Source organism: Candoia aspera, chromosome 2 (genome assembly GCF_035149785.1).
Source record: "Candoia aspera isolate rCanAsp1 chromosome 2, rCanAsp1.hap2, whole genome shotgun sequence".
NCBI lineage: Eukaryota > Metazoa > Chordata > Lepidosauria > Squamata > Boidae > Candoia > Candoia aspera.
Genome location: NC_086154.1, coordinates 151,891,987 through 152,180,344, shown reverse-complemented (window position 1 = coordinate 152,180,344; position 288,358 = coordinate 151,891,987). Strand labels below are relative to the sequence as shown.

The following is a 288,358-nucleotide window of genomic DNA, read 5'->3' as shown; positions in this document are numbered from 1 at the left end:
AAGAGGCTGGACAAGTAAGTAGTGGGTTGGAAAGCAGGAAATTTTTAAAAAATGATGATGTGAGAGATGAAAGAGGTACCTTCTGTAGCACTGGGGTGGGCTAGTTAGTACTTGGATGGGAGCCCAACAGGACATCCCAGACTGTAAACCAGATTGGGAAGTTGAAAAATATCCCAGAAGACCTTGGCAAACCCCTTCCCAGCTGTTGCCATAAAAGATCAGGGAAGCATCCATGGAGTCACCAGCAGTCAAGCTGAACGTCAGGGAGGTTTTACCTTGAAACCTCACACAGGGCCTAACGAGGGATCGTGATGTTATTATTGGTAGAGGAACAGAGTGAGTACGGAAGATGGTTTGACAGAAATGGACTGCCAGACAGAAAATCAAGGGGTCTGTGACCATTAAATTGCAGCTGTATCTGTAAGAGACGCATAAAAGGAGGATCCTGACAACTGGGCCTCCAGTGATGCTGCCAGCAGTATGATTTCACGTGCCTATAGGAACAAGGAGAGCTAAGGGTGTCCAAGTGAATTTCAGGTGTTGATCTGAACTAATGAGGCTGTTTCTCATTGGCTGGCTGCGAGTGCCCTTGCATCCCCCAAGTTTCTGCTCTTTCCCACATCCTCCCAATAAAGCTTCATGCACACTGGAAAATTTGTACTTAACCAATGTGCAAAACAATTAGGAAACAAGCAGGTTTAAAGCATATTTTTCTAGAGTCTTCTGTCTCAAAAATCAGGACCAGCACACTGGATAGTGTTTTGTGAGACAACCTGATGCGAGAGTTCTCAGCATCTTCAAGAAGCTAAAAATTCCACTTTTTTTCATAATAACTCATGAGACTTAAATTAGTAAAAACATAACATAAGCCAAAAAACTCATATGGATGGGGAAGAATAACTCTCTTGCTCAAGGAACACAGCAAATCATTTCCATTTCCATGTGATGTTTCTGCCAGAGGTACAACCTTCAATTTCATCTGGAACCCAGGCATCGCTCACAGGAACGAAAACAGAGGAACCGGCCATACAAGGGGAATTGCTGCTACTGGCTGAAAGATTCCCCATGCAGGCCTTCCATCCCAGAGTGACAGACCCTAAGGCTGGATAAAAGAAACGTAAGGGAGAGCATGGTTTTTCTGTAAAAAAGCCATACATTCACAGTTGGACGTTCCTTCTCCATCCCTCCCCACACTCTCCTCCCTACCCCAGCCACTAACTAATGATGTATTGATTGTGCCCCAGCCATTTAGAATGGAAGAGAAATGGAAACACTGAAATGGGACACAACCTTTTAGCTTTAATTAAAATTTGTTAAAAGGTACAATTAACAGAAGCCTGAAGTGCTGAGCATAAAAACAAGGTATATAGGTAACTCCAAACGAGGGCTTAATTGTTCCATCACCTTGCCTAGTACATATAATTCTAAGAGACAGCTTGGCCCAGACATTCCCATTACTGTTTATGTCTCTTTTCTTACTTGGGGAAAAAACTCATTAAATAGGAAAAGGCAGAATCTTTTGATATTAATGCTAGAAACTGTCCATCTTGAAAGTAAGTACCTGCAGATGTTTTAGACAGTGTTATACTGCCTTCAAATGCAAACAATTTATTCTTTAATCAAAAGATGTCATTGCAATATATCTTTGCAAATCACTGATTTCTTTGTAACAAGCAACATGGGAGAGAAAGTGCTATTTGAAGAAATAGCACCATGCATCAATACAGATCCAAATTTTATGCTCTGAAATGTGACAGATTCTTATAACAGAAACTTAGGTAAAGGTAAAGGTTTCCCTTGACATTCAGTCCAGTCATGTCCGACTCTAAGGGGCGGTGCTCATCTCCATTTCAAAGCCGAAGAGCCGGCGTTTGTCTGTAGACACTTCTGTGGTCATGTGGCCAGCATGACTACACGGAACGCCGTTACCTGCCCGCCGAAGCGGTACCTATTAATCTACTCACATTTGCATGTTTTCAAACTGCTAGGTTGGCAGGAGCTGGGACTAGCAAGGGGAGCTCACCCCGTCACACGGATTCGAACCGCCGACCTTCCGATCGGCAAGCTCAGCAGCTCAGTGGTTTAACCCGCAGCGCCACCGCGTCCCTTTTAACAGAAACTTAGGCAACTACAAATAAGGGAGGAGGTGTACAAGAAGACATGGGGGCCAAGATTCCAACATTTTGTTTCAAAACTAAGGAGCAAAACAGGGTTTGATTCTGTACTGTAATTCTCATCCACATTAAGAAACATGATCTTTGCCTGAGTATATAGGCATATAAGAAAATAAGCACAACTTTTCATATAAATCATATAAGACTCATATAAATCTTTCAACAGCTAAGGCATAAAAAAGCAAAGGAAATTTGTGGATTCACAAGAGTGCTATTCCAATTATTCACACAGATTTAGTCTCTTCAACCTAAGGAAGTAAAACAATCCTAAATTCTTGACTTTTTCAACTTCTCCTCTGGGAGTGCTTGAACTAGGAAAAAATGCATGGCAAAAGTCTCTTCCATCCTTTTAAATCATCTAATGTCCTCCCTTATATCCCTTACTAAGACAAAGCGATTGATCTCCAATGATATATAGTTACTTCTAGTTCCAATATGGATCTTCAGACGCTTGTACTTACAAAGCCAAAGGAAACAGATGGAGATATTCATGATCTTGGGGTAATCAGGGGTTTATTAAACCATGAACCATACTTAGAAGCTAAAATGTAAGGGTTGAGGGGAGCTACAATAGTTGAAGGAGAATGGAACACAGTCAGTGGGCATGGAATGGTGGAGGAAAACACCAGAATACTGAGGCTAGGAAAGAGCCTACTTTTCAAAACCAATAGTGGACAATGGTGTTCCTTTATCTAGGGGTTCATTTGTGTCAGATGTCAACTTGGAAGTCTATCAGTGCTGAACCCAGGAACATTTGACATCATAAAAGGAATCCTGAACATCTATAGACAGTCTCTGAGACAGCAGTGTTAAAACTTGGAAAAATCAACGGCAATTTTTAAAAAGCCAACCAAAGACCATGAGGCTAGATACCATTATTGATGATGCTCAAACGTTCGCAAGAACTGAAAGAAATAGTTGCTGGCAGACCATCCTGGCAAAATAATGTCCATCAGGTCAGGAAGAGGTGGAAGTGACTGAACAACCTCAAACAATGTGATAAATATGACAACAGAGGTAGAAATGATAATGGAGGACAAACCATGCAAAATATGCAAAGCTGCTTGGCTTAGAAATGATGAAATATGGCTTTTCTGATAAATGACCTAAGTAGCTTTGGCATGGAGCCTTTTATCATTACCCACGTATAATGTAGGTAATAAAGTACAGAATATAACATTTGTAGCCAACAAGTGACAGCCCTGAACACCTGCAAAAGGTTTTGGAAAGGTTTGTGTTTTCCCCTCATTATACAGATCTATCTGTTGATCCTCCAAAGGGAAGCACAGAGTTCGCGCTAGCCTGGTCGCAGAACACTGCCAGAATAAGGCTTCCTTTCCTCAACAGTCTGTTCCAGTCCATGCTGTAGTGATTACTACCACACACAGACCCCACGCTTCTGCCTTGTGCCTAATTTCTCTTTTACTTAATTGACAATTAGTCTCAGATGAAGGCTGGAAACAGCAGGGAACAGCTTGTTCTAACAGAGAGACCAAGAGTGGAGCTAGACAGCCGTACCAGCTTTCAGTTCTATATTGCAAGTGTAGCCCAGAATACACAAGTCTTTTGGAGCCAGCAGGTAACTCTGGAACTGTGGGAGCCCTCTTGCAAAATGGTTGCCAGGGTGGGTGTGGTCAATCACAAAACAAGGGATGCCCCAAAGCAAAGCCATTGCCTGCAGCCACCTCCCAATTTTTCATTGTATCAAAAATGCCTCTAGGATCTATGTAGGTCCCAGAAGCAAGGTTTAAAATACAGGCTGGATTTGGTTTAATTTTAAAAAATCTTTAAAATAGATGTTTTTTGCAGAGGTGGGGCGGGGGGGGGACTTTGAGTCAGTGTGGAGTCTGCAGTTTTCTTGGCAAGGTTTTTCAGAGGTGGTTTGCCCTGGCCTCCTTCCCTGGGCTGAGAGGGAGTGACTGGCCCAAGGTCCCCCAGCTGGCTTTCATGTATAAGGCAGGACTAGAACTCCCAGTCTCCCGGTTTCTAGCCTGGTGCCTTAACCGCTACACCAAACTGGCTCTCTTTAAAATAGATTATAGTAATTCATTGGTTGGTACAATGTTACTTCCAGCCATTAAGGACCTTCCAACTTCTGTTGCTGTCTTGGCGGCTGGCACCACTCTGAGCTTGTGGTAGGTTGACACTAATTAAATTTTCCCAATAACTCACTTGTAGTAGCTACAGAAGTTGCCTTTGAACTAGATAGGTCTCCCATCTATAGGGGTTTCTGAAAAACAAATTTGTGGCTGGACACAGACTCAGTTGAAGCAACATGTCAAACAGTGTCATTCTTAATTAAGTGCAATGCCTTACCATGTTTTGTAATGGGTAGACAAACAAATCTGAAGAGAGTCTGCAGGCCATATTATACTAACTATGCTTTGCTGTGATGCTGTGATTGCTCTAACGCGTCTGTCCTAACGGATGATTTAGCTTCAAAAGCCCCTGAACTTAAGAGAAGAGAGCGAGAAAATGATAGAAACTGAAAAGCTAGTTCTAAACCATAATGGACATGGAAGCCCTCAAATCAATTTCAATTTTTAATTATGGATTGTGGTAACTCTGGTTTAAAGACCAATCTGAATTAATCAATAGGTGCAAAAGCTAACCCCACTTGTAGCTGCCGTGACTGATTACCTTCTCTTCATGCCCGCCTTCCTCTGGTTTCCCCTTCAGCTGCTTCTGGCCTTCCTCGGTGGTACAAGGGTACAGCCCTTCCACCTAAGCGATCTCCAAGAGGGGAGCAACAGCTGATGGCTGCAGTGACATCCCAGTCTAATGTTGAGCTCCTGGGAAACCACCATCTTTCCTTCTTATTTTTAAAAATCACAACAAAATAAAATTCTTTTTTAAAATTACAATGCTTATCTTATTATTTTATTTTAAAATATACATATCACTCTTTTGCATAATAAATGATGGCTGTGGTGCAGAGTGGTAGGCGGCAGTATTGCAACCCAAACTCCCCACGACCCAAGTTCGATCCCAGTGGAAACTGGATTCTCGGGTAGCCTGCTCTGGTTGACTCAGCCTCCCATCCTTCCGAGGTGGGTAAAGTGAGTGCCCAGTTTGCTTGCTGGGGAAGGTGACGACTGGGGAAGGCAATGGCAAACCACCCCGCTCTATAGTCTGCCAAGAAAACGTCACAAAAGCAGCGTCCCCCCAAAGGGTCAGACATGACTCGGTGCTTGCACAGGGGACCTTTCACCTTTCACTCACATGATTTATTTATTTACAGTATTTTATCAAACTTATACAGCACCTATCTCACTATGCAAGCAACTCTGGGTGGTTTACAAATAAATTCAGGATCTAAAGCAAGTGCATAATATCAGGACCCAGGGCTGCATGCTGCCCCTGAATATTTTGCAGCCCCAGAGGCCCTCCAAAAATTGCTACCAAGTTGTAATTCTTCATGTGACTGAAGAGCAAATTCATTATATAAAGGCTTGCTTCAGACATTGCACTAAGCATGGAGTCACCAATGAACTCTTGTCTCAACTCCATGCCCATCTGACTCCATGGCAGCCATAGCACTCACAACTGGTTCTCAAATGTCCAAAAGTGCTGGATTTTTGGATTAAGTCATTGCATTCTTTGTTTAGGCTTAGCATAATGTTTGAACCTTGGATTAATGTATTGCATTGACTCAGCAATGCAGTGTATTCAGTGAATTACAGTAGACAAAACATGGCTTCACACAATGTTTGAATCAAGTCAAACTGTATTTAAGTGGTGCAACTTCCCATTTAATTAAAGTAAACAAAGTTTTTAAAAAGTCAAAGCCCCTGCCCCTCAAGATACACCTCTAGGATAGCGGCATCACTAACCATTCTGCACATTTAAAATCTTATTAAAAGGGAGGCAAGCTCATGCTGTCTCTGACTGACTTTTCATTTCAGGTTTGCAATAATGGCCTCTTCCAAACAAGAAAACTGGTTCCCTGAAAACTATCTTGCACAAATCAGAAGGAAGCCTAGGAATGCCTCCACTATTCAGAGCCATTCCTTCTTCCGCTATTGAAGTTGAGCAGAATTTTGTTACCAGCACTTAACAGAATGAGAAAAGCTATGAACTTGACCCCCATACCCATATGGTTGCTTAAATTTTATATATACCCTGGGAAGGAAGGGAGGGAGGGAGGGAGGATTTCCCCACTTTCAATAGACAAGGAAAGCAGGCCCATCATTAACTTGGTCATTTACAAAGAAAAAAAGAGGAAATCATGTCTTCTGCCAACCTTCAGGAAGAAAACATTATTTATTTATTTATTTATTTATTTGGGGGTGGATTCAGATTTCTCAGCATATGAGCATCTAGGGATGCTGCATTTGCTTCCTGCAAATTAATCTTGAGTGAATTCTACAGCACAAACTCCCAGAACGGTGCCCCATTGATCAAAGTGAGGGATGGTAAACATACAGCCTTGCTCTGCCGAGAAATCAATCAAGAGCAAGGAAACCCCTTAGCTTACTCAAAGAGTTATTCTCTCTTCTCTCACTTTCCCTCCTGGTGGCATTTATCACTCAGAATCTCTTCCACCCACTGAAAGGCAACTAATGTAGAATCACAGTAGTGTAAAGATTCTAAGCAGGTGCCTGTGAGCATCTACAGTGTCAAGGATACAACTCAGCAAGCAAGCTGATACAAGGATGCCAAGAATACCATGTCAGTGTCAAGGATACAAAGCAACAAGCAAAAATTGGCTTATACCCATACAAAGTGGCCCAGTCCTGCCACTGGTTCCATCAGCCTGAACAATTAATGAAAACCCAACTCAGCACCAAGTGGAGGGCAAGAAAAAGAAAGCTGTCATGAGTGTAGGATTACCATGAACAAGGAACCTAGTACAAGGGGGTCTTTCCTGTTAAGAGGACCTTGTCTGTTACCTAAGCCAAGCTATTTGTTTAGAGGACACTAAGACAGATTCCCTGCCATAATAAACATAAATTTAAGCACATCTTTTTCTAAAATTATTCCACCTTTGATCCACAAATCCTGACCAAACATCAGTTCCACAGCTGAAGAATACAGAGGTCACTGCAAGCAACCATAGGACTTATAGTATAAAAAGTATAATAAGTATACCGTAGTAGACTTATGGATTTATGTTACTTACTTATGTTACATAATGTAGCATTGGATTTAGAAACAAAATAATGCAAGACATTTCGGATTGCTATACTACACAAGGTAAGTGCCATTAAAACAAAATGCCAGCATTATTCTGAACTGAATATTCCAATGACCAGGCAAATGTGAATAGAAGCAGCTGATCATCCAAATTCAATATGCATCAGTGAGGATTCTCAAGAGATTAGACATGCCCTAGCTGGAAAGAGGTGGAAGGTCTGGCCTGCCTGGAAATCACAACAATTCAACTTCTTGGAATTTTGCAAGAGCTGGGGCAGACAGACTATCTTATGAGAAAGGAAAAGAATGGAGTGGATTCTGAGAGACCTAATGTGGAATTGTTAATTGGATGGAAATTCTAATGGAGACTGAAGCAAAGTTTTGCTTACATTCAGTTTTCTAGCTCCAAGCCAAGAAGAGACACAATATAAAAAAATCCAGATTTTGGAAGTCACATTTCAAATTGCAACAAAAACTTTTTATCCCCAAATATTTTTATCTTCAAAGTGTTACTCATAACTTAATGTTGAAATAACAGGCAGTTATGCATGCTTTTTGCAATGATATTTGGACTGGAAAGCAGTCCTCCTGTGCTGTTAAGCAGTAGCTACAATAGATGTTATAATTCTCTTTCACATTTGGCTATTTGCCACCCTGATGAACCACACCTGATGATCTATTGCCATTTTGTTTTCTTCCTCACTGCTTCTCCCTAACCAATCAGTTACCAGATATGGAGTAAAGATAATCAAAACTGGCTCCAAACAATTTTCACAGAAAGCGATTTCAGCTCTCTGAGGTTGCAGGTGGGGACAGACAATGACCCTGTCTTGCTTTAGTAAGTAAGTGGTCCTTGGCATGCTTTGCAGAAGTGAACATGAGGGAGCTCTGCCTAGACCAGGCACAGATGCTTCGTTGTTTGCCACTGCTGTATTGTGAAGCTACAGAAGAGACAGACAACCACTCAGTGGTCTAATCAGGAAAGGGCCACACCTTCATGTGGCAGACACTTGGTTTGCTTTCATAGATGCTACCCCTCCTCTCCAAAGATGTGTCTTCACTGCATCTGAATAATAAAACTGCAAAGCTATGAAGGCTTTTCAATCCCAACATTTATCAAAAGCAATATATAACATTTGCTCTGGTTACAGATGCCTGAACAATCATGCAATTTCTACAGAAAGCAGCACTATACTTCCCCAGAGACTACCAGGCACAGCAAGCATCCCAATGACAGGCATTTTTAGAAATTATTAATGTAAAATATACTGATGAAAACCAGACACAGGGAGAGTTGGGACAGCAACCATGCTACAAAAGAAACATGTCAAATTAGAGATATATTTACTAATATCAACTGAAATCTAACCTTTGGGCTAGTAAAATATAATTTTTAAACTGTTAATTTCTTCACAATGAGGAAACTGACTACTCTAAGTCTCAGGACCCACCAACTCTTATCTACGTAGGTAACTGGATTCGTCTGGGCTCCAGTTCATGCTCAGCTGTGCAGCAGTTCCTATTGGTCTTATTTGGAACTCCTTGCCAGATTTCCTTTCACAAACCACAAAGGTCAAACTCATCAGGATGGCAGAGAGCAATAACAAAAGAGGAAAGACAAGATTCTCCTTGGGCTTAATTATTAGGGCAAATTGATTTCCCATGCCAGTCACAGAGATCAAGAAGAACAACTGAAAATAGTTTGTTTCAAGCCTCTTGGAGCTTTTCTTCACTCCAAACAAAATCGTATCTAAAAGGGATTTTCTGAGGAATCAGAACTAATTCACAGATGACTTTATTGCAGGGTATCTAGTCTCATCTGAGAGTGAGATGTCAACTAAGGGACACATTGATGTTTGTTTCTTCCACTGGAAGATTTGGCAAGTGCAATAAACAAACATCCTGATTAGACTTGAAAAGGTGTCTGGCTTCCAGACACACTTGTACTGTGTGTCATTCTAGGCAGTAAGCTCAAAGATAGCTTCTTCATTTGGCAGGCAGGCAATGCCCACCCAGTTCTCACACTTATCTATCCCATCTTCATTCTCCAGACTTCTTTCCCAGCCTGTGTCTGCTTTTTGAGACTACAAACTTTCTGATTTCCTTCACAAAGGGCTCTTAGCTGATGCATAAATGGGTTTAAAAGCATTCCAGCCATGACTTGCTTTCACCATGGTTGGTGAAACAACTTATACTTGCCAAGCCCACTAAAAACATTGTGCCAAAATCAATCCCAGTGGTGAGTTGAGGGGTGGACAACTTTTCCAGGACACTCTCAGAAAGTGTGATGATGTCACAGGAATGGATAGGACCATTTATCCATCCATCCATCCATCCCACCTGAGAGATGGGAATGGAAGCAGTAAGCCTTTGGGAGACCAAGTGCTTGTATTTCCACCCTTTAAAAGGAACCCCCACCCCCCACATCCTCAAATTATGCCACTGTTAGAGCCATGTATGAACTCAGCAGCTCTCTCTTCTCCTTCCAAAGTAAAGCATGCAAGATACTCTGGCTCAGGGGAGACCACTATTTTCCTAATTATTTCTACAAGCAGAATGCTCTGGCCACCATCTGCATCCAGTCCTGTGCCTTTTCCTTATGCCATATTTCTGGGGGTCCCAGGGGACAGTTGAGATCTTGAGGTGGCTCCATTATGGCTGTTAACATCTAATCTCTTGTATGCCTTATATTTTTTTAAACCTTTTAATAATGATTGTTTTTTTAAATATGTTTATCGTTTTATATCCTTGTTGTGCCCAGAGTCACTTTCTGTGAGATGGGCAGCCATAAAAATTTAATAAATAAAAAAATAAATAAGATGTCATTCTGGAAGGCGTCAGATTCAAGGAGCATGTTTTGAAACCATGGTTGGATCTGAACAATGTAACAGACTGGGATAAAAGGAGGTTAAGTGATTTATGGTTTAGAGTATTGTGAGGACCCAGCTATTGCCATGGCACTGTGTGTCAACCAGGCTATTATACTAAGCCATAATACAGTTTATTTGCTTGGGCATAGTATGATATATGAATATAGCATCTGTTAACTAGGGTTAAGGTTAAGCATGCTTGGTATGAATTCAGCAAATGGGTATAAAGTTGAAGCATAATGAAACAAACAAATGGTATGAACGAAGCAGGAAGTCAACAGAAGGCCAGGCCAAGCTTTCTAGGTTGAAAATTAGAATGGAAAGACCCAGTTCCAAGCTTTATTTCCACCGAGGAAAAACAAGCTTCATGTCATGTGCGCCGTTTCAATGTATTTGATGCATCGTAACGTTTCGCATGTCATTAATTGGATGCGTGTTGCATTTGTCTAGGGAGGATGGGAACGATTATATTTTGGCTTTGCTTTGGAATGTGTTTGTGTTATCTACTGCGCTCAAGGTTACTTTCCCAGGCTAGCAACTCTGACGATTGCTAGCACCTGTGCCGGGCGGGGCTGTTATGAGGGAGGCGGGATACGTTTGAAGCAAGGGTTTAAGTTTGTATTTGGCGCGCTTTTGCTCATTCTCAGCTTTCTCTGTATTTGCTTTTAGTACTCTAATAAATCAGATTTCATTTAGCATCCTCTTGTGAGTCTGAGTATTTGGGGCTGGGGCAATCATTACATAAAGCTGAGAATCTCAGTTCCTAACTCCGCTGGCCCCTGTCCAAGGAAGACAAGCGTCTAACTTGTGAGGGAGAGAGCCCGCGATGACCGAGCCCGAAATCGTGATGATGGAGGAAGGGGAACCGGACTCGACCGTGAGGCCGTCCGGCCGACCGTCCCAAGGAGGGGAGCTGTCCGCCATCAGAGAGGAGGCGAGCTCCGGGTCGGAGAGCGAAGCCGGGGGGCTGAAAACGGCCCCGGAGACCACCGTGAATTCTCCGGGTGAGCTGCTCACCTGGGATGAGACCCGAGGAGATGCCACAGCAGCGGGGGGCCCATCCTGGAGGCAGAGATACCCTTTATCCCCCAACGTGGTGCAGGTGCAGCCAACGGAGGGCTCACCCACTCCGGATCGAATCAGAGTGCTGGAGTCGAAAATGGATTCGTTGGAGGCTATTCTGAAACAGCTGAGCTTGGATGTAACCTCGATGCGAGAGCTCCGGGAAGAATCCAGCCAGAGGCATTCAACCCCTTCCTCCCAGGGGCTGACCCCGGAACGGCGACGGGTGGTGCGGAGGCGCGAAGGGGACCAGTCGGTCCAGATGGAAATCGCAGCAGCGCCCGGGCGATCGCCCCGGGGCCCCGTGCCGCTCCGAGTCAGGGAAGCACCAGCCGCTGCAGCCCCGGTGGTGGGGCGCAGCCCGGCGGGAGGCGGTATGCGAGACTTCCCTGTCAAGTTTGATGGGGACCCGACCAAACTCTCGTTCTTCCTGACTAATGCGAAAGCTTATATGGAAGAATGGGGGGGGGTTTTCCAATCGGAGAAGGCAAGAATCATCACCATTGCCACCAAACTGAAGGGGAGGGCGGCAGACTGGTATGTCCAGATGTGCCAGTCGGAAGCGCCTGAACTGGAAAATCTCGAGGAGTTCCTCTGGGCGTTGAAGCAACACTTCGAGGACCCCTTAGCAAAGGAGAGAGCAAAGCGAGCCCTGAAGGAACTCAAGCAGGGGTTCCGATCAGTGGCCGATTATGCTTTGGAGTTTAAAGCGCTAGCTGGGAAGGTGGATGACTGGTCCCAAGCAACCATTATCGAGCTCTTCAAAGATGGCTTGAATACCGAGGTGCTGCGCTGGTCCCTGGGGAGGGACGACCCATACACGCTGTATGAGTGGATCCTGCTAGCAGGAAGGGCTGAACATGCCCAAGAGGTCTTTGCCCAGCGGAAGACCGTCAAGTCGGGGCGGGAGATGAAGCCCAGCCGCACATCGACCACCGGGGGAAAACCGGGACAGCGACCCTGGGACGAGGAGCGTGAGAAGCGGTATGCCAAAGGATTGTGCCTGAGATGCGGTAAGGAGGGGCATCGAGTGGCAGCATGCCCGAAGGCAAAGGTGGAGGAACGGCCCGGAAAACCGCCGGCGAAGTCCCCTGCGTTGCCGAGGAAACAGAAAGCTGCGGTGGCTGAGACCGAGGGAGACGATGTGATGTTCTACGAAATTGAAGGGGAGACCGAAATCCCGCAACCGGCGGGAAACGCCAGCCACCTGCTCTAAAGGGCGCCGCTGGGCAGGTGGTAGAAGACGGGCGCGAGCCTCCAGCGGTGAGTGGCACTTACCGCATACTCATGGTGAAATTGAAATTGGGTTCACAAGTCAAGACGGTGGAAGTATGGGCCATGATTGATTCGGGGTGTTCCCGGTGTCTGATGCACCCTGACGTGGTGGCGGCTTTGGAGCTCCCCACTTTTCCCCTACAAAGACCCATCGCATTTACTCAATTGGATGGGTCCATGGCAGGGGGCAAACCGGTCACCCACTTTACAGGGCGGGTAGCCTTGCAACTGGGCAGTCACCAGGAAGGGTTGTCTTTTGTCGTGGCTCCCGTAGGGGGCCCATTGGTGGTGTTGGGGGTACCATGGTTGGTGCAGCAAAACCCCCAAATAAACTGGGTCTACCGGACCATCACATTTAGGGATGGGTTTTATCAAGCGGCAGAGGGGAAGGGTGCCCCAGAGGAGATGGTGGGGGTTGCGGCAGCTGCGACTCCGCCTTACCCGGCCTCTCCTCTGGAGGGCTTGCCGGCCGAGTACAGGATGTTTGCTGATGTATTCGGTGAAAAGGAAGCTGACCAGTTGCCCCCCCATCGAAAGACGGACTGTGCCATAGAACTGCTGCCCAACACTCAATTGCCTAAACCAAAAATTTATTCCATGACGCAAAAGGAACTGACTTTGTTGAGGGAATTTGTGGACAAAAATTTGGCGCGCGGATTCATTGAGCCGGCGAATTCACCCGTGGGGGCGCCGGTTCTTTTCCGCCCAAAAAAGGATGGGACATTGAGACTTTGTACGGATTTCCGCGGATTAAATGCCGTCTCAATTTCCAACAAATATCCCTTGCCATTGATAAAGGACATGTTGTCACATCTGGCCAAAGGCAAGATTTTCTCTAAACTGGATTTAAGAGAAGCCTACTATCGTGTACGAATCAAGGAGGGTGATGAGTGGAAAACTGCATTCAATTGCCCGTTGGGAGCCTTCCAGTATAAGGTGTTGCCGTTTGGGTTGGCTGGGGCCCCTGGGGTATTTATGCAATTAATCAATGAAGTTTTGCATGAACATCTGTTTAAAGGTGTACTGGTGTATTTGGATGATGTATTGATTTATACGGAAACCATGAAAGAGCATGTAGCTCTGGTAAAGAAAGTCTTGTGTAAACTCAGATCTGCTGAATTGTATGCAAAGCTATCCAAATGTGCCTTTCATCAAACCCAAATTGACTACTTGGGGTATAGGATTTCTGATAAAGGTATAGAAATGGACCCTGCCAAGGTACAGGCTATCATAGACTGGGAGAGTCCCCGTACCCGCAGGCAACTTCAAAGTTTCTTGGGGTTCAGCAACTATTACAGATTATTCATAAGGGGGTTCGCTGAGATTGCCTTGCCCCTAACGGACCTGCTTCGAACGAAAGGGGTGGGAGATACTAGGCGAGTCAAGAATCCCGGAGCGTTGTTGAGGTGGACGCCTGCTTGTCAGACGGCGTTTGAGCGGCTGAAAGCAGCTTTCGTCAAAGAGCCCATTTTACAACACCCTGATCCTTCAAAGCCTTTTGTTGTACAGGCTGATGCCTCCGATTATTCTATTGGCGCATTGTTGATGCAAAAAGACGAGGCAGGATGCCTCAAGCCCTGTGCGTATTTATCCCGCAAGTTCTCCGAAACTGAGAGGCGTTGGCATGTTTGGGAAAAGGAGGCATTTGCAGTGAAAGCTGCATTAGAGGCTTGGCGGCATCTGTTGGAAGGGGCTAATCACCCCTTTGAGGTATGGACTGATCATAAAAACTTGGAGGCACTTAGTACCCCTCGAAAACTGAGCCCTAAACAGGTTCGTTGGGCTCAATTTTTCAATCGATTCAATTTTCAGTTCAAATTTATTCCAGGGAAAAAGAACTTCTTGGCTGATGCCTTGTCAAGGCAACCTCAAGACTCTGGGGCGGCGCCAGATGTGGTGAGCACCCTATGGTCGGCGCCCCAATTGGGCATGCAAGCTGTGACGCGTAGCCAAACGCGCGCGCAACAACCGCCCACCACAAGCGCTGCTCAGCCAAGCTCTTTGTCAATTCCCTCCCAATTGCAACAAAAGTTTTTAAAAGAATTAAAAACGGATACTTGGTTGCTTGCGAATAAAGACAATGTTACTTTTGACAGAGGCTTCGCTTGGAAGTCCGACCGCCTCTACGTTCCTGAAAGCCTCCGAAAAGACGTGTTAACACGTTCACACGATGACAAACTCGCGGGTCACTTCGGGTTTGTAAAAACCTTGCACCTCGTTCGGAGGCAATTCTGGTGGCCCACATTACGTAAAGATGTCAAAGACTACATTGCTTCCTGCACTGTTTGTGCAATGTCCAAACGCAAGGTGGGCAAGCCCCAGGGGCTGTTGCAGCCGGTAGCAGCCCCCTCTTCCCCTTGGGAAGAAATCTCCATGGATTTTATTGTAGAGCTACCACCCAGCCAACGCAAAACGGTCATTTGGGTGGTCAAAGATTATTTCTCCAAACAAGCCCACTTTATTCCCTGCGTGTCCATTCCGTCAGCGCGTCAATTAGCCCGCCTATTCCTTGTACACGTGTACAGGCTACACGGATGTCCCTCCCGCTTGATTTCAGACAGAGGTACACAATTTACCTCTCAGTTTTGGCGGACGTTCCTCAAGCTGTTAGGCACGAAGCAAGCCCTCTCCACGGCTTGGCATCCTCAAACGGACGGAGCCACTGAGGCGGTTAACTCCACTCTAGAGCAGTACCTGCGCGCTTTTGTGAATTATCAGCAGGACAATTGGGTAGACCTTCTACCGTTTGCTGAAGTGGCTTACAACAATGCCGTGCATCAAAGCACTGGACAGACCCCGTTTCGGGTGGCTCTGGGTAAAGACTTTGTCCCTATCACTGATCTCCCACAACCTCCTGCAGGTGCGGTCACTACAGATGATTGGTCAACACAACTGGCTGACTCTTGGCCAATGATTCAAAATGCATTGGCTGATGCTCAAGCGGATTATAAATTGTATGCTGATCGGAAGCGGGCCCCCCAACCTGCATTCCAAGTTGGGGACTCAGTGTACCTTTCTACCAAGTTTATCAAGTCATCACAACCTTCCAAGAAACTTGCACCTAAGTTTGTGGGTCCTTTCCCAATTGTAGCTCAGATCAACCCTGTGACTTTTAAACTTGATTTGCCTCATAACCTGAAACGCTTACACCCTGTTTTTCATTGCAGCTTACTCAAACCGACTATTCCTTCTGATCGCTGGCATCGGCAACCTCCACCTCCCACCCCCATCATGATTGATGGTCAGCAACACTTTGAAGTTAAAGAAATTTTGGACTCTAGACGCCTACGCAATACTTTGCAATATTTAGTTCGTTGGAAGCATTTCCCTCATCCTGAGTGGGTCGCTGCATCAGATGTGGCTTCCCCGGTTCTAGTGGCCCGTTTCCACTCCGCTTATCCCTCGAAACCAGGTCCCTAGGGGTATTTTTGGAGGGCGGTATGTCATGTGCGCCGTTTCAATGTATTTGATGCATCGTAACGTTTCGCATGTCATTAATTGGATGCGTGTTGCATTTGTCTAGGGAGGATGGGAACGATTATATTTTGGCTTTGCTTTGGAATGTGTTTGTGTTATCTACTGCGCTCAAGGTTACTTTCCCAGGCTAGCAACTCTGACGATTGCTAGCACCTGTGCCGGGCGGGGCTGTTATGAGGGAGGCGGGATACGTTTGAAGCAAGGGTTTAAGTTTGTATTTGGCGCGCTTTTGCTCATTCTCAGCTTTCTCTGTATTTGCTTTTAGTACTCTAATAAATCAGATTTCATTTAGCATCCTCTTGTGAGTCTGAGTATTTGGGGCTGGGGCAATCATTACACTTCAACTGTATTAGCAGTTTTTCACAGAATCAAGGCATGACCGCAAACATCATTACTGATAGATCTCTAGAAGAAAAATCAAAATAATTTTGTAAAGAGAGAGATTAAGGGACACTGTAGGAAACACCACAATGTCCAACTGAGGTAGATCAAGAAGAGAAGCAATCCTTCTGGTCCCAGAACATATGCTCAAGTATATTCCTGTCTACTCAGAGTACATCCAGTTATTTTAAAGGTAATGAATGTGTGCAAGACTACAAGCTTAGAGCACAGTCCTCTACAGAACTATATGTAACATACTTTTCATATAGGATTACACTATTAGTTGTTGCAAAGAAATCAGAGGCAGAAACAAAAATTGCACATTGGGAATGCATTAGGTTGCAAGTAAACAGGGAGAGCAAAGAGAAGTTCGTTGAGGAAGAGGTAGAAGAGAGAGAAAGAGCTAAAGAAGGAGATGGACTGCTGTTTGCTGCTAACAATTTCTTAATGCTGTTGACTGTCTGTTGCATCTGACTGGAGCACTGGTTTTGCTGACCTAGTTGAAGCTGCTGAAGGGAACGTGTAAGGAACTTAAAGTTTCTAGAGAGAAAGCTCACTGAGTGAGCAAACAGGGACAACAAACAGGAGTTCAGTAGGAGAAGCCCTTCCTCCAGGGAGGGAGCACAGAGAGACAGCTCCGGGGAACTTGCAACTAGAATGAACAAACACAGAACAGGCAGGGAAGTTTTGCATGGCAGTTTGGGGAGTTGGCAGGAAAGGGTCCGAGCAACATGGACAGCAAGGGAAGCATCTCTGCCATCTGCAAGACGGGTGCACAGTTCCCCACTTCAAATGTTAAAGTAGAACAAAAGAGGGAGGGTGATAAAAGCCCAGAATGCAATTTGCAGCCAGGGACTGGGGCCAAGAAAGCAGAACATGGGAAAAGCAAGAGACTGGGGTGTAGCTTCACAGGAGAGGCCAAGAGATAGTGCTACTCAAAGCCTTGGATGTTTCTACACCAATGCATGCAGATGACTAGAAATTCTAACTCAGGAAAACAAGTATGTAGCAATAGAATAACTTATTCAAAGGGAACGGATCCAACAGAAAGGGTTACTGAAAGAAGCTGGAGAGATGATCACCAAACTGCTTTTAGCAATCCCTGAGAATTCCTAGAGGACTGGCAAGGTCCCAGAAGACTGGACTCCAGGGACCGGAGGCCATTCCTATCTTCAGGAGGAGGAGGAGGATCTGCGAAATTCCAGACCTGTCAGCTTGATGTCTATTCTGGACAAGATCCTCAAACAAGTTATCAAGAAGCATGTATGTGAGTACTTGGATTGGTATGCTATAATTAATAGGAACATGGTTGGCTGCATATAGATTTGATGGAATTACTATCTACTAGTAGATCAGGAAAAAGCCATCCATCACGTGCCTGGATTTCTGCAAAGCATTCGACAAACTCTCTCATAATACCCTCCTTAATATAATAATAGTAAAATATAAACTAGATGATACTACTATTAGTAAAATAGCATGACCGTACCCAAAGAGTGCTCATTAATGACTTCAACTTGGACAGAAGTATTGAGTGGAGTGCCACAGGGCTCTGTGCTGAACCCTGTGCTGTTCAACATTTTTATCAGTGAATTGAATGAGGGAGTCAAGGGGATTCTTACCAGGTTTGCATGAAACACAACTAGGAGGAATAGATAACATTTTAGAAGAGAGAAAGAATATTCAAAAATATCCAAACAGGCTTGAGCAATGGGCTGAAACCAACAGTGTGAAATTTAACAGAAGGAAATGTCAAGTTCTGTATTTGGGTAGGAAAAATATAAAGGAAGCATATAGGATGGGGGAGATGTGGCTTGGCAGTAGTACAAGTGAAGAGACCTGCACTGAAATGCAGCTGCTAAAAAGGCAAATGCTATCTCAGGTGCATCAACAGGAGCATAGAGTCCAGATCACAGGAAGTAACTATTTTACTCTACTTGCTCCATTTGAAGTTCTAACATCACCGTTCAGAAAGGACAGTGACAAACTGGAGCCAAGTTTAGAGGAAGGCTACCAGGATGGTGAAGGTCTGGAGACCATGTCCTGTGAAGAAAAATCTGGGTATGCTTAGCCTAAAGAAAAAACAAGTGAGGGGGGATACTCAGTTATATGTCTTGATCCGGGCTAACCAAGTGATGCCATCAAGGCTCTTTCACAAAGTCTGAAGGCTGTGGGGATTTGGAGAGGGGACAGGCTTCAGTTTAAACCTAGCAATACTGAGTGGCTATGGGTATTGAGGCCCCCTGGATCTGGAGACATTCCACCTTTAGTTCTGGATGGGGTTGTACTTTCCCAGACAGAACTGGTGCACAATTTGGGGGCCCTCTTGGATCCTCAGCTCCTGCTCAAAGCATAGGTGGTAGCTGTGGGCGGGGTGTGTGTGTATCTTTGCACAAATCCATTTTGTGTGCTAATTGCAATCAGGAGGTCCTACTCTCAGTCCCTCATGCTCTAGTCGCCTCCCAGTTTGACTATCGCCGTATGGTCTACATCGGGCATATTGCTGCCCTTAAAGACCACCTGGAAATTGCGAATGGTCCAGAATGCAGCAGCAGCAGCCGCATGGATAGTTACGGTTGTGCCATGATGTGCTCATGTAACACTACTGCTCTGTGAGATGTACTGGCTCCCAATAGGCTTCTGGATGCAATTCAAGATGTTGGTTACCATCAATAAAGTTCTTCGGGCTGGGTTATTTATGGGACCGCTAATCTCCTATGGAAGCCAATGAGATTTGACAGGTTAGGTATGTCCCAGGGCCTCTCCATAGGGTGCAGTCTGGCAGGACCCAGGAAGATACCTTCTGTGTTGAGGACCTGCTGTATGGAGCAGCTCACTCTCAGAACCCTTGGACTTCTGTCAGGTCTTGAAGACCTAGCTATTCTCTTGGCATTGGGCCAAGGTAGTGGTGGATGAGCCCGTCTGAAATGATTTGATATGGAAGGAGGGAGGGAGGGAGGGATGGAGAGATGTCTCAAATGTGCCATGTTTTTGTTTTGCGTATTGTTTTTGTGCTGTTTGAATCTTAGCTGCCCAACTCGCAATTTTACAGCTTCAAGTCTTCCATTGCTTCTCCGGTCGTCATCGTATTTACCCACTTCCATCAACGGTCATATTCCCTGCCTTTCCACTCCTGTGCTTACCCTGTAATCAGGGGATTGCCTCGATGTGATACCGCACACCAAAACGATGCATTTTGAGTGCTATCACAGCCCACCACAGGAGGAGACAGCCAAAGTGGGCATGTTTTGGGGAAGTGTCTGAGAGAAGAAATTGCAGACAACCAAACAGCCTTTTTGGAGGGTTAATTTGCTTCACTCTTGGGCAGGAGAGCAAGAATGAAAAGCAAAATGCATTTGATAATGTGCAATATAAATAGAAAGCCAGCACAATGCTCACTGCAAATTGCTTGGGCAGGGCTGCACGCCACAAATTGCTAACCTTTCCAATGCTGCCCAGGCTACAGCAGAGAGGATGGTAATTTGTCCCTGTTTCCAGGCAGCTTTATTACAGCTCATGCCTTTCAACTCAGCTTCTGTAGCATTTGCTTCAGTGGAGGAGGGAAAGCTGGATTTATAGGAGAATTTAACTTGTTAAACTAAGTTTTATTTCTGAAAGGGATTTTTCTGGCTTATTTTTCCACAGGAACTTGTAGAAGGGAAGGTGGAATATATCCAGCTATGTTATGTAGTAGCAGCTTTATAAAAGGCTAATACCATGAAACATGACAGCAAACAGGGGATAGGGGCCCAAAGTAAACAGCTCAGCTGGAACTGAACATGGGAAAGAAAGCAGTGGCTTTGAATGGCAGGCAAATCTACAGTAAGAAGTGTGGGTGCCACTTCTAATCTGTACTGTAGGTACCTGAGCATGTGGTTTCTTATTGCTCTGGAAGGGGGTGACACTGGCAAGACAGAGGAAGGCTATGGAGGGACTGCTAACAAGGCTGCCCTCCCACTTGACCAGCAATACAATGCTCAGTACTGAATAAGATAACAGGCTTGGGTATTGGATGCTGTCTTATCATAATTGGGAGCAAAGTGACAATCTGTCCTACCTCTTACGCCATGACACTGCTAACAAAGTGTGTGTTCCCTTTTACAGTCTGTCTGCTCACCTACCAAGCATGCCAGATGGCAGTATTCAGTGAAGTTCCTCAAGGAGAATGAGCTTTATCACTCACAGATGGGCACAACCATGCAGCACTATCCGATTCAATGGGCACTGAGCTGCAAGCGTGCTCAGGAAAAGGTCACCTGATAGACACACCCCCAATACTTCCAAAGTGTTAGCCTCTTCTAAGACAAACCATAAGCAGGCTCCTTGGCTGATGATGCTACCTTATTAAAAACAAACGTGGGTGTAAGCTAGACAAGACAAAATCAGATACTTTATTGCTGTCAGGGACCAGCTCAAAAACAGAAAAACAAAACAAAGCATGAGATAGCAAATAAAAACCACAGTAAAACCCAGTAATTATAAAACTGATGTGGTCAAGGTGTGACATATTTTACAAACAGTAAAACAAAACTGAGCCGTGTTAAGAGAAATAAAATCACATTGATCAGATAGCGGCAACTGTAACGGATGGCCTGGAAATCTGACTAGTTGGGGTGTTACTAACTGCAAGCTGTAATAGGAATAGGAATAATATAAAAGAAAATGGGTTAGTGTTTCAAGAACTCCTTCATCACAGGGGCAAAGTCTCTGTTCAGATGGAAGGCCCCGCCGAACAGCTGTTCAGTGGACATTAAATCTTACCAGGGTTAGGAACTTGGGAACCATAATTGGGCTTAGATATTGAGCCAGCTTGAAAAAGGGTGGATGACTATCCAAGAACACATCTCTGGATATGGCAGCCAGGCCTAAGTAGGCTTCCAAATCCTTGATGTACTGCTTAAGAGCTGCCCCTGCACATTCACATCCTATCAATAGGACTGCATTAAGTGAGAAACCTTGCAGTTCCGTTTCTCATGTAATGTCCTACCCCATGGTGAAACAAAGCTATCACTTAAAATTGCTGGGGGGGAGGGTTCAAGTAACATTAACCAATAAGAGAAGATGCACGTCTAATGCATGGGTTTCAGTATGGCATAAGACCGCATTAGGAACACATCTTGGGACTTTAAATATGTTCCTTACGAATTCTGATTGCACCCTCTCTAAAGGGGTGGAGGAGCCGTAGAGTCCCATTTGGGCTCCGAACAAAAGTTGTGTCTGCACTCTGGCTAGTAATACTTCAGTGCACCAGGTATGAACAAAGCGCCTCCGGTGCAGGAAGCACCCGGTGAGGAGAGCATTTGGAGATCAGATGATGCACCAGATTCACTTCTAACTCTTACTTATGTAAGGGCTATGATGAAATGATTTGGAATGAAGCTGAAGTGATGGAAGGATTAATTTAGAGATTTGAATAGAAATGATAGAAGTACATTTAAGAGAGGAATTGAAGTAAATGATAGAAGTATTAAAGATGATTAAAAGGAAGACATAAGTGCTCTCAGAATACTGAAGAATTGTAAGACTGCAGGTGTAACTGGAGAAATGTTAAAGTCTGGATGTGGTTTGCTTATGGAGAGGCTGTGCAACTTTTTAAACATGTGTGAGAAGACTGAATCCATGCCTGACAACAGACAAATGCCATTATTGTTCCAAGATATAGAAAGGGAAAAGTAGGAAGAATGAAGGCAATAACTACAGTGGTGTTAGTTTGTTAAGCACATCTGGAAACTTGTCTGGCAGAAATCTGATTGAAAGGGTACAAGAGGTGACAAGGAACAAAATTTGAGAAACGCAATACTGCATGGCTTTATGTAAGACAGAGGATCTTACTTACATAAAGACAGGATTTTTGCTCTTTACTGAGTCACTGAGAAATGTATGAACATGCAAGAATTACTGTAAATTTCATGATTTAAAGAAAATATGTAACAAAATAAATAGGCTTGAATTATAAAATATTTTGCTTGAATATTTTAAGCTGAAAGTTGGCTGCTAAATATAAGAGCAGCATATCATGGAATAAAACATGCATGAGAATAAATGGGATGCTTAGTGAAGAGTTCAGCAGGGAATAAGCAAAAATTCAATTTGTATGTTTAATCTATTAATGGAATATAATGGAATATAAGGAATACTTGTGATGTTAGAGGTATGTTGACTGAAGATATGAATCTCTGTGTACATTTATATGTAGATAATGCTGTGTTGTTGGCACAGATCCAAAATAATTTGCAGCGAATATTAGATGGATTGTATAATACAGCAAGGGATATGGATCTGAAAATTAATGTATCCCAGCCTAAAGTGGTTTTGTGATAGAGAAAATGCAATGCAATTCAATCGTAACTGGCAAAAAGTAGAGCAAGTAGCTGAATTTGTTTACATTGGTAGAGTGTTAATTAAAAATGGGAACATAGATGGAGAAATTTTAAGACATGCAAATGCTCATAAAAATGTAATAGATAGCATGTAGTCTTTTTACTAAATGTTGAAAGAAACAGAATAGCTGTGTATATGAGTATGCTTCTGTCTGCTTTGATATATAGAAGTGGGAATTGGATATCTCAGAAGATATATATATGTAAGCTGGATACAGTGGAAATGGGACACTAAAGAAGTGTGCAGAGGTAAAAAATAAGTGAGTGCTGAATGAATGTGGATGAAATACTAAAACAAATTACTGGAATGAAAGAAGTGACTGAGCTGGTTTGGTTATATAGGGAGATGGAATGAGGATCAAACCCAAAATGAAGAGCGAATGGTTCAAGAAGAAGACCAAGAAAGTTGTGGTTGGATCAAGCTGTTATGATCCTGAGAGAGTTGAGAATTTTAAAGAACTACAGGCACTGTGATGCAGTGGAAGAAGGATGAAAGGATAGAAAAATATGGAGAGGAAGAGTAGAAAGTATTAGTACAGCGGTGCTTAAAAGTTTGTGAACTCCTTTGAATTTTCAATTATTTCTGCATAAATATAATCTAAAACGCAATCTGTTCGCCACACAAGTCCTAAAACTAGATAAAGATAGCGTAGTTAAATAAGTCAAAAACATTATACTTGTTTCTTTATTTATTGAGGAAAATGATCCAAAGCTACATATTTGTGTGTGGCAAAAGTATGTGAACCTTTGCAAAAGTATGTGAACCTTTGCTTTCAGTAACTGGTGTGCCCCCTGTGGGCAGCAATAACTGCAACTAAACATTTCTGATAACTCAGTGCTTCCAAACCTGGGTAAATCACCCCAAACTGGGTAAAAGTGGTTTTTCTTTGGGTAACGACACACGGACCCATGTCCCAATCACAACAGGAACATTTAAATTGACTTAAAGTGTTTTACCTACATTGAGTAAAAAGGACTTTCAGATAAGAGTTTTTGGGTAATGAAGAAAAAAGTTTGGGAAACACTGCGATAACTGTTGATCAGTCCTGCGCATTGGCTTGGAGGAATTTTAGCCCGTTCCTCTTACAGAACAGCTTCAACAGCTTCAAATGTTGGTGGGCTTCCTTGCGTGAACTGTCCGCTTCAGGTCCTTCCACAACATTTCTATAGGATTAAGATCAGGACTTTCACTTGGCCATTCCAAAACATTAACTTTCTTCTGCTTTAACCATTCTTTGGTCACATGACTTGTGTGTTTTGTGTTGTTGTTTTGCTCCATGATCCACTTTCTCTTGAGCCTCAGTTCACAGATGTTCTCCTGATGGTGGTCTCATGAACACTGACATTTGCCAATGCAAGAGAGGCCTTTAGCTCCTCAGACATTACTCTGGAGTTCTTTGAGACCTCTCAGAGTATTACTGTAATGAATGCCTATTCTAAAACACTCTCAGACTCATGAGCAGGAATTCAAAGATATCTGATTTATTAAAGAATAGTATGCACGATCACAAAGAAAGCTGAGAATGATAATAGTGCACCAAATGCAAACTAAAAACCCTTGGTGCAAATGAGATCCCTCCCCCCGTAGAATCTTTCCAAGCTCACAATCCCAGGTGCTCCTAACGGCTTCTGATGGTCTGCGGGAAAAGTCCTTGAACAGAGCACATAACCCAAACACATTCCATTGTAATGAACACAGATACAGAGCTTGGTACAAGGTTTCACAGCAGCTCCCTCCCAAAGAGAAACGCGCATCAGCGCCATGGCATGTGAAACGTTACGATGTACAGTGCACATGGAAACAGTGAACATGACATACTGCCCCCCCAAAAGAAAGAAAACACTAAGCAGCAGGCTTCAAAGGGTAAGCCAAGTGGAAACGGCGAATTAAATCAGGAGCGTTAACGTGGCAAGCAGACACCCATTCAGGATGAGGAAAGTGTTTCCATCGGACCAGATACTGGAGGGTGCCACGAAGCTTGCGAGAATCAACGACCTCCTTGACCTCAAAGTGCTGTTGGCTGTCAATCATGATCGGAGCAGGAGGAGGAGGTTGGGGATGCCAGCGGGAGGAGTGGTGGACACGCTTGAGCAAGCTGCAATGGAAAACAGGGTGCAAGCGTTTCAAATTGTGAGGCAGGTCCAACTTAACAGTAACTGGATTGATAAGACCAACAATAGGGAAAGGACCAATGAACTTGGGAGCAAGTTTTTTAGAGGGTTGTGGTGACTTGATGAATTTGGTAGATAGATACACCTGATCCCCAATCTTGAAGTCGTGTTGCAAGGAACGATGCTTATCGGCTTGAAACTTGTAAGCAGCCTGGGCATCAGCCAAAGCCTGTTGAATCACCGGCCAGGAATCAGCAAGCTTAACAGCCCAGTCAGAGGCAGAACATGTTTGGGAAGGGGGTTGTGGCAGTTCAGGGATGGGAACAAAGTCGTGACCAGAAACCACACGAAAAGGGGTTTGCCCGGTATTCTGATGGACAGCATTGTTGTAAGCCACTTCAGCAAAAGGCAGTAACTCCACCCAATTGTCCTGATGGTAGTTAATGTATGCTCTAAGAAATTGTTCAAGGGTGGAGTTTAAAATCTCAGTAGACCCGTCAGTCTCAGGATGGGACGAGGTGGACAGTGCCTGTTTGGTGCCAATCAATTTTAAAAATTTCCAAAACTGGGAAGTAAACTGTGTCCCGCAGTCGCTGACCAAACGGGAGGGGAGTCAGCCTCACTTAATTCAACATACCAGTCAGCCGCTCGACCCCTCAACTTGGTGGCAATGGCAGTTATCTTAGCCTCTTCGGAAGGGAAGTATGCTCCAAACTGCCTCATGTAACTTTTAGCATTGGTTAGAAAGAAAGATAACTTGGTTGGATCCCCATCAAACTTGACAGAAAAGTCTCTCACCCCCACTCCTGTTGGAGCGGAATCGGCGGCTGCTTGAGTGGTTGGGCCCCAGGTTACAGTAGTTCTTCCTCTTCGGGGTGGGGACACTGGTGGTCGAGCTCTGCGGGGTGGAGATTCATCCCGGAGCCATCTCCGGCCCCGCTCCGCTGGCGGTCCAGGTGGGAGGGTGGGGGATGGCTGCATGAAGCTGGGACCTCCGTCGTGCCTCCCCTGCCCCCCCAATGATAGAGACAGGTTTCTTAACATGTACTCCATTGATTCTATTTTGGCCTCCACCACTCTTAGCCTTTCAGGGGTTTGAGATTCCTCCCTCCCTCGTGTGTTAGGCTGTCTCTCCGTTGATACCGTGGTAGATTCTACGCCTGGGGTCAGTGGGAACTGATACTTCCAGGATGCCTGGGACGTCCCTGGCTGGGGTTCTCCGATTTCATCCCAGGTGATCAACTCTGTGGCCGATTCGCTGGGTGCCGGTTGCTCTGGTTCTCCCCCATCGTCAGGTTCCTCCACCTTAGGGCTGGAACTCGAATCCTGCCAGAAATCTGAAGGTTCTGGGGTGACGCTCAGTTCTCCACCCTTGACCGTCGACTCAGGCATCAAGCTAGCTGGCTCCTCAAGTCCCCCGGTCGTGAGTTTGGACTCGGCCATCGTTAACTATTTTCCCTCACAAGAAACTAATCTTGGTAGGAGCTAACGGTACAACTTTGGTGATTCTCAGCTTTATGTAATGAATGCCTATTCTAAAACACTCTCAGACTCATGAGCAGGAATTCAAAGATATCTGATTTATTAAAGAATAGTATGCAGGATCACAAAGAAAGCTGAGAATGATAAAAGCACGCCAAATGCAAACTAAAAACCCTCGGTGCAAATGAGATCCCTCCCCCCGTAGAATCTTCCCAAGCTCACAATCCCAGGTGCTCCTAACGGCTTCTGATGGTCTGTGGGAAAAGTCCTTGAACAGAGCACATAACCCAAACACATTCCATTGTAATGAACACAGATACAGAGCTTGGTACAAGGTTTCACAGCAGCTCCCTCCCAAACAGAAACGCACGTCATCGCCATGGCATGTGAAACATTACGATGTACAGTGCACATTGAAACAGTGAACGTGACAATTACACACCTTGCTTTCAGTGTGATCTTGGTTGGTTAACCACTCCTGGGGAGGGTAATAATGGTGTTGAATTGCCCTGATTTGTACATGATCTGCCTGACAGTGGACTGGTAGTGTCCAAATTCTTTGGAAATAGTTTTATAACCTTTTCCAGCCTGGTAAACATTGAGCCTTGGACTGCAAGAAGATCAAACCAGTCCATACTCCAGGAAATAAAGCCAGACTGCTCACTTGAGGGAATGATATTAAAGGCAAAACTGAAGTACTCTGGCCACATAATGAGAAGACAGGATACCCTTGAGAAGATGCTGATGCTAGGGAAAGTGGAAGGCACAAGGAAGAGGGGCCGACCAAGGGCAAGATGGATGGGTGATATTCTAGAGGTGACGGACTCAACCTTGGGGGAGCTGGGGATGGCGACGACCAACAGGAGCTCTGGTGTGGGCTGGTCCACGCAGTCACGAAGAGTCAGAAGTGAGTGAACAAATAAACAACAAAAAAACATCAACAACTGTTCTCTGAGGTCTTCAGAAATCTCCTTTGTTTGAGCCATGACACACTTCCATTTACCTGAGTTGTGAAGATCAGACTTTGAAAGTTATTACCCAGGATTCTGTTCTTTAAATAAGATAGGACCTCCCACACTCACACCTGATTATTATCCCATTCATTGAAACAGTTGACTCTAATTTCCCTTTCAAATGAACTGATCATCCAAAAGGTTCACATACCTTTACCACACACAAACATGTAACTTAGGATCATTTTCCTCAATAAATAAATGAACAAGTATAATGTTTTTGACTCTTTTGTTTAACTGGGTTCTCTTTATCTAGTTTTAGAACTTATGTGGAGAACCAGTCACATTTTAGGTCATATTTATGCAGAAATTGAAAATTCAAAAGGGTTCACAAAATTTTAAGCACCACCTGTATATGTCATGAGTAAGGATGGCGAGCAGGGGGCTCCCATCCAGACTGTCAAGCGCATGCGTAGCACTGATGAATTGTTCAGCCATTCAAAGAGACACAGATCGGGACCGCCTTAACCCTTGGGGGTTATATGTCTGGGTTTTTCCCATGCTTCTTCAGTTTGTTAGGATTTCTGTTAAGTACTAGCAATAAATATTAGAGACCAGTTCATTGTCTCAGTGTGTTTCCTGGTTGTTAGGACAGTATAACTTATTTTAAGCTACATCATTCTTATCTCATGACTTTAATTTCTCTAACTTACTATTTCCTACTCTTTTTCTGGGTTCTGCACAAGCTGTTTACCTAAAAGGGGGTATGTATGAATTTACCCAAAATAATCTTGAACTCAGAATGACCTGCTCCAAAAGGAAGAGTAGGCAGAAAAACATTATAAACACAGACAAAAATTCTATACAATATCCAGCTTCATGACTTTTTCAGCTTAGGATAACCAGCTCCCGATGAAACTAGAGACCCTCTGCACAGATATGAGCATGTGGTGTATATATGTATCTACCAAAAAATATATTCAAAAAAAGAGGCATGGCCCAGGTAATTCAACGAATTAATAACTACCAGTTAAAATTACTTTTCTAATTGAATTACAAATTCAGTTGATCCTTAGCTGTAATATAACAACCATTCTTTCTTTCACACATTCAGAGAACAGTCTAACAAAGAGATGAATACATACAATGTTCCTCTCCTGCCTTGCAGCAGGGAAGGAAGGAGATAGGGGAAGAATAGGGAAAGATAGAGGGAGAAAAAAAATGGATGCCTGGATAGAGAAGGAAAGAAAGGAGAGAGAAGATATATTTAAGGGTCAGAAAAGAATTAAACTTTAGCAGGGCTCATTTTCAAAGGTTATACATCTATACACACAATTCACAGAAATCTTTGGGGAGAAGATTTCCCTTTTTCAAGGGAAGTAGACTAAACAAAGGAAAAACCCCATACCTGTTTTAGCGATCCATGTTCAGTCCTAGTTAGTTTGTTATAGAATTGGGAGCTGAGCCAAAGGCTTCTCATGGACTTTCTGTAGTGGTAGTAACAGAAGTTGATCATGTAATCTTAGCTAGGGTACAATGCACCAAAGACAAAGTTGACTATCACCTTTAACAGAAGAGTCCTGTTGAGAAAGAAAGCAAAGGGTAGGAGGCAAACCAACCTTTGATAACTCAGGGCACCTTCAGCAGAACTGAACGGCTGCCAGCACCCATCACACACATTGTGCTCTCACCTCTTCGCAGACAGAGAAGTCGTGCATGAAGGAAGTGCATAATTAATAGGGAAATCAAAACACATGCCAGGCTGTCACAAGTCATCTATTAATGCTCAGCAAAAAGCTACACACTCTCTGGATCTCTGAAGCACTTCTGCAAGAGAAAACTAAAGTTGAGTAGATCCTGCCACTTTTTAGGAATGGAGAGCTCCATCACACCTACTTCTATTATTGCTTGAACCAGACCCATCAAAGCGGAATAATTATGTGTCCCAATTCTTAGTAAGGCAGTGCAATGCTCATTTCTCCTTATTCCTGCTCATGCAATGCTTCCAATTTGGGGTACAAAGCCTTTATGCTACAGAATGATCCTGTCAGAACAGAGTCTGGAAGTCTGCAATACCATCAGTTTTTCCATTTGCCAATAGATTGTAATACATGTTAAAATCAACCAATTATTTTTTTACATTATCCTATGTATAGATTTCAAATCTTTCAGCATGTTCTTATTTATATATTTAGTTATATGCAAATTTGGAGCTCATACAGAATAACATGAGGCAATCACTGCCCAGTCTCAAGTAGCCAATAGCTGAGTGCAGAGAACAGTCGCCATTCAGTGCTTGCTGTTTCAAGATGGCCAATTGTTGAGTGCACTGTCATTCACCTTATCTTCACAAAAAGAGAAGCTAATACATTTCTTCTTCCAGAAAATTAGAAGCATCGGAGGTAAATTCCAGGCAAAAATGGGTATGATCAAAAACAAAGATGGCAAGGACCTAACAGAAGAAGAAGAGATCAAGAAAAGGTGGCAAGAATATACGGAAGACCTGTATAGGAAGGATAACAATATCGGGGATAGCTTTGGCGGTGTGGTCAGGGAGGTAGAGCCAGACATCCTGAAGAGCGAGGTTGAATGGGCCTTAACAAGCATTGCTAATAACAAGGCAGCAGGAGACGATGGCATCCCAGCTGAGCTGTTCAAAATCTTGCAAGATGATGCTGTCAAGGTAATGCATGCTATATGCCAGCAAATTTGGAAAACACAAGAATGGCCATCAGACTGGAAAAAATCAACTTATATCCCCATACCAAAAAAGGGAAACACTAAAGAGTGTTCAAACTATTGAACAGTGGCACTCATTTCACATGCCAATAAGGTAATGCTGAACATCCTGCAAGATAGACTTTAGCAATTCATGGAGCGAGAATTGCCAGATGTACAAGCTGGGTTTAGAAAAGGCAGAGGAACTAGGGACCAAATTGCCAATATCCACTGGATAATGGAAAAAGCCAGGGAGTTTCAGAAAAACATCTATTTCTGTTTTATTGACTATTCTAAAGCCTTTGACTGTGTGGACCATAACAAATTGTGGCAAGTTCTTAGTGGTATGGGGATACCAAGTCATCTTGTGTGCCTCCTGAAGAATCTGTATAATGACCAAGCAGCAACAGTAAGAACAGACCATGGAACAACGGACTGGTTTAAGATTGGGAAAGGAGTACGGCAGGGCTGTATACTCTCACCCTACCTATTCAACTTGTACGCAGAACACATCATGCGACATGCTGGGCTTGAGGAATCCAAGGCTGGAGTTAAAATCACTGGAAGAAACATTAACAATCTCAGATATGCAGATGATACCACTTTGATGGCTGAAAGCGAAGAGGAACTGAGGAGCCTTATGATGAAGGTGAAAGAAGAAAGTGCAAAAGCTGGCTTGCAGCTAAACCTCAAAAAAACCAAGATTATGGCAACCAGCTTGATTGATAACTGGCAAATAGAGGGAGAAAATGTAGAAGCAGTGAAAGACTTTGTATTTCTAGGTGCAAAGATTACTGCAGATGCTGACTGCAGTCAGGAAATCAGAAGACGCTTAATCCTTGGGAGAAGAGCAATGACCAATCTCGATAAAATAGTTAAGAGCAGAGACATCACACTGACAACAAAGGCCCGCATAGTTAAAGCAATGGTGTTCCCCGTAGTAACATATGGCTGCGAGAGCTGGACCATAAGGAAGGCTGAGTGAAGGAAGATCGATGCTTTTGAACTGTGGTGTTGGAGGAAATTTCTGAGAGTGCCTTGGACTGCAAGAAGATCAAACCAGTCCCTGGGGGAGCTGGGGGTGTTGACGACCGACAGGAAGCTCTGGCGTGGGCTGGTCCATGAAGTCACAAAGAGTCGGAAGCGACTAAACAAATAAACAACAATACACTTCTAGCATCTCTTCTCCACATACACACAAAATAACTGCATATGGCAACATATATTTGTGTATATGAAAACTGAAAATGAAAATGATCTGCAAGCTCTAGTAATGAAAGTCAAGGACCACAGTGAAAAAAATGGGACTAAGATTAAATATAAAGAAGACCAAGCTAATGACAACAGGTACAGCAACCAGACTTAGGACTGAAAATGAAGGTACTGAAGTGGTGGATAACCTCTGCCTTTTAGGCTCCACCAACAATGGTAAAGGAACCAGCAGTCAAGAAATATGCACAGACTACCCCTTGGTAAAGTAGCAATGAAGGCCTTGCAAAAGATATTCAGATGCCAAGATGTGTCTATAGTACAAAAATCAGAATAGTGCACGCAATGGTTTTTACTGTGAGACTCTACGGAAGCAAAAGTTTGACTCTGAAGAAGTAGGAGAGAAAGCATACTCATGCTTCTGAACTTTGATCTTAGAGAAGATTCCTGAGAATACCATGGATAGCCAACACCACCAACAAATGGATCATCAAACAAATCAATCAAGAGTTCTCACTCGAGGCACAAATTACCAGACTCAAATTATTATACTTTGGACACATTATGCAAAGGCCTGGCTCTTTGGAGAAATCTAAGAAAGGTAAAAGGAAAGAGAAGAAGAGGATGACTAGCAGTAAGATGGATGGACTCAATTACAGCATTGATGGGTATACTACTGGAAGACCTGAAGGACCAGGTTGAGACCAATTGTCCTGGAGAAAATCTAGCTGTGTGTTCATTGACTTGATGACACATAGTCAACTTGTGTACATTTGTCTAGTGCAGCCTTTCTCAACCTTTTGACCCTGGAGGAACCCTTGAAATATTTTTCAGGCCTCAGGGAACCCCTGCACACTCAGGCTCAAATAAAGGTCAGAAGTTACAAAATTATTATATTTGTGTCATGCGTAGGCCTGTAATATATGCATTCACGATGTCCTTAAACTAAAAATAAAGAATGAAACTTACCTCTTCAATGTGAAGTTGCCCAAATTTGAAATAACTTTTTTAATGAATCGTGATCTCCCAGGGAACCCCTAGTGACCCCTCACTGAACCCCAGTGTTCCACGGAACCCCGCTTGAGAAACCCTCGTCTAGTGTCTTGCAAAGTATTCCTTCTGATAGGCTGCCATGGGGGTGAATGCAAGGAAAGTTCTCTTCACTGTGACATCTGATCCATGTTCCAGAGCAATTCCTTAAGATTAGCATGCCAGCAAAATTGCATTCCAAGACATTTTCTCAATAAGAAAATAAGATCACGATGACATAGTTTGAAACTGGGCTAAATGAAATGTTAGCTAGACCCTGGGAGATGCAAGATAGAGGATACGGTCCCTGCAGTGAAAAATAAATATACACAGGCTTGGGATGACTTGTTGGAATGAATGTGGTTCCTATCTCACCCATCCCTACATTTCCCCAAACTATCCCCCACGTTGGGCTCTGCAATACCAAAATTTCCCTCAGGACTCCATCTCAGAACAGCTCTGAAGTGAGAGAGAAAAACAGTGCAAACAGAAAGTAGCAAAGAAAAACAATTTTGTAAATCTGCTTCACATCAGCATGCAATCAGAATGTGTTTCCCACCTCCACCCCAAGAGGTGGGGAAAATCTCTATTCTGAAGTGCTTTGGGAGTTTCTGCTCTTGAATCTTCTTTTATAACTGACTAGCTTAAATTCAAGACAATGAGAAATAGACCAGTGGAACGATATCTCTTTTATCAACATAGAGAAATGAAGCAGTATCAAGATTTCAGGACAGCTGACAGTAATGTAGAGGGCTAAACAGGAATGGTATCATGTAGTAGAATCTAAACAACATTGCGCTGAAACTTTGAAGTCTTTTTTTAAAGAAAGTCATGATGTTGCAATATATTGATTTACAAAGCAATTCTCTACACATTTACTCAGAAGGAGCCAGTTTTACAATGCTCAGTGGAGCTTCCTAGTAAACACATCTACTAGCAATTTTTTTGATGATTTAGTCGTTGGCAGTTGGAAAAATGATGTATGATGTATCTACTGATGGTCTGCTAGAGACTTCACAGCATCCTAGTTTCAACACTATCTATACTTGGTGGTTTTTCTAACATTTAACAGCAGGCTACATTAATTCCTCTAGATCTTAAGAAGAGGAAAACTAGGTCATCATTGTTTTTAAATGTGAAGAGCACACACAGATTAATATCTACACTTAAGCCATCCTTCCCAAGGGGGACAGCCATGCTGGCTGGGAATTCTTGAGCCTGATCCACTTCTGTGAAGGGCCAAGGGGGGAGAAGGCTGCATTAAGAAATAATGGCCATACACTGCAGATAGGGTACTCAGAAAATTTGGAGAGTGCCCAAGCAAATTATATTTAGTGATTAGGGAAAGCAGCTACGATACCAGCTGAACTCGCACATAATACTTTAGCACCCGGGTTCTCAAACTTTGTGATATTGCAACCCCATTCCATCTTAAGGCTAGACGCTTAAGATAATGGGTAAAAACAATGACTTATCTACTCTTATAAAGACTTTGGATATACTTCCCCACACCATGGTGGAAGTTACCAGCCATCTGCCAATCACAGCAATGTTAAGATTGGTGGAACTTTTGACAGATGGCTCCCCCCAAGGGATCAGCCATCTTTCAAAATTTCCCCAGGCTTTACTCCCCATTTTGCCTGTATCAGGCCTGTATTGGCAATGCACAAGTGCTGACAACACTTGCCTTGGGCTTTGCTCCATGTTTACAGGCTCCACAAAGTAGAAACAGGTTTTGACAGCATTCCTGCTTCACCTGCACAGTTTGAAAAAATTGAATTCTCCCAATTTGAGAATTCCTGCATTAGCATCTCTGTGCACAATCCAAAACTGAGCCTGGATAAAACCCCAGAGTCATACTCCCTTCATTTCAGCTTTCCACAAAATTAGCTTGCTTTTAATACGTAAAGCAGGAATTGCGATGCAAAATAAACTCTAGTTAGCCATTAAGAGAGCCAGCCAGCCATAAACCCTGGGTCATATTAGCAGTATGGTTTATCAAACCAATTTGTATTTAATCCACAATTCTTGGTTTGCTCATAATGACAAAGCGGGAATCAGACATAGTGAATTTGAGGAGAGGAAGAATATCTTCTGAAGATCCCAAATCTTCACTCGGGCATCTTTCCTTGCATTGTTTAGCATGATGTCTGAACAAACTTTTCTGCCAGTGGAGATATATGGCATAGTTAGGTGCCATCAAATTAGGTGTGACTCCTTTTTACCGTATGAACAAATCACCACCATCATGTTTAATCTTTAATAAAACCAAGTCAAACTGTGCTTTGCTTTTAGTGTATATTTTCTGATTTTTACTTCTCTGTATTTTTGTTCTTCTGTTTTTTAGTATTTTCATCTTTGGGTTGATGAATGTTTTGTTGATCAGAAACAGAAAATTGGTAATTAATCAAATTGTTCTCAGCTTAATTTGGAACTTGTTATTAATAAGCATTTGGAAAAGGGCAATCTGTTTTCTAACAACCCTCTCATGCTTGCTGGCACCTGAGTCTCTAATGGGACCACATACATGGAATCACGAGGTTTCCAGGGAGTTCTATTTTATCTTTACCTGCCCTTGAACTGAACCAAACAGCACCATCCATATAGGAAACCACTTAAAAAACTGAACAGGAACCTCGCTTCTTAAGCAAACACATCCAGGAATTAAAAACTATTTTAGGGCTGGGTGGTGGACAATCACCTGCGGCAATTGGCAGGTCTCTCTCAGACTGAGAGAAGACGAACAATGCAAAAGGCTGTTTATCTGGAGGCCGGATAATGTGTGAAGACAGATCAAGGACTCAGTCCTCTCCAGGATGAGGCATCCGCCCTGTAGAGCAGGGCAGTGCTTTGGAAAAAATTCAGAAAAAATGTTTCAGGGCAGGCAAGAGTGCCAATGAAGCACCGGTCTACTTGCAAAGAGCTGCAACTAGATATGCTTGTGCTGTTGTGCAGTCCTCAGTATTTTTTCAGAATTATTTTGGAAGCACTGCACAGCCCTATTAAAGGATGTGCACATTCATTGACAAAGCAGATGTCTGACAGCTGTATTGTTACCCAGGCGTACACAGAACCATGCTTAACGTTCTACATTCGAAGAATTTCTGACAAAATGGCCCTCAGTTTGTAATACAGAATTGCAAAATTGACAAATGAAGATTACAGCCTGGATAAATCCCTATACTGAAGCATTCATAAACTTTAGCGACACTCCTTTTTGAACACATGGCTTCAATAGACTCAGAGGCATTTGTGTACAAAAGGGAAGGTTATGTTCTGGCATCCAAGTTATGAAAACCTTTTGTAGTCTTGCATTTCCTACGATGAAGCTGTGACACAGGAAGAACATTAGAAGCATACGTAGAATGAGAATTGCATTTTTATTTGTAGTGTTGTATTGAATGGTGATTTTAAATTTTTCTAGGCTGCTCTGAATGATCAGGAAGAATATCTAAGATCTAAGATGGCGGCTGCGAGTGAACGCTGTGAGTGAATGCTCTTCGGGGTGGGCTCCAATTTTCTGTCTGTTGCCCTAGCCCTACCCTTAGCCTGCCTGTCGAGGTTGGGAGGTTTATAATCCCCTTACCCGATGGGCTAGTGTAGGACTGAAGGGAGCCCCTGAAAGGAATGATGGCGGAGGTCAGTGGAGCCTGGCGGGGCGCAGTGCCGGAGCGACCCGGGACCGGGGCTGCCGCTGGAGCCAGAGGCTATTGGAGCTGGGGCGGTTGGAGCCGCCAGGACTGGTTCTGGTTTCCCCCAGCGGATTGGGAAAACTGCAGCAAGTCTTGACGCTGCCAGGACGTGGACACCAGCAACACAGGGCGCAGACACCAGTGGCGAGAGAGATTTGGCAGCGACGGGACCCAACGGTGATGGGGCCTGGTCACAGCGGGACCCGGGGGATATTGGCAGCGCGGTGGTGCCGGGACACGGATGCCAGCAGCACGGACGCGGACACCGGCGGACACCTACTATAAAGAAAATCCTGAACCAGCCCTTCTCAAATTTTGTAAAATGACCAAAAAAAAAAAAAAGAGGAAACCAAGAAGGTGGCTACATTATTAATTTTTTTTTAAAATCTGTTCAATCATGTATCTGCTGCCAAATGTAGGGGTGAATTTCTGCATAAAAATATTTTTAAGCTGGCTCAGCTATCCATGTTTTAATATATGGCCTGTTGAGATAGTGAATTTCCTATTGTTACATGCATTATCTGTTTTCGTTTATTGTTAGGATGAGAGCAACAAACTGAAGTAAGCAATCTGCTTGCCTGTGACAACAGCCTTAAAACAAAGACTTAGAAAATTTGCTCTAATTTTTTAAAAAACAAAAACTGACACAGCCATGCAAGGCTGCATTACACTGAGTCAGGGAACATGCCCCAAGGATCTTTACGTTTCCTCAGGCTGAGGCCCAGCTTGGACTTTGGGTGACATTGTGGTGGTTGTGTTCCAAAAATGGATGGATGTAGAATAAAAAGTCTTATTTATGTATTTAAGGTCTTACTCATTTAATTAAGTATACTTCACAGGATTATTCCGTATGAGATTTAATACTTCCTCTGTTCTATTTCAGTTAAAAAAAAAAATACCAGTGTGGTAGAAAGGCTTTGGGGGCCATGTGTGGCTCCAATATCCCAGTCTCTGGTTTAGCTTACAGGTAGTCCTCATTTAGCGACTGCCTCATTTAGCGACCATTTGCAGTTATTACAGTGATGAAAAAGTAATGTTATGACCAATCCTTCCATTTACAACCTTCACAGGTCTGTAAGGCACAGGAAAGCTGAAGTAAGATCATAAGCACAGTTGCAGTTTCACTTAGCCACCATTTCACTTAACAACTAAGTTGCCGGTCCCAATTGTAGTTTTTAAACAAGGACTACCTGTACTAATATCTGCTGATGCTTCTGGTGGTGCTATTCAATTTTCAGGGCAAGGTCTGTTTTAGGACAGCAATCGAAGCAAGAAGGTGTAGCAGAAGGACCATGAGATCTCTTGTGTACGAAGGCTGTACCCCGACCAGCAATTTTCCAGTCCTGTTTCCACAGAGCAGTGGAACCCTTTACAACAGTGGTTGGCATTAAATGAATTGCTCCCTTGTGTCTGAAAGGAACATCCAAAGCCTTAAACTAATACTGGTTTCTAAAAGAGAGATTCAGGTCAAACCTGACATAAATTTTCCTCTCCTGACTAAGCAACATCTGAGTAGGAATTCCTGCTGTCCGGGAAAGTTACCACAGAGTGGTTTCTTGTATGCATCATTCAGAGCTCAGTTGATCCTGGAAGTTAATGAGGCCAAGCATCATTTAGCCTAATTGAATAGATGTTGTGCTGGAGGGTAATTTGTCTTCATTACAAAACCACACAAACAAAGACTGTTCGGAAGACTACCACTGCAAGAGTCAGGCACGATCTTCTCTTCCCTTTTAAATGTGCCACCACAGGTCAAACTGAACAACATAGAGGGAACTTCCATATCCCTTCAGATCGAATCTAGCACAGTGGTTTCTAAGCAACATACAAACAATGCCACCAGCTGTGAGAAAGACTCACACAGGAAACACTGCACAAGAGGAATTTCCTCAGTACTTTAAGTGAGGGAAAGGGTGAGAAACTCCATTATTGGGGGGGGGGAGGATTATTTAGAATCCCAAGAGAAGTTCTAGATCAGTGTTTATAAACCTCAGCAATGTTAAGATGGCTGGGGAATTCTGGGAGTTGAAGTCCACACATCTTAAAGTTGCTGAGGTTGAGAAACACTGCTCTAGATTGAACAAGGATCAGCAGATGGTTTTGTCCCAAGGGACTTCCCATTTCCTTTTTCTCTATTCACTACCTTACTGTGGCAAAGACATACATACATACATACATACATTTCAAATCTCATCACCGCCCATCTCCCTCCAAAAGGGGACTCTGGGCGGTTTACAATTTACCCTTCCATTCCCTTCTCGGTGCACATACTGTACGGAGATGGTGAGATTAACACTTCTCCAGTCCAGCAATTGCCCTGAACATCAGAGGAAAGGCACCAACTGGTGGCCTGTTCAGCTCTTTCCAGTAGAGATCAGCTAAGGAACAGAGATGGGGGTAGCAAATCTGCTGGGAAACTGTTCTCCATGTGTACCTACAACCTGAACAAGAACTGAACATAGCTTTCAGATTCTCAGTGCCAGCACTGGGAAACCTCTGGTCCTCCAGCAACTCCAAAATATCCACTGACATTTCAGAATCAAAGTAGTACAACAATACATAATTTCAGTGTGCCATGCACAGCATAACACATTTTACCTTTTCTCCCCCAACTTCCACCCCTTTCTCAAGCCCTGAAGTGGCAGTTTTTGTATAGATCCAATGAAATAATACATTCAATGCTTATTTCATTATATTTAAAGCAGGGATACAGAACCTTTCTCAGTCCAATTCTTGGAAAGGTTTTGAGGGCCACATTTCAGTTTTGATGGAGACAAAGTTGAGTGGCCTCCTAACAAAACCCCCACACTTCCAAAATAAGAATGCATCAGTTGCATAAATCTTTTCCCAGCATGTCAATTCAGAGCATCAGCTGAAAAAATGCTCTGCATAGCCAGTAAATGACTGGATTGTATCTATTAGTGGGTATCCAATAAGCATCAGTGTTATGCAACACTGGATCCCACCATACTGGACAACTTCTGTCCAGTATTCAATCTCCCTCTTTCAGGGAAGGTTGTGGAGAGGATGGTTGTGTAGCAGCTTCAGCAGCCCCTGGATGAAGCAGATTATCTTTCCCCCTTTCAGTCAGGATTCAGGCCTGGGTATGGGATGAAAACAGCATTGGTTGCACTTTTGGATGATCTCTGGTGGGAGTGGGATGGGGTAGTGCATCCGTCCTGGCTCTACTTGACCTTTTGGCAGCTTTCAATACCATCAACCATGATATCCTTCGGGATTGGCTTCGTGGGGTGGGAGTGGGTGGCACTGTATTGTGTTGGTTCTCTTCCTTTCTCTGAGGCCAGTTCTGGATGGTGTTGATTGGGAGTAAGAGCTCCCAACCTAGGCCCCTATTATGTGGGGTTCCACAGGGTTCGGTCCTCTCTCTACTCCTGTTTAACATTTACATGAAGCCATTGGTTGAGATCATTTGTCACCATGGGGTGAGATATCAGCAGTATGTGGATAATACTCAACTCTGTCAACATGACATAGGAGAGAAGGACATAGGAATTCTATGGCAAACTGCAAGAGTTACAAAAGCAACATTTTAAAAAAGGTACTCTAATGCATGATTGTAATGCAGAAGTTGGAGAAATGGAGGAACCTAGCAATTACAGGTTGTTTTAAATTTGTGGGAGATAAATTAATATAGTTCTGCAAAGAGAATTCTTTGTTTATTACTACTACCTACTTCAAGTAACATCAACATAGAATCTGTCAAATATACAGATTATGCTTACAAAATTAATGGGAATAGATGTACCAGCAAGATATGACCTCAAGAATATGCAATCAGAATATAGCATCAATGTAGGGAACAGATACAACATTGTATGGTTAACACGCAAATAATACCCTAGGGATCTTGGAAAGAGATTAAGAGAGATGAAGATCCAACTAGCTTTCAAAGCAAGCTACCACAAAAGTCAAGGAAAGACAAAGAATGAAAGACTTGGGCAACTAAAGAAGTATATGATGATCAAATACAGAGTTTCAAATCAACCAAGGAAGAATGAAGAACAAATGAAAAGAATGAAGAAAAGCATCTCAGTCAAGAATATCAATGAATAGAAGAATATAACTTTTTACTTATTTTACTTCATTAACTTACCATCAAAGGCCAAAAAAGGACAGCAATACATTACACAACAGAAACAAATAACAAAGGTGATAGAAAGTAAAACTATTTAAAGCAGCCCCCACAGAATATAACAAGAAAAGTAAAGTGAGAGATTTAACAAAACTACATTAAAATTTACAGCTATAGTAGGAATACTCAGGTGTGCCCACAGAGGAGATCTGATAGTGGCAAACAGAATTAAAGACAGAAATTTTTGCAGAGCAAGAATACATTCAGAAATCATTTTCACCAAAAACTGAAGTATGACTGATAAGAGACCAGTTGTCAAATAACAAAAGGCCAACACAGATAAATACCCATTGAAATATTTAAAACTGCAGGTGAAGAGGCAATTAAAGCACTAGCAGCTCTATGGAACAAGATTGTGTGGGCCAGAGTTTGGAAAAGAATGCTGAAGGAAAAAAAGTAGAAGGGAGATTTAAGAAAATGTGCATATTATTGAATCATTGCCTTAATTCTCACACCAGCAAAGTTTTACTAAAGAGATCACAAAAAAGAATGGAGCCATATATGGCTAATAGATAACAGAGAGACTGTAGATCATGCCAGAATGAAGAATATATTAAGACTAATGGGTGGTCCAGAACACTTCATTATTCTGAGGCATCTTTAAAATGAACAATCATCTCTTGTAAGAACTGAATCTGGAGAAACAAAAGGTTTCAAATAGGGAGGGTAATGAAACAAGGATGCATATCGTCTTTCTATCTGTTTAACTGATATAGAAAATACTATACTGCAAGAATGGCACAGTCGGAAAATATGACAGAAGAAATCAGAATTGGACTTAAAAAGACACCAATCTGAGATATTCAGACAAATCCACTTTGTCAGCTAAAACAAAAGAATGAGAAGAATTTATTACAAAAGATTATCTATATTGTTAAAAATCAAGGAGACATAAGTAAAAACAAGTGGCATTCCTAATGAAATAAAAATGGCTGGCAAAGATGTGAAGATGGTATATGGTTTTGTCTTCTTAAGCTCAAGAAGAGATACCAAAGGACAATGTGTTGGATAAGGAAAGAGCAGATCAAGCCTAAGGAGGAAGGCAATGGCAAACTTAGATCAAGGATAAGAACAAAAAGAAGAATTCTTTAAAGAAGAATTTTAAAAAATCATGACAAGTAAGTTCAAAATAGTTTTAAGAAAATGATCTCTCCAATCACAATTCATGGCTATGAAAACTGGATTCAAAGAGAGATAATAGAAATCTTTGATTTGTGCATTTGGAGACAGTTACTAAGAGTATTATTGATTGCAAGAACCACCAGTTGATCAATCTTGGACCAAATGAAGACCAACTGCTCCCATAAGGCACCAATCAGCAATCGAATATCAGCATGGTGATATGAGCATGGTGGGGCATGGTGATGTAAGTAGAGGATGGAGAAGAAAAGATGATTATGCTTGGCAAGGTTGAGGGAAGTAGAAGCAGAGAAGATAATTGATAAGGTAAATAAATAGGATCAAAAAAAAAATTTCTGGAATGCCCTTCAAAGAGCTACATGACTGGTCAAGATTGCAAGCATTTGTCCATGCAGTCAGGAATGCAACTTTATAGAACTTAACCTGAATATTTTCAGGTAAGCAAGTCTGAGGTTTCAGCCTTCTTACAGAGAACGAAACAAGGAAGGTAATATAGCAGCAGGTTCTTCCTATCAACACCTTTTTTCTGGCTAATGCAAAACCATTTTTGAATGATTTGAATAAATTGCTATTTGCACAGTAGATACATGTTTGTTCTGATGTGAATCCAACTGAATTTAGTAAGGCTTAAATCTCTCTGCTCTGCTCTTGACCGTTGCTCAAGCAAAATAATAAATTCCTAAAGTCCTGAATGGGGGAAAAAAAACACCTCAGTTCTAAACTAAGTGGAAGATGATTAGCTACGGTTAATTTGCCATCAACCATCATCTTTGCCCTTAATTGGCTTCACAAAATTTATTCTTCCAGAACAGGAAAATTGGCATCAAGGAATATGCCCAGAAGAAGTCTTCTATGGGTAGGAGAAAAAAAGCATGGGAGGGATAAGCAAATTATTTTGGCTGTTTGGGCCCAGAATGGCAATAACTTGACTTTGGTTGATCAAGAAAGGTAAGTAAGACTGACATTTGAATGGGAAACTGCCAGTGAATCCTTGGCTGTGGTGCAAACCCAGAAATAAAACAAAAGAAACTACTTCCATTTTGTTGATGTAAAGCTACATGTGTCCATGAAGTCATCAGGAACAGAGCTCATCCTGAAGGAGACTGCACCTTTTTACTTCTTATTTTCCCTCAGGGAAGGATTCTGCCGAGGGACTGTACTTGGAAAAATGTGATGATCCCACGACACTTGTGACAGTTGATTGGCAAGGCTCAAGAGTAAAAGATACTAGGGCTTGCAGTTACCAACATCAGGAAGCACCATGTTCCCCACCTTTGTTTTAGGCAGATTGTTTCTTCTCATCCCCCTCTTTTTTAAAGAAAAGAAAATCGTATTCCAACTTACTAAATGGAGCTACTGGAACATAAATTAGAGCATATGTTCTTTTAAGTTTTTTTGTTATTTGTATTGATTTTATTTTAAACCTGTATATCCTTGTTTATTAGTGAAGAGACTAATAAAAATGGATGCTAGATTTTGCTCTGCACTATCCTGTTTAATACAAGATGGTAAGTATCATTCTTCCCATCTTCACTCTTCATTTTGTCTATTGTTACATTTTTTTTGTTTTTAATTTTTTTTATCTGTAACCACCCAGAGTTGTTGGAAGTTGGCTGGCATATAATTTTTATTATTATTATTATTATTATTATTATTACAATTAATTAAAAAAGCAAAACAAGCAAGATGGCTTCCTACGTTTAATAAAAACACAAGTTACACAACAACACAACTTTTTAATATTTAAAAAACTAGCTAAAGCCCAAAATATAGCAAGATGTTCAAAAAATATTTGAACACCAATAGTTCAAACCACCTCAGTTGGAGAAAACCTTGGAGAAAACAAACTTATTCTTTCTTTAAAGACTGATAATAATGAGGCTGATGCCATAACATTTACCTCCACCTGCCCCAATATTTTTAGTCAAGCTTATTTGAGAAGAGGGAAGAATAAAATACATGTGCATGTACAATGTCCATACAGTGAGCCATCCAATCTCTTGCAAATCTACAAAGAATTGGCAAAACTGGAACAGAAGATAATCTTACTTATGAAGACTATGAAATTCCCGTATCTTCAACCAGTTTGGGGCATCCTTTAAGAAAGCAAAATGGAAGGGAAGCAGATTTGTCTAGTTAGGCTGTGCCTAGTGAGACAGCAACACTGAGAGGAAGAGAATTATTTGGACATTACAGCTGCAGGCATCGAAATATTAGGGGACAAATCTGATCCAAGCTATAAAACCTGACTGCACTGTCCCAGATAGCAGTTCCTGGGTTTTCTGGTTTATGAATAAACTTTAATTTCCTGGATCAGCACAACATGCCAAATCTAAAACCACAGAATAGATGGATTCACACAATGCTGTAAGCCAACATCAAATAAACCACATTCTGGTTTAGAGGAACTCAGCCAGTATGCCCTTTGTTTTGTCAGTGATTTTAATTTATCACCACAGTTCCTCAATTCCATAAATATATAATTCTATCATGGTTCCATGCTTCTTTGCACATGGAATGAAACAGGACATCACCCATGAAAAACTGCACCACAATAAGTTAATTTTAAAGTTCATAACTGGGTTTTTGTCACAGCTGAATAGCACGTAGCAACTCTGTGGCTGCTGTACATGATAGTTATGTATCTTTTACATGTCTGAGACTCTGAAAGGACAAGGCATCCCACACTTTTCAAAAAACAGAATGGCACCTCTTTTTTTTCCAGTTTTCAAATGACTGACAGGGCTCGTTCCTATGTTGCTATGGTTGTAATTAGGAGAAGAGAGAAGAAAAAAAGTTTTGTAGGGAGAAGGCTGAGAGCATGCAACAAAAAAGTTACTTGGCGATGATCATGGTATCAGTCAATAGCATTAGCAACCCTCTGACACAGTGGAATTTTTGTAAGAAAAGATTGCTCTTTGTTTTTTAATAAAAAAAAACCCTGGGATGCAGCACCATCTCCTTCCGGCACTTTTGACACGCCAGCAGCAAAGCCGGGGGCGTTAGGGAAATATCAGCGCCTGGCCTTCTTGTCAGCAGCTATTTTTGGAAGGCTGTGAGAGTGCATCATGCCGGCTGGTGTGGGATTTTCTAGTAAACTGGATATTATCCAGGAGTTTTTAAAACAAATGTGAATCACTTTTAATAGAGGCAGGTGACTCATCCAACACTTGGAAAAACAGAGAGGGAGAGAGATTAAGCAACTTTTATAGCTGTGCCAAAATTACCTCCTCTACATCCATCAAAAGCAGAGGAAGACAATTAATCTTTGTGCAGCTTCATTTGTGGCAATGGCTGACTCAAATCTCTGCAGAGCTCCTTGAGAACACAATCAGACATGTAAATCTACCACAGTTAATAATGTTTTAATATAATGTGGGGAACAGCAGTATGAAGTACCCAAATATATTATTGCCTAGAATAGGGAGAAAAGGTTGAGCAAAAAGGATGTGTCTAAGTCAGTGTTTCTCAGCCTTGGGAACTTTAAGACGGGTGGACTTCAACTCCCAGAATTCCATAGCCAGCCAAGGTTGAGAAACACTGGTCTAAGTCTTCACTTCACTTCAACCATGGGGGGAAGAGAAGTGCAGCTTTGTATTTATTACATTAATACACGGCCATTTTCTCAGAGGCTTAAGTTGTTGTACCTTTTTCCGCTCTCCCCTCATTTTTTTAGTCTTGTGACCACCTTATGGGATCATCAGCATGAAATATAGAGATTTGTTTCCTAGGGGTCTTCATTCCTAAACAGGGATTGAACCTGAATCCCCACTGTCAAAGGGAGACATTCTAAAGACTACATTATATTGCTCCAGCAAAATATTGGGCTGATGCTGGCCCTTTTTAGCAGAAGAGAATGAACATGTAGAAAGGGAATCTACTCTGGTTTCTTTTTTCTTTTTAATCTTTCTGAGTGAGGTAATAAAATGGCAGGACCTACCCAGTTTGGTCTGGTTTGCAACACAGGTTAAACTGGAATGTGGTTTTAATTTGATTTTGGTTACGAGTATTGTAGTAACCTAATTACTGTGATTTATAGACAGAGTTTGAGAGCCAGTTTGGTGTAGCATTTAAGACATTAGGCTAGAAACTGGGAGACTGTGAGTTCCAGTGTTGACTGAGGCACAAAGCCAGCTGGGTGACCTTGGGCCAGTCACTCTCTCTCAGCTCTAGGAAGCAGGCAATGGCAAATCACTTCTGAAAAACCTTGCCAAGAAAACTGCAGGGACTTGTCCAGGCAGTCTCTGAGAATCAGACACAATTGAACAGATTAAAAAAAAAAGAGTTTAGGCCTATTCTATTATGTGAATCCAGCCAACAGTAGTTTATTCAATTACCATGGGTAAAGGGGTGGTTTAGTTGTGCATGGAATTTGTGCTGTCCTTCAGCTTCACAGCCCTTTCAAAATCAGTTCAGACATAAAAGCTTCTGCTTGTTCTTCCTTCTTTTGCTGTCAAGACTCCAAAAAGCACAGAAAAGTTCCTTCTCTCAGTTACTTATCAGGATCACGTTTGGACTCCACACTTTAACTCCCATAATCCCCCAGCCAACAACAGTGGTTGAAGCCCAAAATAAATATTTTGCAATACCAAGTTAGGAAAAAGCTTACCCATCTAATCTGGCTTCCACCTGGCTTCGTACTGCAGGGGCAGCTGCTCATGTCAGAATCAAGAGGTATCATCTTAACAAGTGTGTGTATATTTATTTGCTGGCCTAAAAAGGGATTGAACCAGGTGGGCATACTGTACATCTTTCAGTCCACATAGGACAAGGAGGATCACTCACTAAAACATAGCCTGGAAAAATCAGCAGAAAAGCTATGGCAGAATGGCTAGCAAACCCAGTTGACAAACTGTAGCAGCAAAATCCATTAAAAAATAGCCTGTGCATAACCTAATTAATCCAATATATTTCTACCTGTTCAAGATGGCTTATATATGGAAAATTGTGGTGGGAATATGGCACACTGAGCAGCTTTTCCTGTGAGCTCTGCAGGTAGAACTGGCATTGTGGCAGTTTTTCCGGGCAGAGGCTGGTTTCTCCTGTAGCCAGAGCATTTTTCTGAATCAAGGAAAATGCTTGGAATCGACCCATTCATCCTCCAGATGGCAAGCTGCAGCCAGGAGATCATGGACAGCATGCGCAATCGACTGGTAAGACTTTGCTGGGAGGCTGGGATTTCATCCCTTCCGAGCTGCATTGCAGCCCTTAAAGGGACAGTAAGTATGGCCACCCCATTTCTTAAACACCTATTGCTTTTTAAAAAGTTTTTGTACCCCAAGAGAGGCTTTCTACAGAAAGAAAAAGCAGACTCTCTTGATGTTTATCGTTATTTCTGGACTTTTTAAATTTTTAAGTTATGGCTTGTGTTCCCATCTAAAGATTAAGGAGGACTGAGAATAAGGAATTGTCTTCCTGTTGTTATTTTTGTACTGAATTTGAAGGATTGAATATTTCCCTACAGTTGGATTTGTTGTTTTGAATCTTCAGCCTTCTGTTCACTTTCCTTGGGACTGCTTATTAATGTACTTTCCTTTGTGCCAGTTTCATTCAGCACTATTTCCTGTTTCAATTTCATTTGGAGCTTTTTATTAACTCATTACTCCTATCTGCCTGAGTTAAGTATCTAGTGGGTGCCATAATTTACTGCCTGAAAATGGAGGATTTCAAGGAGGCTTTTTTAAGAGTCATGTTATGAGCCTGAGCAGACCTTCAAAGAGATTTTTTCAGAGTGTTGTCAACCTATTCTGCAGACTATTCAGGACTTTGGGGAAGAAATTATTTCCAAGTTGTGTCATCTGGCTGAAGATGTTATGGAGGAAGATGAAGATTTTGATGAGGGAGATTTTTTTGTTGACAGACTGAAGTACTGCCAGACGAAGACTACATTTTGGTACTGAAGGGGTTAAAGTGACAGTCTGGGTTGCAGATTACATGGACACCTGCAGATTACATGTGGGATTGTTATGACTTTCTCGGGGATTGTTATGGGAGAGAAGAAAATCTGTTTTGTGGGAATTTTTTTGTTGAGAAGTTTGAATTCTTAAGGGGGCAGTTGGGCTGTTTGATCTTTGCAAGAAAAATTTTGCTAGGAAGTCTGAGTTTTAAGGGGGGCAGTTGGGCTGTTTGATTTTTGCAAGAAAAATGCCTTGGGTGTAATAGGGAGATATGCAAATTCTTTGATATAGTTTGAGGTGGGGTAAAATTAAGAATGTGTAATTGGATTGATAATGAGGCTATTATGATTTCATTTCTCTTTAATGATTTGGATTAAGAATTATTCAATTTTTCTTAAGGTTCGTTTGATTTGTAAGACTTATAAGGTATTCATAAGGTATAACTGCTTGGTTTTTAGGTTTAATAGGATTCAGATTGTGTGTGTGTGTGTGTGTATAATATAAGGGGAAGGAGCAATTGCATTAGTGATTTATATACAGTACGTGTTAATGGAAAGATTTATAGAAATATAAATCTTGGTTTATAAATCATGTGATCTTGGTTTGATATAGAGTAAAGGACTGATTATGGAAATTGCTGTATATTCTTCCTGTTGAAAGTCGGAAGTCACCTTCCTATGTAATTTTCAAAAATTCTTTTTTCTTGTGTTTCTCACTTTTTTAGTTTTTCTTTTTTTCTTTTTGTAGTTTTTTCTTTTTTGTAGTTTTTATCGTTGCTTTAAATTCAATAAAATTCTTTTTTTTAAAAAACGTCTCCACTGCTGCCTGAAACAAGTACTGTATAAATCACTGCTTAGGTTTCTGCTATGCAGATATTTGTAGGGGGATTCAATACATTCAGAAGCAGGGCCTGTCTCACACAGGTATTTTGGAAAAGTTGTGGTTAACTATTCTTACTAAGCACCATCAGGGGTCTCTATGCTGTCCTTCACATAGTTTAACAACCTAAAACTTACACTGCCTATGTTTGTTAATGCAGAATGCGTTATTACGGTAAGTCAAAATGCATCTAGTTGCTCCAGGCAGTCACACAACAGCAGAAGCTGACTTCTCCATATTCTGTTTTCTTCCTGGTGATAGAGAGGCATACTTCTGAAACTTCCTTCTCTCACAGTTATGAACCAAATATACTGCTATCTCCAGTTGGTCTTTAGACATAAAGAGCCACTATATTGCTGCTGTTGCTGTGGTTATTATTTCAGAGACTGCTGCCGCCGTATTTAAAGGCATTTGGATACTACTATTGGTTATAAAAGGTGCATCAACATCCAAATATATGCAACCAGTTGCTTATTTAGCAACTGTCAAATAAAATGCTATATTTAATAGATGGACATGCAGTTGGGACAGCTGATTTCTTTTTTCTACTCTTCCCTTTTTTTTGCTCATGGGTTTTAACAGAAATCTACTATGCAAATATTAAACAGCTAATAATCTCCCCATGGTATTATTCATTCCAGGAAAAGCTTCACTTGCTGATTTTATCTGAAAGTGTTAAGGGCCCCGTTTCTTGGCTATATTAACATCTATGGCAATAGTTTTACAGGTACTCGGTGACCAATTATATTTATTTTGTATTGTTTTAATTGTTTTACGTTTTGGGGATTATACGCTGCCCAGAATCACTTGATGAGATGGGTAGCGATAGAAATCAAACAAACAAACAAATAATGAAGAAAAATAAGATCGCACGCACATACACACACTCTCTCTCTCTCTCTTCATGAAGCTGGTATATTGGAGAGAACTGAATACATACAGGGAAAGGGGAGCCAAGAAGTCAAATCTCAGCTTCTTTTCAGTTAGTGGTGACCCATGGCTGTAGCATATAAACAAGATCAGGATGATTGCTTCTAATACTGCATACTAGACAGGAAATGAATCAACTTTGTTCCCTCAACCATCTTGAATAAAGGAGAATCAATTCACAAATTTCTCTCTCCAAGCAACCCTTTGGAATGCTTATATGGTCACGTTCACGTTGCTTTATTTGCTACAAGAAAATAAACAACTGCATACAGGAAATCACATACAATTATGGCAAGAAAAGAAGTTTTCCCCGCAACAATCTTCATGTTGTATTACCACAAAAAACAAAATACACATTGTGATTTAGCATAATCTAAAACGTGGAGTCCTTGGTGCTCTCTGGGCTTGGTTGTTTGCTTTCAGACATTTCATTACCCAACTAGGTAACATCATCCGTGCGAGTGAGTGTGGGGTTTGCTCCCTGTTTATATGCAGTAGCTTGCCCTGCCAGTGCTGGTGGAGGTCCATGTGATGCTGTGCTGATGGTACTCAGGTTATATGAGTAGTACATGAGCATAACTTGTGCCTGGATTAATCTGGTTGTGAGTTGCTTATCTTCATTGTTAGGCATGATCATTATGGCATATGTTGAAGAAGTATCGTTTGGGAGTCCCCAGTTAGATGGAAAATTAATAAAAGACCAATTGACCAGGTTAAGGACTTTAAGCATCCAGGCATCCATTTCCATTTGCTGGAATAATCAATCAAGCAATTTGTCTGTAAGAGCCCAAAAGCCTCTAATGCAATCCTTAAATGTGTAAGCCATCAAGGCAATAACTATATCCCTGCACCAATTAAGTTGTATAAACCCCAGGCTTGGAAGAGAAGCATCTGGAAACAAAGTAGAGCTGCACAAGCATCAGGCAACAGGATGTAAGGACTTTAAAGGGTCTAGGATTTAGCTGCAGTCCTCCTTGGTCTGCACAACTTAAAATATCCTAGTATGTTTGTCATGTGATAGAGTAACTCCACTGGATGTTTAAAACAGAACGAAGCTGTATGTCATGATCCTACCCCACTTAGGGTAGAACTTACTCTCAAGTGAGATGGGCGGTGATGAAATTTGAAATATAAATAAATAAATAATCAACCAACCAACCATGGGCCAGAAGCAAAAAAACTTCCTTCCCACTGATTACAAGGCTATGATAAAAACGTAAAAGCTTCTCAGACTCCTGCAACCAGGGCCAGCTCTAGACAAAGTTGGCTAATCTTCAACAGAAGATCTGGAGTTTAGACCTTCCATATGACAAGACTAAACTTACTCACTTTTATTATGGTGCAATGGTGCCCCCCCACCCTGGACAATTTCTAGGTAGTTTTATAACATCTTAGATGCTCCTAGCAGGAGGTCTTTTACCTTGGCCCAAATTGGTGCATTACTGATCATAGGCAGATATACTAGTCTCTCATATCATAACTGCATTTGTGTGTGTTCAGAGACAGAGGTTGAGTCAGTAATTCATGTACTTTTAAATTAACAGTTGCATCACCCATGAGTCTGGCACATATATTGTAAATCCAATTGTCAGAAATCTTACTTGTCTAATAGATTACAGAATGCCTCCTACAAGAACAAATGTGGGCAACCACAAAAAGGTCACCAGCTTCTTAACAACAGCAATGGCTTGCAGAAGTTGATTGATACCCTCTTTTTATTACTACTAGTTTTAGGCCTGCTTGTTTCCATTCACCCAAAATCACAAACTATACTATGACAAATCTTTACTCTATTAACATGTTCTGATGAACCAGTTCTCAACCTCCATTAAGAGGTTGAAATGTAAAGCTGCTTGACAAAGTAGAGGAACAAAATAAGGGCCATAGCTCAGTTACAAAGCCTATGCTTTGCATGTAAAAAAGGCCCAGGTTCTGTCCTTACATTTCCAGGTAAGATTTAAACAAAATCTTGTCCAAAATGACCCTTTTCTCCAGGGGATTCTGCCTAATGAGGAATTCCTGAAAATTCAAAAAAATTGCCTGCAAGTTTGTAAACCTGAGGTTGACCAAATAAAATAATTGCCTTAATGTAGATCAAGAATAAGAACATTTCCTCCTCCCAAATTACTCAATCTTTCCTCTTTCTTCCTCTTTTCCTGTGTGTGATATGGAATCCTCAGCATATTCAGAGTGGATACATTACCACTTATTGAGTTTAAGATCTGATGCCTGAGGAATCTCTTCTGTCAATGGAGAAGTGTCTTTTCCCTGTTTACCCAATCTTGGTAATATCTGCATTCTGAAATTAAGAAAAAATGGAAGGATGTAATAAATCTGAATAAAGATGGTCTGATTTTATAGAGTGGTTTGATGAATACATGCAGGAAACTCAGGGTAGTAATAGAAAAACCAGAGATGAGTTTTCAAATTATGCTACTTTCAAAAATGAATGCAATCCAAGTGAAAAATATTTTGCTAGGTAACATGTATATGTGGGTGGAACAAGGTGTGAGAGTAAAGAAAAAGTGACTGAGCCATTCAGAGACATAATTATATTGATGACTGCATATAAACTTGAAAGCATGATTGGTTTGATTGTCCATGAAGAAAGGCTGAAAGAATTAATGAAGATAAAAGGGAGATGGGGGGGGGTTCTGAATATGGGATGATTTTTTGATAGGACATTTGATCTTAGGGAAAAATGGATATGGCAGAAAGGAAAAAAAAGTGTAACAAACTGGTGAACGTAGGAAGAGAAAGCACGAGTCCTATCTAAAAAATATTAGGAAGTAGATTAATCTCCCAACAGAATGAATGGAAAGTTGATGCAAGGCAAAAAGGAATTTGCACAGAACAAAAAATATTGTATTACAGAGTGTCATACAAGCATATGGAGTTCTGCTAATGAAAGCAGGATGCTTGGTGGAATGATAAAATGAAAGAGGCTGTGGATGAGAAAAAGATACTGTATAATGTGTGCAGAGAGAAAAATATAGCTGCAGAGAATGCAGTCAAAGAGGGTAAGAAAAGATTTATAGAGGCAGGGAAAATGAGGAGTTATTTTGATGGGAATAAAAATTATTTTGGAAGCAAGTGAAAAGGGCTGAGCAAGGACCCTCCACCAGAGTGAAAGGAGTAAAAAATAAAAGTGATGAAATAATTTAGGATGAAATTTAAAGGAGTATTTTAGAGGTTTGTATGGAATGATAGAAATATGTTGAAGAGTGGAAGTGAACTGCATGCTATAAATGTTAATATTCAAGAAAAAATGATGGAAAATAAATAATGAATGCCATGAGAATATTGAAAAATCATAAATCTGTAGATGGTAAAGCTATAATTGGAAAAAAGTTAAAATATGTTTGTGATTTGCTCTACAACTTGTTTAAAGTGCATGTACAGACTGTATCTGTGCATAATGACTGGAAGAATGTCATTACTGTTCCCCTAGATAAAAGGGAAGGTAGGAAGAATGAATGCAAAATCAATATGGGAATTAGTTTAAGAGTCTAGGAAGATGCTTGGCAGAATTCTGATTGAAAGGGTGCAAGAGGAGCAAAATTTGAAAAGCGCAATGGCTCTTTATGTAAAGTAGGGGGCATGCAGTTAAGATTTCTGCTGTTACCAGGTTACTGAGAAATGCACAAATGTGAGGAAAAAATGTATTGTATGTATAATAAAGCAAATATCACTGAATTATATAATGTTTTGTGTGAAAATGGAGTTGAAGTTTGGTAGCTGAAGGCTGTAAGAGCAATATTGTATATGATGGAAGTACAAAATGTGAAAATCAATGGAATGCTCAGTGAATGGTTCAAAAGTGAGCAAGAAATATAACAAGGATATGCAATACTTCCTTGAATGTTTAATGTACTTGTGGATACATTATAAGGAATGCTTGTGGTAAATCAGAGGTGTGTTGGTTGGGAACAGTAACATATATGTACTTTCTTATGCAGATAATGCTGTGTTGTTGGCAGAAAACCCAATTAATTTGCAGCAAATAATAGATGGATTGTATGATGCAACAGAGTATGAAACAGAAATTTAATGTATCCAAGACCAAAAGAGTTTTGAAAGGAAAAATGGAATGCAAGTTACTTATAAATGGCAAAATATTAGAGTAGAAATGCAAATACTAGCAGAAAGGTAGTGGGTTGTATATAGTCTCTTGTCTGAGGATTGGTTGCATGTAAGAGCAGCGTTCTGCCCACTGTTTTTCTATATGGAAGTAAGAGCTGGAAATGTGGAAAACATGGAGGGTTATTTTATCATGCCTGCTGGACTTGTAAAAAAGCCAGAAAATTTGGGATTCAAATACATACAGTGATACAAAGAATTTTAAAGGTTAATTTTCAATTGAAACCAGAACTTTTCTTGTTGGGACTAATAGACAGACAATTAGAAAAAAGTTATGGAAGACTGTTTTTATATATGAGAACTACTGTGAGATTATTATATGCAAAAAAATGGAAAGAGTCTGAAATACAATGGAGGAATGGCTGGTGAAGATGACAGAATTAGCAGAGATGGCAAAATCAACTTGTTTGATTAGAGAAAGGACAATAACTATATTAGTGACTGGAAACCCCTTACGGGCTTTTTGCTGAAAGAAGAAAAACTGTATGTACTTGTGATTTATGTGTTTCATGATTAGAAAGGGTAGACTATGAAAGAAGGAAATTATGTTGTAATCTTAGAGAGAGAGGGTAAAATATAAATGTATTTGTAACTGTCGTTAAGACCAGAAGCCGCTTCTTCTTTATAACTTTTTCTTTTCCTTCTTTCTCTTTTCTATTTCTTTTTTGCACTTTTTGCACGTACTACTCTTCTTTACTTCCCTTTTCTTTCAGAATTTGTGTTATTTTTTTAAAAAAAATCTTTCATAGGAATTACATACTTATCATTTTATAAATATTTTATGAGTAATTTGATAAAGTATAATATTTATACTACGAAAGTCAAAGTGGTCCCTACCAGTGGTGGTAGGGGCAGCCGGGGCTGTGACCCCCAAGCTGGGAGAGAGGCTCCAACAGATCCCAGGAACAACCTCAGAGCTCTCTGTCCAGAAGAGAGCAGTGCTAGGAACAGCCAAGAGACTGCGCAGAGCCCTCCAACTCCCAGGCCTCTGGCAGAGGATCCGAGGTTGGGGAAGACACATCCCACCCACAGGGGTGAGAAGGGAATTTTTTTTTTTATGAAGTAAGAGTTGTCCAGAGATACCTATAAGTGGGAATGGGGCACTTAAGAAGACTATGTCATAAATATTCTAATAAACAAACAAACAAACAACAAACAGAGGTACTGTATATGTCATAAAGCAAGAAGAGATAGGATCAAATTGAATGAGTGCTACATAAATAGGGACTGAATACAAAAGTAAGTGAACGTAAGTAGTAAGGTGTGGTAGAGCAGAGTATGTAAAGCCTAGAATAAGGAATGTATCAACTGCTCTTTTCAACAAGAAATGAACAGCTCTCAGTTGGTGCTATTAGGAGATGTAAGAATTGAACCCTGGGTCTGCTCTGTATATGGGTACAGTCCTGCACTATGCAGAAGCTTCTTTTTCTGCATTATGAATGGATTTTCTAATATCTGCAATAAAACTATTTTATTAAGAGCTCTGTCCTTGTACCTTGGCCTGCATGTCTCCTAGATTAAAAACTGGTCTGGGTAAATCCTGACAGAGAGAATGAATGAGGGCTGGACTTCAAAACAAATATAAGGAGGAAGAATGAAAACAAAGAAATCATTGTTAGACTTGATGAAATCCTGAGAGAGAGAGAGAGATGAAGTTTAAAGAACAGAATGCATTGTATAAAGCAGCACAGGGACATAATAGAAGCAAGGGTGGTTTGTAAGGAAAGATCTGGAGAGATGAAGTGCTGGCTACAACTAACTATAGCTGTATTTCCATATCTATCTATCTATCTGTTCGGTTTGTATGGCCGCCCATCTCAACAAGTGACTTTTTCTTATCTCACACCTTCAATTTCTTTGGCTTACTATTTTTAAACTCTCTATAATATTACTTACCCTTAAAAGGAATAGTGGGATGGATATGCATGTATGTATGTTATCTGGTGAAGCTGATCTCAGTCACATTCTGGGTAGAGAAGCACACTTGCAAATAAAACACTGGACTGTAGAGGATCCACCATTTTATTTTTTATGACTGCCTCTTGAGTCTACTGAAATTCAAATTGTGCTTGAGACTGACATTTTGCTTTGCAGCATGCTGTCTTTCAAATACATACATTAGTGCCATGTACGTTTCTTGCACTTTACTCCAAAAGCACTGCTCCTAAATGATAAATTGAGACAACTGAAACATACTTGCTCCATATGTTTTGTTTATATGGAATGAAAATATGAAAATGAAAAAATTCTGAAGGCTCAATGACTTAGTCTTTCACAAATTAGAACGGTTTGGGCCTGCAATATACACTGAACATTCACCTCAATTCTGCTGGTTCCCTTTGAACTCTCATCTGCCTTTTCCTGACAGATGCTTCTTTGGTGACACTGTCAGTAGTAATGAGATTTCTAGAATGCAATTTCCTTTCCCTGACTCAGGCTCAGCATTTAATAAGTTCCTTATTACTTCAAATGTCAATGATTAGAGATAGCACATTAACCCCAGACAGGATTGTCATGTCATGCTACATTCTAAAACTATTTTCTTCAATTAATGGGTAGAATTTTTAACTGAGGATTAAATAGTTGCTTCTCAATTTGACAAACTTCCATGGAGCTAGGCAACACTAACGAACTTTGTTAAGCAAGAACCTTTGCTTGCCAAAGCTCTTCACAATACACAAATATTTATCTTAATGTACATTATTTAACCAAAGTTGAAATTGGTGCACTGATTTCTGGGTTAAAAAGGAAAAAAAACATGATGCTAATGGGGCACAAATACAGTTTATTTCAATATAAATATGCTTATTTATTGCATTGCTTAATGCTTTTCCTGGATTTGCTCAATATCTAAACTATCCTCAAAATCTTACTGATGCAGGCTATCATAACATAAAAATGAAGACACTTTTCCTAGCCAAGGTTCCCATATACTATACTCCATGCACATTTTATTGAGGTGCCATGTGCTTAATACTTTAAGGTAGGCCCTTCTTTGAGGTGGCACCAATAACTTGCCTTCCCAAAGGAAACCTAAGACAGGAAGTCTGACACTGATAATTTTCAGTAAATTATCAAGCCCTTCCTCTTCCAGCAGTGTTTTAAATTTTATTTGGAGAAAAAACCGTTTTTCCATTTTTACTCATGGCCAGATTTGATTAATCTGCTATTTCATGTCCACTGCATTAAATTCATTGTGTATTGGTCATGGCTGAATTTATATCTTAAGAGCTATTACTGTTGTCACTGTGGCATGAACATACAGTTATGGTAATGTGAGAGAGAGAGAGCGCATTAAATTATAAAGCTGTAATTAACACAACTGAGACCCTGGTGCTCTCTGAGCTTGGTTGTTTGCTTGCAGACAATTCATTACCCAGCTAAGTGACATCATCAGTGCTCTCTGAGCTTGAGTGGGAGAGCACTCATGATGTCACCTAGTTGGGTAATGAAACGTCTGCAAGCAAACCACCAAGCTCAGAGAGCACCAGGGACTCCACAGCTCAACCCTGAGCTACAGATATTCTCTTCTATTGGAACACAATAGAATACTGTTACCATAGTAACATACATGTGTTAATAAGTGCCTTTTCTCAAATATTTAGGAGTGTTGATAAGATGCAAAGGGTCAATATCCAAGTTCACCATGACTCTGAAAGACCAGACTGTTCTTTGGGATATTCTCATTGTTCTCCCTTTCCCTGATTTACAGAATTTAATGGGGTCCCAACCAGGGTGTCTGTCATTTGTATCATTCTCACATTTTCCCCCCCATTTATTCTGTTTTTTCCCCCTTACCACAGGTAAAAAATTATTACAGTGGGGTAGTTGAATATACACGATGTCTTTGGAACTGATAGTTCTGAGAGCTGTCCATCTGGAAACATCCTTATTTATTTATTTATTTTTATATCCTGCCTTTATTATTATTATTTTTTATAAATAACTCAAGGCGGCAAACATACCAAATACTCCATCCTCCTCCTGTTTTCCCCACAACAACAACCCGGTGAGTTGAGTCGTGCTGAGAATGCTAGGCCTTCCTAGGTTAGAGGGATATGAGGAAAATATATTCCCAGCTCTTTTGAAGACATTTACCATGATCCAGATCAATCAGATTTTTTTCTCTCTCTCCCCTTTTTAAACCATGAGCAATGAATGTATCTTCATTTAGTTCGAACTTTTCAACATATGTAGATCAGACTCCCTGATGGCTTTCAGGAAATTATTGAAAATTGAACTTATCTGTCCTGATTTAAAGCATTGTGCCACCTTTATATTTGCTGCAGTTTTATGACGTATTGATTTTAGAGTGTACCATGGATATTTTACTGTTAATATATTGTATACTCCATAAGCCAGCAGTTTTTCAACCGCTATGCTGTGGCACATTGGTGTGCTGTGACATGTCTGCAAGTATGCCACATCAGCCAGAATTCTGCCTTCTGTGATGTCATGCCTTCATTTCTCTTCATGTAACCTGTGACATCATGTGACTTCTGGTTTTGTGACCCAAAGTCCTGCCTATGAGATGTGTTGCCATGAGATGAAAAAGGCTGAAAACTTCTGCCATAAGCCATCAAAAGTCACTAGATTGCAGCAGAATACAAATTAAATAAACCACCCAACCAACCCACCAATCTGGTGTTCTTCAGCTATCGTTGGATTACTGATGCCGGAATTACAGGTAATCCTCAGTTAACATCTGTCCTGTTTAGTGACCATTCAAAGTTTTGATGGTGCTGAAGAAGTAACTTTACGACTAGTCCTCAAACTTACGACTGTCATAGCATCCCTGCAGTTACATGATCACCATTCTGGTGCTTTGCAACTGGAGCACATTTAGGACCATTGCCGTGTCCTGCAGTCACGTGATTGCTATTTGTGAGCCTCACAGTAATCTTCTGACAAACAAAGTCAATGGAGAAGCCAGCAGTAAAATTGCAAGTCATGGTCATGTGACATCTCACTTAACAACCGTGGGTGATTCTCTTAACGACTGAAGACTTCGTAAATCTGGTGTAGTCACATGCTGTTTCACTTAATGTGCCACTTATCAATGAAGTTGCCACTCCAAATTGTGGTCATTAAGTGAGGACTACCTGTATTTGCTTTGTGTTTTCCGGCTAGGAATTCTCAGAGTTGTAATCCAGACATCCAGAGAGCACTTGATCAAATGAAATCTTCATTTTTGACTACCAATTCCAAGGAAGCCCTACTGATATGATTAGACCCGAGCATGGCACTTCCTGGAGTTAAAAATCAAGGTGAAATTTGGCTAACTAAATCTCATTTGCCAAGTGGGAGAGGCGAGTTCAACAAATAACAGATGGATTCCTTACAGGCAGTGATTCTGTGAAATCACCTGTTCTTAGGAGGTTTTCTCTCTTCCTTTTCTGCTTCAGAAAAGTAAACTTACTCATTTTTTACCTAGAACATTCCCTCAAGATTTCTCTTCTGTTGCAATGACGATGCATTTCCATGCATTCTATATCATATTCTGTAGTTAGGAGAATTAGATTGATCACTCAGCCATTGTTACTGCAATTGTGTGGGCAGGATAATGGATCATGAAATGCAGTGGGCACAGTACCCTCTCCCCCATGGCCTAATTCAGTTGAATTCATTCTTCTATAGCCATAAGTGGACATTCATCAGTTTCAGTTTTCAAAACCAGGAATAATTGCTTGTGGGCACAAGCCCACCCAATTAAGGATGCAGTGAATGGGTTGATATTAGTATTACACAACCAGATTTGGCTTTGTGACAGCAAAGTGGGTTATTTAATCAGTACAGTGAACATTTTTACAAGGAAAATATTTAAAGAGAGACCAAACAAAGAAAGAAAAAGATAGAGAGAGAGAGAAAGCTTTTTGGCAATGCTGAATATGCTTGTGAAAAAATAAGAGGGCCAGCTGAAACACAAACATTATAGTAGGCACCACTCCTTCAGTTATCCTACAATTTTTTCAGAAATATGAATGCTTTGAAGTGCTTTTGAAGAAGGATACACAAAGAGGGCAGAGGCTGGCTTGGTATATCCCCTGAATTCTGGAATATAATAGAAAACATTTTGATATCCATTTAACATCTCAGTCCATAGGCATATATAAAAACAAGGTAGTTTTTAAAACAATAGGTATCTAAAACATTAAGAAGATACTACCCTGCTTTACTCCTGATATGCTATTGTTATATTGCTGAAATCAAAAGTATGCTGGTTAGAAAAGCCAAAACGTTAATTTGTTTAGAATAAAAACAGATTGTTACACTGAAAAAATGTTTTTACTCAGCCTTTTTCTTTTGAATGGCTTTAGCTAAAATTCTAAAAAAAAAAAAATTGAACAGTTCTGAATATGATTGAATATAATTTTGTCTGTCTGTCTGTCTGTCTGTCTATCAAATTTGTCACCACCCATCTCTTCCCACCAGAGGAACTCTGGGCAGTTTACAACAAAATAACCAGAAAGACAATAAATATATAATACAATTACAATATATAAAAATACACTATATAAAAACAATTACAAATAACTAATAAAAATAGATAAAAATAAAGTCCAGATGGCTATGATCTAGTTCAGTCCTTGTGTGGGAGGAGCACTCTAGGGCATTAGCCATCCCCAATCATGACGACTCCCCTCCCCATCCCAAGCCTGGTGGCAGAGCCAGGTCTTCAGACTTCCCGGGAAGGCCAGGAGTGACGGGGCTAGCCTCACCTCCAGGGGCAAGATGTTCCAGAGGGCGGCAGCTACTGCAGAGAAGGCCCACCTCCTGGACCCCGCCAGACGGAATTCTCTTATCAACAGGGTCTGCAGCATGCCCTCTCTGCATGATTGGGTGGGATGGGTTGATGTGACAGGGAAAAGGCGGTCCCTCATATCATATCATATCATATCATATCATATCATATCATATCATATCATAATATATAATATAATATAATATAATATTAATAAAATATAAATATAATATAATATAAAATATAATATAAAATATAATATAATATAATATAATATACAATATAATATAATATAATATAATATAATATAATATAATATAATATACAATATAATATAATATACAATATAATATAATATAATATAATATAATATAATATAATATAATATAATATAATATAATATAATATAATATAATATATAATATAAAGGTCGTCCTCGCTTACCAACCATTCCTTCAGCAACCACTCAAAGTTATGACAGTGCTGGAAAAGTAACTTTATTTACTACCTTTACATTATCCCTGAGTCACATGATTGCCATTACAGTCATGTATTGTCCTGTACCTGACCTGTGTTTTTTTGTCCCCACCCCCACCCCCAGAGCAAACTGACTGGAAAGAAAGTGATTGCAAGAAAGAAAGCTGTTTGCTCCTCTACACATCAAAAGCAATGCGATCATGCTGGCAGCCCAGGGCTGGGAGCTGCAGGCATGCTACACAAACAGCTCACAGTACTCTCTTGAAATCTTTCTCTCCAATCTCTCTGCTCTGCGCGTGGGGGGAGGGAGGGAGGGAGGGAAAAAAGCAAGTGATTTCTGTAGGCAATCTCTCCTTTGCCTGACCCTTTCCTGCTGCCAGCGTGATCACATTTCTTTCCATGGGTACAAGACAGTAACCAGGCACTTGAGCATTCCAAAAGGCGAGGGAGTGGTTAGGAGGCAAACAAAAGCCAAAGGTGTGAAACTGAGTAGTCTTGTCCCTTTCCAGCTGGAAAGCACAGTCACAGTCACATGATTTCCCACTTAGCACTTAGCTTTGCTTAGTGGCGCAGTTGCTGGTCCCAGTTAGGGTCATTAAGCAAGGACTACCTGTGATATGATATATGAGATATGAGATATGACATGACATAATCCTCCCCACACAGAAATAACCTAGGAATAGTTTTAATGCCCTAGTAAATTCAAGATTTTTCTACTGCAATGTATTGCATTTGGAGTAGCATTTGAAGTCTTCTATGCTGAGAAAGCAACTGCTAGACTGAACATGTAGAATGACTCCGTAGATAATAACCTCTTATTCATAAGCAACTGCACTGTTTTACTGGCCTACTTCTATACATAATTCCAAGTGCTGGTATTTCCCTTTAAATTAATTTATTGTGTCCCGTCAAGTCATTGTTGATTCCTAGAGCCTTCTCTAGAAAGTTTGGTCTTCACATAATGTGTCTGAAGTAGGATAATTTGAGCCTGGACATTTGTGCCTCAGGTGATAACTCTGGGTTGATTTGTTTGATGATCCATTTGTTTGTTTTCTCGGCTACCCATGGTATTCTCAGGAATCTTCACCAAAACCAAAGTTCAAAAGCATCAATGCTCTTTCTTCAAAAAGCTTCAGATCTGTTCCAATAAATTCTGCAACCCAACCCTGCCTCCTTCAGCATCAAGGACCTTTGGGTTGGGGTCAATGCACTGTTTTTTGGATGTCTTCTGCAGGAAGTTTCAGTTAGTACTGAGCTCAACTGATTTTCCGCATTTATTCCATATCTGATACTACTGATGCTATGGGAGTTTGATAAATTGAAGGGAAACTCAAAAAGATACTTCAGAATGTTTCCTATTATGACAGTTCTCACCTATCCTTAAAAAGAATATATAGAATACAATCAACCATGGAACCTGTCTTCCTCTTGGAGTTTTGAAGGACACACTTTACACATTTCAAGAGATAAAGGTGAGATATGCTTTTTAAAATGGCTATACAGTGGTATAGCTTCCCCTTACAAATCATCCTCATCTATTTCCTGTAGATTGAATTCAATACTGTTATGTTTGAATCAAGAGGCTATAATGCATGGAATAGAACAATCTGTGTAAGCTTTCACTGATTGGCTGAATAAGATCTTCATATTTCCCTTAAACTTGCTTATGTACCGGCTTCCCTCCTCTACTTGCACAAAGCTTGCATTAAAATAATAGAATTAACTTCACTGGAAGGTTATTCAATTATTTAATCATTGGGGCAGCCCTTGAATGTAGCTTCTCCATTGTGTGGAGAATTTTAACAAGACATGAGAATTTTAACAAGTAATGAATCCATTTGCCATACAGTCAAGATCTGGATTAGTGCCCCATTGTAACATCTGCTATAAAAACAATTCATAGGTGCAGAACACAGAAGATTTTGCATCTCCAAAAAGGCAAGCCAATAGTACACAGAATCACAGAACAAGCTGTCTTGGCACCACCGCACTTGCTTCAGTAAAGCAGATGGCTACTCAAGCATCTTGCAGAAGCCAGCACTAGGATCAACGTCTCAAAGCTGGAAGCTTGAGTGCCACTAGAGGCAAGAACCCTTCCCAATCCACTCAGCAGATTCACACTGGTTATTCAAAAGCATCTTTTCATACATACATGGATATCCATCATGCTATTCCTTACGGGATATGCAACTTTATGAAAAGTGTGGAAAAGGAATAAAACCTAGGAAACAAGGCATGAGATAAAAAAAAAAGGAAGCAGAGCTAAAACTAATTTACATCAATAATGTTCACTACTGTATCTCTCTCCATACTTTCTTACCCTTGCAAACGAGCCTTGCTTTCACCACATGTATAGACCACTTTGAACATTTCCTTCTATTCTTTAAGCTTCTCACTGCTCTCTTTTTCAGGATCTCATCAACTCCATCCATCCACAACTTTTTCAGTCTCCTCCTTCCTTCCCACTCCTTCCTTTTTCTTTCATATATTTGTTTTGCAATCTGATCCTTCTTTGATCCTCTCTATATGAACAAACCCACTTTCAGTGTACATTTTTTTGAACCGGTCACTCTTGTGTGCACTCACATTCATTCTGCATCCATTCATACTTGGCTCTATTTCTCTTTGCCTTACAGCATACACTGCCTAAGGGCCCTATTATCCCTGCACTCAACTTAACTTTTATGTATCTTCTGACATACTCAACTCCCACTTCCACACAACAATATAGGCAGAAGAATGCCATTTTTATTTCTTTTAAGAAACATTCATTCCTTGCAATAGACCATAAACTATCCATTACCTTTCTACCACCATTATTCAATCCACTTCCCTATCTTTAATAAATATTCTACTATGGAACACAGATGAATCTACTTGCTTTAGTTTTATCCTATTTATGTATAACACGTTGTTCACTCGATTTCCTCATTAAGCACAATTACCTTGGATTTTGATACATTTATTTTCCAATCCATACTCATCGCATCATATAATCTAACATTTGCTGCAGTTTCACAGCAACACAGCATGCAAAAGTACATACGCATTTACATCCCAAATCAGCACACCTCTAATATTGCCACAAGCAATACTCAAACATTTATACTTGAAAACAACGAAGGGAACATCTCACATCTTTATCTTATCTTCTGTTCAAGTTGAACTATTCACTAACCATTCCCTTTATTCTCATGCATGCTTTAATATACTGTGCTTATGGCAGCACCCAACTTCAAATTCCATGTTTGCATAAAACATACCAAAATTCAATCTTTCGTACACTTTCTGCAAATTATTAAACATAAAATAAACATTACTGATTCTCAGTGACCCGCTGGAGACCAAACATGTTTTCTGTGCATACCATGCCTGGCATAAAACCGCACTGCATTTCTCACATTTTGTTAATTGTCCTTTGGTACCCTTTTGATCAGAATTCTGCCAAACACCTTCCCATATATTTTTAACAAACTAATCACTGTAGTTTTGTATTTACTCTTTCTACCTTCCCTTTGTACATGGGATCAATAACAGCATTCTTCCAATTGTTAGATAAATGGAGCTTTCACACATGTTAAATGTCACACAGCTATGCCATAAGCATAGGATTCCAGATTTTAACATTTCTTCCGTTACGATGTCTACATCTGTAATCTTACTTTTTAAAAAATATCTCATAGCATTCATGACTTCCTTCTGTTTAAATTTTCTCAGACACCAGAATTGATAGTATCCATTTCAGTACCACTCTTTGACATACCACTCTCATTCCCATACAGACCTCTGACACACTTCTATCTTTTTCTTGATAGATATATTATATAACATAACATAGTTCATTTTAACTTGGTTCTATTTGCCAATTTTCTATTCATTCTGTTGGGTCATAAGTCTTCTAATACTTTTTCATACAGGACTCATTCTTTCTCTTCCTGCAGTTATTCTACTTTCACTGTAGTTTCTTTCACTACAGAATTCTTTAGACACTTCCATCAACATTCTCATTAATTCTTGGGGCTCCAAATGGCCCATTCACTTTTTCTGGACTCTCACCTTGTTCCCACCCATCAATTCATGTCACATAACAGAACAATTTCTTCCCATGGATTGCCTTCATGTTGCAGTTATTCTCCTGGTTCTTCCATTATCACCATTCACTAGACATAACATACAACTATTACCAACTAGTTTCCTATTTTCATATGCACCTACAGTTTAGATGACACTAATTCATAATTTCTGGCATACATTTTAATCATTTTATTCATAATTAAACCTGCATCTTAAACACAAGCAGGGAAGTGACATCTACTTCACTCTACAAGATCAGTCCATCACATATATATAATATATCCTTCCACTTTAGTTTCAGAAACACAATAAATGCATCTTTTTCACTTCTTTTCATTTTTAATTTATACTACAAATTACTCCAATTACATTCTAAGTTGCAATATTTTGTATGCCATGGTTGTCACAAGATAGGTCCATAGATACTAACCTCTGCTACCCATCCTAGCTTTGGTCAATTGAAGGCATTTATATAACACTTTTAAGTTAGAGACTACATTGCAACCATGCCACATGCAGCATGCCCTAACAGTAAGGACAGTAACAGTTCGATTTAACACTTTTGTGCCAATATGCCACAAATGGGACCAAAAGCCACATTAACCCAAGTATGCTCAAACTATTCCATTCCATTCCATTCCATTCCATGCATCTTTTTAAGTAGGAAGAACCGCTGAGCTGCCGATCGGAAGGTCGGCGGTTCGAAACCGCGCGGCGGGGTGAGCTCCCGTTGCTCGTCCCAGCTCCTGCTCACCTAGCAGTTCGAAAACATGCAAATGTGAGTAGATCAATAGGTACCGCTTCGGCGGGAAGGTAACGGCGTTCCGAGTCGTCATGCTGGCCACATGACCCGGAAGTGTCTATGACAACGCCGGCTCCAAGGCTTAGAAACGGAGATGAGCACTGCCCCCTAGAGTCGGACTCGACTGGACTTTACGTCAAGGGAAACCTTTACCTTTACCTTATATGCAGCGCACTGCCATATACTCAGAATACATTCACAGTAATATTTAAATTCCACATCTATTCCTCCTCCAAGATTGTAACATTCTATTTGCAATTCTGGGTCTTATATTGGACTTTTAAGGAATATTCCCTGACAATCAAAATCAAAATAGGCAACATGTTTGCAAGTGTGTTATAATGCCATCACTATAACTAATGGCATCCACCAATCTTTATGTATGATGCCATATTAAGCCCCTTCCTTTTTCAAGTTTATACTAAATTTTGTTTACATGGATCCAGATCTTTGCAACAACATTAAGCAAAATTGATTAGGGATCATTAGCATATCCTGTAAATCTTTCTGAAGTCTGAGGATGCTCATCACTCATGAAGGATGGTTCAAGAGATGATATATTTGATCTTCAAATTCTTTTCTCATTCAGAGCTAACAGGGCCTCTCTCAGGTTCTTCCTTCTTCAGAGTTGATGAGATATCAGGTTAGCCCTATGAGAAGTTACTTTTCCAATTGGAATTGCTAAAAAGTGGGTTTCATTTGCAATTCCTGATCCTGTCGTAAAATGATAAGAAAGAAGCAAGCAGAGCTTAATCAGAATAATGGAAAGGACCATTTTAGAAGGAAGATTAGGAGAAAAATATTCCCCCAAGCAACTGCTTCATAGAACAGTTAATTAAAGAAGTAAAAAAAAAGGACAACAACCAGCTTCTTATGACTCCTCCATAAAAAAATGCTACTATATTTATGAATAAATTAGTCAGGTGCATCTTATCAAGAACAATGATAAGAGAAAATATAAATAGATCGTACCCTCCTCCTCTACACCATTATTAAATAATAAACAATTGCTGTAGCTGAATAAAATAATTGTTAAAAGAAAATCTACCTAAACAATCAAAATACAAAGTATAAAATGCTATTTCCTCAACAATACAAACTCAGGAAAATTAATTCTTCACATGCATAGGCTTCTTTTCTAACTACTTGACAGCAGAACCTAAGGAAAACATGCAGGCAAAGCTTCATAAAATGCTAGAAGCCAGCTTATTTCTCAGTGAGTGACATCAGCAGCAATGCAGAGGCATTCTGTGCTTATAGGAAATCAAAAATTGTGCTCTATTATTGGTAGTTACATTTTTTCCCAGGTTTGTCAGATAAAGAAAGACAATTTCATTTATATGGGATAAATGAACAGCTTTTTATTATGACCAACAGATGCTTAGGGCAATGAAGAGCAGCTGCCTCTGTGTTCTCTGCTGCTGCTATGCCACAGAATCATCTTCCATAACTCAGTATTCTCCAGATGAGATGTCTTCCTATACTTCCCTGCCAGCATGCATGCTTCCTCTATATAGAGCATGTATGCCACTAGCTTCCCTCACACATTCCCTCATTAAAAAAAAGTTCTGTGCCACATCTGGCTTTTTGACTGCAGCTCTTTAGGGCTTAGGCAGAAGTCTCTCACACCATCTTTCTTCCCAATCCTCATTTAAACGGGGAAAGGCCAGGACTGAATCCTGTGACCTTCTCTATGCAACACATGTGCTTAAGTTAGAGTTGGGTCCCTTCCTCTTTAGAAAGAACTTTATGCAGCAGAAGTTTTCAAAAGTACAGGCTCTAGACTGCCATTTTGGAAGCAGGGATAGAAGAATTTTGGACTTCCTCCTAGATGTACATTTATGCGTTCGGCTATTATTTTACAACAAGGATAGCTGAAACCAACTGCAGTTTCCAGAGCTTCAAGAATCAATAAGTCTAGTTGATGTGGATACAAAATGAAATCGGTGCTAGCTAAAGGCATACATTTAAGCTGCACAATGTAGTCACAAAGGGTGCAAGACCACAATTCCCTGCTCCTCAGTATTTTTCAGTTCAACTACAAAAGGACATTTGGGTAAACCATCTCTCAGTCAGTTTCAGCTGCTTCCCTGCCCTTACCTCCATTTACAGCTTGGGAATAATATCAACTTGCTTTCAACTTTTTGTTGAAAAGTTATGGATATGACTTATGTGAAACTCTTGAAATACAACACATACATACTGCCTACTGCTACTTTACCTCCTGGATGCTTTCCAGGAAATACTGAAATCTCTTGGAACTGAGCACACTGCTCAAATTTTTTTTAGAGACAACAAAACTACCAAAATTGAACCAATTGTGTGTGGTTGATACACAATACAAGGATTGTGTGGAGAGAACCACTCTTAAATGTCAAGGTAATCTTGGTAGCTAATGGCTATGCTGAAACAGCTATCTTGAACAGTTTAAGTGGATGAAGTGGCCACCTGGAATGCAAGGAATACATCACAACATTGCTAAGAGTATACATTATTTACCATTAATACTCAGCACTGAATCCTCTTCCTGTGTTTTGGGAAACAGACCTTAACAAAGCTGTGTGCCTGTGTGGGAGCAGGAGTTTGCTGGAAGACATGATAAGCCTCTTGGAATTATCAGGGATCAACTCAGCATTGTCTCATAAGCATAAGGGGGTCTCTCTAGCAAACACATCTCTATTGTGCTTGTGGGATGTCACATGGGTCACCTGATTTCCACTTCCTCCTCCTTCTTAGGCTTGGGGATTAACAATCTCCATTACCCTTCTGGCAGACCTGCAAGCAGGAGGTGCTGCGTGCAGCTCCTCCCCCTATCATCTCGCTTGAACACACACTTTCTATTCCACATAGAAAGTGTCTACAAAGAACCAGTGATGATTAAGCACTTTCTACTATGAATCTACCTGTATCCAGACCTACTGAATAAAAGTAAGCTCTCTCTCTTTTCTTCATCTAACTACAGAGTAAAGACTGAATTTATTTTCTGAACGCAATTAAGCTTAATGTGCACGTTCTCTTTTGGTTCACACTTCTACTCTGCAAGATTGCTGTTAGCTGCTTGGAGTTCTTTTATTAACCTTTAAAAACTCCATCAAAGCCTCGGTATTATACATCAATAGCGTGTTTCATTTCCTCTAGCACCTTACAAGACACAAAACTAATTACATATTGTTTGCATAGCACTTACAAGATGCAAAGGTATATGCCTGAAAGCCAAGTGTACATTCATTAGCCTTAAAGGACTGCAAAGTGGTACAGCAAAAAGGAGCTGAAGCAAAGGATGCTGTGTCAGCACCCTGATTGTTCTCAAGATGCAGTGCAATTTCATTTATTAAGTTCCCAATGCAACCATCTGGTAAAGAACCCTCCAAACCTCATAGATAAACTGCAACTCTTCCCATTCCACAAAGTGGCCTCTCTGGGTCAAATCTATTCCCTCCCATGTAGGAATACTGGAATGCTTTTTTCGAACATTTCTTCCAAATGGCTACTGTAATCCCAACCCAGCCAAATCAAGACAACAATCTAAGTGTAAACTGAGAGGACTGATTAAAGGGTGCTAGTTTTCTCTGTTGCAAAGAGAGCTTTAAAGCAAAAGATTTTAAGCATATTTAATCAGATGTTTACTCCTGTGCTGCAGATTAGCAACATAGCAGGTATGCCCTGAAAGATGTGATCTATAAATGTTGAGGCAATGTTGTGCATGAGGGGACTTCCTCTTTTTCTTGTGAACTCATTTAAGCGGCACAGCCAATTAATCATTCAGACACATTTATCTTCTACTTTGCAAGACAACATTCCAAGTACATTTTGTAGCTGTAAATTGCCCTGGTATTACAGTTGCAATCGAAATTATTCAACCCCCACTGCAAATCAGGTTGATTGCCAAAATGTACAGACTTTCAGCTGTTTGCAATGAACAAATCAAACAAAAGCAATTGAAATAGCTCAACACCACAAATGCTTCAAGTGGTGTCCCCAAATTCAATTGAAAATGCAACTTATCATCACTTCTCCAATCTCAAAATTATTCAACTCCTTCATGGCAAGCATCTTCAGTACTTAGTTGAGCACGGTTTTGCTGTTATGACCTGCTGCAAATGAGATGCATAGCCAGACACCAGCTTCTGGCAGTGTTCCTGAGGAATCTTAGCCCATTCCTCATGAGTAATGGCCTCCAGTTCAGTAATATTCTTGGGTTTGCGTGCTGCAACCGCCTTCTTCAAATCCCACCAGAGATTTTCTATGGGGTTCAAGTCAAATGATTGTGATGGCCACTGTAGAATCTTCCAGGACTTCTTCTGCACCCAAGCCTTAGTGAAATTTGAGGTATGCTTGGGATCATTGTCCTTTTGGAAGTTCCAATGACGCCCAAGCTTCAGCTTCCTTACAGATGGCATGACATTTTCTCCTAGGATTTCCTGATACTTCAAGGAATCCATCTTGCCATCCACACACTGCAGGTTTCCAGTGCCAGAGGATGCAAAGCAGCCCCAGAGCATCACCAAGCCACCACCATGCTTAACTATAGGCAGCGTGTTCTTTTCAGCGTATGCTTCATTCTTCTTCCTCCAGACATACTGCTGATCCATCAGGCCAAAAAGTTCCAGTTTTATTTCATCGCTCCACAGAACAGAATCCCAAAACTTCTGTGGCTTATTTATATGATTTTGAGCATATTGGTGCCGACTTTTCTTGTGCTTTTGGGTCAGTAGTGGTGTATGTCTTGGATTTCTAGCATGGAAGCCTTCTGTGTTTAGTATGCTGAAAAGAACACTCTGCCTACAGTTACGCATGGTGGTGGCTCGGTGATGCTCTGGGGCTGCTTTGCAGTATCCTGATACTTCGAAGTATCCTGGAAAAAAAAATCCATAGATTCTTCATACATTTGTGATTCTTAAACTGTTTCTGTGCCATCTTCAAATAGCATTAGCCTTGAAAAATGACTGTGGTTTGTTATTGTTCTTTTTAATGGCAATTATTGTTTGGAGAAAAAATGTATCTTAGAATGGAATAAACCATGACCAATATTCTGAAAGATACCATGTAAACAATAGTTTCATGAAGCCACCATGAAGCCTGTAATAGAATTACAGAGGTCTGCAGCTACTGTAACCCTACAGGGCACAGCCTTGACAAAAGGCAGCTTTCCAAATACTATGCAGCAGAAAGGAACAAGTAAAAACTGACATTTATACAGCCCCCCAGATCTGATGTGCTTTATCCCCTCCCCCAAACCTGATACGCTTTATTTTCCAGGACTTCTTATAACAGCCTCCAATCCCCACACTGTAATATCATGATGCAGTTAAGTGCTACTAGCAGTCTGTAATTAGTTTGAAAACACAGCAGTGGAAGTTCAAAGGAATGGATGAGATCAATTTATATTCCAGTACCAAAAAGGACAGTGCTAAAGAATGCTCAAACTACTAAATAACTGCATTTATCTCACGTGCTAGTAAGAAAATGTCCAGGGTTTGGCAGACTAGACTGCAACGATACACGGAACAAGAACTGCCAGATCTACAAGGTAGATTCAGAAGACACTAGGGCACCCGAGATTTCATTGCTAACCTACCTCATATGGTCATATGAAAATGCATTTAATTGCACAATATTCCATTCCAACTGTTGCTTCCTGTTCGTGGTATAAATTCTTCAATGGGCAAAGGAGACTGCAAAGTACACCCATATTTTTAAGAGGTATGCATAATTTATTATGATTTATCCAAATAAAAGCCTTAGTGTAATCAATAAAACAAAAAAAGGCTTTTTTGGAACTCTCTTGTCTTCCATAATTCATTGGAAGTTAGCAATGTGATCTTGCCTCTTCTGAATCCACCTTATATCTACTGTATATATATGACAGTTCTTGTTCCATGTGCTGTTGAAATCTAGATTGCAGAATTTTGAGCATTTTCTTACTAGCATGTGAAAGAAGTGCAATTGTTCAATACTCTGAGCATTCTTTAGTACCCTTTTTTGGGGGGGGGATCCTTTCCAGTCCCCTGGCCACACTACTATGCTTTCCAACCCTGTTGCAGACTGCAAGTAGCACTTCAACTGCATCATCTTGCAAAGTTTTAAACAGTTCTGTTGGGATTTGATTCATTCTAGCAATGTTAATGTTGCCAATATTTTCTGGTCTCACTTCACTTTCCAGAATCTCCAGAAACCTTTGTACATAGTATAATCAATTTTGAGATTTTTTTTAAAAATGTCCATGTTGGCTACATAATTAAGTTGAAGGCAGGGAAAGAGGATCCAAGTCAGATTCCAAGTCAGCCTGCTCCCCCTTTTGAAGATGCATGTTGGGAAGGAACAAGAACCCTTGAATTTTCTTGGCAGAATTCTATTAGTCTCTTGATTTGTCTTGCAAATTTTCCCATTTTTCCAGATGCTATTTTGCTTCCAACTAACATTCCAGTCTCCTATAATTAATGTAATGGTCTTGTTTTGGTGTTGTGTCAACAAGGTGTTAACACTCAACATAGAACTGTCCAATTTCTTCTTGCATCTGTGGTTGGAGCATACACTGGGATCACCATAATTGATTGGTTTACTTTGGACTCAGATTGAAATTATTCTATCATTTTGTGGGTTGTATACAAGCAATGTCTTTGACAACCTTTTATTAATAATGATGGCTACTACATTTCTTCTATCATCTTCTTGTCTACAATAGATCATATGCTTCTTTGATGTGACGTGACCCATTTCAGTCCATTTCAGTTCATTGATTCCTACAAAGTCAGTATTCAGTCTTGACATTTCTGCTCAGATAACATCAGGTTTGCTTTGGTGCATGGTCCTGACATTCCATCTATCAGTAGTTTACATATATTTGCAGCAGCATCAAACTTTCCTCTTGTCTCTGGCCACATCAGCACATGGCCATTGTTTTGGTATTAATCCAACCACATCATAAGCACCAAGGCTGCTTTAACTTTCCCTCTGCTCTTTCCCAGTATCTTGCGGGAGATCTTCCAGCCCAGGGGCTCATCTTCCAGGACAAGTGAACATTATCCTACTTGTAAAACTACATTTGGTTTTCTTGGTAGAATACTCAAGTCAGTTACCATTTCCTTCTCCAGTGGATTGGACTGAGTCTGACATCTTGTTTATTATTTATTTATTATTTATTAATCAAATTTATCACCGCCCATCTCCCAAAAGGGACTCTGGGCGGTTTACAATAAAACATAAATAGAAAAATATAAAACTGTAAAACACTATAATACACAATAAAATAAATATGATAAAAAACCCCGATGGCTGGAAGTTCTCTGTGATTTGCAAGCAGAGCAGGGTCCTTCTAAGAAACTAACCATCCCCAGGAATGGCTACTCTCTCTCCCGCCCCAGGCATAATTACAGAACCAGGTCTTTAGTTGTTTCCTAAAGTCCAGGAGGGAGGGAGCCAATCCCACTTCCAGGGGAAGGATATTCCAAAGAGCAGGGGCTGTTCCAGAGAAGGCCCGCCTCCTGGACCCCACCAGATGGGATTCTCTTACAGACGGGGTCCGTAGCATGCCCTCTCTGCATGACCAGGAGGGACGGGTTGATATGATGGGGAGGAGATGGTCCCTTAGGTAACCTGGACCCGTGCCATGTGATAACCAACACCTTGAATTGGACCTGGAAGTATACTGGCAACCAATGCAGCTCGCGGAGCAAAGGGGTGACATTTGCTGATCTTGGGAAACCCAAGATCGCCTGCGTGGCTGCATTTTGCACCAGCTGTAGCTTCCGGATACTTTTCAAGGGTAGCCCCATGTAGAGCACACTGCAGTAGTCTATATGGGAGATAACAAGGGCATGAGTGACTGTTCGAAGGGCCTCTCGCTCCAGGAAGGGGCATAACTGGCGCACAACATGAAGTTGCACAAAGGCCCTCCTAGCCACGGCTGCCACCTGCTCTTCGAGCAGGAGCCGTGAGTCTAGGAGGACTCCCAAGTTACACACTGGATCTGTCTGGGGCAGTGCAACCTCATCCAGAACTAAAGATGACAATTTCCCAGAAATTGAGGAGCCATTAATCCGCAGCCACTCCATCTTCCCCGGGTTTAGCTGCAACTTCTTGTCCCCCATCCAGGCCCCCACAGCCCCCAGGCACTCGGAAAGGGTGGCCACAGCATCACTTACTTCACCCGGGATGGAGATGTATAATTGGGTATTATCTGCATATTGATGATACCCTGTAGTGATGGATGATCTCACCCAGTGGTTTTATGTAGATATTAAAAAGGAGCAGAGAGAGTACTGAACCCTGCGGCACCCCACAAAAGAGGGGCCGCGGGCTGGATCTCTCACTCCCTATCAACACCGACTGGGACCGACCCTGGACGAAGGAGGTGCACCAATGCAGAACCATGCCGCCCACCCCTAACTCCCTAAGTTGGTCCAGAAGGATACCATGGTCAATGGTATCAAAATCCGCTGAGAGGTCAAGAAGAGCAAGGATGGATGCACTGCCTCCATCCTGCTTCCGCCAGAGGTCATCCATAAGTGTGACCAATGCCATTTCTGACCCATAACCAGGCCTGAAACCTGACTGAAAAGGATCTAGATAATCCATTTCATCCTGGATCCTCTGAAGCTGTAACACTACCACTTTCTCAACCACCTTCCCCAAAAAGGGGAGGTGGGAGTCTGGGCAAGAATTGTCCAGGATGGTATGGTCCAGCAAAGGTTTCTTGAGGAGGGGGCGCACCAGCGCTTCCTTAAAGGCTGCTGGGAACACCCCCTCTCTCAAGGATGTATTTACCATTGCCTGGACCCAGCCACGTGTCACCTCATGGGCAGCTTTCACCAGCCAGGAGGGACATGGATCTAACTGGCAAGTGGTAGCATTTACAGTCTGGAGGATCCTGTCCACTTCCTCAAGTTCAACAGGATTGAACTGGTCCCAGATAACCTGGTAAGTACGTTCCCTGAGTATCTCCTCCGACTCTGTCTCACGCTCAGAGTCCAACTCGGTCTGGATCCAAGCGATTTTATCCTGCAGGTGCCCTGAAAATTCCTCAGCACAGCCCTGTAGATGGATTTCTGACTCCCCTTTCCTCAAATGGGATCAGGTAATCTTAAACACTTCAGCAAAGGATCGCTACGTTGTCGTGGTGCTGGAGCTTGAGCACCTCAATGATGCCATGAGCTAAACCGTGAAGGGCCACCCAAGACGGGAAGGTCATGACAGAGAGGTCAGACTAAATGCGATCCCTGGGGAAGGTAATGGCAACCCACCCCAGTATTCTTGCCATGAAAACTAAATGGATCAGTACAACCAGAGATATGTCGGTATACCATCGGAAGATGAGACTCCAGGTCGGAAGATGGTCAAAATGCTACTGGGGAGGAACAGAGGATGAGTTCAACTAGCCCCAGACGTGATGACGCAGCTAGCTCAAAGCTGAAAGGACGGCTAGCGGCCGACGGTGCTGGTGGTGAACGGCGAATCCGATGTTCTAAGGATCAACACACCATTGGAACCTGGAATGTAAGATCTATGAGCCAGGGCAAATTGGATGTGGTTATTGGTGAGATGTCAAGATTAAAGATAGACATTCTGGGCGTCAGTGAACTGAAATGGACTGGAATGGGCCACTTCACATCAAATGACCACCAGATCTACTACTGTGGACAAGAGGACCACAGAAGAAATGGAGTAGCCTTCATAATTAATCGTAAAGTGGCTAAAGCAGTGCTCGGATACAATCCAAAAAACGATAGAATGATCTCAATTTGAATTCAGGGCAAGCCATCTAACATCACAGTGATCCAAATATACGCCCCAACTACAGATGCTGAAGAAGCTGAAGTAGAGCAGTTCTATGAGGATCTGCAGCACCTACTGGACAACACACCTAAAAGAGATGTTATTTTCATCACGGGAGACGGGAATGCTAAGGTGGGCAGTCAAATGACACCTGGAATTACAGGTAAGCATGGCCTGGGAGAACAAAACGAAGCAGGACATAGGCTGATAGAATTTTGCCAAGACAACTCAATGTGCATAACAAACACTCTCTTCCAGCAACCTAAGAGACGGCTTTATACATGGACTTCCCCAGATGGACAACACCGAAACCAGATTGACTACATCCTTTGCAGCCAAAGGTGGCGGACATCTATACAGTCAGTAAAAACAAGACCTGGAGCTGACTGTAGTTCCGATCACGAACTTCTTCTTGCACAATTTAGGATCAGACTCAAGAGATTAGGGAAGACCCACAGATCAGCTAGATATGAGCTCACTAATATTCCTAAGGAATATGCAGTGGAGGTGAAGAATAGATTTAAGGGACTGGACTTAGTAGATAGGGTCCCGGAAGAACTATGGACAGAAGTCCGCAACATTGTTCAAGAGGCAGCAACAAAATACATCCCAAAGAAAGAGAAAACCAAGAAAGCAAAATGGCTGTCTGCTGAGACACTAGAAGTAGCCCAAGAAAGAAGGAAAGCAAAAGGCAGCAGTGATAGGGGGAGATATGCCCAATTAAATGCAAAATTCCAGAGGTTAGCCAAAAGAGATAAGGAATTATTTTTAAACAAGCAATGCGTGGAAGTGGAAGAAGACAATAGAATAGGAAGGACAAGAGACCTCTTCCAGAAAATTAGAAACATCGGAGGTAAATTCCAGGCAAAAATGGGTATGATCAAAAACAAAGATGGCAAGGACCTAACAGAAGAAGAAGAGATCAAGAAAAGGTGGCAAGAATATACAGAAGACCTGTATAGGAAGGATAACAATTCGGGGATAGCTTTGATGGTGTGGTCAGTGAGCTAGAGCCAGACATCCTGAAGAGTGAGGTTGAATGGGCCTTAAGAAGCATTGCTAATAACAAGGCAGTAGGAGACGACGGCATCCCAGCTGAACTGTTCAAAATCTTGCGAGATGCTGCTGTCAAGGTAATGAATGCTATATGCCAGCAAATTTGGAAAACACAAGAATGGCCATCAGATTGGAAAAAATCAACTTATATCCCCATACCAAAAAAGGGGAACACTAAAGAATGTTCAAACTATCGAACAGTGGCACTCATTTCACATGCCAGTAAGGTAATGCCCAAGATCCTGCAAGGTAGACTTCAGCAATTCATGGAGCAAGAATTGCCAGATGTACAAACTGGGTTTAGAAAAGGCAGAGGAACTCGGGACCAAATTGCCAATATCCGATGGATAATGGAAAAAGCCAGGGAGTTTCAGAAAAACATATATTTCTGTTTTATCGACTATTCTAAAGCCTTTGACTGTGTGGACCATAACAAACTGTGGCAAGTTCTTAGTGCTATGGGGATACCAAGTCATCTTGTGTGCCTCCTGAAGAATCTCTATAACGACCAAGCAGCAACAGTAAGAACAGACCACGGAACAACGGACTGGTTTAAGATTGGGAAAGGAGTACGGCAGGGCTGTATACTCTCACCCTACCTATTCAACTTGTATGCAGAACACATCATGTGACATGCTGGGCTTGAGGAATCCAAGGCTGGAGTTAAAATCTCTGGAAGAAACGTTAACAATCTCAGATATGCAGATGCTACCACTTTGATGGCTGAAAGCGAAGAGGAACTGAGGAGCCTTATCATGAAGGTGAAAGAAGGAAGTGCAAAAGCTGGCTTGCAGCTAAACCTCAAAAATACCAAGATTATGGCAACCAGCTTGATTGATAACTGGCAAATAGAGGGAGAAAATGTAGAAGCAGTGAAAGACTTTGTATTTCTAGGTGCGAAGATTACTGCAGATGCTGACCGCAGTCAGGAAATCAGAAGACGCTTAATCCTTGGGAGAAGAGCAATGACAAATCTCGATAAAGTAGTTAAGAGCAGAGACATCACACTGACAACAAAGGTCCGCATAGTTAAAGCAATGGTGTTCCCCGTAGTAACATATGGCTGTGAGAGCTGGACCATAAGGAAGGCTGAGCGAAGGAAGATCGATGCTTTTGAACTGTGGTGTTGGAGGAAAATTCTGAGAGTGCCTTGGACTGCAAGAAGATCAAACCAGTCCATACTCCAGGAAATAAAGCCAGACTGCTCACTTGAGGGAATGGTATTAAAGGCAAAACTGAAATACTTTGGCCACATAATGAGAAGACAGGACACCCTGGAGAAGATGCTGATGCTGATGCTAGGGAGAGTGGAGGGCAAAAGGAAGAGGGGCCGACCAAGGGCAAGGTGGATGGATGATATTCTAGAGGTGACGGATTCGTCCCTGGGGGAGCTGGGGGTGTTGACGACTGACAGGAAGCTCTGGCATGGGCTGGTCCATGAAGTCACGAAGAGTCGGAAGCGACTAAACGAATAAACAACAACAAAAATCTTAAACAGGACTGCCGGGCAGCATTCTGCAGATGCAATAAGAGCGGAGAAGTACTGGCGCTTCACCACTTTAATCGCCACAAGGTAGGCCTTAATCGTGGCTCTAGCTTGTGTTCGGTCAGGTTTGGTTTTTGTCTTCCTCCAGCGGCGCTCTAGGCGTCTCTTAACCCTCTTCAAAATCCTCAGCTCCTCCATAAACCACAGGGAGTGCTGGGTTTGGGTGGGCAAGAGAGGACGCACAGGTGCGATCCTGTCCAAGATTATTTATGATCTGCCTTTCATGGTGCACACTCAATATGTAATCCCAATGGCTCAGAAAGTCATCAGGATGGCAAGCTCCCTATTGTATACAGCTATATAGTAACAATCCACAAAGAGGTTAATTAGGATAGCCTTCATTAATGACTGGAGGGTGACTGTCATAGTCCAATACACCTGGAAAACTCAGTTTGTAGAAAGCAACACTGCATTCCTCCTTCCTGGACCACTTTTCTAAACAAAAGTAATAAGCAGGTATGATCATACCAATATTTACATGAAGTCACCTGCCAGTCTGGCTTCCCTAAGACCCAGCTTTATGTTGAACAAGTACTACAGGAATTAGCTTGCAGATACCTTGTCAGTCACGCTATGCATTGATTGGTCAATTGAATTTCAATCTTTTCCTCCCAGAAAACTCAGTTTATGAAACCTGTTCTGTTTTCAACCAAATGCTATGGAGTACAGACCTAACAATGGAGTTCAGTTTCTGGAAGCTTCCTGAAAGTATCCTCCAAGATTAAAGGTCTTGATAAGCTTAGGTAGCTAACGTTAGGTTTGTTTTATTTCTAATAACTCCCATTTCTGACTCTTCTCTGCTCAATTCTTTAATAAATGCAGTGAACTGAAAGCTGGAATTAATTTAATCCTTTGGCCAGCTTTCTTTCTCAGGTGCCAGATTGCAAGGTCAACAGATTTACCTCATTCTTAAGAAGATTAAAGGAAGGCCCTGCCTTCTGTATAGGCTCAGGCTTTAGGCCTGGATGCTCATGTGCTCCAGCTGAGGTTTATTAATTATTATAAAAACATGTGAATGGAGACAGCATATCTACTTTTGAAACGTATGACAAAGTGAGCCTTCCGGTAGCCTGTCTGGCTTTGCAGGTTAGTAGTGCACACAGTTCTCCAAATCAGCTCAGAGCAGAACAACTACTCCATGAAATGAAGCACTGTTTATTCTGTCAATGACCATTTTTTTTAATTGAGCTACAGTTCCAGCTCTCTGCATTCCCTGTCTTGTTGCAGCCTCAATCATTTGGCAGATGCCTCAGCCTGGGCTCAGAGTGGGATTGCATCTCCTGAAGATGCAGAACAGCAAGGCAAAAAGAGGCCTAAATGCAATTTCCAAGACTGGGGTATTCATTCACAAGGCAAAACAGACAGGAGGTCTCATGTCTCCACTTGGATTTTATCCCTGCTATTTTTAGGTTTTTATTCCACAGGCTGTAGCCGATAATATCTGTAGGAGGTGAAGCTAGTAGCTGGCAAATCTGTTGGCAGGCCAAAAAATCTAACATTTCACCCGTTTTCTTCTCTTGTTCAACTTAAAGTTGGATGCATTCCTTTTCATAAATGACTAAACAGCTTGAAGAGCTTAAGTCAGGGCAGAAAAATAATGCCATCCCATCTATGCCAGAGCAAATCAGGGTGGTCCGACTTCTGTGGGTGCCAGGCAGCCAATTGCCTTTAGGAACCCAAACAATTCAGGTTCCAAAAAGCCAATGACCCTTAAAAAGGAAAGAATGTTTTTCATCTATTTTTTTCCCCTTAGAAACTGTACTCTTAATTATCTAAGTCTTCATTGCTGTGTGTGAGGGAGCCATTCTTGGGGGCTATATAAGGGAGCCATTCTTGCTTAGATTTAGTTAAGCCTCTGTTGAGAAAATATGCTGTTAATTTTTTCATTGCTGCATATTCTCTAAGTTCAGTTTCTCAGCCTGATATCACTGGCAAATTGTCTTTTTTCTAGCATTGTGCCAGATTTATCCTTCCGGCCATCAACATGTATCTTAATAAATTATGATATTTTTTGTTTATATGTCCTGGAACAATTCCTAGTAGAAATATCTGAGGTTTCAGTTCAAATTTTACTTTTATTCTCTCTCTTTTTGGTATAATATTGTATATTTCTTTCCAGTACTTTTTAGTTTTTTTATATAACCAGCCCATATATAGAACGTTCCTTCTTTATCATGATATTTCCAACATTTTTTATTGTATGATTTATCCTTTTTTGTGATTATTGATAGAGTATATACCATCTGTAAAACATGCATTCCAATTTTCCCCTAAATTATAACTTGGGGTAAATTTGGTTGATATTTTTTCCATGATTCCCATTGTTGCATTATAATATATCCAAATTTGGATCTAATACTCCATCCGTGTCTCCAAGAACAAGTCAGCAACTTATGGGATCATTTGAAAAAATCTTTTATAATTATTTTATTTATTTTTGTTGGGGGTATAGATGGAGGCCAACATTATAATTTTGTCCTCTTAAGTTCAGAATTAGATTATCTTCCTGCTTTATCTTTAAACTGTTGTTTCTGCACTGGTGCTGGATGTGGAAAAGCTTGATTCCTGGCTAAAATGCATAGGGGCTTTAGAAAAAATCCAAAAACAGAGCAGAAGAATAAAAACTTTGGTTGCAGCTGCCATTGCCCTGCCACTAATACTTCCCCAGACTTCAGATAAATCGCTACTCCATTTTCCTGAAATCTTTCCTCCAGGTAAGTATTCTTGTCCTAATTTTTTCTGTTTTAACAAACTGTGATGGTATGTTTTAATATGTGTTTCTTGTAAGCAAACAATATCAGCATTTTGTTTTCTGGGTGTGAAGTTTTTTTTCCCTTTTATGTGGTGAATTTAGTCCATTTACATTTAGTGACATCAGTGCTGTCCCCATTTGGATTCAGTCTGATGCTGCTGCCGTGTATAATTTCCCTTCTTCATCTGCATTGTCTTTTTGTTCCTTGTCCAAAGAGTCCAGAGCAGTTAGTCCTTTATACAAAGAGAAAGCTTCTGAGACCATCTTTATAATTACCCTTTGTTTCCAAGGCAAATGGAATTCTCCATTGGTGTCTTCTTTGTTTAGTTCTTGATATGGCTGTCAGGGATGCAAATTCTTTTCATTTTTTAAAAACAATCTTGGGGATACATCTTGAAATAGCTGGATTTGCTTCCCTTCTATAATCAAAGGGGTCTCAATCTGCTGTTTTAAAACAGCATCTCTTGTACTTTTGTGCAAAAATCTGATTAGGATGTCTTGAAGCATTTTCCTTCTTTGTACATACTTATCCTGACTTAAACAGAAATTTAATATTATAAATATATTGACTGCAATCATCAATTGGGGCACAATGGGTGGGAAGAGTGTAATTTGTAACCAAGTAGTTTCTGAAGACTGTAACGTTTTTATTGATTTTTATTTTTATCCCTTTTTCTTGTATATCAATACATTTTTTTCTTTTTCTTTGTGACTATTTGCATTTACTTTCTGAATAATAAATGAATAAAAGGAAGGAATGCAAGCAGTCTCTTAATAAACTGAATACTTCTGATTAAGTTGTTCAAGACGTTGTTTTGATTATTTGTTTATGGAGCACCATCTATGAGACTGGCACCTCAAAAACAATGTGTAACAGATCTCTTACCCAAGAGGCTTACAACCTAAAATCAGGGAACAGAGGTGGGGTAACAGAGGAATGAGTAAGCAGAGAAAGAATACATCAATTGCATCATTTAACCCTATTTTTGTTTCAAGACATCTTTACTGATTCATCAAGAATGAATGTACAGAGTCAAAAAAACTTAGTTGGAGTTGGGGGAGGAGCAGCAGTTTACACAATAGCAGAGACCAATATATCACATTTGACTGTATTAAAAATGTAAACATGTACGGATATTTATTTCTCAAATTTGTACTACCACCCATCTCCCCCAAAAGAGGGACTCTGAGCGGTTATATATCTTCATTCATTAATTAAAACACAATGGGTGATTTACAACAATTAAAACATCTAAAAATACAATACAATAAAATATTAAAAATAAACATTAAAAGACCCAAAGAATGAATATTAAAATATTCACGATCACAGTATAAATATCCACAAACACAGTACAGAGCACAGGATACCCACAATCCATCTTCAGGCAGACCATTTGTCTAATGACCCTGGCTGTGTAGAAAAAATCATAATGATGAGAAAAAAATTATCAATCTTGTTGTCCTTTCCATGCTAGCTGAGGTGAACTTCATCATGTTTATTCAACAGCATTGCCCAGGTACTAGGACTAGACACATAAGCTAGTTCTGCCTGAAGTGACAGATGCTTTGAAAATCTCAGCCATTTGTGAGGATTCAGTTCTGTTTTGTAAAGGGACTACCTGGACCTTGCCTTCCATTCCTGTAATAACTTGAGTGTATATATTGTTGATTAAATAGATAAATGAACAACATCCATATCCACACAACTGGGTGCAAAAGGAGGGGCTGTGGAAAATTTCTAGTGCTGTTTTTAAATACTGCCATCATGCAGAAAAGAATTAATGTAATCACAACACATTCTATGGGGCAAACTTTACCCTTCAATTCATAAACCTTCCCTCAATTTGCAGTGCCAAAAGCTATGCAAGCACCTGCTATTTCTCACACACGCATACATAAAATATGCAAGGCACTGGAGCTGACCAACAACTAACTTGATAATCTTCAGAAACCATTTCAGCAAGACATCCCAGCAAGCTGCAGAGATGTACACAATAAGCAAAAGAAACTGCTACTCAGCCGGCAACTTGACTGGTAGTGGGATATTGCAAAAATATCACAAATATCGTAATTCAAACTGGGATGATTATTGCTTGCTGCTGCAATGTATGCTTTGCATGCAGAAGAGTCCTGGCATCTCCAGAAGTGCTGTTAAAAATATCAGGCCCAAGACTGAGTGGCAACAGCTCTCCAGTGACGTAGGACACTAGGGAGATGTGTGCAGTTTATTTACCAGGTTAAGCACAAATACTGACTAGAATAAAATAAGCTGCCAGAAATAAAGTAGCATTTCTAACTTGAGCACAGAAAACAGGAGAAACCAGTATTGCTCTTTGCACAGTAGCTTCCAAGTGTGACCCACAGATAAGCCAAAGAATTAAAGTGTAAGTAACAGACTGGCGTCCTCTGCATTTTCTCTGCATGCTAATGGCTGTCATTGAAAATGGAAGCTAATCTTCTTTAGGGTTTACAAGGCTATAGCTTATTTATCTGACACCAGAAAGTACTGTGAAGTGAGGCATGGCCTCAACTGAATTTCCAGCTGATGAGGCTTATATCCAACAAGCTGAAGGTCAACATACATGCTTTGATCTATCCAAAGTCCTAGGAACCAATCAAGAAGTCCCAGAAGATCAAATTGTGTAGGCATTATCTTTTCCTGGGACACAAAGAGGCTTAAAAATGATCCACAGTGCATCTTCCTATTCCAAGGACCATCTACCTCCCTAATAATTGTACAGCAAACCAATGGTGCCTGCTGAAGTCACTGCAAGTACAGGAATCCTTCCTTGAGTGGAGATCAGTTTCAATACCTGCACTTAATGCTGCAAGTTTAGTATGAAAAATACTGAGTCACAGATCTAATTTTGATTCTTTTACTATAATAAATAGCTTACATTTGTGGATAACTGAAGCTTAAAAATAATGGGTAAGTTTGTTTTCTGAGGAAACTGGGCATCTCCTAATATTACTGTTTTGGAACAATTCCATGCAGAAGTTATTTTTAAAACTTATGTAGAATTTTAAAAAAATAAATTTGATTTTGTCTTGGAGTGCTTCTTAGTTATTTATTTGATAGATAAACAAATAAATAAATGTGCTCCAGATGCCATTGCTGTTTCTAAAGTTTCATAGTGTTGGAGGTTTTGGAGGCATCAATTGTAGATTCTAAGCCAATAATATATTCTTTGAGGAAGTTGATGAAATTGGAGTTATTTGTTTATAAGATCACTAGAATAATGAGCTTGAATGTCTAGTCCTAGTGGACTAGTGAATGGTTGATTTAAATAATGCAAAATTAGTTTTCTTCTATCTTAAAATGAGATTAATACAAAAACAATGTTTTGTGTATATTGGACACCTCAGGGAATGTTTAATGAGGGTTGGTTGCAATCACTGGAGACGCAATTCAGGAGCTTGAACACAGAATCATATGGTTCCGATTTAATCCAAAATGAGGCAACAACAGGACAAGATAAACAGGATTGTTAAAATGAACCTGGATAACTCTGATTTAAAGATGCATGGGTTCTTCTTGGCTACATCTCTAACTGCAATTTATCAAGGCATCAAGATCTCTGGAACTTTCAGGCAGAGAGCTGGCTAAAATCCAAAATAGAGACATTTACCCCTGATCTGCAGCAAGGCATTGTCAATATCTGTTATTTGTCAGTTTTGAATTAGGGTTGAAGTGGGGAGTGCAGTTTGACAAAGGTCCAAGAAAGAAATATTTCAAAAAATATAATCAAACTTTGGGAGGTTGTTCTGCTTATGACAGATTTTCCAGGCTTGTTTCCCCCCCCCCCCGTTTTATTACTGTAATTATTAATTTTGATATTACACTGCTGTATGTAATACTATAGCTTATACCATTGTATGTATGTATATTTTTGTTAATTAGTTTGATACATCTGTATCTAGAGAGATAAATATAGCAAAATAGTGCTAAGCCTTGACACCATCAGTTAATCAAAAGCTACAATCTCTGTCATGTTTGTTTTCCTACCAGTGTTACAAATGAGGCAGCTAGAAGGAAGAGCTTTTATTCTGCTGCTAACAGCAAACTAATCTTAGAGCTTCTTAATGTGTGTCTTTCATCAAACCCACTAATTACCATGTAAATACCAGGTATTTAATATGTAGCTGGGTGCTAAGCCAGACATATCCTGCAACAGGGATGTTCAATTAAACCAGAAGTGACATGGCACCCTTCATCACTGCATCACAAGAAGAGCCCCAAACTCATCTCAAGCATGGTTTATGTTGCCATTCCTTCCCCATCAAAGGTGGCCACATAGTTCCTATTTGTAAAAAGTTCCAAGCTGGAAGCAAGAAGATATGGACTTCCAGTGACTTGACAGTTCCAGCTAAGAGCAGAAATAATACCACTTGAGACATAAGTCAGCAACTGAAAGCACAGGTCACAGAACCGTCATAAAAATTTTTAGATAACAGATTAACCACTTGGCATTTTCAGGAGATATATTTGTCTTCCCAAATGTAATCCCCAAAGTTAAAAAAAACAAAGAAACAGATGTTGTGCCTCCAAGGATAGGAGAAGAAATTGTTGAAATGTTTACTGAACCTCTTCAGAGCACAACAGGAAATCAATGGAATAGAGCCTGCTTTTGACAGTCTGCCAACCCAACACAGTACTGATGCCAATCCATGAGACAAAATAAAAAGGCCCAATTGCACTATCAGGATAATTCTGATAGGCATGACTACAGCAAAACTTAACTAAACTATTGCAGAAGCAAAGGCCGCTAACAACTTTTGGGGCAGTATTTTATCACCTTGCTGATTCCCAGCTGTGAAGAGAGATTGACAACATGGTTATTAGGAAAAATACATCTGCTACCCTGGATACATCAGCTATCATCAGAGCAGGGAGGGGCCAAACAGCACAGATGCTTTCCCTGCTGATCCACATGTAGCACCATTATCTCAAAGGGAAGAAAAGCTACATGTCATGAGTCTGGAATGCAGTCATTGCTATGGCTGAGAGAAAAAGGAAAATCTCAGGACCATCCCACTGCAGAGCTCTGACTGACTGGGAATGGGAACAGGACTGGGGAACAGCATGGGAGTAATTCTTCCGTCTTGAAAAAAGTGTATGTACGTTTGTTTCTTTTTTTAAGTGCAACTTGAAGCTTCCCCAATTTTAGTCAACTGAAAAAAAGAGTAACGTTGCAAAAGGCCTGAGTTAGGGTACCAGTCATTGTACCAAGCAATTTCTAATAAGAAAATCAGATACGCAAAGTAGCTTGGTGGGTCTTCTTCCAGTTTTTAATTTCTCACCCTTCACTTTCTGCCAGGCAATAGCATACTACCATGTGTGAGTTTTCCCTGCAACCCAAAATAGATTTGCATTAGTAAATCCAACTGGAGTGTTCCATGAATTGGATAAAATCCTTATTGGCATTCTGTGACATCAAGGCAGTTCAGCCAACAGCTCATGCCGTTAGGGGCAGATGACAGGAGGAAGGGTAAGCAACACAGTGTTTTCAGGTTTTCACACCCCATTAAAGCATTTTTTTTCCTTTTGATCCTTCTCTTATTTGTTTTGGTTAGTCTCTAGGCAAGAGAATTGCTGGGATTCAGCAAGATTGAATTATGGAGATCCAATTAAATAAGGAAGAAATAAATCATACCTTTCACAAATAAGATCAACAACATTAATTAACTACTAACTATGTGAGAGAGATGCATGTCAGGGTGTAGGGGAGGACTATTTTATTTATCAGGCAATTTATGATTATTTTCCAGGCTTGTCTGGCACCATTTTTCTCCAACCTGCTACCTGAATGAGGTTTTGGACTGTTAAGTCCAAAAATTCACATTTCACACATTGTCCAACCTATCTGAAGGGCTGGGAAAGGCTAGCCTAGTGCCTTAAATATGTATTTTGGATTATACTATGACCTTATGGAAAGGGGACATTATTTTTGCATTAAAAAAAAAAAGCTATCCAGCCCATATCTTTCTCCACTACTTAGCTATCAAGCCTCTCTTAGACACAACGGCCAACACTGTCTAGTTTAGTCAATATTTAAAAAAAGGGATGTTCATGGAATCTCAATTTCCCTTAGCCATCAGTGATAGTTCTCTTGAGAAGAGTCGCAATAACTGAATTTGCCTGAGTTTGTCTGCCTGCAATGTGAAACACCAAACATACCAACTAAATAACTTTGGTGAGTTTTAAACTGAGCCTTTACAACCATACATAAAGGGGCAGGCACAGACAGCCCTCTTTGGGAAGAACCTCAGAGACTGATTTATCAGGAAGATGTATTTGAAATCTTTGTGAAGATTGTTGGTTATCATCTGAGACTTGGGCAAGAAACCTACTGGACTGCACATGCATGTGCCTTTGTGTTGTGGCACTCATCGTTATATAGGGTAGGAACAGTGGGACATAAATGTCATTGTTTCCAGAATCCAGCACAGCTCCACCCCACAATGCCCAGGGATCTGGGTATGATCCAGCTATGTCCATACCTCAGTCTGTGATCAACAGCCAGTCAGCTTGAGGTTTCATAGTACTATCAGGGTCCTCAAAGCACTCTGGGGGTAAGCTTTTTTTCTGCAGTACATCACTTGAATTGCAGGCTGGGATGGAATATTTCATATAATAGAAAATTCTCATATCAAAAAAGAGACTGAGCTGGAACTGTCCTTGACATGCTCAACTGACAGATTAAGGGAACTACGTTTTTCCATTGAATATAACAAAAGAAAACTCATTTCCTTCACATACAAACTAGTAATGTGTTCACCCCTTAATGGGTGTCATGGACATAGTCAATCATTTCAAACAAATATATTTCAGAGGCTTAAAGGAACCCATTATGCAGTACTAAAATTGTTAAGTGAAAAATATGACATCATCATGTTTCCTGTGTTTTGAAGTTCATTAGCTTTTCTGCAAAATGCAAAAAAAAAGGCAAAAATATATCTGATACTACTTAGCTCTTAGTATTGTGCCTCTCTTTCCAAATCACTCTGATTTCCACACAACTGCAGTTCCTAACTGTTCTCCAAATTCCATTATCAATAAATTAAAAAGGTAGACTCCTCTGACTTGTGCTTGGCTCTCAGTGATTTCATGCACATACCTCTGCAGTTTTCTTGGCAACAGTACAAAGTTGGTTTGCCATTTGTTCTTCTGGAATCTTTTTTTTAAACTTCCCAGTCTAGTCTACAGCTCTGGGAATTCCTAGTGGTCTCCCATGCAAGTACTAACCACAGCAAACCTGTTGTAAGGGAACTTGCTGAGGAGGAGGACGAAACAGCATTTCATCACTGACAAAAATTAGATATTTTTGTATCAGACCTATCTGGAAAAGGTGCCCTTAGTTCTTTAGTGGGAAAAAAAAGGGGTTCAAACAACTCAGAGACCCCACCCTAATGAGTTCACTCATAAATGAAGGCAGGAGGTTTGCTGAGTCAGTTCCCAAAATTCTGGTTCCTATTACCTTATTTCTTGATATTAAACCTAATTTAAAAAGGTGTGACTCTTGCTTGCCTGATTGTGCTTTGCTGTAAGGAGACTGACACCTCCTTAGCTTTTGAAAATCAGACAAGTGCTGCCACTTAGCTGGTCATCAATAAATAAAGATCACATCAAAAGCTGTCCATTCACATTATCCACCAACCTTCCATCTATCAACATGTAAGATTCTTTCTTCCTAATAAGAAAAGCAGCAAGCAAGTTTTTAGCACCATTCATGCATTGGGTTGTAACGATTGCCCTAGCCCAAATACTCAGACTCACAAGAGGCTGCTAAATGAAATCTGATTTATTAGAGAACTAAAGACAAATACAAAGAAAGCTGAGAATGAGCAAAAGCGCGCCAAATACAAACTTAAACCCTTGGTGCAAACGTATCCCGCCTCCCTCGTAACAGCCCCGCCCGGCACAGGTGCTAGCAATCGTCAGAGTTGCTAGCCTGGGAAAGTAACCTTGAGCGCAGTAGATAAGACAAATACATTCCAAAGCAAAGCTAAAAGATAACTGTTCCCATCCTCCCCAGAGAGATGAAACACGCATCCAATTAATGACATGCGAAACGTTACGATGCATCAAAGACATTGAAACGGCGAACATGACATACCGCCCTCCTAAAAATACACCTAGGGACCCGGCTTAGTGGGATAAGCAGAGTGAAAACGGGCCACTAGGATAGGGGAAGCCACATCTGGTGCAGCAACCCACTCTGGATGAGAGAAATGTTTCCAACGAACTAAATATTGTAAAGTATTGCGAAGGCGTCTAGAATCCAGAATTTCGTTAACTTCAAAGTGTTGCTGACCGTCAATCATGATGGGGGTTGGAGGTGGAGGTTGGCGATGCCAGCGGTCAGAAGGAATAGTCGGTTTGAGCAAACTGCAATGAAAAACAGGGTGTAAGCGTTTGAGGTTATGAGGCAAGTCAAGTTTAAAAGTCACAGGGTTAATCTGAGCGGTAATCGGGAAAGGACCACAAATTTAGGCGCAAGTTTCTTTGAAGGTTGTGAGGACTTGAGAAACTTAGTGGAAAGGTACACCGAGTCCCCGACTTGGAATGCAGGCTGGGGGGCCCGCTTTCGATCAGCATACAGTTTATAATCCGCTTGTGCATCAGCTAATGCCTGTTGAATCATTGGCCAGGAGTCAGCCAGTTGCGTTGTCCAATCATCTGGAGTGGCTGATCCTGCAGGAGGTTGCGGCAGATCAGGGATAGGTACAAAGTCTTTACCCTGGGCTACCCGAAATGGGGTTTGGCCAGTGCTTTGATGCACTGCATTGTTGTAAGCCACTTCAGCAAACGGTAGGAGGTCTACCCAATTGTCCTGCTGATAATTCACAAAAGCTCGAAGGTACTGCTCCAAAGTAGAATTTACAGCCTCAGTGGCCCCGTCCGTCTGAGGATGCCAAGCCGTGGACAGGGCTTGCTTCGTGCCTAACAGTTTGAGGAACGCCCGCCAAAATTGCGAGGTAAATTGTGTACCTCTGTCCGAAATCAAGCGGGAGGGACATCCGTGTAGCCTGTACACGTGTACAAGAAATAGGCGAGCCAATTGACGTGCCGACGGAATGGACACGCAAGGGATGAAGTGAGCTTGTTTAGAGAAATAGTCTTTGACCACCCAAATGACCGTTTTACGTTGGCTGGGTGGTAGCTCTACAATAAAGTCCATGGAGATTTCCTCCCAAGGGGAAGAAGGGGCGGCCACCGGCTGCAGAAGGCCCTGGGGCTTGCCCACCTTGCGTTTAGACATTGCACAAACAGTGCAGGAGGCAATGTAGTCTTTGACATCTTTACGTAATGTGGGCCACCAAAACTGCCTCCGAACCAGGTGCAAGGTTTTTACAAACCCGAAGTGACCTGCGAGTTTGTCATCGTGTGAACGTAGTAACACATCTTTTCTGAGGCTTTCAGGAACATAGAGGCGGTTAGATTTCCAAGCGAAGCCTCTGTCAAAAGTAACACTGTCTTTATTCGCAAGCAACCAAGTATCCGTTTTCAGTTCTTTAAGAAACTTTTGTTGCAACTGGGAGGGAATTGACAAAGTGCTTGGCTGGGCAGCGTCCGTGGTGGGCGGCTGCTGCGCGCGCGTTTGGCTTCGCGTCACAGCCTGCATGCCCAATTGGGGCGCCGTCCATAGGGTGCTAACCACTTCTGGCGCTGCCCCAGCGTCCTGAGGTTGCCTTGACAAGGCATCAGCCAAAAAGTTCTTTTTCCCCGGAATAAATTTCAATTGAAAATTGAATCGATTGAAAAATTGAGCCCAACGGACCTGTTTGGGGCTCAGTTTTCGAGGGGCACTAAGCGCCTCCAAGTTTTTATGATCAGTCCATACTTCAAAGGGATGATTTGCCCCCTCTAACAGATGCCGCCAAGCTTCCAACGCGGCTTTTACTGCAAACGCCTCCTTTTCCCAGACATGCCAACGTCTCTCAGTCTCGGAGAATTTGCGGGACAAGTAGGCACAGGGCTTGAGGCATCCTGTCCCGTCTTGTTGCATCAACAATGCCCCAATGGAATAATCGGAGGCATCTGCCTGTACTACAAAAGGCTTTGAGGGATCAGGATGCTGTAAAATGGGCTCTTTGACAAAAGCTGCTTTTAGCCGCTCAAACGCCGTTTGACAAGCAGGCGTCCAGCGCAACAGCGCCCCGGGATTCTTGACTCTCCGAGTATCTCCCACCCCTTTTGTTCGAAGCAGTTCAGTTAGTGGCAAGGCAATCTCAGCGAACCCCCTTATGAATAATCTGTAGTAGTTGCTGAACCCCAGGAAACTTTGCAGTTGCCTGCGGGTGCGGGGACTCTCCCAGTCCATAATAGCCTGCACCTTGGCAGGGTCCATTTCTATGCCTTTATCTGAAATTCTATACCCCAAGTAGTCAATTTGGGTCTGATGAAAGGCACATTTAGACAGTTTGGCATACAATTCAGCTGATCTGAGTTTACACAATACTTTTCTTACCAGAGCCACATGCTCTTCCATGGTTTCAGTATAAATCAATACATCATCCAAATACACCAGTACCCCTTTAAACAGATGTTCATGCAGTACCTCATTGATTAATTGCATAAATACCCCAGGGGCCCCAGCCAAACCGAATGGTAACACCTTATACTGGAAAGCTCCCAACGGGCAATTGAATGCAGTTTTCCACTCATCCCCCTCCTTGATTCGTACACGATAGTAGGCTTCTCTTAAATCAAGCTTAGAGAAGATCTTTCCCTTGGCCAGATGTGACAACATGTCCTTGATCAATGGCAAGGGATATTTGTTGGAAATTGAGACGGCATTTAATCCGCGGAAATCGGTACAAAGTCTCAATGTCCCATCCTTTTTTGGGCGAAAAAGCACCGGCGCCCCCACCGGTGAATTCGCCGGCTCAATGAATCCGCGCGCCAGATTTTTGTCCACAAAGTCTCTCAACAGAGTCAGTTCCTTTTGTGTCATGGAATAAATCTTTGGCTTGGGCAATTGGGTGTTGGGCAGCAGTTCTATGGCACAGTCCGTCTTTCGATGGGGGGGCAACTGGTCGGCTTCCTTTTCACCGAATACATCAGCAAACATCCTGTACTCGGCCGGCAAGCCTTCCAGAGGAGGGGCCGGGTAAGGCGGAGTCGCAGCTGCCGCAACCCCCACCATCTCCTCTGGGGCACCCTTCCCCTCGGCCGCTTGATAGAACCCATCCCTAAACGTGATAGTTCGGTAAACCCAGTTTATTTGGGGGTTTTGCTGCACCAACCAGGGTACCCCCAACACCACCAAGGGTCCCCCCACCGGAACCACGACAAAAGACAACCCTTCCTGGTGGCTGCCCAGTTGCAAGGCTACGCGCCCTGTAAAATGGGTGACCGGTTTGCCCCCTGCCATGGACCCATCCAGTTGAGTAAAAGCGATGGGTCGTTGTAAAGGGAAAATGGGTAGCTCCAAAGCCGCTACCACGTCTGGGTGCATAAGACACCGGGAACACCCCGAATCAATCATGGCCCATACTTCTACAGTCTTGGATTGGGAGCCCAATTTCAATTTCACCGTGAGAATGCGGTAACTGCCACTCACCGATGAAGGCTCGCGCCCTTCCTCTACCACCTGCCCGGCGGCGCCCTTTAGAGCAGGTGGCTGGCGTTTCCCGCCGGCTGCAGGATTTCGGTCTCCCCTTCAATGTCGTAGAACATCACATCGTCTCCCTCGGCTTCAGCCACCGCGGCTTTCTGCTTCCTCGGCAATGCAGGGGACTTCGCCGACGGTTTCCCGGGCCGTTCCTCCCCCTTTGCCTTCGGGCATGCTGCCACTCGATGCCCCTCCTTCCCACATCTCAAACACAAGCCTTTTGCGTACCGCTTCTCCCGCTCCTCGTCCCAGGGTCGTTGTCCCGGTTTCCCCCCGGTGCTCACTGGGCGGCTGGGTTTCACCTCCCGCCCCGACTTGGCGGTCTTCCGCTGGGCAAAGATCTCCTGGGCATGTTCAGCCCTCCCCGCCAGCAGGATCCATTCGTACAGCGTATATGGGTCGTCCCTCCCCAGGGACCAGCGCAGCACCTCTGTATTCAAGCCATCCTTGAAGAGCTCGATAATGGTTGCTTGGGACCAGTCATCCACCTTCCCAGCTAGCGCTTTAAACTCCAAAGCATAATCTGCGACTGATCTGAACCCCTGCTTGAGTTCCTTCAGGGCTCGCTTTGCTCTCTCTTTTGCTAAGGGGTCCTCGAAGTGTTGTTTCAATGCCCAGAGGAACTCATCGAACCTTTCCAGTTCAGGCGCTTCCGACTGGCACATCTGGACATACCAGTCTGCCGCCCTCCCCTTCAGTTTGGTGGCAATGGTGATGATCCTTGCCTTTTCCGATTGGAAAAACGCCCCCCATTCTTCCATGTAAGCTTTCGCATTCGTCAGGAAGAACGAGAGTTTGGTCGGGTCCCCATCAAACTTGACAGGGAAGTCTCGCATGCAGCCTCCCGCCGGGCTGCGCCCCACCACCGGTGCTGCCGCGGCTTGTGCTTCCCTGGCTCGGGGCGGCACGGGGCCCCAGGGCGATCGCCCTGGCGATGCTGCGATTTCCATCTGGACCGACTGGTCCCCTTCGCGCCTCCGCACCACCCGTCGCCGTTCCGGGGACCGCCCCTGGGAAGAAGGGGTTGAATGCCTCTGGCTTGATTCTTCCCGGACCTCTCGCAACGAGGTCACATCCAAGCTCAGCTGTTTCAGTATAGCCTCCAACGAATCCATTTTGGACTCCAGCACTCGGATCCGATCCGGAGTGGGGGAGCCCTCCGTTGGCTGCACCTGCACCACGTTGGGGGATAATGGGTATCTCTGCTTCCAGGATGGGCCCCCCGCTATGGTGGCATCTCCTTGGGTCTCATCCCAGGTGAGCAGCTCGCCCGGAGAATTTACGGTGGTCTCCGGGGCCGTTTTCAGCCCCCCGGCTTCACTCTCCGACTCGGAGCTCGCCTCTTCCCGGATGGCTGACAGCTCCCCACCTTGGGACGGTCGGCAGGACTGCCTCACGGTCGAGTCCGGTTCCCCTTCTTCCATCATCATGATGTCGGGTTCGGTCATCGCGGGCTCTCTCCCTCACAGGGTTAGACACTTGTCTATCCTGGACAGGGGCCAGCGGGGTTAGGATCTTAGATTCTCAGCTTTATGTAACGATTGCCCTAGCCCAAATACTCAGACTCACAAGAGGCTGCTAAATGAAATCTGATTTATTAGAGAACTAAAGACAAATACAAAGAAAGCTGAGAATGAGCAAAAGCGCGCCAAATACAAACTTAAACCCTTGGTGCAAACGTATCCCGCCTCCCTCGTAACAGCCCCGCCCGGCACAGGTGCTAGCAATCGTCAGAGTTGCTAGCCTGGGAAAGTAACCTTGAGCGCAGTAGATAAGACAAATACATTCCAAAGCAAAGCTAAAAGATAACTGTTCCCATCCTCCCCAGAGAGATGAAACACGCATCCAATTAATGACATGCGAAACGTTACGATGCATCAAAGACATTGAAACGGCGAACATGACATGGGTGTGTACAAGACCCTGTTTCTAGTGGCTCTGTAGACACAGAGATGAAATGAAATGAAATGAAATGAAATGAAATGAAGGTTTAATGGAGAACTTTCAAATCAGAAAAAGAAGCAGGTTTGATGGTAAAGAAGCGAAGATTTCCAGGTGAAGCTTAGAAGAAAAGCAGTGCTAGTAAGGAGAGGAGATAACAGGGCAAAGGGGGCCCTAAAGCCTGGGAGAATGGAGATTTGTTAAACTGGGTCCCGGTTCCAGAGACATAATTCCCAGAGCTTTACTCCTTGTGAATGTGGTTCTATTGACAACCAAGTTCAGAAGCGTTGTTCCCAACTGATGTCATTCTGCAGAGCTGGAAGAGGAAAAGGCCTGACTCTTTGCTTGGTCACCTAAAGCCTATTAAGTCCGCTTCATCATGCCTTGTGTCTGGTTGGAGCTAATTCAAGAGGTTTCTGAGATCAAGTCTGATGATCAGGACAGATGGGTCACATGGAAAACTGAGTGTGGATATTTTTAAGAAAATGGACAAATGATTGATTGATTGATTTATATTTCAAATTTATGTCACCGCCCATCTCCCCCAAAGGGGGACCCTTTGGTGCCAATCACCATCCTAAATAAATAAGGTTTCCTTCAATCCACCTGACCCAACATGTTTTAGCAATTGTGCATACCCTTCAGCAACCTTGGTTCAGGTGTTCAACATTTAGCAATGCAAAGGAGTTATTATCAGTGCCTATGCTTGCGACTACTGCCATTTGGCTTCTGTTGCAAGCAAGAGCAGAATGCCAGAGGAAAAAAGGCTGTTTATTCATGGGAGAAGAGGTACTGCTGAGTGGGCAGAGGGAGGAAAAAGACGGAAAACACTTGCTTGGCGCTCATATAACTTTTGCTTGCCGGTGGCAAAGGCAGAGATTTCTTGTCTGCTTTTCAACCGCTAGCTTCTCTGTTTTAGAGGATGTGGATGCCAAGTAGATTTTTCAAGGTTTCTGTGGGTGGGAAAGGCTGCACCTGAGTGTGCTATGGAAGTACATTTAGCATCCGGTAAATATGGGAGGCAACACGCACATCTATCAGAGTTTACATGATCATGCTGAGGCAAGGGTATCTTTGTATTGCATGTATATGTACACAAATTTGCCTATGAGAGCCAGTTTGGTGTAGTGGTTAAGGCACTAGGCTAGAAATTGGGAGACCAGGAGTTCTAGTCCCACCTTAGGCATGAAGCCAGCTGGGTGGCCTTGGGCCAGTCACTCTTTCTCAGCCCTAGGAAGGAGGCAATGGCAAGCTACTCCCAAAAAACCTTGCCAAGAAAACTGCAGGGACTTGTTCTGGGCAGTATCTGAGAATCAGACACAATTGAATGGATTAAAAAAAATGCCTATGTGATAGATTGGGCATGAGCATAAACACCTATAATGTAAGCCAGGCATCCTGAACAGTTCTCCCACTTCCAGTTTATTATTAGGGGAAAAACATTTCTGGTTAGAACGGAATCTCTGATGTCTATGAATTGCAGCACAAGCAGCTAATTAAGAAATGAGTGACTGGTACACACACTTTCATTCCCCAGTGCTTCCCATCATCTCCCTACCACACTTTTCAAATTAATTCAACTCTGACTAGCACTCTCAGAAGTCAGATAATTTTGTCACCATCTTAAGGATCAAATACAGTCATTGCAAAGCTGCGAAGCTACAGAAGTGATTCAGAGGTATAACCAGAATAGGGACTGTAGAAGGTGCATACAGGACAGACAAGCAGAATAAATGAATGGGGAAGGTAATTCATCATATCTGTTGTGATACAGAAGGAAGTTCCCAACTATTACAGTTCTTCTTCACAAGAAGGGCAAAATTAAACTCCACATAATGAGCTGCACAATCTGTGGCCTCAGGCTGTGAGTGGTATGCTAGTTATCCTTAAGGCCTGCTATGTCTGCAAGCAAGAATCTGGAAAGCTTCAGTAAGTGGTTGGCTGCTGTATTCAGCCTTTATAATAGTATTATTTAACTAATCCCTTTATGAAAGTACATAACAAAAATACTTTATGCCAACTCTGCCATAAATTCTTACAGGTAACCCTGTAAAGGAGCACAGTCGGAGGAACGCTATCCTGTTGTGAGGCTTTCTTGTATTTTCCAGGCCTGGCTAATCCTCATGCTTGGGATAGATGGGGATAAGAGTTCCTAGGCCTAGCAAGAAGCGGCAATGAAAAATCAAGTCTAACAGAAAATTTTGCAGAGTCAACCTTGTCAATGCTCATGCGTTCTCTCTCACTCTCATAGACAGGACAACTCCTGTGTATCACTCTGAGATTGGTTCCAGACCTGATCTCACCTCATTGTCTGTTTTGGGGAATGGAATCAATTTATTCCTGACTCTACTACAGTTTATTTGAAACCGCAGCAAAACTGGTCTTTTTTTTTGCATCAGTTCTGCAGAATATGTGTTAATACACTGGCAGAAAGTCTTGCTTCTACCCACCTCTTGGACTCAAGCCAGCCATTACTCCCCCACCCTCCCAAATATGTTCAGCGTCCTGCGTCTTGTAGCTTACCTAGTTCTACATTTATCATCAGGCACTCACTTTTTCCCATTCCACCATCCAGCCATCTTAGCAACATGCAATCATTTTCACAATTATTGGGAAAAGCACCCCACTGCAAAATTGCTGGCATGCTAGCAATTCCTCTTTACAACTTACACAAACACTTAAATGCAACTGAGAATGGTGGCAAGACAACCAAAAAGTCTTTGGAGGATTTCAATGCTTTTGTTTATATTTTTTATAATCAATCTTCTCTCATGTAGCTTCATCTTATAACAGCCTCTCAGATTTTCTTGCAAACTACCAGACAAATCTATTTACTAAAAAATATGGAGGAAGAAGGACAGATTAGAAATTTACTTTATTTCTTTTGCGTGCAATTGGAGGTGAATGGATTGTTATTTTAGGGAGTGAGGGCACTGATTGGATGATGTTGCTTTTTTCTAATGGTTGCATTCTTTTATAGGTAAGCTGAATGGAAAGTAAGTGCACATTGGTGGCTGATGGTGTTCTTTGTGGGCTCTCTGTGTTTTAAGATCAGCATAAGTGAAGATGATTACAGGTTGATTTCAAACTATTTTGTGAGGAATTGTAGGATAGAATTGATGGTGGTGTGGAAATGGCACCACACCGTCAGAGTCCAGAAATGCGCTCTTGTTCTTCTGGTGTTTCAATTTCCAGACACCTCTTATTCCAGGTTAAGCACAAGGTTCTAGAATTATTGCTACAACCTTACTAAGCATTAAACTAACTACAGCTTGATCAATCTTTATACCCGAAAAAAAGGAGGAGTCTAGAGGATCTCAGAGCAAAGCATAATCCTTTTCAAATTCAACTCAGCAACTGTGCCCTCCCAGTGCAACCATACATGGAAAAATATTTAATCAATGCTTTGAAGTCTTGACATTGTTTGAAAACCTCCACTGAAGGAGAATGGGACAACCTTTTCCACTGGTTGACAGTTTTTGTACCTTCAAGTCAGTTTTGACTCCTGGTGACTGCCTAGACTAGTCCCTGCAGTTTTCTTGGTAAGGTTTTTTGGAAGTGGTTTGCCATTGCCTCCTTCCCAGGTCTGAGAAAGAGTGACTGGCCCAAGGCCACCCAGCTGGCTTCATGCCTAAAGTGGGACTAGAACTACTGGTCTTTCGGTTTCTAGCCTGGTGCCTTAACCACTACATCAAACTGGCTCTCAGACAGTTTTTACCATCAAGGAATTCCTCCTAATTCCTAACTTGAATCTACTTCCCTGGTGAACAACTCAGAGTCCAGGACATAGCCCTGTGGCACTTGATACTATCCTTCAAACTCAGGTGGAGCCATTAAGGATTTCTCTCTGGGACCACTCATGCAGTCAGTTATGAATCCATCTAACAGTTGTATAATCTAGCCAATTGTTTACCATTTTATTAATATGAAAGACTCTACTGAACTCTTTGCTGATGTCAAAAATAGACTGCATCCATGACATTCCCCCAATCTATAAACTAGTAACGCTATCGAAGGAGATAAGGTTAATCTGGCATAACTTGTTTGGAACAAATGTGTGCTGGTTAACTTTGTGTTACTATTCAAGTGCTTGCAAACATGCTGTTTAATAATCTGCTTGAGGATCTTGCCCAATATTGAGGCCAAAATGACAGGTCTTTAATTTCCCAGTTTTTCCCCCTTTCCTTTTTTTGAAGATGGGAATGACATTTTCTCTCCTTCAATCTTCTGAGACATTGCCAGTTCTCCAAGAGCTTTCAAAGAATATATAATTCTGCTAGTTACTTCAGTACCCTAAAGTGTAATGCATCTGGCCCTGGAGCCCTGAACTCATTTAAATTAGCAAAGTTGCCCTTACCTTCTCTATCTTGAACTCCAGGTCCCTCCTTCTAATGGTGGCACAGTGATGGCCAGCTAGGGCTTTTAGTTTCCTTTCTGAGAGAAGAGAAACATAAAACATAAAATAAAACATAAACAAAACACATTCTGCCTTCTCCTGATCACCCGTTGTCCAATTTACCCTTTCTCTTTGCAACTGACTTATATCTTCTTGCTTTCCTTTTGCTTGTGACACACCTGAAATAGCCTTTCTTCTTGCTCTGGGCATTTCTTGGAAACTTCAGCTTATTCTGCACTTTAGCCTTTAACCTTTTCTTTTCCCAGTGGCATCTTCTATGTACCTCTTTGTTAACTTTCAGGATCCTGTTCTCTCTTCTTGCACTGTGACCCTCAGCTGGAAGGACTGATGAAAACACTACTTGTACTCGCAGTTCCTTTCATCTTCCTTTCCAAGGCCTTGTAGTCTCTTCTGGTATTATCATTTGTCCCCACCTGAATCAGGAGGAAGGGATAGTTATTGGTAGGTTTGAAGAGTCTTGGCAGCCTATCCTGAATATGGGCGCTTGGAAGATAGCCCACTTCCCATGATGTTATATTAGCTCTATACATCGAAAGCTCTGTTCCTCCAGCAGGGAATCACCCACCACAACCAGCTTCTTCTTCCTCAAAATAGTTCTTGGGTTTCTTTGATTCATGGATACCTCAGTATCTTCTACCCTGTTCCGTGAAGCTGGGGTTGACAAAGCTTGCTTAGATGGTGTAGAATTACGTTCTAGAATGAGAGCTTGCTTCCACTTGCTTCCACTTATCTTTGTGTTATCTGGCCTTCACTTCTCTGTCCCTCCTGAGGAGCTTCACCTATCCTGTTCGGGAACATCTTACCTTCCCCGGTGTTTTACAGTGCAGAAACACTCTCCTTTAGCCCTTTTGATTCTAGTCCTTTCACTTTCTCTTCCTGGAAGACAATCAGCCTACATTTACTTCTGGGAGGAAAATAAGCATGGTATATCCACTGTAGATCATGAAAGCAGTTCCCGCCATCTCTGTGTTCTCTGTTTTACAAACAAAAGGTTTCCCCTGCCAAACTCTTGTTTGATCTCCCTGTTCATTTGCTCATGTGCTTTACTCATTTACATCAACAGCATTAATTTATTTTTCATCAAAATCTAAAAAAATTATTATTGCTTGGTCTGAAGATATCATTAAGCATGGCCTTAGAGGGTGATGACTGTGCCCCTGAACCAATTAGGGATGGGAAGAGCCCACAGGCTGCCTTAGATGCTTAGTTTAACGTTACTGCTCTTATCAAGCACTGCCCACTACAGCTAACTGAACCAAAGAAACAATCCAAGAGCCCCATGGAGCCACACATGCTCCCCTGCTTCAAACCAAGAGCTCCACACAGCCACCAAACAGCCTGAGTCAAAGTAATGTCCAAAACAATACTACTTATATCTAGCTCTGTTACCCAGAAGATGTGAAAACACCAAAGGTGTCTCTGATTTGAAAGGAAATTCGGAGGGAACATCACTCCAGGAATAAGTAAGGGGAAAAACCCTTTAAATCCAACAAACGTGTCTCATTGTAAATTAGCCCTTAGGTTTGCCCAAAATGTCTTATTTCACGAGGAATTACTTGTCACCGAAATTGTTACTTTGCACTGCTGCTTATAGCTGCAAGTTTTAAAAATCGCCCTAACACTGACATTTTTGTAAAATGGGACATGGTATCTGCCAAACTCTGGTGCAATGATTACAATTACACAAAAAGGGACAGGTGTGGACGTCTTGTAACACTGTGCCTTGATCTCCTGGGTTTAATTAGTGTACTCTTGTGTGCAAGGTGTACACGGCCTCAAAGTGGCACCTCTCAACTCCACGTGCATTATTGCAGCTCCTCACCCTCATGTTCCTCCCAAGGTATCCAATCACGTGGGCACAATGTCAGCCAACCACAGATGCCAAGACAACTATTATGCCTTACATTCCCAATGCCAGCTCCCTCAAGCTTGTGCCAAATCCAATCTTGAAAGTTTCTCCAGTAATCTTGAATGGTTTCCCACATGGCATCGGCTGTCACATTACTCCTTTTGCAGCCTCTGTATCCTTCTCCCCGCCCCCCACTTCCCTAGTGTTGCTCAGGAAACAAGCAGAAGTGAATCCCGTCTATTCTGCCCACTTGTCCCGGGTGAATAGGAGTGCCTACTGAAGGCCCCCGCCTATCAGGAAGTACAATGTGAAGGGACACAGAGGCATGTGTTCTCAGTGCCTTGCTCCCCTCCTTTGGGACAGCCACCCCCTGAGGAAAAATACCCCCCCCCCAACCTTCTGGATTTATAGGCCTGGACTTTCCAGAAGGCCTTTGGTAATTAAGCTGCTAGAAGAAAATCTGTGCCATTATTATCTGTTTTTGCTTACAGTTTTATTGTTTTTATTGTATTTAACACTGTGTTTGATTTTGTATATTGCCTTGAGCCTCTGGCATGAGGGGGTTGGTAAATCTTATAATCAAATAAATCAATAATTTTATTTATGTCTTCATTCATTTATCAAATTTCGTCACTGCCCATCTTCCCCAAAAGAGAGACCCATTCCAAAGATGAACCATGATACTAATGTGATTGATTGGTTTTAGTTTAGTATGACTTATGAATTCAGCAAAGTGGGTTATAAACTAGCCTTCAATGCCTAGCCTTATGAACTAACCACTGTGGCTAGTTCAAGAATTATGTTTAAGTACCACATGTGAACCCAACCTGCAGCTCTCCTGGAGAATATCCTGGGAGAGGGGGACAGAGAAGTTGTGCAAGCGTTCCTGTTTTCCATTGTTCTTCTCAAGTACCCCTTTGATTCTTGCTTTGAGAATCGACAATAGAGAAGTGTTACTATGGGGAAATAGAATTTAGGTAGCTGAAATAGAATTAGGTAGAATTTAGGTAGCTCCATTTATATTCCGAAGCTGATTCTACTTTATTTCACCTAGTAAACTCCACTGCAATTTGCTTGTCCAGAAAAACAAAAGCAGACAAACAAAAAAACCCCACAGGGCTACAGTATGCTGAAGCCTGATGGCTACATACAGAATACCAATAATGTATTAGTGAATTAACATCCTACGGCGTAAAGTTAGACAGTACAGCTATTGATGCGCTTTATTATCTATGCCCAACATTACTGGATAGATCATTAACAGCTGGCATAATAGCCATACCACAGTCTTCTCCAAGTTTGTTGTATGACTAGAAGACTAACATTTAAGTTCTCCAATTCTTACAGGTTCTTACAGGTATGTTGATTAAATGTTTTTATCTAAGGAACAGTAATAAATCTCAATCTGTATTTCATTGATTGTTGAAAGGAATCCAGGGAGCTATGTAAAATCCAAAGGTAACTGCCTAGTGTGTACCTGCTAGACAAAATCTAGTTTCCCTCTGATCATCATCATGTCTCATACAAACGTAGGGCAGGGAGGGCAGCAATACTGTAGGGCTTAAAGGTGGCACTGGGAACACTTAGATTAAAACCACACAGATAAAAGCATTAGGTGTGGGAGATCCATTGGAAGGTAGAGCTTCCTAAGGCAGGAATGCTGAAAAGGTCAATAAACAACTGCTGCCATCTAGCACAGGGCATGAAAGCGAGAGGAAAAGTCACTGAAATTAAACCCAAGAGGATATAAAATGGGGACAGCAGCCTTAAGTGTCAGACAGCAATCAACGGTGTCTCCAGTTCTGATGCTACAATAGAGACTTGTTACTAGTTGCATACTGTTAGGTTTCTGGGAAGCCTCACTGGCATTAGACTCAGCCAAAGGGAGTCCAACACTGAAGTGGACTTCTCCAACTTGGCATCCTCTACATTAGGTGGCACCAGAATTTCCAGCCAGCAATTACAACATATTGGGAGGGTATCAGGCTGATGAGAGCCATATTAGATACTGCATGCAAAAACAAATTTATTGACTAAATTAAGCATGTATTACTAAATTTGATACAGAATCCAAAAAAATACTAAAAAGGCATGTTAGGGGAGATTATATTTTGGATTAAATAGGTACTTCTAAAGCATACTGATGGGAAATAATTTCAATGTACTAGAAAAACACCTAGCTGGAAAGGCTCTGTTGAAGCAATAAAACAACCTGGCTACATCAGGGCTTATGGGCTCAGATTCCACGGGTAATAAGCCCTGGGTACAGCTTACTCAGCCTCTCCAAAGCTTGCAACTAAATTGTAAATGTTAAAATGCCTGGAAGGGAGTAATACATAGGATGGAATAATACTAAACCTAATTATAAACAAATAAAATATTAAATTATAATTATAATAATCAAATTTAGTTTTTCTCCTGGTATCATCTACTTCGATTGAATAGGTTCTCCCTGCCTTCATCTCAATTCAAAGGCCAGTTATGACTTCTGGCCTTCAAAATATTGCACACTTCTGTTCTAAGGGTTATAAACACATTCATGATGAATTGTGTGAAGGAATAATGAATAATTTGTAGTTCATTAGGTTCTAATCAAACTTTTTCCTGGATCATTTCAATGTGTCCCACAGAACTCAATTTGTATTAGGGGGAGCATTTTAACAACAGGATGTACCACCAAAATATACAATTTCTACCCTAAAGATACAGCTGTCAGATGCATAGACCAGAATAATGGCTTTGATAGCACAGCTCCTAATGGCCTACTTAGGCAATCAAAGTCAGGAAGAATCTCTAAAGTGTGAAGAATATCTTATCTTGGAAGACCTTTAAGTATACAACAGGCAAACCAAGAACAAAACCAATGCTGGAAATCAACCTGAACTAAGATATTTGTGACAAAAGAAATCAAGGATAAGGTTTGTAGGATAGTTCTGTTTCTAATATATTACCTTTTAAATGTCACAACTAAAAGGTTATAGAACTAAATGGAAAAATCCAAAACACTTAGAACATACCAGAAGTGCCAGGAATTTTCAGCCTTTTGGAATATTTAATTAAAACTGCTTTTTCTATCAGTTTAGACTTCCAACAGAGAAGAAGCATGTTAGATTACTATGGTATTTGTCATGCCTAAGGAAGACAAGTTTTTTCCCCCAATAATTACCTATGAATTGGGGGTGGGGGTTGAGGTTGTCCTCTTACATTCCTGGACAAGAAAAGAAGACATTTTGAAAAGAAGTAAACAGGTGATGATGCAAATAGCTGTAGATACAAACTTCTAAAAACTATGGATGAAACCGGAGACTAACCATAGCTTGCCAGGTCTTGCTTGCCTAGTGAACTTTAATCTTTTTTGGAATTTCTAATTTCTAATCCCTCTTCCTTCTTCCTACACCTTATCCCCATCCAGTTTTGTTCCTACTTTCTCTTGTCTTCCCAGAATAGATACCCTTCAATCCATCTCCATCTTGTTTTTTTCTTGTTATTTCCTGCAGTTTCCGCTAGAAAAAGGAAGGAGTGTGTGTGTGTGTGTGTGTGTGTGGCTGGCTGGCTGGCTGGCTGGCTGGCTGTATTGGTATGCTTCTGATTTGAGAGTGGCTTTTGTGATGGGAAAGAAAAGCTGGTATACGTAGTTGGGGGGGTCGAGTCATTTTTTAAACTGGGTGCCTTATCTTACAGAAAATTGACTTTTGTGGTGTTTTAATTAGTGTTTAATATTCTTCCTGTTTTCTTCTCTCTCTCCCACCAACTTTGCCCTTTTTGGAATGTGGCTTCTAACAGCTGTATATATACATATGTACGTACGTACGTACATGCACACACATACATATATAAGTATGTTACATGCACACCTTTTGGGGGAAGGGAAATCTCTAGATTTGGTTACTCTAGCTGGAGTTGGAAGCTCTAGAGTAAAAAGTTAGATATTGTACTTTTGGGGGGAGGTTGCCTTTGTTTACACATCTTTAAATTTATTATTCCTTTTGTAGGAGGTTGTCTTCTTTAGACTCATCTTCATTTTGAGTAAAAAGAGCAACTAATCATAAGGCTGATAAGCAGCTTATTACAAGCTTTAGAAACTCTGTGGCTCCTCAAACAAATAACTACTGGAGGAAAGCCAGCAGTCTAAAATGCCTCATTCAAGCATATCTCAATGTTTCATTCTGCACAGTCTCCATTCCAGATGACTCCAAGTGGTTTATTCCCATTTGCCATCACAGATTAGCAACCAGGGATCTAAGAAGTTAGCCTCCTCAATCCTACATTTTGGGGGATTAGTGCATAGAGGGAAAATGAACTCTGACTTCTGACTTTTTCTAGTGCTTTTGGTACTTCAGAAGGAGAGCAGTATGGACTACACAAGAACTGGCACTGTTCCTAGGACTTCCTGTTTCACCACTTAGCTACTACCCGTGCAAATGTTCATGGTTCCCTACAGATAGATGCAGCACTAGTAGTGAAATTGAATGATTTTGCTAGCACTTTTCCCATGTTCACTGCAAAGAGCTTTTGTTCATCCCAAGGATGAACAGTGCCAGCAATGTGGAAAGCACAGACCCATAAAATCTCATCAAAAACAAACTCTGAATAGTGTCCATAGTCAAAATATCTTTGCAACTTCTTAAAATCTGCTTCCTTTAAGCAATATTAAATTTAAGGATGAATCATGGTATAAGCATCAGCATTTTCAAAAAAGGTAGGCAATTTAAGAGCTTATAGCAGGGATAGGAAAGCTATGGCCCTCCAGAAGTCACTGAGCTGTAATACCCAGCCATCCGTTACCACCACTGGAAGGAGTACAAGTTATATGCCCCAGGCTGTGGGGAAGGGAAGAAGCTGAGCAAACATTTCATACTGCTATGCATACCTGCCATACAAATTGGGAAAGGAGACAGCCAGCCTTCCAAACTAGATGAAATTTCTTTATCAATGTTTAATCTTCATCCTAAGGTTATCAGGCATCTCTAGGTGGTCCTAGAACCTCTTGATGTGAAATCCTGGCCCTCCTTCTTCACTGCAGCTTCTGAAGCATCAGAATCACAGAACTGACATACCAGCTGCTGGCTGGTCAGGTCTCTAGAACATTTTTGATTTCCAATCCACAAACCACCAGAAACTTCTAGTACAGCTACTAAGGTTTCACTAGTATTCTGCATGTTTTTAAAAAAATAAGTTTTAAACCAATTGCTTCTTTGGTGGCTCTTTCACTTCAGTATTATTAAACAGCAAACGTTTTCCTTTTCACTTTCTTGCATTTTCTAATTATTTTACATAAACTTTCCGAAAACACTAAATCTCCTTCATTTTAAAGAATGCATGGCAGCCCACAGCTCACTTTTACTTCAGCAGGACTGTATTTTCCTGAATTATCTTTTTACTTGATAAACCCAAATTTATTTATTTCCATCCATCCATTTTGAGAGAGCAAGTAGGATGGTGCTTAGAGCTCTTTTTGCTGACCATTACTGTCTAAGCTGTTCTTGCTGTTAACTGGGGAAGAATTTGGACAAAAGAGGCCTTTCACTGGTGTCTCAGCTTGAGGAAAAAGTGTCAATCTACCTATTAGCATGTCTGAAGAGGAGGAGGACTAAGTGAATCAGTAAGGCTCAAGGATTTTATAGTGAGCCAGCATAAATAATTGACATTATAGGATTCTGTTAAGCCTCAGGAAACTTCTGGCCTTGCTATTCCTGCCTTCTGCACCCTCTGAGCATGTTGGGTGTAGCAGAGATTAGAGCAGGATCTTCCCTCTTGCCTTCCTTCCTTCCTGGGCAAGCTGTGAGGTTCCTTTCCATCAGATATTGTGTCCTCAGAAATCCACAGCAAAGCATCCACATCACCTACAAAAATCGTAGCAGGAGTAACTTCTCCCTTTCCCCCTCCATCTAATGCAGGCCACTCCCAAGGTTGGCACCACAGCATCTACCAACTACCTCGAAGGTTTCTTCCAAATTTAGAAAAATCCCACCCCCTTTTGGGGGGCTGAGCTTAATTAATGCCAATTCACTCTACTACATATGTAATCCACCCAGTGCCAAGTAACATGGTAACTGGTTAATAGCTCTGTTGGTTTTTTGCAAGTGTTGATGCAATCCTGAAATATTGATGGTGATGAACTCATGATGGGAGGGGACAAAAATAATGGAAGGATCTAAAACTGTTTTAAAGTGCATGTTGAAGTTTATTTGTTAGCAAAGGGTGAAAACACTGTCAACCAGCACTGTGCTATGATTTGCCAGCTTTGCTGGTGCTAAGCATTTCATCAATATAAGCAATCACAGGTCAAATTGGCAAAATGCACTCAGCCATCAATTTGAAACAGCATATCCCCTCCCTCAGGAGGCAAAAGAGAGACACAAACAGCACAAGGGTTCAGATAAGGGGAATTCTGAAGACCAAATGATTCCCTGAAGGTGCAAAGCACTTCTTTCTTCATAAGGTTTGCATAGCCTGCTACCTTCCCACTCTAATCCCATATCCACTGTTTCAATTTGCATGGGATTTTATATGAAGGCTAAGATTTATCTTCTTTCTTTTTTAAAGCACTGGGTGTTTAAGCCTAGAATTCAATTATCTTTCATAAGTTGTATTATCTTTCTAATTTCTACAACTCTTGCACTGTAAAGCCCCCCCCACAAGAAAATTATGTATTACTCCACTGATACACTGCTGTTTTATATTATGGATGTACCGTTACTTTCCATTACAAAATACACCTATTATTTCCCATTTCCCCAAAGCAAGAAGCAGCATTCTTTTCTAACTGTTTACTTACCCAGCAAAAATAGCTGCATATAGATCTCAAACTCCAAAATTACTGGCTGGAAGACAAGGAAAAGTGAGTAATCTATGCCGACTGTACGCCAACTACTTAAGATACCCTAAGTCTGGGTTTGAAGCAGGTCTCTGTAAGGCAGTGAAACAGAAATCCTACTGCCAAATCATAGGTTCTAGGGGATCTGAACTGCTTAGGTCCTTCCATGCGAGAAAAAAATGAAAAACCCAATCTCCTTATTTTTCAGAAGTATAGTTATAGCATAGTCAGAATCTTATGACATGCAAATGATTACACTATTGGCACTGAAGATTAAATTAGTCAGGGTGTATATTTGCTATAATAAATGCTGAAACAGATAAAAGAACTTGAGCAATGGGGAAAAATGACCTGATAGCAGCTTGTACTTCTGAATGCTTTTACTTAACCCAGCCCAGCCCTGAGTCTTTACAGGGTATTTAGATGTTTCCAGAATGAACACTACCAATCACAAACTATTGTGACGCTCTTCTTTCTTTTCCCTCTGAAAAGATTTTTAGAGGGGAGAGAGCATAGCCCCCCTTCAAAAGTGGAAAACACAAGAGTATTTTACCTATTAATCCTTCACCTCGAATAAAATTCTGGATGTGAGGCAGTAGAACAGCACAATCAAAGCCCTTTTCAGAAGCATTCCATCTACATCTTATATAAAGGGATGTGGTGCTTTGATTTTTAATTCCATTGCTACTTTAATGAAAAGTGCATCAGTATATCAAAGTAAAATAAATCTGTTTGGCATTTTCAGCCAAGAAGCATAGCCTAAGGCCAAAAAAAGAAAAAGGTAAATGGAACTAGGAAACATTTTGTTTGATCTATTGCATCTCTTAACGAGTAGATCACACTGAGCAATCAGCAGTGCTTCTCACCTATGCAAGAACAAGTTTTCTGTACTTTTAGCAAAACTGGCACTGTCTAGTGCTATGGTAGACACCACAAGATGGTGCTGTCTTATAATTAGTTTTATTTATAATTGATCTTATAACTGGCCTCATAATTATCGTAAATTCAGGAAGGGAATTTTTAAAAAGAACCCAAACTGATTTCTAATCTCTTCCAAGACCACAAATCTCTGCATGCAACCAGAGATTTCTCTCTGCTGGAATTTAGCTATAAATATTTTGTTCCCAGTAAAAGGCAGCTTTTCTTTTTCATGGACAATAGCCACATACATAATTCCACTACCACACCTGTTCATGAATACAATTATCATTACCCAGAGAAAAACAAAAATTATTACTAAAATGTGACTACTAGATTCCACTGCTACCTTGTCTTATGATAAGGGTCTTTACCTGAATTTTTCCTCAACCTGACACCCTCAGATATACTACGCCATCAATTTGTATGACCCAGTGTTTCCCAACCAGGACAATTTTAAGTTGTATGGACTTCAATTCCCAGAATTCCCCAGCCAGCATGGCCATTGTTAAAATTCTGCGAGTTGAAGCCCACATATCTCACAGTTACCCAACTCAGGAAATACCGCTATAACCCCCAGCCAGCACAAAATTCACCTTTGACTAACACATCTGAAGGGCACTAGGACTGAGGAAGGGAACCATAATTCTTCCCTTAATTCACAGGCAAATTGTTGAATGTATAGCTTCCAAATGATGTTGCAAGCCAAGGTCCTTTTAAGGTCCTTAAAACCTGTTCAGGAGATTCTTCAGTGAGAATAATAGCAGATACACTAAATGATGTTTCTGAGGGGAGCCAATTAACTCTTGTACCCATTGAGCCACTGACTGAAAAAATCTGCAGATACCAGGTCAGATATACTCCTGAGATAACATTACGAAGAGTTGCAAGAAGTCTTAGTTAAAACTGTATGATGAACCACAACTCTCAGTATGCCTAGCTAGCATAGTCAAAGGTGGGAGATGCCGTGAATTCCACTTCAGAAATATCAGGAGAGCTGCCTGCTCATTCTATGGCCAATGAAATATTGGTGGGATTCAAGTGTCATTCTAAGCCCTGGTTTGTTGTATAACCCACACTGCTTGGGTTCACACATTGTGCTAAGCTAAGGTTGACAACATAGCATTCATGAGTACCCCTGCATGCATGACATCCCCAGATGGCGTTTATGGAAACTCCAACATTAGTTTTTTTTCCCCTTAAATAATCTAATGTGATTTTAGGCAAACCCCCCACAAAACCCTTTTTTGAGGTGTGTTCATACCTCTGTGTAAAATTGCACAATATTTTCAAGCCCCTGATTCCTATCCAAACCTATACAGTACATCATGATGAACCATAAAATTGCAATAGCATATGGTCCCCCAAACCAGTAAATCACATTATGACATAATATGATGTGTGAATATAGGATTGTATGGATTTTTCCCTCTCATCTCAGAGGGAAAAGAAAATCAGATTTGCAATGTCATCCTCTTGCCAGCTTCCACAGCTGGCTGTTCAACAAGCTGGGAGAGCCCCTATAGGAGACATAGTGGGAAATGCAGAGGGTTGAAAGAATGAAATGAAAATGAAAGAAATGAAAGCAGCTTTGGGTCTCTACAGTATCAAGCCCTAAGAATCCCCTGTCATGCACCCCAACCCTAATTATTGGGCTCACAATGGGAAGAAAAATCCCTAAACCAACTAACAAAAATCCAGGATGGGATAACACATCATCTTTCCTGACGTCCATCTTGCTGGTTTGTTGACGTGAAGGACATGACATTCCATGGAGTCCTCTCATGGAGCACTTGGGCTGTTTTATAATGTTCTTATCCCAAGTTTACAGGTGGGAAACTTTGAGACAGGATCAGAAATGATTACTAAAAGCAAGTACCATATGCTATTGCAATATTATCAACATGTATGCCCTGCCAGTCATCAGATACCCTGCCGGTATAGTGAGCTGGCTAAAGGAGGACATGGAGGCTGCCGATGTGAAGACCTGGAAGCTCCTCACAATGTACGGAGGTTTCCACCCCATGTCCAACACCCAGCAACTGTGCACCAGCCAGAAAGAGGGCAATCGGTGTCTGGTGAGTGTCCTGGCCAAAACCCAGAGCATCCTGGAGTACATCAGTAAGATGGCACCCAAAGATGAGCTGCTGGGAGAATGCCCAAGGCAGCAGCAGACACGGGAGGAAAATCAAGCAGAGGAAATGCCATGGAAGACAAGACCCTGCATGGGATGTACCATCGTCAGCTGAGGTGGCTGACATTGGATAATCCTACCAGTGGCTGGAAAGGGCTGGACTAAAAGATAGCACTGAGGCACTGATCGTAGCAGCACAAGAACAGGCACTACGCACCAGATCCATTGAAGCAGGGGTCTACCACACTAGACAGGACCTGAGGCAGTCCAACACATAGTGGCAGGGTGTAAGATGCAGGCAGGAACAGCATACACTGAACAACACAACGAAGCAGCTGGCATTGTGTACAGGAACATCTGCACAACGTAAGGGTTAGACGCTCCCAAGTCCAGATGGGAGATTCCACAGAAGGCTGTGGAGAATAACAGGGCTAAGATCCTGTGGACTTCCAGATCCAGACGGACAGGCAGGTACTGGCCAATCAACCAAACATCGTGATTGCAGACAAGGACCAGAAGACAGTAGCGGTGATACATGTAGCAGTGCCAAGTGACAGCAACATCAGGAAGAGGAGTATGAGAAGCTGGAGAAGTACCAGGGCCCAAAAAAGGAACTAGAGAGGATGTAGAAAGTGAAGGCCAAAGTGGTCGCAGTGGTGGTAGGAGCACTCAGGGCTGTGACTCCTAAGCTGGGAAAGTGGCTCCAACAGATCCCAGGAACAACATCAGAGCAATCTGTCCAGAAGAGTGCAGTGCTAGGAACAGCTAAGATACTGCACAGAACCCTCAAACTCCTTCTGGTAGAGGACCTGAGGTTGAGGAAAACACATAGGGTAAGAAGGGAATATCTATCTATCTATCTGTCTGTCTGTCATATGCTGAAGATGTCTTTGATCTGCATAAGGACAACATTAAGCAAATCTGGGCTGGATTTAAGAGTGTTGGGAATGATTTGCAGATGGAGTGGATGGTAGTGTGGTAGAGCTCAACATATCCAATGTGTCCCATTTCACATTTGGCTGGCTGAGTGGAAAACAATGTTTATTTGCTTTCACGTTGTTTTTGGCAAAATAGAGGAGTGTCTTTAAAAGAACATCAGGATGAAAGAAGGTCAGAGGCAGATGTTCTCTGCTGGGCATTCTTCATGGTTTGGAAGTATTACAGCTTTTCCATCTGGTTCTTGAAACACATGCACACACACAACTTGGAATTCATTTGTCATGGTTAGACAGTAATAGGTAGCTAATTGTCTTGGCATTTAGGAGAGCAGGAGACTGTGTTGGGAGAGGTGTGTAGGCACCTCATTGTTTTTAGTATTCCCCACACACTGTCTTTTTTGAAAAAGCTATGGACCCTGAGAGATATTTGGCAAGTAACATCCACCTATGGAGACACCCAGCAAAATTTAAGCATTAAAGCCTTGTCCACAAACAACCCTTTGCTGAAAACATTCAAATCAGTGTTAACTAATGGATTGATTCATGAATCATATTAAACCACAGATTATCTTGACCACTGCTTGCTGAAAAAGCCACAGTGTAACATGTAACATTTAACACTAAATCATAAAATAAGGTTTACATATGCAATGACTGGATTCATGCATTGCTCAGTCAGAATGTAATTTAGTTTTGGCTTAGCACGTGTGAACCCAGCTATGGTTTAAATTTGTCCCAGTAAGAAAACCTTGCTAGAATCTTAATTTGGCCATGGCTCAGGGTTGGCCCAAAATAGTTTGATATCCAAGGCAAAATCTCCAAGTGGTAATTCCTGCTTCTATCTGTGTTTTGCCTATTTGCTTGTTAAGATTCCTATTCTGCCTTTCTTCCAATAATTCAGAGCAGCATACATTACACTCCCTCCTCCAATTTTCCTACAACAATATGCTGGCTGGTAGACTGGACTCATCCCCAGTAAGAAAGAACACAACCCACAACCTCTAAGTTCTTTTAGGCTGTCCTACAAGGCGTTCATACAATTACTTCTAGCTCCACTGTTTAGACCTAGTTCTCTTCCATTCTGCTTCCCTTAACATTCTACCATCTGCTACACCAATGGTGCCTTAACTTGACTCTTGAAAAAGCTATTTCTGCTACTGCAGCTGTCAAAGGTATAAAGACATCCAGGAACTGAATCAACTGGCCATGTCATGTAATGACAATGAGACAGAACTATGACACCTAAAACCGAACACCAACAGCAATCACCATCTTACCATCACCTGCTTCCAATATAGTTGGTTAGTTGCATCCTTCATACAAGTCATCCTATTCCATAATAAGTGCTGTACAGGCCAAATGCTCTGTAGGAAAGTATAGTCCCTCAAAGTTTATGCTGCTCTAAAGGGAAGCCAGATAACCTGACAATTAGACATTTGCTTTGGGGCTTTTAGATAAAGACCCAGGGGTTAATTATCAGCATCCAGTTCCCACTCCAGCTATTAAGAAGTTTTCAACATACCATCTCCAAACCTAATTAAGAGTTAATGGAGTTATATACAGTATTTGCTGAGTCCACACACCACATTAAGCCACAATACTATTCCTCTGTTGTAGTTTATCGCATGGAGCCAACCATTTGTGGTTTATCAGTCATGGTTTATGACTTAGCACATGTGAACATAGCCATCTGGAGTTAATTTAATAAATTAACAGTAAAACAAATCATGGCTTATTCCATTATTTCCTTTTTCAACCAGACCAGAGACCATTCAGGAAGTATGCAAGTCAGACGGTCATATTTCATGTTTATCCAATTATGCAAACACATTACACACCAACACTCAGATAAGCAGGAACCAGCATCACATAAACAGGAACAATGAAGGAAAAACAATACCCCCTTCAAAGAGCAATTAAAGAGGAAACAATACTCTAATCCACGCTGGTAGGATAAGCTATCATATATAAACTGTCAGCGAACTGCACTCCCCCATGCACTAATGATGCTACCTAGCGTAGTAATAAAACCTCTGCAAGAAGAAAAGCAAGCTCAGAGGACACTGAGAACCCAACAGTTCAATCCTGAGCTATATATATTCTCCACCATTGTAACCAAACTCAATCAAATACCAAAGGTCCTCAAAGGATTATGTTTTTCAAGCTCATTTTTCTTTTCAAACGGAATTTCACATGCATGAAATACATATTAATAAAAATCTGACCGAGGCCAATACAAAATACAGGTTTCTGGGAAACAGATCCCATCTATTTTGTTCTTGTTTGTATCATGTCCCTTCTGGCATCTGCAATCAAGGTTGCTCTAAGAATTGACCTCATTATGAGGCACTCCATAGAATTCAACAGCTTCTTTCTATTCTCTGGGCTTGCATTGGTTTTTCCCATATAACCTCATATCCAGACTGCAGGAGCAGCACTGTGAACTGGAACAAAGGCCTAACCCATGCACTGATCTCCTTCTCATGTGGAATAGGCACAGGCCTCAAGACTGGTGATCTTCCCCAATCTGGTGCCTGCTAGAGGTCTCAAGCTATAATTCCTGACTCCCAGATCAGCCCTGCCAGGAGCTGAAGGTGCCAAGGTAGAAAAGCATGGTTATGCCTCTAACAATTGTAAGCCATGTTTGTAGCTCTTGCATACTTTACTTTAGCCTAGTTCAGCCCTTAAAACCAAGCAGTTCAAGAGAGTACAACTTTCTGATCTACAAGCTACATGGTAGGGCTACCATCTGTGGGCTGCAAATTTCCAGATGACCACTAGAGGGTATCAAAGAGATACAAAAATCTCTACTATGTTGCTACCCTCTAGTGGTCATACAGATTTTTGCAGCTCAGATACAACTCTTTTAAAAAATATTTTATTGTTTTAATATACGAGAGAGAGAGAGAAAGTAAAATGTCTTTAAAATTGTGATTTTTTTATATTCAATATAATATATGAAGGCAAGACTAGAGCTCCACCTTTCTATGAAGGTAATGTTTAGCGTTTGTTGGCCAATTGTGGCCTAGGCAGCAATACACAGAAGTTGAAAAAGATGCAGAACTCTGAACACTTAGGAATAATGCAGCAAATTTATGTTCTTCCCAGCAAACCTACCCCTGTTAAATGAAAAAAATGTTCATGTCACAAATCAGGGACAGGAAACCTAGTTGCCAGTATTTTGTGACTTTTGCAAGAAAAGCACCCAGAGAAGCAAAAAAAAAAAAAAAAACATAATTAAAGAATGCAAAACAGTCAGAACGTGAAACAATTACCAAATTCTTTCCCTGTATCCAGGAAGCAAGGGTCAATCTGTTCTAAGAGTCAAGAGATTTTTAAAATAACCTTATTATTCTTGTTCTGCAGTCCATTGTTCACAAAATCAATATAGATCTAAGAACTGTGAATGACCCAACTTAAAATATTAGTTTACCATCATGCCAAAAGTATAGTGGAATGGGCAGAACAAAAGGGCCTAGGCCAACATCTACTTCTGCAGAGGTAATGAGGCAAACTTCTTGCTGTAATGCAGTTTGCTGCTTTGTTTTTAAATAGGATTATGGTCTGCAGAACCCTTGCAATCTTTTATAGTTGCAGTTGCTTAGCAAAAACACAAGAAATGAGCTGTGTAAGATCACTACAGTCAGAATTTGATAGTAACATTGGACATTAAAAATTATACCTATCACTCTACCACAGGGCTGCAACTAGGGTCTGTGTCACCCGGGGCAAGCATGGATTCTGCACCCATTTTGGCACCCCCCCCAGCACTCATTTTGGTGCCCCCCCATGCTCATTTTGGCATCTCACCAGCGTGGCACCCAGGGCACATGCCCTGGTTGCCCCCCCCCTAGTTGTGGCCCTGCTCTACCATAACAAAGAATGAATGAATGAAGCTTTCTAGGGTCACTTTTTGGAAAAAAATTGAAGGCACTTATCTTGCTACATTGTTTACCTCTCTGTAACATATTTATTCATAGGGAAATGGTATGTCTGTAGGATTTTTTCCGATTCACACATAAGAACAAGATCCAAGTCATGTGGGTGTAGCATTCTGCAATAACTGCAAGACCAGGACATATGCTAGAGACCCGCTCTGCAATGAACAAGATTTGTGGTAGATGTGCCAGGGCTTCTCAGAAGATAAATTCATATGGAAAGCGTTCCATAAAAGAAACATCTGTTAAACCCCAAAGCCTTAAGACTTTTCCTAATTGGCAAACACCAGCTTGGATCTGTATAAGCATATATGGAAAAGATGCAAAGGATGGGAGATCTGTCCTGCTAAGCTTTACTTTACACTGTGACTGATCATTACATGTTGAGCATCACTGCTAAACACGTACTAAAAGCACAAATCTATAAATGTAGATGCCTGTAGAAAAAACAAAAATTAAGAAATTGCACATTAACTATCATGTCTTCTGTAAAATAGTAAAAAGATGAATAGCATCTTCAAACCTAATTATATTTTCTTCCCCTCCCGTTAAAGGCTTTAATTGTTGAAAAATACTGATCCACTTTTCCATAAATTATATTTTTTCTACAGGAATCAATAAAATGTATTCCATTTTCTCTTAATTTGTTCCATTTTACAGTACATTTTTAAAAACATATTGTTGCAAAAATTGTACATCTTATTCATTCACTCTTTTTATGGTAGAGCAATAGGTATAATTTTTAATGTCCAATGTTATTATCAGATTCTGACTGTCGTCTTATACAACTTGTGTTTTTGCTAAGCAACTGCAACTATAAAAAAAATCTGATAGAAAAAATATTTTGTTGTTTATTGATTTCTAATATATTGCGAAAGGGCCATTCTACAAGATGTAACAATCACCCCCATTTTGGGGGGACATCTCCATCAAGAATCACTAATTCTTATTCATTTTACTCAGACTTATATACCATTTAGTCATAAATTTAAAGCAGGTTTTTCTACTGATATACTAAAAGTTGTATTCCTGATTTCATAGAACCTTCAATATCTAGGTTGAAATGCTTCATGGTCCATGTTGTATCTATTTAAACAATATGCTCTTTGTTCTGTTTCTGTCGTATTTTAGAAGTCATTCTATACTTCAGAAAACACATTCTGCATTTTCCAGTGCTGTTCCTTCACACTGTGTCAGAGTGCAATGCTAGTGGTCCTTTGGAAAACGTCCAAGGAATCATCTACAGTTCTGGAGGTTGTAGAAACAGCTCCAGCTTCCAGAGAGGAAAGTCAATGGTGCATGTCTTCCTTTCAGCAACCTTCAGTAATGGGTTTGCTCAAGATGGGACCGTGGATTCGTAGCTCTCCCCATTCCTGAGCAAGCCCCACGGTGGAGAGGGCTTTCACTCAGTCCTGGAGCTGCTTCTACGTACTGTACTTCCCCTCTCCTGATAAGGAAATGGGAGGTGGAGGGAAATGCTATCAGCTTCAGAGGTTCTGAAGTCAGAGGAGGATTGCCTGATTATCGACTATGTTTCAGGATACTTCTAACCAGAAATTACTGGATTTTTATCATATTTCTGTCAAATAAGGCAGCCTAGAAGCCATGGCCAGGAGGGCCTTTGCGCAGCTTTGTGTTGTGCACCAGTTACGCCCTTTCCTGGATCGGGAAGCCCTTCGAACGGTCACTCATGCCCTTGTTATCTCCCATATTGACTACTGCAATGCGCTCTACATGGGGATACCCTTGAAGAGTATCCGGAAGCTACAGCTGGTCCAGAATGCAGCCACACAGGCTATTTGTGGCGCCCCTAGAAGGGCGCATATAACACCTTTACTGCGTGAGCTCCATTGGGTTCCAGTTTGCTTCTAGATCCAATTCAAGGTGTTGGTTATCACCTTTAAAGCCCTACATGGCATGGGGCCAGGCTACCTGAGGGACCGCCTCTTCCCCGCTACATCAACCCGCCCCACCCGATCATGCAGAGAGGGCATGCTAGGGACCCCATTGGTAAGAGAATTCCATCTGGCGGGGTCCAGGAGGCGGGCCTTCTCCACAGTAGCACCCGCCCTTTGGAACATCTTGCCCCCGGAGGTGAGATTAGCCCCATTGCTCCTGGCCTTCCAGAGGAATTTGAAGACCTGGCTGTGCCACCAGGCTTGGGGCAGGGAGGAGAATAGTCATGCTTGGGGTTGGCTAGTGCCCTAAAGTGCCCCTTCCACGCAAGGACTGAAAGAGGTCATAGCCATCTGGACTTTATTTTTATCTACGTTTATTAGCTATTTGTAATTGTTTCCTATAGTGCACTTTTATATATTGTAATTTTATTACATATTTATTGCTTTATTGATTACTTCATTGTAAACCGCCCAAAGTCCCTCTGGTGGGAGGAGATGGGTGATGACAAATTTGATAAATAAATACATAAATAAATAAAATCATGTTAGCCTTATTTTTAATAGTGTTATTCTGATACAAAAAGCCCTTCTATGCAAGTCATTTCTTGTAATTCCAGATTTCTCCATCAAATCTCCTCCTGGGTCTGTTTCAGAAATCAGCCTAGAACCTGGCTGATGAACATTCCAATGCAGAGGAAAGTTAACTCCTAATTAACTCCCAGATATTCAAAAGTTGAAAAGTATTTTTCCTTCCCAGAAATAACTGCCTCTGATTCTTAATCACCTTGACAGCTCAAGGCTACCAAGGGTTTCCACTTTTTGTCCTTTTATTTAGCTTTGCCAATTTAATCTTAAGTGCAACTTGACTAAAAATGCTTCTGTCAGGAATCATTCCATCTAGAAAAACATATAGCCTTAGAGAGCAGTGACTTGTTTTGTATTGTTTTGTTTTGTTTTGAGGGTTGGGAAGGAATGGATAACATGATGCCCACAAGGATTTTGATTATAGCTTTCTTTTTCTCCAAAGAGTTATCAAGTTGTAATCCATAAGAGCTGATAGGCAATCAAGCTTCTAGTTCCCCTCCTCTCAAAAGTGGAAAGGTCTGACACCACCCACAATGGAGGAAGATGATGGAACTTGCAGAGATGGCTAAATTAACTTATTTGATTAGAGAAAAGACAACATCTACATTTATGGCTGACTGGAAACCCCTTACAGACTTTTTGCATGAAACAGAAAAAATGCACTTATGACTTGTATTTTCAATGATTAGGAAAAAAAATTGGATAAGAGAAAAAAGTGAGCTTTTTTTGTAATCATAGAGTAAGAAATAAATTTGTAATCATGCTTGTATTTGCTGCGAAGGAAATCAGAAGCTTCTATTTTTTTTATCCTTTTTCTGCATTTCTGTTTTTTCTTCTTCCTTTGTTCCTTTTATTCTGTATTAGGTTTGTGTTAGTTTTTATGTTCTCTTTAAAACTTTTAATAAAATTTATTTAAGCTTCTAGTTCCCCCTCCCCACCATTCCATACTTGCCTTACATCATTTGGATATTAACCTGGAGAGAGAAAGCCAACAGTCTACACCAAACCCCCTTTGACTATACAATTATCAATAAAGTGTTTAATTAGGTTCATTGATTCAGTCTCAGAAAACTCATTATCTGCAGGGTGGGACTTATTGGTGAATGGCAGCAATTAAGAGGCTATTTATTTAGAGTGACAGAGGTGACTTCAGTTCCTAAGATATGGATTCAAAATAGAATATACTACTGTTAAATTATTGGCTGGAACAACTAGGAGTAAAGACTTGAGAAAGAGATATTAAAATTAACTTGTTGAATTAGAATATCCTATCTCAGAGTATGGTAGCTTTGAACTCTGTCACATTTTAGTTTCTACGAATCCAAATTCTTAACTGTGATTACCAGAAAGACGGCACAACCTTTCTTTCAGTGGTTTATTAAAATCACGGATGAAAGAAATCATGCCATCTCTGTGGTGATACAGCAAGGAAAGCAGTATGACATTGGATACAATTACATTGGAAACATAATTCACTATTATTTTGCCCACTATTCACTGATAAAACCTATCAGTTATAGCATCTGGTTAAAATGCCAAAATACATCATGACAAAGTTACTAGATATAGTCTTATCAATTTACCAATTGTATCTATTTACTATAGCAAACAGGAAGATACATGAATTATTTTGACTCTTCTACTCATGGTCTTAAATTGAGATGGATTTTAATTACAACAGGCTTGTGTACATGGTATTAAGGTGATCTTTAAAAAGTGTGTGTGAAATGAATGGACAGATATGAGGTCTGCTCAGGTTTCTGGCTATTTTTGGAAGAACGGGTTTGGTACCCTGAATTCATTTTTCAGTTTGTGGCCCTGTGGGATTTTCCACTAATTGGAGGGCTTAACAGTTAGGCTAGTCTTGGCTAATAGCTTTTACATGAGGGAGTTGGAGTAAGACACAGAACACTGCAATACTTCTCACAAGAAGGAAACTGAAATCTGAAGCCATGTGAATAGCTAACCTAGAGTGGCAGCTTTGAAAGCAATGGCCTTTGTGATCATGAGGGGCACAGATCCTTGGAATCTAGAAATGACTTTACCAGCTGGATTTGACCTCTGTGAAATTTAAATAAATCCTAATAATAATTTCTAAGTCTGCAAATGTCACACAGATTTGTGTCTTACAAGCCTGAACCCTGAGTCCTAAATACCAAACAAAGTCTCTACACAGAATCAAAGTTTCTTGTCTTCCTTCCAGTTTCAGTTCATGTGCTGTTGTCATTTTCCTTCAACCATACAGCTTTGTCACCTAATTACCTCTTTCTGCACTGATTGCCTGTGTCCTGGTGAGTGTCAAATTTTCGTAACTGGAGAGAAAAAGACCGTATGTCAGTAGATAAAAAATTATTCCATATCAAAAATTCCAGATTGAACACAGGGAATCTCCAGGAAGAAATGGTGACTGAATTTGAAGGGCCAGCTGACTAGTTCAAATTACAACATACAAAGCAGCATCTCTCAGGTTGGTCTGACATTTTAGGGTCCAAGGCAGGAAATCCAAGAGGTTTCCTTCTAATCATCACGTGCAACATTCATCTGAAATCCTTCAAACAAAAAGCACCAGTGAAGCACACCAGAGCTAAGAAGAATACTCTCAGGCTTTGATTTGTGTCCTGGTCTTTCCAATCAGTCCCATGCTAGATAACCTGTTGGGGAACCATCTTTCTTTTACTGTACCACACTAATAAATGGCTCATACCCAGTACTGGGAAGTTACCTCCTCACTTCTTTGAGTATATTGCTATGTTCTATAACTTAATGCAAGCAATGGTATTCCCTGTGACACTCTATGGAAGTGAAAGCTGGGCTTTGAAGAAGCAGGATAGGGAGAGCATTGATGTTTTTGAACTTTGGTGCTAGAGAACCATGGACCACCAAATTAAATGAAAACAAATAAATAATTGAACAAATCAGTCTAGAGTTCTCACTCAAGGCACAAATGACCAGGCTCAAATTATCCTATTTAGGACACATTATGCAAAGATCTAACTCTGTAGACAAGGCTGTAATGCTGTGAAAGGTAGAAGGAAAGAGAAGAAGAGGATGACCAGCAGCAAGGTGGATGGGCTCACTTACAGTGGTGATGTGTGCACTGTTGGAAGATCTAAAGGACCAGGGCAGGGACAGATCATGGAGAAAATCTATCTCTTGGGCGCTAGGAGTGTAAAACGACTTGATGACACATAACAAGTCAATCAATTGTTTAACATTCTATTGTAGGAGCCACCCAGAGTGATTTGCTATTGGGCAATGTAAAATAGCAAAACAATCCCACAGAGGCAGAGGTATATGTGTGCCAATGGGGGAACCGCCACTCCTTCAGTCTCCCCAGGTTCAGGCTGATAAGGATAGAAAAACAGCAGGTTCACACCATATACTTCCTTCCTCAATTTTTTTTTTCAGCATATGTCTTTCTTCTCGTTTGCTCGCTTTCTCCAAATCCACACAGCTACCCAGTCCAAGAGCTGTTATTTGCTCCTATATTCCCAAAAACAAAACTAAATAAATATGCATTTTCCAATTCAAGGATTGAAATAACAGACTATTCCAGGCTCATCTATTATTTTGTAAAATATAGGAATCAATTTATGGCTTCTGAATTTACATGTGGGAATACTACTGACTAGTCAAGTAATTAGACCCTACATTTTTTTCCCAAGAAAAACTGGATTCTTCAAAGTCCTTAGAGTGTCACAAAAAAAAAAAATGTTTTGCCACTGGCAATCACCAGCTAGGCCTATAAAATATCTGATGTTCTATCCTTCCCTACAGGCCAAAAGTATTAAAATAGTCTTCATCCATGCGTGAATCATACTTTATATAACAATGCAATGAAAAGCTGCAGCCTCTGAGGACCAGCGAGTAATCTGTCAAGATATTGTGCAATATTGATAGATATCCACATAAGATGTCTTACCAAGGGATCTCCATCCTCTACTGCAATCAAGCCTATCAGAAGTTGTGTCTTGAAGTGTGAAAACTGAGAAGTCTCTGATTCAAATCTATCCTCAGATGTGAATACTATAGATTTAGGGATGTTACTTTCAGTCCTCAATTACAAGTAAAGGAGCAATACCAACATCCCTTATCATACTATTGTAGATATTTCTAATTAATTATGCAATTCCTTGATTACTTCAAGCATGCTTTGTAAAGGACATACATTACTAGAAGATATGCTGTCCATATGACATCTCTGTCTTCAGAGATCCACTTTGAATACATCCCTTGTTACAGCCAAAGGTCAGCAACTTACAATAGCCTACAAGAATAAAAGATCCAGAAAGTAGAATATATGATAAAACAGACAGCATTTAAAAAAATTGAATATATATAACAAATGGAAAGACAGGGATGATTAATTTTGCTGGCATTGTCCCTGTTGCAGATCCACACAGCTATCCAACCCAAGCATCTCTACATGCTTCCCCAGTGAACTTGTTCCCCCCTTTAGGTAGAATTAGACTACCTGGAAATAGAAGAAAAGATGTATATCTCGGTGGCCTGAAAAGTGAGCTAATTTTTAAAAAAATATATACTAGCCAATTGGGAAATGTCCTGTGAGCAATCAACAAACACAGAAACCAAGAAGAATAAAATAAAATCGAAGATAAAAATATAGCAGCAAGTGAAATCTTTATCTTGGTCATTGACCAGCATAAAATAACATTAGAATAATGAAAATTTAGAACTCTTCCAATATGAACCGTCTAGCCCATAAGCTATGGAAAAATAATTAAAAAATAGTACTAACACAAAGCCATAAAAATCACTATATCATCAAAATGTTAAAATGAAGAATGTGGAAACTTCAGTATAATATACTGCAATATTATATACTGTTAATATCTAAAAGCTATGGAAAGTAACAAAAAAACAGAATTATTAATTAGCTATAAAATCACAGAATCACTAAAATCTAGATGTAAAATTATAATAATAATAAAATTAAAATTTACTATAAAAGGCAATACTATAACAGTAAAAAAACAAAAGGCTAAACAACTAGCTAAATAAATCAACAATATATAAATACATGGACCTGGTCTTCATCTGATTTAACAGTTCTAACTGCTGTGAATAAATGAATAACTTTATTGCAATCATGGACCATAACTTAACAAAAATTACCCCCAAACCTACAATAATTGACAATTACCAGTGGGCTTCCAGGTGCAATTCAAGGTGCTGGTGGCCATCTATAAAGTCCTATATAGCACAGAGCCTGGATTATCTGTGTGACCATCTTTCCACTGAACTCTGCCTGTCTGTCATGCAAGATCCGACAGGTCCCATCAACTAAGCAGTGTCATCTTATGGGACCCAGGAGGTGTGCCTTCTTTGTCACAGTGCCTGCCCTACAGAACAGCATCCTCCTCGCCATCTGAATAGCCCAAACCTTGCCAATCTTTAAGAAAGCCCTGAAGACCTGGCTCTTCTCCTAGATGCTGGGCCAGCATGGTAAGTGAGCCTGCTGTAATGCTATGAGGTCTGTGTTTGATCCTGGTATGGTATAATTTGTTTCATTCTTTTTTTTTTCCATATTGCCATATTTTTAACATTTGTTAGCTACCCAGAATTAGGCCATCATATAAACTGAACAAACAAATGAGTAAGTAAGTAAATAATACATGTGGGCAGAGTTTATTTAATTTATTTAAGGAAATAAATTTTTCTTTGTTATCTAGTAAATCATACAAATAAAACATACAAGAATGCCCCAAGAATTTAGATGAAAAAACAGCTGGTTTTACCAATAAAGTAACAAAATTATTAGCTGGAGGAGGAAGAACTTTGACTAAATACATCTCGTGAACATGCTCAGTAGATCTCTTAGAGAGAGCATTTCGCAGCTGAAAAAGCTGCTTCAACAAGGGCTCTTTTCAGGGTAACCTCCTGCCATATTATTGTGAGCGGCAGTATCTCAAGAAAAGCTTCAAAGAGCATCTTAGGAATTTGGCAGATACTATTAAGGTCAAAATCAACAGCTTTCTGGGTTTATTTCTTTAAATAAACTATATGGCCACCCATCTCACAACAGTGACTCTGGGCAGAGTACAAGGATTAAAACAGCAGCTACAAAACTGACTCATGACACCTGAGGTAAACAATAAATCCTGATCATAAAAACCACATCAGCAGCACAGCTCACCTAACCTCCTAGCCCAAATGCTGGGTGAAACAGCCAGGTCTTCAGAGCCTTGTTGAAGGCTAACTGGGTTCCCACTGCTCCCTATGCATCATAGGATACAGACAATGGATGTTCCATGATCGTCTAGCCATTTCATGTTCCTCTGTATCCTAGTTTAGCTCTTTTCCTGACTGTATGGGTTGGAAGTTTTGTTAAATCCCTGTTCAGAATACATCAGCATTAGTGACAGCTTTAATTAATCCTTTAAAAATAAACTGCAATTTCGTGAACTGCAGTTTTATTGTATGATTCAGCCAAAGTGCCACACAGTTTAAAGGTTTCATGCGGGGTAGATGTGTTAGTGTTCAGCAATTTTCTCTCTCTCTCTTAAAAAAAAATAAACATTAAAAAATAGAAAACAAAGTGATGATTTGCAAAGTCCATATGAAAACAACAGTGATTTTGCCAGTTTTCATGTTTGGTTTCTTATGTGTTTACTTCTGTGTATCCAGTTACTAATTTATACAGATCAGACACATAGAAAGCTATCCAAGAAATCTTATTTTGGGAATTTTGAATGCTAAACTTTAACAGGAGAAAAAAATAAATGTTCCAGAGGCTGTACTTTCCCCAAATTCTTTAAAATGGTGGAGCCATGCTAGAAAAGATATTAATTACAGAAAGAATATCAATCAAGGGTTATTAGAGCTAGTGGAATAATACTGGAATGAGAACACTCTTGATAGGCTTCATTTGAAATCTGAAACGAACTTCACTTGAAAAGGAACTTAGAGGATTTTTAATTTCCCTTTACTCTCACAGCCATACGTTTAAAATGCCAGTGCTGCTCTATTAAAGCTAATGATTTTATGTGGGCAGTGGATGTCTGATATCAGCCACCCCAAAGGCTGTCTGCTTCAAAAGATTTTTTTTACATATACCAAAAGGAAGAACACAGGTCCCCCCCCACCACCACCACCGCTTGGATGGGAGATGCACTAGGAGAGCTGGGTAGCTTAAAAGGACATTGGAAAGATATAGGAGAAAAGGGAAAATAGTAGATTTGCTGCTTGAATGAAGGTGACGGGGAGGGAAGACAGAACCACATACAAAAACCAGGTATTAAGAGTTAGTACTTCCAAGCCAGCAGAGTCTAACAAAATGCCCAGGGCAATCCAAAATATAATCGGAGGAATTGCAGTCTAATGTCATACTGTGATACGTGACCTGTATGTACAGTATATATGCTAAAAAAAATTAAGTTACGTACCCAGTCAATCTGCGTTCAGAAAAGCTGGACTTTATAACCAATTTACACATATTTGAATTACATTTTGAACAATGTAACTGTTTTGCTAATTTTGGGGAGGAGACAAAGAATTACACAGAATACTGAACTCCACCCACTAAATGACTGGTGAATTTTATTCACCTACTCTGGGCCACATTAGCACTGTCTACATATGTTCAGGCATATGTCTGAAAGCATTAGGACTACCTGTAGGACCTTTTTAAAATAAGTGAATGCTAGTATTCAAAAAGTTAATGTTGCCTAATATTAGAGTCTATCCTTTCTATATGCTTACAAAATTTTAGCAGAAATATCAAAATAGAGGAAGAGAACCCTTGTGGTGTCTTGCCTTTTTCATGTGTAAATATATTGGCATTAAAAATTATCTCTTTTTAATATTAACTAATTTTGGAGATTGTTGCAAGATGATGCTGTCAAAATAATGCATGCTATATGCCAGCAAATTTGGAAAACACAAGAATGGCCATCAGATTGGAAAAAATCAACTTATATCCCCATACCAAAAAAGGGGAACACTAAAGAATGTTCAAACTATCGAACAGTGGCACTCATTTCACATGCCAGTAAGGTAATGCTCAAGATCCTGCAAGGTAGACTTCAGCAATTCATGGAGCGAGAATTGCCAGATGTACAAGCTGGGTTTAGAAAAGGCAGAGGAACTCGGGACCAAATTGCCAATATCCGATGGATAATGGAAAAAGCCAGGGAGTTTCAGAAAAACATCTATTTCTGTTTTATCGATTATTCTAAAGCCTTTGACTGTGTGGACCATAACAAATTGTGGAAAGTTCTTAGTGGTATGGGGATACCAAGTCATCTTGTCTGCCTCCTGAAGAATCTGTATAACGACCAAGTAGCAACAGTAAGAACAGAACACGGAACAACGGACTGGTTTAAGATTGGGAAAGGAGTACGGCAGGGCTGTATACTCTCACCCTACCTATTCAACTTGTACACAAAACACATCATGTGACATGCTGGGCTTGAGGAATCCAAGGCTGGAGTTAAAATCGCTGGAAGAAACATTAACAATCTCAGATATGCAGATGATACCACTTTGATGGCTGAAAGTGAAGAGGAACTGAGGAGCCTTATGATGAAGGTGAAAGAAGAAAGTGCAAAAGCTGGCTTGCAGCTAAACCTCAAAAAAACCAAGATTATGGCAACCAGCTTGATTGATAACTGGCAAATAGAGGGAGAAAATGTAGAAGCAGTGACAGACTTTGTATTTCTAGGTGTGAAGATTACTGCAGATGCTGACTGCAGTCAGGAAATCAGAAGACGCTTAATCCTTGGGAGAAGAGCAATGACCAATCTCGATAAAATAGCTAAAAATATATATATATATATATATAGTAGTTAGTGTGTGGGTTTGTGCCTGGCTGGCTGACTTCCACTGGAACTAAAGCCGATGGAACTCCAGAAGCTTCTATTTTTCTGTATGGGCACATTGACTGAACATGTTTAAGAAGTTTTTCATCCTTAGATCCAGAACTCTTTGAAGCAGCTGCCTTATGCATGTTTTGCCTACATATAAGCAGAAGGCAACTGTCCTCAGAACATCGAGAAGAAATAGGTTGGGAAAATTCCCCCCAAGACTTATGTTTGGATGCAATTCTCTACAGACATATGGCAGTTCTCTTACTTAACTACCAGACCTGGGCTGTAAAAATTCAGATAGCCACTAGATGTCAAGAAAGAGATAGAGAAAGCTCTACTTCTTTATTGCCATCTAGTGGGTGCCTGGAATTTTGCAGCTCAGATATAGCAGTTTTATGTGAGATCAGCCTTAAAATCCTAATTGAAACATGGAACTCAATGGGTAAATTTTGGCCAGTTACTATCTCTTAGCCTAACTGCTCACCAGACTGCTGTTGTGTGGATAGAAACAGGACTCCCATGTACACCAACTTGAGATCAGACAGAATAGGAATGCATTAAATAAACAAATAAAAGGACACATGCTCTAAATCAAAGGACTGTTCTTTTGGCTACCTGGTGCTTACAGCATGCTTGGGCAACATTAGTCCAGCTTGTTAGCTTATAGCTAATCAGAAAAGGGTAAGCCTAGCCCAATTTTTGAACTTTCTTTTACCTTTTCTACATACATCCACATGCCGAAGAACCCTTGAATATCAGCCATACGAACCCAAGGACTTATAAAGAGGTCTGAAGCATGTTTTAAGGACCATCAGTGAGATAGGTGTGCCTTAGTCATCCCCAAGCCTCCAGAAATGACTAGAAAACAAAACTGACTCGGGTAGGGTTTTTAACTACCTGCACCCACGATCTTTACAGCTGTTCGATCTGTGAAGGTTAGCATATTGAAATGAAAATGACATGCTTCCCTTCCAAGTTCAGCACAGCAGTAAGCCATGCATTATATTTGTATAGACTTATCTGATCAGCAGCTTTACATTCAACTAACACTAATAGTCAACTTACTATAAGGCTTCTATAAAGCTGAAAACCTCACATAATGCTACAACTAATAAATAATAGTAGTAACAACTTGTTCCTCCAGATTTCAATTTTTTTAAGAGCATTCTTCTCCTCCCCACTCTTCTGCTTTCTGGTATGAAATGTTAATTGGATTTTAAAAGGAAACAGCACATTGGGGGAGAGGGCAGTCAATGAACCAAACGAGCAAGAATTCTGATGCATACATAAACTACTAATAAAAGGCAGGATTTAGCATATTATCTTTTAAAACTCAGAACACTGGAAGACAAAAATTGGAAAAACCAAACCTGATGTGCATTTAACATCCCTGTGAGGTATTTTTAATCAACAGTCACAAGAGACCTCAATAGGTAGAAAAAAGGGCAGTAAGTAAGGCACTGGTTAATAACTGGGAAGCACCACCTCAAAGATGCCCATGGTTCTCTCTAAAAATCAGGGCTGCAGGTTTACTGTTGCCACATTTTCTCTCTTGCTTTCCAATTCACAGCCAAATCAAGAAGTTGGGCTTGTAAGATGTATCCCAACCAAAACAGCCATCATTTGCCTTCCAAGCCTCAACACAAATTTCCACCCAAAGATAAACAGGCAATTGGAGTTATTGTGAGAGTGAACCTCAAGCCTCTACTACTTTCCATTCTATCTTTATCAAACAACACCTTATTGTTCTTATGAACTGCCTGACCCTGAATGGATGAGTGAGAACAGAGCAGAGTCTATATTAAGATAGCCAAATGGAGAACATCTTGTTGCTCTGCTTGGAAACCTCAAGTACTGGGCCACTCTCGCAAACTCCGGGGCAAATTAGATTGCTAACTTCGAAGAGGGCTAAGCTGACTCAGGCTCTGCAAAGTGTCCGGTAACGTACGTATCCCTCTAAGCAACTAGTGAGAGCTTCCTCCACCTCCATAAGCAATTACGTTGTTTGCTCTACCCGCAGCTGCGGGGACTGCCGGTGTTGAGAGGACGGAGGGAGGGAGCCGGGTGAGGTCTCCAGGTAGTGGGAAGGGCGCACCTTCCAGTTCCCAGACAAACTGCAGGACTGAGGAAATTGTGCTGTGGCTACGGACACCCGGCGAGCGGCGGGAGAAATGGCACTGCCAAGCGAAGGCAACTGAGCGGCTTTACTTATAAACAGCAGCCCAAGGCACTTCAATCCGGATACAAATCCCACAGCGCGGCGCACTCTCTAAGCGCACGCCCTTGACTCTTCCCGAGTACCTGGGCTGCTCCCCCGCCCCCCGCACGTGGTAAAGCGCTTTGAACCCACCGCTTGCCCCCGTGGCCGTGGCCGCCGCTGCTGGTGGTCCCGTGGAAGGAAGACGGCCAGGACATGCGGGACTTCTTCAGGCCGGGACGGTCGCTGGTGTCCATGGCGTCCGCTCTCTCGATCTGCCGGTGGGGGTGCCGCTCCGTGTCCGAGTAGCCGCGATGCTTGATTTTGATGGGGGTCCGGGGCTGCCTCCAAAGGTGCTGGGGCGGCTTGAGGGTGGCCTGGCCCTCCCGCGGCACTGGCAGCGAGAGGGACAGGCTCTTCTTCGAGCAGGGCGGCGGCGGCGGCGCCTCCATCCTCTTCGCAGGCTTCGGACGGGCCAGGAACCGCGCCCGGGACAGGCAGGAGGAGGTCTAGCCGCGGCTGCGGACCCCGGCCAAGGGCTGACAGCGAGTAGCCGCCCTCTCCCTCGAGCGGCACAGCAGGTTACAAACTCCGCCAAAACCCGTCTTCATGCCCAGTTGGGCTTCCTGCGGGAGCCCCGAGCCGCTCTTGAGTCCTGTCCAGACGCCCGCTTCATGGTGAGCAACTCGCAGCCCTTCCGGAGCGACTTCTGCTGGCGCTCCGGCGGCGGCGGCAAAGACGGTCGCGCCTAGAGCCGACGGAGCGTCCCCCCGCGCGCGACTACGCCACCACCGAGAACCTCCGGGGAGGGAGGGGGAGCGCGCCGGCGGTGGGGCCGTAGGGCGGGCAGGCGGTGGGAGGAACTAGCGGAAGAGGAGGGGAAGCACCGGGGGTCGCCGAAGAGCCGCCCGCCGCCCGCGTAGTAGCACCCGCCTGGAAAAGCAGCGGCGCAGCGAAAGTGGCGTGGGCGTGCGCTTTATTAGACGCCCGCGATTTCCTGAGGAAGAACTGTGGTCCTTGGCGGACGAGCCCTCACCCATCCCCTACTCCGAAAAGCAAATCTTCGCCCCTTCCCTCTCATGCTTGCACGGTCTCTTCCTCCTCACAAGTTAGGACACTTTCGCAGTAAAATATTTGAAAGAACAAGAGTGCCCCTGAGCGTGTACAGGCAGCGTTTAACTGCAGCCTCCCCACTGCAAGTGCTAACACACCACCGTGGGCGTGAAACAGCATTTCCCAGTCCAATGCCCTCCGGATGGGCTGGACTACAGCAACCAGCATTCCCAGCACAGCAGTTCTGATACCTGTACTCCCAACGGCCTGGAAAGCACCAAGTTGAGGAAATCTGTTCTACCAGGCAAAAACGCTAGAGGGCGACAGAGGGCAAGCTGCCTATTTACATTCCACTTTACTGACTCCATTCACCTAGGATGTTCCAGGCTGTTGGGAGTACAGGTACCAGAATTGCTGTGCTGGGAATGCTGGTTGCTGGTTGTGTGTTTCTGGCTTAGTGGCTGTGAGAACTCAGCCATTCTGATGTGTAAACTATGTTGTGTGTGAACCCAGCCACTCTCCCTTTTCCCTTAAAATGAAACACTCCAAACTGCTTTTGTTAGCAATGCATCTAAAATAGTTCAGGGCTGTGGCTTTCTCGCGTGAGATCAGTGGCCAAGTTATAGCAAGCAACCTGATGGTTGTACCATGACTGACCATGAGGCCAACCGCAGACTTTGGCAACCAGAGCAGTGCAGTCTATGAAGAGCATATCTACAGAGTAATAAAATGGCTGCTAATGGCACAGCAGCTCCTCTCTGTGCCCCCTTGTAAATGTTTTCTATTTGTAACAATAACCGAGAGCTTCCTGCAGGATAAAAGCAAGGAAAAAAGAATCTTGTGTGTGAGTTGTACTTGGCTTTCCTGGGGTTGCAATCCTATTTCAGCGGACCGAACCTTTTTCCAACTGGTAAACGTGTGGCATTAGGCAGGAGAGTTCTCCTTTACCATCCTCCCTGAAATGAATGGGCACTGCCCAAGAGAAATCCATGCATCTGATCTCTCTTGTGCCCGTACATGGGCAAAGGAAAAGTGGATCTGATCAAGCTGACTCACCCAGCAGGCCATTCCCAAGGCTAGCCATTCAGATCCTCCTGGGGAAAAGGTCTACAGAGCAGATTCTACAGAGCAGAAAAGCTCTCGGAAGGGTCCTCCACAGCCGCTCCCTACAGATCTTGCTGGTTTCCATAATCCCTATTACAGTCTTCATTTCTGGCATCTGTATGCTCCTCCTAAGGATTTTCATTTTTCTTCTACAGACCCTGATGGCTACACACTCAAGCCCTTATCCAGCATAAGAAAGCTATCTCTGTATCACTGTCCTGACTAAAGGCATTTTCTAAAGAGAAGGCACCGTTTCTCTCAATTGTGCAACTGGTATCTGCTTAAGGGCTTGGAAGCAAAGACGGCCTCCTATCACCACCGGTTTATTGTAACACTCCAGTGGGCATAGCATTACTATGGCAGTTTAACACACCCAAAGCTTCACTTTCAGATTGCCTTTAGGCAAAAAGAGCCCACGCAGGCTAGCTGGTTTGCATGGTAAGGGGACAGTATAAATTGTTCCCGGATGTGCTTTATGGAAGCTATTTTTATCCTTCCAGATAAAAATAGACGTTGAGAATATAATTTTGTTCTCCAGAGTTCACGACAACCAATGCATGTTACACAAGTTGCTACGCAAGCCTTGACAATCGGTAGGTATAAATTCTCCAGAATGAGAAGAAACCAGCTACAAGTGGACTCAGGAGAAGGGCTAAAAGAGGAAAAGTGGTAAAGGAGACTGGAAATAGAAGTCAGGGGGCGGCCTGCAAAAGTAGATGTTGTGCAAGAAGGATGGAAGTGGAGCAACTGAAGTGTCTCTGAGCATATACAGAATACTGCTCTCTGTTTCCTTTAATGCTTACTGCTTCAGCAAAGTCTTCTGAACCTTATACTCCATGCCTTAGTGACTAAAGTGATTACATCCTGCCTTCCTGGTCTTCTTAAATGTGATGTCAGAAATGGGAGTTGTAAAAGAGAAATGGAGCCCCAGGGGCTCTGCAGTCCAAAAGCATGACTTCATGCCAATCACACTGTAAATTTGCAAACCAGAAGCCTTGTGAAGAATGCACAGAGTTAATGAGGAGAGACTCCAATCCCAGGAATCCTTCCAGCCTGTCCACCTGGAATAGCAAGTTAAATTCTTTTAGAATGGACTTACGGGGCAAGGGGCAGAAAACCTCTTTTGGCATTAGTGTATAATTGCATCTCAAAATAGGGTAAAGCTTAAATTATCTTTATCCTATGCCATGTATTTCCAGGACACGATGCCCTTCAATCATTCTCACGCATAACCTTTTTTTGCAGAAACTAATAACGCATAGTAGCACTGGCAATTAAAGAAATCAAGTGCTGCAGTAAAAAATCAGCTTTGGGCCATCCCAGGTAATGCATTCAAATGTCCAGGACAGGTCCTCTCTGATACGGAACCCAATGCTTCTTGCATGCCCAGGGCACCTGTGGACCACGGCAGCCCAATGTTTATTCGAGGTCCATTTTATAAACCTTAGAACTCTGTTTTGAAGTTTCATGTAGATGAGGAACTAGAAACTAATTGCTCAGTTCAGCGTTGCTGCACATAGCCTATATTAGAAACCAGATGCAACCTAACTTAACTTAGCCAGGCAGGAGATCTGTAAGCAGAGCCTGCAACCTGCTAAGCTGTCTCACAAGCCAACCGCTAGAGAAGCATCTTGCACAGCTCACTGCTTGGAAAAAGGCTAATTTTAAACTGGGTGATTTTTTTTCTCAATGAAGAAAAACAGAATACCCACCCTCTGATCACATGCTTTGGTAAAGAACTGCCAAATCCTATTGCACTTAAAAATAATTTTCATTTCCTGCATGCTGTCCCTCACAGTGCTGATCTGCCTGCTTCAGAGAGGGAAAAAACATGGCAGCACGGAGAGAAACTTCCAGACTATCCAAAAATATGTGTGTTGTACTGAGTCAAGAATAGAAACTTGCAAGTGCTAAACTCAATGTAATAACAGGTGCAACTAGCAATAGTTTTTAATAATTTTTTTATAATTTCAAATCAGACTCTTGTGAATGCCTCATTCACAAGACAAAAATATGTAAAAAAAAAGACTAGCGGGAATTTGCATTAGTTTTTTTTTCTGGGTGGAGCTCAGTGTAATGTTCTTATTTCATTGCACAGGTTTAGAAAATACAGTATTCTATCAGTCTTGAGTAAAACCTTAGGTTATACACAAGGACATATTAATTATTTGTAATTTTCTCATGAGCTGTATAATTACAATCTTCTAACTCTTTATAGAGAATTTTTTACTTGTGGCAGACTAGTGCTATCTTGAGCCCTGCCTGGAGCATTTCTTTTGCATTTTCTTGTCCAATAAAATTTGTTAGGTTTCAAGTTAAAAGGGGAGATGTATTTTATCCCCTCTTCTTCACCTTCATTTGATTTTGGCTAGTGAGATTGATCTATCTCCCAAGGAGAGAACGACATGCCATGACACTATGTAGCCAGGAAGTAGCATTACTGAAATTATTTCAGTTTTTAAACTTTTTGACCTTTTAATCTCCCATATAGGCTATGTCATGAGTAAGGATGGCGAGCAGGGGGCTCCCATCCAGACTGTCAAGCGCATGCGTAGCACTGAGGAATTGGTCAGCCATTCAAAGAGACACAGATCGGGACCACCTTAACCTTTGGGGTTTATATGTCTGGGGTTTTCCCACGCTTCTTCAGTTTGTTAGGATTCCTGTTATGTACTAGCAATAAACATTAGAGACCAGTTCCTTGTCTCAGCGTGTTTCCTGGCGGTTAGGACAGGCTGTGAACTCTATTTCTCTCACACTCCAGGTTAGGAGGGATATTCCAGGTGAGACATGGCTATCTAGTCTCTGCTTAAAGACTTCCAGTGAAGGGGAACATATTACATAGGTCTCGCTTTGCAACCACTCATTCAGCAACTGTTTGATGTTATGACCAGCTGTCGAAAATTGCAGCTGTTGCCGCATCCCCATGGTCACATGATCACGATTCAAGCACTTGGCAACTGGCACGCAATTATGATGGTCGCAGTGTCCTGCAGTCACGTGATCGCCATTTGCGAACTTCACTGCTGACAAGCAAAGTCAATGGGGAAGCTGGCAGGAAGTCACACGTCACAGTCAGGTGACATTGTGCTTAATAACTGTGCAATTAGCTTAATGACCGCAACCAGAACTGCCACTGTAAGTTGGCAGGGTCACGTGATTTTTCACTTTACAACCCCATTGCGTAGCAACAGAGTTCCTGGTCCGAATTATGGTCATTAGCTGAGGACTACCTGTACATCATCAGGCAAGCCATTAACCTGGTTGACAGCTTTATTTGTCAGGAAATCCTTCCTAATATCTGAGCAGAATCTACTTCCTTGTACTTTCAAGACATTGATTTTGGTCCTGCCATGCAAGACAACAGAGAATAAGCTTTCTGAGGATGGCGATGACATTTGCTCTCCTCCAGTCTTCTAGGACTCTGCCAGTTCTCCAGGAGTTTGCTAAGATTATGGTGTGATCACCTCTGGTAGTTCTGTATTCACCTCTGCTAGCTTTTTCAGTGCCCTAAGATGTCATTCACGTGGCCCTGGAGACTTGAATCATTTAAATTAGTAAAGTATCTTTTATCCTCACCTTCTCTAGGCTCCAGCTCCCTCCTTCTACTAGTGGCACAATGATAGCCAGCCAGGGCTTTGTTTCCTTTGAGAGAAGATGGACATAAAGTATGAGTTGAGTTCTACCTTCTCACCATCACCCATCAACTAATTCACCTCCTTTTTTGCAACTGACCCACAGCCTCTTTGCTTCCCTTCAGTTTGTGATGTACCTGAAAAAATGTTTTGTTGTTGTTGTTTTGAGCATTTCTCACATGTCTCTTTTCTTTTCAGCATTTTAAAAAGCTCTGTGTGTGCCCAAACTTCTCTCTTTAGATGTCCACATTTTTCTTCTGTTTGATTTTGGAGGCTTCCCTTCCCTTCCCTTCCTCGCGATTTCAAGATCTGACCTATCTTTCATCTGAGTTCATCAAAATCTGCTCTTCTGAAATAAAGTACACAAATCTGACTTTTCTTTATTTCCTTTATCCCTCCTCACCTTGCTATCGTGAACTTGAAGAATAACATGGTCACTTTCTCCCAAGATTCCAGTTACCTTCACTTCTTGAACTAATTCCTCCCTGTTGGTGAGGATTAGGTCCAGGATAGCAGACCTGTTTGTTCCTTCTTCCAGCTTCTGTCAAAAAAAGTGGCTGGCAAGAGAGGACAAATTTAGTTGGACCATGGACTCTTGGAAGAGTTAGATTTCCAGCATACGTCAGGGTAGTTGAAATCTCCCACTTGGTCATCTGAGCCAGAAAAGTATCATCCATATGTTCTACCTGTCCAAGCAGCCTATAATAAACTTCCATAACAATATTCCTTTTGTTTCTTTGTCTTTTTATTCTTGTCCAATCTCTCTCAACAAGATTTCCATGCTCTGATTCATGAATTTCTGTGCAAGTGTATGTTTTCCTTATGTACACTTCAGCACCCCAGCCCCTTTTGGGGAGTGCATTCTTTCTGAATAAATTGTAGCCTTCCAGAGCGATATTTGAATTATCTGTACCATTTCACCAAGTTTCAAAGATACCTCCGACATCATATTTGTATTCTTGTAATTAGGATTTCAAGTTTTCCCTATTTGTTTCTCACATTATCTGCACTGGTGTAGAAACATCTGAGATAGTGAGTGGTACCAATCACTGATGTGAAGTTGTGGTTTCCTGCCAATCTCTAAGTCCCTCCTCAGCCCTCATGCTTCTCCTTTCATCTCCTGTGTTGTTGGCTCCCAGATTTTGGCAGTATATTCAGTTCTGGGCTTTTGCCACCTTCTCCTTTTAGCACTAATAAAATTGGCAAGGTGCCCGCTAAACACATGCTTCCCAGTCTTCGTGAGATATAGCCCACCTCTTGCCAGAAGTCCTTCATATAGATACAGTGCAGTCCAAGAACCCAAACTCTTTGCAATGCCAGCATGTACGTACAGTAGCCAGTTGTTCACTTTTAGGACCCCATTCTCTTTTCTTATGCTGGGGTCTCCCTCTGGAAGAACTGACGAAAAAGCTATTTGTGCTCTCAATTCTATAACTTTCCTGCCCAAAGCCTCATTGTCTCTTTGGGCAGTGTTGTATACTTCCACATGAATTTATAGGGAGGGATAGCTGGGTTTGAAGAATCTCAGCAACCTGTCCAGGGCCGCAACTAGGGTCTGTGTCACCCGGGGCAAACGTGGATTCCACACCCATTTTGGTGCCCCCCCAGCACTCATTTTGGCACTCCACCAGCGTGGCGCCTGGGGCACATGCCCCGGTTGCCCCCCCCCCCCCAGTTGCGGCCCTGAACCTGTCCATTACATCCTGGAAGTGGATACCTGAAAGACCTCCTGCAATATCACATCAGGCCTCCACATTGTGGCCTCAGTTTCACTCAGCAGAGAATCATCCACGACAACCTGTCTCTACTTCCTCAAAAAGGTTCTTGGGTTCCTTTGGTCCCTGGGGGTCTGAGTATCTTCAGCTCTGTTTTGTGAAGCTGGGTTTGGGAGGCTTGTTTAGGTGGCCATGAATTGTATTCTAGCATGACAGCCTGATACCATTTGCTAAGCTCCATCAGCACCTCCTGATCTTCTTGCTTCTCTGGGTCATATGCTCCTACTTGTCTTTTTTATGTTCACTGAAGTTCCCTTCTCTGCACCTCCTGAGGAGCTTCATCTGTCTTGTTTGGGAACTTCTCACCTTCCCTGGTGTGTTGCAGTATAGATACTCTCTCCTCAGTCCTTTTACCTTCTCTTCCAATAAGAACACAAGCTTGCAGGTTCTCTTCAGGCAAGAGGTGTGAGGTTTGAGCCTGCTTCTGACTCAAAAACGAAACTCATCCAGAGTCAGAAGGGGAAAACAAAACTTATCAGGAGGGACTTGGAGAAGCTAAACCAAGAAGTGACTCAGCAGAGCGAGAGAATTTGCAGATGCAGATTGGACAAACTCCAGAGGGGGATTTGAATCCTCCAATCAGCGTTGAGACAGGAGGGTAGAGAAGCGCATGAATCAGAAGGCAGCCCGATTGGCTGCAGGAGAGAAAAGGCGCGGAAAGGATCGTGTTAAAAGGCAGGTGTGTGAGGAGCAAGCTGCCGGAGACAACCGATCCTTCGAGCGCATAGCACTTGTGGAAGAGTCCTTACCAGCATCAGAAGCCTTGCCTGTAGCAAGCGTGGAACCAACACCGGGGTCTTCTGCCACCGCAGATCCACCTTCTGCACAAACCGCTCCAGTCGAGCCTCTCCCTGCCATTCCTGCAGAACACAGTTTCGCATCCAGCTCCAAGCCTTGTTGTATTGCTCCACCACATTCCAGGTGTGCTCTCAGATTCAAGCCTTGCCTAGACTCTCCAGTCCAATCTTGTTCCTAGCTCTCGGCTTTGCCTAGACTCTCCAGTCCAGTCCAGTCTTGCTTCCAGTTCTCAGCCTTGCCTAGACTCTCCAGCCCAGTCCAATCTTGTTTCCAGATCTCAGCTTTGCCTAGACTCTCCAGTCCAGCCCAGCTTAGCGTTCAGAGCCAAGCCTTGCCTAGAGGTTCCAGTCCAGCCTTGCCTAGGTTCCACGTTTCAGCCCGGTCCTATCTGCGTGCCAGTCCAGAACATTGCCTCCAGCTTCTGCCTTGCCACCCACTCTAGCTTCACCAAGTCTGACAGCTTCCATTAGAGAGTTAGCTGAATTCTGCCTTGCAGTTCTGCTACAGTCTGATCCTGCAGTCTTGCCTGTTCATCCGTCATTGCCTGGGTGGTCTTGATTGAAATTGCTTTGCTTTATTTATTTACCAGGATTTGTACTGTTGTAAATAGTTGTTTTAAATAAAGAGTTTGATAACAATTCTCTCTGGCTGCCTCATAGTCTGAACAGGACAAGAGGATTAAACATTATACATGTGTTCCAGATTACCTCAAAGCTTCCTTTGTGATTTATGTTGGTTGGAATCTCCCTTGCACGTTCCTCTTGCCAACGTCCCATGCAAAACGTCACTTGGCTTCTTGCATGGCTTGGTCACAAGCTCCCAAAAACTGTTTCTCTGGAAAAGCTCTAGTCTGATTGAAATCTTTCAAGTGGAAGCAGTCTGTCCTTCATTTGTCTCATTACATTTTCTCACTGGAGAAAGTTTGCCGTTTAGTCAAGAACCTGCAGTGTTTGAGACCTGCTTTTCATTGTCCTATATTAGCTTTTCCTAATCTTGAATCCTGCAGATGAGTTGGCTACCCCACTGATCAACTATAGCCATCACACTCACTGGCCCCACTGATAGGAGACGGGCTTATCATCTGATATATCTAGGCTGCCTTATATATTAACACACACCCTTTCTTTGAGAACTCTGTTTTATTGTTAGCTATTTATGTATTATTTGCACAAGACTTTTACTTGCTTGGAATTAATAGTTGTTGAATCCAATAGGATTTTCTCCTGGATAAGTGGGCCTAGAGCTGCAACCTTCATGTAAGCATGCCTTGCAATTCAAACATCGTGAAAGAGGTCAGTGATACTCCCATTTGTGATTGAAAGAGAAGGGATTTAATTTAAGGATATTTGGAAAAGTCTTAAGACAGAATCTGAACTCAGGTACAAATCCAGCATTACTCATTCAAATTGGAAATAACTGTTCAAGCATCCCCACAGTCACATGATCACCATTTGCGACCTTCCCAGCCAGCTTCAGACAAGCAAAGTCAATGGGGAAGCCTGCAGGAGGTTGCAAGTCACGGTCACATGATGTCTTGCTTAATGACCACAACTGGGACTGCCAAAACTGCAGTTGCTAACGAGGCGACGGCATGTGTTTTGCTTAATGACTGCTTCACTTAGTGGTGGAGTTGCCAGTCCCAATTAGGGTCGTTAAGCAAGGACAGTGGACATCCACATCATGTATTCCCAAGTAATCATTTTCAAAGAAGCCAAAGGATGACTACTAAAGACAGGTCCTTTTCAGTGGAGGCTCTCTTATTAAGGCAGCATCAGTGCTGTTTTTCCATCATGAAGTTAAGATAGTCTTTTGTTCCTCTGAGGCCTTTAAATAAAGTTACCTGTTGGTGGCTTTCGTTCTTGTTCTTCTTTTTGGACTGGCTTTATATTGTATTTTAGCAGATTGGTTTAGTCTTTGTATTTCTACCACACTGCTTTACTGCTGTAGTTTTACCTTTTTTGCATGGAATTGTTGTTTTAATTATTTGATATCTTGAGAATTTGTTTTTGTAGGCATCTTATACAGGCAAGTAATAAATAATGGAACTTAAAAACTCACAAATGAAGAAATGTTATTTGAATGTTTAACCCGGTTTCACGATGCCAAAGAGCTTCCAGCAAAGGTCTTTGTGGAGGGAAATGCAGCCAAAAGATGCCAGCAATAACACCTGTGAGAATCTGCATGGCAACAATTTGGATCAAGGTACAATCAATGGGGTGGATTCTCCTTGCCTGGGGTTTTGTGGACAGACACTTGGCTGGGTTCACACATCTGCTAATCAACAGTGTACAATGCTTGCATGCACACAGCATGATAACTGAAAATGCAATTGACAGAGTTCACACAACGCATTGAATCACAAAAAAACCGTATTACCCTAAAATGCAAACTAGCCAGCATTTTAACTTAGTCTAAATTCAGTCTGTATGGCTAGAGTAAGCCATGGTTAAGTCAACCATGGATAAGTGGGTCATGGGAAAACAGCCTGTGTGAACCCAGTCAGGGTTTCTATAGGAAATTTTTACTTGAGAAACAAATTTTAAAAATTCTATAAACTATAGAAAATAAAAGATACTTTCTCTTATTTTGCAAAAATTATTTTGACTGTGGCTATTTCCCGAAGAGTCATTTACAGTACAACATCTTCTAGCATCACCCAGCCATTGCTGGGATGGTAACCTGCCCTCATTACTGTTAGCACAGCAAAACCTGGTTGAATAAGAAGATGCCATGGATAACAATTGGGGAAATGGCCTGTGTCTGGGCTTTTCTCCATTTGCACCTAACCATGGTGCAAAATGCCCTGGCAACATCTTTTTTCTGCCCAGCCCTCATGATCTTGCCTTCATCTCATCTCCAGCCCATGAGAGAGTCAGGCGTAAGCTGGTGCTCAACCAGTATTTCCTCCTGACAGTATCCAGTGTCAGCTGCAAGGTGTTATGTTTCACCACCCGTTGCATCAGAGGCAAAGTCAGGTGACCAGTAATAGGTAAGAACAGAGGAAGGCTTATTGGCTATTGCAGCTGGTGCGGGCACAGCTCTTCCTGTCTGGGTCCTGGTCAGCCTTATCTGCCTCCAAGCCGCTTTGGAGAGCAGAATGAACTGGATACAGCAGTGCTGGGGTGGTGCGCTGTCAGAAGTACAGTATAACGCTAGACTACTCAGCTGGCAATACTACAAGCACTTTAACACCAATACCATTTGGCATAAGGATGAAGTAGTGCAGCAAGGAATGGAGTCACAGTGAAATGGTGTAAGTGAAATAACAGGTGGAAATAATGCGATACTGAAATCACAGAACCAACAGCCCCACCATACACACACACACACACACCGACCGACCGACCGACAGAGCCTCCTGACTAGTGGCATTTGTTGCCTCTATAAGGAAGGGGAAGAGAAATCTTAAGTAGAAGTACTGCTTGTGACTCAGCTCCCTTCATGATCCCCATCCGTCATCTTCTTGTTGTTTTTTTTAAATAACTTTGTGCGGCTGAGATTATGACAAAATGGAGTGAAGGAGAAGGGGGCACAGGAAGGAGACAGGAGGTGATGGACAGAAGCCTTTCCAGTTCCTTTTGCAGCAGTGAGATTGGTGGTGGTTTGTCCTGCCAGTTGATGAGGAGGAAGAAGAGGAGGATGAGGAGAAGGAGCAGCAGCAGCAAAGCCAGAGGACTCAGCCAATCACTTTGCCTGTCACACACACTGCACAGAACAGCTCTGTTGGTGGTACCTGGAACAGACAAATAAAGGCAGGACAGGGAGCAGAGGCAGCAAATTTCATGCTGTCTGTGTGAGGATGGATGATACTTATAATTCAGCAGTAGGGAATAGCTCTCAGTCAGGAATGAAAGAACTGCTGCAAGCAAATCCACATATATATTTATTATTACACATACACATTTTTACTATTACATTGACATTCTGGGCATTCATCGTTCATTGCCCAAAGTCATTTATGCAAGATGGGCAAGCGTATAAATTTAAGTAAATAAAAGACATAAGTAAGGCAAGCACTTCTGTTAGTAGACCCTGCACAGCCCCTGCTTATTCTGTTCAGCCACTGCTTGTCTTGGAGAAGACAGCCTTTCTTCAGCCATTCCCAGCTGGCCTTTTGGGCTTCCAGCCAGTCCAATGGGATTCTGCCAGTCCAATGGGATTCCGGGGCAAGTGCTATCTTCTCCTTTTCCTCAAGCAACTAAAGCTATTAGGCCAGTCCAACCTGGAGAGCTGCTCCCAAATACTGGAGATCTTGTTCCGTCAGCAGTCACTCAGCAGGTATTGTCCACATGTCCTCAGATTCATTGTATTAAGTCATAATGTGGTTGGTTGCTTTATGGCTTAGAATGAACCTGGGTTTTATGGCTGATAAAGCATAGCTTGTTGTTATTTATTTTGTTTCTGTACTGTTGTATCATGGCCCAGAGAAATTTACAAATAACAGTAAAACTCCTAACTAGAACAATCAGCAATAAACCAACAGTCCATAAAAGCAAGATATGCAAAAATTAAAATACAGTATATTTTGGAAAAGGACAGAAGGTTTTTTTCTGCAGGTGTTCCTTGGACAATCTTCTCCTCCCCTGGCCCCAAACGGCAACCTCCACTGGATCTAAGTGTTCCAGCAAGTGTCCGCCTCAAAATTTCTCAAGGCTTCCTTGGCTTCACTCAGAAGTGTTATTGCCTCTCAGCTTTAGTTTTCCATGGTAAAATGTGACTCTTAGCTAATCTGCATCAAGGCTTATATGACTGGAAGATGTTGACCATCGAGTGGTCTCCATGGATCCTTTTTAATAAACAGGCAGCGTTGAACAAAAACAGCTGCTGGTGGGTACTGATTTCTGACTAAAAAAATTTCCTGGACAGGAGAAAAATAAAAGGAGGTCTCTTTGATACATCACAGAGGATGGAATAAGTTGCAGCTGGCCACGACAGAAGCCAAGTATGAGTGGAAATGCAGGAGAAACAGCATTTTTTGAAGGGATTAATCATCAAGGCAGCCCTCCAAAACCAAGATGCACACTTACCAATTTTGAGATATTCTTAAACAGCAAAGATCTTTTACTTTACAGTGCCTTTGTACCTGAAGATCATGCAGGCATAGAATGGATTTCCACAATGGATTCTATTAATTTTGAAGGACCATACCACAGTGGGGAACAAACTTGATACCAATGACACTCTTTGAAAATTTCCAAGTGATAGGTTTCCCCATATGATAAGCTGAAAAAAAACTCCAAACCACATTATGGCCTTGTGTAAGGCTAGTTTTTTAACAACCTTTTTGAAGAGGTTGGAATATTAGCATATATTCAGCAGCAGCATGGCATTTGAGCCAGCGCTAAGGAAATTCATTTCAGTCCATGGAACACAGAACTTCTATTGCCAGCAGCTACAGAGATTTCAGAAACTGCTGCATGGATTTATCTTGAGCGTTTCTTCTTTTGCTATGCTGATTTGATTTACATATCTTATTCTATAACCACAGGAAGCCAAGAAACTGGATCTGACTTTGGTTTCAGAAAGATACAGAGCAGGTCTGCAATGGCCAGCATGATAGAAGGCTCTGCTCCTCTTCTGAACTACACATATTTCTGTCATGAGAAGAGACTGTTAACTATAAAACTGCATTTGCATGACAAACTAAGCTTGACTTAGCATTAACTTTGGATAAGACGCTCACCAAGTCGGTGCCTTAAGCAAGACTCCCAATGATCCCCCAGAGTTGCTTCAGATGGGTGGCCATATAAATCTTGTAAATAAATAACATAAATAAAATGACACGGTAAACCACAGCCAACTTTAGCTTCTTGGCTCCTCTTCATTTCCGTAAGAATCTCAGCAAATTGCACTAGAGGACACTTTCTACTGGACGATGATAAGACAAAAATAATTCTAAGAAGCACGCAGTGGTCTGTGTATCAGCTGGAAGAAAGGCTGATCTTTTCCCCAACCTTTTCAAAACAAAGTCCCTGCACACCCAAGGGGGAGAAAAAGCAAGTGGGTGTTGCACAAACATTGCTGCAGGATGGTCTGCTCTGCAGATACTCCTGTGCCATACAGCATTTCCTCAAAGACTAAGGGCTGCTTAACTGGGTTCAGACAACATGCCAAACTAATTATCTATCAACTATAATCTGATCAATTAGATTGATGAGTGATGACTACTCATCCTTAGCCATACACTCAACCTGAATCATAATCTTAAACAATCATAATCTTAAACAAGACCAATGACAGTATTAATGTGTTGTGGGAACCCCCAAAATAAGTTAATTATTCTATTCATTAGCTAACCTCTGGGAGTTAGATATAACCCAAAACAGAGTCATGCTGAGGGTTAAACTAACTTGTCATGCCATAGGAACATCTTAATCCAGCCAATTGGCCTGTTTTGCTTACCTATTCCTCCAAGAAAAAAAGATGGAGAGAAGGAGTGGTGGAAAAAGCAAGGCTATCCATCACTGAATTCATCACTGAGGCAGAGCAGCGCACCGTTCATTACCTGCAGCGACCAGGCAATGCCTATCACTACCTGTCTGGCCAATGGGAAAGGTCTAATGAGGCAAGAAAGCTTTGTGAGCACTCAACACTGTAAGAGCTTCTGAAGAAAGTGCCTCTGTTCCTCATCTGGTGAGATTGGCAGTGATTATATGCTGCCATAACCACTAGCACAGAGATTTAGCTGAGTTCCTGGCTGTAAGACCAGGGCACTAAGTAAAGACAGACAGACAGGGTTTAGTGTGTGATACATGTTCCATTATTTTAGAAAGGTGGAGGGTTCCTTAGAGATCAGGGAAGGAAAGGTCATAGCAGAGGGATGCAGCACATACAGAAGTTCCCAGAACCAGTGGGGGAAAAATCACTCCTCTATGTCTGAAAGATTCTTCCGTGTTTTCTGTACACATTTGTTGCCATCTAGTGGGGGTCTGGATTTTTGCGGCCCAATTATGGTTGCCCTACTTTGTATATTGACAATCTATATTAATTTGCTCTTAAACCAGGTGTGACCAATTGCAGCACTCTAGATGTCACTGAACTCCTTCACTGCCAGCAAAGCCAGTGATGTGTGAATTGACATTCATTTCTAAATTATCTTGCCTGTCCTTAAAACATGCATGCCAGAGAAGCACCGCTTTCTGCAAGAGCAAGGGACTTTGCTCTGAATATAGCTTTGGCAGCCTGATAGCCCCGAGGCCTTTGCGAACTGCCACCAAGCCAGATGTGGGAGGCTGAACTGAAAATATTAAAAGCCAGGCGGCCATTTGGTGCAGACAGCACAATCTTGGATGTACTAGAAGACTAAAGTGAGAAAGAGAGCTTTAGGCCTGCATGCCATCAGCTTCGATGCCTGGGAGGGAGGTATCTCTGCTGAATGCATCTAATATTTGCACAGTTTAATAGAGCTGCTCTCCTTATATATGAGTTTCCCTGGCAGCCGTGGTTCAGATATCACCTGTCTAAGAATGAAAAAATAAATAATAACAGGATTTAATAATATTGTGCTCCCACCAGGGGAGAGGGCAGAGAGCTTGAAATGGGGACACGTGGATTTTGATGACAGATTGTATTCCAGCAGGGTTCTGAGTAGGTTGCAGCCTCTGTTTTTCAGGGCACCTCTAAAACATGTGAACCATGAGATTGCCACTAAGCATGTCCAGAGCGCTGTCTCTGCAGTCTGGTAGAACTCAGCCAGCCTGGGGGTGGAGGGACAGAATGGACTCCAAGCAGGTGTGGCCTCCAATCCTACAGTTTCTTTCATGTGGTACTACCAAGGTATTAGAAAAGAAGGATGAAGAAGAACAGGACTTTCAAAGGTATTCTAAATCTCATCCTTTATCTGCCAGCTTTACATTTTTCTTAAAAGTCAGTCTGCCACTTTTACTTTGAGTTACAAAGGAAAATATGCAGTAACCTAAACTTACTGCTGCCTTCCATTGCTATGAACAACGTCTATAAAGACTCTGAGATGATTGACAAGTACTTGGCATGTAAGTTTGTGTGAATACTCACCTTCTTTTTTCTACACTGTTCAGCATCGTTATTTCTGATTCCTTCCTGAATTAGCCACTATTCTCTCATTTAGAATCACATAACCTTCATGTTAATGCCAATGAATCTATAAGTAAAAACACCAGGAAGACAAACCAATCAGACTTGGCCATATGGTAAAATAATTAGAAAGAAAGGAGGGCCAGTGAGGGCAATTTAAAGTCATTAAAGAGAAATAAAAGCCCATGAGGGCAATTTAAATAAGTAAAAAACATTTTCTGCAAGGGATGCAAAAAGAGTATCAAAAGCAGGTGGTTTTTTAATACTGCTGAAAATGTTTGTCAAAGAAAGTAAGTTTTCTGCTAAGGACATTAACAGGCACTCTTCCTAAGATGTTCCTAGTGTGATGTTTCTAGCACAAAATTGCACTGGTAGGGAATTCTGAAGAAAAAACAATGTTGCCAACTATCACTGGATTGGTATAGTATCTTCGCTCTTATGGCCACAACGGGTGGCAGTGCCTTGCCCTTAGCTGATCCTAAAATAATTAAGCCAGGTTGGTTACTACTGGTTCATTTTTGGATGGGAGATCATCAGTAAACCAAGAGCTGTAGGCTACACTGGGAAATTTTTAAAAAAATCTGAAAGAAGTTATTACTGCCAAGAAAATTAAATTATCTGGAGGTGTTCTGTAGTCATCAGGAATTAAATTTGATTCAAGGGATTCTTTACCGTCATCTTTGTCCCATGCATGTATACTTGTATTCTACATCTTCCATGCAGGAAATGAGGAACACCAGATGCTGCTACTGTTTTGTACTCTGATGGAGGGGAAAAACTTTAGATCCTAGAGATAGTTTAGAAAACCAAAAAGGATCAGATGGACAATTCTTGAAACAGTTTTCCAAAACCTGAGATAGTCAAAGGGAAGACATCTGAATGGTGGTTGAAGAAAAAGACAAGTGCTTTAGGAAGAAGCACCAGCCTTTAGAAGCAATGAAGCTGAACAGTATTGGGGAGGGGGAAAAGGAAAATCTATTTCCTATTCATAGGTTCTTTCAAGAAAAATATCTACCTTGCCAAAGTTACATTAAAATCAATTTCTCATGTTATCACTTCAGCTGCAGCTGTGGCAGGACAGACCAAGGGTCATTTTGTTAATCACAATTTCTAACTTGAAGATAACTCTCCATGTAGAAGAGAGTATATGTCATGAGTCAGTGAAATGCATTATGAATTTTATTTCCCAAGTCATATATATAGCTTAGGTAGCAAGGAGTTATGTGAAGATGGAACTAAGGCAAAAAATAGTAAGGTATAACAGGCTTATATCTGCTGAACATAGAACAATTTGCAGAAAAGTCACTTAGGGTCCAAGTGCTACAGCAGGCAATGATTGCCCAAACCTTATCAACTTATCAAGTTTTCCCTCCAAAATTCAGTTTCCCTAGGTATAAAGTAAAGTCTTGAGACAAACTCAGCTCCTGAAGACTTCATGGACAGGTTCATGCGGGGTTTTTTTTTTGGCAATAATATGGAAGAGGTTTGCTATTTCCTTCTTCTAAAAAAGCTCTTTCAAGATCCTCACCTAGCCTACAGTCCTGATATCTCCTGGAGATCTATCCAAGTACTAACCAGGGCTACCATGCTTAGCTTCCAAGATCAGCCCGAACTAGTTAGATGCTGGGCAGTTTTTCCCAGGTACAGTATATCCACCAAAGAATATAGAAGGAAACAAAAAGCAAATTAAAAAACAAAAAACAAAAACCAGGGAAGAAACCAGATTCACTAAAGCCTCAGAAGCTGCCCCCATCCTTGCCTAGGGTCAATTTCTCATTAAGAGCAGCCTTTGCTCCTAAGCCAGGTATTCAGTCCTTCTGAGTTGTTTAAATTCTCTCCCTCTCCCCCATCTCCACCCCCATCCAATGCACCATCTGGTAGACAAAGGAGCCAGCAAATGAAATCAATATCCGCTTTGTAACATAATGGCTTTGTGAAGATGCTAAGCTAATGGAAGATGTTACAGATCTATTTATCTATCTGCTGCAAGTAGTGAATAAAAGACTGCTATTCAGTCAGATTCAGCCATAATAAGTCTGTTGTTTCTTGATCTTGTACCACCTGAGCAGCATTGCATTCATACAAATTGCAAGGATCTTCTTAGATTCTGAGAATGAGGGATGGAGGTGGCCTGCAATTAGCAATGAATATGTGAAGTTGGGCAAGGGATAGTGGAGAGAACAGTCCATTCTTGAAGAAAGATCCATTTTGGAGAGAAATTGAGAATTTCCCTATCTGTGCAACTCAACTCCCCCATCATCTTCAGCCCAGTAACTCTTTGAGGGAAATGCAGATTCAAGGAAAAATGTGCTTAGGCTTGGGAGACTTGCAATGTCACATGATAATCTAGATCCTCAAATCATTGAGGACAATGAGAAGCAAATAATATCATTTCTTTAATTGCATCTTCCCCATTTGCCTATAAAGCAGGGTAAGGCTTTTCATAGCAAGGAGTTATTTCAGGAAGAATAGCTAAACTCTCTTCCCTTTTTAATTTCTTATGGCTCATTGCCCCAGACATTATTTGCTGGGCTGGGGAAAATGGATAACCTTCCCCTTTTCATGGAAATACAAGACTCTATGCCATTCCAAATGATATGGAATGACAACAGAACAGATTAAGTGGGCATGGCTGCTGGCATTGCATCCCCAACTTGGTCTTCAGTGGATCAAGTCCTTTTCTTTCAAAAGATGCCAAAGCTCTCAAGAATCTGCCCAGTGCTGGCTGGAGAATTCTGGGAGTTGAAGTCAACCAGGGTTCTCCTGGTTTCTAGCCTGATGCCTTAACCACTACACCAAACTGGCTCTCAGAATAGATCAAACCTAAACCTATACATCTTAATACATACCAAACATGGTATTCACAGTCTGTTTGCAACAAATGGAGTTCCTACTGCTGGTACTACAGTGGCAGTCTCTGTGGCCCTTGCATGAATGGCTGCTTTGTGATTAGATTTATTTCCATTCTTGAATAAAAACACTGATAATCAGTTTAGCTATCACTGGACAACCACCTCATATTTGACCCATACTCTCAAGCTAAGCTTAAAGTAAATAAAATCTCTTGCCATCTTGGCTGAACTCAACTTAAATTAATGTTTATTTTAGTTTTGCATCTCTCTTCCTCCCAAAGGAACCCAGACTTGGTTATAGAAAACCAATTAGAAAACAACCATCGGTAAAACAATCAGTAGTAAAATTGGCAATCCTGAAAGATAATGCAAGTATTTCCAGCAAAGTTCATTTTGTGACAACCTAAAGAAAAGCTGATCATGGAGACTTGCTAGGCTACATATGCATGATTACCTGGGCATGCCTTCCATTGTTGATGCAGGGGTCAAGTGGGTTTCCCTTGGGAGAGAGTTCCCTTGGGAGAAGGCTCTGCTCCTGGCCATCACCCTGAACCTAACTAGTGAATAGGTCTAACAGCAGGGCCTCCTGAGCATTTGAGGTGGGCAGGTATTGAGGAAGGTGATCTTTTAATTTAGAGCAAAGAGAGATAAACAAGGTGGGGGATAAAGAGGAAGAGGAAATGGGGATTGTTTGTTTATTGTACATACTAAGCACATGTTAAATAATGAGGATGCACATACACATACACACACATGGACAGAGGCAGAGATATTTACATTTCCCCCACAAGTCAGGAAACTTGGCCAGAAACAGAGTTCTACTCAGATGGTGTGTATAGCTCTGTGCAGCTACAAACTTTCACCTTGCTTTTTAAATGCATGTGTTATCCGACAGTACATTGATCCAGTCTTAGGCCATAACTACAAATCAAAGCAGAATGAACATCATCAAGAAACCATGGCCTGCAGACACAGCTCAGAACAAGAATCAGAATTTCTCCAGATCCTGGAGTCATAAGCAGAGGGCCAGCGTGGTATAATAATAAAGGTGCCGGACCAGGAGTGGACAGATCTTGGATCAAATCCACCTTCGGCCATGGAAAATGATTAGTTGACTTTAGGCCAGTTACTCTTTCTCAGCCCGACCTCCCTCACAAGGTTATTGTAGGGAAAAACTGGAGGAAAAACTGTGTATTCCACCTTGAACTCTTAAAGGAAAGGTGGGGTGTAATTCCAACAGGAGATATTTAAAAAGTAAGTAAGTCAACAGAGCTATAAACACTTTGACTGAATTCACATATAGCACTATGCCTCAGTTGGCTTTTCTGTGGTTTGTTGAATACACCACTACTGGCTGGATTTGTACAAGCCAAGCCAAAACAAATAAACCATATGAATGCTTAGCATTTTTTATGAACCCAACCTTTGTTTTTCTCTGACATTCTTTCCTTTTCTGACCTCAACACTAACTGTCAGTTTCTCTAAATGGTGTGTGATTTCTACAGACTTCACCTGCAGACAATCCATACACTGGGCACAAACCAACTATCTCTTTCTGTTCCTAATGATCCAATCACCCAAGGCCTGTGAAAATGAGTTCCTTCAGTGGCTATCGCAAGCCGCATGTGGTGCAGGGTGGCAGGCGGCAGTATTGCAACCAAAACTCTCTCCACGACCGGAGTTCAATCCCAGCGGAAGCTGGATTCTTGGGTAGCCGGCTCAGGTCGACTCAGCCTTCCACCCTTCCAAGGTCAGTAAAATGAGTACCCAGCTTGCTGGGGAAGGTGACGACTGGGGAAGGCAATGGCAAACCACCCCGCTATAGTCTGCCAAGAAAACGTCGCAAAAGCAGTGTCCCCCCAAAGGGTCAGACAAGACTCAGTGCTTGCACAGGGGACCTTTCACCTTTTTTTTTTTCAGTGGCTATCACAGTCTGTATTCAAGCCTTGACCTGACCCTGCAGGGCTCTTCTTATGCAGGGTCCCAGCAAATCTAGCCAAGATGTTGTTTACTTCCTGCACCATTCAAGTGAGACGGGGCTTTAGAAGCTCAAAGCAGAAAAAGTAAGATTCTTCAGATTTCCACTTTACCATGGAAGATTGAAACCAAAGCACATGACTTTCATGTTAGAGTTAAATCAAATTGGGTATTATAATGATACACAAGAACACTGGGTAGTACACTGTTTTTATGAAATCCATAGCTTAATTAAGTTCATCCAACCTCTTACAGGGCTTGGATTATTTATTGACTTAACTTGCAAGGAAGTTAAGTTCTTAGAAGGAGCTCTCTTCTACTAGCAACACAAGTTATTCCGAAGCTTCTTTTAATTAACTTTAAAGGACCATCTGGATTTCATGTTAGCAGCTCTGGCGCTAGAACATTTTGCCAATGGCAGGAATGCCATTTCAGGTTTGTGGTAAAGTTCAAAGGCTTTCACTGGAATATAATGAAGTTTAAATTGCAAACTTTTGCTGCCATTTTCTTCATTACAGTACACACACACACGTATATTCATTCCTGCCATTTAAAAAAATACAAACGGTAGCATCTATAGTCCTCTTCTTTTATCCTCATAACAATTCTGTCAGGTACATTAGACCAAAGGTGTGATAGGCTAAAGTTTATTCAGTGAGCTTTTGGTTGGGCTAAACAGGGATTTGATACCCCCCCCACTCTAACCACTGCACCACCTTGTCTGAGTTTACACATCAGACTAAGCCCACACACTAAGCTGGCCTGATGTATTGCATGGTGAACCCAGTCAATGGCGGTTTGTTTAAACAAAAGATTCCTTAGTACAAGATGTGAACTCAGCCACTAACCTTAGGACTGGATTTATACAACACCTAAGACATTGCCTCAGTTGATTAATCAAGTCACAATTAGCTTTATGATAATCCATAAACAATGATCTACAAAACCCAGTGGATGAATTTACACATTGGCTGAGTTCTCACAATGCATTTGACTTGGTTACTCAACTCATACTTTTGTGTCTCTATAATACATTGAATCATAAACTTGTCAGATTGGCTGGGTTCACACAGACTAATATGCAAGAAAATGAATCCTGGTTAAAATTAGCATATTATGTGATTCCAGCTAGTAGATCTTTAATTGACCTAATTCAGTGTGTTGTGGGAACTCTGCCATTGTGTTAAATGTCAAGCAAGCAAACCTCAATTGGCACGGTTCACATTTTCCTCCCGGAGAGAAGATCAAGTGGACTGGTGCAGATAAACAGCAAATCAACCAGCAAAAAGCAAGGCACAGTAATCCTTGGAAACTCGCTTCCTGAACAGTGATATAGCTACATACCAATCTGCAGCATGGATGGTCATGCACACACAATCCAGTGTAAGATGACTGCATGCCTGTTCGTATGGAAAACGGTGGTTTTTTCCTTGAGGATGTGCAAATATAAGCTACAATCACACAATGAGTTAGGCAGGGGTGACTACACTAGCAAAAATGGTGAAGGGCCTTTGGGTGCCACCGCAACCCTACTGCAATTGGAAATTGAATTTTTTTAAACTGCTGAAGGAGTAAAAGGAGTTCTGTTTGGTTTTTTTCAACAGCAATTCATTGGCTTTAAAAACAAGGTGCTGGCTTTCTAGCACCACCCCACTTCTTTGCTAATGGGAATTGTTTTTAATTGCCCCTCTGAAGCCGGGGGCTGTGTCCATCCCGGAGCGTGAGCTTCTGCTTTAGAATGACTCAGTCCTCCTGCACATACTACAGCAGCTGTTTCTCTTTCCAGAGGAAAAGAAACACCCCGTGGCCTGAAACATAATGCAGAGAAGGCACAAGACCACAGTCACATGAAGGGACTTGCCTTCAGGCAAAGGATGTACGGTTTGATTACCCCCTTTAGCAGATCCAAAGGGGGGCATGGGAGAAACTATCCATCACTTGGCAGAGTGCTCTAGCATCGTAGCTCTGTATATACAGAATGAGAGGCCAGCCCCCTCCTGCGCATAGCTCTCTAGCCCTGGAGATAAGGTGATCCTAGCAATATCCAACCTGTGTGACACCTCAGGCACTTCGTAAAGCAGCCTGACTTTAGAATGGCTCTTCTTTATACATCGGCCCTAAGAATCTGGACGTTCTAGAGGTGATGGATTTGTCCCTGGGGGAGCTGGGGGTGGCGACGACAGACAGGAAGTTCTGGCGTGGGCTGGTCCATGAAGTCACAAAGAGTCAGAAGCGACTAAACGAATGAACAACAACAAGAATCTGGAACAACACCACAATAGCAACAGGAGAGGAACCTGTTGGTGAGGCAGAAGCCACATCTCCGTATAAGTGCAATGCAGTCCCAAAGAAAGGATCAGGAGCTTAGGGTGTAGAAAACTCCATATCCTTAAGACTTCATCTTGAAAAATTAATTAAAAGAAAAAGAAAAAAAAGATTTCAGTTTCTTACTGCTTCTGTTTCTCATGTATACTTCAGCATCCAAGAAGACTAGGAAAGCTTTTGAAAAATTAAAATAAAGACCTGAAAATCCACCCTCTTCACCTCATTCTATGCACACATGCACACACAAAAGGAAAACAATTCAACTCAAGTGTCATCTATTTTGAACTCAGGATAACCTTGGTCATACATCACGCTATGCTCTCATTTATCAAATACTTCACATCAATTGTGGCTTAGTCAACAAATCATGGTTAATAAAGTAATGTTTATTACTGGCGATCTGTGAGGCCTTTAGTATGACTCATCCCCCCAGCTATGTTATGATTTAGCTTGAGACAGCAATCCAAATTATATAAACATGACATTTTTTTCTTGGATGACCATATGAACTCAGCGGTAGACAGAACACGTGCTTGACCTGCACAATGTCCAAGTTGAAAACCCAATTAAAAGATTAGGTAGTGGGGCTAAGGAAAACTTCTGCTTGAGGCAACACAGCAAAGTGTTGCCAAACAGTTGGTGATTTTGTGTTGGATGATCTAACGTTCTGACTCAGCGTAAGAAAAACAAGGTCCACCCCCTGAAAGAATGTAAATGAACTGAGTAGCAAAAAACAAAGTCACTCTGAACATACAAACAATCTCTTGCATTGGCATTGTGTCCAAAGTAATACATGGCAATACCGCAACAAAATACAGATATGCAATATAAAATAGTACATATTAGGTAGCTGTGCAGTGCTTTGGATTCATTCTCCAAAAGGTGCTGCCGAGGGCATGGGGGCCCATGTCAGCCACATTTTATATCAGCCACATCTTTTCCTGAGATCTTGCAAAAGGCAGCCATGCAACTCTGGGGAAAGAGATGGCTGCTTCAAAGAGGTGAGATGCGCTATGTTCATGCCCCCACACGCTTCAAAGCACCTTTTCGAAATCAAATTCATAGCACTGTACAGCCCTAATATTAGGTAGGGAAATGGGATGCCAAGATACCAAATAAGAGAGACCACATGCACGTAGCTTAATTATTATGGATAAAAAACAGTTCCATATGTATGCAGCCTTGTTGATAAATAAATAGATTCAAACCCACCAACACATACAAATACTTAATAATCACCATATGCAATATATCTGTAATCGCCAAGAAAAAAAAGGCATTCAAACTCCATGGGATATTTAGGGTGCCAGCCTACACAGATCTGTTCACAAGTATGGTCCTTGGAATTCCAAAGGACACACTCCCTTCACTGCAGTCTCACTGACTTAACCTTTCCAAACAGGTAGCTGTTGCAAGAAAATTAAAAAAGTCTTTCCAAAGGCTAACAACTCTGTTATAGCAAACAGACTTCATCTGGCTGACAAAGTGGAATAGAATAAACCTATTTGCTCTCTCTTGTTATTACTTCATGTCCTGATGACAGCCAAGCTGAGTTAACAGCTGCTTACCATATTAACAATTATTTTTTCTTACAACACTGAAATAAAAGTTTAACTCATTCCCTTTGTTTGGGATATGTGGCTGATGACTCAGTTTAATATCCACAGGGGGACATATGAGAGGAGTTCTGGTAGGGAAACCAGGCCTAAAACACAACCAATGTAATCTGTATTTGCCAGAAAGATTTGGCAAGGTTCAGATCCTGCCACAGTTGTTTACTCCCATCCTTCCCAACTGTACTTTCATTCTTATCTGGCCCAATCTGATCATGTGCTCCTGAACTAGTGTGGTTCTAGAACTTAAACTTTTACAGCTACAGCCTTCCCAAGGTTTCCTAAAAGCTGAACCCAGTCTATGTCTCCAACCTGGTGCCTTCCAGATGTGTCTGACTACAACTCCCATCACCCCCAACCACCTGGTCCAGTGAACTGGGGGGACCATGGGTTAGGAAAGACCACTTTGTATGAAAGCTGTTGTAAGCCTTCACTATCTATCTAACAAAACAGAGCTATCCATGCTGAGAAATAATAACACCATCTTCCCTTTAGATTCTCCAGACCAAATAGGGTACTGGGTGCATGTTATTCCTGCTCCCAAATTTTATAACTGTGGATCCAGGATGATACCAACACACCCCGACAGCTAGAGCAATGGCTTTCTGTTGTGCTGGTATCCAAAATGAGGCATTTCTGGTATGTGCATAAAGTTCAGGACATTGTAGGAATTATCTGCCTCATTTGGAGGATCAAGCTCCCTGAATTATCCAGAGTAATGAATATACAGAAGGCAATGAAAATGAAATCAAACAACTGGATAAAACAAAGAGAGCACCCTGTTTTTGGTCAGCCATGTGACGGCCAGAGCCAAGATGGTTTAGTCAAGGGTTAGCATAGACAGAAATGGGGACATTCAGCTTCCCAGACAGTCTATGAAGCTCAGTAGGTGGCCTTAGGCCAGCAGATGTATTTCAGCCCAATCTTTCTCTTCCTGGATTGCTTTAAAAGGAAAAGTCTCTGTATGCCAACTTCAGCACTTCAGAGCCAGGATGGGGAGCACAACTGTTAGACTACAACTCTCATCATCCCTGAGTGAGCTTAAACCCAACAAAATCTGCTTTACTCTGAGAATGTGGAACTTATAAAGACACTTCTGGATGTGGTTAGAAAGCCTTTCATCAGAGTGTAGCAGCTGAAGCTTCCTGATCAAGTTCTGAGAATCAATCCTGTCCAGGCTAGTGTTTTCTGGGGGGTTCAGCTAAAAATCCCATCAGTGCCAGTCGAGAATGACAAAAACTCTAGTCCAACACATTTGAAAGCCCCATGGATGTCTGCAGGGGGGCAAGAGAGGAAGAATGATGAAATGTGCATGACAATGTCATTACGCATAGGCTATAAATTAGGTAGTATTGCCTGACGTATTTGGGTTAGATATCATAGAATCATTCCATACATTTCCTGACCACGTGACACATGTGTGGCCACAGAAAAAGAAAATGACATGTAGCTGCTTTTAAAAGCTTCTGAAAAGGTTTATCATTTATTTATTTATTTATTCATTCATTCATTCATTCATTCATTCATTCATTCATTCTTCAAACTTCTATTACCGCCCATCTCCCCCAAGAAAGGGGGACTCTGGGAGGTTTACAATAATACAATACATTTGACATGTCAGATCCAGTTTCCATCGAAGGGCAAGGGCAAGCAACAGTTCCTGTACCTTATAATTGAGTGAAGTGAATAGTTTAAGAGTATTGATCCTGCGCTATCACTAAACCTACTGGATAGCAGACTACTGGGAGCTCATGAATAGTCCGTGCTATTTGATATTGTGTTAATCTATTTTTTTATACCACTTCTTCCTGGAGAAGCCCAGAACAATACACAGAAATAACAAGGAAACAAATGTTCCAGTCAAAAAATAAATAAATCAGCACTCAAAACCAACTTGCTAACACAAAACAATAAAACCACGAAGATTTAAAACAAGGTCATGTTAAAAAGGTCATCTCAAACACAGACTGGTTCTGGAACAGTAGCTATCCTGTATGTGCCTGGCTGAACAGGCATGCCCTTAGTTGTCATTTGAAACAAGACATGGAGGCCAGCTATACTTTCCTTGGGAGAGTGAATTCCATAACCGGGGAGCTGCCACGGAGAAGGCTGTATTCCTAGGTGGGACCATGAGCAGGGTCTCCTCAGCAGATCTGGGATGGTGCTGGAGAAGGTGATCATTTAAGCTTTCAGGTCCTAGGTGTTTAAGGTTTTATAAACTAATCTCAACTCAGTACCTTAAGTTGGGCCTGGTAGCTTATAGGCAGCCAATGAAACACTTTAAGGATTGATGTTATATGATTATGTTGGTAGCTACTTTCCTGTCTTGGCCTGAGCTTGGTGCAGTTGCACATGGTGGAATCTTGACCTGAGATCTCCCAAATTCCACAACCAGCGCTTGCTGGGGGCTCTTGTTTTGACAGAGCTGAGATAAATACACTTCCCCCAAGACCCTGGGGTGAATAGAGACTGCCCAATAAAAAAAGGGCAGCCTTCCATCCTTCTGTCACACTCATCATGCTTTGTTTGACCTCAAAGGAGATGAATGCTATAACAGATACAAACCACCCTTTTCTTTTCTCTTCGCCTCTCCCTATGCCCAAAAGAAACCAATTCTGTTCCTCTTGTGGCTGCTATCTTAAGCATGAGTCTCAGAGGAGATATGACTAACTGAATTCAGTGGCTGAGTTCTCACATAATGCTCAGCTAGAATTCTTAAACCATGGTGCATAGAATAGGCCACAATGATCTGATGGACATCTGACCTAAATTACAATGGGAGGGTTCTCCATCAGGTTCAGCCAAAAAGCATCCAACCCTATTATGTCTTTACATTATGTACAAACCAAGCCACAGAGACTTAGCTCTTACAAATATGTATAGGATTAGCTGTTAATGAGCAAAGCATAAGACCTTCTCAGTGCCAATATGTACTTGCAGAAGCATACCTTTAAGTGGCTTCTTGCAATGCTAGGCAGTGAAATATCTCTAGATGCTGAAGAAAAATAAAAGGCAGGCAAACAGCAAAAAGTCTTTGAAGGTAAGAGGGGGGGTTCTACCAAGGCCTGGCCCTGAAGGTTCTACCAAAGCACTGGTTGTATTTGGTGAAACATAAACACAACCTCCTCCATCAAAAATATGTGAAATATAACTTTCATTCAATGCCTTATTTTAAATTATAAATATAAACACTGGAGAGGTTCCAAGCCTTTACCGGTACTCTCCCTCTGAGTGGTGTTTTTTGCAGACCTTCAAAAGGGAGGAGGTGTCATGTTTCTGAGTCAACAAAACAAATCAATGCGACTGCTTTAGGGAATCTTGACTGTACACCAGATCAGCAGGTTCCAGGCCCCTGAATCAAATCAGCATAAACAGAGGTTGAGACTAGATGTCTCCTCCATTGCTAAACACATGCATGCACACAAGCACGCCACCCCCAAGAACCTGTAATATCACAAACTACAAATGTTCCCATGTTTTACTGATATCCCTGTCATACACAGGTAAACACACATCTGCATATCCACTAAAAGCTTGCTTCTTGGTACCTCCCAAATTCATGCAATTTTTAAAGTAACTCTGCATTCTTACAGATACTTAGTTAAAAGAAATTGTGCAAATTGAACTCAGTGGGCTTACTTCCCCAACAAACCACACATTGACCCAGAGTGAATGTTGCACTCAGTAGAAGCCCTGCCTATTTTCAGAAGCTGGGGAGAAAAATGATGCAACTAGGTACATGGAGTGGACCACAGTGACAAACATGGGTCACATCCAGGCTTTAGCCTTGGTCAACCATGCTGAATCCAGATCTGAAACTTGCACTGTCCAAAGGAACTTCCTAGATTTGGCAGGTAGGCATGACAACTTAGTCATCAGCAGGCAGGAAGAACTGCTCTCTTGTTGGCATAGAGAGAATGCCAGGCTCCTGGTATGTATATCAGATCTTCACAATCCAGGGGTTGCCTCCTCTCCATCACTCACAAGGTCTGAAAGGGCACAGTAGGATGATTACTTTCAAGCCTGAATGCACAAAGGTTGGGGCCTCATGTTGTACAAAACCATGTTACCTAACCACATTTTGTCAAATAGGCTGGGATTACACATCATGCTATGCTAAACTATGATTTAGAAAGAAGCCTTAGAGGTAAGCCAATAAGACCACAACACCCTCCTGGCCAGTTGTCTGAGCCCTTCTGGAGTAAAAGTCACAGTTATTGGAGTTGTTGCAAGATGTGATTTAGCTCAATCAGATGCTCCTGGTTTCCACCAGGAGCAAACTTCCACCAAGTTTACCAGTGGACGGGGAAAAAATACAGAGCCATAACTTCAACTGCCTGCACAGAAAACTGACCAACATTTCTAAGAGGTCTACAGCTGAGGTTCAGCACAAAGCCATTTGTCATGTTCAAGGAGCCTTGTCACATTTGTGCAATTATCCAAACAGTCACAAGTCCATTATAAATCACTGCTCCTTGGGCAAACCTCTGAAGAGGACAATGCAGAGTTTCCTGACCTGTTTTTTCAACTTTATATGATGCTAATGCTTGTGTCTGCTTGTTGAGGCTGGGAGCTAGTTACTTCAGATCCATACAGAACTAGCAATTAAAATGGGATTCACACTGCGAAAACAGAATTACCACTCAGCTTTCTTGCTGTATGGTCTGCGTTCATAGCCAAGCACAGAGCACACATTGCCTGCCTTCTGAGTGGGGGTAGGCAATTCACAGTTGGCATACGGTCCCTGTTCTTCTTAATAGAAAGTAGAGCTTCCCAAGGCCTGCCTGCCTGCCTGCCTGCCTTCCTTATTTATTTTCCCGCCTTTATTATTTTTTATACACCACTCAAGGCAGCGAACATACCTAATACTCCTTCTTCCTCCTGTTTTCCCCACAACCACCACCCTGTGAGGTGGGTTGGGCTGAGAGAGAGGGACTGGCCCAAGGTCACCCAGCCGGCTTGCATGCCTAAGGTGGGACTAGAACTCTCAGTCTCCTGGTTCCTAGCCCATTGCCTTAACCACTAGATGAAAGTGGCTCTCTCACATCAGTGAATTCTGGAAATTTTGTACTTTAAAAACCCCAAAGCACAGCCTCCAGTAGACTCAGCATACCTATTTGATTAAAACAAAATTCCTAACCCTTTCTTTCCCCCACCCTCAAGAAAACCTGAAAAAAATGGGCAAAAACATCTGGCCCTGCCCTCTCCAGTGATGCTACTCCATCATGAAGGTGGAGGTGGAGTGGAACCCAGGGACTCCAAAAAGTTTTTCCTGTCCTCATTAGAGCCACTTGGTGGAGGGCAACTTTCCTAAATTCCAAATAGCTTGACCAAAGGTTGAGGCAGCTACATCTCTTTTTGTGTGGGTAAAAAGTCAAGATGGCAGTTGCAATTGTGCAATCAAAGCACTGCTCCTTTTTTCCTGTGTCACAGTTGCCATCTGGACTTTTTTGACCCCCACCCCCACCTGGGTGTGGAAAGCAGTTTTAAAGCAGCCGAATCTGCTTTCACACATAACAAGGGCCCACAGTCAGCTTCAAGTTTGGGGGGATGAAGGAGGAAAGGAAGGACCATCTGGCAAGATGCCCTCAGCGGGCCAGCTTCTGTACCACTACCACTATTGTTCATTTAGTAAGATCCTTTCTATGTCTAATCTATAGCCCCATGCAGAAGGGTAAGCTTCTATTGCCTTTGCAGCTTGTGTGTTCAGAGAAGGCAGATGAACAGGCATTAAAAGGGGGGAGGAGGAGGAGGTCCTAAATGCCCAGCAATGCCAATCCCTGATGCCCTGCAAATACCTTTTAGAGGCACTGCAGTTCCACAACCAGTTGAAAATGAATTACATAATTTTTCCCACACAGCATTTGATATAGCATTATACTTCCTATTCCAATCTCTGAGTTGGAAGGAAGGAAGGAAGGAAGGGAGGGAGGGAGGGAGGGAGGGAGGGATCATTTCAGTATTATTTTGTTTTTTATTATTAGGAAGATAACAAAGTTGCCCTTGGATTAATTTTCCTGTGCTACATTTATGGGGCTCTAATTCCAAAATGTTACCTACAATTATGCTGATCAAAGATGTACTTTTGGTACAGCAGTGGGCAGATACAACCAATTAATTCCTATTAATGGCCCATTGCTATTAATGCTCCATTCTCCAAAAAGAGTTCCAGCACTTCTTTCAGCGTCCAAATGCAAATTGTCGATCAAAAAAAGAGACAATACACCCAGTGGAATCTGTTTCTTCTTCAACACACGGGGAGTTGTCTCTCTCTTTACAACCTGATACTTTACAAGCCATGATTACATTATCTATTTGGCTACATTAAGTGTGCATTGTCTCTGGGAGAGTTAAGCTGGTAAAAAAAGAGATGGCAAGGCTTTGTAATTAGGTACAGAGAGAAGAAATTTCTGAAAATCCTGGTTATTATCCTCCAACCATTTAATCCAACTTGTCACTTGGAACAAGTGCTGACAAGATACAAGTACTTCAAATGTGACTTGTATGCATGACATTTTGCTGCTTGCCTCTATTTTCTGAGTATCACCTTGGGCCTCATTTCTAGTGGCACTTAGCATAATGCTAATTTTGCTTAATGAGCCTGCAACTTAAATGCAAAAGTGTACCATCTTTCTTTGGCCAAGGAAGGTACCCTGAACTGCACTGCACCTGTATTACCAATCCACAGTCTGGCAGAAAATGAGAGCCTGGTAAAAAAGAGACAACCAGACACCCTCCAGATAGACTAGACTACTAATCTTACAATCCCTTGTCACTAGCCATGTGGGCTGGGTCTGATGGGAGCTGGAATCCCCAAATATGGGTGGATGGGGGCTTTATCTGTTTTTTTGCCCCCGCTGTCATGCAATGCCTGGAACAGATCAGCCTTGTCATCAGCCCCTGGCATCCTTGGACTGCTATGTTGAATTCTTTCTGGTTTGGAACGCACAGGGCCCAAACAGGTGCATTCAGGAAACTCGCTATATAGATAGGAGGGCACTAGCATGGTTCCACTGTGCCTTTCCACAGTGGCATTATCTAGCCAGATCATAAGAACCAGTTGTTAAATTGTCACACATGTTACAGCTAAGCCAAGACCTCACCTTCTTCCTGCTCGACCTGGAGAAGCTGGAAGGAAAGCTCAGAGTGCAAATGACAGGAATCAGGTTTTCATCTACAGGAAAAGCAGAGCTCTGATGGTACTGCAGTTTGGGTTTTCTGGACAGCCAGGCTGCCTAGGCAGAGTGGGGTAAAATGTGAGTTTATATCTCAGCTCCAATAGTTTTGAAAATACTGGGATTGAAGCACCTAAAGAAGAATTTAACTTCTATTGGTTCCTTTTTAACAGACCCTGATATGCATAATTGTGGCTTGTGGATGAAACCTTCTCCCAAATATTATCTCTACATATTACTAGTCAGTTTAGTAGGAAACTGAGCACAAAACGTCATTTCAGTTCTAAGCAGAAGGGTGGCCAGTAAGTATAGAATTGCAGCTAATTCCCTTAACCAGTACAGTCTTTAAATGTTTTAATTATAACATCAGCATTGTTGAAAAGAGGGGGAGGAAAGTCCATAAGGAAAAAATTATCTCTAAGCACTCATACTTTCTGTCCATACTCAAGAGGGCTATCGAGCTATTTCTCCTTATTTTTTCAGTTCTCTGAGTAAAGGACCACATTTTCTAACCTTTTATAATCCAGAAATGTCATCCAGCTCAAAGGGAATTCTTTATAAGGAAAACAAATTTTTCCTGTCAGTCTTCCATTTGAAAAGCACTGCTTTTCTCAAAGGTTTCCATTTAATTTTAGTTAAATTGTATTATTTAGAGCAAATTCCTGAGCTTATGGTATTAGGGTGATGAAAAAGGTCAGTACTGCTTGAAATTTTAGTACCACAAAGTTTGAGAACCTCTGTCTTATTGCCATTATTGTGACTCACTGTCTTTTTTACCTTTGTTGAAACAATTCACCTTTTAAAAAGATGTGTGAGTACATCCTGATTATTAACTACTTTGATATTTTTCCTTTTTAAGAGCTAACTTGATAAACTGTTATCAGAACTGGCTGTTGCCTAATTTAGATAACTCCCTGGTTCCCAGCATCTGATCCTCAGGAAGTAATAAACAGCCATCAAAACTAGTAACCAGTGACAAGCAGATCTTCCATTGATTTGTCTAGCCCAGTGTTTTTCAAACTTGGCTACTTTAAAATGTGTGGACTTCAACTCCAGAATTCCCCAACCAGTACACATCTTAAAGTTGCCAAGTTTGAAAAACACTGGGCTAGTCCCTTTGGAACATCTAAATTGGTGACCATCACCTGAACTGGCAGCAGCACATTTCACTGTATGTTTCTTTATTTTATTTTTATCCCCACTTTATTATTTTTAGAAATAACTCAAGGCAGCAAACATACCTCATACTCCTTCCTCCTCCTATTTTCCCCACAACAACCACCCTGTGAGGTGAGTTGGGCTGAGAGAGAGCGACTGGTCCAAGGTCACCCAACCGGCTTTCAGGCCTGAGGTGGGACTAGAACTCACAGTCCCCTGGATTCTAGCCCAGCACCTTAATCACTAGACCAAGCTGGCTCTCCATGTTCCATAGTCAGATGTGTTGTGTAAAGAAGTCCTCCTTTTCTGGGTCCTGAATCTCTTCACATTTAGTTTCAACACATGACCTTGAAGGTCTCACCCTAAACTCTTACAGTATAGTGGGACGGTCTACTGCCTCATACAGCAACCATTCGCAGTTACAACAGTAATGAAAAAGTAATTTTGCAACTAATCTTCACATTTACAACTTTCAGAGGTCTGTAAAGCAAAGGAAAACTGAAGAAAGGTCATAAGCACAGTCATGGTTTCACTTAGCGATTGCTTCACTTAATGACTGAGTTGCCAGTCCCAATTGTGGTCACTAAAGGAGGACTGCCTGTATATCTATTTTTCAGACACTGCTCGTACTAACTGTTGCAGTTCCTCTCTCAATGTTATCCAGTTTTTCACACAGAAAGACCTGAGAGCACCAAAAGCAAGGCAGGATTGGTATCTCTTGCTGCTCACGAAAATGTGCTTGTTTTGTATTCAACAATGAGTAACAGCCAGAAAAGCGAATGAGAAAAGGTGGTGTCACAGTTCTCATCTCATATGGCCTTGCATACCAAACGTTTTATTTAATCCATCATCATTATAATTTCAAGGCAGCCACCGTTCTCTCAAATGGTAAAGGGAGGGGAGAGGCATTCTTCATCAAGGACCTTTATTAGCAGAAGTTTAAGAAGAGCAAGTTTTGTGACAAGAGAGGCTTATGGGGTAGGAGAAAGACAAAGCTCAGGAAATTGGAAAGAAACTGCATTGGCATTCTCATGACAGCTATTAAAGTTATTAACATTTTTATCTCTTCCTCCAAGGCATGAGGGCATGTTTAATTTTAACCTCAAAATAATCCTGTATGCCAGGTTAGGCTAAAACACAGGCCACATTCAATGGATAAAAGGCTCCTATTGCAGCTACCTGATGTGATAAATCACTGCTAGCAGTGGTTGGCAACATCGCAGTCACTGTTATGGTAGATTGTTGTTTATTCGTTTAGTCGCTTCCAACTCTTTGTGACTTCATGGACCAGCCCATGCCAGAGCTTCCTGTCGGTCGTCAACACCCCCAGCTCCCCCAGGGACGAGTCCGTCACCTCTAGAATATCATCCATCCACCTTGCCCTTGGTCGGCCCCTCTTCCTTTTGCCCTCCACTCTCCCCAGCATCAGCATCTTCTCCAGGGTGTCCTGTCTTCTCATTACGTGGCCAAAGTATTTCAATTTTGCCTTTAATATCATTCCCTCAAGTGAGCAGTCTGGCTTTATTTCCTGGAGGATGGACTGGTTTGATCTTCTTGCAGTCCAAGGCACTCTCAGAATTTTCCTCCAACACCACAGTTCAAAAGCATCGATCTTCCTTCGCTCAGCCTTCCTTATGGTCCAGCTCTCGCAGCCATATGTTACTACGGGGAACACCATTGCTTTAACTATGCGGACCTTTGTTGTCAGTGTGATGTCTCTGCTCTTAGCTATTTTATCGAGATTTGTCATTGCTCTTCTCCCAAGGATTAAGCGTCTTCTGATTTCCTGACTGCAGTCAGCATCTGCAGTAATCTTCGCACCTAGAAATACAAAGTCTTTCACTGCTTCTACATTTTCTCCCTCTATTTGCCAGTTATCAATCAAGCTGGTTGCCATAATCTTGGTTTTTTTTGAGGTTTAACTGCAAGCCAGCTTTTGCACTTCCTTCTTTCACCTTCATCATAAGGCTCCTCAGTTCCTCTTCGCTGTCAGCCATCAAAGTGGTATCATCTGCATATCTGAGATTGTTAATGTTTCTTCCAGCGATTTTAACTCCAGCCTTGGATTCCTCAAGCCCAGCATGTCGCATGATGTGTTCTGCGTACAAGTTGAATAGGTAGGGTGAGAGTATACAGCCCTGCCGTACTCCTTTCCCAATCTTAAGCCAGTCCATTGTTCCGTGTTCTGTTCTTATTGTTGCTACTTGGTCGTTATACAGATTCTTCAGGAGGCAGACAAGATGACTTGGTATCCCCATACCACTAAGAACTTGCCACAATTTGTTATGGTCCACACAGTCAAAGGCTTTAGAATAGTCAATAAAACAGAAATAGATGTTTTTCTGAAACTCCCTGGCCTTTTCCATTATCCATCGGATATTGGCAATTTGGTCCTGAGTTCCTCTGCCTTTTCTAAACCCAGCTTGTACATCTGGCAATTCTCGCTCCATGAGTTGCTGAAGTCTACCTTGCAGGATCTTGAGCATTACCTTACTGGCATGTGAAATGAGTGCCACTGTTTGATAGTTTGAACATTCTTTAGTGTTTCCCTTTTTTTGGTATGGGGATATAAGTTGATTTTTTCCACTCTGATGGCCATTCTTGTGTTTTCCAAATTTGCTGGCATATAGCATGCATTACCTTGACAGCATCATCTCGCAAGATTTTGAACAGTTCAGCTGGGATGCCGTCGTCTCCTGCTGCCTTGTTATTAGCAATGCTTCTTAAGGCCCACTCAACCTCACTCTTCAGGATGTCTGGCTCTAGCTCACTGACCACCCCGTCAAAGCTATCCCCGATATTGTTATCCTTCCTATACAGGTCTTCTGTATATTCTTGCCACCTTTTCTTGATCTCTTCTTCTTCTGTTAGGTCCTTGCCATCTTTGTTTTTGATCATACACATTTTTGCCTGGAATTTACCTCCGATGTTTCTAATTTTCTGGAAGAGGTCTCTTGTCCTTCCTATTCTATTGTCTTCTTCCACTTCCGCGCATTGCTTGTTTAAAAACAATTCCTTATCTCTTCTGGCTAACCTCTGGAATTTTGCATTTAATTGGGCATATCTCCCCCTATCACTGCTGCCTTTTGCTTTCCTTCTTTCTTGGGCTACTTCTAGTGTCTCAGCAGACAGCCACTTTGCCTTCTTGGTTTTCTCTTTCTTTGGGATGTATTTTGTTGCCGCCTCCTGAACAATGTTGCGGACTTCTGTCCATAGTTCTTCCGGGACCCTATCTACTAAGTCCAGTCCCTTAAATCTATTCTTCACCTCCTGTCATGAGTAAGGATGGCGAGCAGGGGGCTCCCATCCAGACTGTTAAGCACATGCGTAGCACTGAGGAATTGGGCAGCCATTCAAAGAGACACAGATCGGGACCACCTTAACCCTTTGGGGTTTATATGTTTGGGTTTTTCCCACGCTTCTTCAGTTTGTTAGGATTCCTGTTATGTACAAGCAATAAAACATTAGAGACCAGTTCCTTGTCTCAGCGTGGTTCCTGGCTGTTAGGACATCTCCACTGCATATTCCTTAGGAATATTAGTGAGCTCATATCTAGCTGATCTGTGGGTCTTCCCTAATCTCTTGAGTCTGATCCTAAATTGTGCAAGAAGAAGTTCGTGATCGGAACTACAGTCAGCTCCAGGTCTTGTTTTTACCGACTGTATAGATGTCCGCCACCTTTGGCTGCAAAGGATGTAGTCAATCTGATTTCAGTGTTGTCCATCTGGTGAAGTCCATATATAAAGCCGTCTCTTAGGTTGTTGGAAGAGAGCGTTTGTTATGCAGAGTGAGTTGTCTTGGCAAAATTCTATCAGCCTATGTCCTGCTTCGTTTTGTTCTCCCAGGCCATGCTTACCTGTAATTCCAGGTGTCATTTGACTGCCCACCTTAGCATTCCAGTCTCCCGTGATGAAAATAACATCTCTTTTAGGCGTGTTGTCCAGTAGGTGCTGCAGACCCTCATAGAACTGCTCTATCTCAGCTTCTTCAGCATCTGTGGTTGGGGCGTATATTTGGATCACTGTGATGTTAGATGGCTTGCCCTGAATTCAAACTGAGATCATTCTATCGTTTTTTGGATTGTATCCAAGCACTGCTTTAGCCACTTTACTATTAATTATGAAGGCTACTCCATTTCTTCTGTGGTCCTCTTGTCCACAGTAGATCTGGTGGTCATTTGATGTGAAGTGGCCCATTCCAGTCCATTTCAGTTCACTGACGCCCAAAATGTCTATCTTTAATCTTGACATCTCACCAATAACCACATCCAATTTGCCCTGGCTCATAGATCTTACATTCCAGGTTCCAATGGTGTGTTGATCCTTAGAACATCGGATTCGCCGTTCACCACCAGCACCGTCGGCCGCTAGCCGTCCTTTCGGCTTTGAGCTAGCTGCGTCATCATGTCTGGGGCTAGTTGAACTCATCCTCTGTTCCCCCCCAGTAGCATTTTGACCATCTTCCAACCTGGGGGTCTCATCTTCCGATGGTATACCGACATATCTCTGGTTGTACTGATCCATTTAGTTTTCACAGCAAAAATACTGGGGTGGGTTGCCATTACCTTCCCCAGGGATCGCATTTAGTCTGACCTCTCTGTCATGACCTTCCCGTCTTGGGTGGCCCTTCACGGTTTAGCTCATGGCATCATTGAGGTGCTCAAGCTCCAGCACCATGACAAGGTAACGATCCTTTGCTGAAGTATGGTAGATTACTGGCCATTACTTCCAGGTTTGGCTTGTTTTGGTTTAACGAAAAGTAGATGCATGATCAGGATGCCTTCATGCTGGGTGAGGTATAGAAGACAAATTCTCCCCCCCTTTTGATTTTTTTCCCCAACTCTAATGCTGGGAAAGATGGAAGGAAAGAGAAGAAGAGGACGACTAGCAGCAAGGTGAATGAACTCAATTACACGGGCCATGAGTGGACCCTTGGGGGTCCTGAAAGAACAGGTTAGGGATAGATTGTCATGGAGAAAATCTATGTGGTTGCTAGGAGTTGAAAACAACTTGATGGCACATAATCAATCAATCAATCAATCAATCAATCGTTTTGATTTTTAAAATCATCTTCCAGTGCACAAAGTCCAGGAACAAAGGGCATGTTTTGACAATTCTTATATCCAGTAACATTTCCTGAGAGGATTAATAGGTACTTAATCATAGACCAGCCATTAATCCAGGTTCAGACAAAGCTGTGACACACCCATAGCCTGGAAGAAGCTATGACTACAGACTGTGGTTAATATTTCCTACCTTGGCTACAGTCTCAGTTCAGATAGCACACTAAACAGCACAACTTGATGTGGTTTGTTTGTTTTTGGCTTAATAAGATATTTGGAACCTATCTCTTATAATTTAGCATTCTGTCAAAACAAGGCTACGATGGCGTATTCAACAAACTATGGTAATCCTGAATATATCTTCTGGCAGCTAAGTCCATTGTTTATTGTACTTAATTTCCTGTCCCACCAGGTTCATCAAATGACCTCATGTTCCAGCATTATAAGAGAGGAGAGAAAACTTCTTCTCATTTTTTTTCTCTATCACATGATTTTATACACTGCTAAGAAATAGCCCTTGTTTGTGTTAAGCCAAAAGAGCCTAAATCTCCCAATCTTTGATCATAGGTAACCTGCTCTAGCATATTGATCCTGAAGATTCTGTGAAATAGAAGTGATTTTTTTTTAAAAAAAAAGAATATTTGTTAAGCCTCCTATGCATTGTAGGGGGGGTGGAGGTGGAGGGAACCCTTGAAGTTGAAGGGATGATAGAAAGCTCTAAGTAGCTTAAAGGACAGCTGCAGTCTTACAAAACCAGAGAAACACTTTAGTTCTCAAAAACAAACAAAAACAAAAACCCAAGGTCTCTTCTCCTACGTCTCCCAAGAAGTCTTCTAGTCTGGCCATGGCTTCACTCCCATGTAGTTTCAATAACTATTCCAAAAAAACCTGGTTATTCCAGGTCACTTTTTTAAAAGAAGTAACTTAACATTTAGGACACTGGGTACATTTTTAGGTACTCCATCTCAAAACCAGCATCTGGAAAGATATAGGAAAGGGGCATTAAATAAGGCAATCAGTCTTTGCAAACCTGGTGCCCTCCAGATGATTTGGAGCAGTGCCCAGGGTCTCTCTAATATTTAGCATGGCTTCCTTCCCTGCCACTCTGAACAACATGTCTTCAGGCTCAATACAAGATGCTGGTTTTAATCATTATAGCAAGGATATGCAGCAACATGGTACATGAGTGCTCCTTAGGCACCTTGCCCCAGATGAGTTCAATTCCTTAAAGACTCTTTAAATGCTTTTAAAAATTGAAAGCTAGCATGTTGCAAAGCAAAGGAACAATCTCTAACATCATATTTACAAGAACACTTCCTGATCACAAACATAACAGAAGATAAAAATGGGGGTCAGCTGTAGCTCACTGTTTCTTTGATAATGCGCTCCGCTGCTTAGAAAGAGAAAAAGGTGGCCTGGGCCCTGCACAGTACAACAGAGTGAAAACCTCATGCATTTGGATGGGAGCAATGGCTGTCCCCTGATAATGGACTAGTCTGGCTTCAAGCTATTTGCTTCTGATCGTGCCAGAGTTAGTGCTCACAAAGTTTCTTCCTTTCTTCCAGGGGAGGCATGGCAAGCTAAACACATCTTCATGAAGAGCGGAGACAATGACTGAAGAACTCGTGAGGAGACCGGTTCTTCGGGAATTCTCCAGACAAGGAGAGGACAGGAGATCACCCACATGTGCTCTGGACAGCTGCTCCTTCTGAGGAGACCACAAGATAGTGGTCTCCAGGGGGTCTGAGTGCCGGAAGATGAAGGGATGAATCATCAAGCTCACAACTGCGGCAGCACCTTTTAAAGGACACTAAGTTTGCTAACCTCACTTCTAATCACTTTTGGAAACTGCTTATTTCAGTATCTTAAGGCTATTAGAGGTCTTTGGAATGACAAGTCTAAAAGGTCACCTGGTGAGTGTATCTTTATTCCTGAGCAAAAGAAAAATTAACTATGAGTTTAAGAACTTAAAGAACTTAAAGATTTTGAAATAAATGGCAAAAGGCTAAACAAGATTTTGAACTAAGAAAGTTATAAACAAATTAAGGGTCAAGACAAATTTGGAGTATTGAAATTTTTACTATAAGATTTTGGAATTAACTATATATAATAAACAGCTTTTTGTGAGAACCAGAATTATTTTGACTACTGCAAGTCATAACAGAGATAAGAGACTTTATGATTTAAATTGGACACTAGAGGGGACTAAAGTCCAGGCAAAAAAGAAGAAAACTTGGCTTTAGAATTGGGATTTACAAAATGATACAAAATACTGTAACATCCAAAATATTAAGGGAGATCTTCGAAGAATGGGGCCAGAAATTAATAGCCATAATATCAACAATATTCGTAACAATGTCTCCTTCTATGGATTTTTTTGTAAGCTGTTGTGTCCAATTCTCGGAGACTGCCTAGAGAAGTCCCTGCAGTTTTCTTGGCAAGGTTTTTTGGAAGTGGTTTGCCCTTGCCTGCTTCCCGGGGCTGAGAGAGAGTGACTGGCCCAAGGTCACCCAGCTGGCTTTGTAACTAAGGCGGGACTAGAACTCCCAGTCTCCCAGTTTCTAGCCTGGTGCCTTAACCACTACATCAAACTGGCTCTCACTTCTATGGATAGACTATGTCTAAAAGATGTTAATGAAGGAATGACAGATGTGAAACAAATTTTGCTTGATGCAGAAATAGTGGAATCAGAAATATTGGATAAAAAAAAGTGTGGATTACAAAATAGATAAGGCATTCAAACTGGAAATACAAATTACAGGAAAAAAACCTGTGGATTACAAGGTAGAGAAGAGCCAAGAGAATGACCCTGATAGGATTTTTTTTTTTACTTGAATAATGTTATCCCAGAATAATGCTGGAGCAGCTCTATTCCGGACTCTATGTCTGAAAGGAACTGGATTATCACCAGTAGTTGCCCCCCCACCCCCTTGCACCAAACCAAAGCAAGTTCTGCCAGGTGGCAAAGGATGCCACTGCAGCAACTTGTCCCAGCCCCAGGTTAAGGATAGCAATTGGTGAATGTTTTCCAGCCACCAGATATGTTCGGTAGGAGGGCAAATGAAGCCAGAGGAACTCACTAGTCATCTTCCTTAATGCACCCCCCATAAAAAGTGCAAGGACAGCAGCACTCTCTGGCCTCATTCCTTGCTCAGCAGCACAAGCGCTGTGCAGCATGCCAGCACAGTTTTTGGCCACCTCAAGGATGGAAAAAGAGCCCTTTGTGGTGTTTCCTCTGGAGCAGGAGCTGAGCTGACTGCCATTTAGGTCAGCTTCCCAAGCTGCATCAGTCTCAGATGGGCACAACTGCCACATGTGGAAGGAAACAGAAATAAGCCATCAGGAACTCTTTTATTGGTTTACGTTGGCTCAGCTTCTCTCGAGAAAGCGGACCAAGCTTTAATTACTCACCGCTTGGTTATATCCAGATCGATTCTACACGATGCAGCCTGAAGCACAGCTAGGAGAGTTCAGATGGTGGAAAAAGCAACCATCAGAGGTGCCTGTTGGAATGCGTGTTAACCCATTCTATTCCAACTGCACTGGCCTCTTGCTGATTTTGGGGTTCACTTTAAGTTTTACTCTGTGAAGATTTGGCATGGGCTATGGGAAGCACTGCCTTTTCAGGACCTTGATTTCAGCCCCACCCGTGACCTGCCACAAGGACATCCAACTGGATTCTTCTGAGAGTCTGGTGAAACCTACAGGCCCCTTCTCAGAAAAATGTTTTTAAATGCATAAATTGAAATACCTTCATATGGACTGAATTACAGAGGAAACAAATTATGCTCAAATACAGTTATCAAAATATTAAAAAAATAACAAATATGTAATACTGTAATACTGTATATGTGCTTCTTTATTAAGCCATTAAATATATAACAAGACAATACCATTTTAAGGGTACAATCATTTTAGATAGTGAGATTCATTGAAGCTAACAAACATTTTTTGAGTCTAGAGGCCATAAATCACTTGGTTGGTTACATACATTACAGTACTGAATGAAAAGCTAAATTTCGGTTTGATAATGTAATTTTTTCCCCATCTGAATTCACAGATCCCCTAAAACCCATGGACCCCAGGTTAAGAACCCCTGACCTAGTTCCTTCAGTTCCTTCTTATAAGAAGGCCTTAGGAATTATTTCTGTTTGTTTGTTTTGCTTTTTAGTGAAGATTTTACTGGTTTCATAATTTAGCTCCTGCTGTTTTTAAAACCCTTCCTAATTTTAAATTCCTTAAAATATATTTTTAAAATTTGCTGAGGACTATCTGGTAAAGGTTGCAAGGAAAAAAAGGACACCCACGTATTGGATACATAAGGAAATATCTGCAAGCAGTTTTTTCCACATTCACAATTTACCTGTTTAGATGTAAAATTGAAGTCATTATACTGGTACTTTCTATCTTTTGTTTGTTTTGTATACTTTTACAATGTAGAAACATTCATATATCATTATATCATTATTGTCATTCATCATTATACTTGTACACCATACATGCAAAAGGTACCCTAAGCTAATAGTCCATGGTCTTAAAAATGACCAAATTCATATATCCTCAGGCAATGATAGTGCTATGCTGTACCTAGTTTCATGGGAATAAATCAGACTACCTCAATCTGTTGTACTTTTGAATAGTTATACTGTATGTGGGACATTTTGCTGTTACAGAAAGTGATGGCCAGACTCTATTTCCCTGGTGTTAAAAACATCACTGCTATTCCGATTAGTCTAAAATTCAGGCTGCAGATGAATACCAATCTCCTTAGAGCACATCAGGCTGCTTCACCTAATAGGGCTCTTGGGGACACTACCCCCTAAACAAAACTATTTATATAGTTCTAAAAAAATCCAAGGACCTGCTAAAAATAAGTATGCTTTTAGCTAACATCCCTTCTCTAACACACCAGGGAGTAGTAATGATAGCACACGCTACCTCCTTTAATTGCGTTGAATTAAGGCCTAAACTCCATTGCATTACACCTGGAATTCAAATGCACCCCACTATTCCTAATCACCATCTTATCCGTGATGCCGTCATGCCTCAGAACAGTCAAAGAATAGCAATGGATTTGGGGACACGAATCTTGCCAGAACTGTTATTGACTAGACTGGATTGTTATCCTTTTTGTTGTCAACACCGGAGGAGTCAAAGCCAGAAATAGTTTCAACTGAGCTGTTTCCGCTACAGCATCCGTGTCTGTGTATTGACATGCATGCACGCTCCACTGCTGGACATTTAATCTATCTCAGACAAGGGCCCCCTACTTTTATTCAGAAATAGGGTGTCACAACAAGCCAAGAAGTTTCAGACTGTCAGACTGGTCGGCTGTTAATGCTAAGCCTTGACAACAGTATGATCAACACAAAGGTGCAACTCAGACAAGTCTTCTGCATTAGTTACCTTCAAGACACTGTGATTTGCCTCATGGAAAGCTCATCTCCAACATTACACCAGAGCGGTCCTTAAGATGCTCTTGGATTACAGTTCTCATCACTGGCCATGCTAGTTCAGGCTGATGCTGCATTTTATCCAGCACAGTTGGCGTGTTCCAGGTTCCTTCTGTTAAACAATGCCATCTGTCAGGATCCCAGAGTGGGCTTTGTCTGTCTCAGGGCCTGCTCTCTGGGGTGAGGTTCCCTCTGAGATCCTGGTGGCTCCCACCCCGCTGGTGTTTCAGAGGGTCTTGAAGACCTGGCTCTTTGCCCAGGCCTTTGGCTAGGGTGCTTGAAGCCTCTTCTGAGGGGCTGGGTCTGTCCCTTTTTGCCATCTTTTGTTCCTTGTCCTTACTGTTGCATAGTTTTATTGTTATTTTCCTCCGTTTTTTAATTTTGTGAACCACCCAGAGTTGCTGGGAGGCAGGCAGTATACAAATTTAATAAATAAATATACACATACATACATACATACATACATACTTACATACATACCTGGAAACCCACCCACCCCCCATTTTCACATCTACTTTAAAATACTGGCAGTGGCTTGTCTGTTACGGAACAACAATATGCTCTACAGAGAATGCAATGCAATAATGGTGCAGGTCACCTATAATATTCAGCACAAACTATTTAGAAATACTGTTGAAAGTTATCCTGAGTTATGAATGAGGAAGTTCCTAGTTTAAACTTGCTCTTTCCATTAATTCACTAGGTGACCCAAGTCAAGCCAGCATCCTCTCATCCCATCTGCAATATGCAGATAAAAATAATACATTACAGGAATATTGTGCAATTACTGTGGCAGTATAGTTGAAGTTTGGGAACTTTGTAGGAACTTCCTCATTCATAACTCAGGATAACTTTCAATAGTATTGCTAAATAGTTTATGCTGAATATTATAGGCTACTTGCACTATTATTGCATTGCAGTTCTCTGTGGAACATATTGTTGTTCCATAACAGACAAGCAACTACCAGTATTTTAAAGTAGATGTGAAAATGGGGTGTCCCCCCCCCGGTATTTATTTATTAAATTTGTACATTGCCTGACTATTTTGCAATATGTTATAAATGCCAAATGTCATTATTAATGCACATTGTGTTTACATGGCTGAAAGTGTAATGTGCCACACTAGTTTCCCATTATAATACAGAAATAATCAATCCTTTCAACAGACATAGACAGAAATGTGCTGCAGAAATGGCAGAGTTAGCCTCCCTTGCTGTACCGCATGCTGAATAAGTTTTGTAAAGAGTTCAATTCACAGGAGTCAATATATACTTGAAAAGCCGAAATATGCTTTGTAATTCAGAAATAATGTGATGTTCTTTAACTGATCATGACTTTCCTGTAACTCTTCCAGCCTCTGTTCTGAGTTGCCAGGAAGGTGGCAAACAGGGAGATTATCTACAGTACTGGGAGAACATCAGTAGGATTATGCCAGCCCCTCTTGCAGGCAGGTTGAAAAGGAAGGAGGTTGGTTAAGGAGATGAAGGTGGTTTTAAAGGGGATTTCCATGGCAAGGAAATTTATATCTCTGATCTGAATAAACCACTTAATACAGATGGTGTGCCTGGTGACTTTAGAGCCCAATTTCATCACAAATCCCCCTGGATTAACTGTAAGGCTCTGATACATGTATAATGATAAGAGGAAGAAGAGAAGAGATAAATACATGCTTGAACAAACTGAAGCATGTTTGGAGTAAAAGAGATCACACCCACAGTTCTTAAGACGGAGATGAATGCCTGCATCAACATGCCACAATGAAAGATGAATGCACACATGCTCCAGCTACTGGATATTTAATCTAGCTCACACTTAGCTGGTCTTAATGTCTGCCTGTAAGGGCCACTGACGGGTTACCCAGAAAAATCCTTACTTAGACTACCCCCATGTCCAAGGATGTGGTGCTCTCCTTCTGTACAAATACGTCCCTTTTTAAAACAATTACTTGTAGCTCTAGTGAGACTGAGATTGGCTACTATGAATTGCGCAGAGTCCAATGCGGCAGCATCTCTGTCTGCTCTTCTGGATAAAGAGCTGATACCAGCCTATTCCTAAAATGAAAAGTTCCCATCCTGACGACAGCCCCAGGCCTAAAGCCTCTGCATCCCAAGGCGGGCCTTCTAGGATGGAAAAGCCCAATCATTCTTGATGGGACTAGAGGCAGAATCCAGTGCAGAAATGTTCTGTTTCTCTTACATTTACAGCTTTAAAACAATAACAAAACATCAAAATCTGTCTATTTTCCCTAACAACTGGCTAAAACAAGCAAACAAAGCTCAAACAGGTTGTCTTTTCTCCCTCTGGTTAACTTTACCAGCATCTCTTTTACACACAGGAGACTCTGAAGTACTAAAGCATAGCTATAGTCCTAATACGCATTATATCGTGCTTTTAAAAGACCCATGAAAAGAAACAGGGGCATTTCCTTAAATGCCTAAACAACTGGAAGAGGGAGAATGGAGAATGATAATGAATGGATTAGTAATTAAATGGAAAACAAAAGTTTTGAGACTAAATATGTCATGCAAGGAGACTATACAACATACCTGTTTCAGTCTTAAAAAAAAATTAAAGTCCACTTTCTTTTTTTCTGATATAGATGTAACAACAGTTTGAAAATATTAATGTCATGATGGTCACTGTTTTATGTAAATGTACATACTTTATTGGCTCCCCTTTCCTTCCACCATGGAAAAAATGAAATCAACGTTCTTGGATTTCTAGTACATTTATCATAAATGTGTCCAGGGCTTGAGTCCCCTGTTTAACATTTGGAGATCTGATATGTGACTTAATCCCTTCCCATCTTGAATTGAAATTGGGAGATTTGTATTTGCCAACCCACTGCAAGATAACCATTTAGTGAGAAGTCAATCCCATTTTCTCTTCTCAGTGATGTTACACATATAATCTACACAAACCAAATGGCTCAAAACCTGTCCAGGCCCCTGTCATCTCACCCTCCTGCATCTGCCACAGGATTACTATGACCTGCAGAAACTGCTGGAGCACACTAACGTCCCCTCCCTCCAAACGTGCAGTGCGTTGGGCAGGCCAACTAGGTTGCACCATTGCACCATTGGGAGTGAAGCCTAAAGTGCAGTATCCTACAATAAAGCCACCACACACAGCCAACTGCACCACTGAAATCAAGCACAGGATGGGCTCTTCCACTATATTGGTGAAGGGGTGTTACCATTATTGGCTATAGGGAAGGGGTATGTGGATCACAGCAGCACAGATTCGCCCCTGCATCATTACAGGGCCCAGCAGCCTTATGAGGCTTATGGGGCAAAACTTCAGGAAGCCACATAGATTAGAAAGTGAGTGCGGGAGGAAGGTTCTTTTGCTAGAGAGGCAAGCAGTGCCAGGGAAGAAGGGCTCAGCCCATCTTTTGGCCTTTATCCAGAATCACTGCAAGTGGCCACACAGTGGTCCTACTCACCACTGTTCAACACTGCAGTGAACAGGTAACTGACCTGTTGCGTTTCAGGGAACCTGCCTGCCTTTCTGATATGCCTTCAAAGAATCTCTGAGAAGGTTTTACAGTAAATCAGCCCAGCATCCCCCAAAAGAGCAGGGGAGAAGAATCCCTTTAGGACAACAGTTCACCGGCAACATTTATGGCTTATAACTGAGACATTTAACAATTACTAATAAAACAATGTTTATATTACCCAAGTCCTGTACTTCTTGTTTCTAAGCACAGTTCAAAGTATTAGTGTTGACCTTCAAACTGAAAAGGCTGAGTTCCAAGAGATCTGAGGGACTGCCTCCTGCCATGCCACCCTGCCTGTTCCCTAAGATGAGAGATTTTTATCGTTCATTTGCATTCAGCACCGTAATTCAATCATTTTTAAAATTTGTATGGGTTTTAAACTTGCAAGCAGTCTGAAATGATGCATATATTTGGAGGTGGGACAGGAATCTCTCTCTCATAAACATGAAACCTTCATAGGCCTCTTCTGCCTGAACGCCTGAAAATATATGTAGAAATTGTATAATAATGCCTTCAGGTACTTATAAAAAGCTGGAAAGTGTTGGAAGCTGAAGGTGTATGCTCAACTAAACTAATGCCTTGCCAGGAATCTATACCTAACTACTGTAGAAATTAAAACTTCGCACAGATTATTTGATTTATTTATTTGAATTTATTAGCAGGTGGCAGCTACTATAAAAATGCTTGTGCGACACAAAATCTATCTACATTTATAACAATGACAAGGAACGGCATAGCTGGAAAAAGGGAAGGTTCCTGCAATTACTATCTTGCAGGCTATCTCTACCTGTTCAAGGATTGTTGTTGATGTAAGGTTCAAGTCTACATTTCAGTGGGTACTGTACTATAATCAGGGGAAAATAGTTACAAAATGCAAATATTTTTCTGAATTAAAAAACTGCAGCGTGCAACAAGAATCTGAAAGTACACTCATGGATTGGGAAGACAGACGGTGCCTGATCATGGAAATGACTTTGAACTTGACCTTGACCAAACAGGACCACAGCTTCTCTTATTTATACTTTCTTGTAGTGGAAGCAGCATAACAGCACAAGGGGGAGCTCTCACAGCTATGAACAGCCACCCGGCCTCACAGAGAAGGACACAACAGCAGGAATGGCAGCTTGTACTCCCTATGCCTTTTTCTGCAGCCTGCAGAGTCCCCTCTGACCACAACTGCTGAAAACTGAAAACACCATTTTCTATCATTTTCAGGTAGGGAAACTCAGCAAGGATAAACCCCAAAATACGCACAATACATTTAAAACATCCCCACCCACACCCCCAAGCAAAATCCCAGCCCAAGACATGGGTGATGTGGCCCTAGTGCCTTGCATTTCTCCCAGGAAAGAAAAGGGCAGCCCCCTTCTGCAACTCTGCAGCTTCTCCTGGTTCTTTCTCTAAACTCCCCAGCATTGTCCACAGAATGTCCCCATCTTGTTCTCTGTGATGGACAGTTTGGCCCAGAATGAGGAAGCAACTCAGCCGATTTCTCCTTTCCAAGCATGAGCCACTACTGATATTGAAAGTCAAGGTTGTCTTACAACCCAAGTCCTACCTTAGCTGTAGTCAGATAAAGTTTACTGATGCTCAGTGGACTGTTAGCCAGAAAATTTGGGGTCCTTATTACCAAACTTACCACAATCCAGCCACAGGTCGACATTTCTATCATAACATGCCCTTGAATCGCTTATCCACATGCCCCTCTCACAGCCATTTGCAGATGCAGAAAGGATCACATGAACACCAAGAATGGGGTCACAAATGAAACACGATGCAAGAAAAAAAATCAGCTTCCTAATTCATTGGACATTGGTTCTCCCATTACATAGTTCCTCCCACAGCTTTTTGCAAAGCCTACACTGTAAGTAATCACCCCATCACCACCAACTTTTCTCTACAGTATCTTCCAGATGAATTGCCTACTGGTGTGTTCAAATTGCCATACTGTCCCTGCTTCATTGCCTTCCTTCCCCTTGCCTTGCCTTGTCTTACCTGTCTGGGTCAGCATGGGTGATAGAAATTCGGGGAGGGATGCGTAGTGGCAGAGTGGTTGGCCTTTGGACGTTGTCTGGCTCTGGTGAGCGTGCCCTGTCTATGGGCTTCCATGGAGGGACCTGCAGGCTGGATGAGAGGCGTCTCCGTCCCCGGCGTAAATCAGAGCCCAACATGCTGGAGGAGGTATAAGAACGGCTGCACCAGCTGGGGTCCAATGTGTCCTTGGGCTTCTGCAAAGGAGAACAAGAAAGAAATCAGCTTATACTTTTTGATGGGATTTCATACATTTAGAGCACTAGCAAAGCTCATCTAGGTCTCTACCAGAGATATATACTACAAGCAGGGGAAGTATAGTTGGGATCAGATTAACATTTGAAATATTTTATTTCTGAGCCCAGCCCTGTTCATAGCTGATCTGGCAGAGGAGTCTTTCCATGAAGAAGCACAATTGGAAGTCATTAAACACACCAGAACACCATTTTGCATGCCTGTTAGTGCATGATCTAGGAACTTTTTGCTTGAGATGCAACTCTAAAACCAACAACAGCTGTCTTTTTTTTGTTTTGTAGAATCGACAATGAAGATATCAAGGTGGTGGATAGTTTCTGCCTTCCACCTTAGGTTCAACCATCAGCAGTAAAGAAACAAGCAGTCAGGAAATACATAGCAGACTAGCACTTGGTAGAACAGCCATGAAGGCCTTGGAAAAGATACTCAGATCGCATGATGTGTCTCTATCTACAGAGATCAGACTAAGGCAAGCAATGATGTTCCCTATGATACTCTATGGAAGCAAAAGTTGGACTTTGAAGAAGCACAATAGGAAGAATATTGAACACTTTTGAACTTTGGTGTTGGAAAAGACTCCTGATACTACCAACAGCCAAGAAAACAAACAAATGGATCATCAAACAAATCAATACAGAGGTCTCCCTTGGGCAAAAATGACCAGGCTTAAATTATTCTACTTCAGACATATTATGTGAAGACATAGCTCTCTGGAAAAGGCTCCAATATTGGGGAGGGAGGGAGGAAGGAAGGAAGGAGAGAAGAGGACAACCAGCAGCAAGGTGGATGGATTTTGCAGTGGTGATGGGTACACTGTTGGAAGACCTGAAGGATCAGGTTGGGGACAGATTGTCATGGAGAAAGTCTGTCTATGTAGTTGCTGGGAGTCAACAATGACTTGATGGCAGATAATCAATGAAAAATGCTAACTCCGGGGTCTAGTTATTTAAGTGTAGTAAAGGTAAAGGTTTCCCTTGACGTAAAGTCCAGTCGAATCCGACTCTAGGGGGCGGTGCTCATCTCCGTTTCTAAGCCTTGGAGCCGGCGTTGTCATAGACACTTCCGGGTCATGTGGCCAGCATGACGACTCGGAACGCCGTTACCTTCCCGCCGAAGCGGTACCTATTGATCTACTCACATTTGCATGTTTTCGAACTGCTAGGTGAGCAGGAGCTGGGACGAGCAACGGGAGCTCACCCCGCCGCGCGGTTTCGAACCGCCGACCTTCCGATCGACAGCTCAGCGGTTTAACCCGCAGCGCCACCGCGTCCCCTTATTTAAGTGTATTGCAGCAAAATAAAGAGTCTTGTGATATTGTACTAATAGAACTACCTCAGGTTTAACATCCATGTACAAACATATCATGGTCCAAAAAGTAAACTGTGAAGTCATATCACTTAAAAATAAATAGCATAAGCAGGGTGCTTTCTCATTTACCCTCAAGCAGGCAGCTGCTATTTCAAGTTACAGTGTTAGTGAGCTAATGAGCTGGAACATAAACAATACTTTTATAGCACAGTCCTCTATATATTTATTCCAACCTACTGAATCCAAAGGAGCTCATTCAAGAGAAGCTACATGAGATCACAGCCTCCAGAGATCTGACATTAGTATAATGCTTGCATAATTTGGTTATTAATATGGGATATGCTTTTTATAAACTTTCTCATCTAAGTGTAACTCTATTTTGATTGAAGTAGGCCCTATTTTTATACCTAGGAGTTCTCCTATATTTATACATTAACTAAATGATGAAAGAAGGAATTATGACAGTCAGACCTAAACATCTCTTAAATAATGTTCCATTAACAATGGCAACATCCAGTGATGCAAACTCTTCTGTGAGTGGAAATATCTACAATGTATGACAAAATTGGTGACACCAGAAAGGGAAACCTGACTTTGTATTTAACCTTCACCTTCACAAAGGTTGCTTTCCTTTCTGATTTCCAAAGGTACTTCGTGTTTTTCCAATTTCCATCCATTCTGTTTCACTGCACATTGAAGTGAGAGCACTGTCTGAGGGACTGTCTATATTCAAAACAAAGATACATGATTTCCCTTAAGCATTTCATTGCCCTCCAACTGTACTTCTTTAATTACTTGGTCTTACAAAATTGGTGGTGGGCCTATTTTTTGATCCTACCTAATGGTGTTCTGGTATTCTTCCACCAGCTACAAATCCCCAGTGGGAGGATTTGGGAGAGAAGAGACAAAGGTGCAACCTATGTGCCAACACTGAATTGTGGTTAGAACAGAGCATTGCAAAAAAGTCTGCTATGTATGAAAAAGCAGCTTTCCTCCACTTGATGTCCTCTAGATATGTTAAAATATTATACCTCCAATCACTCCATGAGCTAAGAATGAGGGGAGCTGATGTCCAAACACATATAGGACAACAGACTGGGGAAGGACAATCAGTTAAATGTCATGGGTCTGGAGCTTCTATTTATAACAACTTTTGCATAAGGGAATGTCCAGATTAGAGCTACAGTATGTACATTTTGCTAGTACACAGCTTTCTGTGCTTCTTCATTTTCTGTGTGTGTGTATGGAGACAGAGCGAGAGCGAGAGGGAGAGGGAGAGAGAGAGAATAAACTATATTTTGCATTGGATCACTGTGATCAGGGTTGAATTAAATGGGACTATGGAATTCTGTGACTAGATCTCTCGTTTGAATTCTAAAGACAATTTGTCAACAGATCTTCTCCCCAAATACTTGGGGCCTGTAATAAAAGAGGGATTATTTTCTGCTTTGTAATGTCTGCTGGTAAATTTCAAACAAGACAAATAATTATAACTGTAACATACAGTATGTCTCATCAAAAGGAAACTAAGCCCTCTAGCAAGGCACTTGGAACTTCGCATATGGATAATGGTCTTTGAGGAGAGGAGAATTTAATACAGAACATTTCACAGCTAACTCCAGGAATTGTTCTAGGAGAAGCTGCGTTAAATGAAGTTAATCTTAAAGAATGTCTGGGTCATTTTCCTGGTAAACTCCCTCTACCTTTAACGCCTCTCTTGTTAAAAGTGACATTTTGCGGCAGTCATGAAAGCAGTTATTACGTCAAACACTCAACCACTGATTTAAAACAGTTGATGGAAAGTCTACAAAACAAAACTTGCACTTTCTGAAGTAGAAGGGAAAAACTCAAGCCCAAACACAGCTGATCTTCACCACCAGTGTCTACCGCAGTGCAAAGCACCTCTTCCCATATCTACCCTCCTGATGCTTTCAAAGAGTTATGCCATTAATTTGCTGAACCAGGGAATAGCAGAAGACAGGCAGATAGGGAGGGAGGGAGGTAAGTCTTCCTATGCAAGCAGGAGCCAACTTTTTTGTCCAAGGGGTATGGACATTCTGTGAGTATTGATTTATTGATTTATCAAATTTCACTACCGCCCATCTCCCCCTGACAGAGGGATTCTGGGCAGTTTACAATAGAGCTAAAAAATTAAAATACAATAAAACCACATTAATACATAAAATATACTGTAAATATAAATACAAAATATAAATATAAAATAGAATCCAGATGGCAGTAAAAAGTTCCAATTCAATTCAAGTATATATGAGGACTACCTTAAGGCACCAACCATCCCCAAGAATGACTACCTTCCCACTTCCCACCCCAAGTGAGATGGCAGAGCCAGCTCTTCAACTTTTTCCAGAAGGTCAGGAGAGGGGGGGCTTGCCTCACCTCTTGGGGAAGAATGTTCCAGAGGGTGGGAGCTACTGCAGAGAAGGCCTGCTTCCTGGGCCCCACCAAACGGCATTCTCTTATAGATGGGGTCCGTAACATGCATGACCAGGTGGGACGGGTCAATGTAATGGGGATGAGACAGTCCCTCAGGTATCTTGTTTATGGTCCAACCCTTTCCCTTTGACAATGATATCATTCATCTGCAAGGCAGGCAAGTGAGGATGGATCCACTCTTAGCAAACTAAAAAAAAAAATAAGAAAGCCCCCTGTATGGAGAAAAGTGTCTGCCAGCTCAGAAATGATGCTTCCAGGGTTGACAGCTACATCACCTCTGAAACAGCTGTCTCCTGTCCCTATCATTGCCAGGCTTCTGCAAGGCTGCCTTGCTTCAAGACTGTCCTCTCCTTTGGACCTAGGAAATGGGCCTCAAGAATCATTTCCTCCCTGACTAAGCTGTGTACTCCAGGGAATTATTTCTAAACAATAAACAATGCTCAGAGTGGAGCTGTTAACTTTATTAAATGTTCTTGAACACTGTACTGTTTTGACTGGGCAATTAAATTGGATCAATGCAAGACAGCTAATTCACTCCAAAAGGGTTGTGTAATTGGCAACCACACTGCTCTGCATTCTGGGCCAGTTCCTAATGGAATAGGTATGTTGTTTGAAAATAAGACTTTTTCCAGGATGAGAACTGTTTTTATTTTTAATATTCTATGCACTGCTCTTTAACTAGCGAGATGAGACTTACAAGCAGATCATGTCACAAATTTAACCTTGTTATTCCAAATAAAAATTAGAAAAATGGGACAGAGGAAAGAGAATTCAAGAAGGACAAAAAGAGTTAGACAATCAGGCAGACAGGGCTTATGGACTTCAAACGTGGTCTGAGAGGCCAATCCTGAATTTGAAAAATGTTTGTTAGTTACATTCTATGAATTACAGTTTCTGAGTTCACACAACATACTAAGCCATTGTTATTTGTACATCATCATGGTATATACCTAGCATATTGTGAACTCAGCCAAACTGTGGCTAATTCAACAAACGATGGCTTAAAACATAGTTTAATATGGTATTTGAATTTGGCTGCTATTGTTCTGATTTTACAAACTGAAATCAAAAGGACATATCATGCTTTAAGCCACTATTTCTGAACCTCAGCAACTTAAAGATGTGTGGACTTCAATTCTGGCTGGGGAATTCTGGGAACTGAAGTCCACACATCTTAAAGCTGCTGAGGTTCAGAAACACTGTGCTAAGCTGCCAAATGCCCCTATGGCAAAAAGGGACAGGTTTTCTGTGGGCCTTGTTGTTTTCAGACCCCATCCTCTGAAGGTTCAAACATTTCTGCTACTCAGTGGCTGGGTAAACTGTGAGAGGCTTCACAGAGAGTGCGTGCTTCCTCTGAAACTAAACTATCATCATTGATGCGGGGAGAGGGGGTGCGCAGAAGATGACCTCACTACGAACACTTACAATCTTCTTGAACTTTCTCAGAATGCACAGGAAACACCCACCCACCCACACCCATTATTTACATGAATCTATTACTGTATATGATGTGTATATATGAGAATCAGTATGGTATGTAGCAGTGAAATGTTGGGCTAGGACTGGAGAGACAAGAGGTTCTGGTTCTGACTTGCCTTTGAATGCACGGGCCTTCTCTTAGCCTAACCCACCTCACACTTGGGTGAGACTGCCCTCTATTCCCACCCCTTTTCTGGAGACTAAGCAGAGATCCCCTGAGGTGATGCAGCAATTCAAGAAGATACAAATTGTCAATAGAAATCAACATTCATGGCCCGAGAGCCACAGCAAACAATAATGCGTATGTCTTAACGTACACTTGCAATCAATATGCCTATTACACACCCAGAAGAATAAAAGCCAAAAGAGCCATTGCAAACAAAAGAAAACAAAAAACCAATAATTACACTTCCTCCAATACCTCTACTGTGCATGTTCTGCTATCAGACTGATCCTTCTTTGAAACGGTTGAAAAGCACCGAAAATCCCCTCTGGACAATACTTTGTCACTCCTGGGCAATATAGTGACAAAGTAAACTTGCAAAATTCGGAGAGAATATTTTGGGTGGAGAGATTTAGAGCAGCCTGAAAAAGGCAGCAGTGACCCACTTCCATATCATTGCCAAGAACAACCCACGTGCATCCCCATGAAGCCTCCAGGACTTCAGCTTGACCTGGGAGACTTCTTTTTTTTTTTGCAGCTGCACTTTGGGCCTTCAGCAAAGGATCGTTACCTTGTCGTGGTGCTGGAGCTTGAGCACCTCAAGGATGCCATGAGCTAAACCGTAAAGGGCCATCCAAGACGGGAAGGTCATGGCAGAGAGGTCAGACTAAATGCGATCCCTGGGGAAAGTAATGGCAACCCACCCCAGTATTCTCGCCGTGAAAACTCAATGGATCGGTACAAACAGATATGTCGGTATACCATCGGAAGATGAGACCCCCAGGTCGGAAGATGGTCAAAATGCTACTGGGGAGGAACAGAGGATGAGCTCAACTAGCCCCAGACGTGATGACGCAGCTAGCTCAAAGCCGAAAGGACGGCTAGCGGCCGACGGTGCTGGTGGTGAACGGCGAATCCGATGTTCTAAGGATCAACACACCATTGGAACCTGGAATGTAAGATCTATGAGCAAGGGCAAACTGGATGTGGTTATTGGTGAGATGTCAAGATTAAAGATAGACATTTTGGGCGTCAGTGAACTGAAATGGACTGGAATGGGCCACTTCACATCAGATGACCACCAGATCTACTACTGTGGACAAGAGGACCACAGAAGCAATGGAGTAGCCTTCATAATTAAAGTAAAGGGGCTAAAGCAGTGCTTGGATACAATCCAAAAAATGATAGAATGATCTCAATTCGAATTCAGGGCAAGCCATCTAACATCACAGTGATCCAAATATACGCCCCAACCACAAATGCTGAAGAAGCTGAAGTAGAGCAGTTCTATGAGGATCTGCAGCACCTACTGGACAACACGCCTAAAAGAGATGTTATTTTCATCACGGGAGACTGGAATGCTAAGGTGGGCAGTCAAATGACACCTCGAATTACAGGTAAGTATGGCCTGGGAGAACAAAATGAAGCAGGACATAGGCTGATAGAATTTTGCCAAGACAATTCACTCTGCATAACAAACACTCTCTTCCAGCAACCTAAGAGACGGCTTTATACATGGACTTCCCCAGATGGACAACACCGAAATCAGATTGATTACATCCTTTGCAGCCAAAGGTGGCGGACATCTGTACAATCGGTAAAAACAAGGCCTGGAGCTGACTGTAGTTCAGATCACGAACTTCTTCTTGCACAATTTAGGATCAGACTCAAGAGATTAGGGAAGACCCACAGATCAGCTAGATATGAGCTCACTAATATTCCTAAGGAATATGCAGTGGAGGTGAAGAATCGATTTAAGGGACTGGACTTAGTAGATAGGGTCCCGGAAGAACTCTGGACAGAAGTTGGCAGCATTGTTCAGGAGGCGGCAACAAAATACATCCCAAAGAAAGAGAAAACCAAGAAGGCAAAATGGCTGTCTGCTGAGACACTAGAAGTAGCCCAAGAAAGAAGGAAAGCAAAAGGCAGCAGTGATAGGGGGAGATATGCCCAATTAAATGCAAAATTCCAGAGGTTAGCCAGAAGAGATAAGGAATTATTTTTAAACAAGCAATGCGCGGAAGTGGAAGAAGACAATAGAATAGGAAGGACAAGAGACCTCTTCCAGAAAATTAGAAACATCGGAGGTAAATTCCAGGCAAAAATGGGCATGATCAAAAACAAAGATGGCAAGGACCTAACAGAAGAAGAGATCAAGAAAAGGTGGCAAGAATATACAGAAGACCTGTATAGGAAGGATAACAATATCGGGGATAGCTTTGACGATGTGGTCAGTGAGCTAGAACCAGACATCCTGAAGAGTGAGGTTGAGTGGGCCTTAAGAAGCATTGCTAATAACAAGGCAGTAGGAGACGACGGCATCCCAGCTGAACTGTTCAAAATCTTGTGAGATGATGCTGTCAAGGTAATGCATGCTATATGCCAGCAAATTTGGAAAACACAAGAATGGCCATCAGATTGGAAAAAATCAACTTATATCCCCATACCAAAAAAGGGAAACACTAAAGAATGTTCAAACTATCGAACAGTGGCACTCATTTCACACGCCAGTAAGGTAATGCTCAAGATCCTGCAATGTAGACTTCAGCAGTTCATGGAGCGAGAATTGCCAGATGTACAAGCTGGGTTTAGAAAAGGCAGAGGAACTCAGGACCAAATTGCCAATATCCGCTGGATAATGGAAAAAGCCAGGGAGTTTCAGAAAAACTCTATTTCTGTTTTATTGACTATTCTAAAGCCTTTGACTGTGTGGACCATAACAAATTGTGGCAAGTTCTTAGTGGTATGGGGATACCAAGTCATCTTGTCTGCCTCCTGAAGAATCTGTATAACGACCAAGTAGCAACAGTAAGAACAGACCACGGAACAACGGACTGGTTTAAGATTGGGAAAGGAGTACGGCAGGGCTGTATACTCTCACCCTACCTATTCAACTTCTATGCAGAACACATCATGCGACAAGCTGGCCTTGAGGAATCCAAGGCTGGAGTTAAAATCTCTGGAAGGAACATTAACAATCTCAGATATGCAGATGATACCACTTTGATGGCTGAAAGCAAAGAGGAACTGAGGAGCCTTATGATGAAGGTGAAAGAAGGAAGTGCAAAAGCTGGTTTGCAGCTAAACCTCAAAAAAACCAAGATTATGGCAACCAGCTTGATTGATAACTGGCAAATAGAGGGAGAAAATGTAGAAGCAGTGAAAGACTTTGTATTCCTAGGTGCAAAGATTACTGCAGATGCTGACTGCAGTCAGGAAATCAGAAGACGCTTAATCCTTGGAAGAAGAGCAATGACAAATCTCGATAAAATAGTTAAGAGCAGAGACATCACACTGACAACAAAGGCCCGCATAGTTAAAGCAATGGTGTTCCCTGTAGTAACATATGGCTGCGAGAGCTGGACCATAAGGAAGGCTGAGCAAAGGAAGATCGATGCTTTTGAACTGTGGTGTTGGAGGAAAATTCTGAGAGTGCCTTGGACTGCAAGAAGATGAAACCAGTCCATACTCCAGGAAATAAAGCCAGATTGCTCACTTGAGGGAATGATATTAAAGGCCAAACTGAAATACTTTGGCCACATAATGAGAAGACAGGACACCCTGGAGAAGATGCTGATGCTAGGGAGAGTGGAAGGCAAAAGGAAGAGGGGCCGACCAAGGGCAAGATGGATGGATGATATTCTAGAGGTGACGGACTCGTCCCTGGGGGAGCTGGGGGTGTTGACGACCGACAGGAAGCTCTGGCATGGGCTGGTCCATGAAGTCACGAAGAGTCGGAAGCGACTAAACGAATAAACAACAACAACAAGCACTTTGGGCAGTGGTTAGAATTTTTGTGTAGCCATTTCCATGAACCTCCCCAGGAATAAAATCAGCAATGAGCAGCCGCACCACCCCTCACCAAATAAATAACCCCAGTGATGTCCATTAAAGGGTGCAGATGCCATCTCCATGTAGAGCATGCATGCCTTTATACAGCACATCATCCTACGGGCCACTTGTGCAGTGGGAGGGGGTGGAACATTTTGCCCTTCCTCCTTTGTTGACTCTGATGATGTTTAATATTGCTGGATCAGAGCTAAAAGTTTGTAAAATGGCTATACAGCAGGGTTTTTTCTGGATTTACATACCACATGAAACCATGACCCGGTCTGTATTTAGCTCAACATAATTTGAATTAGGGGATTATCACAGTCTGAAACTATGGTTGTTGGCTTGATTTATTTTTGGTTTCTTGGTTTATTCTTTATTTTTGTCCCCTTGCTGAAACCTCTGCAACTACAAGCAGTTAAAAAAAGGAGCGGGACCATACCAGAGTTGGACAAACATGTAATGATTCCTTTGCTCATCTGCAGGACTGATTCTGGCTCTTTATGACTTGTTCAACAAATCAGGGGAAATGCAAACACTGGATTAATGGGATTTATGAACACAGCCCATGTTCCAGATTCTCAAAAAATCTGCAAGCTTTAAAAATTTTAACCATTTTGAAGAAAGGTTCCTGTGGTGGTGTCCTTCAGATATATTTAACTTCAATTGCCTGAACTCCAGGTGTGAAACTCCAACACATCTGGAAGGGCATTAAACCGGGGAAGCTGATACTGGCTTTTGCCTCAAGCATGAGATGTATCTCTTCTTCTAAATATGTAGGATTTTGAATTCACCCTTTTTCTTATGGCTTTCTGCTGCTCATCCCAGCTTAGAAAGGATGGGCTGATACTTCTCATGGTTTATCTAGCTTTCATTTCCTCCTACTGCCAATCATAGTGGTATTCTTTTTCCTCCAACAGGTGTTTGGAGAGATCTTTTCTTTTGCAAATGTGTATTCTTTAGCAATGCAGTGGAAACCTTATTTCCTATTTTGCCTGAATCAACATTCAGTAGAGGAATATTAGAATGGTAGTGCTTAAGTGTGAAAGAAGGATAGTGGCTTGAGATTGAAGGGCACCAGATGGGCTAAACACTTACAATATTTCACCCATCCAAATTTCTACTTAAGATACAGGAATTCTGATTTAACTAATCATAGTTGTAAGTACCACCAATATGTTAGTGATGCATCATCATCATCACCACCACCATTCTTCCTCATCTTTCTTAACTTTGTTCCAATTACTAAGCCTAGCAATTATTTGCATCTTATTTGTTTGTTTGTTTGTTTTTTAGGCATCAGTGTGCACAATTGAAGCTGTTGTACAGTTACCAGGGATTTTGGGATGAGTGGTCATCAATATGTGGCTGACCTTTAGCTCTATTTCTCCATAACATCTGAATAAGGAGATGCTGAATTGCTGAACTGTTTACTGGATACATCGATTATTAAAGTACAGTCACTATCATAACTGAAAGTCCAAGTGACTTCTATGGCCAAGAACACTTTTTACCAACTTAAGTTGGTATGCAAACTATATTCTGTCATGGTCAGGAACCTGGCTATTGTAATCAATATGTTCATATTGCCACATTTGGATTACTATAATGCAAACATGGTGTTTGCATTATAGTAATCCAATAGTGTTTGGTCTAGAAGCTGCAGCTGATGCAGAATCTCACAATTACATTGCTGTACCTGGCCATGCACATTTTATATCTATGCTGAAGTAACTGTACTAGTTGTCAATTAGCTGAAAAGCATTATTCACTGTTTTACTCTTGGCAAGGCTCTAAACAACTTGGGATCTCGCAATACTCTCCCCTCTGATATTCAGAAGTCTTCTTCTGTTACTGTATGTCTCTTAGGTACCCAACGAGGACCCATTTCTTCAGCCAGGCCTTCCCAGCATGAACAGAGTTCTTGTAAGCTGTTGCTAATATCATCAGAGATAGTACAGAATCATGTTGTCTTTTGTTGCCTTTGATTTTTACAAGCATCAGGGTCTTCTCCAATGATTCTGGTCATTATATTATGAGTCCAAATACTAAGCTTTAGCTTCTTTATTAGTGAGCAGTCTGAGTTTAGTAGTGAATGATTAATTCTTCTTATGGTCAGATAAGATATTCTCAACAATCTTCTCCAACATCATGGTTCAAAGGCATCCATTTTTCTTCATTTAGTCTTCTGATGATCCAGCTTTCACAGCTGTAGGCTACAACCAGGAAAACCATGCCCCCTTTAAGAACATGTAATTTTGCTGTCAGTACAATGTCTCTGCATGTTAATATTTTGTCCAGATCTGAAATAGTCTTCCTCTAAAATAACAGATATCTTCATGTCATGATTTTTTTTACTGTTTTTACTGTATTTGGATTTTGTAAAGCACTCTGAATCTATTGGAGTAGGCAGCTATAACAAATGTAAATAAATAAATAGTAATAGTCACCATCCCTGTGAATTTTTGAGCCAAGGAAGGTAAAATCTGTTCTTTTTAATACTGAGCAACAGACTGGTTTGCGCTCTTTTTTCCATTTCCAAAAAGATACTCCTTAAATCTTCCTTGCTTCCAGCCATCAATTGCTGTTATCATCTGAATATCTGAGGTTGTCAATGGTTCTCCCAGCAATTTTCATTCCAGTTTTTGTTTCTTCTAGTCCAACATTTCTCATAATACTGTATATTCTATGTGTAAGTTCAATAAATAGGACAGCAGTATATAACCTTGGCACGTACCTTTCTCAATTATGAAACAAATAGCTGTTTCATATTCTACTCCAACTGCTGCTTCTGGTCATCATACAAATTCTTTTAAAAAGCAGATTTTTAAGAGCTATCCACAATTCGTGTCTACACCTTTGTATAATCAATACATACAATCCATTATTAATTAAATGTGATTTTGGGTTTCTCTGCCTCTTCTAAAACCAGCTTGTACATCTAGCACTTCTTCCATGTATTGTTAAAGTATGGACTGTAAATATTGAGGACTATCTTACAATACTAGCATGTGAGGTAAGTGCAATTGTCATGAGTACTGATGGTGAGCAGGAGGGGGCCTCTATCCAGGGGGGAAAACGCATGCGCAGTAGCGAGGAATTGAGCAGCCATTCAAAGAGACACAGAACAGACCCGCCTTGACTTTTGGGGTTTATCTGTCTGGGTTTTTCCCACGCTTCTTCGGTTTGTTAGGATTCTGTTTAATGTAGCAGTAATAAACACTAGAGGCCTACTCCTCGTCTCAGCGTGATTCCTGACTGTTAGGACAGCAACAGTCTGACCGTTTCTTAGCGCTATCTTGTTTATAGTGTTAGAATATTAATGGCTCTTTTTCCAATCCTGTTGTCACAGCTATGTTTTCTATGCCTGCTTATAGAATTCCTCATCTCTTCTTGCTCTTCTATGGAAATCAGCATTTAGTTGGGTAAATTTTTCTGTTTCTGTTGCCTTTGCTTTCTACCTTCCTTCAGCTATAACGATTGAATGAAAAGTTAATGCCTTTACCTCCATAACTTTAGATTAATTAGAGATGTTTTAATAAATGAAACAGGAAAATAATCCTTGAAATGAGCTCTTTTATTACCTGTATTTACTTCTCAACATAACGGCCACCATTCACCACATAAGTCTGACAATCTTCTAAAGCCATCATTGCAAACTTCCATTGCCTGAAGAATGGTGACACAACTTTTCTCACAACAACTTCCCACCAACTGTAATGAAAGACAGATGCTAAAGGGCACTTCAGAACTTCTAGCATGTAGTACTGCCATCTGTTGACAACTTAAAACCCTAGATCATTACTTTTCAGTCAAGCCTATTTTTCAACATGTCAGCAGACAGATATTTTGCCTTATTTTGAGTTTGTTTGCTTCACCTTTAATGATGTCACAAAATTCAGTACAGAATTCTTCAAGCATTCTATAGATCAAATTTAATCTATTAAATCCCTTATTTAATATTGCTGAAGTATCATGTTGGTCTGATTATTTTATTTGTTTTCTCTATTTTAAATTTAATTTTGCAAGAAGGAATTAGTGATCTGAAGCACAGCCCACACCAGGTCTTGATTTTGCCCGCTGAATAGTAGTGCTCCATCTCTGTTCGTAAAGTATATAATCAATTTGATTTTGGTGTTGTCCATCCAGTTATTTCCATGTGCAGAGTCATCTTTCAGGTTGTGGGAAGAAGGTTTTTGCTATAAACTTCGAATTGTTTTTGGCAAAACTCTATTAGCCTGGCTCCTGATTCATTTCATACCCTGTGAGGCAAACATTTCCCATTATTCCAGATAACCTGTTATTTTACATGCAACTTTAGCATTTCAGTCTTTTGAGCCCCATGCAGCTGGCAAACCAAAGAAGCAAGAACTACACAGATTTCTTAAAGGCACCCTTAATGCTAGCCTGGGGTAAAAACATAATCTTGAAAAATGTAAGAGTAAACTCCCAGCCAGTCTTATAGAAGTTAATTAAGGCCGAGTATCTTTGAAATGCCTGCTTCTCATGCCTCTCACATCTGGGTTGTGTTGTCTCTTCTCATTTGAATTACATTCCTCCTCCTCTGCTTCCATTCCCCAGTCTCTCACACAGCCTCCTATAATCAGAAATGATGTCTTTTGGGGGTGTTGTGTCAACAAGACATTGTAAATCACCCCAGAACCGTTTAGCTTCCATTTCTTTTGTATCTATAATTGGAGCAGAGAATTGGATAGTCATGCCTTGGATTTGAACTGAGATCCTTCTATCAACTTTGGGGTTGTATCTGAGCACTTTAGTCAATAATGATGACTACTTCATTTCTTCTATTATTTTCTTGCTCTGATGCTCATTATATTAAAATATATTAAATACTAAAAATGTGGTAATAAATTGAGAAATGCAGTGAAGGTAGTGTCCTAATTCCAAAATGCAATTACCAATTTAAAGTAGAAAGGGGCATTTGAAAGGAAGCCTAACAATGATTATGTGGAATAAGAGAGATCTTCTTAACCCTGAAGATACAAAGATATTGGCTGATAATTAATCACAAAAGAAGCAAGCCATGAGTCTACACTAAGGTTCTGCAGCAATTTGCATCCAAAGGCAAGAAGGTGCTTCAGAGCATGTAGGGATGCTTATCTGCAGTTCCTTAAATCAAATTTGTGTTTCCCGCATACTCCTTGGAAATGACACAGCTTCTTTAACAAGCTGTACACAGATGTTACGAGAGCATCTCTGTGCACTCCAGAGCACCTTTTCACTTTCAGATCCAAAGGGTGTGCAGCTCTAGTCTACATAATACAAGGAAATGGAACAGAAATAATTTAGGCCACAAACGAAAGCTAAAGGTAATTGGAGTTAAATGATAGCCAACCCAGTGGTTTTAGAAACTCATTCAAAACTGTTGCATGCTATCTGCTAAGAAATTCTGTTCCTGAGTCACACTGAGTTTCAGTGAAGCCAGCATTTGACCTTACCAAACTTCTTACCAGTGCAGCTTCAAACCCTGCTTGAAAGTTGAGAAATTCGTAATACTAAAATTTCACATGAACATGTTTTAAAGTTTTGAAGAAGGAAAATATATGAGAATCTGCAGCCATAATGCTCAGAGGACACATTGCCAGTGAAAGGCCCAGTATGACCTGTGGCTACTGTTTAGTATAGAAATAGACGAACTAATAATTTCTGCCTTCAAGGAACAAAAGAACATTTATATATATCTTCCACCAGCATTACTATTGTTCTGCTAGCCCTTTCTCTCAATATAGTTGAAAGAAAAATAGATCAGAAATACGGAATTAGATCACTGTGGAGCAAAAAATATTTAAGGAGATAATGGCTCAGTGTTCTGACAATGCACTACATTTCCTATTTTAAACAGAGCCTCTGTTCAGGATTGTGCCCTTGCTCTTCTCGAGCTCTAACGTTTCAGTCCTTCTCTCTGAGAATGCCGAGCAAAACTAACGAGGAGATGAGGACCTGTGAGGGAAGAACAAACTCCAGCTCTCAGAGCGATTGCTATTCTTCTTCCTTGCCTGATTTCCCTCTCTGTATCCAGGTGGGAAAATTCTAGATTCTAACCGACAGCTCTGTTATATGCTGTGGTTAGTGCCCACCCTCTTGCTCTAGATTCTGAAAGTAGATCTGTCAGGAAAGCACCTTTCCTCCACTTAGAATCTTTGACACTTTAAATACCTTTGCTGACACACGGTCTCTCATCCAGTGACCTAGCTGGAGAGATTTTTGACCTTAGTGACCCTGCCTGCAATGATATGTCCACATGCCAAGATCAAACCATCAGGAACTGACACCAAACTGAGCCCAGCAAAGATTTTGCCCCTGCAAAGCAATAACACTCATCTTGCTCAGCAAAGTACAAGGAAAACCAGTGAGCAACTACTCTGTCAAGTTGGCCTACACTTGGTTATTCCTATGCAAGTAACAGAAGGGTTATGACAGCTGCTTAAATGCATGCACACGGCATTAAACGAAACTGTCCCTGTGGTGCTGATGAGATTGTCACTCTGAGATAACAGCAGCTGCAGCTCCAGTTGCATGATGCCTTCTTGGGGAAAGTGAGAAGACAGCTCCCTCCATCAATCTTGACACTCAGACTTAACCAATCTGGTGCCCTCTCAATGTGTTGGCACAACTCTCAAAATTCCCAATATGGTTACTGATTCCATCAGCTAGTAGTTTTGGGAACTGTAGCCTCAGAACATTTTTCTAAGCAGATCTTTTGTGCCTATTTCACTTCATTTGCCATCAAGCAACAGTTCTGAGTAAAGGAAGACAGCTGGCTGGTTTATCTAGCATCTGCATTACCCAATTATCTCAATTTACCCTGTTGTTAGCGTATCTAGACGGTTTGCAAGTCTAAGTATGAAGAAGACCAAAAGAGTCAAACAGCTAGAGCCATTCCAATTTAGGGGAAGCCTACAATATTTAGAGCTTAGTTTTAAATGAAGAAGTAATCAAGGAGACATATAATAGACATATTAAAAATATGCATGCTAGGTAGAATAAGTTTTTCTTCCTCTTTTGTAACTGCAGAACCTGAGGCCATCCTATGAAACTGATTAGCAGGAGATGCTGAACAGACAAAAACTTGTATTTCTTTACACAATGTGTCATTAAGTCATGTAATTCACAAACATAAATATGTTAATGACTACTAGCTACAAGAGTTTCAAAAGGGAACAAGGCCAATACATGGAAGATAAATCTATCAGTGGTAATTATCAATATTCAGGAACCAGCTGCAGGAGAACGAGAATGCGACTACCTCTCTGGGGGGTTCTTAGTGACAATTGGCCTCTGAGACTAGCAGAATACTAGATTGCGTAGATCTTTGTCTGATCAGGCAGGGCTCCTAATTTTATTGATGTTGTTGCTAGATATGGTGAAACACCTACTGGAAACCAGCAGAATTAACAACTGATTTTCTCTGAATGGATGAGAATGTTGCCATATCAAAGGACTGTGTGCTATAGTGATCAAGAGTGTTAGATTGGACCAGAGACTCAGTTAGTGATCTGAATCTGATAGAACAAAACAATTAACTTCCAGCCAAGAGCACCGACTTCCAAAATTTCATTTAGGAATTGTGGCTTCCAGTCAAAACTGGAACTTCTGAAGGTTGTCAGGTCTTCAAGATAGACTACATCAGGAAATAGATTCCACAGGAAGATTGTTACTATACTTTATTGAGATAGGTTATAATAACAGAATCTAAAGTCTAATATCATGAACAGCCGAAGAGAATTATCTTGTGGGGGGATGAAAAGTGTGGGTACAGATGCTGGAGAATGGGAAGGCAACAAATCTCCTTTTTTTGTCATCCAAAAATTCCTTCAATGTGGCCAACTCTTGAATAGACGTGGGATATTGTCTCTTAGCTGCAATCTGGGCTCTCAGTTTAAAGTTGATGGTACAGTACATGCTCTATTGGGAGGCATAGAGCCTCCTCCACCACAAATATATTCTCAAAGTGCAAGTATTTCCCTGGCGAGGCAAGGGAGTCATTGGGCTGAAGAGGCATGGGGGTTGAGAGTGAAAAGCTTACAAACACAGTGGTTGACATTTCAGTGATGGGAAAGAAAGAGTACCTTGTTCCCAGTGCACATCTGAATTATGTTAACTGTAGTCAGGCAATCCCTAGCACTACAGGAACCTGTAAGGAAGCAGTCACATAGAGTGGTAAAAGTTCTGTGTGACCCTGTACTGTCAGCTGCAAGTGAGTTGTGCATTGTATGGCCCAGTTCATAGCATCTGCCCATCAAGAGTTTCCACCAGCATTGGTCCTTCTAATGTTTAAGTGCCCAAACTAAACTCTGTACTGTGGCCTCATCTACAAAATTGGCTGTTGCCTAGTCTACACAGGCAAAGAGTCCTATTTTCTGGCCTGAACCTAAACAAAGAATAACAGGAATGATAACATGTGCTTGCCTGCTGTTTGAGCTCTCCTGAATTGTCTGAGGTCCCCCTACAAAGCTCTTGGGAGAAGGGCCTGAGAAATTTTCTGAAGCAAGGCCTTAGAATGATTTGGGCAGTTGCTTGCTATGTGGCCAACAGATCCATGGGTTCAGCATTTCACAGCTGAGTCAGAAGCATGAGCTCTAGCTGTGCAAGATCTGGCTTTACGACCAAGGCCTCCACAGTAAAAGCATAAACCGAGATCTCTCTACTTGATTTCTTTCCTAGTGACAGAGTTCTCTTGATTGTTCTGATCTGCAGGGGCTCTCTGGCACTGGATTTTGAGAAAGCAATTGGAAGGGGGGCTATGGGTGAAGGCATGCTGCACAGTCCCCTCCCCTGCCTCAAATCTTCCAATCTGCCACCCACCACCATGCAGTGTTGGAACAGCTCCTCCTAATTATCTGGGTGTCAGCCCTTTAGGGTAGCCCAGATCAGGAAACAGACTCTACAGCCTAGAACTATTTGAGATAGGGTATAACAACAGAATCCTGCAATCGTGATTGTGCTTTACTTCCCCTACCCCTTATATTCCTTCCAGTGAATCAGGGATGGGCCTGCCCAAGTCTCTTCTGAATACTATCTTGTTTCCCTAAGAAATGTTTCTGCCCTCTTTGTTTACATAATAATTCTTGCCTATTTCCCTCAAGGTCATCTCCCTGATTCTCTACATAAATAAACTAGATTCTTCTGGAAATGACAAGATGGCAGGGACTAAATATTAAATGCCCACTGCCTTTTGGTCCTCTACTCCAGAACTTTTTTCTCAAGGGTGTTTTGAAAGCAAGCTCCATGAATTTTGCCATGGCTCAGTAATTACTGTGGTGAAGTGGTCAGAGTGCCAGATAGGGAAAAGAACAACTGAGATGTGAATCTCCTTTCTGCTCCACTGTGAAACTCACTGGCTCTGTTCACATGATGTGTCATGACATGGCTCAGTCAGCTACTCCTCATGCCAGTTACTGCTCCAATGCACCAGTGGTTCTTGATTGTGTTGACAGACCTGTAGTGGTTCTTTTTGAAGTCTTCCACTCTGAACTTCTTGTTCATCAAAAGCAAACAAAAATAAAATGAAGAAACCTGTGGTGGCACAGTAAGGATAAGTGCCACTGCATATTGTGGTTGGGCAGATTTGCCCACCCCCACCATCTTCTGCCTCTTTTCTTCTAACTCTTCTATGACTACAAGGAGAGAACACTAGAAACTGTAAAGGACACAAAGACATATTACTTAGAGAGGCTGTGTTTCTGGAGAACCTTTCTAGGAGTGTTTATGTTTCAGAAGGAAGGGGAGAGAGAGATGCATTGTGCAGTTCTGTTTGCACAATGCAGTTGACCCTGGGGATTAATTTAGGATTAATTAATTTAGCCCCAAAGACTCCTGGGGTTATTTGACTGGGGTATGATGTTCGAACCACAGATTAACCCCATCCTGCTCAACTTAGTTATGCAGGTAAGTGTGAGTTGCTGAATGACTTGGGTAAATCTGTCACACAAAATTCTGAAAGGATAAGAATGGGAGAATGGAATGATGTTCTCTGCAGTATTTATTGTCAGCCATTCCTAGAGGCAAGACAAACAAAAAAACTGGGCCTCAGGCGGCTTACTCCACTTCAGTTCTGCACAAATCATGGCTTATTTCCCTCTTTTAAGAGGGGATAAATCTGCTGCATCTCTGCGAAGGGAGTGACTAGTTAACGTAATAATACCCACTCGGGAGATGAAGCATAATTAACCTGCCACCAGCATGGGCTAAATAAGAGGGAGGGAAGAGCAGAAAGTAAATTATCAAAGACATACTGGGCCAGTTGCTCTCAGGATGGGGACTCTGGACCCTCACCAATCTCTAAATCCACTTGTAATGACGTCAGCTGGTAGCACCAAGTAGCCAGAAATTCCCTGCAGGCATACGGGTAGGCTGGCAAACAGTCCATTTCTCCTTCTACCTAGTTTCTAGGCTAACGGAAGCATAAGGGAAAACTATTCCTCTGCCCACCCCCTCTTTTTCCTCAGACCAGCATGTTTATTAGAAGTCTGCTAAGAAACAAGTGTCACCTGTTTTCATGTGGAAGAAAAGGCTCTCCTTTCCCTGTGGACGACATGGAATCTCAGGCTGCTAGCCTCTAATATTGTTCATGGGCTTATTAATAAGGCTGTTTTAATTATTTCTCATGAAACAGAGTAGCGGTTCTATTACAGCAGCCCCAAGTGTGGGAACTGGCACAAGAATTTCTCAGTTAAATGGTAAAGCGTGAGAGAACTTGTAGGAGGAGGTCTACCCAGAAAGACGGATAGTGTTTGATGAGGAAAAATTTTGAGAGCTGAACTCATATTACTACAACACAGCAATTGCCACAGCCTTCCCACTGTCGGGAAACTAATATTGATGCCGCAGGTAGAGCTGCTGAAAGCCATTCTCTCTTCACGCTAAAAAAGCCTCACCATTGCTAATGAGTAGGTTCAGTAGTTCTTGAAAAGATTACAGTGAATTAAGAATGAATAACAGTCAAAAGATTGGGTTTCGGAATAAGTATCATTATTTTATTTTGTTCTGGAGACCGTGGATATGGCTTTAAAACATGATGGTAGCTGTAGTGTTATATAATTGTTTTACATTACATTGTGTTAAAATATTAAGAGAAGCGATTACTACGAAGATGTATGCGATAGTTTTTTCTTTAAAAATTTATACCTAAGTAATGAACCAATGACAAAGGAAAAAAGGCATAATATAAGAATCAAACAACAACAAGAAACTACACAAATCAATTTATGTTATTTTAGTGGGCCTCTATGACTTCACTTCTGACACATTTCTCCTCTCACATGTTTTTGTTCTTTCAAAGATAAACTTTATTTTACCTTTAATTTGTGTCCTCTAGCTAATCCATATTAAATTTGAGTCCATCTGGCTTAGCAAGTACGTTTAACAGAAGAAGGCCCTCTAACCTTCCAGCATTCCTTAGTAGTGATCATTCCAGCTGGGGATGTCAGGAGTAGGAGTACAGTAGCAGCTAGAGGGGCACAGATATAACACAGGCCACAGTTTTTCAGTGGGCCTTTCCCTACTGCTGAGCTGAATTGCTCTCCATCCATCCTTGAGTGTCAGTAGAAAACTCTAGTAGCGTGGAATATGTTGCTCCCATTGCTAATCCAATGCTGTCTCCCTAGCATCTGCTTCAGGCCACTGACGCCACTTGATATCCCTGCCAGTTAAGAGATGACAAAGCCTAAAAGATTCTACACACCTCAAGACCGAACATGACAAAACCTAAATAAGGGGGGAAACAGAACTTTTAACACTGGTATGACAAAGGACATCTTAAGATTATCTCACTCATGCACTGTAATGGTCTGTGGGAATGACCTTGGGAGACAGAAGGAGGAAGAATCGCAGATGAAGCAACGGTCAGATAGGGGGCAGCTGAACCCACAGAAGGAATGGGGACATGGCAGATGTCTCAGAAGGGATGCTCCTTAGTTTCTTGGACTCTAAAGGCGACGGGGGAGAGCTGTATTTTCAGACTTGCAAGTTTCTGTTAATGTAACCCTAAAATAAAGATAGAGCTGGTACTTCTGGGTGTGCTTCTTGTCTTGACTACCTTGCAGGGCTAACATGAACTGGGGATGAGAGGAAGGCAAAGATGTTGCCAGGCATATACGAAGGCTAGAAAGACCACGGACAGATGCCCAAGAGTGGAAGACCACAAAAGCCCATTACAGTAACAATACACAGATGGCAACTGCCCCTCCCAGTGAGAAAAGACCTACTCTCCATCTGTTGGGATGCATGGGCGAGATAAGAAGATGTACAGTTTGAATGTCAGGATTGCTTTAGATATATAACCTGCAGCTTATGCTTGGTCATTCTTGGTTTTCTGCTCTATTACAGCTTTTCAGGTAACTGTAATAAAACCAGCTTATCAAAGAGCTGTGCCCTTGAATCTCTGCCTGCTCATTTTTGAGATCAAATTAGTCCTTTAGGTAGCAAGACAGTCCTTTCATCTCCATCATATCTGAAGTAAACATTTGTGGATACAATAGATGTAAGGTTGGGATTATTGCCATGGTAGCAGCGCAAGAAAAGGTGACAAATGTCTTGCTTTAAAAAAGTGAATGCTCACATATAGTTTAATAAAGCAACATGGTATATGATAGAGCCATTCCCTTTCCTTTCCCCTCCCCACTCCACCCAAGTTCTTTGCAAGCTCAGAGGCCCTTTGGATTGTGGATTTGTTTTCTCTTCTTGATGAATGAGTTTTTCCCATCAACCTGTCATTACACAAATATAAGTTTAACAAATTGGACAAGAGAAAATTAATAGGGTCACCAAGACGGCTAACGTTGCTTAATGGAGATCAGGACTAGTTGTCAAGCAGATCTCTTCCTGGATTCTCTTTTTGGGGAAGCTACATAACAATGGTCCAGAAAGACAACATGGTTAGAGAAGATGATTCATCCTCCTTTCAGATACCCTACTTCCACAGAAAGAGAGGGCAAGCTTAGTTAGCATCTAAGAGAAAAATAGGGAGGGCAGTTCTCAGTGAAACTGGAGAAAGAAATGGAGGGTTATCTCTGAGCTCCAGCAGAAAGGTTAGCATCAGAAGGCTGCATCATTGGCATGATACCTTTCTGGAGGAGCCACTGCCCCACCTTGCCCCTACTTCCCCTTAAAGTGAAGCAGATTTACAGGAGGCAAAGAGAGCACAAGAGAACAGTGTTGCTAGCAAGAGCTGCTGCTGCTGCTGCTGCCAGCCATTCTCATGTTGTCAGGAGTTGTTGTGTTTCTACATCAGAAACACGGTGGGAGATTTCAAATGCTAGTTGGCAGCTGCACAAGTTTGTTGGCTATCTAGGCTCGCTTTTGTTTCTGTAAACAGGGGCGTGGATGTTATTTATTTTCACTTATATTCAATGAGTGAATATACTCAAACATTAAATGCACTCTGATATTAAGGCTCCTGTAATGCCTAACTCCAGAAGTATGCTTTTCAAGCTAGTGTGACATTTGATGACATTTTACAGTTATCTTCTATATGATCCACTTTGAAGGATCTTTGAAGGCTGAAAATCGCAGTACAATTTAAAAAAAAAAAAATTAGCGTTGGCTAAGTGAGCCCGAACCACCCAAATTCTAAGACAATATACCTTCTCTCCATGCCTTTCCCTCTGACAATGAAAGCTAATCTCTTCATTAAGAGGCTCCACACAAGCGTGAAATCCCCCTTTGGACTGGAAGCAATCGTGAGTCTGTAACAGATGTTCAGGACAGCATTTTCGTCTCCTGGCAAGACACTCCGGTGACACCAGCTCCGCCACCAGCTCCCTGAGCTGCACCATAGAAACCAGCCACCCACCCACCCGCCCTCTCCAGGGCATCTGTTCCGTGAGTGGCAGCATTCTCCTTCGTCTCTCGCCCATCTTGTGGGAAGGCAGGTTGCTTAGCAGAGCACCTCGGCAATGACAAGCTGATTTTCTGTGGGCCTAGAAGGGCAAAACCTCTTTGTTTACCCTGTGCCATGTGACCTGTTGTCAGTCAAGTGCCTTGCCACAGTCAATGCCCTTGTTGCCACTAGGGCAAAGGGAAAAGTGTTTCAAGCTGAATCTAAGTACCGTCACCAATTTTGACTGAAGACACTATGAAGATTTGTAAGACAGAGCTATCATTAGTGTAGCTCCCTGATAAGCATATACTTAAAGGCAAATGCAGGTGAAATGGTAAGATGAACACAGAGTTATTTTGATGGTAAAAGGCAGGCAATGATCTGTCATATCGTACCTAACTTGTGGTATACCTCTTGACCTGGTTGGGCTACAAAAGCTTCCAAGATAGGTTTGAGCTTTGCCTGGCAACAGATTTCAAATTGCCTGGTTCTTGTACACATGAATTATTGCTTATTTTTCTGCTATTTCCCTTCAATAGCAAAAGGCTGTGGATGCAATGAAGGGATGGAACTACATCTAGTAAGTGGATTTGGGCTTGGCGGATTGAAATCTGCAGGCTAAAATCTACTGGAAACGTTATCATGTTAGTCTCATTGAAGCAAATGGGAACAATGACAGAAATTCTCTGTTAACTGAAATGAAAAAGATCTTAGCAAACTTTCATCTCAAGGGTCTAATGCAGACCAAGTTTGCTGTGAATTATACCACATCTTCATTATGATCCTGTGCCATTTTGATTCTCTTCTTTATTCACCAAAATGCTGGACTCTAAGCATAGGCTCCATCAACATCTTGATTGGATTCACTCTTCACATCCTCAGAATCATTTTCAAGCCCACCCACAACCATCCTTACTGCTGCCACCTCAGAATGAGAAGAACCCCACATAAGACAATCTTTCAGCTGACCAACCAGTGCTTCCCCCATCCACCAATCATTTTATCTGGTGTTTGGTGCTTTTTCTATTAGCATTTGGTAGAGTGGTACACAAAGTTACTATGCACATCACAAAGGCTTTTGAGGTTCTCAAGTAATGATCAGACAACCAGCACACAAAGTGCCTCTAGTGAATTTTTCCCCTTTATTTTTGCCTTAGGTAATTGCAGGTTTCTTAGTTTTGTTTTCAATCTAGTTATGAAGCATTCCAGTTAGGCAATCAAACAGGAATTCTTCTCTCCTCCCTTATTTTCTTCAGCCATAAAGGAATAGGAATGCAGCAGTGATTTATAGCTACTTGCACCATAATTTCTAGGTTAACACTTCTCTACTTGACATGAGCTTTGCTTAAGCTTGTATTTGTGTATACAGATTTGCCTGTCTCCCACCCCCATTTAGAGTTAAGCAAAGGCATTAATTATACTTGGCTGGCAATTTCTCAGGCCGGCAGGATGCTACATTTTAAACCTTCCTCCAGAACATGATCCTATGACAGATGATCTCTCTCCTCTGCATTAGGCCCCACAATGGCCTAATTCCTCTACTTCTTCATGGTCTTCGGGCCATTCTGGAATGCTTCAGCAGTCTTCTCCCAGCCCAGTATGGAACACTTCAGCAGTCTTGGGTCCACCATGGAAACAGTGGACCTTCAGCAGCAGCAAAGCTGACAAGTCCAACATGGTTCATCAGCCATCCCCTTTTTCCTCCCGCCAATCAGTTTAGCTCATATTAATATACAGTCTCCCACCTGTGAGGACTGCTGCGTGAAAGTGTAAAAACTCTTCTCTCTTTCCCAACTAATTTATCAGGATACAAGAATAGTGTGTATGTCTGGGTGATAAGTGTGATAGTGTACAGCTGCTACATTCCACCATAATGTCACTAAGGCTCCTTCCTTTCACATTCGTAAACTTTGTGGTGCCATGACCTGCTGAAATAATTATAAATGAATTTGTGTAACCCTCTCTCTGATAAATATAACTATCACACCATTGACAGGACACCTAATGTCCTGTTTGGTCTAGTGGTTAAGGTGCTGGGCTAGAAACCAGGAGTCTGTGAGTTCTAATCCTCCCTTAGGCATGAAAGCTGGCTGAGTGACCTTGGGCCAGTCATTCTCTGTAAGCCCAATTCACCTCACAGGACTGTTGTTCTGGGGAAAATAGGAGGAGGATGGAGTATGAGGTATGTTCCCTGCCTTGAGTTATTTATAAAAATAATAAAGGCAGGATAAAAATTAAATAAATAATAAATAAATAATGTCAGATTGGGCTCCCATTCTGCCTGGACAAGCCAGCTATCAGCTTGCCCCGGCAGAGTGGGAGTGCAATCTGGCAGTAATCCATCTTTGAGTGAGTAAGCAGGTTCACTGGACAAGCTGTCAGCAGGAGGTGTGTCTCAGGCATTTCATACTGATACAGGCATACTATCTTGCCTCTGGATAACAATCAGCTATTTTACCTCCATCATATTATGATAACAGCTACTCTCCCTAAAGTACTGAATACATATTATTATGTAAAACACTTTAAGTGCTCCAGAGTAAGGACAGACTTTCCACAGAATCATAGCAGAGTTTTTCTCCCTTATCTCTGAGGCATATCCTAGCTTGTTTCCCTGTCTTATCTCTGAGGCATATCCTAGCTTGTTTCCCTGTCTACATTGTTCAAAACAGAATTTGTCACATCTGTAACAGAACTCATCTCAAAGATGGTTTTGGCACCAGAGCTGTATCAGTTTTACACACTGGGGCAGTACAGTGTCAGATTAACCTTTGGAGGTTTGGGGGTGGGGTGGGGGCTTCCAGTACACAAAATGATGCCAAAAGACTTAGTGGGCTGCAGACAAGCTGGGGTCAACTTTGTGAGAAGGAGAAGACTGGGATTGCCAGGAGATTATGGTAACATAGTAAGATGCAAACAGGGACTGAAATATTCCAAAGTCTTCAGAATAAGGCCTGATGAAGGTAGCCCAGTTTGAATCATTTGGAAAGACTGAAACCTAGAAGAAGAAATATTTCAGAAAATTAGATGTACAAATCACCAAGGAAGCATTTGGTGGGCACCGAAGAGAGAGAGAACAACACCCTGAGAAGTGGTGCCAGTGAGAAGGAAACCTCCTTTTCCTTGAGAGTGGCCAAGCTGAGAGAGTCCAGCATATGGAGGATGTGTTCCAAAGAAAATCTGCAGCCAGAGAACAGTAGCCTCCTATCACAAGGCATTATCCTATAAGAAGAGGGGCAGCTCTCAGGCTGTAGAGAAGCACAGAAATGGCCTTGAAAAAGCTGTTAGATAAACACTAGCTTAGCTCTGAAAGAGGAGGGAGTGAGGGAGAAACTCAAGGATGCCCCGCCTTGATTCACATCATAAACGTGGGAGAAAGACTCTCTACTGATCTTTCTAGATGCTGTTATTATACCGGTCAACAACAAATTACAGTTACAGTAGTCCTTGTGGAGTCTGGCCTCCCTCAAAGGGCTAGTTGTGCAGGCTCTGCATCAGGAGCCAGAGACACATCTCCCATGAAAAAGCCCAGGAAGATCCATCCTTGCAAGAGGGGGAAGGTGAGACTAGGCAAGAGAGCCTCGATCCTGCCTGGATCAACTTGTACAGCACTTTACTTCTGACAGCTTAGGGCTGTTGCAAGCACAAAGGCTGTTGAAGGAAAGCCTCAGTGTCTGGATCAGCCATCTAGCACCAGTAGCTCAGCAAAGGCCACCCACATAGAGGCAGCACAGGAGCAAGTCAAGTGCAACCTGACTCATACTTGCTTGTGATCTCCCTCAACTGCTTTAACTTGGTTTAAAACAGTAGAGAAATACTAGTGAGAAGCTACAGGGAACAGAGAGAAGACATGAATTGGGCCGAGGCAAAAATTTCCATCAATGGAAAATCAATCTCTCCTTAGCTCTGTAGAGCACCAGCATTTCTGTTGGAAAACAGGATTCGATAAGTTTTTCTTAAAACATAGTGGAGCCAGAAATAGATTTGGCTGTTAAACAGGGATGAGGTTGTAAGATTACAGGGGTACCAAAACTGCGAGTTTGCCATGATGTAGGTAGATGTGCCTTGGTCAAGCTGATCCACAAATTTATTTATTTGTTATACTTACACCACACTGCAATATGGCAGAACTCTGGTGGTTCACTGAAATACAACCACCATTAAAAGGTCAGGATTGCATAAAACAACACTAAAACATACAAAACAAACACAAATCCTGGTGTCAAATTCTAAATGCCCTCTAGAGCTTTGTTTTCAACTGCTTCTGTATAGTGGTTAAAATAGATGCTAACCTAATTTCCATTAGGAGGCCATTCAGAGGTAGCTAGGCCCCATAACGGGCTTCATAGGTTAAGACCACTACCTAGAAAACTAAGGGAAGCCAGTGCATGGCCCACAACCCAGGCGTATCACATTCCCACTGCTGAGTGGGCCACTGCACTTTGAAGCTCCAACAGACCTGAAAGGCAGCTCCATGCAGAGTATGTCACAGTGGTCTAACCAAGTGATGACAAGGGCACAAGTCACTTTAGCAAAGTCCTCTCACCAGGTGGCGCTGCAACTGGTACACCAGCTGAAGCTGGGGAAATGCTCCTGTCCATGGTTTTCCACCTGCTGTTCCAGCAGCAGCCATGAGTCCAGAAGGACTCCAAGTCACAGAACTACTCCTTCAGGGATAGTGCTTCTCCACCCTACATTCTACATCACTTGAGCCACCAAAGAACCCCAATGGAAAAACAGTAACTCTGTCATTGGTCTGATGATTGTGATATGGATCCTTCATCACACAAGATCATCATAATTTTACACACAGTAGACTTTTGGAGGGCAAAGTCCATCCAGTTGATTGGCTTCATTCCAAACAGGAAAAGCAATGTACAATATAAGACTTCAGTTCCCATAATCCCAGCTAGTATCACCTAGCTAAAGGGCAACAGGTTCAGAAGGCCAATATTTGTTTGTTTGTTTGTTTGTCAAATTTATCACCATCCATCTTCCCTGCAAGGAGGGACTCTGGGCAGTTCACAATAAAAACACTTAACCACAATATAATATAAATACTATACAATAATATTAATAAGCAATAAAATATAAATATATTAAAATATAATAGAATCCAGATGGCTAAAGTTCTCTCTCTGTCCACAAGCAAAACAGGGCAATTCTAAAGAACTAGCCATCCCCAAGAGGAACTATTCTCTTTCCCGCCCCCGGCATGATGACAAAGCCAGGTTTTTAATTTTTTGCAGAAGTCCAGAAGCGAGGGGGCCTACCTTAACTCCAGGGGGAGAATGTTCCAGAGGGCAGGGCTGCTGCAGAGAAGGCACGCTTCCGAGACCCCACCAGATGGAACTCTTTAACAGATGGGATCTGTAACATGCCGTCTCTGCATGCCCGGGTGGGACAGGTTGATGTGATGGGGATGAGAAGGTCCCTCAAGTAGCCTGGCCCCGTGCCATGTAGGACTTTAAAGGTCATAACCAACACCTTGAATTGGACCCAGAAGCAGACTGGAACCCAGTGCAGCTTGCGCAGTAAAGGTGTTATGTGTGCCATCCTTGGGACACCTAGAATTACCAGCACAGCTGTGTTCTGGACCAGTGGTAGCTTCTGGATACTCTTCAGGGGTAGCCCCATGTAGAGCGCATTACAGTAGTCTATATGGGAAATAACCAGGGCATGAGTGACTGTTCGAAGGGCCTCTCGTTCCAGGAAAGGGCGTAACTGGCGCACAACACGGAGTTGTGCAAAGGCCCTCCTGGCCATGACTGCCACCTGCTCTTCGAGCAGGAGTCGTGAGTCCAGGAGGACCCCCAAGTTACACACCAGGTCTGTCTGGGGCAGTGCAACCCCATCCAGAACCAAAGATGACGAAGTCCCAGATATGGAAGAGCCATTACCCCTCAGCCACTCTGTCTTACCAGGGTTCAGCTGAAGCCTGTTGTTCCCCATCCAGATCCCTACAGCCTCCAGGCACCTGGAGTGGACGGTCACAGCATCACTCACTTCACCCAAGATGGAGATGTATAATTGAGTATCATCAGCATATTGATGATACCTCCTCCTGTGATGACAGGTGATCTCACCCAGCGGTTTCACGTAGATGCTAAAAAGGAACGGAGAGAGCCCTGAGGAACCCCACAAAGGAGGGGCTGAGGGCTAGATCTCTCGCTCCCTATCAACACCAATTGGGACTGGCCCTGGAGGAAGGAGGTGAACCAGCACAGAACTACACTGCCCACCCCCAACTCCCTGAGCTGACCCAGAAGGATACCATGGTCGATGGTATTGAAATCCGCTGAGAGGTCAAGAAGAGCAAGGATGGATGCACTGCCCCCATCCTGCTCCCGCCAGAGATCATCCATAAGTGAGACCAATGCCGTTTCCATTCCATATCTGTCCCATATCCTGGCCTGAAACCTGACTGAAAAGGGTCTAGATAATCCATTTCATCCTGGATCCTCTGAAGCTGTAACACTACCACTTTCTCAACCACCTTCCCCAAAAAGGGGAGGTGGGAGTCTGGGCAAGAATTGTCCAGGATGGTAGGGTCCAGGGATGGTTTCTTGAGGAGTGGGTGCACCAGCACTTCCTTAAAGGCTGCTGGGAACACCCCCTCTCTCAAGGATGTATTCACCATCGCCTGGACCCAGCCACGTCACCTCCCAGGCTGCTTTCACCAGCCAGGAGGGACATGGATCTAATTGGCAAGTGGTGGCATTTACAAACCAAAGGATCCTGTCCACTTCCTCAGGTTCAACAGGACCAAACTGTTCCCAGATAACACGGTAAGTACGTTCCCTGGTATCTCCTCAGACTCTGTCTGACGCTCAGAGTCCAACCTGAAACGGATCTGGGTGATTTTATCCTGCAGATGCCCAGAAAATTCCTCAGCATGGCCCTGGAAATGTTCTGAATCCCCTCTCCCCAGAAGGGATTGGGTAATCTTAAACAGGGCCACAGGGTGGCATTCTGCGGATGCAATAAGAGCGGAGAAATACTGGCGTTTCACCGCTCTTATCACCATAAAGTAGGCCTTAATCATGGCTCTAGCTTGTGTTCAGTCGAATATGGAGGAAGGCTGCTATAGGATCTAGAAGTAACCATGCTAGAAGAGAAATGGAGAGCTTTCTACTGATGCAGAGGTATGCAGTTTCAGCTGCCAGGATCATGTGCAAACGCTGGAAAGACTTGGTGCAATCCCCCAGATTCTTTCAAGAGATATTAGCAAATTGTAATTTTTAACTAGGTTAAAAGGGTGAAATTATTAAATGCATTAAATGTAAGTGAAATCAAATTTAGTTATTTAGTAGCCCACCAACTGCTTTTTGGAGCACAGCCCAGCACGCCAATCAAAAGCAGTCCTTGGCTTAGAAGCTGCATACCCCATTGGAGAGACTAAGTAAAAAGAAACAATGGTGACAAAAGGGCAAAAATAAAGAACCATAATAAATTAAGCAAGCTGCATTTATTTTGTTATATAAAAGAGGAAATAAGGAAAAATAAATACAAAACATCTCAAAAATGTTACTCTGATTACTTTTAGGAAATCCCTACCATTAAAGGATTTATACAAAGTCCGAAAGAATTTCTGCAAAGCATTGGTCCTCAGCTGTGCTTGGAACAGTATACTCGAGGGACAATATCTGGCCTCTAGCCTCTAAATATAGCTTCTCCTAATGCATGAAAAATTCATTGTAGAAGGATATGTATGAGATGTATGTATCTTTGTGGATTGGGATTTCCATGATAATGCATATTTTGAGTTATAATTTGACACTTGAGGTTTTGCTCAGCCTACTTCCTTGATGACTAGACAATCCTCTCCTCAACTTATTCCTGTCCATTCACTCAAGCATGCACAGTTGATGGCATTCCACGTCCCTCTCCACATCTTCTCCTGTCACTCATTCAGATGTACCTATCTTAAACTTGCCAAACACAAGTTTCACATTCAAACATAACTCGTTTTCAAACTCGCTGGCCAATCTCTCCCAATACCGCATCAGTGTTCACATCTTTTCAAGCCACAGTATGTGACAGAGCCTTATTCTAAAGTGAACAATGAATTGCTTCACACTACTCATTAATGCAAGACTTCTCATAGGGCTACAGGACCCATTACTTCTCCACAGAGTAAGAAAAGGAACATTCTTAAAGGCATCAGAGCTGTCCTCATCTCTTCTTCTTCCATAACCTGTCTTCTGAACTTTCATTCTTTCATTATAGTTGTGCCTCCCAAGTGGAGACAGAAAGATTTAGCATATTATAACATCTAGAATCCAGTATAAATAGTAAGGAAATGTACAAGAAAATGTACTCCTCACAGTGAGGAGTGTGAATAATCATCTAGTATGTGCAACAATTATGGAAGCTGAAATCCAGCATGTTTGTTAACTATGAAAGATTAAGAAGAAACTCCATGATCTAACTTTACTTCATCAGAATCTATATAATCAAAGGTCACGCCTCTCAAAAAAATTGCCGTGTGATGTCTGATGTACAATGAATTTGCTTCCAGTTGAACCCCCAGCTCAGATCCTACACTGGGGAGATCCCTATACTAGTAGTAAATCCGGAGACTGTTGGACGGAAGTGAGTCCCTCACTAAACAGTAATGTTAGGCATTCAGTCTCAGGAAAGACTGTTTAAACACACCTTGACAATGGGAACAAATCCAAAGCCATTGCACCTGTCATAGCTTTAATATTTGACAAAGTCTTGCCGTTTGATCCAAAGCAAACAGAAACTCAAGATGGCAGAGCAGAGGTGCTGTTAAGAATGTGGGGAGCTGTATCTAGGCTGAAAAATGTTTGCCATACTTTCTACTGTGGCAGGAGATGTGTCATGAGTACCATTTGTTAAAGATCTTGATTTTACTGAAGTGGTAATCTGAGGCTGGAATATTCTGACATCCGACACTAATCAGAACCCATTCCCTAAATTAGACAACTGCAAGTGGGACAAGTTAACTTCAAAATGCCCGTCCAGCTAACTTCAGTATTCCCATGCCTAGTATTCTTCAGAAGAGCTGGTGTTATAATTCATACCATTTCCATCTAGTGCAGACAAGGAAAGTTACAGGAACAGTAGCCCTAACCCAACTGGAGGCCACAAGGCTGGTAAATATTACCCTATTTTAGTACAACTGTAAATAGAAGAAATGCTACCAAATTAATATTAGTGCATTCCTGCTCTCTTTTAACTTTAATTCTGAGAGAAGAATCCACCAAAATCTCAGTCCATTTACGTTCTGTAGAGACTAAGAAAGACAGCATAGATGGTTATCTAGGCAAAAGAAGATGAAAGACATTCAGAAATGGCTCAGGCCCCTCCCTGATTCACTGAACTATAAGGAGGACGAGAAGGAGGGACAACACAATCAGACTTGCAAGATTCTGTTATTAAAGGCAATCTCAATAAAAGTAATTCTAGTCTTCCGGTGGAGTTAATTTCATGGTCTGGTCTACCTAAGTGGGGCCAACACACATATTCTGAGTTTGTCCTTCATTTGTAGCTGACTTCTGTATGTACAATTACTTAAAAGAACATAAACATGCCTAAAGATGAAGACAAATCCTTTTCTCTTCCCCAATTTAATGCCCTCAAGATATACTGGACTATGGGTCCAGTGCTGGCTTCAGGTGATCAGGAGAACTGTGCAACATCTTGAAGGAACAAGATTAAGGACAATTACAAGATTGTGCATCCTATCCAAAAACATTCCCTATGTTACTCACTTTAAAATCCAAATATAAAGTTATTTTTAAAAACTGATTCCCCTCTCAATAATTGTTTAATAAATGTGTAAGACAATAACGAGATCTAAATAGGTAATACAGACTTATGGTGAACAAATACAAAGATTTTAAAAACCCTTGAAAGTAAATGCCACGAAGTTCTTAAAAACCATCAAATATTTGAATGAGTTTAAAAACTGGGAGGAGGCAATATCACATTAAGCCAGCCAGCCAGCCAGCCTGCCTGCCTGCCTGCCTTCCTATAGTTGGAAGGAACATACCTCCAAGGCTGAAAGTGGGGAAAATATTTTGCAATTCTAGGTTCCAAGTTCCAGGTTAAAGAAGATATGATGGTACATTAGGTGAAAAATCCAAAAACAACCCCCACATATACCGTACATTATTCAACAATGAATACAATGCACAGGTTTCATTGAGATAGCCAAGAACTGTACAAGGATATTCCCATGCTTTCATCATTTAACACTAGTTTATTTCAACAGAGATGATTTAAGAAAGCTTTCCAGTGAAATATGCCTCCAGCAGTTCAAAAGACATCAGAAAGTGAGGTCGATTCCAAAGCAAAACCTTTAGGGCAGCAGGTCTCAAAGCTGTTCTTCTGTTCTTACCCCCAGAAGCCTTTTTCAAAAGAACAATTATCACTGTACTCTCAAGCCTGACTTTAATTTTGAAACTTGATTTTTTTTTTAATTAGAAAATGTAATTAAATGGTACAGGAACCTGGAGAGGCAAATTTAAATGAAAAGTTAACTCATTAAACAGGGGATACAGTGCAGCAAGCTAGCAAGAGGACAAAGGTGGCAAGCACTGCCCTCTGCTGCTCCAAAGCAAAACCATGAAGATGTTAACAATAGCCATGATGAGAGGATGGGGAAAATGCTGCCGGAAAAAGCCAAGTAACAATTTGTGAGTGATGCCTAGGTGTGTGGACAGTCAGCAGGAAGCTTAGCAGCAAGACAGAAAAAGTATCAAGTATAAGTTCTGAGGGTAAACAAACCAACCTCAACCACCAAACTAGACCATTTACAGAATGCTGTAAATGGAGAGAGAAAGAAAGCAATGCTGGGAAAACAGCCAGGAGAGGTAAAAATACCCAGACCTGTGTGGGCAGCATCTGTCCTGAAAGAGGAGACCTGCTTAATTTGGAGGACTCAAGAAATAGCTGCATTGAAAAGCAAGGAGGGTCGTGGTGGAGCGCCTAATTTTTGCATCTAAATAGGGCACATGGGTAAGGGGATCTCACTTCCACCACCACCCTTATGACCTGGCTCATGCAGCACACTAAGCCATGATTGCATGGTTTGCATTTTGCTTAGATACTGTGTAAACCAAACCAGTTGTAGTTTACTCAATAAACCTTAAAAAACCTTGGCTTAATACAGTATTTGACTTCTCTCTCTGCCTTTCCCCCAACTTAGCTTCAACATCACTAACAAGATAGGCTGGACAAAAGATGGCAGAGGAAAATTAAGGCAATTCCTCTTTCCTACTTTCATTTTTCCTTGCCAAAGGCATCCTCCTTGCTTACCTCAGACGCTGAACATATGGCAGCAACAGTCTGGAGTTATCCAGGGGTCAAAAAGAGGAATTATGAACCTGCTTTTTGCTACATAATCTCCCTTGATATATGTTTCTAAAAACAAGGGGTGAGAATATGAAGTCAGGTTAGAACCAAGGAGCCCAAAATTCAATTACTGTTCAGTCATAACACTTACTGGATTATTTGGGGACTGTTACCACTATCCATCATTCCAAGCTATTTGATAAGCTTGTTATGTGGGTAAAATGGATTTCGGAGGACCAGGTCTGCTGCCCTTAGCTTTTTGAGGGAAAGGCACAAAAATTAAAAGGATCTGAAACACTGGATTAAACCAACTCCAACAATATATGCAAGAATTTAATCTATTTCCTTTATGATTCACAATTTCAAAGACGCAAGTCGTAGCACAGAATTCAATTGTGAGGTAAAATCTACATCTCGCTTTTATAAATTTGTCACATGACAGCTTATGGCTACAATTAAATGTAAGACCAGGAAACCTTTTATGTTGGCATTTACAAAATATAACAAATGTTCCTTCTTCTTCTTTTTTGTATTCTTATGTGACTAATTAAAAGTAATCCATTAGAGTCTCAAGAGATGAAAGCCCCTGGGCAACTTTCCCTGGACCAAGATGCTAAGCACAGTGGGGCCTGGTTGGGGCTTGGATGAGGAAATTCTAGGGAACACCAGAACTGTAGGCTAGAATGAGAAATTAAAAAAAACAAAACCTATCATCAGAAGTCATTGGCAAACTAGTACCATAATGCTACCAACATCCTACATGATGTTGTCTAAGTCTACCTGTTGACTTGATGTTGTATGGCACCAGAAATTATCCTCAACTTGATGGAGACTTTATTTTAACCCACTAGAAGTACCGTAACTGTAACCTGAGTTGAATTAGCCCCTGTGGTCTATACGCTGCGGCAAATGGTAGAAAATTTGCTAAGTAAATATATTTCCCTGAGGGATTTTGAATCGCCTTCTAACTTGTAACTGATTAACCCACTTCTACCATCTGGAGCTCTGCATTCATTCATTTTTAATTTTTTTTAGCATGGATAAACATGATGATCAGAGAAAAGATCCAAAAGAATATGTCAAAGTTATTCTCTGTTTACTTCTGATTGAGAGGGATCCTTCTACCTTACCTGACAAAAACAGAAGCTGTTGCAAACAAAGCAATGGACAGGAGTACAAATGGCTATAGATACTATGACAGAAAACCAAGTGTGTTTTTGAAGATTAACCTTGCTTCCTAATTCATTTATTTACTTCTTCCTCTTGCCTCATCTCCATCCAATAGAAGAGAATATCTGTAGAAGAGAATATCTGTGGAGTTCTTGGTGCTATCTGAGCTTGGTTGTTTGCTTGCAGACATTTCATTACCTGAGTAGGTAGCATCATCAGTGCACTGATGATGTTACCTAGTCAGGAAATGAATCATCTCCATCTGTCCCTCCCTTCCTGTGCAGCTACTCTTTCCCTCTCCATGCTGTTCCTTTATTCTTCTTTTTCTGCTGTTCCTACTGGAAGGAAGAAGGGGAATTTATGTGAGAGAAACGGCATTATTGGTAGGAGTAGGACCAATGTATAAATTGATTTATAAAACAAATGAGGCAGCTCTTACTATAGGCATTTGATTTCAATCAACAGTTATTGCTTATTCTTTTGGTTGTTCCGGCTTTGCTATCTTCTAGAGTGCAGCTTCTGGCAGGATATATACAGATATGCATACACATACGCATAAACATACACACACACACACACACACTGGCCTTTGAGTCAGGCCTGACTCCTGGTGACTGCCTGGACAAGCCAGTGCAGCTTTCTAGGCAGTATTTTTAGAAGTGGTTTGCCATTGCTTTCTTCTTCTTAGGGCTGAGAGGCGATGAGTGGCCCACTGGCCCAAGGTCACCCAGCTGGCTTCCCTGCCCAAGGCTGGTCCAGAACTCAACTTTCCTTCTTCCTAGTCCAGCACCTTAACCACTAAGCTGAACTGGCTACATATATGTATGTCACATGAACATATACAGTATACTGGGAAAAGGAAAATTCAGAGTTAGCTGAAGCAGGGAAGATGGACATTATAAGGATGTTTGTCCTTTTTTTCTATCTACTTTAGCTTGCAGGGAGACATCTTAAATTCAGGGTTATCTTCTTGGGGGGTGGGGAATGCTACTTTATAGCGCTAGGCTATACACGTCACCTTACATTTAGGCCCTACTGTAGGATTTATCTCCAGCATTGCTGTCTTATTGTCTTAAACAGTGGGAGAAGACAATAGAATAGGAAGGACAAAAGACCTCTTCCAGAAAATTAGAAACATCGGAGGTAAATTCCAGGCAAAAGAGGGTATGATCAAAAACAAAGTTGGCAAGGACCTAATAGAAGAAGAGATCAAGAAAAGGTGGCAAGAATATACGGAAGACCTGTATAGGAAGGATAACAATATCGGGGATAGCTTTGACGGTGTGGTCAGTGAGCTAGAGCCAGACATCCTGAAGAGTGAGGTTGAATGGGCCTTAAGAAGCATTGCTAATAACAAGGCAGCAGGAGACGACGGCATCCCAGCTGAACTGTTCAAAATCTTGCAAGATGATGCTGTCAAGGTAATGCATGCTATATGCCAGCAAATTTGGAAAACACAAGAATGGCCATCAGAGTGGAAAAAATCAACTTATATCCCCATACCAAAAAAGGGAAACACTAAAGAATGTTCAAACTATCGAACAGGGGCACTCATTTCACATGCCAGTAAGGTAATGCTCAAGATCCTGCAAGGTAGACTTCAGCAATTCATGGAGCAAGAATTGCCAGATGTACAAGCTGGGTTTAGAAAAGGCAGAGGAACTAGGGACCAAATTGCCAATATCCGCTGGATAATGGAAAAAGCCAGGGAGTTTCAGAAAAACTCTATTTCTGTTTTATTGACTATTCTAAAGACTTTGACTGTGTGGACCATAACAAATTGTGGCAAGTTCTTAGCGGTATGGGAATACCAAGTCATCTTGTCTGCCTCCTGAGGAATCTGTATAACGACCAAGTAGCAACAGTAAGAACAGACCACGGAACAACGGACTGGTTTAAGATTGGGAAAGGAGTACGGCAGGGCTGTATACTCTCACCCTACCTATTCAACTTGTACACAGAACACATCATGCGACATGCTGGGCTTGAGGAATCCAAGGCTGGAGTTAAAATCGCTGGAAGAAACATTAACAATCTCAGATATGCAGATGATACCACTTTGATGGCTGAAAGCGAAGAGGAACTGAGGAGCCTTATGATGAAGGTGAAAGAAGAAAGTGCAAAAGCTGGTTTGCAGCTAAACCTCAAAAAAACCAAGATTATGGGAACCAGCTTGATTGATAACTGGCAAATAGAGGGAGAAAATGTAGAAACAGTGACAGACTTTGTATTTCTAGGTGCGAAGATTACTGCAGATGCTGACTGCAGTCAGGAAATCAGAAGACGTTTAACCCTTGGGAGAAGAGCAATGACAAATCTCAATAAAATAGCTAAGAGCAGAGACATCACACTGACAACAAAGGTCTGCATAGTTAAAGCAATGGTGTTCCCCATAGTAACATATGGCTGCGAGAGCTGGACCATAAGGAAGGCTGAGAGAAGGAAGATCGATGCTTTTGAACTGTGGTGTTGGAGGAAAATTCTGAGAGTGCCTTGGACTGCAAGAAGATCAAACCAGTCCATCCTCCAGGAAATCAAGCCAGACTGCTCACTTGAGGGAATGATATTAAAGGCAAAACTGAAATACTTTGGCCACATAATGAGAAGACAGGACACCCTGGAGAAGATGCTGATGCTGGGGAGAGTGGAGGGCAAAAGGAAGAGGGGCCAACCAAGGGCAAGGTGGATGGATGATATTCTAGAGGTGATGGACTCGTCCCTGGGGGAGCTGGGGGTGTTGATGACTAACAGGAAGCTCTGGCGTGGGCTGGTCCACGAAGTCACGAAGAGTCGGAAGCGACTGAACAAATAAACAACAACAAAATATGTGCAAAATCCAACATTACTGTTAATTTCTAGTTCAATCGTTTGCTCATTTATACAAGTTTTATGGGCTGAATGAACATTCCAAACATTGTAATAAGGCTGTAAAGAAACTCCTTGCTTGATCTGACTCAAGGCCCATCTACTTTTTTATTTGTTCCCAAAGAGGTCAACTACCTGCCTTTAAATACTCACAAGCATCATATGATCAAACCCTGTCATTCTCATTTCCAAGCCACTGATATTGAGAGGCCTATTGCCTCCAATGCTGGAGAGAATACATAGTCTTATCTTTAACTTGAAGCTATCGGTTCATTTTCTCTCCCTTCTCCCCCCTTTCATTAGCAAGCTGATAGAGTGAAAGATGCTACCTTGACCAGCTCTTGTCTCTACAGGGAATAAATGTAATACAATTATATAAGCTGGAGACACATAAAGAGGCATAGGAAATTAATGAGCATTATTACTGAGGTCCCCCAGAAAGCCCTTTTTAAACTATCAAGAGGGCCTTCTTATCTCCTGATGGGAAGAATACCGATTCTGCCCTGACATCCCATGGGGGAAGGCTATTAATACCTTATTAATGCTCTCCCACCTTGGCTTAATAGAATTAGCAGCTGATAACAGGGTGTGATCATTCCCCCTCCCCAGAGAGCTACTAGCAAGACAATGTAGGCTGCTCCCCATCTGCTATCTATTGGCACAGGTGATTGTGGGGAAGCTGCCCTAGCAGATGTATTGCTCTGGACAAAGGATGAGTGGTATGTAGTGGGTTATGGCAGGAGTGTGTGTGACTATGGGCCATTTGTTGTGGTTAGTATGAGACCACAGTCCAGGGGGTGATCCATTGCAACAAGCCAAGAGAGAGATGGTGATGTCAATCTCCACTTCTGACCCATTCTGGTCTCGGTGGCTGGATCATCAGTGACTGGAGCTTAGGCTCAATTTTGATGTTACTCTTTTTTTCTTAACTTATTATAAATTTATAATATAAATTTAAATATTATTTAAAATTAAATTTTAGCTGGTAAAAGCTACGTCTATTTTTCAGTAAGACCACCTTCATGCATGATCTCATTGGGATGAGCAGATGGATCTGGCATGTATTATTGAGACATGGTTTGGTGAGCTCAGCAACATCGCCCTCTCAGAGATCTGTACTTCCAGGTTTTGGTTCTGCAGCAGCCACAACTCCAATACTGGGGAGGGGAGGTGGCACTGTCTTCTGGGAACATCTACTTGTGACCAGGGCCCTGCTCCAAATGCAGCAGAATGTCTGGGTTTTCATGTCAAGTTGAGCTGTAGATAAAAGTTGGGTATCCTTCTGGTGTACCAGCCACCTTGCTGCCCAGTTGGAACCCTCCCTGGACCCTTGATCTGGTCTCCAGGCAGATGCTAGAATCCCCTCAAATTTGGTGCTGTGTCAATCTCTAGTACTTGGGGGCTGGGTCAGAGAAAGCCAGGTCATGGCCTCCTTGGTGACCATGGGCTTCTCCCAAATAATCTCAGGCCTGAATCATATTGGACTCAATGATGCATTAAACTGTGTTTTTGTATCAGAGCAGTTGTGTAATGGTTGCCTATTCTAAAACACCATCAGACTCATAAGTAGGAATTCAAAGATATCTGATTTATTAAACAACAATATGCAGGATCACAGAGGGAGCTGAGAATGATGAAAGCGCGCCAAATTCAAATCCCTCGGTGCAAATGAAATCCCTCCCCCCGTAGAACCTTCTCAAGTCCACAATCCCAGGTGCTCCTAACGGTTTCTGATGGTCTGCGGGAAAAGTCCTTGAGCAGAGAATATAACCCAAACACATTCCATTGGACTGATTTCACATACAGAGCTTGGTACAAAATCTCACAGCAGCTCCCTCCCAAACAGAAACGCACGTCAGCACCATGGCATGTGAAACGTTACGATGTATAAACTACATAGAATCAGTAAACATGACAAGTTGTGCAGTAATCTGAATATGGAGGACATTGCATGTAGCCCAGAGCTATGATCAGATCACTTCCTGGTGCAACTAACTGCCCCCCGGACACATGCAGGGCTGAGAGATCCATTACAAGGGTCTGTCCCAGGTACTGATAGATCTGGAAGGTGTCTGGGGGGGCACTTGGGAAGTTGCCCAACAATTTGGCGGGCAGTTCTGTTGATTGCCTGGTTAGCCTCTGGCAACAACTCAGGCTCTGACTGACCCTGTGTGGCCTCTTTCTGTACACTATGCCGTGATTTACTGAAGTACTGTGGGTGATGACATATCAGAAAAGATGCCTAGAGCACCAAAGTGACCCTGACTGCCCACGGGTACAAGCTCAAATTCAAGGCTGTACCATGACACTAAGGAAGGGGAGATATCATTACTCCCATATTATTGTTTTGCTTAGGACAGTGAACTCCCTCTCAGGGAAGAATGACTTGGAAGACTTCCTGCCTGGGAAGCGTGACTGTTTTGCACAGCATTTTGCCAGTGAGGTCACTCAGATTTGCCGAGTGTTGACTCTTCCTGGGCAGAGTCCAGTGTAGTGAATGAAGCATCACTTGGCAGTTATCTAGGACTCCTTTTGGCCTGCAGATGTTGAGGAAGCGGATAGGGTGCTCTCTAGCCTGTCTCTTGCTACTTGTAGGCTTATTACATGCCCCTGCTGGTTCCTACATGGGGCAGGGGGTGGTGTGACGCACTGGATCTGGGAAGCTGTGAAAGCCTCACTTCAGGAGGTGATAATACCAGCAGCCTTGGAGGAAACTGGTGCACCCCATCCGTAATAGATTCTCCTTGGACAGGCAAATGGACCACAAGGGAGATGGACAGGAGCATGTTCCAGATGAAACAAGGCATAGCTAGAAAACAGGAACAGCTCAAAGAAGATTCAGGCAATGTCTGAGTTCCAACTTTGTGTTAAGCCAAACAAAATCATGGTTATGCAATATTATGGCTTAGTGATGTGTGAATTTGGCGAATTAACTGTATTAGTAGACTCATTCTACTTATTTCTGCAGGAGCTAAAATTACCAAGGATATCTGAATGCCCTAACAGCAACTTGCAGTCAAAGATGGGGTGGTATTGGGATGTAAATCCTCGCATGCTTAAAGAACTAGTGCCAGCGGGTCAATATTTGAGGGCATCTCTCAGATCAGTTTGGCTCACATTGCTGCTTTAATATTTCTAAAAAATGCTTCTAACAATAAATTTGGTTGCTAGGACAGTTAATTTAGCCATGGCTGTTAGTATCCATTTAATTTATACCACACCTTTCCCTCATACAGGACGATCAAGGGAATTAATATAAGTAAAATACCTTAACATAAATTATACATACCAAAATATTCAAACATTGTAAAAACAATTCAAAAGGCCTGTTTGAAAAGGTGAGGGCAATGCCTCTCCTAAACAGGCAAATGTAGCAGACACTGCAGTTCCCAGTGGGTTGTGTTTTCAGCCTTAGACATGGGGAACAAGGCCTTCTTCTTCATGGGCTTCTGAAAGTGGAAATACCTTTCAAAGTGCTTTTCCTACATACCAATCTATCTATCAATCAATCAATCATCAATCAATCATAGTGAGAGAGAAGCCATCTCTTAGTCCAGCTCTCAGCTAATTAGGGTTCTGTTTGAAGGTTAGGCCCAATGCCTTCAATTGTGCCCAGAACACAACAGGCAGACAGGACAGATCCAGAGGCATCTGCATCATATTCTTTCTGAAACTAGGTGAAGACAACCCGCCCCCCAACTATCTAGGAATCACTGAAGTTTTAGAATTTTAGTGTAGTTGTTATGAATTTTGATGTCACACTATTGTGCTGTCCTTGGTCTCCACTGGTTTTTTTATGCTGGTTTTATACCTGAGTATTTCCATTATTAATCTTAAAGTTCAATCTCCCAAAAAATGGGAGAAAAGGAATGTTTCCATCTGACATCAAAAGAATAACTGTATTAACCAGGCATCCCTGGGGAAGATTTCTATAATTCTTTCTCAGAATGGAAAAGTCCCCATCTCTGGGCCATTACTAAACGCAAATTCATTCTCTCTCCCTCCACATATATACATACATATATACAAAAAACATCTTATGTTTATTTGGTTCAAGGGCTAGACACATGTTTTGCATCCTAGCTTCAGTTCTTAATACTCTCAGTAGAGCTTGAAAAACCCTGGAAGCAGGTAGCAGTTAATGATAACAATGATGTGCTAGCTGCATAAATGATCTAAATGTTTTTCTGTAGTGGAGCAACCACCCTGCTATAGTAGTATAGTATGATTGTCCCCAGTGTTACCAGTTTCTGGAAAAAGATGAAAACAGAGCTTTTCCAAAGGATCTGGGGGACATGACAAGAGGAATGTTTGCTTTTTAATGTATTTTCTTTATATATATATATATATATATATATTATGTTCTTTCTTATTGTGAGCCTCTGAGAGTCTGTATATAATTGTGGTGGGATCTAAACTTAATACATAAATAAATAAATCTAATAAATGTATCCATTCAGTCGTATCTGACCCTTGGCAATTCCATAAGCCAGCTCTCCCCATGATTTCCGATCTTGTACAGCTTCTTTAAGTTGCTTTATATTTTGGCCTGTGTCTGCTTTGATTACATCCAACCAACGCGTTCTTTGGCATCCTTGTCTTTTGCCACTGACCGTTCCAAGCATAACATCTTTCTCCAACGATGTTGATCTCATGACATGACTGGTTTTATGCGCTTCAACACTTCATTGTTATCTTCACAGTCCAAGGGATGTGCAAGAGCCTCCTCCAACGCCATTATTCAAAAGAATCAATTTTCCTTCCATCCAACTTTTTATCGTCCAACTTTCACAGCCATATGTGGTTATGGGGAACACAATAGTGCGGACTAGTCTACACATAGTCATCAAACTGACATCCTTGCTTTTCCAAATTTGATTCATACTCATCATTGCTGTGCGACCCAGCATGATTCGGTGTTTAATTTAAATATTCAGGCATAAATAATAGTTTATTTAACCATGGCTGACTTAGTAAACCACCACTGGCTAAATTTGCAGAATAACTTGTAAATTTTTGTTTATGTAAGACAATGGTTTCACTGATCATTAATCAGTGATGCATACCCAACATGCTAAGCCAAACCAAACAAACTACATTATGGTTTTGCACTTTGCATTAGCCAGCCACTATGGGCAGTTGCCTGTTTATGGAGTAATCTTAGCTCTTGAAAGAAAAAAGTATTTCAGTATTGACAAGAGCGTCTGTATGTCCAGTGTGCTCTGAAATTTAATGTTCTCTATGACTGCCTTCCAGTAGAGGGCAGTGCTGTATCATCTCCATTTTTTGCTTCTAATTTTAAAAAATGGTTTACTGTTGCCTGATGACCTGGAAAAGAAACTATAAACAATGTAAGTGGTTGGATGAAATCTGAAATTCAAAAAACTGCAGTTCAGAGTTTCGATCGTGTTTCCGCTGAGAAAATCCAAGCCAAAGATTCAGATTTAGAATTTCTTATATGCACAAATATACCAATCAGCAGAATCAGGAAGTATTTCCCTTGAGGCAAGCTGGATTCCTGATGAGTACATGGACATGTCCACATTGCTTTCTTGGGTAAAATACAGAAGCAGTTTGCCACTGCTGTCTTCTGTTTTTTGTTTTTGTTTCTAGTCTACAGCACTGGGATTCCCTGATAATCTCTCTTCCAAGAACTAATCAGGTCCTGCTTAGTTTTTTCAAGATCAGCCAAGACAGCGCAAGTCAAAAATTGGACAGTTGTGCTAGTGCTGAAATGATAGTTCCTAATCCAACCTTCACTGAAGTTTTGCTATTTGACACAGATCTTTAGATCTCTCTCTCTCTCTCTCTTTTTCAAGGCTTTTTGAACGAACAATACTAAATGCTCCACCAAATGTTTTGGTAAAAAACTGGTGGGAGGAAGGGAGGAGAGGGGAGATTAAATCCTTTAGGGAGCCAGAATTCATTTCCTTTACAGTCAAAGTTTATGTTTTATAGGAAGCAAAATGTTTCATTCCTTTAAGACATAAAAATAGAATTCTTCTCTTGCAAAGTTTTTCTACTGCAGTTCTGTCATTTGTGTCTGAATGTAAATACTCATCTTTGTGTGTTTTTAGGAACACCATGACTGTGTCCCTGTAATCTCTCACATATACACATTTCCTCCTCCTTGCAATAAATAGGAAAATCTCTCTGTATGTGGGCCAGGCTTAGTGTTTAGCTGTACAAGATTTGTGTGTGTATGCACCTACAGAAAGACAGACAAGAAATATGCAGCTTCTTTATAAATTGCTAATCATCTGAAATGCTCCCCTATATCAGAAGACAAGCAGAAAGGAAGTTTGAAAGTACTACAGGAAATTATTTTATAAGAGTGACTATTTGTTTAAGTGGCTGCTCCAATCATTTTCCCAGGGCACCTCTCAGAAAAAGCTGGCCTGTTCACATCAGTTTATTTGCTTATATGCTTGACTTAAAAATAAATGTGGGCAAAAAAAAAAACCCTCTGGAAATTTCTGAAGTAGAAAAACAAAAGGAATCCTGTTTAAACATTTTAAAATGGAACTGGGATTTTTTATTTGTAAGTGAATATGTAAGTGAACGATCATTCCCAAATGGAGATGCCCTCATTTTGGACTTTTTTTTTTTTTGCTTGCTGTACGCAAGCCCTTTGTATCCTTCCAAGTGCTGACCCAGACTGTTCTTCTTCCACTCTTGAAGAAACATTTTGAAGGGAAAAACATCTTTGCTGCATCTTAATCTTGTTAATCTTTTAACAAGATTGCTCTGCAAGCTAACTAGCTTTGTACAGTCTAGACCACGTAATCTCAATCTTCATAATTGTTGTCCTTTAAAAAAACAGACTTTTTTTCAAATTCATAGAGTGACAATGAACAGTTAAGCAGATAATAAGATGCATCATATGTCAGCGAGATTAAAATGGTGAGCTTTTTTCCTCCCCAAACACGGCAAACTTTACCCAAAAGGGAAGTAACGTAGCAAGCAGTCATTTGAGATCCAGCAATAAAAGATGCTCTGCTCACCTCATCTGTAGTCACAGCAAGGACACTGCGACTCTTTTGCATGTCCTCTTCCAGCTTGGTGGACTTAGTATTCCTTCCTTTTGAAGATTTCCCAGTTCACCAGCTAGCAGCCATCAGAGCTGCAAAACTCCTGAGCAGGCAGGGGACTGAATGAAGGAAGTGCCACCTCCTGAGACCTACAAGGGAGAAGAGCAGCAGAAGACTTAGAAAACAAAAACTGGCTTTTATTGTTAATATTCTGGGTTTCTTTAGCTCAAACGTCATGGGATAGCTTGTGGATGCGTGCAGAGCAACAAATCCTGGTGGCACATTAAACTAGTGTGAATCTACTCATATTTTGGTTTTTTAATCAAGGATAACCAAATCATAGGTAGGATATGTGAACATGCTAGCACAACAGAGTTAAGCCAAGTTCCTTCCTTTCATACTGCCACACTCCACAAAGACACGTAGTGGTAATCAATAATACAGATAGTCATCCTAACAAGATCACATCAAAACAAATACAAAGCATAATAAATTCATCCAAACCATCAACTGAGCTAATGATTCAATCCCATATGTTAAGATATGAGGTAAGCATCTCTATGACCAGAGCTTAGCCAAAAGCTCTTCCAAATAGTGTCCACTTTTACAGCCTTCCTAAAGGTCAGGAGCAATAGTGACATCTGGATTTCTGGTGAGAGGCTGATCTGATAGGTAGGTGGCACTATAGAAGAACAAAAAAAAAAATTTCTCTCCCAAATCTCTTGCAGGAGAAGAAACGTCAGCATCCCTTTGTTACATGTATGCACTGGATGGGCAGGATCCAATTCAAGCACATGGACCTGCAGGTACCAAGGTGCCAAGTCATATAGAGCTCTACAGGTCAAAACCAACACTGTGAATTGTACTTGAAGTTTGTATTTGGGAACCAATGCAAAGTCTGGAAGTGCTACATGCAAGTAGAGGCTTGGGACCAGTGGTAGCTTGCAAGTAGCCTTCAAAGACAATTCAGGTAAGGTGCTCTTGTAATAATCTAACCAGGAGGTGACAAGGGTATGAATCACTGCCAAGGTCTCCTTTCTAGGAAAGAATGCAGTTGGTGCACCAGCCAAATCTGGGCAAAGTCCTTCTCCCCCACCATGGACTATTCAGCATTGTCTGTGAGTCTAAAAGGACTCCCGGATAATGGACCTGCTCCTTCAGTGACTCCCATCCAGAATCACTACTGGAGTAGTTATAGAAACAAATGGTTTCTAGACAGATAATAACTCCATTTTGCTGGGATTCAATTTCAACCTTTCTCTCCCCATCCTGATTCTTACAGCCTCCAGACGCTGAGTTAGGACTTCTACTGAACGACTGGCCCAGCTTGGGCTGAGGTGGAGATGTAAATATGAGTATCCTCAGCATAGATGGATGATCTCTCTCAGTGGCTTCACATCAAGCATAAACAGCAGGGGAGAGAGGAAAAAACCTGCAACACTCCACAATGGAGTAATTGACTGGTAAATCTCTTCTCTTCCCATTACTGGCCTGGAGCTGCCCACTCAGAAAGGAGCAAAACTATTGAAGAAAAGGGCTCCTCATTTTCAATCCTTGCAGATGGCCTAGAGGGCTACCATAATTTATATATTTAACTTTTGATGTTTGTGTTTAGTTCTTCATCCAGTTAGTCACCCTAAGAACTGACTAGAGAAGAAAGGCAGGAATGAATTGAATAATAGTCAGTTGATACTTCCTTAAAAAAACACACACACAAAATAGCCACTGATTGGAGTTGAAGTCACTACTTTCTCTCTCTTTTCTTGTGTATGTGTGTGTCGCTCCCTGGACCACGAGGCTTTACTCACTGTCACTCATGCTCTAGTCACCTCCAGAATGGATTACTGTAACATGCTCTACATGGGGCTGCCCTTGAAGAGCATCTGGAAGCTCCAACTGGCTGCACAGACAGTTATGCCTGCCTCTAGGATGGCCCCCGTCACACCTCTGCTGCACAAGGTGCATCAGCTGCCACTTTGCTTCCAGGTGCAATTCTTCATTTTTTAAAATAATTTTTTTTAAGTTTCAAGAGAAGAGTAAAAACTACAAAAAACAAAAAACCTACAAAGAAGGAAAAAAGAACTAAAGAGGTGCAAAAACACAAGAGAAAATATTTTCAAATTTACAAAAAGATGTGACTTCCAACATTAAACAGCAAGGATATACAAACATTTCCATAATCAATCTCTTACTCTATATTAAACCAAAACCACATTATTTCTATAAATCATTCCACTTTGGCACATAACAAAAATCACGAAGTACAGTTATTCCTCCCCCTTTGTAATGATTGCCTATCCTAAAACACCATCAGACTCATGAACAGGTTCATAAAGATATCTGATTTATTAAAGAATAGTATGCAGGATCACAAAGAAAGCTGAGAATGGAAAAAGCGCGCCAAATGCAAACTAAAAAACCCTCGGTACAAATGAGATCCCTCCCCCCGTAGAATCTTCCCAGGCTCACAATCCCAGGTGCTCCTAACGGCCTCTGCTGGTCTGTGGGAAAAGTCCTTGAGCAGAGCACATAACCCAAACACATTCCATTGAAATGAACATAGATACAGAGCTTGGCACAAGGTTTCACAGCAGCTCCCTCCCAACAGAAACGCACATCAGCACCATGGCATGTGAAACGTTACGATGTACAGTGCACATTGAAACAGTGAACATGACACCCTTATATTAAAATTTTAAAAAATCATATAAACCTCCTAAACATCTTTCTCCCCTCCAAAAGATAACACATATTTAATTATTTCCTTCCTACCACTATTCTATACATTTCTGTCTACTAAAATAAGAATCAAATTAAAAAGCACATAGATTGTCTGCTATTATACTTGAGAATACAACAGTTTTAATAATCTTAATCTTAATAAACCCAAAAAACAAAGACAATTCAAAACAGGAACCTTAAATCAAATACTTAAAACCATCCAAATGAACACATTTTTTAAACCCTAACATGGGACGCGGTGGCACTGCGGGTTAAACTGCTGAGCTGCTGAGCTTGCCAATCAGAAGGTCGGCGGTTCGAATCCGTGTGACAGGGTGAGCTCCCATTGCTAGTCCCAGCTCCTGCCAACCTAGCAGTTCGAAAACATGCAAATGTGAGTAGATTAATGGGTACCGCTTCGGCGGGCAGGTAACGGCGTTCCGTTTAGTCATGCCGGCCACATGAACACGGAAGTGTCTATGGACAAACACCGGCTCTTCGGCTTTGAAACGGAGATGAGCACCGCCCCTTAGAGTTGGACACGACTGGACTTAATGTCAAGGGAAACCTTTACCTTTACCTAATCTTAATCCATATCCTTAAAGACAAATAACATCAGTTAAACCCTAAAAGCAATCCAGGTAAACATTATTTAACCCTTATCCCACTTCAGAATACACCAGAGCATTTATATATCCCCACAATGTGCACAGAGCTTTTCTCTTAAAAGAATCAAACAGCCCGACTGCCCTCAAAAATTCCAGCTTCTTTTCATGCCATTCCACCAGAAAGTCAATTTCACTTGTGGCTTGCAGATCTCTCCCTTAAATTTCTCCAAGTCCACTATCCGATCTTCATCCAGCATCTCAATAAAAATCTCAGTCTCTTAGAAAAAAAAAATCTATTGCTGTTGATTTCCTCATTTTCATCCACCACATCCCCACCTGATGGCACATTTTAAATCTCATATTTTCCACGAATATCTTGCATAAAAGCTTGGTAAAAGTCAGAAGAAATCTGTTTAAAATCTTGGTGGAAGTCAGAAAAAAACTGTTTAAAATCCTCCATGTCTCACGCAGTAGATTATGGTGCTCCCTAGGAGCTTAACCAGCAAAAGTAGAGGATATGGAAAAGTTCCAAAATGTATTTATGCAAGCGAAAGTGAGATAAGCAGACAGTTCCCAAGGGAAAGTGAAAACAGAAAGCTGAAGGTTCAAATCAGCCAATTCAACACGTAGGAAAATGCTAATATCTTCAAATTTAATACCAAAATAATAACAGGAAGACAATTGTTTATTCTCAATCCTCCTTTATATTTGGAAGGAGAATTAAATTTGGTGATCTAGAAATGGGGTGGCTGGTCTTAGTGTCCCTTTAGGGCTACAGTGCGGCTTGGAAAGTGATGACGTCCCCACCTCCCAGCTGCTCTTACCAGTCAAGCACAAAATGGTGTTTGCGATCTTCTGGCTACAAGCAGCTGTCCAGAGGACAGATGGGGTGATTCCTGGTGTTTTCCTTTATCCGGAAAACATTTCTGGGCTTCAGGAGAACCTCCTGAGCCCGAAAAAAAGTTACCACGTTGTCAGCTCCGCCCGCTAAGCCCGCGGACACAGCCACTCAGTCTGCCATTCCCCACCAGAAGCCCACTTCCAGGTAAAATTCAAGGTGCTGTTTTTGACCTTTAAAGCCCTACATGGTATGGGGCCAGGTTATCTGAGGGACCATCTCTTCCCAGTTACATCTACCCATTCCAGTAGGTCCAACAGAAGAAATATGCTCCAGGCCCATCTGCTAAGGAGCTCCATCTAGCAGGACCTAGGAGACACGCCTTTTCTGCAGTAGCCTTCACCCTCTGGAGCATCATTTCCCCTGAGGTGAGGTTAGTCACATCTGTTAGCCTTCCAGAAACCTTTGAAAACATGGTTCTTCCATCAAACCTGGAACTCAGTAGTGAGCCTGCAAAGTGGTTGTATGAGGCTAAATGACAGTTGTTCTCCCACTGTCTTGGAGTTCTTTTATGTTTTTCTGTTTTATTTTTCTTGTTATTTATGTTTGATTTTTTTTATGTTGTGTTATGGTTTTAATTGTTATTCTGCTTGTAAGCAACTCAGAGTCACTTTTTGTGAGATGGGCAGCTATATAAATTTGCTAAATAAAATAAAGACGTTAAAGTAGAATACTGCAGGAAGAGAAAGACCAGCTCTGCTTAAAAAACTATTAGTTGATAGATTAAATTCCCAACAGAATGAATGACAAGTGGACATGCAGAAAGAAGATGCAAAAATGGCTTGGAACAGAATGAAAAGAATTACATTAGAGCAGCCTTTCTCAACTTTTTGACCCTGGAGGAACTTATTTTTTTCAGACCTCAGGGAACCCCTGCACATTCAGGCTCAGATATAGGCCAGAAGTTACAAAATTATATTCTTTTCATGGGTAGGCCTGTATACAGCATATGCATTAACAGTGTTCTTAAACTAAAACTAAGAGAATGAAACTTAGCTCTTTAATGTGACATTGCCTGAATTTGAAATAATTTTTTTAAATAAATCCTAGGGTGCCACGGAACCCTGCAGTAGAGAGTGCTATAAAGTGTGCAGAGTTACCCTAATAGGAAGTATAAAAAGGAAGCCTGATGGGAAGATGAAATTAAAGAGACCAAAGATGAGGAAAAAATGCATACAGTGTAAAAAGAAGGTTTGCTACAAAAATGAAGATAAAACACACTGTATTGTGAGTAGGAAGAAAATGTACCATCAAGGAGCAAAGCCAAAGGGAGCAAGAAATGACTGAGAGTAAAAGAAGCAGAGAAAATGCAGAGCAATTTTGATAGAAATAAAACTCCTGTGGAGTGAATGGAATTAAGGATTAAAGTGATAAAATCATCTGAGATGAAATTGAAGTGAGGGAAAACTGACATTTTAGAGATTTGTATGGGAATGATAATGATACTTCAAAGAGCAAAAATAAGCTGAATGCTATAAATGTTCCTGTCCAAGAAAGGAAGTCAGAAATACCATGAGAACATTTTAAAATGGTAGGTGTTGATGGTGTAACTGGAGAAATGTCCTAACAAGCAGGAACACGCTGAGACGAGGAGTAAGTCTCTAGGGTTTTATTACTGCTACATTAGACAGAAAATCCTAACAAACTGAAGAAGCGTGAGAAAGCCCAGACAGATAAACCCCAAAAGTCAAGGCGGGTCTGTTCTGTGTCTCTTTGAATGACTGCTCAATTCCTCACTACTACACATGCATTTTCCCCGCTGGATAGGGGCCCCCTCCTGCTCACCATCAGTGCTCATGACAAGAAATGTTCAAACATGGGTGTGGATTGCTTACAGATTGGCTGTGAGGTTTGTTCAACATGTGTGTGAAGACACCCTTTGAGATAGGCCAGAGTGGGAAAACCAACTCCACATGTTTGACTGGAGCTATACTTCATTGATATAGGTTATAGTAACAGCATGTTCGTGTACATGTTGTTGAAACCATCTCTGCATAGTTTCTCCAAGGTAATTCTGTGGCTCTCTACAATCCCTGACAACTGAAAGAATACCATTATTGTTCCCATATACAGAGAAAGGTACAAAGAGTAAATGCAAAACTACCACGCAGTTAGTTGGTGAAGCACGTCAGGGAAGAAGTTTGGCAGAATTCTGTCTGAAAGGGTATGAAAGGTGACAAGGAGTAAACTCTGGAAAGTTCATTCGAGCTTTATCCTAGGCCATCCTCCCTGTATCAAAAGATGATAGTGACTGCAAGAATGAGGATTAAAAAATTATTATGAAAATTCCCCTCAAATGACACAAGAAGAAAATGTGTCAGTGACCTGAATAGCTTCTCAGGAACCTGGAAGAATAAGAAGGGAAACTTAAACTTGATCTTATGGTGTAAGTTAACGTTATTCTCAAATGAGCAGATGGTACAGCAGAAACCAAGTCTCGGCATTTATGCAATGGGGAATTTCATTCCAATTAATGAATTTAAAATTAGACACAAAGGAAACTGACTACGCAAGTCTCTGGTAAGAGTACCAGAAAAAGATTTCTTGCAGGATTGAGAAACTGCAAAATTCAGTGAAGTACAAGCTATGCAGCAGGGGTATACAACTCTCAAAGGACAAATGTGGTCCTCCTGCTTTAGAGCAATAAATCTCTGCTACATCTGAAGACATGGGAAACTGATTTCAAGGTTTCAGCACAAGGGTCTTGCTAAACTGAGTGTCATGTTCACCGTTTCAATGTGCCTGGTACATCGTAACGCCTCGCATGCCATTTCCTTGGAGGGGGTTACTCTCAGGAGCGGGTGGATAATTCCACTCTACTAAACTGTTATCTCTTGGCTGCTGCATTGGAATGTGTTTGGGTTAGGTCATGGATTCAAGGTTGCTTTCCCAGGCTGAAGCTAACGGTTTCTAGCACCTGGGAAGGGGCGGTTGCTATGACCGGGCGAGGGAGGGGCTGCTCCGCAAGCAAGGGGATTTAGTTTGTATTTTCGCACGCTTTTGCTCATTCTCAGCTTTCTCTGTATTTGCCATAATTCCCTCAATAAATCAGATTTCATTTAAGCAACTTCTTGTGAGTCTGAGTGCTTGGGGTGGGCAACCATTACACTGAGCTTTTCATACAATTTGTACCCTGACAACGAACCCTCTTGAGTCAAAAGGGCTCAAGGGCTGAATAGCTCTGCCTTTTCTCTATTAACATATTACCATTTTGTGATCTTCATTAAGCAGCTAGTATACTGATTTTCTCTTCCTTTAATTTTGAATAAATAAAGCCTTTAACTGTTTTAACTGTCCTTCACCAACTTCAGCTTATTCTAAGCTTTAGTTTTCGAACAGTCCCAAGCTAGCTGTATGTACTCTTCCGTAGTGATCTATCTGTGGAAGAATTGATTATGTGCCATCAAGTCGTTTTCAACTCCTAGTGACCACATAGATTTTCTCCATGACGATCTGTCCCTAACCTGTTCTTTCAAGTCTCCCAACAGTGCAATCATTGCCACTGTAACTGAGTCCATCCATCTTGCTGCTGGTCATCCTATTCCTCTTCTCTCTCTCTCTCTTTTTTTTTTAGTGGAACAATAGGCCATGGCAAAAGAAAATGCCCACACAGGTCTTGTTGCAAGCAAGTAACTTTAAGGCCAATTGGGGGTTTAAGGGAGAAGGATATAACTTTAGGAGAATTAATATTAAGATTATTCTAAAATATTAATATTGTATTATATTAAAGTTAGATTCTATACATCTAACTATAATGTATAGATGCAGCAGTATAGTTTATAAATATAAGATGTAAGTGTGTACTTTATAGCTACAATTTAGAATAAGAATACAGTAAGTTTGAGCAAAACTATATATACTAAATGATAGGATTAAACTAGTATCACCACAAGGATTAAATAAGATCTAATGCGTAAGTATACGGGAAAAGAGGTAGACAAAAGGGCTTTAGGAATAAGTCACAAAACTTAATGATTACTTTTATACCAAAACTTTATTTTGTACTTTAATAATACTTTTTTTTTGCAACCTTATGTTTTAGCAATTCCCAAATGCCTTAGTAAAGGTAAAGGTTTCCCTTGACGTAAAGTCCAGTCGTGTCCGACTCTAGGGGGCGGTGCTCATCTCCGTTTCTAAGCCTTGGAGCCGGCGTTGTCCATAGGACACTTCCGGGTCATGTGGCCAGCATGACTCATGGAACGCCGTTACCTTCCCGCCGAAGCGGTACCAATTAATCTACTCACATTTGCATGTTTTCGAACTGCTAGGTGAGCAGGAGCTGGGACGAGCAACGGGAGCTCACCCCGCCGCGCGGTTTCGAACCGCCGACCTTCCGATCAGCAGCTCAGCGGTTTAACCCGCAGCGCCACCGCGTCCCCCCCAAATGCCTTAGCAATCATAAAAAAAACCATATACAAGGCCAGCCCATCGAAGTCTGCTTATTCCATCATCATCTGCCCATGATGGAATAATCTGCCCATAATTCCATGCTGCACGGAATTAACACTTCTTATCTTCTGCACAATTTATTGCCATAGCTGCCCATTCTTTAATCCTTACTGCCTTGCTGCTACTGCATAAAATGCAACTTACTGTATTACATAAAGATCAGAACTGCCAGCTAGGAATGAAGAATTTCATTATGGGAGACCCAACAGCAACTCTGTAGCAGTGGATAGATATAAAGCAGTGGATAGGTATAAATCTAGGAGCCAAATATAATTTACAGTACAACATGCAATGAATCAATTTTTCTTCTTGAGGTGTTCACACGTACACAAATGCTTTGCTGCTGGGATCCCCACACATCTCCCTCCAAATATACTGACAACAGAGTCTGTCTCAGGGGGGAACTTATCAAGGACTGCAAGTGTGGGAACGTTCAATTATAGAGTTTCACCACAGAACCAGCTAGAAAACCAGGTATGATACATCGAACACCAGTCCTGGAATGAGTCCACCAGGACTACCTAATCCCTATGTTTAGCCTTACAATCCAATCAACAGTATCAAGTATATGTGAGCCAGAACTTAGTGGAACTACCTTCTGTGTGTTGCTCCTTAAGACACTGTTTTGCCAATTAAATTAAAACTCTGGCATGTTAAGCAGCCTTTTATAATAAAAGGAGATCGCTTTTATCAAGGTACTGATCTTTGTCCCACTTCTATACGCAGAACAGCACCAGGAAAGTTGGGGACAAAGCAAACAATGATTAGATTTATAAATATCTCAGCTGAAGTAGTACTTTCCCTTTAAAAATCTTAATTGTTGGTGGCACCAATCTGCCACCTTTGAGAAGGAGCAACATGCTTACATGAATTTCATGGCTGCCATTTTGGCATTTGTAATGTATTGGGACCATGAAAATGATTGGGAAAAGCAAATACCAAGATATTTAAAAAAAGGTTATCAGCCATCAAGAAACTATTTAGGTTTTCTTTGCCTCTTTGCAAAAGCCACTATCTTGGTTTTAGAGTAGTGAATTTCAACTGACTGAGATTTACAGAATTTGCTCAACCTTTTAAAGAGTCTGTGCAAGTCAATAACTGTAATTAAAAGAAATGTCACATCTCCTGCATATAAAAGAACAGAAATCTGGGAACGATTTGAAAGAAAGATCCATAACTATGACATTTATATAGTATCAAAACAAAAATGGGCACCAAAATGCACCTTTGTTGCAATTTTTTTCAGTTAATCCTGCATCTTAATCTACCTTCACTTACATAAATGTACCATTGTAAAGATTGTATATCAGAGCCATAAGCCTTATCTCCACAGCTAAAGTTATCTCTCAGTATAATGTATCTCTTTTCACCAAATCAAATGTTTGGGACACATCAATACATGCCACCATCTATAAGATAAATTCCAAATAAAATGCTGCAATATAAAGCACTGATCCAACTCTTTCTTAATTCAGCTTGTTCAGGATGCACTAGTTAACTGACCATTTTCCAATCCAAAAATGCTGCAAGGAGACATCTTGCACACAGTTTGCAATTGATCTTAATTAAACTAATAGGCCAATAATCAGCTTGGTTTTATTTACCCCTTTTTGTACATAGGGATCAACACAGAATCAGCCACCCTTGAGGGATCCATCCCATGGAACTGATATATTTTATTTATTTATCAGATTTTTATCACCGCCCATCTCCCCCACACGGGGGACCCTGGGTGGTTCACAATAAAAACAATTTAAGATGTCAATAAAATCATAAATACTACCAATAATCAGTCAGTATAAAATGCAATAAAGTCCAAGCCACGGCGGATCTAATTCAAACCATGAGGGAATAAAACCGGTCCCGGCAGAACTAGGGAACCAACCAGCCCCAAGAATGGCTCTTCCCCCCCCTCCACACATTCCAGGCAAGGCGGCAAAACCAGGTCTTCACCTGTTTTCTGAAGTCCAGGAGGGAGGGGGCTAGCCTCACTTCTGGGAGAAGGATATACTTATACAAAACTGCTAACCATGGAGTCCACCACACCAAGAAAGGTTGAAATATTTCGGGAGGCAGCCCATCCACTTCAGGGGCTTTGGCTCCCAACTGATTAACTTTTGTACCTCCTCCAGGTGATCGGCAGCCAGCTGACACAGATATCAGTAAGTCATCCCTTTTCTCTTGTTTTTGGCCAGTTTCCACCTGATCTACAAAAACGTATCAGAAGTGGGTCACCAAATAATGGGCACAGTCTATGCTTCAATTTGTATTCTCACTCCAATTCTAGGTCCTAGAATTTGTTTTCACTGCAATTATCCAGCTCAACTCCAACTCCGCTCATAAAGAGAGTGCAAGCTCGCACATTTTGTTCTTTATCAAATTTTTTTATAAGAATCTTATTAAGTTTCAAGCAAAGATAAAAACTACAGTAAAACAAAACTACAAAGAAAAAAGAAAAAACTAAAGAAGTGTAGAAATAAGAGAAAATTTTTCAAAATTACAAAAAGAGGTGACTTTCGACTTTTAAAAACAAGGATATACAACAATTTTCCATAATCAATCCCTTACTCTATATTAAACCAAAATCACATTATTTCTATAAATCATTCCATTGGCACATTACAAAAATCACTAAATACAGTTGCTCCCTCCCCTTATTTTAAAAGATATACACACACACACACACACTAATCAACTTCCCCCCCAAAGATAACATTTATTTAATTATTTCCTTCCTACTACTATTCTATGCGTTCCTGTCTACTATAATAAAGATCCATCTAAAAATATATAAATTGTCTTTCATTGTACTTGATAATGCAACAATTTTAATAATCTTAAATCAGATTAAACCCAAAACCAGACATTTAATATTTTTTATTAAATCTTAATAATCTTAATCCAAATCGTTAAAGATAAATGAAATCAGCCAAACCCTAAACGCAATCCAGATACATCTTCTTAAACCCTCATCCCACTTCAAAATAAACTACAGCATTTACATATCCCCACAATGCGCACAGAGCTTTCCTTATCAAATTGTTATACTGACACATTTTGACCGCTGTGGCCAGCAGTTTCTGTTCAAAATTGGGTACTTTTGCTCTCAAATCTCTGGCAATCTGTCTCCTGGCATTTCTCCATACTTGAACAAACCAAGAGACCCTTTACAACCTAGCTGGGTGCCCCTTAACCATTTTACACTACAGGGGTTTCAGAACCATCTTGTCATAGCTTCTGGTAAGCAATAACAATGTCTCTCCATTAACACACATCTGATCTGAATTCATCCTGCTCTGCCTCTGCAACCTTGTCAGACCGTTTCAGAGGTCTTTGTCCCACTCTGGAATTCTTCCAAATGTATTTCCCCATGAAGTAGGTTCCAGGAATACACACTGAAATGGAAAACTAGAACCAATTAGTCTTTTCTTTAACCGTTATAGTAATATGCTGAAATGTTGGCACCAAGCTAAGAAATGTGAATATATAATCCATCATACACACTTCTCTATTATTTAGAAAGGTGAAAACAAAATAGATTGGTCCTGTTTGCTCCCCAGTGGTCCCATCAGCCTAAATCTGTATACTGTAGATATACCAATAGTTCCAGACTGCCCCTCATTTAGAATCAGGACTTGTGAGTTGTGTCCAAATTGGAAAATGTCCTCTATAATATTATCCCCTCCCCACAGAAAGCGCTATACATATTCTAATTGGAACATTTAGGTCCCCACAAATTATTAAATCTGTACTTGACTACTGTAGACTTCATACTCTGCTTCAAGGTATTGCAGTTAATTAACTTGCCAGGGGAAGCGTGTATGTATGTATGTACAGTATATATGTGTGTAGACAGATAGACAGACCTACTCACCTTATTATTTGTCATCAACCTCATATTATAATGAACTGATCTACTTCAGCCATAACCATAGGCTTACAGTATATAGGGCTACTAGTTCTATCAACTCTACTTTCACTCAACCCATTTCATGCACTTCAATGGCACGTTATGTAAAGTCAAGATTCCTGCCAAAATTGGCTACTTTCCTTCTGCAAGCCAGGCTCTTGGAGAAGAATCACATCGTAACATTGTAGAAACACAGAAACTCTTGATCCACAAATTTATTAACTCACCCCACAATATTCCATGGGATGCATTTTAGAATATTAGGAATCTCTACCCCACTTAGCCTTGGGAGAAAAGCAATGACAAATCTCGATAAAATAGTTAAGAGCAGAGACACCACACTGACAAAGGCCCGCATAGTTAAAGCAATGGTGTTCCCCGTAGTAACATATGGCTGCGAGAGCTGGACCATAAGGAAGGCTGAGAGAAGGAAGATCGATGCTTTGGAACTGTGGTGTTGGAGGAAAACTCTGAGAGTGCCTTGGACTGCCAGAAGATCAAACCAGTCCATCCTCCAGGAAATCAAGCCAGACTGCTCACTTGAGGGAATGGTATTAAAGGCAAAACTGAAATACTTTGGCCACATAATGAGAAGACAGGACACCCTGGAGAAGATGCTGATGCTGGGGAGAGTGGAGGGCAAAAGGAAGAGGGGCCGACCAAGGGCAAGGTGGATGGATGATATTCTAGCGGTGACGGACTCGTCCCTGGGGGAGCTGGGGGTGTTGACGACCGACAGGAAGCTCTGGCGTGGGCTGGTCCATGAAGTCACGAAGAGTCGGAAGCAACTAAACGAATAAACACCACCACCACTTAGTCTTTTTTATTACTATGTTTCTTATTATTTAATATGTGGGGCAACTTGACTCATAAATATCAGATCTCCCTGCTCTATAAATCAAGAGTTCTTAAAGACTGAAATGGGTTTTCTAGGAATTTGCCTTGGACTGTACTGCAGCTATTCTGTTTCCTTTATTTTTTTACTGGGTAGGAAGGTAACAAAAGGAGGAACACTGAACTGAAGTAACAGTGGAGGAAAGGGGGGTTAAGTCAAGCCTATCTTATGTTTTCCACTACCCTCTGAAGGAGAAAGTTGTCAGCAATGCACAAGTTGGGAATTTCCTAAAAGGGCTGTGCTTGCAGAATTTATCTCCCAATGTATGTCAGGGCAATTAAATTCTTCCATTGCTACTATTTTATGCCACTTTGAAAGACCTGCAGTTTGCTTTTGAAAAACATTATCCAGGTGTTTTCATTTGTTGGGCAGACACCAACAACAGTATTGCTTTTATTTATTCCTCTGCTTATTTCAATCCAGATACTGTCTACCATATACCACATTCATTTACTTGGAGTTCATTCACTAGAAATTCTGAGCAGGTGTGGATATTTTTAACATACAGTGCAGCTTCACTTTTTATTGCTTCTGTTCCTTTTGAACAAACTGTATTCCTTAATGCCTATATTCCAGTGGTATAAATCATCCCATGATTCTCTGTTATACTTATTAAATTGTATTTGCCATTCTATAAGAAATCAAGTTTCTCTTGTTTATTTCCCATACTGTGAGCATTAGTATATAGATAAAGAAGGCTTAAACTTTAGCTTTTGATTTTAAACGCATCAATTTTATTATTTTAAATTCTGCATTTTATTGTTATAAATAAAAAGTGGAATATATATTTAAAAATCAATGAATAACAAAATACATGAAGGAAGGGTAGATAGAATAACAAGGATAAGCAGCCAAATGTGTCAAAGATCCTACGTAGCAATATTTTACAGGTCCAGTTGCTCAGAAATAAGCAGTGGACAAGTACAATGTTCCAAGGAAATACATATAAACATGCTTTACCAAACAGTTAGAAGGAACACCTACAACCATAAGCACACAGCAGTAGAAGAAATATGTTAATGGAACAGTAATGGAAAGGCCAGCCTAGACCAAATCAGAGAAGCACCTGGAAACAAAGTAGAACTGCACAAACACCAGGCAACAGGATTCAAGGGTTGTAAAGGGTCTAGGATTTAGCAGCAGTCCTCCTTGGTCTGCACAACTTAAAATATCCTAGTATGTTTGTCATGTGATAGAGTAACTCCACTGGATGACAGAATGAAGCTGTATGTCATGATCCTACCACACTTATGGTAGACCTTACTGCATCAGCCTTGGGCCAGAAGCAAAACACTTCCTTCCCACTGATTACAAGGGTATGATAAATATGTAAAAGCTTCTCAGACTCCTGAAACCGATGCTCTTCAAATCCCTCTGTAAAAATAAGAATGAAAGTTGAAATTTTCTGAAATGTGTAAATTCTCCACCAAGCACCTTTTCACGTAACATTTCCAAAGCATGAAGCGATGCCTTTTAAGCATCCATGACTACTTTTCTATAGATTCAGTTCTCAAAATGAGGTTCCCATTACTTGCTGTTCAACCACAGTTTTCTGCTTCTCGCAGCCTTGGATTATCTCTTGTTCCTACATGCTCTTTCTACCTCGCAGGCATTATAAATCCCACACAGAGCTTTTCACAGAGCTTTTCACAGCTGCTTTGCTTGAGTTTTTTTAACACTTGGAACAGGCGTACTTCGAAGTTTTATCTGTGGGTGTTGAATGCACAAAGGTGAGGGGGGGGATTTGCATTGGCAGGCTCTTCCCAGGGGTTAGGTTGTTAGGTGCAACTTGACATGCCTTTCAACATTTAGCTTCTTGTCCCAGCATCAAAAATTACCAGAGGGCTCCAAAAAGCTAAGCCAAACTAGCCAGAAACCTGTTTCCACTGATACAGTATAATTACAGGTAGTCCTCGTTTAACAACCACAATTGGGACCGGCATTTTGGTTGCCAAGTGAAGCTGTCATTAAGCAAACCTGACCCAATTTTACAAACTTTTTTGCAGTGGTCATTAAGCAAATCACAGGAGTTAAGCAAACCATGTGGTCATGAAGCAAATCACTGAGGTTCCCCATTGATTTTGCTTGCTAGAAGCCAGCCAGGAAGGTTGAAAATGGCGATCATATGACCATGGGACGGTCTAAAATCTGAACCAGTTGCCAAGTGCCCAAATCATGATCATGTGACCGCAGAGACATTGTAACGGTCATAAGTGTGAGGAGCGGTTGCAAGTCAGTTTTTCAGCACCATCGTAAGTCCGAACCATCACTAAATGAATGGTTGTTAAGCAAAGACTACCTGTATAGATGACTGTGATCTGGGGACTCATGCATCTCTTCAAGGTTGGGAGGTATATTTAAGTCCCAAACATAACTTTTCTGCATAGGTAACGATTGATGCCTAGCCACAGGAGCTTATAAATAAGTCAAGTCAAAAGTGCTTGCATTCATAGCTCTTTGCACTGAATGCTCAAAGGTTTGATTAAAAACAGAAAATTTAAGGAGAGAGGAGAGGGGTGCAGGTTACTGCCCTGTTATATATCCCTAGTATGTTATATACAAGTGTAGGAAATGCTAGCATATACATTCAGTATGTCTTTTGCACAAATTCTGGTTGGTGAATCTTGAGGTTTAGTAAAGAAAAGAAATCTAAACAAACAGGCAGACAAAAAACATTCCATACACTTTAACTGCTAAGTAGAGCTAGTGTTATGCATCAAGTCGGCAAATGCACAAATATGCCTAAGAATATGGCATTAGCTCCTGAGTTCCTGAATGCATAAACTCCAGGCAGGGCAGAAAAGGTAAGAGAAGGCTTGCAGAAGCATGATAGAATAGGAACATGATGAGGAAACCATCACAGAAAGACCATCACCAAGGACCAGAGAAGACTGTGAAATGTCCAAATACTTCAGTGATGATGGGAATGAAGTGGGTGCAGGAGGACAAAATTGTTTGTCTACAGCACAGAAAGACAAGGAAAAGACATAAAAACACTGCATTCTACACCAGCTGATGAATTTTATCTATTGCGATTATTTTAATCTCTTCCTTATCTTGATGGTTAAACTGTACTGCTAATGTTAGATTGTCGTAACATCATGGGCATAACAATATTGCATTACTGTGCTGAACTGGCATACTTCACAGTTCTTCAACCATTATTCCTCTTTCTGCAAGCATTAGGAAGGACTTTATCTGAACGTACTGACAGTATGATTTTTTTTAAGTTTAGAAGCTAAAAAATATGCCATCAGTATATAAATATACCAAATTAAAATGTTACAAAATACTGTCTTGTTTGTGCAAGCCAGAAACCATGAGCCATGTTTTTGTAATCTACAGTGGCTTGGTTCATATAACACACTATACAACTGTTGCTTGTTTAGTACGTCACAGCTAAACAAGCCATGGTTTTGTGCAATGTGCAAACCCAGTTATAGTTAGGGTGCTGCATATAACTCTCCAAAATAGTATTTTAGTTCTCAAAGTTTTAAAAAAAATAGAATTTTATTGAAAGTTTTGAAAACAAGAGTAAAAATTAATACAAACTAAAATAGAGTAAGGAGAAAAAAAGAAAAAGGAAGAAATAAAAGAAAACACTAAAGTGCAAAAAGAAAAAAGAAAAAAAGAAAGAAGAAAAATAGAAAAGAAAGAAAAAAGATATAAAGAAGTGGCTTCCGATCTTCTTTACAGCAGTTATAAGTACAATTGTAGGTTTACCTCTTACTCTATGGTTACAACGTATCTCTTTTTTCTATAATCTATCCTGTCTAATCATCAAAACCACAAATCAAAAAGTCAATAATGGGCTTCTAGTCAGCAATAAACGTAGATATTGTCTTTTCTCTAATCCAACAGGCAAAGTGGGCCATCTCAGCAAGTTCTATCATCTTTACCAACCATTCCTCCATTGTGGGTATTGCCAATCTTTTCATCTTTGGGCATACAATAATCTCACTGCAGTTATCATATATAAAAACAAAGTTTAATTACTTTTTTCCAACTGTTTATCCCTCAGTCCCAAGAGGAAAAGTTCTGGTTTCAGTTATATATTAATCTTTAAAATTATCTGAATCACTGTATGCATCTGAACCCAAAATCTTCTAGCATTTTTGCATATCCACCAAGCATGATAAAATGACCCTTCTTGTGGCTCACATTTCCAACATAGATTTGAAATACCTCCATATTCTCAATATGGCACGTCTAATATATAGTAATGATTTTTAAAATCCACATTAACCTTGACTTTATTGTACCACAAATATCCATGCCACCCAAAACTCAGGTCATGTCCGTCTAACTCTAAAAGTCTTCTATTTCTCAGCAACACCCACTCTTTCATCCAAACCAAACAGCAAGCTGCAAAATACAATTTCAAATCAGGTAAACCCAATCCACTGAGTTCATTTGATTGTCCGAGCCTGACAACACGTCTTTTTTAACTTCATTCCATGTCTTAACATAATTATTTTGAAATAACATACAATTCATATCTGTCATGGTGATACCCAGATATTTTACTTTTTTCTCAATCTTAAAACCTGTTTTCTTCATCAATTCTGTTTGATTTTTTGTCTTCTGTTTGTTAACCTTAAAACCTGCTATCGTAGCAAATTCTTCTAATTTTCTCATTAATGTTTCAATTCCCTTTAAAGATTCTCCAAAACCAACACCAAGTATCTGCAAATGTCCTTAACTCACAGGTTTCTTTTTAAATCTTTACTCCCACAATTTTCTCATCTTGTCTTATATCTCTGTTCAATATTTCAAGAACTAAAATAAACAAGAGAGGAAACATTAACAAATATTTGTGCTTTCCACGATGTATTAAATTGATCTTATCCATTTAATAAAATTCTATCCAAAGTTCATATTTTCCAAAACTCTGAACAGGAAGGCCCAGTTCAAGTTGTCAAAGGCCTTCTCTGCATCTAAGAAAATAAATGCAGCTTGTTTTCTGTTATGTTGCTCCAAGTATTCCAAAACGCCCAACACATTTTTAATATTGTCCTATAAGTGTCTTTTAGGTAAAAATCCACATTGACCCTCATGTATAAATTCTTGCAGAATTATTTTCAACCTCTCCAGCCAAAATCCTTGTAAACAACTTATATTCATTATTCAATAACGATATAGGCTGATAGTTTCTTGTTGTCAGAGGCTTGTCCCAGAAGCCATAAAATGATTCTGGATCTTCTCCTCTGTCATGAGTTGTATAGGAGGGAGGGCAAGGGAGTAATTGGTTGCTTAGGAACAGAGACAGCACCAACAGGCACCAATTGTGGTGATCTGCTTATCCTAAACTGACTCCAACTGAAGAAACAGCCTGGGAACAGAAGTGGAAACTGAGAGAGTTGTAAAGATTCAATTTCAAATGAAAGGGGGGCTGGGAGAATCTAAGTCACTTGTGTCTTTACAGGACAATGGACTGTGTCTCAATAAAATATCTTTCCTATATCCAAAGTGGCTTGTAGTGAGGCTTATTTCCATTGAGGTATCTGAACCTACGATCATCACACTTAAGGTCAAATCTTGTCCCTCTATAGGTATTAATGCTATATTGGCCTCTTTCCAGCAATCTGCCATCTTTCCTCTCTGTAAAATAGAGTTCATCGTATTTTGTAAAGGTTGTGAAAGTTCATCCTCAAAACATTTATAATAAGATCCTGGTAATCCATCTGGTCCAGGTACCTTTCCTGTTTTAATCTATTTTATAGCTTCACAAACTTCCCTTATTGTTATAGGTCCATTCATAACCTGTTTCTCTTCCTCTGTAATCCTCGGTAGATTTTGTTTATTTAAGTATTCATCTGTTTTCTCCAAAGAAATGTCTTGTCCTTTATATAATTTGAAATCATATTGCTGAAATGCTTTTTGCTATTTTAGTCTTAGTTCTCACAAAGGACAGATAAAGTGATAAATCTACGTCCGCACACACTGTCAAACTGGGTGACCAGATTAATGCAGTCTTCTTGTGCATTCATGTGCCATATATTTTTTTTTATCCTACCTTTATTATTTTTATAAATAACTCAAGGCGGCGAACATACCTCATACTCCTTCCTCCTCCTATTTTCCCCACAACAACAACCCTGTGAGGTGAGTTGGGCTGAGAGAGAGTGACTGGCCCAAGATCACCCAGCCGGCTTTTATGCCTAAAGTGGGACTAGAACTCACAGTCCCCTGGTTTCTAGTCTGTTGGCTTAACCACTAGACCAAACTGGCTCTTTTCATATAGATAAAAACAATAATTAAAGATAGCATATCAGGGAGAGGAATTTTATGTACTATTTTTGTATTTGGTTTGTTCTGTTTAGAGGAGCTGCGCATCATACAAATCTCTAATCTGGAAGTGCTACAGATTGATTATGTAAGATTTTTGAATAAAGGTAATTTCCCTTTCTTCTGAATTTATTTAGAAGAGAGCTGTGATTTGTAATATTCATATGGCATAGAACTTGTCTTAAAGGTGAAAGATGCAAATAGCTCTTCTTAATTGCTGGGCATTGTCCTACAATAAGTCTTGCCGGATAATGAAAGGGAAGAATCCAAGGCTGTGGAGCTGATGCTGTTTCTTTAGCAGAGCTTCAGTTTTCTCTAGAGTTGGGAGTCTATTTCATCATTTTTTTACTTGATCAGGTTGCTGGAGGGTTTTTAATGATGCATATGCACCCACACGCCACTGCAGTTTTTGTCAAAGCATGTAACATTTTAAATTACAAGCAAACAAAGCACTGCCATTGTCAGAGAGAAAAGGATCTCTTGCATACGCCATCCCCCAGTATGTATAGACATCATTTCCTCCCTCATTACTGTGTGTGAGAAGTACCACTGTGTACAATGCTATTTTGCAACTTCAAAATATTTTCTTGCAGAATGTATACCATTTAGTGGTAAAATGGCTTTCGGATCCAAAGCTGATAGGCTGTCCAGCCAAAGGTAGGATAGATCCCCTATTGACTTTTTGTTGCATCACTTTCTAGGATAGAACACTCATCCTTAATTGGTTCAGAATCAATTACCTAAACTCTGCAACAAAAGAGACATTCTATCACATCTCATTCAAGTCCTCCTAGAAACCATTTGTATCCATCTCTACAGGAAATTACCTACTTTAGCCTTTCCCATTCTGGTGTCCATCTACCACTCAGCCAGCACAGACCTCCTGTGCAGTTTGCTGCTCTTTGCCTTTTTCCAGTCACACTTTCCAGATTGTGGTCTTTGCTACATCCCAGCAGTCTGTAGATTCAAGACTGCAGCTATACTCCATATGGATGTAATAAAATTATTAGCCCTGGTACAGGCTGCCTGTTGCATATCTGCATGAGTCACTGCTTGGTATCGGCCTCCTTCCAATCAGAAGACACAACTAAAACAGTGACTCATGCAGAAACAGAACAGATGGAGCACAGGAACGTGGCATATACTGAGTCAGATTAATGGATCATCTAACTCAAGATTGGCTGTAGCACTGATCAAGCCATGCCTTTCCAGATTTTCAAATAAATGTCTTTATCATTCTTATCTGGAGAGACCATAGACTAACCTGAGAGTCTGGACCTTTTGCCCTGAAAATGGGGGTTCAGCTCCTGAGTTAGAGCCAGTCTTCTGTAGGCAGATAATTCTTTCACATTTAATATTAAACTTTTGGGGATGCCTAAGGAAATGTAAGAAAAAAAGTAGATTTAATTCAGTATGCCTCAACTATCAGTCATGTGAGAAACACTAGACTAAATAAATTGGGTGGGAAGGGCGATTTTACTCTAGGAATATTCCAGCTCAGATACTTTATGAAAAAATGCCCTAGATAAGTCTTAGTGCATGGACAACTGATTAATACAACAGTGATTAATATCAAACTATAAAGGACGGTTTTTCCTAAGCCTAGGAAAGAGACTCCTTCAAATACAGACAAAGGTCTCTTTTACACAATAGCATTGTCACTGGGTTCTCTTTCTTAAAAGAAATAACTCCAAAGAGATATCTTTGAATCCCTAATAAGCTTAACACAGCTAATTTGAGTTATACCTTTCTCCCATCACAGTGCTAAAAAATGGATATTGGAAGGGCAACAGCTGACAAGATCAAAAACAAGGGCTTATACTGGTCTATCGCAGATATCAGTGATAGTGGCCAGGGGCCAACCATTTCTCCTGTTGAGAAATCAATGGCTCTTAGTTCATTATAACATAAGGATGGCATAAAAAAATACAGAATTTGAATTTGAGGACTGCTATATATAGGGCTTGAATTATTAGGCATTTTTCTACTATCTGTAATAAAAGTATCTTAGCAGAGCTATATTTCCCAATCTCTGGCTATAAGCTATAGGTCTGGGAGGAGTCTGACAGCAAAACTAGCTACTTCTACTTCCATGTTTACAGTAAGAGAAATTATTTCAAGCTTTTTAAATCCAGGCCATGGCTTCTGACCCTCTTGCAACTCTACTGGCTGTGGATCAAATTGCCCACCCTGTGATCCAGTATCAGAACTAAATCATGTTGCATCAGGACCAGTCAGTTAATCCAGACAATGAGCCTAATCCAGATAATGAAGCAGGTGGGCCAACACCTCTCCAACTCAAGATCCAGCTGAAAAAACAGTAGAGCAATTATAGCCATTCGAGCAGGTCTGTCCTAAAGTGAGAGGGCTCAAAGGTGGGAACATCCAGAAATTAAATGCAGCTCAGATTATTCACACTGACATTTTGTTCTTCCTCCATTTATTCATACTCAGATTGGCCTGACAATACATGCCCTAGTGGATCTCAGGTACCACGTGTAAATATACCTTACCCACTCAGCTTGTCAAACATTCTATGAAGACTGAAACCACTGATGGTCAACGTTTGCATGCTAGCCCCATCTCTGAATGCACAAAACCACTTCTACCCCCACATCTATGACCATCAAGAAATCTTGCAATTATATTGGCTGTTCCATTACACTTTTCAATATTTTGGGGTAAAGTTTAGTTTTAGGCTCTGAACCCACATATTTATTGTGACCAGAACGGCATTTATTTTAATTCCTAGGCATTTAAATCTCACCATCTGTGGGGCCTCAAACCTCCACTCTCATTCATTACATCACAGCAGGAACTTCCTCCTATTTTACCAGCCAAATATTCAGCTTCTGTTGTTGTGTTTGGGAAGAAGGAGACATGACCACCCATCAATTCTGTATCTGTCCTATAAATCTGGTTCCCAGAGTACAGATTTTTGCAACACTATCCCATATCTGAGAATTAATTACTCTGTCTAAAATAATGTCTTAATTCTTGCATTGTTCATTATATTTGAATAGCAGGGACATGAATATTTTACTGCCTTTGAACTTGTTATGGAAGAGCTGGATATATAGTAAGAGTTATGCATTCACTAACGCATTGTCAGTCTTCATGTGCTTTATTAATCTCGTTTTTCATAACATGTTGGACAAGCATTTGATAGTGTACTTAGATGACATTCTGATCTAGTCTGAGGAGCCAGTATCCTCCCTGAACTGATTCAAACTGTGTTACAATGTCTCCATCAACACAACTTGCATCCTAAACTGAAGAAATGTCCCTGTGTACCTGTGTTCCTGTCTTAGATTACTTTGGCTCCCATATTTTATTGGATGGGTCCCACCCTGGGCCAAAGCTGAAGGGGAAGGTCCTGGACTGGGAAGAGTACCCAAGAGGTAGCAAAGCCCCCACCCCCACCCCATCTGCTGCCTTCATCAGGAGGAAATGGACATTCCTCCTCCCATCCTGATTCCTTTGGGTGAAAGGGGAAAGGAGAAGAGGCCTTGTCAGCCCCAGATGACGACACAGATGGAAATAAGGAGAGGAACAGGCCCTTCCACTTCCCCATACCTGGGGGGGAGGAAAGAGGGGGAGAAGAAAGAGGGGGAGACATTCCTGGCACAAAGGAGGATGGGAAGAAGAAAATAGAGGTGGTGGTGGTATGAGAGCAAGAGCTAGCAAGGTCAGATGTACAGAACTTGAGACCAGATTGTTACTGTTACAGGACAATGTCCAAGTGCCAACTGCTTCTCCCAATGAGAGACAAATGACTCTCAACCTGTAGGCAAGGGCAAGAGAAAGAGATACTGGATTTGAACTTGGAGACTTGAATCCTAGATCTTTCAGTATCTGGGCAGTGCTTTGGATCAAAGACAAAAAGGTGCTTGAAAATGCTCCGGAGTGCTCACATAGCACTTGTCAGAAAATCCTTAAAGCAGCTTTGACGTTTCCCAGGACTGTGTGGCTGCACTCCATACCTGCTGTGCAAATCCCCAAAAAGACACATTAAGCTTAAGGAGTTGAAGATACATGCTAAGTGCACATCCACACTTTTGCTTTTGAATCCATCTGATGATTTGCACAACCCCAGGTTATCAGTACTCTGACAAATGGAGCCTAAATAGAACCACTGAGAAATAAGAATATTATTTCTTGCATAGTTTGCAGAGATACAAACAGATTCTTTAAAAATTTGGAGGCAAAAATCTTGCAGAACTAATCAACTCAAGGAAAACTAAGAATAGTAAAGGACAGCTGGGAAAAATATAGAAAACTGAAGCATGAGAATGGTTTGAATGGCCTATTTGACTAACACATCCACCTAGTATCTCAAAATTTTATTATAAGTTCAGAGCTCTTTAATATAATAGCAACCTGCTTTCAGCTGCCTTTATTCTAATTCCCTTGCTTCAGGCTAAAGGGTGAAGGAGAGTTCAGTGTTATTATATTAAGGTAAGTGACATGGGAGCTCCAATGCATGTTATGTGCACTTCCACTGAGCTTTCCCAGATTTCAGCTTAATCCTATCTATCAAAAAAGCAAAAGAGAAAAAGACCTGTGTGTGTGTGTGTGTGTGGTGTGTGTGTGTGTGTGTGTGTGTGTGTGTGTGTGAGAGAGAGAGAGAGAGAGAGAGAGAGAGAGAGAAAGCAACAGGCCAACATGGGTGGCTCCTTTGGGGATCTTTCAGAATACATGCAGTCCTCACTTAACAACCATTCATTTAGTGGCAGTTCGGACTTACGACGGTGCTGGAAAAACTGACTTGCAACTGGTCCTCACACTTATGACCTGAGTCTATCACCTTGCTGTTGGTCATTGTCATGACCTCGTTGCAAGGCACAAAGAGCCTCACAACGTGGATCATGATCATTAAGGAAAAGAGGAAGGAGATAATCAAACCAGGGATTAACACAAGCACCCAAAGGCACTCACACCCATGGACCCATAAGCAGCTGAAAAGAAAGACGTCAGAGGAATGAAGATAAGACGCACATGGTGCCCCGGAGGACACAACCGTTGCAGGGAGACAAAAGAAGACACCGGGGAAAACGCCCAGGCAGCCAACAAGGGTCCCATCAAGAGGGATCGGGGCAATGAGGGGTGGGGAAGCCCGGGGCAATACAAGAGGGTATAAAAGGGGCACCCCCACACTACCTACCCCGTTCCCGTTTTTCGTTCTGTCAGCTATCATTCCAATAAACCAGAAATCCTTAATACCCATTAAGTGAGTCTGTGTCTTATTGCGAAGCGAGGCTGGCCCTGACAGTCATCCTCTTCTTTTCTTTCCTTCCACCCTTCCCAGCATTAGAGCTTTCTCCAGGGACCTAGGTCTTCGCATAGTGTGTCTGAAGTAGGATAATCTGAGCCTGGTCATTTGTGCCTTGAGTTGAGAACTCTGGGTTGATACATTACCCTTGTCTTTTTCCCTGCTGCTTATCAATCAGGCAGGTGGAAACAGCAGAAAGACAACTTTCAGCTTATCTAGTTGCCTGTTACTCTTGCAAAGGAATGTTGGCTAAAAGCAAAAGTAGAAACCTGTTTTGCTTTATATTATTTGTTGTATTAATAAAGCAGGAAAAAAATCCTGTTTGATGTGCCATGTCCTGTATTAAAACCTGTGAATCTATAAAGGCCCATGACAGAACATTTGCATCATGGTTAGGTGCAAGTTGGGCAAGGTCCTAAGCCCCTGACTGGGTTGTAAGCCTTTGACTGTGCTAAGCCAAAATGTGGTTTGTTTGGCTTCAGCTTAGCACACTGCATGAACCCAGCCACCGTGATTCATAGCATAGATGATATCATAATTAAAAACATGATTTATCACAATATGAGAACCAGGCCACAATGTGGTTTGCTTGGGCTTAGCACAGGGGTGTGTTCTTTTTAATATCTCAAGGGCCACATCTGGCTTTTCGCAGCCTGTTGAAAATTGTACTCCAAATGTGTCTAAGAAAAGTGTCCCCCTGAGTATTTCCTGTGTTGAGGTGTTTGATCTGGTTCCTCGCCTGAGTGGGTGTCCCTCAAATGATGGTTCAGAACAACAGTAATCAGCCTTAGAGACAATTGCTACAAGAATGAAAAATGAAATGCTCTCCCTCAGCCAGAGAAACAGGCTGCTGAGGACTCAGAGCGAGCACTCACAACCCCTCCCGCCTCTTCTTCTCTGCTTAGCAAAAAGACGGAACCTTTGAAATGCGAAGGAAGAAACCCAACACGAGCTGGAAGCAAGGACAGTGTGCCAGCTTGGACGGTAGCCAAGCATGGGGACTCCCCAAATGACGCACAGATGCTACAGCCCAAGAAGCTGCCCGAGGCTGGATGTGGGTGGGGTGGGGAGGGAAGCAGACAAGGGAAGGAAGCATTTCAGAAACCTTCAAGGAGCTTGACAAGTAAAAGGGACTCTTAGCACAGCTATCATCTGCTGCATCTACTCACTTCAGGTTAGCATATTTAGAATGATTTCAGCAGTGCCTCAGAATGAAGGAGTCATCTGTTAATGGTGGACTTGCATTGGGAGAGCTATCATGACACAGACTGACAGCACTTCTGAATGGATGGAAGGCTCATACCATTACCAATGACACCTGTCCACAATTCCACCCTTCCCCTCTTAAGAAAGAAAATGACAGAAGCATTAAGGAAAGATGGCTCATGTTAATGCCTGGGAAAATTCTGGGAAATAAGGCAGGGCAATTGCACAAAATACAGAGGTGGGAGAGCAGTTGCATCTGGAAGCACACAAGCTATAAATCAAAAAGTCCCAGACACATCTTACCCCAATCATAACTCTAAACAAGTAAAACAATAGCACGTTCTTGCCTTACAAGCTTGTCAGAATTACAGTAAAGTGGTAGCAGAAAAATGAAATGAAATACAATACAATAAATTAGCACTTGCACTGCATTTGATTTAATTGATATGCACAAATGACTTCATGGCTTTTCCCCCATGATTGCTAGTGTATACACTTGTGTGAATATGATTACAGCAGAAATTCAGATGTAGAGTTTCCCGTGAGCCCTTTAAATGGAAAAAGAACCCTGTGCATACATTTCTTTTCAAGTCTCCACTATCCTCTGCTTTCCCTCCCTTCTTGCTCAAAAACAAAACAGAGGTGGTAGCAGCAAATACATTAATAAGGTACAGATCACAGATGGGCAGCGTATCTCAAAGGCAGCAGTGGAGTAGCTAGGGATGACATCAGCAGAAAGGAAATCTGTCATGCGCTGCCTACCTCTGAATAACGTTCAGACACTGGGTTGCAAAGCAGGCTCTGGTTTATTTCAGGATAGGTACAACGTTGTTAGAAAAAGCTGAGAGTGACAGGAGCGCGCCGGTGCGGGGTTTAAATACCCCGCGCCGGTCAGCGCCCCCTCGCTCTCGGTCACGTCACCCCCCTTTGTCCCATGCGTTGCCCTGCCATTGGTTGAGGGTTTCTAGGATCGCCCATCCTCAGGTTTTCATTCTTCTGCTGATTGCTTTCAGCTGGGCGATCCCCGTGGTATTGCTGCTGATGGCTTGGGTGGCTCCGTGATCCGTTTATCTATTGTTTGTTAGCCGTTAGTCGTTGTGGGTTGATGGCTACTTAACTTGTACCCCTTCACCTATTTCCTTGTCATTGTCATGAGTGCCATTGCGCTGATTACTTTAGCTCAACGGCACTCATGACATACTGCCCCCTTTCCGAATAGTGTTCTCCCCCGGGTTTCTGGGTTTCCCCCATGGAGCTGTCAAAACGCCATTTTTTTTTTTTTTTTTTTTTCAAAGTTCCCGCCGGAGTAGTTGTCGCCCCTCCCTTTGCTCCTCCCTCTACCACGTGCCTTCCCAGGGTGTGTCCATGGTGCGCATGCTCGGGTTCTGACCTGGCGTGCGCATGCTCCAACCACACCCTGTTTGTTTGGCTCAGTTCGGCGAGGCGAGAGGCGTGGCTGGTCGGGTGCTGCTCAGCTCCAGGTAGGGCCCTTTTTTGCTTATTTGGAGTGCGTCGCCTTTGTTGTGTCTCCTGGGCGTTGCCCCCAGGTTGCCCTGTTGACTTGCTTGCCACTCCCCCGCGGCCAGGGGGCGGGGGGAGGGTGCTGGCGATCGTTTGTCACCACCCCGTGGGCCCGGGGCGGGGGGAGTGAGTCCCGGGGGGGGGAAGGTCCACCCAAGTCGCGGGCTTGGGGGGGGCCCCTTCCCTTGGGGCACGGGAGGCGGGGGGAGGCCTGCGGGGGGGGGGGTTGGTTTTGCTGACCTTGATTGCGGTTTGTCGGGGTATGCCCGGTGGAATGCTCTGGTCAGGTCAGGCGCTTTAACGTTGTGCGCCGCCACCCATTCCGGGTGGGGGAAGTGTTTCCACCTGACCAGATAGTGTAGGGTTCCTCGTTGCTTGCGTGAGTCGAGGATGTCCCTTATCTCGAAGTGGTGTTGCCCGTCGATCATAAGCGGTGCGGGCTGAGGCGTGCTTGGGTGCCATCGGGAGGTGGTTGCCGGTTTTAGGAGGCTGGTGTGGAACACCGGGTGGAGCCTCCGGAGGTTGTGTGGCAGGTCCAGGCGTATTGCTACCGGGTTCACTATTTGCGTGACTCGGAACGGCCCGATGTACTTAGGCCCCAGTTTTTTCGAGGGTTGGGTTGACTTTAGGAACTTGGTGGAGAGATAGGCCATGTCCCCCGCCTGGAACGTCGGTTGTTGGCGCCGGTGCTTGTCGGCCTGCTCTTTGTAAGCAGCCTGTGCCTCCTTCAGCGCCGCCGTGATTACTGGCCATGCTTCCGCGATCTTCCGTCCCCAGTCGCTGGCGTCCACCTGGGGTTCCGGGGGTTGAGGTAGCTCCGGTATGGGGACGAAGTCGCGCCCCGAGACTACTTCGAACGGGGTTTTTCCCGTGCTCGTGTGGACGGCGTTGTTGTATGCGACTTCGGCGAACGGGAGCAGTTCAGCCCAGTCGTCCTGGTGGTAGTTCGTATAGGATCGTATAAATTGCTCTAAGGTGGCATTAAGAACCTCAGTGGCTCCGTCCGTCTGCGGATGCCAAGCCGTAGACAGGGCCTGTTGGGTCCCCGTCAGCTTCAAGAAGGCCCGCCAGAATTTGGAGGTGAACTGTGTGCCCCTGTCGGTCACCACACGTGCGGGACATCCGTGTAGCCTGTACACGTGGATGAGGAAGAGTTTGGCTAGTTGTTGTGAGGATGGGACTGACGTGCAGGGGATGAAGTGGGCCTGCTTTGAGAAGTAGTCCTTCACCACCCAAATGGCCGTTTTCTTCTGGCTGGGTGGGAGGTCCACTATAAAATCCATAGAGATTTCCTCCCATGGGCGGGAGGGTTCTGCCACCCGTTGCAATAGCCCCGCGGGTTTGCCTGGTGCCCGTTTGGCCCGAGCGCACGTTGGGCAGGACGCCACGTAGGTTTTTACGTCTCGCCTGAGCGCGGGCCACCAGAATTGCCGCCGTGTTAGGTGTAGGGTCTTGAGGAACCCAAAGTGTCCCGCTTGCTTGGCGTCGTGTGACCTATGCAAGATCGCCTGGCGTTGCGAGTCCGGGACGTAGATTCTGCCTTCCCCCCATGCTAGGTCTTGCGCCATCGTTACCTTGTCGGGGTTTGCCAGGAACCAGGGGTCGGTTTTGAGGGCGGCGGCGAGGTCCGTGCGCATTCCCCCTGGTAGTTGCGGTTGCCTTCTTTCCGTCGCCGGTTGTCCTGCCGTCGGCTGCGCCGTAGCGTCGAGCTGCCTCCGTGCGCCGCTTCGGGTGGTCACGGCCATCCCCAGTTGCGAGGCGGATAGGACCGTCCCAATGGTGTCTGGGGCGGGCTCTTCGTCTTGGGGCAGCCGGGAGAGGGCGTCGGCCAGGAAGTTCTTCTTGCCCGGCATGAACTTCAACTGGAAATCAAAGCGGCTGAAGAATTGTGCCCATCGGACCTGTTTTGGGCTAAGGCGTCTAGGCGTTCGTAGGGCCTCGAGGTTCCGGTGGTCCGTCCAGACCTCGAATGGTTGGGTGGCTCCCTCGAGTAGGTGACGCCATGTTTCTAGTGCCGATTTCACCGCAAAGGCTTCTTTCTCCCAGACGTGCCATCGCCTCTCTGTCTCGGAGAACTTCCTTGACAGGTAGGCGCATGGTTTCAGGAGCCCCGTGGAGTCTTTTTGTAGGAGGATGGCTCCCAGGGAGAAGTCTGAGGCGTCGGCTTGGACCACGAACGGCCGTTCTGGGTCCGGGTGCGCGAGGATTGGCTCCGTCGTGAACAGCGCTTTCAGCTTGTCGAATGCGGTCTGGCACGCGGGAGTCCAATTCAGCACTGTGCCTGGGTTCTTGGCGCGTCTGGTGTCCCCCACCCCTTTGGTTTTGAGGAGGTCCGTTAAGGGTAGGGCTATCTCAGCGAACCCCCGGGCGAAGGACCTGTAGAAATTCGCGAATCCCAGGAAGCTCTGTAGTTGCCGTCTGTTGCGGGGCCGCTCCCAGTTTAGTACCGCTTCGACTTTTGCGGGGTCCATCTCGATGCCGTCCCCGGAGATTCGATACCCCAAATAGTCTAGGCGGTCTTTGTGAAACTCGCACTTTGTGGGCTTTGCATAGAGCTGCGCCCTTCTGAGCTTGTCGAGGACTTGCCTGACTAAGGTTACGTGTTCCTCGTATGTTTTTGTGTAAATAAGGACGTCGTCGATGTAGACCAGGACCCCTTTAAACAGATGTTCATGCAGTACCTCATTGATGAGCTGCATGAACACCCCAGGGGCCCCCGCGAGTCCGAAGGGCAGTACCTTGTACTGGAAAGCGCCTAGGGGGCAGTTGAACGCCGTCTTCCATTCGTCCCCCTCCCTGATTCGGATGCGATAGTACGCCTCGCGCAGGTCCAATTTGGAAAAGACTTTGCCCGTGGACAGGTGGGCGAGCATGTCCTTCACCAGGGGTAAGGGGTATTTGTTGGACAGGGAAGCCGCGTTTAGGCCCCGGTAGTCGGTACAGAGCCGTAGGGTCCCGTCTTTCTTCTCCCGGAATAGGACGGGGGCTCCGACCGGTGAGCATGCTGGCTCTATAAATCCCCTGTCTAGGTTTTTATCGATGAACTCCCGGAGGGTTGCCATCTCCTTCGGGGTCATCGAATAGATCTTTGGTCTAGGTAGGGGGACGTCGGGCAGTAGGTCGATTCGGCAATCCGTCTTGCGGTGGGGGGGTAGTTGGTCTGCCTCTGCTTCTCCGAAGACCTCGGAGAAGTCGGCGTATTGTTCCGGTAGGTCTGCAGTGGTAGCGGCGTTGTCTTGTGTGGTCGCCTCCGCTCGTCCTACCGTGGGGTTGCTTTTGCCAGCTGGTACTGGTGCTCGATACTCGCCGTCGCCGAATGTGAAGGTGCGGGTCGCCCAGTTGATCCGCGGGTTGTTTTTCGCGAGCCATGGCATCCCCAGGACTGCAATGGGCCGTCCGATGGGCGTGACTACGAACGATGTGCGCTCGGTGTGAGTGCCCATTTGCAGGGTGACCGGCTCGGTTTGTAGCGTGGCTGGTTTCCCCCCCGCTGTGGAGCCGTCCAGCTGGTGGAATGCCAGCGGCGTGGGGAGGGGGAAGCAGCGGAGTTCGAGTTTGGCGACTAGGTCGGGGTGGATAAGGTTTTTTGAGCACCCCGAGTCCACTAGTGCCGCGGCCGTGGTGGCTCCGTTGCCGGCAGAGAGTTGAATTGCTGCCAATATTACGGAGCTTTTGTCGTTTCGTTGAGGTGGTTCGCGTTGCTGTCCCGCCGCCTGCCTCGCCACGCGTTTCAGGGCAAGCGGGGAGCATTTCCCGCCGGCTGGTCGGGGTCGGTATTGTCCTCTTCTCCCCAGTAAGCGTCCCAGCCCTCTTCCGGTGTCGCTGTGGCCACGGTCATTCGGCGGTGAGGGGGCGGCCCCGGGTTGGGTGGTTTGGGGCTAATTTTCGGGGCGGGCTTGGGCGCGCTGGTCGGCGGTCGGTTGGCGAAGCAGTCCGCCGTCTTGTGCCCTAATTTGCCACACCTCCCGCAGGGCTCCCGGTTGAACTTCTTTTTAGGGTATATGGGGCCGGCCATCCCCCCGTGTGGTGCGGGTACCTTTTTCCCGACGTAGTTTGTGTCTTCCGTGGTTGTCATAAGGAAGGTGCGGTGCGCGTGTTCGGCTTTCCCCGCGAGGTGGATCCACCCGTGTAACGTTTCTGGGTCGTCGCGGTAGAGGGCCCATTGGAGAACGTCGCGGTTGAGCCCCTTTTTGAAGATTTCCAGCAGGGTGGTCTCAGACCAGTCGCAGACCTTTCCCGCGAGGGCTTTGAACTCCAGGGCGTAGTCAGGGACCGTGCGTGCGCCCTGTTTAAGTCTCTGGAGTGCGCTTTTCGCCCGTACTTTGGCTAGGGGGTCTTCGAAATAGTTTTTCATCTCGTTGATGAAAGCAGGGAAGGTGGCGAGGGCGGGGGAGCTGGACTCGTACAGTTGGACGTACCAGTCCGCCGCCCTGTCTTGGAGTTTGATTGCCACGGCGCCGATCTTGTCGGCCTCGGAGTCATAGGAGTGTCCGTGCCTCCCCATGAACTCCCTAGCGTTGGTGACGAAAAACGAGAGTTTTGAGGGGGTCCCATCGAAGAAGATGGGGAAGTCCTTTGGGGCCCGGGCGTTTTGCGCGGCCCCGCCTCTCGCTTCCCGGGATGTGGTGTCGGCCGCCTGTGCCGTCTGCTGGCTTTCCGCTGGCTCGTGTGGGTTCGGTGCTTCGCTCGGGGTGTGGGCTTGTGCGGGGACGTCATTGGGTGGCGCGGGGGGCATAAGCGCCTGGAGCATGGTCCGGAGTTCCGTCAGCTGAGCCCGCATGGCCGCGAGTTCAGCTCGTGCCTCCTCGTCCACAGCCCGCACCGCCGCTGGGGCCGGTTCCGTTGGCGCGTCCTCGGGGGGGGGGGGTTCATCGTCCCTCCGCCGCGGGTCCGCTTCCTCCTCCGTCTGATGGGTGTCTCCGTCGTCCTCCTCCGTGTCGAGCACCGTGGGGCTGTCGCTCCACGCCCGTTGCTGGGGTGCGATGTGGGGCGCGGGGTCCTCCGCTGGTTTCGGAAGTCGTGCTGCTCCCTCCCGCGGTCGGGTTGCCTCCGTCGCCATCTCCCCTTGGGGTTGGAGCTGAGGCTCGGGTCGGGTGGGGCGGGCGTCCATGGCTCCGGGAGTCCGCGGTGCCTCTGGCCTCGGTCGGTCCTCCTCTGTCTCTTGCCGCGCGGCTCGCCCTCCTTGCCCGCGCCGTTCCGGCCTCATCTTGCTGGTCTTCTCGCCGTCTACTCCTCCCGCGGCTCGTTGTCGTCCGGTGGGGCTCGGCGAGGCTGAGTTTATGACTCTCAGCTTTATGTCATGCGCTGCCTACCTCTGAATAACGTTCAGACACTGGGTTGCAAAGCAGGCTCTGGTTTATTTCAGGATAGGTACAACGTTGTTAGAAAAAGCTGAGAGTGACAGGAGCGCGCCGGTGCGGGGTTTAAATACCCCGCGCCGGTCAGCGCCCCCTCGCTCTCGGTCACGTCACCCCCCTTTGTCCCATGCGTTGCCCTGCCATTGGTTGAGGGTTTCTAGGATCGCCCATCCTCAGGTTTTCATTCTTCTGCTGATTGCTTTCAGCTGGGCGATCCCCGTGGTATTGCTGCTGATGGCTTGGGTGGCTCCGTGATCCGTTTATCTATTGTTTGTTAGCCGTTAGTCGTTGTGGGTTGATGGCTACTTAACTTGTACCCCTTCACCTATTTCCTTGTCATTGTCATGAGTGCCATTGCGCTGATTACTTTAGCTCAACGGCACTCATGACAAAATCTGTCCACTCAGTTTAACACTGAACCTCAATCTTTCTTTCCCAATCTTTGGAGAGAGGTCATATTCAGAGGCGGAAAACATGCTTCAACTCCAAAAGACCCCAAAATAAATTCCTGGCATCCCAACGGAAACCTGGGAAGGATCTTCAACACCTTAAATACTGAGGAGGAGGATGCATACTGACAAAGCATTTTTCAATATCCCATCTGTTCATGCACTAACCCAATTCCTCTTGGAGCTTCCTTTCTTCTCCTAGTTCCCAGCTTGCAGCCAGGATGAGGTTGCGTATCATAGTGGTATGTCAGCAACTTGGACAAGAAAGGACCCTTCTGAGCATCTTTCTTCATCTTATGCATGCTTCTCTGAAGCCAGAAACAGATTTTTGCAGAATTTATTTCTTCCTGGGATGAGGGCAGAGGAAGGGGAGAGAGATAGAGTTTCAACTTCCATCATCTTCCTCAGTAAAATGAAAATCTCCAGAGATGAAGGGTTATACTGTACAATTTTAGGTAGGAGATATTGTAGTACTGATGCTACAAAAGACTGTTCTCCATTTTCCAAAGAAAAGTACAAGAAATGCAGGCCTCTGCTTCTAATGTCCGCAGCTACCACCATCTGCTATCTGTCTTGACTCTTAAATATAAGCTTTTATCCCTTGGAGTCTAGAATTAGATGACCAGTGAAGAGCTATGCAAGCTGGATCAGGATGGACATACTACTTGAAGTACACCATAATGCATGATCAAATTCTGTTGCACACATGTAGTAGGAAAGTGCCTACCTTTTTACTGTATTTCACAATATCCCTTCTTGTATCCTAAACTGCTTGGAGCAAGCAAAGCTGACCCAGCCTACAGCTTAATATCCCAATCAGTGACAGATCTGTACATAAAATACTCCTAATACACCAACCTGTTATCTATCAGGAGCCACGCTTTTATCTTAAAATAACACAATCAAGATAGATTAGTTATTGAGAGGATGGAGAACTGTTCTTTCACTTAGGAACACAGACTCAGACCAATTAAGTCATAAGAGATATACATGTTTGGTTGGCCATTCAGAACGTATTGCTTTCTCTGGGGAATTGTAATTACAAAATCTTTCCCATTTGACCCTTCCAGTTCTCTCTGCAAGGATTAGTGATCATTTAGCTTTCTTCATCAACTATAATTAGAGAACAGTCACACCACCTTCTTTTAGGAGGTAGATCTTTAGCAAAACATCAAGAATTATACCAATAAGCTTTAACCCAGCAATGTAATTCCTGGCCTGATACATCAAAGGGCACAGAACTTGGCAGAAGAATATTAAAGAAGGCAGAAGAACTTGGAGAATCCAGCAAGTAGCTTGATAATACAGCTGGGTTAGGACAATAAAAGCCGCTTCACGTGCTGATTGTGCTCTGTAACGGCTTTTGATTAAGACAATTTGTCAGCTAGCTTAGAATGAAGCAAGGCATTTGTTCTCTTGCATAAGGAGGCACAAGTAAATGTTTAAAGAAAAACACTCAGGGAATTCTGTGGCTGAAGTGAAGAAAGCAAAAAACAAAACCTACAGGAAGTGACTTGATGTTAAATGCTCTAACAGTTACATTTCCCCTAGAAATACTCCAAGTTTTTGCCCAACCCCATCCTCACAAAATTCTGGATGTGTTTGTACGAATTTTGGAAGGAAGAAGGGCCACTGGAGTCTCACTAAATGCAACATGAGCTCAGAATTCCTCATGTTATATCCCAATCACTGTCTTTTTATTTCAGTTTTCACCTTCATGCATTCCTCTCAGTATAATGCAGAATGCATTCCCCTCTGTTGAGAGATGTCTACAGACTTTCAAGAACTGTCAATGACTAGCTAATCAGAATAGCTGGTGACGCTAGCATTGGGGGCACCCAGTAGGTGAGCCCTTAAGTCAATGATTCTCAAACTGTGGTCCACCACAGCCTCCCCACACTCACCAGCCACTATCTCAGTCGCCACCCCTGTGTTCGTTGCCTGCACAAAGCCCATTTGCCACCTCAGCCCCCCACCTGCCATGTTTACCATGAGTCAGATGATCAGCCTATCTAATACAGAAGTAAAGAGATTTCTGTTGAAGGACATTCTTGACCAGCAAGTTATTACTGACTACTTGTTGTTACTATATGGCATGGAGCACATAAAAACAACCTCAGGTGATAAATATATACTTAATTTTGGATTAACATTCTGGTATACACTTTAATTTAAAACAGCCTTTTAAAAAATGGAGGGGATGGGAAGGCATCATGCATGCTATCAGCATAAACCTACACTCTGAATTACATGAGCTCCCATTCTCTTAACAATGAAAACATAGGGAGGGGGAGGGTTCTTGGTGTAATTTAGTGCTCCCCACATTTTATGATCCATGACTGCAAAATGTTTGAGAAACATCCCTTTAGGTACTATGCAACCCCTGCCCCATTCTCAATAGAAAGGAACCAGTTTGAGGATTTCAAGAATCACTAATCTAGTGTTCTATATCTTAAACAGACCAGATTATGCATCCCCCCATCGTTCTCAACAGTCACAACCTGACATGAAAGCAATCACAAGACCAAGGGCATGTTGCAGGAAGGGCTACAATCATGTATCATTCTTTGCTCAAATAAATAAACCAGAAAGCTCACCATGATTACAATGACTGGGAAAAGGAAATGAACCTCTGGAGGAAAGCCAGACACAGTCTAGATACAGCAACAAAATTTAAGGACCATGATGGCAAATGTCTCACAAAAGGAAGAGTTATGAAAGAATTGGAGAAAGAAAGAGTTAGATTGTGGCATATATCACAAAGGAGATGGCTTAAATAATACTATTGTTTTCAAGCTGCAGTTGGGAACACACATTACTGAACATGTACCGCTGGCATTAATATCAACAGCACACAAACTTGCATATATAAAAAAATCAATATGCTGAGGAGCTAGGCTCTAAAGCATTTCCCCTGATCTGTTACCAACCAGATATTTTGGCTGCCAAGTCCCATCATCTCTAATCAATATGTTTCTTCTAGTCCAACAAGTTTAAAGGACACCAACTTGGGAAAAGCTTCTCTGCAGCACCGACTTCTCACTCTGGCCGCCATTGGCAAAACTACCATACTACAATCCATGAGTTTATATTCTTGAAGAGCTATTTAGCTGCTGAGTCCCTTTCCCTATTTCATGAATGACGCATATGCATCTATTTCGATCGAGACGTTGAACTGAGTTGAGGAAAGTTGAGCTTTAGGAGCTGAAGGTTTTGAGCAGCAAAGTAGAGGAGACACTGCCTACTTCTTTCCTTTTCCCTGCTTCAAATACCACACCCAAAGATATAGCTTCAGAAGCCTGCTTACCAACCCCCAAGCAGTATCAGCCATCCTGTCTCAGGACATATAGCACCAACAGAGTGATGCCAAATGGAATTAATTACTCTATTTCTTGCCTTCCTTGTTATATCATTTCCTTCCTCTTTTTTAGCTATTTCTGTTTCTATCAGGATTTTTATGCTCCCGCTCTGTAAGAAATCCTCAGGGGATCTCCCTTTGGCAAGTCTGAGGTAGAAAATGAAGCAAGGCAATTTTTCAGTAAGGAAGCAAAAGCTTCACCAGCTTAAAATATTTGAGGCACTGAGGAACCTGTATCTATTGTTCCATTTCTTTCTCTGTTTTTATTATATTCAAATTCAATCTTCTAGAGAAGTGGCTTGGTTCTGGTTTTGCAATATATAAACTCCCCTGGCAACTATGAACAACTTATATATTGGGAAGAAGATGACAAAGAACCTTCTGTCTCCAAATCAATTATCCATGCATTATGCAACAGATTAATAAATTATTTTGCAAATAAGGAGGAAGCGAAAAACAAAACATTGCCGTAACTATGTTGAACAAACTTGTTTTCCAAAAAACAAAACCAGATAATGTTGGGGCAGGTGAGAAATCATACCTGTATCAATCCTCTTGCAGTCATCTTCCACTAAAGATGTAAGTCCCAAATAATTCAGTGACTACCCAGGTAAGCCTGCATGGGATTGCATCCTTCACAGGGTATAGATTCCTTTCTCTGTTGAGGAACCAATGGTACTCTTGGAATAATCTATTGAGGGCTCCATGCCAATGCTAAATAAGGTCGGAGCTCAAAATGAGGGCATTTTCACATGATACAGTTATACTACATTTCCAACTCCCAGTCCGTTACTGTCATGAGTAAGGATGGCGAGCAGGGGGCTCCCATCCAGACTGTTAAGCGCATGCGTAGCACTGAGGAATTGGTCAGCCATTCAAAGAGACACAGATCGGGACCGCCTTAACCTTTGGGGTTTATATGGCTGGGTTTTCCCATGCTTCTTCAGTTTGTTAGGATTCCTGTTATGTACTAGCAATAAACATTAGAGACCAGTTCCTTGTCTCAGCGTGTTTCCTGGCTGTTAGGACAGTTACAAACCACACTGAATGGTCTTCATTTCTGCCAGCTTCAGATCAGGCAGGGAACCCCATGAACCAATTCTCCCTCCAGCTGACACAAGAATTCCAAACGTGGAACTCAATGTTCTACTACCACAGCTCTTGGAGTAACAAAATCTCCTTAGCCCCACTTCAAAGGAAGAAAAAGGAGTAAAAAATGCCTATCCAAGTTTTCAACACATTTTGTGAGCATTTGTCTGGTCACTGAAAATTCATGGGCAATTGTTATGGGTCAGAGAAGCCATCATTCTGGGTAGACACAACTCCTTTATTTCTATGAAAAAGCTTTATGAGCTGTGATGCTGAATAGGTAGTATGGTGATATTCTGGCAGTCAGACACTTTTTACTATAGCTCTAACCATAAATTGTGTTGAACCTCTGTGTCTGTGTGTGTCAAAAAGAAATAGAAAGAGTATGTGTGATGGGTCACTAAACACATCAAACAGCTCAGTACAGCTGAGGCTGGGATGAAACAAAAATTCAGTGCACACTGCTTGGATAAACTGAAAAAAATCAAGAGGGGGTTAAACAATGACAGAAACCGACTAGAAGGATGAAGATTGGGGGGTGTAGATACAAGTTTATATATAATTTGTTTGATTTATATCCACCTTTTCTCCAGGAGCTTGAGGGGGTTACATGGGATCTTTCCACAAGAACAATCCTGTGAGTAACTGTAGGCTGGGCTGAGAGAAAGCAGCTGGCTTCAAGATACCCAAAGTGGTTTTATGCTGCTTATTATCAGGGAAAACCAAGCTCAACTAAGCTATTTTTATTGGGATTGTGGGACTATATTCCTTCCCTAATATAGTCATGCTGCAGTAGATGAGTAAGGACTTGCTTGTGCCCAAGTGCTGGGAGATGTGCTGAAACATAGACCAGCCTTTCTCAACCTTTTGACCTGGAGGAACACTTGAAATATTTTTCAGGCCTCGGGGAACCCCTGCACATTCCGGCTCAAATTTGGCCAGAAGTTACAGAATTATTATATTCATTTCATGGGTAGGCCTGTATATATGCACTTTTTTTTTTTGGCCGTTTGTAACGATTGCCTAAACCCAAATACTCAGTCTCACAAGCTCGGGCTTAAAGATAACTGATTTATTAAAGGAATAGTATGCAAATACAGAGAAAGCTGAGAATGAGCAAAAGCGCGCCAAATACAAACTTAAAAGCCTTGCTTGTGGGCCGGTCCCGCCCCGTCGCCCGTCAGGACGCTCCCCCTCCCAGGTGCTGAAAGCCGTTAGACGCGCCTGGGAAAGTAACCTTGAACAGGAGCGCAAACCCAAACATGCATTCCAAGCCCTCAAAACAAGGGAGGGCGAAAGAATGGAAAAACCCCGGGTGAAGGGATACGGAACAGAGAATGACATGTGAAACGTTACAATGTTAACCAGACATTAGAATGAGAACATGACATATTGCCCCCCCCAAAAAATTTAGGGAGCCGGTTTGTCAGGGTAGGCAGAGTGAAATTGGGCTACGAGACGAGGAGAATGTACGTCTGGAGCAGCAACCCATTCAGGATGAGGGAAATGTTTCCAGCGGACGAGGTATTGTAGAGTGGAGCGGAGGCGTCTGGAATCGAGGATAGATGTCACCTCGAAGTGTTGCTGGTTGTCAATCATGAGGGGAGGTGGTGGAGCGGGTTGTGGATGCCAACGGTCCGACGACAGGCAGGGTTTGAGTAAGCTACAATGGAAAACAGGATGTAAACGTTTAAGGTTGTGAGGTAAATCAAGTTTAAACGTAACAGGGTTGAGTTGAGCAATAATTGAAAAAGGACCGACAAATTTAGGACCAAGTTTTTTAGAGGGTTGTGGGGACTTGATAAACTTGGTTGACAAGTAGACTTTATCTCCGACTGCAAAAGATGGTTCTGGGGAACGCTTTGCATCGGCATGGCGTTTATAGGTAGCCTGGGCATGGTGGAGAGCGAGTAGAATATTAGACCATGAGTCTTTGAGAGAGTCTGCCCAGCCAGCGAGGGTGGCTGGGAGCGGTTGAGGATGAGGAAGTTCAGGAATCGGAACAAATTCACGTCCAAACACTGTTTTAAAGGGAACTTGACCAGTGGTTTGATGAATGGAATTGTTGTAAGCGACCTCAGCAAATGGGAGTAAATCGACCCAGTTGTCTTGCTGGTAGTTAACAAAAGCTCTGAGGTATTGTTCCAATGTAGAATTAACCGCCTCTGTAGATCCGTCCGTTTCCGGATGCCAGGCGGTAGAAAGCGATTGTTTCGTACCCAAAAGTTTCAAAAATGCCCGCCAAAATTGTGACGTAAATTGTGTGCCTCTGTCACTCACCAAACGGGCGGGGATACCGTGGAGGCGGTACACGTGGATGAGGAAGAGGCGTGCCAGCTGTTGTGCGGTGGGGATAGAAGCGCATGGGATAAAATGGGCTTGTTTGGAGAAAAAGTCTTTGACGACCCAAATGACGGTTTTTCGTTGACTAGGGGGTAGATCAACGATAAAATCCATAGAGATATCCTGCCAAGGGACAGATGGAGTGGCCACGGGTTGAAGGAGACCCTGGGGCTTGCCCGGTTTGCGCTTTATCGCCGCACATACAGGGCACGCAGCGACATATTCCTTTAAGTCTTTGAGTAAAGTTGGCCACCAGAATTGGCGGCGAACGAGGTGTAAAGTTTTCACGTAGCCGAAATGTCCAGCTAGCTTGTCATCGTGGCAGCGCTGGAGTATGGTTTTTCGCATTGGTTCGGGTACATAGAGACGATCGTTGCGCCAGGCAAGATCATCGGTGAAAGTTAACATGTGTCTATTGGCTTGCAACCAAGTATCTGTTTTAAGGTGGGAGAGCAACTGTTGTTGCAAATCGGAGGTAATTGACAAGGGAGGCGGGCGGCTGGAAGGCGGAGCGGCTGGAGGCGGAGTTGATTGCGCTCGGGTCTGGCTGCGAGTCACCGCTGCCAAACCTAATTGTTTGTCGGTCCAGACGGTGCCTTGGACCGTTGGCCCTGGGCCAGCATCTTGGGGTCTGCGCGAGAGTGCATCAGCTAAGAAATTTTTCTTGCCTGGTATAAATTTAAGGGTGAAGTCAAAGCGGTTGAAAAACTCAGCCCAGCGCAGCTGTTTGGGACTGAGTTTCCGACTGGTGCTTAAAGCTTCCAGATTTTTATGGTCAGTCCAGACTTCAAAAGGGTTTGAAGTGCCTTCCAATAGGTGTCGCCATGTCTCTAACGCTGTTTTTACAGCAAAAGCCTCCTTTTCCCAAACATGCCATCTTCTCTCTGTTTCCGTGAATTTGCGAGAGAGGTAGGCACAGGGTTTTAAAGCGCCAGATTGGTCCGCTTGTAATAGAATTGCTCCTATGGAAAAATCAGAAGCATCGACTTGTACCACGAAGGGTTTAGAGGGGTTTGGATGCTGTAAAATCGGTTCTGTGGTAAAGATTTGTTTGAGCGCTTCAAACGCTTGCTGACAGGCGGGAGTCCATTTAAGGAGCGCGCCTGGGTTCTTTGAACGTCGCGTATCCCCCTGTCCTTTAGTTTTTAACAGTTCAGTAAGGGGGAGGGCGATTTCCGCAAAATTTTGGGCGAATGTTCGATAGAAATTAGAGAATCCAAGGAAACTCTGTAATTGTCTCCTGGTACGGGGAGGTTCCCATGCCACGATGGCTTCTACTTTTGCAGGGTCCATTTCAATGCCCTGAGCTGAAATCCGGTACCCTAGGTAATCAATTTGCGACTGATGAAAGGCACATTTTGACAGTTTTGCATACAGCTGTGCTTTTTGCAATTTAGCTAGTACCTGACGCACCAGGTGGATATGTTCTGACATGGTTTCAGTATAAATCAATACATCATCCAAATATACCAGTACCCCCTTAAATAGGTGGTCATGCAAGACCTCATTGATTAATTGCATAAAAACCCCAGGTGCCCCAGATAACCCGAATGGTAAGACTTTATATTGGAAAGCCCCAAGAGGACAGTTGAACGCTGTCTTCCACTCATCCCCTTCCCTTATGCGAATGCGAAAGTAGGCTTCTCTCAAATCCAGTTTTGAAAAGATTTTGCCTCTGGCCAGATGTGATAACATATCTTTGATCAGGGGCAAAGGATATTTATTTAATATTGAGACCGCATTGAGCCCGCGGAAATCGGTACAAAGCCTTAATGACCCATCCTTTTTTGGCCTGAATAGGACAGGCGCTCCTACCGGGGAATTTGCCGGCTCAATGAAACCTCTAGCTAGATTTTTGTCAATGAACTCCCTTAGCGTGGTAAGCTCTTTGGGAGACATGGGGTATATTTTTGGGTGAGGCAATTTTACATTTGGTAAAAACTCAATGGCACAGTCCGTTTTTCGGTGGGGTGGCAAGCGATCTGCTTCCTTTTCCCCAAATACTTCAGCAAAATCTTGGTACTGATCGGGTAGCCCCTCAAGAGGTTGAAGCGTTTGCACAGTGGTATACGCTACCCCTCCACCCTCCATGTCCTCCAGTAGGTCCTTTTCGGGTACTTTGTAAAATCCATCTGCAAACGTCACAGTTCTATGCAGCCAGTTGATAAAAGGGTTTTGCTTCACAAACCAAGGCATCCCCAAGATTACCAGAGGACCCCCCACTGGAGCTACCACAAATGGCAGCTTTTCCTGATGGGAGCCCATCTGCAAGGCGACCAGTCCCGTGGAAAGATTGACTGCTTTCCCTCCCGCCATAGTTCCATCCAATTGGGTGAAAATCATGGGTCTTGGCAAAGGGAACGTGGGCAGTTCCAGAGCCGCTACGACATCAGGGTGCATCAGGGAACGGGAGCAACCCGAGTCTAGCATGGCCCACACTTCCACCGTTTTGGTTTTTGAGCTTAGTTTAACTTTAACAGTCAGTGTGGGGAAGTTTCCACTCACCGAATCATGGTTACGCCCGGTTTCTTCCACCTGCCCTAGGGCGCCCTTCAGGGCAGGTGGTAGGCTTTTCCCGCCGGCTGCTCGAATTGCAACTCTTCCTCCTCTTCACCGAAGGGAAGGTCTGGGGGGTCCAGTTCCGCGAGGGCTGCCTTCAGTTTTCGTGGTGGAGCAGGAGCAGGCGTCTTTACCGTGGGTTTCGTCTGTCGTTCCTCTGGACGGCGTCTTGGGCACGAAGTGGCTCGATGTCCTTCTTTCCCACATCTGAGGCACTGACCCTTGGAGAACCGTTGCTCCCTCTCTTCTTCCCAGGTTTTTGGTTTAGGGCGGCTGGCAAGACCAGATGTGCGCGCTCCTCTAGCGAGACGTGTTTGTCTAAGCTCTTTGGTATGGGCATAGGTTCGTAGGGCATTTTCTGCGCTTCCCGCCAACTGAATCCACCCATATAGCGTTTTAGGATCATCTCTACCCAGAGCCCATCGAAGGATTTCGGGTTCAAGCCCCTGCTTGAACAATTCGATGATTGTTGGCTCAGACCAGTCTTCCACTTTTCCTGCCAAAGCTTTAAACTCCAACGCATATTTGGCAACTGGGAGGGACCCTTGGTAAAGTTTCCGCAGGTCATTTTTGGCCGTTTCTTGAGCTAGGGGGTCTTCGAAATGCTCTTTAAGTGCCCACAAAAAGTCATCGAAGTCCTCTAACTCAGTTGCCTCAGCTTGGCATAGTTGCACATACCAATCCGCTGCCTTTCCTCTCAGCTTGTTGGCAATGAAATTGACCTTGCCATGTTCAGACCGAAAATTTCGACCCCAATCCTCTATGTAGTGCTTGGCATTAGTAATAAAGAAGGAGAGCGTGGTGGGATCCCCATCGAACTTCACTCCAAATGGTGGGAAGGATCTTGCCGGCTCAGCTGGCTGTGGCGGTGCCGCTAATGTCAGCGTGCGCCGAGCCCCCATGGGTGGTCGATCCCTAGGAGGTCTTGCCTCTCGCTCCCCCCCTTGACGGGCTGATCGAGTCTTGCTTCTCCCCCGGGTCACCATGGTACTATGCCTGGGGTACTGTGACGGCTCTTCCTCCCAATCCTCCGGGGTGGGCTCTGCCTCTCCGGGTAGATCCTCTTTGGGTAGATCCTTGAGGATCGTCACAATTAAATCCATTTTATCTTCTAATGCCCTCATACGGGCCGGAGTGACCGGCTCCTCCGAGGGTTGGTTGGTTACCACCACCCTCGGTGACAAGGGGACTTCGTGCTCCCAGGTCAATTGTGGAGACCCCCTCCCCTGTGCTCTTTCCATGACAGTTCTATGTTCACTCCTGAGACTCTCCTGCATGGATATCAGCAGCTCGTCCAATTGGATATCTCGCAACTCTCGACGGGCTGCTCTTTGCGCTCTCGAAGTTAGCACTGGCCGGCTTTTGACCGCCTCCCGCTCTTCTTCGCTTCCCTCACTTGCGCGAAGTTGAGGTTGAGGTTCTGTCATCGCTAGCGTTCCCTCTTATCCAATGATTGGATGGGGCTAGCGGAAAATGGATAGAATGATTCTCAGCTTTATGTAACGATTGCCTAAACCCAAATACTCAGTCTCACAAGCTCGGGCTTAAAGATAACTGATTTATTAAAGGAATAGTATGCAAATACAGAGAAAGCTGAGAATGAGCAAAAGCGCGCCAAATACAAACTTAAAAGCCTTGCTTGTGGGCCGGTCCCGCCCCGTCGCCCGTCAGGACGCTCCCCCTCCCAGGTGCTGAAAGCCGTTAGACGCGCCTGGGAAAGTAACCTTGAACAGGAGCGCAAACCCAAACATGCATTCCAAGCCCTCAAAACAAGGGAGGGCGAAAGAATGGAAAAACCCCGGGTGAAGGGATACGGAACAGAGAATGACATGTGAAACGTTACAATGTTAACCAGACATTAGAATGAGAACATGACACCGTTCAATTGCGTCCGATTCTCGGAGGCTGCCTGGACTAGCCCCTGCAGATTTCAGAAGTTGTTTGCCATTACCTGCTTCCTCAGGCTGAGAAGGAGTGACTGGCCCAAGGTCACCTAGCTTTGTGAATAAGGTTGGACTAGAACTCACAGTCTCCCAGTTTCTAGCCCATTGCCTTAACCACCAGACCGAACTGGCTCTCTTTACATGCACCAACAGTGTTCCTAAACTAAAACTAAAGAATGAAACTTACCTCTTTAATGCAAAGTTGCCCAAATTTGAAATAATTTTTTAAATAAATTGTGACTTCCCAGGGAACCGCTAGTGACCTCTTGCAGAACCCTAGGTTCCAAAGAATGCTGATTGAGAAACCCTGCCATAGAAGAACAGATTCTCCATGAGTCCCAGCACTGTAAGAAATGTTTCTGCTTAAGAGAGAAACCAGGGAAGAGCCAGAAAAATGTCAATTTAGCCCTCAAAGCAAGCTTATGTCATAGGGACAGGCTGCTCTGGAACAAATTGGAGAATGTACACAGGGCCTACTCAAACTAAATTCAGTGAGATTTATTCCTATATATGAGGGTAGGACTGCAGAATTAAATGGCAGACAACACTGACCACAATTGCCCCTTTGCAGCTTCTAAAAAAATACCGTTTTTTTAAACTTCCAATGTTCTCCCTTCTGACCACTGGCTGAAAATAACAAGAAAAACATATTTTTGATGTGTGCCTCCTTTTGTACACATCAGAACTTTACCAGAAATAGCTGTGTCCAATCTTTCTGTTCTCCTCCTAACCATTGCTCAAGAAATTATAAACTCCTTAGATTCCGAACATAAAGAAAATAGCCACCTCTTAACTAAAAGTGGGACTTAAGTAGTTAAGATTGTTAATTTACATGATCAGGTTACCTTGCCCTTAACTGACTGCAAAAATAAATGGGGAAAAAAAGGCTTCCAAAAACGATAAAAATTAGCCATCAAATGAAGATATCTGGAAGTCCCCTGGGAGTAGAGTAGGAGAAAATGGGAGACCTTTCCCCACTGCTGAATTAAATTGCTATTCACCCATTTGAAACAGGCAAAACTATACCAGCATAAAATTTGCTGTCCTGATTGCCAATCCCTATCCTGCCTCTCCTCTAGCTTGCCGCTGAATGGTGATGTCCTAATTTTGCATGTGGGGGACATGTTAAGAAACATGATTGATCACACCATGTGGCTTTGCTGCTGTCCTCTACTTCTGAGCATTACCATGCTCAGCTACCAATCTAATTGATTACGCATGGGTGGGGTGGCAATGGGACTTGGGGGAGAGCAGGGTTTTGACAGATGCCTTTACCCACCTCTCCTGCTTTCTATGCATGGCAAAGCAACAGAGGTAAGTCTACTCGTCAATTTTGGAAGTGGTCTTGGGGCGAGGGATCAAGTTTTGATAGGTAGTTTTAACTGTGCTATCCTGGTTTACCACCAACTTGTTCAGCGGGCTGGTGAAAAGTGCACCGTTTTGAAAGAACCACACTCAAGTTAAAGAGTGCTCCTTCCAAACCACACACTGCAGGAAGCCTGCTGAGGTCAGGCAGTTGGAAAGAGCCAACTGCAGAATTGGCTGGTTTTGAAAGAGCTGTGCTTTCCTGCTTCAAGTAGAGTGCTGCTCTTTCGAAAACAAGCACCTCCCCAGCTATCTCTGCAGGAAGGGAAAAAATGCCAGGGGAGGAGAATGCCCAGGAGAGTTTTTAGGGAGGAGAGGACAGAAATGGGCAAAAGACATTGGGCTAATCCTGCCACTGTGCAAGTCACACGGTGGAGCTGACAACAGTAAGTGGCAAAGTGTGCCAGTTTTGAAACCCTCTGAAACTGTGCTAATTATTGTCACTTCAAGGGGGAAACATTGTATTTAACATATGTACAGTTGAGGAAGACTTGAGGTTCGGTTGAGAACAAGATAAGGGCAATTTCATGGGGATGCCACAAAGACGCTGCCAAGGGATATTTATACTACTATATGCTTAGATGCAAGTGGCCCAGAATCTGAGAGGTACTCCTCATGTGGGTCCTGGGGCTGGGTCTTTTGCAGATTCACTTTGAAAAACAGGTGGTCCCAGGAAGCTTGGGGCAATATTTTATTTATTTATTTACTGAATTTATATAGCTGCCCAACTCATGAAAGCGACTATCACAAAAGGAAATATGATCACATTCCCAATGTATCCATTACCTACACAGCGTTTGATTCAATTTTAAACAGTAGCTTTGGAGGGTGCACAGGCATGAACATAGTAAATACTTTAAACAGTTGCAAACAGCTGCCACTTTGGCACCACCTCACACTCCAAAGCACCTTTTAGGAACCAAATCCAAAGGACTATACAGCTCCAGCTTCAAGATGGAGTTACAGTTACAAGACAGAAAGCAGGCCACAATCTCCTGTGTTCCTTCACATCCTCCTCTCCTAAATAAATTCCATTTTCCCTTCCATTATTTGCTTTTAATGTGGTTTAGAGTTGGCTGTAGAAACACCAGGAGGAGAGGTACTTGTAAATACAGAGCCAAACAAGAAACAGATACAGTCTACTTCCTTTTCTTAAGCCCTCAGGCCAGAGGGATACTGTATATGGGTATTCCGTTATGTCTTATGCACGAGGTTTTACATGACTTCTGTATCTCTCTCTTTTTCTCTCTACAATGGAATGGCCCATGAGTTCAGTTTGCAGTAAAGGATCTGAACCCCATAGAAAGACTGATGGCTGCATATGTCTGAAGAGTCGCAAGCCGGACAAAACTGGTCATGTACTGCCTCCTGGTGCTCAGTTTAAACTTAATCTGATTACCTGACCAACATTCCAAATTGCTCTGATGCTTGCACACTGTAACACCTCGCAAACTGCAGTCCTGGAAAAGAGATTTCAGAAATCCTTATAGTGAATGTCTTTGCTAGTGTAATTTGGGAGTCATTGAAACACCACCCACACACTTCTTCACTGTCAAACTTACCAAGATCTGCCACATGAACTTTTAATACCTTCACTTACTCAATACTCAGGCTACACTGAGTCTTTACATTGCTAATTTTTAGCCAACCAAAGTGACACACATTCCTATTATGTCCCCAAATTCTGTTTAATAGCCATCAAGGTTTGACAGAACTTCACTAGGAACAGTCTGGTTTGATTAAACTTGCAATAACTATTATTAAACCACAACCAACATGCCCCCCCCTTTACCTGTTTCCTGTCATTTATGATGGTCTCTCCACTGAAGTGTTAACAGCCTCAATGTTTAAAATATGTTTATTTTAAAATAGTTTATTTTTTCTTATTCTATTTTTATCTTATTTCTGAGTTACGTTATTTAAGGCTGGTCAATGACTGAAATAAAGACATTTCATTTCAGAGGTATCAGGTAGCAGATTATGAAAAAATCCCATTGTGTTTGGAAAATCAGTGCCATGCAGAATAGGCCACACAGAGGTAAATGGGTCCGTCAGGTTATAAAGTTTTGCTGACTTACCTTGTCCTTTCATCCTTGCACGCAACAACTGGCTGGGTATACGAATTTGGGTATAACAATTCACATATTTGGCTTACAGAAAAGATATGAAGTTGGGGCTACAGTTGGGGGGGGGTGGCTCAGGAAGTTTAAAAATCATGGCACTAAGGGAAAAGTTTTAGTGTAATTGCTTACTAGTAGCCTTCAGAACTGGCTGTCAACCCAGCCAACAGTAAACAGCACTGCATGTTATCTGCAGAAGACTGCCAACAACCACTACAACTTTAAATGTCCTCAGATGATATAGAGATGATAATGTTTTCCCAATGCACCCCTTTCAGTCAAATCTGGAGAAAGCCCGCCTATTAGCTCAGGGGAAAGCATATAATGTGAGCACAGTGGCTTGTATCTGAGTCTTGCCCGAATATCATTTGTTTAGCTAGTGCATTGTGTGATTGGCTCAGCTGGGCAGGAATCAATCATCTGCCCTGTAAGTTCTGAAAGGAAATAGACCAACAGAGGATTTCTTAATGAAATCCACAAGCCTCAATCTCCTGAGGCTCTCCTTTAATTTTCTAAAAATAGGAGTAGGGAGAAAGACACCAAGGTCGGGTTTACACAAGTTGTTTGCTCGGTTTTGATTCAGCATATTCTGCAAACACAGAATAACCAATAAAGAAACATAAAGCCTGGTTATCAAACCTTACTATATTTCATCTCCAAAGAAGTACTATTTTATTACTTTTGATACTATGATTTTATTTATTTACATGGTGAACCACTGGATAAACTTGGAGGACTGATCCAAACTGCAGACAGCCAGTTGCCCAGCCCTGTAATGGCCCAGATAATGAGAGTGGCCCTGTAGGTAAGTATGCTTTCATTTCTGAAAGGAGGCCCATTGTCTTCCCAGATGCCATTTGGGGAGGACCACCATCTTTCTACCCCACTTATTTCCTTTCTCCCTGTTCCTTCCTGCTAACAATTTGTAACCTTGCTTTTAGAGGGCTGCATGAAAGATAAGGATGGGCAAGCATCAGTTTCAGTTTCATTTACATGCCAATGTAAATTGTCTTCTCAAATTCTTATCATCCTATTTATGAAGAAATTTGCAGCAGCTGGTACTTTATTTTTAGAAAATGAAAATGTTTCTGCATCAGTCCTGACTAAATGCAATAGATATAGCCATTCCCAGCATGGAGAGGCCATGTGAGCCTAACTGTCATATAGTTGTTAAAAAAGGAGGAGTTGGTTGGGGAAAAAAATATCCATGGTGGGCAATGGTAATTACCTTTATTTATTAGAACCAACCAAAATGAAACAAAAGAATAGAACAGGAAAGTTTCTTTGAGAACCCTTTGTCTATCAGGATTTCACCAGGAAAGAAGAAACACAGCTGACAAATTAACCCTGACGTTTAAACCATAAAACCTGCAGTTTGAAATCAGTCCCCCCCAGTAACTGTAAACTGAATACAGAATCAATTTTGGGGTGTTGCTAGTGTTCAATTACACGTACTCTTCAGGCACAAAGGTCTCCCAGGTCTAAATATACGAAAAACATTCATCTCCACCACGGCAAAGAGCAGAAATAAAAAAAGTTACACTTTTTATATCAACTAGGCTAAAGAAAAATGTTGGTTGTTGCACAAGGTAGAAAATCAATTAATACATTTTTAACCCAAACGTTTTAATTACCTCAATTGTTTACATTTAAATTGTTTAGAATATATTGTTTTGTTTTGATAATGTTTAATAGTTCTTTCCATTATATTTCTGCTGTTTTAATTCTATTTCTATAATCCACTCTGAATTGTTATAGGAGTGGGAGGTATGCTAATAAATATAAAAACTAGAGGCATAACCCCAGCTGCTAACTGCGGGATCTTCCAAAGCCCATAAAAAGAAATCATCACCCTGCTGTCGTTCGATGGGGAAGTCAATCCAAATTCACAGTTAGGCAATCCCTTTATGAGAACTGTCCAGCAAAACAAATACAAAAGAACATGCAGACTTCAATTTCTCCAGAACCATTCTTCTGACAAAGAGTTACACAAAAGAAGAGGATAGGGAAAGATGTTAGAAAAGACAAAAATTAGATCTGATCTTTAATCCATTTAAGTTCTGCAGCCGACTAATTAACTGACTGGTTTTCAATATTTGTAAACTGTCCCAGTCATACTGTCAGTCCCAAAGTGGTTGTTGTGAACTGAATGAAGATGCAGGGTTGGATACTGTTGGTATCAGATACTGAATCTTAACTTGGTATTATATAAACTTGGGGTTCAAGCTCACACTGCTTAAACTGAGCTGAGCATTCACAGCCTTCTGCCTGAATGGACCTTTGCCTAAATACAAATGCTTAACCTCAAACTCTTCAAATCCAGAAATGTGAATGTTGGTTAGTTCTCCAAAATTGAAGTCACTTCTCAGGAAGAGCTGCAAGATGCTCATCTGAGAATTAGATAATACTTTTGTTTTCGTTTGTGTAATCCACAGAGTGATTGATGCAGATGGCTTTTAAGAGAAAAATCCATATTCCTTTTCCCCCACCCTGCCAGATTTGTTGAATAGTTGTGGCACAACCATTTTTTGACTAATATAACCCTAACAGATGTTTAGCAAGTTGGCAAACAGTTCCTTCTGAGTTAAAAATTTACCCAAAGAGCTGGCAAATGCCAGGCTCCCATTCTGGCACAGTCTTCTCCAAGTTACCTTTAAAATGATGTAGTTGGCCCTCTTCCCGATGAGCAGCAAAAGACTATATCTGGCTCCTTATAAATCTTGCAGGCATCTAAATATTTATTCTCTGAAAAAAACGTTAAGGACCACCAGATTGCAAAGTACAGGCCATCCACTTTCTCACAGAGGCGTGAGAAGAGAGAACTGCCTCTTTTTTCAACAGTCGTCTAACATGAATGGCCATTGTCCTTGGCACAGTCCGGGAAAAGTGTGAGCACTGCAGTATAGGTGAATTGGGGCCTGCTGTTGCAACTACCTGCTCAGTTCTTTAGCCCAACTAACATACATATATTAACTATGCTAGTTTTTATCTCGGATTGTTTTTCTGTTGTAAGCTGCCCAGAGTTGCACTGTTTGAGTTGGATGGCCATAAAATAAAAATTATATTTGCACAGGACCTAGCAAATGGGGCCATGTCATGCATGTGGATAGAACCAGGATCTCCTGTGAATATTCCTAGGTAGGTGGGAGGTTTTCTGGGAGAAGGACCTTGGTTTCCAAAATGATGTTAACCTGAGAGCATATGTTAGGTTTGTGTTGGGGTTTGCAACAGTTCGTGTCTATTTCCTATAGCTGTGACCAGAAATTTACAGACTGCAAAAAGGGGTCTTCAAGACCACTTTCAACAGGAGTCTTTAGAGTGCCTCCTCTTACACTACACTGTAATAGTGCCTTGTTTGTTCCGGCTTAGCAGGTTGTGTTAATGCAACCTCTTTATGAATGTTGAACATGCAGAAGTGATGGGGACAGCAAGAGCAACTACGAATCCCATCCACAATCCATCCCCATATTGGGTTGAATTGACTCAAATAGATCAACAGTTTTACCCCTGTTGTAGCTTGTATCTGACCCTGACATAAACCCATTTAGCACTATAGACTTCAAACCCAAGATAACAGATGGGCTGATACTAACACTACTTACCATGGGCTAATACAAGTATACAATCTCCATATTAAGGCTAACTTTGCACTGCAGATCTAATGGCTGAAACATCTACCCAAAGCAGAGATTTTCTTCCTTCTACATCATCTCTTGCTTTTAGATAATATTCAACACTATTAACAAAAATACAATCCTGTTTTCTTGTTAAATGAAGGTAAGCAAAAAAGCTTGTACTCCTTAGTATCATTCTGGCAGTCTTCTTAAAAGTAGTTCCCTACAGTGGATATTAGATCTGAATCATTATAAAAGGAAGGAAGGAAGCAAGGAAGCAAGGAAGGAAGGAAAAAGCAGAGGGCCAACTGAGATCAATTGCCAGGACTGGTGGTTCTTACAGCACTGGCTATTTACATGAGCTGGTTCATCCAAGCAAGCTAGTCACTTCCTTTATTCATACCTAGATAGTGGAAACAGCTTCATGCTTATACCCTCTGCAATAACTTCCACAACTGCAGTTGCAGTAAAAGTGGCTCCTCATGCACTCTTAAGGTCCTCTGGAGTTCTATTTCCTCCTGTTGCTCCCATATTCAAGAAGAATTACAGCAACTCTGACACCTCACCAAGGTTAACAGCATACACTGTTTCATCTCCAGGACATAAAAGGGAAGGAAGGCTACATCAATGGCTTTCAAAGTGCACTGCAGGGAACTGAGGGGTTCCTCAAAATTCTATCAGCATTTCCTCAAGATGCCAACGATGACAGACAAGTTTCCCTTTAAGAGTATTAAAGGCCATTTCACCAGTACCCAGTCACTCTTACACTACTTAGCCTCAGAAAGACAATCACCATGTTCAAAGAGTCACAATCATTTTGTAGAAACATCCCAGAATCCTTTGCAAGTCAAAGATAAATAGAGGAAAAGGTTCCATGAGAGAGAGTGTGTGTCTATATAAATAAATTTAAAAAAAAACACTCCTAGCATTCATCTGTTAAGCTAGGCCACACATCATATACAGGCATAAGCCTTATATCCATCCTCTTCAAATGATAGCACATAACTGAAAACCACAGCTCTAAAATAATGTCTTCATTACAGTCAAACTGGCATGGTCAACCCACAACATTTTGCTGTTGGAGGTAAAGGAGATGGTCCCATATTCCACAGCCCTGTAAGAAAGGACTGCATGCTTGGAAGGAATGCTGGGAATTGCAATCCCAAAACATTCAGAGGGCATCAGGATTGGCTGAGGCTGTTGTGAAACTAGGAACAGAACTAAGTGGATAATCAATTAAATCTTCATGCTTATATTTTGCCGTGGGTGAGATGACAGTGTCTTGTAATACATTTGAGGGCAGCTGGTTATTTTGGAAGGGTAAGTAGGTGGGCTGTGCTGATGGATGCTTCCTTTCCCTTAGTACCTACCTCCCAAGGTGGCTAACACTGCCTACAGGTAGGGCCATCTCTGTCCACTTATTGCCCAGTCCACCCAAGCTAGACTACCGATTACTGTAAAGCCCCAGGCTAGCAGGCCATCTCAACTGTGGAACTCCAGGAACATCTAAACCAGATTTAAGCTTCCTTATCTCCAAGCTGATAGAACTGAGTTCAATTATTCTATTTCAGGCTGCAGAAGCAAACTGTGAAAAGTAACCCTCGGGATAAAATATTGCTTGTCAAGCAAACAACAGGTTTCTGTGAAAAAGGAATTTTGGAGGTGTTTGGGGCTGGTTTTGTTTTAATGGAAGTATGTAATCCTCTTCAGTTCAAAGGGGTTTAACCCATATTTCCCTCAGAGTTAAAAGTACACATCCGTCCACTTTCAGTGGGAAAGGGCTGGTCAAGGTACACGTCGCTGATCCTGCAACCCCATGAAAGAGCTAGGACTGGTCAGTTGGTGCTACCTTCTCAGAGGCCCACAAATGCTAACCCATTTAGGCAGGCAGGGTCTTTGGTTGTCATCCAAGCCAGGCCCTCCAAACCCATTTCCAAAACCTCCCTCCTTCTCTTCAGCGGGTAGGGGGGGGATGATGCTCTTCATGACCTGGGTAGGATTCGGAAGTCAGATTTCCAAGAGCAGGAAGAGCCCACACCTTTCTCCCGCCAAACTAAATTTCAATATTTTTTTTAAAGTGCTCACATCACTCTGCATTCTTTTCCTCCCTCTCCAGCTCCCTTCCCCCACAGGCAGGCAAGACAGAAGCTAGCCGTTGCTTAGCAACACGCACCTTTCCAAAATGACATTTAAGTCAGCCACTGTCCTCCTCAAATCCAGCAAAATTCAGGGCATGAGGGTTGCATCAAAAGAAACAAAAACTCCAGAGATCAGGTTGGCCCTGACCTTGCTGGCCTTTCATTAGGCCCTAAAGACCTGGCTTTGTGCTCAGACCAGGGGCCCCAAGTGCGTAAAGGTACCTGTCTCCTGGCTGCATTAGTGATTGCTGCATTTCTCTTAGCTGCTTTGTATTTTAATTGTTATAGTTGTGGCTGCAATTGTTCTATTTATTTATATATCAACTGTATTCTCCACCCATCTCACTCCAAGAGCGACTTAAATATTGTTCGCCACCCAGAGTCATTTGCTGAGATGGGAGACTATATAAATTGACCAAATAAATAAATAAATAGGTGCAAGGCAGGCAGGAAAAAAAAGGACTTCTGCACCTACTGTATTTCTGTATGCCACTCCACTGTTCAAGGTCCAGAACTCTGCCCTTCCAGTAAAATGGTGCCAAGTATCTTGGCTCTGCTTGTTTAGTGATCGCTTTGCTAGGTTATCTGAGGGGAGAAGGGGCTAAAAGGAGTGGACCGAACCTTCGTATGAAAGAGGAGCGCAAGGGGACAGAAGAAGTAGCAGTCCTGACTGCTCTCTCCTGCAAGTAATATGAGCCCCATGTTCTCTACTCTTCATTTTATAAAACTGAGCATGCACAGAATTCTAGGGCAGCATTTCTCAAATTCTGCAACATTCCTGATGCTTCCTTGCACCAAATTCTGCAACATTCTTGGTGCTTCCTTGCCTCTCCCCTCGCCCTTGATTCCAGTTGGACAATGAGAAAGAAGTCATAGGAAAATGGCCTGAAAGTATGTTGAAGGAGCCTGAAACAATACTGATACTTATAATAATGAGTTATTTTTTCATATGTTTGCATTTTTTAAAAAAAGAGGTATTGCTTTCTGTGATAATGGATGGTCTGGCTGTTTGTACCTGCCACTGTTTTATGAAAGGCTGGTGTCAGTGATTTTCCAATGGACCTCAAGCACCAAAAAAAAAAAATAGAGCAACCTTTCTCTGTGACACAGCAACCTGCATTGGTATTGCAGACAATCCATGTCAGATCATTCCCCTGTAATCAGCCAATCAGTTCTATCAATTTTTGTTGCGATAGACATTGCAAATCTCTTAAATTCTTCAAAAGATACCAAGAAAACAGTAATGATCATATAAAGACTTTGGCAGCTGTGCCCTTTGAAGACTAGTAAAAAAGATCTGGCTAGCTTAAGGAATGTGATTCTGGAATCTTGAATCCAGAGTCAGGATTAATTTCAGAACACTTCCAGGATCTGATCTTGCTGTACTTGGAAGGAAAAAAGGAAGGACCTATCTTGCCCTGTGATTGAAAAAGGAGAGAACAATCTGAGACCATTTCAGCTAGCTGCTGTCACACTGCCAATGGGAAATGCATTCTCATCATTATTATTGATCAGAGAAGCAAATTAGGACAGCGTGCAGTTTACCATCTGATGCTCCCTTTAAAAAAAATCTTACCTTTATTGATGTTTAATTATTTTATTCTATGTTTTATTATCTGCCTTGGGTGCTATGTGTAGAAAAGGAAGGTTAAAGTGAAATTGCACAATAGAAGTTACACAGGATCAGAACAATGTTATTAGTTGCTTCGTGTTTCATGTCTCTTCTTCTGATGCACACATGCATGACCTCCCAGAACTGAAGAACGGGTAATTTATCACCTTGCAGAAATCCAGTTACCAGACTACACAGAACCTTGCAGAATATAACAAATCTCTCTGAGTGATTTCAGACAGGAACTTCTCCATCAAATTATATAAACCTGCAGATCAAGCCAATGCATAAATATTAAATATATTTATTCAGTAATTTTACTAGAAATTTCTTCCAATTGCATGTGGCATTAAAAGCTGCACTCCTATTGACCTAAAGAGAGGCATCTTTGTTATGGAATCCCCACTTCATAAGCAGAGCCAGATCTGCACCCCAAGGCACTTAATGTAAATGTCAACAGTAGGAGGGGACAGGCAGCAGAGAGTACAATGGAATAGGAAAAGTAACACTAAATAAAATGCTGTTATATAGATAATTGTTCATGTTTCCATGACATGACTGGCTAAGATACTTCCCCTCCACCTCCCAGATTTCTTTTTACAACTTTGTGCACCACTAGCACATGCTTAAGTGTGTCCCAATTGGTTGCCACATTTCACTATGTCAGTTCTCCCAGCTGACATAGACAAATGATTACAGCAAGTAAGAAAGTAAAATATCTGGGGTGAAAAGATCAGGTCAGCAATACTCTGTAACAGGTCAAGGGGGATGTACTTGTTGGATATGTATAGACTGTTTCACTGCACCTTTTCAGCCTATGCTTTTAATTGGTTAGACTAGCATTCTCAGGACTGTCATTACTTCTAGTTCCTGCTCACTGTCCTCACAATTTCTCTTTCTCTCCTCTGACAATGGAGTAAACACCATACCAGGCTGCATGTAGTCTAGGAAATTACATGACCTTTCATTCTGTTACTCAGAATACAGGTAAATCAGATATTCATGTTTTCTATCTAAATGTAATTTTTAAATATAGAAAAGAAAAAGACCAGCTTCCAGAAATCCTTCATGAATTGCTTTATTATTTTAATTTTCTTTCTCTGCATTCACGCTCTGTCGCCCAAAGTTCTCACAATATACACCCATAACTTTTTCTCCCCAACATGGTTTAGGTAAAACCAAAACAGCCACAAAGACGGACAGCCTAGAGAGGCCAATTTTTCACTGAGCCTCTGTAGGATGTCATCTTGATTGCAGATGGGGAAGAGCTACTTAGCCCCCAAAAAGCAGTTTGGATGAACTCTATCTCTGGCCCAGTTCAAGTGTGTCATACAAAAAGAGGAATTGTTTCACTGCAGGAAAAGGACTGAGAAGTAAGCAAAACAACATGCTTAATAATCTCTGACTTTCTTAGAAAAGGCATGCTAATCAGCAGTAAGGATTTGTTTGGTTTCACTTACTGTATGTAGAGTTCCTACCATGAACCTGTATCAGTAAGTACAGTGTATAGTTCTCAAGTGACTGCATGGTATAAAACACTGTCTCATGCTTTATGGAACAACATTAAGGGCTAAAAATGCATAGACAGTTCTAGTTAAAGCAGTTTTCTATCACATGGCACTGACCAAATGTTTACTTTAACTTCCATCACTGTCAGCCAGCAAGACAATGGGATGTTGTAGTACAACAGATTTGGAAGGAATCAGGTTAGAAAGGCTATTCTATCGCTGCAGGAGATAGTTACAAATTTTGCACATTTTCCCATCACAAAAATTACATGGTATGCAATGTGATGGAACATACAGAGCTTCTGAAATTAGGCAGTTTATAAAGTTAATGAAGACATGCTTACACACATAAATACATGTATACCGACAGTGGAACTTATTGGTAAGCTCCCAATGAATACAAATAAAATAGGCCAACTGAATGTGAACTGATTAAGTACAACTGCAGCACCATGCGCATGTCAGCCAACTTCATGGAACCAAAGCACAACTGAACACAGGCTGTGCCAATGTTGCTGTTTCTACAGTATACTACCAAGAGCCCCTAGAGATTAAAATAGTCTATATATTTCATAATGAATCAACAAAACTTTCCAACATTGATAGCTAAATATTTGGAGTACTGTACTTCATTAACTACTGAATCTGTATATATCTTTTTTTCTTCTTCCAAACTTAGAAAAAAATAGTATGATATTATTCAGAGTCATCAGCCCCAAAGTCCACAGTTTACATATTCTACTGCAAAGACAGACTTCAAAAAAACACGCTGCCACAAAGGAAACTAAGAAACACCAGGGAATATCCTTGAAGTTGCTCTGATCGATAGATTCAAATGGCTCTTATGATTTGGGCATATCCTAATTTCAGCAATACAGGCTTATGACAGCCTGGTGGCCTTTCACTCGCTTAATCTGCAATGATTTCTACACAGATGTTCAAGAAAAATGTGTTCAATTTGCAGAGAACACGTAACATGAGGTTATGCAGTTTGAGAGCCAGAAACATAATCAGAAAAATTTCTCTTACAATTAAGTGGACAGCCTGTTCCACTTCCCTCTTATTAAAGAGCCGCAAAGATCTCTGACCACTGAATAGTGTGGAAATGGGGAACTCAGGGCAAAACAAGCTGCTGTGAAAATATAGGATGCATCTGTGGAACCTCACCCCAACTGGAAAACCACCACCCGGTATCCAGATCCAAATTCCCACTTGGTTATAAAGTGCATTGTGTAGCTGGTAACTATCACACCAGCACAGATCCTTCACCTCCTACATATATTTAAGATTGTGTGTGATCTTTTGTGCCCTTTCATCATTATAAAGAAGGGTTCCCAAACTAGCTGTTGAGAAGCACATCCAAACTGTTGTGGTGATGCTGACACAGTTCCTTCTTTCTCTTTCTCTCATACATACACTCAGACTTCAAGAGAATTAGCCTGGATTTGTACCACCAAAACTGAAAGAAAATCATGGAAAGAATGCTGGAACTCGCTTTCCCTTGGCTTGTTGTATAAGATACGCTGTTTGGTTTCTACTGTTTGGGATGCAGCACAAGCTCTCCTCTTGTATTCTGGGCAAGCAGGGTGGCCCTGCTTTGCAGATGATGCTCCTCTGTTTCCAACAGTAGGTTATCAACTGCTAGGAAGAAAAACAAGTAAGTTTTCCTTAATCCTCCCTTCCAAAACACAGCAGCAGCAACAGCATGGTAAGCAAGGCTATTGCTGCTAATGGCCCTGGGCAAGTAAAAAGCATAGCTGGCCCAAGACACTGAGGTGCAACAGGTAAATGAAGCTAAACCACAAGCCCCCCCAGCCAATCATTAACGAAGGCCACAATCCATCAAAAGTTCATGTGATCAGAAATAATGCTCTCCATTCATTTCAGCAGCGCTCACACAGGCTCAGGAAAATTTCCCCACAGGATTCTATGAATTAGATGTGACCTGACTCCCACTCTATCTATACGTGGCTTCCAGAAGTGCCGCCTGGAGGGCCCACCTTCCCTTGCTCCAGGTTAAGACTGCCATTGCTATTACCTGACATTGTCCTCCAGGTGCTTTGAACTATAACCCTCACGACCTTTTACTATTGGCCCAAACTTACAGCAAGCTCCAGGTTGCCTGCCCTGCTGGAAAGAGTACGTTTGAGATTTCAAGTGTCTGAAGTTCATCAGCCAGCCACAGCTCTCGGCCCAGCAGCATTAACAACAAATCCAGGAGCGTGAAGTAGTCATAACAAGAGCTTTTGGCACAGGCTTCCTTGGGGACAGAGGTAGGCTGACCTGTAATGAATGTCTAGCTCTGATCCACAGCCCTATGAAGCCAAATTACTTGGGGGGTTTCCAGATAGAGGATTCTTTAACAGATTTTTTTTTAGTGAGAGAGAGAGAGAGAGCAGGTGGAAAAGCACAAATGGGTTGCAAACACCAAGTGACTTTGTGGTTTGAACCTTTTGAAAAATGCTATGCGTCAGCTGGGACATTGGTGTGATAAATCTCGCCTGGAATCCACCCAGGATTCAGCACCAATGTGGAGCTGTCTCAGCCTCCTGGCTCAAAGCCCAGCCTTTGGCTGGAAAGGACAGGGCTAAAGAAAGGACAGGACACTGTAAAAGAGAAGGGAAGGGAACCTCTCAAAGAAGCTTGGGTTTAGTCTAACTGGTAGCCTGGATAGTCAGAAATAATGGCCATCCACTGAACAATCTGGAGCCAAGAGTTTCTACGCTCTTTGCAGACTCATCCATGCAAGAGCCCTGACCCAGAGAAATGATACACATCAACCAGCAGCGTTTGGATTTTTTTTTTTTTAGTTCCAATATATGCTCTCTTACGCCTCTAAATCAGCCTTCCTCATGGACAACTCACACTATGCCCAGGCACCATCCCAACACAGTTGGAGGGCAACAGCTTACAGGAAGCTGGTTTAGATTCTGCTGATTTGCACCAGCACGTGCCCCCTATTATACCCACAGATGGACTACACTGCACATAGGATGGCTACTATACAAATAAATAATCCACAGTAAGGGAGAAGGCAGCCCTGCATATGCAAATCAGCCCAGAATTCTCAGTGTATTTTGGGATTCCCACACGAAATCCATGAGGAAACTATGAAGTAATAGAAAGGCGATGGATGGATGGATGGATGGGGCGGGGGAAGGAGTGTTCTTTCAAGTCCATCTGTGAGATCCCGAAAAGAATCCAAACGAAATCTGGTCTAAACCTTTGGGTTTTACTGCACGGGAGACCACTCGAACCCAAAGGGCGCGCGCGTGGCAGCGCTGTGTAGACCCTCGCGCGCACAGAACCTGATACTCCAGTCCTCCACCCAGCTGGGTACCCCACAATACAGCAGCTGAAGAACCGCGAGGTGCATCTACCAACACTTGCAACCTATTGCGCGGGGAAAGTCTCCGCATATAAATGGGCGGTCAACGGAACAGCCCTGCACGCGAAAACACGACCAAGTAAACACACACAAGCCGCGGCGGGGAGAGGAGGCATCGCCTCGCCGTCGGCAGCGAAACGAGCCCGCAGAGGCCGGAGTCCCTGCAGCAATTTGCCGCCCGGAATGGATTCAGCGCACCCTCCTGAAACCAGCTGCGGAAAAATCAGTCCCCTCTCGTCGAGTTGGCGTTTTGGCGCAGCAACGGACAGAGCTTTGGAGCCTCGAGTGGGTTTCTTGCCTCTTTCCCGCTGCGGGAGTAAAGCGAGCACGCGTGGACGGGCAAAGCCAGAGGAGGAAAACCAAACCACCAAGAGACGGAACGCATCACAGCAAGTGCTCTGCAGCATGCCCCGACCATCCGAGAGAACGAGGCAGCTGCCTGCGCAGCCAGAAGGGACGGGGAGAGGGGAGGAGGAGGGAGAGGGAGAGGGAGAGGGAGAGGCGCTTCGTGTTACCTTACCTTGCAGAGCAACCGAGGGTCCCTGGGGGCGATCGGCGCAAACAAGGGAGGTGCAGCACTCGGTCCGGTTCCGTTTTCCGCCCAGCTTGGGTTTCTGCAGCGTGCCAGCAACCCCATTCGTTGGCGAGGCCGATGCCTTTTGTTTTTCTGGCGTGGTGTGGACGCGACTCCAAGTAGCGCGCGAAGGAAAGCGTGCCGCCCTCACTCCCTCCCTCCCCCGCCAGCGGGGCTTGCAAGCTGGGAGAACCCCGCCTCGGTCCAGCGCCTTCCACCTAAACTCAGTCCACGGACAGGCTAGCGAAGGGGGCAGCCGGGAAGGCTAATTATGGCAAGTGGGAAGCGGTCGTGGGCGCGCGTACGTGTGTGTGTGTGTTCGCTCACGAGGCAAGCTAGCGCTGGGGTTCGCCGAAGCAGAGTGTACGTTTGAGCTATGTAGGAGAGGAGAGGAAAGCTTCGTGGTTGGCCTCGCAGCTCCAGGGGGCAGATAAAAGCACCCGAAGGAGTAGAACTGCTGCAAGTAATAGCGTCCGGGTGTGAATTCTGAGAAAGGCCGGGACAGTTCTGGATCACGTGAATAAAGCATAAAATGTTTCTCTGAGCATGTGCAGAACTCTTCGTTCTTTGTCCAGCTGGTAGTTGGGTGTTGATTTCTTAAAAAAAAAACCAGAAATTCTAAGGTCCCTGATCAGAGCGCGTCAATGAAAAGTGACTTTCCATTATGAAGGGAGCCAGATTTTGATTTTGTTCCAAATGAGCTTAATACATACTGGGCTTTTTCCTGACCAAGCACACATCTTCTGTTACTGCTGTTCCAGGAAGCGTTGGCTCAAAGTATTTGGATTTGGAAATGGTGCACGACTTAGTTCCCAGCATCACTACTCCCTTGGGGGCTAAAAGGCCAATGGTGCTCTTACTGACAAAACTCAATCTGTATACTCATTGGCTGAGTATATAGAAGTTGGGCTACAATAAACATAGGCCAATGGCTGGGCTGGAAACAACTCTGGTGTTTCTTAACAGAGGTGAAAATAAAATGTGTGGCTAACCCAGAGCTATCAGGACTGGCTGGAGGATTTCATCAGCATGTTTCATCTTTTCTATTTTTTTTATTATAATTCCAAGAAAAAAGGACAAGGAATAAAACTAATACACATTTTAAAATAATATAAAGAATAGAGCATGCTTTAAATAAATAAGATACGTACTTTGAATTCATAGATACACACTTGATACTTGTAGTGAATGCTTGCAGAATAGGACCCAAAGTTATAGCTGCTGTGAAGGGGGGATGCTGTGAAGATTGAGCCTGTCAGTCCTCTCTTTCCTGAGTGTTAAATTATGTTTTTTAAATTTCTCTAAATGACTTATCTTTGGAGATGTAAAGAAAGCTGTGTAGGCAGCATTCTTTAATGCTGTCAGCTAAAGAAAAAGTGTTAAGCCTGGGTTTGCTCCTTGCATGCTTGTTATTGCTTACTAAAAACACCATTGCTGATCTCAAGATTGTAAACTTTTGGGGGGCACTTTTATTGGAATGCATTTTTGCTTCAGGTGGTCTGAAGTTCTGGGAGGTTGACTCTTTCAGTCTGTGTCCTGCCAAGAATGATATTGAGGTCAGAGCTCATCCAGTCTTTCTCAGCACTAATGGAAGATAAATAATGCAATAATAGTTTGTTAATGTAACAAAGCTGCCTTTTAAAAAAAAGGTACAATGGCAAATCCAAAGCAACAAATAGATCAGATTAAAAGAAGCTGCCAGATGTTTTATCCCCAAACAGGCTGGCATATCTTACTCCAGAATTCAGAGCTTGGACAGCCTATGTTTGAATCAGGCCCATATTGGCTATCCATCCAAGGCATGTGAAATGGCTACTCTTCTAAAACAATGATATGTGCCAAATATCACTCTCTTATTTTATTATTTTACAATGTAAAAAGATGCTGGGCCGGAAACAACCACCTCAAAACAAGAATAAGGCACTGAATATCATATATAAGTAATACAAATCAACAATAGAAATACAATACATCATAGATCATCATTCAGTTAAACTAACCTAAGGGCCAAATGCCTGCTGGAATCACACTGTTCAGGGAGTAATCAAAATCATACACAGTTCCAATAGAATATCTGTAGCTCAGGGTTGAACTGTGGAATTCTTGGTGTTCTCTGAGCTTGATAGTTTCCTTGCAGATGTTGCACACTGATGTTACCTAGTTGGATAGTGAAACATCTGCAAGGAACCCCCGAGCTCAGAGAGTGCCAAGAATTCCATCGAATACAGTGCCCATACGTTATGTATTCTTTTAAAATTCTGAAGGCACTTAACTATAGAAGTATAAAACCAATGGATAAAAATAAAATACAATTGAATATATTCATGTAACTCATTATGCCTTAGCAGAACTAAACCAGGCACTTACGGCTTAGCATGACATGTGAATGAGTGTAATTCTCTTAGATTAATTATTGGAACTGGGTCCTCCTCCAAAACAAAACAAAATTGTGCAGGCATCTTATGATAGACGATAGTAATTGCTACTTAAATACGGTATGGAGACAACAAATTAAAAATTGTATGATAAAATGGATGCAAAATTTCAAAGAAGCAGTAACAATGGATCAATGGGAAGATTTACGGGAAAAACATCAAATGTACACCGAGCTACAGTCTAAGGAAAAGAATGGTACAAAGTGTTCTAAAGGTGATATATAACTCCATCAACAATTACCAAAATGGATAAATCATGGAACAATAAATGTTGGAAATGCAGTAACAAAGAAAGAACATTTTATCATATGTAGTGGTTATGTAAAACTTCCCAAAAGTACTGGAAAAAAAATACATCAAAATATCCAAAACGTTCTGAAAATAAAATTTGAATTAAAACACAAATATTTTTATTAAGTATGATCCTAGACAGCATAAATAATAAGATTTTAATTTATTAAGATATATGGTGACAGTGGCAAGAATCAATCTGATACAACATTGGAAAAGAAACCTTGTCATCAGTGCAGGATTGGGAAAGTAAAATTGAATATGTGGCAATGGAAAAATTGACGGTATACATTCACAGCAGAAGTCTAACCAAATTCAAGCAGGAATGGTTCCCTTAGATATAACATATCATATGGTGAGGCAACCTAAGACACACAATGTGGGTTTTGAAGAAAAAGATAATACTGTTTTTAATAATAAAAATGATTCAAAGAAATCAGTAACAATGTTCAAAGTAAAGTATAAACAATATCCAAGTAGCAATTAGTGGCTGGGGGAAAAAGGGGGGTGGGGGAGAAAGCATGAGGGGGTGCTACCAGAATGTATGTATGCATGTATGTATATGCATGCACATATACTGTATACACATACACACACCCCAGTACTGACCCTGGGGACTACCTGGAATAGTCCCTGTGGTTTTCTTGGCAAGATTTTTGGAAGTGGTTTGCCATTTCCTTCTTCCTAGGGCTGAGAGTGAGTGACTGGCCCAAGGTTACCCAGCTGGCTTCGTGCCCAAGGCAGGACTAGAACTCCCAGTCTCCTGGTTTC

The 288,358-nt window shown here is 42.1% G+C and overlaps 1 protein-coding gene across 1 annotated transcript; it reads right to left on the bottom strand.

Annotated features, from left to right (window-relative positions):
- Window positions 1–98,155: 98,155 nt before the first annotated feature.
- LOC134490942 (3',5'-cyclic-AMP phosphodiesterase 4B-like) lies at window positions 98,156–285,111 on the bottom strand. The gene is made up of 4 exons (XM_063294329.1): window positions 284,808–285,111; window positions 223,650–223,825; window positions 177,920–178,152; window positions 98,156–98,308 (listed from the first exon to the last, which is right to left on the bottom strand). The coding sequence occupies exons 2-4, from the start codon at window positions 223,689–223,691 to the stop codon at window positions 98,263–98,265; spliced, it is 321 nt and encodes a 106-aa protein (XP_063150399.1). The 5' UTR covers window positions 223,692–223,825; window positions 284,808–285,111; the 3' UTR covers window positions 98,156–98,262.
- Window positions 285,112–288,358: the final 3,247 nt, after the last annotated feature.

Coding starts and splice junctions, on each gene's coding strand:
- LOC134490942 (XM_063294329.1), bottom strand. CDS start 223,691: ATGCAAAAGAGTCGCAGTGTCCTTGCTGTGACTACAGATGAG. Junction 178,153..223,649: donor TTGCTGTGACTACAGATGAG/GTGAGCAGAGCA, acceptor TCTCCTTTGCAG/AAGCCCAAGGACACATTGGA. Junction 98,309..177,919: donor ACCCATGCTGACCCAGACAG/GTAAGACAAGGC, acceptor CTCTTCTCTCAG/AAAGGAAACTAAAAGCCCTA.